The following is a 288,358-nucleotide window of genomic DNA, read 5'->3' as shown; positions in this document are numbered from 1 at the left end:
ATTTTTACCGTGTATTCTTAAGATGATGTTCTCAGGAAATTATCAGACTTGTCATTATCCGCTACCGACATCCAAAGATTCAAATTTATCGTACTTATACACATTAAATATGAATGTAAAACCCGGTTTGAGGCGTAAATGTAGTTTTAACTGACACAGTGAGTAAATGGCAAAGGTTATGAGATCATCGCAAGAATTCTGAGGTAACCAAACTATGTTTTGAGTCAGCATTTTTTCACCAACGAAACTTCATGAGTGCTGTCCCTGCTTAATAAGCGCTACACGTCTATACGAATACGTCCAAAGTGGTACTGTAGTGACAAAAAATGGACTAAAAAGGGTCTTAACGTACATGAAAAGAAATCAGAATGACTGACAAAAATTATGTTAGACAGGAAAGACAAATTTAGTAAAACGTTTCTAATAACATTTGTAGTCTTTTAAGTTACAAATCACAAACCGTTTGTTTTCGATGAATTGCGATCGATGTTGTTTATACGTGTCGCAGTGTATAAATGTGTCGAAGTATATAAATAAACTGTCAAAACTCCACTGACCTATAAAATTTGTTTTACGTAAGTGGCACAGCCTGCTGTAGAACAGAAAATAAAGGAACCAACGGAAAAAAGCTCCTGTTGGAGCACAAAAACTGTACTGTTTCTCCTGGGTGGACTTGAGTTTAAAAAAAATGTAAACTAAATATTGTGATAAATTTTATAAATAATCGACAAGTACGCCAAGGAAGAAGAGATAGAACTACAATGGACATGTTATTCCATGGACTCTTGCGCTTCTACGCATGAACTATCTTTCCTTTGTCATTCGCTTATCTTATCTGCTTGGATTCGGACCTAAGAGGACGTCCTTGTGTAGACCTCATCTTGCTGTACCCGCTGATGATGTAAGTTGTACTTAAAACCCGAAAAATATAATGGTTATTTTGTCATAAGAATTTTGTGTATGTGGTCAATCTATTGTTAGTCTGATAACTAGACTGCCTCAAGTAGATATGGCCTTAACAAAGAATTCTCATTATTAGGCGCCACCTTAGAAAAATCTTTAACATTTTTCTTTTAGCTCAACTACGAGACGTGTCGACGGTTTGGACAATTAACTTTATTTCAAATCCCACGAGACCGGAGGCAACTACTAATAATTTAACAATTTTATTTACAGATTTTCTTTATATAACGAGATAACATTCCAGGCAGAAAAGGTCTGGTCACAGGATTCCAGTTCCATTATAGGATTTCATTTGTAGATGCTACTCTTGTTATCTTATACTTGGGAATCGAGACGAAACCACGACAGGTTACGTATTGCAGTAGTGTTCATCGAACAGACTTGGCAAATATTCTCTGGTGCAAAAGCACACGACTTTACACGAACCTGGAATAATATCTCTGGTGTTGGGAAATAAGAAAAGGACAATTAATTGTCGACGATTACCCTCAGAATTGAGCTAATTTACTGAGTGCTTATACACGTCGGGCTAAATTAAACAATATGTTACACTGTTAATAATATTCCTACATTAGTTATTTCTCTTTTATGCTGAGCCATTGCATTAATGTGTGTTTCTTTTTTGTATAAGTCACGGCTCGTATTTTATTTTATTACATTACACTAATAGTCACAAAATAATAAAAAATTTTATTTTATTACATTACAGAACGACGAATATGTTACTCTTTAAAAGAGTAACCAACTCGATCAATCCTCATTCCGCCATCCTCACCAAAAATTCTCACATACGAACTTATCCGCACTTTTTTGTGCAGAAAGAGGGATGCAGATAGACAGTGATGGTGGAAGAGAGAAGCGACAGTAAAACACAGGTGAACAGAGAAATAAGGTGTGGGAGATGGTTAGAGATAGAAGGTGTGGGAGTGAAAGAGAGAGGGGACAGTGGAAATGAAAGATAGATACGAGTGGAGACCATCTAGACCTTGTGGTGCCCCCCCCCCCCCCTCCCCAGACTGGCGAACTTTAGCCCGTAAGTGTAGGGATGGTGCATTTCGGACCGAAATATTAAACACATGAGTGTACGGGAAAAAATAAGTTGAGCCCCCAGAATTATTGAGTTACCGAGTTGTGGTGGACACAGTCGCAGTGGGAAAGACAAAAGGAGAGAATGTAAGTGAGAGAGGTGACAGTGGCAGTGGGATATACTGTAATTCATTGGGATAAACAGAAGACATTTGGAGACAGACATATACAGACAGCGGCAGTGAGAGGAGATTTTGGGTACGAAGGCTTAACTATTAAGAGAGACTGGGTAAAATGATTTACGCTGTTCTGTGTTAAAAGAGCGTGAATATGTTCACACGCCAGAGTTTTTGTGAGGAAGGCGGAATCAGGAATCTGTCAGAGTCTTTTAAAGAGGAATATCCTTTTTGTGCGTCGACAGGAGTATTTTTCCGCTGGTTCATTTATATTTAAAAATACTCTCTAACAGTGATCTTATACTGATCTTAGAGCCACCTTCTCATCCTCCTGGTTTAGAGAGACGTAGCCTCTATGCATTCTTCTTGTTGTTTCGTTAATGCAACACCTCTAAGTGCTGTCTATTCTCCGGTAAAACCCTTTATCTATCCCTTCATAGTTTTACCCGCAGTTCCATCAAATTAAAATATTTATTCGTCTTAGTATTTTACCCCGTCCACTAAGAGAGGTGTTATTGTGTAACCCATTATAAGCTAAAACGTAAAGGTCCGTGATAACATTGTTTTGGTAATTATTAAATGGTCTGACTTGCTCGTACAAATATTTAACTTTAATTAAACTCCATACAAAAAGCATTTCGATAACTCTAACATGAAATCTGTGATGAAACAGAAACAAAAGTGTACAAGGAGCAGATGTATTCGAATTGTAGAATGATACAAAGATAGAGAGAGATAATAAGGAATCAGTAACTATACATCGAAAAGAAAAGTATAAAAATTTACAAAGCTGTCTTTTTATTTACGGCAGTTGAGGAAAACCACTTAATGTACAGAAGTAGAAATAAATAGAAGAGTAAAAAGGTACATTTGTTAAAGGAAGTAGAGTATTCAAAGCAAAGCCACTATTTACGTGAAACTGAAGCTTTAGAATCGGTGTATATACCGGTTTTGACTTATGGTACATATTTTATGCGAAAATCACTTAAGGATCGAGCCTTTATCATCAAGTAATGGAGAATGACATGTTCAGAACTATTAGGATGTACTGGAAAGTAGCTGATAGATAAGGCAACAAAGTGCAATGGAACACGTAATCATGAATGAAAGAAATTTAAATGGAGACGTACAGAGCATGAAGCCAGCTGAAAAGACGATAAAAGCACTAAAAAAGTTCTTTGATGGATTCCAAGAAATGAGAAAAGACCGAAGGACGGTTTCATGGATAGTGTGGAAAAAAGAATAAAAAAATAAACAAACAAATGCACAAGAAAGAAAAAATGTTTAGGAAATTTTCTGGCTTGTAATTCAGTTCAAACGTTAAATATATTTCACTTTTAGAAACAATCTACTTGTACTGAACTACCTTTTTCATTTTACACATCCGAGTTTTGCTTCGTCCTGTACTGGAGATACACGCAGAAGGATGTGTTGACTTCCGGCTCTTACTAAATGCGGACTACAAATGTTTGTGAAGGACCATTTCTCCAGCCCGGTTGATATTTAATACTAGCGTACACTGTAGAAACTGGTATAAGGAAGCGTTTTATTACTACCTGCTTCCGACAGTATTTGTGATTCACAATGCACATACTGCGGCAGTCGAGGGTATCACAGACTTAATAGACTAGCTTTAAAAGGTTTTATAGGTCTTGAATAAGAATGTTATTGTGTGCTCACTTTGTATGTAATTTTACGAAAAAATTTGACGTCCAGGACGGCAATAGAGTATCGCAAAGTAGCAAAGTACTTGGCAGCCGTTGATATCCAAGCTGTTGTGAAACTATCCTGCTATAAACGTTCATTAAATAAGTAATATGATTAACAGAACTACATTCCATCGAACAGCTGGGCAAAATTAATTGTCACGGAAATACGGATGCGTACCGGAAAATCACTCAAATGACAAAATGAGAGTAACTATAAATCTTCTTCATTCGTTTGTAGTTTGTAAACAGACAGAAAAATTCGGGAGAAATAGTTTCCTGGTCCAGAAAGTAAGTCCATTGCAGTAGGTTTTGAGTATTTCCTACTTACTGAGATACAGTGAGGGTACAAGGGGGGGGGGGGGGGGATTAAAATATTTCATTAACCTTAAGATAGGCAACCCAACAACTAGGCAACCCGTCCGGGAGCGGATGATGAAAGCTATGTTGGCTGTCTTTTGATGCATGAAATAATTTTAGGCCCAGTTTTCTTTTAGCCATACTACCAAAGGGTAGTATCCAGAGGACAGAGTCAATAAGTGGAAAGTACACCAAAGATCTCTACGAGGGGAAGGAACCGTCTGACGACGAGATAGAAGCAATGAGGATCGATATGGAAGACTGACTACAGGCAGGATGTAACAAAGATGTTGTAGACCTGTGATCAAATAAGGCAGAAGTGATAGATAAAGCCCTCTGGAATTCCTAAAACGCGGAGAAGTGACATCAAAAAAACTATTCACGACTTTCGGAAAACAATCATCCATGCAGTCGCCATTATAGCAAGGACAGATAAACGTGAGAACTACCGCACCATCAGCAAAATAGCTCATGCATTCAACTTGCTGTTAACATTTATGTACAGAAGACTGTAAAAGAAAACGTAAGATATGTTAGATGGCTATCAGATTGGCTTTTGGAGAGGTAAAGGCATCAGACAGGCGGTTCTGACGTTGCGATCGATAATGGAAACTAGAGTTAAGAAAAATCAAGGCATTCGACAGTCTAAAGTGGTGAAAGACGTTGGAAAATCTCAGGACAGTAGGTGTAAGTTATAGAAAGAGAGAAGTAATGTACAATACGTATAAGAACCAATATACAACAATAAGAATGGAAGACCAAGAACGAAGTGCTCGGATTAGGAAGGGTGTAAGACAGTGATGCAGTCTTTCGCTCCAACTGTTCAATCTATGCATCGTGTAAGCAATGACGGAAATAAAAGAAAGAGACAAGAATGGGATTAAATTGTGGATAAATGGATATCAATGATTATATTTTCTGATGACTCTGCTACTCTCACTGAAGTTGAGGGAGAATGATAGGATCTGTTTAGTCTAATGGGTACAGAGTATACAGGGTGGTCCATTGATCGTGACCGGGCCAAGTATCTCATGAAATAAGTGTCAAACGAAAAACCTACAAAGAACGAAAGTTGTCTAGCTTGAAGGGGGAAACCAGATGGCGCTGTGGTTCACCCGTTAGATGGCACTGCCATAGGTCAAATGGATATCAACTGCGTTTTTTTTTTTTTTTTTGGAATCCACATTTTTATTGCATATTCGTGTAGTACGTAAAGAAATATGAATGTTTTAGTTGGACCACTGTTTTTGCTTTGTGATAGATGGCGCTGTAATAGTCACAAACATCTGGCTCACAATTTTAGACGAACATTTGGCAACAGGTAGCTTTTTTTAAATTAAGAGGGGTAGGACGTCAAACGGGTCGACTTGGAGGAGGAGAGCCATCACAGGACATTTTAATTTCCAGTGTCTGTACTTTTACAAATAAATTCATAAAACTTTATCAGCATCACCAGGAAGGATTCAGGATTCACACTCATTGCAGTGGAAGTTCGAAAACAACAAAATACATTTTTTTACGTGTGAAATTTCATCATTTTTTCACTTACTAATGGCTGCATTTGTTACTATAGGTACACTTTTCTTCATAAGTTAGAGAGATTATTCGATGAATTTTGCACATCATACATACCATACTCACAGGTGTATGAAACTCTAAAATTTATTTAATTTATGAGAAAACGAATGAACTGTTATATTTTAAACTTCATGTTTAGGAAAAACACAAATTTTATAGTTAATTACCTCAATTTTTACCACAGGTTTCAATAGATTTCGAAAATTCTAGAGATCCATACACCTTTAAGTATGGTTTGTATGCTGTGCACAATTCATCGAAGAATCTCTCTTACTTATGAAGAAAAGTGTACCTATAGCAACAAATACCGCCATTAGTAAGTGAAAAAAAGATGAAACTTCACATGTAAAAAAAATTATTTCGTTATGTTTTCGACCTTCCACTGCTATGAGCGTGAATTCTGAATCCTTCCTGGTCATGCTGACAAAGTTTTATGAATTTTTTTGTAAAAGTATAGACAGTGGAAATTAAAATGTCCTGTGGTGCCTCTCCTGCTCCAAGTCAGTCCGTTTGACATCCTACCCCCCTTAAAATACAGAACGTAGGTACGTTTGAACATTTTACTTCGGTTGTTCCAATGCGATACATGTAGCTTTGTGAACTTATCATTTCTGAGAACGCATGCTGTTACAACGCCATCTGGTTTCCCCCTTCAAGCTAGACAAGTTTCGTTCTTTGTAGTTTTTTCGTTTGACGCTTATTTCGTGAGATATTTGGCCCGGTCACGATCAATGGACCACCCTGTAGATTGAGAGTAAACCGAACAAAGACGAGAGTAATGAGAAGTACCAGAGATGAGAATAGTGATACACATCAAAATTGGTAATCACCAAGTAGATTAAGGCATTTTTGTACATCGGAAGCAAAATAACGCATGTCGGACGAAGCAAGGAGAACATCAAGAGAAGACTAGCAGAGGCAAAGAGGGAATTTCTGAGCAAGAGAAGTCAGTCACTGTCAAATAGTTGCCTTAATTTGAGGAAAAAATTTATGAGATACAACGTTTGGGACAGCACTGTATGGAATCAATCATGAATTTTCGAAAAACGGAAAAAAGGACATCAAAGCGTCTGAGATGTGATACTATTGAAGGATGTTGAAAATTACGTGGGCTGGGAAAATAAGCAATGGGGAAGTTCTCCAAAGAATCCGCGAAGAAAGCAACGTATGTAAAACACTGACAAGAAGAAGGGAAAAGATGATAAGACATGCGTGAAGACATCAAGGAATAACTTTAATGGTAATAGAGGGAACCGCAGAGAGAAAAGGTTGCAGGCGAAGGCAAAGCTTCGCCTACATCCAACAAATAATTGAAGACGTAGTGTGCAAGTGCTGCTCTGAGATGAAGAGGTTCGAACAGAAGAGGAATTCATGGCGGGCCGCGCATCAAACCAGTTATGAGACTCAACTGAATAAATAATTACAGACCGCTGCAGCACAAGAAACACAATACCTGGTGCGCTTTGTGTCAGCAACTACTGTCCTTCATCTTCCGTCGCTGCTAGATTACAGAGCTGCCGAAAAATAATGATAACATTTCTACTTTTAGTAACGTTTTAGGCGGTAAATTTACGAATTCGTGAATTTTTGCTACACAGAAAGACAGTACGAAATGGTCTAACATTTAAGGTTTTGTAGTTCAACGTAACGTCAGACAAACGTACAGTATTGCAGCGCCAGCATATGTACAAGATCATAAGTACGCACATTCTTTGAGTTTATAGAAACCGTCAATGTCAATAAATATAACAACATATCAGGGAAAAGTGAACGGAATGTGTTCGTCAGTCATTGGTTCATCTGAGAGCCTTTCTGGTCTTAGCAAAACTGAAAAGACTACAGGACACAAGTTGTAGTAGAAGCACATGCAAGACTGAGAGTCTCTGGAAAAATTCTAAGGAAATGTAATTCACCCACGAAGGAGATGTCTCATAAAACCCACGTTCGACCGATTCATGTGTGTTTCTCGTCATTCTGGAACTCTAACCAGGCAGGATTGTTGTTGTTGTTGTTGTTGTGGTCTTCAGTCCTGAGACTGGTTTGATGCAGCTCTCCATGCTACTCTATCCTGTGCAAGCTTTTTCATCTCCCAGTACCTACTGCAACCTACATCCTTCTGAATCTGCTTAGTGTATACATCTCTTGGTCTCCCTCTACGATTTTTACCCTCCACGCTGCCCTCCAATACTAAATTGGTGATCCCTTGATGCCTCAGAACATGTCCTACCAACCGATCCCTTCTTCTGGTCAAGTTGTGCCACAAACTTCTCTTCTCCCCAACCCTATTCAATACTTCCTCATTAGTTATGAGATCTACCCATCTAATCTTCAGCATTCTTCTGTAGCACCACATTTCGAAAGCTTCTATTCTCTTCTTGTCCAAACTATTTATCGCCCATGTTTCACTTCCATACATGGCTACACTCCATACGAATACTTTCAGAAATGACTTCCTGACACTTAAATCTATACTGGATGTTAACAAATTTCTCTTCTTCAGAAACGCTTTCCTTGCCATTGCCAGCCTACATTTTATATCCTCTCTACTTCGACCATCATCAGTTATTTTGCTCCCCAAATAGCAAAACTCCTTTACTACTTTAAGTGCCTCATTTCCTAATCTAATTCCCTCAGCATCACCCGACTTAATTAGACTACATTCCATTATCCTTGTTTTGCTTTTGTTGATGTTCATCTTATATCCTCCTTTCAAGACACTGTCCATTCCATTCAACTGCTCTTCCAAGTCCTTTGCTGTCTCTGACAGAATTACAATGTCATCGGCGAACCTCAAAGTTTTTATTTGTTCTCCATGAATTTTAATACCTACTCCGAATTTTTCTTTTGTTTCCTTTACTGCTTGCTCAATATACAGATTGAACAACATCGGGGAGAGGCTACAACCCTGTCTTACTCCCTTCCCAACCACTGCTTCCCTTTCATGTCCCTCGACTCTTATAACTGCCATCTGGTTTCTGTACAAATTGTAAATAGCCTTTCGCTCCCTGTATTTTACCCCTGCCACCTTTAGAATTTGAAAGAGAGTATTCCAGTCAACATTGTCAAAAGCTTTCTCTAAGTCTACAAATGCTAGAAACGTAGGTTTGCCTTTCCTTAATCTTTCTGCTGAGATAAGTCGTAAGGTCAGTATTGCCTCACGTGTTCCAGTGTTTCTACGGAATCCAAACTGATCTTCCCCGAGGTTGGCTTCTACTAGTTTTTCCATTCGTCTGTAAAGAATTCGTGTTAGTATTTTGCAGCTGTGACTTATTAAGCTGATAGTTCGGTAATTTTCACATCTGTCAACACCTGCTTTCTTTGGGATTGGAATTATTATATTGAAGTCTGAGGGTATTTCGCCTGTTTCATACATCTTGCTCACCAGATGGTAGAGTTTTGTCAGGACTGGCTCTCCCACAGCCGTCAGTAGTTCCAATGGAATATTGTCTACTCCGGGGGCCTTGTTTCGACTCAGGTCTTTCAGTGCTCTGTCAAACTCTTCACGCAGTATCATATCTCCCATTTCATCTTCATCTAAATCCTCTTCCATTTCCATAATATTGTCCTCAAGTACATCGCCCTTGTATAGACCCTCTATATACTCCTTCCACCTTTCTGCTTTCCCTTCTTTGCTTAGAACTGGGTTTCCATCTGAGCTCTTGATATTCATACAAGTCGTTCTCTTATCTCCAAAGGTCTCTTTAATTTTCCTGTAGGCGGTATCTATCTTACCCCTAGTGAGATAGGCCGCTACATCCTTACATTTGTCCTCTAGCCATCCCTGCTTAGCCATTTTGCACTTCCTGTCGATCTCATTTTTGAGACGTTTGTATTCCTTTTTGCCTGTTTCACTTACTGCATTTTTATATTTTCTCCTTTCATCAATTAAATTCAATATTTCTTCTGTTACCCAAGGATTTCTACTAGCCCTTGTCTTTTTACCTACTTGATCCTCTGCTGCCTTCACTACTTCATCCCTCAAAGCTACCCATTCTTCTTCTACTGTATTTATTTCCCCCATTCCTGTCAATTGCTCCCTTATGCTCTCCCTGAATCTCTGTACAACCTCTGGTTCTTTTAGTTTATCCAGGTCCCATCTCCTTAAATTCCCACCTTTTTGCAGTTTCTTCAGTTTTAATCTACAGGTCATAACCAATAGATTGTGGTCAGAGTCCACATCTGCCCCTGGAAATGTCTTACAATTTAAAACCTGGTTCCTAAATCTCTGTCTTACCATTATATAATCTATCTGATACCTTTTAGTATCTCCAGGGTTCTTCCATGTATACAACCTTCTTTCATGATTCTTAAACCAAGTGTTAGTTATGATTATGTTGTGCTCTGTGCAAAATTCGACCAGGCGGCTTCCTCTTTCATTTCTGTCCCCCAATCCATATTCACCTACTATGTTTCCTTCTCTCCCTTTTCCTACACTCGAATTCCAGTCACCCATGACTATTAAATTTTCGTCTCCCTTCACAATCTGAATAATTTCTTTTATTTCATCATACATTTCTTCAATTTCTTCGTCATCTGCAGAGCTAGTTGGCATATAAACTTGTACTACTGTAGTAGGCGTGGGCTTCGTATCTATCTTGGCCACAATAATGCGTTCACTATGCTGTTTGTAGTAGCTTACCCGCATTCCTATTTTCCTATTCATTATTAAACCTACTCCTGCATTACCCCTATTTGATTTTGTGTTTATAACCCTGTAGTCACCTGACCAGAAGTCTTGTTCCTCCTGCCACCGAACTTCACTAATTCCCACTATATCTAACTTCAACCTATCCATTTCCCTTTTTAAATTTTCTAACCTACCTGCCCGATTAAGGGATCTGACATTCCACGCTCCGATCCGTAGAACGCCAGTTTTCTTTCTCCTGATAACGACATCCTCTTGAGTAGTCCCCGCCCGGAGATCCGAATGGGGGACTATTTTACCTCCGGAATATTTTACCCAAGAGGACGCCATCATCATGTAATCATACAGTAAAGTTGCATGCCCTCGGGAAAAATTACGGCTGTAGTTTCCCCTTGCTTTCAGCCGTTCGCAGTACCAGCACAGCAAGGCCGTTTTGGTTATTGTTACAAGGCCAGATCAGTCGATCATCCAGACTGTTGCCCTTGCAACTACTGAAAAGGCTGCTGCCCCTCTTCAGGAACCACACGTTTGTGTGGCCTCTCAACAGATACCCCTCCGTTGTGGTTGCACCTACGGTACGGCTATCTGTATCGCTGAGGCACGCAAGCCTCCCCACCAACGGCAAGGTCCATGGTTCATGGGGGGGGGGGGGGGGGGCAGGCAGGATTAGTAGAGGAAATAACAAGATCCGAAGCAGAGCGGGGCGTTTTGCCATTCGTTCAATTGACAAGTGCGAGGCTGTGACGTAGACGCTCATCAAATGTCCAAGCAGGATTAGTAGAGGAAATAACAAGATCCGAAGCAGAGCGGGGCGTTTTGCCATTCGTTCAATTGACAAGTGCGAGGCTGTGACGTAGACGCTCATCAAATGTCAATAGATAGAGCAGCAAGACCACTTTAGTTCATAGAAATACCACATTTTGATGACTAACGTGTTAAAAAAGCTGCTATAATATTTTATGTTTTGACGAGGTAAGCTGCACGTTCGAAACTGCTAACAATGTGATACTAAATGATGAATATATCAGTGAATAAAATGTTTTCAAAATTTATCACTCGCGGTCGTCTCCGGTGAGAGACTGTATCCTACTACGTAAAAAATAATTTCTTCTTGTTGTCGATTAGTAAGTGGATCCCCCAACTTGTCATAGCCTCTTCACTTTCTATTCGTTTTACGTTGTCACCACCAATCAAGAGTGCTCTGAACGATAGTTAGTTCAGACAACGCTAATTTAACCCAAAACTATCTACTGGTTTATGAGTAACACGAATTACTGCGTGTTTGCGCATATTATCTCCACTGTTTATAAATAATATACGTGATGTTGTTGACAGACTGGCGGCAACGACTGACACATCCTTTTTATACACGCACGCCTTGCATTTCGTCGTATCCAGAGATAAAACCGCGCAGTCGTAATTGTGAGTCTGAGTCTCCGTCGCTTACATAAGGGGATTGGACGACAGCGTGAGTCACACCTGCTGTCACGCTGAGATGTCCCAGCCGCTGTTTTCACGATTCTCTCACACTACCTTCGAATAGTGGAGACGGCTGCAGAAATCTGCCAGCCAAGGAATCGGCGCTGGTACCATCTTCCTCGTACTTTTCAGGAAAAATTAGTCTTGAAATTTGACTGTTTCTTTCGCAGCATTCATTTCGCATATCAATCAGTGCAGGTTACAGCAAACATACAATTCTGTAGCTAGTTACTGATCGCTAAGAACATAGTTTATCTGTGTGTCGAAAGATTTCTTCGAGTTCCGGTTAGCGAACAAATCAGGTCCCATCCCCGCCTCTCGACGAACTCTGGGCAGAGAGGTTCTGGCGTGCTTACCGTGAGGTCTTATTTTCTTCTCTGATGGTTAGCTGTTTGCAGTTCAACTGTGCGGTAAGACATGGTGTGACAGTGTGCTAGTTGAAAACATGTGATATACGAGGCTGTTAATCGATCACAGAGGCCTTGTAGTTCACGCATAATTTTTTTCTTTAGTGGCATGGCGAAGTTAAGGCAGTGGATTTCACTGGAACTTTCATAAGTTGGAAGTGGGATTTATTCGTGAAGGTCAGGTTGGGTTGGGTTGTTTGGGGAAGGAGACCAGACAGCGAGGTCATCGGTCTCATCGGATTAGGGAAGGAAGTCGGCCGTGCCCTTTCAAAGGAACCATCCGGGCATTTGCCTGGAGCGATTTAGGGAAATCACGGAAAACCTAAATCAGGATGGCCGGACGCGGGATTGAACCGTCGTCCTCCCGAATACTAGTCCAGTGTCTAACCACTGCGCCACCTCGCTCGGTTCGAAGGTCAGGTCTTCCTGCCTTTGTGAAGAGAGTGGCTTTCGATGTTTGATACCGAATCTGTTTGCTATTAACTCATCCGAATGGTACAATATTATATTTCGTGACACTCCAAACCAATAGGCATTTGTCAACGCCTTGTCTAGTGTATAGACTTTTTTCAGAATAAAATTCAGTAGTCAGATGCAAATATACACTGAAGCGCCAATGAAACTGGTACATGCAATCGTATTCAAATACAGAGATATGTAAACAGACGGAATACGACGCTGCGGTCGGCAACGCCTGTATAAGACAAAAGTGTCTGGCGCAGTTGTTAAATCGGTTACTGCTGCTACAATTGCAGGTTATCAAGATATAAGTGAGTTTGAACGTGATGTTATAGTCGGCGCACGAGCGATGGGAGACAGCATCTCCGAGGAAGCAAGGAAGTGGGAATTTTCCCATACGACATTTTCACTATTATACCGTAAATATCATGCATCCGGTAAAGCATCAAATGTCCGACATCGCTGCGGCCGGAAAAAGATCCTGCAAGGATGGAACCAACGACGACTGAAGAGAATCGTTGAACCTCACGAAAGTGCAACCCTGCCGCAAATTGCTGCAGATTTCAAAGCTGGGCATTGAAAAGAGTCAGCGTGTGGACCATTCAACGAAACGTAATCGATATGGGCTTTCGGAGCCGATGGCCCTTTTGTGTATCCTTGATGACTGCGCAACACAAACCCTTACTCCTTGCCTGGGCCCGTCAACGCCGACACCGGACTGTTGATGAGTGGAAACATGTCGCCTGGTTGGATGACTATCGTTTCAAATTGTATCGAGCGGATGGACGTATACAGGTATGGAGACAACCTCATGAATCCATGGATCCTGCGTGTCAGTAGGGGACTGATCTAGCTGGTGGAGGCTCTGTAATGGTGTGGGGCGTGCGCAGTTGGAGTGACATTGGATCCCTGATATGTCTAGATACGACTCTGACAGATGACACGTATGTAAGCATCCTGTCTGGTCATCTGCATCCATTCATGTTCATTATGCATTCGGACTGAGTTAGCCAATTCCAGCAGGACAATGCGATACTCCACACGTCCAGAATTGCTACAGAGTGGCTCCAGGAACTCTCTTTTGAGTTTAAACACTTCCGCTTTCCACCAGACTCCCCAGACATGAACATTATTGAGCATATCTGGTATGCCTTGAAACGTGCTGTTCAGAAGAGATCTGCAGATTATGGACATCGCTGCAGGATTCATGGTGTCTATTCACTCCCGCACTACTTCAGACATTAGTGAGTACATGTCACGGCTTGTTACAGCACTGCTGCGTGATGATGGGGGCCCTACGCGATATTAGGCACGTGTACAAGCTTCTTTGCCTCTTCCGTGTATTTTTTATTACACTTTACCGGTTTCGACAAAATAATTTGTCATCTTCAGAAATAATATATATGTACAATAGTTTCTGAAAATTACAGTCATAAATAAAATAATGTACGGACTTTCGGAGACAATTATATGGATTTATATTCAAATATCTTTTAAATAAATTATCTTACATTTTCATTACTTTTCCTATCTAAATGAGTTTATACCTGGTTGCACTTAGCAGAGGCTCACTCTTGTTGTCTTAAAAATGGTTGTAATTTTCTAGAATCTTGCGTTGGTAAATATCACCATTAGAGCCGAACTGTGAACACTACCCTTCATTTTTCTTCGCATGATTTTTTCAACATAAAAGGTAGGTGTCGAAGTCTGAGACACAGCACGTGGCTATAAGCCGCGTTGCAAATGCGTTTGTACGAGAAATGAGACGTTTGTTACAACTACTTCGTTCCACGTAATTTCAACTTGATTCTGCTACGCCCAATACAAATCGTTGTGAAAAGTAAACATTCTCTGTCTGGGTATCATTCTACAAATTTTGCATTCAGATCGCGTTATTAGTTACTTCATCGGGCTGAACACCGCCCATGTGAGGGCAGTTTCAATTCAGGGTATATTCTGTACAAGTAATCCGGCAGGAAGCTTACAATTTTGAACATTTGCGTACCGGCATCAGAGACATTCTGTGCCTATGTTTACAATTATCCTTGGCCTGAATCACTGTGAAGAGCGTGGAAACAGCACTTTTTATTTTTCCATATTTTAAAGTTTCTTCTCTTTCCATGCACGACTGGAACGTGTAACAACGCTCCGTCTACACTTCCGTGCGAGCTGTTATTTACCTAATTTTATCTGAATAATTTATATAGCTGAAGAATGTTCACAGTTACTGCCCCGAAGGACTGTTTTTAAAGGATGGAAAAGTTTAATGTCTGGCCAACGATGAAGACATCAGAGAGTAGTATACAAGCTCATATTAGGGGAGGATGAGGTTGGAAATTACCCTTGGTCTCTTGAAATGACTAATCTCAGCATATGCCTTGATTTCAACAGCCGTCCTTCCGATGCGGGTCCAGAGTCTCACCACCGATCCACGTCCCCCCTTGAGCTTCTCGTCGCTGCTGCATCCTTCGACGAGAACGACTTCCGCGCTACAAAGAATGAACCTCTGGTCGTCTTTGGACTCTGCGCCTTCGTCTTCAGAACGGAACACGGTTGAGTTACTGTGCTCTCTCGGGCTTACACCAATTGCAGTACCTTCACGGGACTGTTCTCAGTAGTGCCACATACTTACTGCATTGTTAGTGGACTTATTTTCTTTGTGTTTCAATACTCTTCTGCCCTCATGCATAAAAAAGCTCATGACAGAGCGAATTGGGTAACGAGAGAAATGTGTACTCAGGTGTTATCCAACTGGAAGACAACTTTTTCTGATGATTCCTCTCTTATGAAAGATCTAGATATGAAACACGATAGTAGTTTATGCTTCGTACACGATGATAGCCATAGTCCACCATGTATGTCGCTGGCTCAAATTCTCAAACATTTGCCGCCGAACGACGCGTCACTTGCAAATGGTCACCACCGATGTTAGGGCAGAATCTGCCCGCCTCAATAAACACGACCATCTGCGTCCTTCACAACACGAAATGACGGAGGGCTTAACAGTGATGCTATGTGAGAGGAACATTTCTTGTAGCCTAGACTGCAGAAAGCTGCTACTGATGGTCTTTCCTGACGCTTCATATGTAGCGTTGTCTCTACTTTGCTGTGCAGTCGCCGATCGCTGAGCAGTGGCTGTTCATTTATGCCTTCAGGCTGCTGGTGTCCTGAAGTAGAACGACGAACATTCTGACCTTCCTTGTACCACTGGTACCATCACTGGTATCTAGCTGACACGCAGTCACTCGCAAGCCTCACAGCAATAATTTGTTGAAACTATGTTAACAGTAAACAGCTTTCTCTGGCCGGGAAGATGCCCCGTCGATCCAAGTGCCAATAGTATTCTGTCTGGTCAAAGAAAAGACCGAGATTGCAGTTTTCTTGCAAAAATTTTTACATTGCGTTACATTAAAGTATGTTAAAATGGGCCCTAATTTAAGTAATTCGGCGCTGGTCAACAACCCCGAATTGGTGCTGCTGTGTTCTTATTTACGAAAAAAGTTGACTAGTAACTTAAAGTCGGATACTCATCGGTAAGACCTGTTTACTGAAATATAACTTTTACCAGTATTCCTTGTTGACTGTAGAACCGTGCTAGAAAGCACTTAGCAATTCACATAACATGACCAGTCACATTAGCTCATAGTGAAAGACCTTTTTTCTAAATTAAAAATAATAAATTGATATTGATCACAATGTCTACATTGAAATTGGATTTTGTGAGTTTGAAACACAGGGAAGTAGTTTATTGTAAATATTTTTGATGTTTTTTTTAAAAATGAATGATTAATTATATGTTTTAGCGTTGTACGTATGATAATGAACGACATATATTTTTGTGAAAATTCTGAAACAATATTAATATAAATTTTTCAGTACTAAGGATGGGTTAGTTATTCAATCCAAATACAGGTGAGGTGAGAAAGCTGACCCCGGGCAGGAATATCCAGCAGTGATGAGACGTTCTTTTCCCTGAATGAGCCATTACACAACGAGGTTTACTCTTCCCCTCCAGACCGCCATCCATCAGCGAGGGGGAGGGAGATTTTGAATGAACAGAGGAGACACGGAATGGGACTGTGGTGTGAAATAGTGACGTGTTGACGTGTTGATAATGGCGTCTTTGTCGCCTCCTTGAGCAACATCTACTCACCACTTCCAGTATCAAAGGTAAGTAACGCTCACGACTGTTACAGCGTGTACTTGAAGAAAACCTGACTCGGCTCATAGTGGCGCTACTAGTGTCACTATAGTGCAAGTTGTGTGGAATTTGAACAGACATCATGTTTCAGATGTAGAAACAAGCCTACCAACTTTCGTTTGTGACGTTGTCAGTGCGTGGGTGTTATGTTGACGAGTTGTACAACGGATTGATCTGACAAGTACCCTGTGGCTCCTGCAAGAAGCAATTTCCACCCCACACTACTACAGAAGTCAGACAGGCGCTCCTAACGTACCTAAAAGAAATGCCTGGAGTCGTCCTCTGTAAGGAAAGACACAAAAATCTTCTATTTTCGTACGTAACTAGTGGGATACTTGGGTACTGGAGTATTGCTATTTAGTGTAAGAAAAACATTAAACGAACGGAAAATATTATTTATTGCAAAATTTAAGAAAAATCAAATGAAACTTTTATTTATAAACTGATACACAAATTTCCGGGTTCTTTTCGGAATAGGAGGTTACCCCTTATGGATAGGAATCCTGTTAATGACATTTACATACAAGGTGTGGGAAAGCTCTTTTATCTGTTTTCTTTAAGAATGTTATTTACTTGGCAGAATGGCTCAGAGCCGCGCCTACTCAACTTGAATAATTATCCGATTGAATTTTTCTAAGTATGGTCGAGGCTGTCGCGTAAGTAATGGAGTGACGTGAATGAAGTATGTTATTTTTAATGGAGGAAATATGGGGTTCGCCTACGCTGTTAGCGCACATCACCGTGAGCTGCGACGACTGCTGCCTGCGTCGTTCGCCGCTGAAAAATAACAAAACTATCTCTTTCTACATTACTGGCCATTAAAATAGCTACACCACGAAGATGACGTGCTACAGACGCGAATTTTAACCGACAGGAAGAAGATGCTGTAATATGCAAATTATTAGCTTTTCAGAGCATTCACACAAGTTTGGCGCCGGTGGCGACACCTCCAACGAGCTGACATGAGGAAAGTTTGCAACCGATTTCTCATACACAAACAGCAATTGACCGGCGTTGCCTGGTGAAACGTTGTTGTGATGCCTCGTTTAAGGAGGAGTAATGCGTACCATCAAGTTTCCGACTTCGATAAAGGTCGAATTGTAACATATCGCGATTGCGTTTTATCGTATCGTGACATTGTTGTTCGCGTTGGTCGAGATCCAATGACTGTTAGCACAACATGGAATCGGTGGGTTCAAGAGGGTAATACGGAACGCCGTGCTGGATCCCAACGGCCTCGTATCACTAGCAGTTGAGATGTCAGGCATCTTATCCGCATGGCTGTAACAGATCGTGCAGCCACGTCTTGATCCCTAAGTCAACAGATGGGGACGTTTCCAAGACAACAACCATCTGCACGAACAGTTCGACGACGATTGCAGCAGCATGGACTATCAGCTCGGAGACCATGGCTGCGGTTACCCTTGGCGCTGTATCATAGACAGGAGCGCCTGCGATGGTGTACTCAACGACGAACATAGGTGCACGAATGGCAAAACGTCATTTTTTCGGATGATTCCAGGTTCTGTTTACAACATCATGATGATCACATCCGTGTTTGGCGACAATGCGGTGAACGTACATTGGAAGCGTGCATTCGTCATCGCCATACTGGTGTATCACCCCGCGTAATGGTTTTGGGTGCCATTGGTTACTTGTCTCGGTCACCTCTTGTTCGCATTGACGGCACTTTGAACAGTGGACGTTACATTTCTGATGTGTTAACGACCCGTGGCTCTACCCTTCATTCGATCCCTATGAAACCTCACGTTTCAGCAGGATAATGCACGACCGCTTGTTGCAGGTTCTGTACGGCCTTTCTGGATACAGAAAATGTTCGACTGCTGCCCTGGCCAGCACATTCTCCAGATCTCTCATCAACTGAAAACGTCTGGTCAATGGTTGCCGAGCAACTGGCTCATCACAATACGCCAGTCAGTAGGCCAACTCTTGATGAACTGTGGTATCATGTTGATGCTGCATTTGCAGATGTGGCTATACACGCGACCCAAGCTCTGTTTGACTCAATGTCCAGCCGTATCAAGGCCATTATTACGGCCAGAGATGGTTGTTCTGGGTACTGATTTCTCAGTATCTATGCACGCACACTGCGTGAAAATGTAATCACGTGTAAGTTCTAGTATAATATATTTGTCCAATGGATACCCGTTTATCAACTGCATTTCTCTTGGTGTAGCAATTTTAATGGCCAGTAGTGTATCTGGATTGACCTTCGCCAATCGAACTCTCACTATGCCTTGATGAAGTCAAGGAGTCCTGTCTGCCCCTAGTCTGACTATTGACGTGGTACACCGGCCAGATAACCAGTCCACCACTGTGCGACCCAATGTTCGTTCACAGGTGCTAACTAATACTCTGTCTGTGTTCACACTGCACAGTAAGTGTCGCGGCCAAACACAGTGAACAAACGCTTAATCGCTAGTGACTCAATATAAAGCATCACTCTGATTCGCTAGCGACAGAGGTGCCTTCTCAGTGCAGTACTGAGTAGAGAATTTGTTCCTCACTCTCTGCGTATACAGACGAGCGCACTCGCTGCCCCTATGTGTTCCCACTACAAGAGCGTCACCAGAACCACTTCTCTCCACACAAACCGAAAGGGTATATCATCGGCTGTCTTGCCCTCGCTCCTCCGGCTCATTGCGTCAGAAATAGTCCACCAATCATCGATACTCTTACAAATGAGAGAATGGCTAAGCCGACCAATCCAGAAATATGTAGCATCTGCGTTAGGCGTTTAATGTCCACTTGAGAAAACGCTGAAACTGTGCAGTAGGTCCATCAAAAAAATATGCATATGCTGGGGCTCTCCCAACAATACAGCGGGTTTTGCTTTTAAGGTGAACACGCAGGCCATTATCCCTTTTCTCTGGTAAAAACTGTTTTGGTCCACAGACGGTCAGCCGGCCAGCGCAGCTGTGTGCTAACCCACCCTCCTACCGACTTTCCAGCAGGCTGGTTGCCTCCACTGAACAAAAACTCCTGTGGCCGTCGGGTCTTGAATGTTTGTGTACGCCAGCCTCTACTTTTTAATATCAGTGCGTACTAGCGGTTTATTTATTAGATTTGCATATCGATTAAATGGGAATATGTAAAATTGACTCTACCCTATCGAGTTTGGGCTCGAATGAAACGTCTTGATACACAGAATACGATGGTGAGGTCAGAATATGTAAGAAATGAAGGTCAGGAGTCCACTCCACCTTACAACGTACAACCCCTTACTGGTGGTGTGACTTTTTCCCGTCAGTCTATTAGCGCAGTTAGCGCTCTGAAATAGTAAGAAGTTTAAAAAAAAAAGACTCCTATTAAAGGAAGAGGTACATTTAATGAATATTACACAATAAATCAGTATTTACAACAACAGGAGGTGGCCTGACTTGTGGAGGGGGAATCTGGTAAACGCCAACTGGCGCAATTCAAAGTTATGCTGTTGAATCTGATGCTTCCCGCTAACGCCGCTGGGTAAGACATCACTCGTGGCTGGGATATGATGGAAAACGGACGTCTTCTAGGTGCCCCACAAGACTGGCTGCGTACAGCCGAGTCTGAGTAAAAATTCCAAGTACGTCCGATGGCACAAGTGGATGAGTATCTAGGATTAGATGCATGGTCACTCTGCTGCTATTTATTTACGTGTTTTATTATCTCAGAGATGTTTTTCTCACTACACGGCAAGAAATGTATAGAAATTATATATCGATGTGGCTCATTGTATACAACTGTCGTCACAGCTTGTGACTAATTTCTCCCAGTTGGGAAAATGTGTTCAGGAAAGTTGATTGGCTGCTCTGACGTAGACATAAAATGCAGCAGAAGTTACTTCTTCCTTTTCTAAATAGGAATATCTTTTGGCGACTCTGTTACATAATATTTAATTTATTATCGTCATATTACAGTGTTATCAAATGTTCAAATGTGTGTGAAATCCTATGGGACTTAACTGCTAAGGTTATCAGTCGCTAAGCTTACACACTACTTAACCTAAATTATCCTAAAGACAAACACACACAACCAAGCCCGAGGGAGGACTCGAACCTCCTCCGGGACCAACCGCACAGTCCATGACTGCAGCGCCTTAGACCGCTCGGTTGATCCTGCGCGGCAGAGAGTTATCAGTTGAAACAGGGGCCTTAGGTACATTGTAAAGTAACAAGCTGTGGGGCTGTGCGAATGTGATGGTGGTGCTAAGGTAATAAAGGAGCTAGTATTGTGAAAGCCAATATATAATCAACCCCAAAAAATTCATGTAACCTCAAAACGTGTGCCATACGAATTGGAGGCCTATCATCATATAGCACTTGTTGTTGCTGTTGTGGTCTTCAGTTCTGAGACTGATTTGATGCAGCTGTCCATGCTACTCTATCCTGTGCAATCTGCTTCATCTCCCAGTATCTACTGCAGCCTACATCCTTCTGAATCTGCTTAATGTATTCTCTCTTGGTCCCCCTCTACGATTTTTACCCTCCACGCTGCCCTCCAATACGAAATTGGTGATCCCTTGATGCCTCAGAACATGTCCTACCAACCGATCCCTTCTTCTAGTCAAGTTGTGCCACAAAATCCTCTTCTCCCCAATTCTATTCAATACGACCTCATTAGTTATGTGATCTAACCATCTAATATTCAGCATTCTTCTGTAGCACCACATTTCGAAAGCTTCTATTCTCTTCTTGTCCCAACTATTTATCGCCCATGTTTCACTTCCATACATGGCTAACTCGATACAAATACTCTCAGAAACGACTTCCTGAGACTTAGCCGGCCGGGGTGGCCAAGCGGTTAAAGGCGCTACAGTCTGGAACCGCGTGACCGCTAAGGTCGCAGGTTCGAATCCTGCCTCGGGCATGGATGTGTGTGATGTCCTTAGGTTAGTTAGGTTTAAGTAGTTATAAGTTCTAGGGGACTGATGACCTTAGAAGTTAAGTCCCATAGTGCTCAGAGACATTTTTTTGAGACTTAAATCTATACTCTATGTTAACAAATTTCTCTTCTTCAGAAATGCTTTCCTTGTCATTACCAGTCTACATTTTATATCCTCTCTGCTTCGACCATCATCAGTTATTTTGCTCCCAAATAGCAAAACTCCTTTACTACTTTAAGTGTCTCATTCCCCAATCTAATTCCCTCAGCATCAACCGATTTTATTCGACTACAGTCCATTATCTTCGTTTTGCTTTTGTTGATGTTCATCTTATATTCTCCTTTCAAGACACTGTCCATTCCATTCAACTGCTCTTCCAAGTCCTTTGCTGTCTCTGACAGAATTACAATGTCATCGGTGAACCTCAAAGTTTTTATTTCTTCTCCACGGATTTTAATACCTACTCCGAATTTTTCTTTTGTTTCCTTTACTGCTTGCTCAATACACAGATCGAATAACATCGGGGATAGACTACAACCCTGTCTCACTCCCTTCCCAAACACTGCTTCCCTTTCGTGTCCCTCGACTCTTATAACTGCCATCTGGTTTCTGTACAAGTTGTAAATAGCCTTTCGCTCCCTGTATTTTACTCCTGCCACCTTCAGAATTTGAAAGAAAGTATTCCAGTCAACATTGTCAAAAGCTTTCTATAAGTCTACAAATGCTAGAAACGTAGGTTTGTCTTTTCTTAATCTAGCTTCTAAGATAAGTCGTAGCGTCAGTATTGCCTCAAGTGTTCCAATATTTCTACGGAATATAGCACTTTACTGTTATAGATAAAGCAAAATAACTAACAATGTAGTTTTGAGTACCAGTTAGTAATCAGGTTAGAGACAAATGGCATGCTCTCCCTTCGACACCCCCATCGAGCCGGGACCATATTGCATTGCTCCCCTCCCACCCCCCGCTCCCCTTAAAAAAAAAAAAAAATGGCTCTGAGCACCATGGGACTTAACATCTGTGGTCATCAGTCCCCTAGAACTTAGAACTACTTAAACCTAACTAACCTAAGGACATCACACACATCCATGCCCGAGGCAGGATTCGAACCTGCGACCGTAGCAGTCCCGCTCCCCTTCTTTCAAGGTCAGTTAATGATTTCTACTCTGCCCTCGGAACAGTGCTTGTAATATTTCTCGCTTAACAGCCATCATATTTAGCTACAACTATCTCTTATTAGAGCAGTTGAGACGGGAGCAGGGGGAATATAACATACTGTGGTGTGAGGTACCAGTGGTAGAGGATTTATTCGGTATGTGTATCGTGAGAAAGACTGCATAATTTGTGGTCCTACTCCACGACTGGCTGCTGTGTTCGGAAGTAGCGTGCCAAAATGATAAACTTCTGTTATCAGTATTAGAAAAGCTAAACAGTGAATTAACTTGCATTACACATGAAAGCATCTTTCAGTAGTAGGCTATCATTTCATTATTTCACTAGTATTAGTACCCAGTAGAATAATAAACAACAGCTTCGGAGATCTTCGGTTCTCACCTAACCTGGATGGCGGGCGAGGTGATTCGCCTGTCCGATCAGATCTGGTTCAGCAGTCTCGAAGGACAGACATGCTGTCTGCCACCGTCGTTATGGGTTAAGAACTTATAAGCAGTGTCTTGTTTTTGGACATGTAACTGAGATATAACTTGACAGTGATTACGCAAACACACAGTTCATCATTTTGTTTATTCTCTGTGAAAGTGTGAAGAATTGACATTATTAGTGATTCATAAAGTGGACTATAGTTATGCAGTTTCTCGTATTCTGCTAATAAAAAGAGAGTGGCATCCCGTTTGTACGACAAGTGAAAAAGAGAGAGAGAGAGAGAGAGAGAGAGAGAGATAGAGATTTATATGTGATGTATGGACGTGAGACCTGGACCATTAGAAAGGCTGAACGGCGAAGAATTGACTCCTTCGAATTGTGATGTTGGAGGAAACTTCCTAGAGTTCCATGGACTGCAAAGAGAACCAACAGATCAATATTGGATCAAATAAAACCAGATTTCTCCCTGGAAGGTCTAATGTTATAACAAAAGCTGACCTACTTTGGACACACAATGCCAAGGCATGTCTCGTTGGAAAAAACCTTAATGCTGGGGAAGATTGAAGGAACTAGAAGAACAGGACGTCAGAGGATGAGATGGATCGATGGCATCACAGAAGCAATGGGTTCCAACCTGGAAGGTCTACGGGAGAAAGCGCAAGACAGGAAAAAGTGGCGTGATTTGGTTCATGGGGTCACGAAGTGTCGGAACCGACTAAACGAATGGAGAGAGAGAGAGAGAGAGATAAGTCCCTTCCGTTGAAAATTTTCTTACTTCATACCTCCTCTGTGTCAGCACAGAGGACGTGCCATTGATCTTATTTGTGCTAAGACTGCAGTACACGCGAGTGCCTAGTTGCCTCCTCCGCCATGAGTGGAATGCATGAGTTCGGTATAACGTTCACAAACCTGCAGTCTACTATAGTTGTTGTCCCCTGCGCGGAAAATAGCACATAGATCGTGGTTCAAAATTGTTCAAAAAATGGTTCAAATGGCCCTGAGCATTATGGGAGTTAACATCTGAGGTCATCAGTCCCCTAGACTTAGAACTGCGTAAACCTAACTAACCTAAGGACATCACACACATCCATTCCCGAGGCAGAATGCGAACCTGAGACCGTAGCAGCAGCGCGGTTCCGGACTGAAGCGCCTAGACCCGCTCGCCCACAATGGGCGGCGAGAAACTGCACAATTATTGTCTATTTTATACATTCCTGGAAATTGAAATAAGAACACCGTGAATTCATTGTCCCAGGAAGGGGAAACTTTATTGACACATTCCTGGGGTCAGATACATCACATGATCACACTGACAGAACCACAGGCACATAGACACAGGCAACAGAGCATGCACAATACCGGCACTAGTACAGTGTATATCCACCTTTCGCAGCAAAGCAGGCTGCTATTCTCCCATGGAGACGATCGTAGAGATGCTGGATGTAGTCCTGTGGAACGGCTTGCCATGCCATTTCCACCTGGCGCCTCAGTTGGACCAGCGTTCGTGCTGGACGTGCAGACCGCGTGAGACGACGCTTCATCCAGTCCCAAACATGCTCAATGGGGGACAGATCCGGAGATCTTGCTGGCCAGGGTAGTTGACTTACACCTTCTAGAGCACGTTGGGTGGCACGGGATACATGCGGACGTGCATTGTCCTGTTGGAACAGCAAGTTCCCTTGCCGGTCTAGGAATGGTAGAACGATGGGTTCGATGACGGTTTGGATGTACCGTGCACTATTCAGTGTCCCCTCGACGATCACCAGTGGTGTACGGCCAGTGTAGGAGATCGCTCCCCACACCAAGATGCCGGGTGTTGGCCCTGTGTGCCTCGGCCTGATTGTGGCGCTCACCTGCACGGCGCCAAACACGCATACGACCATCATTGGCACCAAGGCAGAAGCGACTCTCATTGCTGAAGACGACACGTCTCCATTCGTCCCTCCATTCACGCCTGTCGCGACACCACTGGAGGCGGGCTGCACGATGTTGGGGCGTGAGCGGAAGACGGCCTAACGGTGTGCGGGACCGTAGCCCAGCTTCATGGAGACGGTTGCGAATGGTCCTCGCCGATACCCCAGGAGCAACAGTGTCCCTAACTTGCTGGGAAGTGGCGGTGCGGTCCCCTACGGCACTGCGTAGGATCATACGGTCTTGGCGTGCATCCGTGCATCGCTGCGGTCCGGTCCCAGGTCGACGGGCACGTGCACCTTCCGCCGACCACTGGCGACAACATCGATGTACTGTGGAGACCTCACGCCCCACGTGTTGAGCAATTCGGCGGTACGTCCACCCGGCCTCCCGCATGCCCACTATACGCCCTCGCTCAAAGTCCGTCAACTGCACATACGGTTCACGTCCACGCTGTCGCGGCATGCTACCACTGTTAAAGACTGCGATGGAGCTCCGTATGCCACGGGAAACTGGCTGACACTGACGGCGGCGGTGCACAAATGCTGCGCAGCTAGCGCCATTCGACGGCCAACACCGCGGTTCCTGGTGTGTCCGCTGTGCCGTGCGTGTGATCATTGCTTGTACAGCCCTCTCGCAGTGTCCGGAGCAAGTATGGTGGGTCTGACACACCGGTGTAGATGTGTTCTTTTTTCCATTTCCAGGAGTGTAGATCACTGATAATTTCCATTCTTGGCACCTTCACAGAGAATAAACAAACTGATGAATTGTGTGTCTGCGTAAACATGATCAAATTAGTTCTCAGTTACATGTCAAAAAACCATACATTGCTTATAAGTTCTTAATCCATATGACAGCGGCAGACAACACGCCTGTCCTCCGAGAACGCCGAACCAGCTCTGATTTGACAGCCAAAGTACCTCACTCATCATCCAAGTTAGGCGCGGTCTATAGTACTTCGTCCAAAAATAAGACATTGCTTGTAAATTCTTAATCCATACGACAGCGGCTGACAACATGTCTGCCCTCCGAGAATGACGAACCAGCTTTGATACGGCACCTCGCGCGTCATCCAAATTAGGTGTGACCCGAAGATCGCCATAGTGCTTCGTTCGCCTTTTCATTTTGCAATTGTAATTGTTTTGGTGATAATTAACACTTCTGAAATAACGGAATGATAGCTTGTTACTGAAACAGGCTTTTATGTGAATTGCAAGTAAAGTCACTGTTTTTTTCTGATATTAATAACGGAAATTTATCAGTTTGGCGAACTACTTCGGAACACGGCGGCCAATCGAGGAGGGGGGCCAAAATTTAGGCGGTCTTTCTCACCATACCCTTACCGAACGAACCAACTGTCACAGGTAGCTCACATCTTCCCACTGCTGCCTTCTCAACTGCTCTAACGAGAGCATCGTGTAACTAAATACGATTGCTGTAAAGCCATAAATATTACACGCACTAAATTATTGTAGTGTCACTGATCAGCGTCTTACGAGAATATGGTGTTTCTGTGTGACGTCATTTGTGATGCCCCGTTTTCTTAGTTCCTCATCAGTACCAAGTCATTCTGATAAAATAATTTTTCAATGCGAATTTTTATACTCTACAAACAATAGCTTTAATATACACTACTGGCCATTAAAATTGCTACACCACGAAGATGACGTGCTACAGACGCGAAATTTAACCGACAGGAAGAAATGGTTCAAATGGCTCTGAGCACTATGGGACTCAACTGCTGTGGTCATAAGTCCCCTAGAACTTAGAACTACTTAAACCTAACTAACCTAAGGACAGCACACAACACCCAGCCATCACGAGGCAGAGAAAATCCCTGACCCCGCCGGGAATCGAACCCGGGAACCCGGGCGTGGGAAGCGAGGACGCTACCGCACGACCACGAGATGCGGGCGACAGGAAGAAGATGCTGTGATATGCAAATGATTAGCCTTTCAGAGCATTCACACAGGCCTGGCGAAACGTTGTTGTGATGTCGCGTGTAGGGAGGACAAATGCGTACCATCACGTTTCCGACTTTCATAAAGGTCGGATTGTAGCCTATCGCGATGGCGGTTTATCGTATCGCTACACTGATGCTCGCGTTGATCGAGATCCAATGACTGTTAGCAGAATAAAGAATCGGAGGGTTCAGGAGGGTAATACGGAACGCCGTGCTGGATCCCAACGGCCTCGTATCACTAGCAGTCGAGATGACAGGCATCTTATCCGCATGGCTGTAACGGATCGTTCAGCCTCGTCTCGATCCCTGAGTTAACAGATGGGGACGTTTTCAAGACAACAACCATCTGCAAGAACAGTTCGATGACGTTTGCAGCAGCATGGACTATCAGCTCGGAGACCATGGCTGCGGTTACCCTTGACGCTGCATCACAGACAGGAGCGCCTGCGATGGTGTACTCAACGACGAACCTGGGTGCACGAATGGCGAAACGTCATTTTTTCGGATGAATTCAGGTTCTTTTTACAGCATTATGATGGTCGCAACCGTATTTGGCGACATCGCGGTGAACGCACAGTGGAAGCGTGTATTCGTCATCGCCATACTGGCGTATCACCCGGCGTGATGGCATGGGGTGCCATTGGTTACACGTCTCGGTCACCTCTTGTTCGCATTGACGGCACTTTGAACAGTGTACGTTACATTTCAGACGTGTTACGACCCTTGGCTCTACCCTTCATTCGATCCCTGCGAAACTCTACATTTCAGCAGGATAATGCACGACCGCATGTTGCAGGTCCTGTACGGGCCTTTCTGGATACAGAAAATGTTCGACTGCTGCCGTGGCCAGCATATTCTCCAGATCTCTCACCAATTGAAAATGTCTGGTCAATGGTGGCCGAGCAACTGGCTCGTCACAATACGCCAGTCACTACTCTTGATGAAATGTGATATCGTGTTGAAACTGCATGGGCAGCTGTACCTGTATACGCCATCCAAGCTCTGTTTGACTCAATGCCCAGGCGTATTAAGGCCGTTATTACGGCCAGTGGTGGTTGTTCTGGGTACTGATATCTCAGGATCTATGCATCCAAATTGTGTGAAAATGTAACCACGTGTCAGTTCTAGTATAATATATTTGTCCAATGAATACCCGTTTATCATCTGCATTTCTTCTTGGTGTAGCAATTTTAATGGCCAGTAGTGTATATTGTTTCAGAAATCCAGAAACGCAGGTACAACGCAAATGTTGCAAATGGGATTCAAGCAAATGTTCGTAGCACGTACAAACATTCTTCCCGGTTTGGTGGAGTAAATAGTAGCAAGCATGCTGCGGGAATATAATTACGTCTGAGTCACAATGTTCTCTGCGGCTTTAGCGCCAGGCGACGAAGTTCTAGGATCCATCTATGGTGCAGCAAGTGGCAACTCGTAGAGAGTAATGTGGAGGCAATGTGTGGGAAGTTCGAATAAAAACGTCATCAGTCATAAATATTTTCGTGTTTTCTTAAATTAAGGGTGCATATCGGACACTGTGGATTCATCGTCAGGTCTAAATTGTCTAATACATAACATTTGCTACAGAGTGAGGTGAAACGCGTTTTCCTGTTGTGAGAAAGTTAGGTATTAGGTTTTGTATTTCGCTGAGTGACTAGTGTGAAGGACACAGAAATTCCACGTACTCGTGTGAGACAGCGTTACTGTCATCGCAAACTAAGTTGACACTCCAATTTACGGTCGCTCCCAGCAGCCAGCGCGGCGATGATGTCGATGATGTTTGGTTTTGTGGGGCACTCAACTGTGCGGTCATCAGCGCCCATACAAAGTCCCAATTTTTAAACAGTCCAGTTTTTTTCACAGTCCAGTCTAGCCACAGTAACGAATGATAATGATCTACATCTACATTTACATCTACATCTACATGGATACTCTGCAACTCACATTTAAGTGCCTGGCAGAGCGTTCATCGAACCAACTTCACAATTCTCTATTATTCCAATCTCGTATAGCGCACAGAAAGAATGAATTCCTATATCTTTCCGTACGAGCTCTGCTTTCCCTTATTTTATCGTGGTGATCGTTCCTCCCTATGTAAGTCGGTGTCAACAAAATATTTTCGCATTCGGAGGAGAAAGTTGGTTATCGGAATTTCGTGAGAGCATTCCGTCGCAACGAAAAACGCCTTTCTTTTAACGATTTCCAGCCCAAATCCTGTATCATTTCTGTTACACTCTCTCCCATATTTCGCGATAATGCAGAACATCCTGCCTTTCTTTGAACTTTTTCGATGTGCTCCGTCAGTCCTATCTGGTAAGGATCCCACACCGCGCAGCAGTATTCTAAAATAGGACGGACAGGGGTAGTGTAGACAGTCTCCTTAGTAGATCTGTTACATTTTCTAAGTGTCCTGCCAATAAAACGCAATCTTTGGTTAACCTTCCCCACAACATTTTCTATGTGTTCCTTCCAATTTGAGTTGTTCGTAATTGTAATACCTAGGTATTTAGCTGAATATACGGTTTTTAGATTAGACAGATTTATCGTGTTACCGAAGTTTAACGAGTTACTTTTAGCACTCATGTGGATGACCTCACACTTTTCGTTATTTAGGGTCAATTGACACTTTTTGCACCTTTCAGATGTCTTTTCTAAATCGTTTGCAGTTTGTTTTGATCTTCTGATGACTTTATTATTCGATAAACGACAGCGTCATCTGCAAACAACCGAAGACGGCTGCCCAGATTGTTTCCCAAATCGTTTATATAGATAAGGAACACCAAAGGGCCTATAACACTATCTTGGGGAACGCCAGAAATTACTACGAACTGTGATCTCTCTGACAGGACTTCACAAATCCAGTCACATAACTGAGACGATATTCCGTAAGCACGCAATTTCACTACGAGCCGCTTGTGTGGTACCGTGTCAAAAGCCTTCCGGAAATCCAGAAATACGGAATCGACCTGAAATCTCTTGTCAATAGCATTCAACACTTCATGCGAATAAAGAGCTAGTTGTGTTTCACAGGAACGATATTTTCTAAACCCCTGTTGACTGTGTGTGATGACGATGAATGATGAGGACAACACAAATACCCAGTCCCCGGGCAGAAAAAAAAACCAAGCCGGCCGGGAATCGAACCGGGAACCCCGTAATCCAGAGGCAGTAACTCTAGCCACTTTTTTTTGCATTTTTTTCGTTTTTGATCGTTGTGTTTGGTCGTTGCGGACGTCGGAAGACATCCTGTTCAAGTTCGGTGGTTGATCCTTCCACTCTGTTTTTTATTACAGAGGTCAACCGGCTCTCTGACCGAACACGCTGAGCTACCGTGCCGGCGCCACTAGACCACGACCTGCAGACAGCCAGCGCGCCGAAAGTTACCTAAGTTTGCCCGTGTAGTATCAGTATTTGGCAGAGTATGAAATGAGCGTCACTGTGGGTCACGATTTGGCAGGCTCGTCGAATGGTACAGTATTCAGATTTGTGGGGTATTCGGATGTGACAGTGGACCGATGCTGGGCTGCATGGGATTGAGAGGGCTGGCACACTCGTCTCTAAAATTCTGGTCGACCACGTCTGGTCATCACTTGAGAGGATCGTCGTATCGCGTACAAAGCACAATGTAACTCTTCACATCTCTTCCTGCCATCCGACAAGAAGTAATGGACTCGCTACAGAATTTTGTGTCTAGCCGCTCCGTTGGTTGCAGACTAGCAGCAGCCACATTAGAGAATCACCGCCCCATGTGTAGGCTTCCATTAACACCAAATCACAAATGGCTGTGTTTGGAGTAGCAGCTGACTGGGAAGTATGATGTGCTAATCAATGGCGTCGCATTGTTTTCAGCGATGGATCGCTGTTGTGCACTACCCCGGATGGCCATCGTTCGCCAGATGGGATGTCAGTTCCGTCATAGAGCCAGTATCCAGTATAACGGACCAGTTACGAAAACTGTGGCCAGCTTGCCTCCGGAGAGGACATAATGGTTTTATGAAGTGCTTCCCAACCGAATCAGTGCAATAATTTAGGGCCGAGGGAAGTGCAACGTCATACATACAAGTGGGCTCGTACTGCAGGTTCTTTTTAAATATGGCTATTTTACAATCACCGAAATAACTTCACACATCTTTTTAATCTATCAAGTTTTATTTAGTTTCCTCCTTCCCTTCTGCGTGTTTCACTTCTCTTGTCAGGCAGTGTATTTTACGCACGCATTTACAAGGAGAAAAGAACCTCTTCCAATGTGATTCAGTCGTTGGAAACGAATATGAAATCAATGTTCTGACCATTGGATCACGTTGCACGGAAGTATCTCTTACTGTACAGTCGAGTAAGTTCTCCCTTAAAACGCAAAATTCCTATGAAGAACACAAGTACATAAACACTACCAAAGATGCATTCTGGACTACTGAAAATTTTCTTCCGAAATGGGAAGAGCAGCTGTGTACAAGCTTCCTCTGAAGTGAACACTAAACACCACGAGGATGCCATAAGAAATATGTGATGTTCAGTACAGTAATGCATTTTAACTTTCAAAACTGAGCGATAAAACATACCTGAGTATTTGATGAAGGTGCTACGCGCTGTGGTTAGAGTCTTCGTTCTTTTTGTGGTACCCAGTCTAAGAGTGTTTATTACGTCTCAGAGGAATAGCACTCGCTGTACATTCTATTCCCGTCCGATATTTAATGACATCGCGTATTGGAGGAGCGTTAGGTTAAGCCATCGTTTGACAAAATCACCAACATGTGCAGTGGCTTGCAGATGTATGCGCAGATATGTGAAAAAAGGCGTATCTGTCGTAAAGGCATGATGAACTAAATGTTCTTTGCTACAACATAATTAGAAATATTTTACTCGTATACGGCTTAAGTAATGTGTCAAATAAGAATGTTATTACATCCACAGCAGCTTCACTGGTGAAATGGTAGCTGTTGATAGTACTCGCAGTTCGTAGCATCTGGCGATTTTCACAGTAATCGCACTTTGGATAGTGGCGCTAAGCGTTCATCTCGTGTGGCGCTAAATAAATTGTTCCGGAAAAAAGAATTGATCCTTATAGGATAACTTGAAGACAGCTCGGATCAAACCGAACCGATATTCCCTGCAGAGGCTATTGGCATGCCAGCAGTCAGTGTCGGTTATTTTGGGTGTGCATGGTATCCTGTGCGATGGACCGTGTGCACGTAATACGCGCCTCGCCAGATGGCTCCTCAAGTGGGGTGGGTGGGGGGGGGGGGGGGGGCAGTCAACTGCGCGCTAGCTCCAGTAATCCATCGGTGTGCTGACACTCGAAAAGAACTTGTACCGATGTCACTAATTTATTTTGCTGTACCGTTTCGTTCCTCTGTTGTCCACGCCCTTGACCTAAACGACTGTGTAGGGGAATTATTAGCCGCTCTCTCCATATTCAGTACTTTGACCATCAAGACCGAGGCCTGGAACCAAAGAGGGACTGGATATGCGCATAGACAATCTTGGTTTTGCGGAGTTTGTTTTTGCAGCCACAAAGCAGGCTGCTCGAAGAAGAGGAGCAAGAAAGGCGACCAGACGTATCCCAAATATGTTCGATAGTCAACCAGTCAAATGTTCAGACCAGAGAATCAGTGGTACCCGTCATATTACAAGGAATGATTACATACTCCTCTTCGCATATGGCCTCTGTCCGTCGAGCAAATGGTGTACGAGAGAAAGGCAATGCCTCGGAATCCAAAACCTCATAGTGGTAGTTGCAAATTGTTCAATGCGTGTAGATGCCGAGGTCGCAAGAGGCATCCGCTGCAATTTCCAATAGTCAAAGTTGACCTCTTTATAACGATACTTAAAACATGTTATCGTGCTTCAGACTCCTGCAACCTCACTGAAGTAACGGCTGATGTTCTGACTGCCATCGTCACGTAGACTTTCAGATCGCAGGATGCATCCACTGAAATATCAAACCATCAGACATGGCCATTGTGTAGCGACGCTCAGCAACGCGTTATGCATCTGACATGAATGCGGCTCTCACTGTGGGCGAAGTTGGAGCGGATCTCGTCCGAAATCATTTTATTTGCCCATTCAGCACGCCAGTGACGGCTTGCGGTGCAGTGCCGCTGATCTCGTCCACCGATACAGAGGTGAGCTCACCGGACAACAAGTTAGTTACCCCAATGTGCAAGCACTATCTCTAGGTGAGTATAAGGCAGTAGCGATCCGCGAGACATTTAAGTTTAAAGCGTACATTTTACGCACACTTGGGTAAATGTAAGGACGTGACAGAGTGACAAAAAGGGGCAATCGTCTTCGGCCGTGCCCATGTGCATACAGGGTGTGAAGTTTCTGGATTTGTTAGAGTTTGCTGCGGGCTGTTCAACTTGTCTACGAGGATTGGTGTAACCCTTGTGGCCACGAAACACTACGTCAGAACTGTGGCCGAAAAAGGATTCTTATGGAGAGGGACCGGGGACGTGTTTCACAGCTTGTGAATCAAAATCGCTTCCAAAGCAAGTGTTGCAGGCAATGACTGAAGGTCCATCCCAACATCTTAGCGAGAGAACATTGCGACGAGAACCGCATGGGAACCACATGCAGTGAACATTTGGAGGTGGTCACATCGCAAGAGGCCATTGCTCACACAGGCACATAAGCACAACAGCAAAGCTCATCAGGGAGGAAGAATATGTGACTAGTGTTCTCAATACTGCCCCACCTTACTACATCTTGGCTGACCTGCAAAACTGCCTGACTTGAACCAAATAGAAAACCAGTGGGACGTGTTGGAACAGAGGATAAAATGCCTATATCAGCATCTTCACAATTTGGTGTAACTGCGCTAAGAAATCCTCAGCAAGAGGCTTATCCTGGATGCGACGTACCTGTGCAACCTTGTGGACTCACTTGCTAACCAAATCCATGTGGATATCAAGTCCAGAGAGGAGTCACACGGAATTAAATGACTCTCCTAATGAGTTCTCTAGGGCTGACTAGTTTTTTGTCTGGTGACCTTACCTACACCAGTGCTTCCCCTTCAATTCAACGCTGTGGAATAAAGCTCTTAAGGGCAGTTACGCCCATGCTGGTTAGGCCCGCCAGGGTAGCCGAGAGCGCTGACATGCCACATCCTGGATTCAGGTAGGCACGCCAGCACCGGATCGAATCCGCAAGGCGAATTAACGACGAGGGCCGGTGTGCCAGTAAGCCTGGATGTGATTTTTAGGCGGTTTCTCACATCCCACTAGGTGAATACAGTGATAGTTCCCACGTTCCGCCTCAGTTACCCGGCTCGCAGACATCTAAAGACATTCGCACTCTTCCATGGCTTACACTAGGTGCAGACGGGGTTCTGTCCCAGGGCGGGGGTTATGGGGTGGCGATAGGGGCGACAGGAAGGGCATCCAGCCAGCCACCCCTTCAATTAACATGCCGCATCCGATTGACCATGGTCGACCCTGCATAACTGTGGGACAAGGCTCAGGAAAAAGAGAGAGACGCCCATGCTGGTTAGATATAGGGCATCAGGTGCTCTTATCCGGGAAACCCTCTGTGCTAGGAATGGTTCACCTTTACATGGGGTAACGGTATGTAGACATCTGCCCATAACAACCCAATTTACGAAGGCAAATCATTCATCCTCGTTCTAACTCTCTCATTTGCTAAAACAGCGCCTTTCGCCGATGATGTATACCAGTACTTCCTCTCACTTTTCCTCTCCGTTTCGCAGCTGTTCTCTGGACAAACATAGCGTAACTTACCTTTCCGGCCACACAGAAGAGGGTGTTACTGAGCCTACTCTGTCTCCAGATCTCTCAAGTTATATCTATCACGACAAGTACCTTCCAAGTTTGAACTCTTCCTTTTGTTCTATCTTGATGAAATTTTCACGAACGCAAGTGTTTTATCGCCTAACATGGTCGTATGAAGTTGCTGCTCTGCACACATATCTACTAACGCTTTGTAATTCTAATTATTTGCATTACGAACTTTTATTGCTGTTACGTGGCACTGATATCATTTGCATGATTCCTGTTTTCAGTATTTAACAATTTTAATCGTTACTTGTATGTATTACAATTACAAATCTTATAAAAATAGATTTAGTAGCCAATGACTATGAAACTAAATTTTTGTGTTTGTAGACTTATAGACAAATTGTTGTACGCATAGGCACGTATTGTATAAACACCTATTGTAGAATGTGGTGTTTCTTGTGATTGTCCTGCTATAGCTGTCCTACAAATACAAGTGATGCACGTCTTTTCCCAACCAGGTAAGGGTAACTGTATCGTATGGGACCTCTCTGTTACGTAAAGAAAATTCCTTCCTTGTTTTCCGGTGTGAAAGATGGACCGGTTGTGAAGAATGTAAAAAACGTTGTATAATAAACTGGAGAGATCACGTTGACTTATGACTTACATTTACCAAAGCTCTACTTCTCTCATCATTCCAGAGCTAAACAGAATAAAGCAATAAGCTGCAGGGTACTAGCGTTTAATAACGTTATATTATCGTCACATGTGGTATCAATAGCGTTCATGAAGAGTGACCTGAACTTACAACAGAGTGCGTATAGGGCAAAACTAAACATTAGCTTCACTTGCTAATCACAAATGTTACAGGACACGGACATTTTGCAAGACTAATCTGAAACCTTGCATTACGACATCGCGCGAGATTTTTCGTCGCCTGAGCACATCTTGCTGCCATCGCTGGTTGTTTCGTTGTTTATTTGCATTTGTCCTTCAAAACTTGCAAGGAGGACCAGCTGCTGAACGAAGCGGTGCGAAGACGTGGTTGTTTAGTCTGCTGGCGCCTGACGGAGCAACATGTCACATACGCCCGGAATCCTGCACGTACCCAAAATAAATTGGAACAAAACGTACGTGCCAGACGACCTTCTGCGTGGCTATGAAAGCAATTGGTCTACCGAATCTCCTGGCACAGTTTCTTTAAAGCAGACGAAGGAAAAAAATGGTTAAGTGTCGTAATCCAGGACGCCACTCCAAAATCCACTTCTGCGTAGGGCACAGAGACCGATTCCTCTGAATTTTTTTATTTTCAGGTACTTGGCTGAACAAATAATTAATTCTCAGATTGGTTCTAAAAACGATTCGTAGTCGAACAGGTACTATTTAGTAATTTAGAAAATGTTAGTCTCTCTTATCTTTTATTTGTTGTTTAAATTATGAATCGATATTTACGCGTGGCTTTCCTTTGCCTCCTTCACACATGTATGTTGCAATACATTTTGCGAATCAGGATTCATCGGTTCAGCTTCAGTAAATGTACTCTGAGACTCGGAAAGATAGTGTTAAAATGGTAAGTACTGGTTCATAAATAAGATTGGAAAGTAACATGTATCGTTCTTTACTCATATATATATATATATATATATATATATATATATATATATATATATATATATATATATATATATAGTTGCCTGATGATTCCTTGCACAACTATCAGATATTCTGGGACCTCATAAGTACAGCACTACTGATGGAGAGGGAACAATGAATAAGATACTTAAATTTAATCTGATAGCAGCAAGTATCAGATTTACATTCACTCGTTCACATTTAAGTTCGCAATAGTTCCCTTATTAAAGCAGTCGAACGTCGCTATGGTTCTTTTGAAAAAGGTAAACCTGAGTTCTTCCCGCACCCTTAAATACTCCGTCTGTAATTACCTCAGTTACGAAGAGACGTTAAGCTCTACCCTTTATTCACCTATATAAAATTTTAGAATTTTTATACCTGTTGCGCTTAATTCGAAAACCTGAGTTTTTAGATCCAACATATGAAGCGCGTTCAATAAGTAGTGCAATTTTTTTCTGAAAGCAGCTTGGTTTTATTCAGAATCCCAATGGACCATTTTATTCTCCACTCTTTTGGCTACAAAACCCTACTTTTCAACATAATCTCCCTTCAGTGCAACGGCCTTACGCCACCTTACTGGGAAGGCCTCTATGCCCGCGTGGAGCCACTCCACTGGTCGACGTTGGAGCCAACACTTTGCTGCATCAATAACTGCCCCATCGTCCACGTACCATTCGACGAAAAAAGTCACGATCAGCCTCATACAGCGCAAGCAATTCCGCACAGATGGTTCCCCGTTGCTCTTCTGCTAGGCGGCGAGTAACCCTGCGATCACACACCTTTGAGTACCTCAACTGGTGGACGAGTGTGTCAGCACTGCCAACAGAAACGTCCAGCAGTGCAGTGAAGGGTTGTATTATGATCCGTGGAACACCTCGAATGAGAGTGTCCGTAAGTTCCAACATCATAGGAGTCACAGCTGTGTGCAGCAACCCTGCACCAGTGAGGTTTGAGCGACGTTCTTGCGATGATGACAGATGCCTCGACCACCCACTCTCCGTGCTTTTGTTCACTGACGTGTCTCCGTAGACATTCCTTAAGTGCCTATGAATACTGTGTTCGCACCAAAAGAAACTCAATGACATCTCTCAGCTCTGAACGCACCTCCATTACAGACGCCATTTAGAAAGCTAAATAAACTGAGCTGACAAATGTATGGGATGCCTCCCAATATTATGTCGGCCTTCCGAAATGCCTTCACAAAGGAAGACGAAGTAAACATTACAGAATTCGAATCGAGAACAGCTGCCAACAAGAGTAACGTAGAAGTAAATATCCTCGGAGTAGTGAAGAAACTTAAATCACTTAATAAAAGCAAGTCTTCTGGTCCAGACTGTATACCAATTAGGTTCCTTTCGGAGTATGCTCATGCATTAGCTCCATACTTAACAATCATATACAACCGTTCGCTCGACGGAAGATCCGTAGCCAAAGACTGGAAACTTGCACAGGTCACAGCAATATTCAAGAAAGGTAGTAGGAGTAATCCACTAAATTACAGCTCCATATCGTTAACGTCGATATGTAGCAGGATTTTGGAACGTATATTGTGTTCGAACATTATGAATACCTCGAAGAAAACTGTCTTTTGACACACAGTCAACATGTGTTTAGAAAACATCGTTCCTGTGAAACACAACAAGCTCTTTATTCACATGAAGTGTTGAATGCTATTGACAAGGGATTTCAGGTCGATTCCGTACTTCTGGAGTTCCGGAAGGCTTTTGACACTGTACCGCACAAGGGGCTCATAATGAAATTGCGTGCTTATGGAATAACGTCTCAGTTATGAGACTGGATTTGTGATTTTCTGTCAGAGAGGTCACAGTTCGTAGTAACTGAAGGAAAGTCATCCAGTAAAACAGAAGTGATTTCTGGCGTTCCCCAAGATAGTGTTATAGCCCCTTTTCTGTTCCTTATCTATATAAACGATCTTGGAGACAATCTGAGCAGCCGTCTCGGTTGTTTGCAGATGTTGCTGTGGTTTATCGACTAAGAAAGTAAACAGAAGATCAAAACAAACTGCAAAACGATTTGGGAAAGATATCCGAATGGTGCGAAAAGTGGCAGTTGACCCTAAACAACGAAAAGTGTGAAGTCATCCACATGAGTGCTAAAAGGAACTCGTTAAACTTCGGTTACAAGATAAATCAGTCTCATCTAAAAGCCGTAAATTCAACTAAATACCTAGGTATTACAATTAAGAGCAACTTAAATTGGAAGGAGCACATAGAAAATGTTTTGGGGAAGGCTAACTAAAGACTGCATTTTATTGGCAGGACACTTAGAAAATGTAACAGACCTACTAAGGAGACTGCCTATACTACGTCTGTCCATCCTCTTTTAGAATACTGCAGCGAGGTGTGGGACCCTAGCCAGATAGGACGACTGACGGAGTACATCTAACAAGTTCGAAGAAGGTCAGCTCGTTTCGTATTGCCGCGGAATATGGGAGAAAGTGTCACAGAAATGATACAGGATTTGGGCAGGACATCATTAAAAGAAAGCCGTTTTTCGTTGCTACGGAATCTTCTCACGAAATTCCAATCACCAACTTTCTCCCCCGAATGCGAAAATATTTTGTTGACACCGACCTACATAGGGAAGAACAATCATCACGATAAAATAAGGGAAATCAGAGCTCGTACGGAAAGATATAGGTGTTCATTCTTTCCGCGCGCTGTACGAGATTGGAATAATTAGAGACTTGTGAAGGTGATTCGATGAACCCTCTGCCAGGCACTTAAATGTGATTTGCAGAGTATCCATGTAGCTGTAGATGTAGACCTCCTTTTGCCCGGCGTACTGTAACAACACAACAAGTCGCTGGAAGTCCTCTGCAGAAATTTGAGTCGTGCTGCCTCTACAGCCGTCCATAATTCCGGAACTGTTGTCGGTGCAGGATTTTGTGCACGAATTGAGCTGTCAATTATGTTGCATAAATGTTCGATGGGATTCATGTCGGGCGATCCGTGTAGCCAAATCATTAGCTCGAATTGTCCAGAATGTTCTTCAAACCATTCACAAAACCTGTGGCTCAGTGACATGCCCATCGTTGTTTGGGAATATGATGTCCAGGAATGAATAGCTGCAAATAGTCAATAATCGGTTCAGTTGGTTTAGTGGACTCTGTCCATTCCATGTAAACACAGCCCACAACATTAAGGAGCCAACACCAGCTTGAACAGTGCCTTCTGACAACATGAGTCCATGGCTCTGTGGGGTGTGCACCACACTCGAAAACTACCATCAGCTCTTACCAACTGAAATCTGGACTCATCTGGTCAGGCCAGTGTTTGCCAGTCGCTGAAGGTGCAACTTATATGGTTAGGATCCCAGGAGAGGCGCTGCAGGTGATGTCGCATTGTTAGAAAAGGCACTCGTGTCGGTCTTTTGCTGCCATAGCTCTCTAACGCCAGATTTCAGATAGTTCTTCGCACGTTCCACATTAATTTCTGTGGTTGTTTCATACAGTGTTGCTTGTCTACATCTACATCTACATTTATACTGCGCAAGCCACTCAACGGTGTGTGGCGGGGGACACTTTACGTGCGACTGTCATTACCTCCCTTTCCTGTTCCAGTCGCGTATGGTTCGCGGGAAGAACGACTGTCTGAAAGCCTCCGTGCGCGCTCTAATCTCTCTAATTTTACATTCGTGATCTCCTCGGGAGGTATAAGTAGGGGGAAGCAATATATTCGATACCTCATCCAGAAACGCACCCTCTCGAAACCTGGACAGCAAGCTACACCGCGATGCAGAGCGCCTCTCTTGCAGAGTCTGCCACTTGAGTTTGTTAAACATCTCCGTAACGCTATCACGGTTACCAAATAACCCTGTGACGAAACGCGCCGCTCTTCTTTGGATCCCCTCTATCTCCTCCGTCAACCTGATCTGGTACGGATCCCACACTGATGAGCAATACTCAAGTATAGGTCGAACGAGTGTTTTGTAAGTCACATCCTTTGTTGATGGACTACATTTTCTAAGCACTCTCCCAATGAATCTCAACCTGGTACCTGCCTTACCAACAATTAATTTTATATGATCATTCCACTTCAAATCGTTCCGCACGCATACGCCCAGATATTTTACAGAAGTAACTGCTACCAGTGTTTGTTCCGCTATCATATAATCATACAATAAAGGATCCTTCTTTCTATGTATTCGCAACACATTACATTTGTCTATGTTAAGGGTCAGTTGCCACTCCCTGCACCAAGTGCCTATCCGCTGCAGATCTTCCTGCATTTCGCTACAATTTTCTAATGCTGCAACTTCTCTGTATACTACAGCATCATCCGCGAAAAGCCGCATGGAACTTCCGACACTATCTACTAGGTCATTTATATATGTTGTGTTAGCACTGGCAATCATACACAAACACCGCTGCCCTCGGTCGTTAAGTGAAAGCCGTCGGCCACTGCGTTGCCGTGCTGAAAGGTAATGTCTGAAATTTGGTATTCTCAGCACATCCGGAACCGCGCGACTGCTATGGTCGCCGGTTCGAATCCTGCCTCGGGTATGGATGTGTGTGATGTCCTTAGGTTAGTTAGGTTTAAGTAGTTCTAAGTTCTAGGGGACTGATGACCTCAGATGTTAAGTCCCATAGTGCTCAGAGCCATTTGTACCATTCTCAGCACACTATCGCCACTGCGGACGTCGGAATACTGAATTCCCTAACGATTTCCGAAATGAAATGTCCCCTGCGTCTAGCCCCAACTACCATTCTGCGTTCAAAGTCTGTTAACTCCCGTCGTGCGGCGATAATCACGTCGGAAACCTTTTCACATGGATCACGCAAGTACAAATGAGGGCTCCACCAATGCAACGCCCTTTTGTACCTTGTGTACGCGCTACCACCACCACCACCTTCTGTATATGTGCATATCGCTGGTCCATGACATTTGTCACCTTAGTATATAGCGCCGCCACCTATTCGAATTCCATGAAACTATAGGGGCTGAAGCGGGAATACTCTTAGTGCATGAACTCCCATAACAAATTTCACATTTTTGAACCGAAACTTGCTGACAAAAAATGTGTTCCATTAGTTATCGAACGCACATCGTATTTTACAAATTAGATTATAAGGTATTTGCACACAAATATCCATCCATTACACACGTATAAGCAATTCTGTCTTACAATTTTCGTTCTCATAGGACAAACACCTTAACGTCACATTCGAGTCCCACATCTACACTTATTCTAGTATTCGAATCCAGGACCTCCGATTTAAGAGGCGGTGTTAACATGGAATGCGGAAGTACCTTACATATTTCATAAGAATGAGAGACTACGGCTGAATATACGATGTGCGGATTGTGAGTAGCAAGTGATCAAAATCTGGCGGGTCTGAAATCTGTTCTAATCCGTTTGTGGAACAACTGACAGAAAATGCACGAATGTATGGACCTTTTGAGCCGATTGTAGTAATAGCTCTCACCGCACAAGCAACTTTGGCACGTGTTTGTGAGGTGTTCGGTGAGGAGAAAACCGTCAGCAAAGTTAGAAAACTCCTAGACTTCACGATCGCGTTATCTTCCTCCCAGTGATTTTTACATTGTGAAGCGTGCTTAAGGGTCAGATTTACTCCAATAATCCCGCATAGCGCTTCTTTGACCACAACGGTGGCCATGTCCAACATTTTCTGAATACAAGTTCTCTGCTTCCGTGTCTAGGGTGACTTATTTCGCAACAAAAATATAAACATTTTCGGGCCAGTATTATTCGACCATTCTGTATAAAGAACACCAGCGTTGACGATACTACCTTCAAATACAATGCGAATTCCTTCGTCGTGCATTTGGTCGCATTATTCTTCTATTTTACAGAAATATCACACATCGTGTTACGCGAATCCTTATGTACTCTGCGTACGGACCCTCTAAATCGATCCAGGTACGTATATGTAGAGAGAAGGAACGATGGTCGCCTAATAGCTCTGATTTTCTTCCTTCTACCTTTAGGTTACAATTGCTCCGACGAAAATTTGCCAGTAAGCAAACTCTAATCTACGACTGGTTACTTGAAAATTTGTGGTAAGGTCTTATGGGATCAAACTGCTGAGGTCATCGGTCCCTAAGCTTACACACTTCTTAATCTAACTTATGCTAAGGACAACACACACACCCATACCCGAGGGAGGACTCTAACCTCCAACGGGAGGAGACACGTGAACCCTGACAAAATGCCTAAGACCGCGCGGCTACCCCGCGCTGCACTGGTTACTTCCAGTGTCATTTGCCACAAAATATTGAACATCTCTATAGTGAAATCACCATGACGTAAGTACAATGGAGTCTGTCGGCGCTTGTTCAGTGTTTGATTCTTAGGTGCTGTGGCTTTTGGCCATTGTTCTTACGTAAAACACAACGTCGCTTTAAGACTTCACCGTCATCCAGCATTGTTGCTATAATAAATTCCGAGTTTAGACTTTGACACTACACTGAACTGCTTTAGTAGAAAGAATACTTTTATTTTCGCCCTTTTTTGCCACACTCCTGACATAATTACACAAGAAAAATTCTGAAGTAACAAACTTCACCTATGGAGTGGCTAACTGCCTTGTAATTTTATTCCTTAGGGTGTCCCAATAGACACCGGCAAACGTGAGGGCAGGTTCTTTATACAGAAATAAGAACTCTATTACAGAAATAAGAGTGCTCTGGTCCCGGCGGAGGTTCGAGTCCTCCCTCGGGCATGGGTGTGTGTGTGTGTGTGTGTGTGTGTGTGTGTGTGTGTGTGTGTGTGTGTGTATGTGTTTGTCCTTAAGATAATTTAGGTTAAGTAGTGTGTAAGCTTAGCGACTGATGACCTTAGTAGTTAAGTCCCATAAGATTTCACACACATTTGAACATTTTTACAGAAATAAGAAGTCTAGTAAAATGGCTCTAAAATGCAATCTTAAGAGGTGCGAGGAAGTGTTAATCTTCGAAACTATGAAACAGATCTCTTCGAGTGTAAGCAATAAGGCTAGTAAACATGGGGTCTAAAATGCACACTTTAAGAGCTATGGGCACTTTTTCATCTTCGCTAGCGTGATACGTCTTTTCTGCTGAGCAAGTGTTCATAGGTCTAAGGGCATGTATTTTCGAGCAATGTTTACTAGATTTTTTTTCCTTGTTTTGGTCCATACTACCTTCTCCCAAAATATGCAAAGCAAAGACACAGTAAAAGAGATCTGTTTCATAGTATCGAAGATGAACAAGTGCTCATATCTCTTAAGCTACGCGCTTTAGAGCCCTTGTTTACTATACATTTTTCCCTTGTTTTGGTGTAAGCAACCTAACCCTAAAGCTTGTCGGTGTATATTTTTTTTTTTTTTTTTTTTTTTTTTTTTTTGGGCGGGGGGGCTCCTTGCCTTGTATATTTCAGTGCAACGTGCTACAGTTTTTTCAGTGCCTTGGAGGGCACATTCCGAATGCCTCAAGCTGCCGCAACGTCGTTAGCAGTGTATTTAAGTATATGCAAACAATTCCGTCCACGTGCATGGAGTAAATCTTTACTGAAGATTTTTTATATTCCCACGAGTAGAGTCACTGTAACTGAATACGGCACTCAGCTCGTTAAAGGGAAAGTCTGCGAGTAAAAAGAATAAGTGGAAACAAACCTCATGAGCAAGATAAAGATGCATATTCCACACACCAGTTTACTGTATAGTTTTTTAGTACATTAAGTGCGAAGATATAGCTTCCCTCAGGACTATACAGAACGTGTCTGTAGTTGTCAGTACAAATTTTAGAAAGATCTGCTCTGTGTAAAGTATTTTATATTTTCTTATAAAAAATCCAGAAGGCTCAGGTAGGTGTTGTCTGAATAATTCTTCAGTTTGACTATTCTGGAAAAGAGTTTGTACAGTTTGTCAATGTCATCATATAAACATAATGCTTCCTTATGGAACGTTTGAGTAAGTAAGAAAAGTTTTCTTGGCCTGTAAAGCTCAGAATGTCTCTGAATTAGGAATTAGTTATCGACAACGACTCGAGATTTAGGCCCTTCAGGGAATCGTATTGAGATCTCCGTTAGTCACAAAGTGTATGAACAGGTTTCCAGATAGTATTGGCGAGTGCCTAAAGATTTTCATTCAAAATTCCGTTACTTACAGTAAGGTGGCTTCAGGACAAAATGGACGAGTCCAGATAATAGTAGGTACTTCAGACAAAAACAGACTGCTGAAATTTAATGTGAGAAAAATCATAAGCGGCCTAAGTACCGCTTGAGTTGAGTAACCACCGTTGTAAATTCTTATAAAGGAGCTACAATGCTGAAAAACTTTGCGGTGGACTGACTGTTGGAAACGATGAGTGACTGAAGGGCTATACATATCTGTAGTGGAAAAGAAAGGACCACACGGCGTTCATCGGAATTTCTCACAGCAGGTCTGAACTTGTCTGCGAGGTAGGTCCACTACAGGAGTTCGGTAACCAGCCCTTGTGTAGAGTTCCTAACCAGTTAAGAACAAGAAAAGTAGATGATTATAGTCCGGAGGTTAATGTGATTGGTAATGAATTTGCTTCATCAGTATACGAACATTACAGAGGTACTCAATTGTTCCTCAGAGAGATGTGCACCATCTTCATTGATGATTCTAACGCACAGGATTATCGTCTAAGGTCAGAATGACACAAATTCTGCGATAATAACCCATGAAGACACGAAAGTACGTTCAATTTCTCTTCTTCCGAATGCGAAAATACTTTATTGGCGGCCACTTACATAGGGAGAAATGATAATTATAATAAAATATCAAAGCTCGCACCGAAAAGTTCAAGTGTTCATTTTTCTGCGCACTGTACGAGAGTGAAACGGTAGAGAAACATCTAGAACGTGATTCAATGAACCCCACTGCGAGGAACTGAATTGTGAATTGCAGATTACTCATGTAGATGCAAATGTAGAAGCACTGTTTGCGAAAAGCAGGAATGACTCAATGTATTCTACTAAGAAATTAATGTGACTATCTGCGGAGAAGATTTTCGATCTTTTATCTAAGACAGGAAATTCAAACTGCCAAGACATCAGTGTCCCAATATGAAATTTACATTAAACTATGAACGATGGAAGATTAGGTTTTAACGCCCCGTCTATTAACCAGTGAAGTACAAATAATATTTAATGTTAACATAGCTTATTCTCCGTATCTTATAAAGTCTTTCACATTATAGCTTATAATTTCGTGCAACACTATCAATAACCAGTCTCCAATTGTTTTGTTCGGTCCTAACGATATTCTGTATGAGTATATATGTTTCTGTGTGGGCCTGGATGACGTCTTGCAGTCTTCCAACCTAGCCATAACCTGCAACATACTATTTCATCGTGTCTGTCGTGTTGTTCATAAAGTCCAGTGGCACTGAAATAGATTTACTGGTTTCGATTTGCTGAAAACATTAATGGCAGGTCGAGACATATTAAGACTTTTACTAGATGTATGTGTGTATGTAAAATAGCATGGACTCGAGTCCACGTGAGAACCTGCCGTGCACTCTTTGTGACGTTCACCTGTAGCAGCTGCTAGCGTTAGGCAGCAAGTGTCATTCACTCCCCCATTTATTTATTTATTTATTGCGTTCAGAGTAAGTGCCCTTGTTGTTGTGGTTGACTTATTCTGGAACCAGCTCGAAGTTTACGTCTTCTAGCCGTAAACGTGCTTCGGCAGTACACTCATTGTTGTAATGTTGCTCTGGACCTGCCTCCATCTTGACATCCTCACTTTCCGCCCAGATTGCAAGAGTTATTGTGTTCTGAAATATTTACTATTTTGTTTGAAACACTCAGTACAAGAGAAGTCTGCTAAAGTGTACAAAAGTAGAACCGTCTGTAAATGTTGTACTAAGCACTACAAACTTTTCTGTTCGTCACGTGGTTGTCAGGCAAAATTACTTCTCTAGTTCATTTGGTTTAATTCATTAATGATTATATCTATAAATACATGTATCAGTACGAAACCGCACTACCGCACATCATGGAGAAACGGAGCAGCTAGGTCAGTGCAACATTTCTCGGATGCTGGTTGCGAGAGGAGGTCCCAATTCTTGCACTGCTTGATCAGACGACATCTAGTGTCTCGATTATTCCTGTTTCTAAACTGTCTTGCCTGTAACACCCGAACGCCAATGTACCGAAAATTAAATAACAGTAATAGGCAGTGGTAAAGTATAGCTGAAAGATTTGAAGGCGCGCAGGACAATATCGTCCGCCGACCTCCTTTAAGTTTTGACAGTAATGCGGTCTAATCTATGGATACAGAAAAAGTAAACAATAAGGAAACGTCAATATAATTCGTAAATGTTTTTCTGTTATTTTACACAGATGTCTGGCAACAATGAGTCTTCTTTTTTAACTGGTACTTTTGTGGCATTTTTGTAATTATTAAAAAAAAATTTGTCTAGTCGTAGCGCAAAAAGGACAGAACTGAAGCGTTTACGTTGTGCTGTTACAAAAAGATGTTGAAAACTAAATTAATTGATAATATAAGAAACGAGCAAGTTCTACACAGAATGCTCAAGGAGAGGAATATGTGGGAATCACGAAGTATAAGAAGGGACCGGATGGTAGTACAAGTATTAATATATCAAAGTACAGGTTCCATAGTAGCAGAGGTAGACGCAGAGCGTAAAAACTGAAGGGAAAACAGAATATACTGCTTGCCTCCTGGAACAGACACTTGTGCAATAAACTTCCGTGAAAGTGAACCTCATTTACCACGAGAAACTTCGTTACGGGTTATAAAGTGTCAAAAACCGGTAACAACGAACTTTCATTACAAAAATATAATGTAAAATATTAATTAAATGTGTCATGACCTACGAAGAACTGTTATGTGGGAAACTAATATATATATGATCATTGTCATTCTTAGAACAAATGCTCGTTTTCTGATGTTGTATCTTGAGCGTGCTGGAGACCAGACGTGATTTCTGGAAGTGTAATTTGGTAATTTAAAGCAATAGATGAAATTTTGCCTAATTTTGTACTCTCTTATTGTAGCATTTGCTAATCCCACCGGCCTATGCTTTAAGAAGTGTCACAATATTTTAAATAACTCGCGAGAGGCGCAGATGCTATACATATTGTTGTCGGCCATCTTAAGGCCGATAACGTGATTTCACCATATTTCTGAACTGATTAATAATATTCAACTCACACTTGTTTAAAAAAATACTAATAATACTACTTCAGAGTGGATAGGCATTTTTCTTAATTTCAAGGAATGCTGATAGAATCTGAGGCAAAGACGATGTTTCATTAATACTTTAAAAAAGCAAATATTTAGCGAGAGAAGTTTCAAGTATTACGAGATGGTACATACAGTTCTTCATGCTAGGACGTAACCATGATAGCTGGATATTTTATTAAAGAACTATATTTTGTATTTAATTAAAAGATGGCCCTGAGAGCTTAGTAGTCGGAACTTATAGCTATATCCAGCAAAGACAGTTTAATACCGTGTGGTTGTGGTTTATGCGAGTAAGTGAGATATAATTTCTGATAAAGCAGATAAACAATTAATAGGATCTTACCACCAAAGAGAACTGCTATTACGTATGTGCATGCTGCTCCAATTTAAAGGAAATTTCAGAGGTAAAGCTAGCTACCTGCATTTGAATACATTCAAGATCCTCGCAGATTGTTTTCAGTGTGTATTTTGAAAGTTTAACGTAACAAACTACGCAAACAATATTAATCTAGGCCCACACCCAAACATTTACTGTACAGAAACAAGCTTTGTCAGACTCGTACGATACATTTCACAGTGTCTGCATGTCTTTATAATACATTAATACAATACCACGATTCATACAAAATGGTTCAAATGGCTCTGAGCACTATGGGACTTAACATCTATGGTCATCAGTCCCCTAGAACTTAGAACTACTTAAACCTAACTAACCTAAGGACATCACACAACACCCAGTCATCACGAGGCAGAGAAAATCCCTGGCCCCGCCGTGAATCGAACCCGAGAACCCGGGCGTGGGAAGCGAGAACGCTACCGCACGACCACGAGCTGCGGACACGATTCATACAGACAGACATTTTACACGCCACGACAAGCTACACACCACACTACATAAATTGATATTATAAGAAACGAGGAAGTTCTACACAGAATCGTCGAAGAAAGGAATAAGTGGGAATCACGAAGTACAAGAAGGGACTGGATGATCGTTCACGTGTTAATAAACCAAGTTATGGGTTCCATAGCAGTAGAGGGAGACGCAGATGGCAAAAACTGAAGGGAAAACAGAGACTGTAACACATCCAAGAAATAATTGTGGACATAGGGCGCAAGTGCTACTCTGAGATGAAGAGGTTCGTGGGGGGCTGCATCAAACCAGCCAGGACAGAAGACTAACGATCCAAATGGGAGAAAAAAAATCACAAATCTTCATCGTTTACAATAGTATAAACACAACAAGTTATCTATAGATGTGCAGCCATTTACTCTGTTACTACGGATTCAATGAGATGTGAAGAGTCCACGTCTACAGAGAAGTTTCAGAAATCCAAGGTAGCCAATAGAAATTAGTGATCCCTATAGGAGGACAGGCGTTTGTATGGCTTATCTAGCTACGTGCATATTGGCCTGAAGTTGAGGCACCGAAACTGGAAGTCAAAGAAATAATTCATAAAATTACGGATGTCGGTATTCATTTTCTTCAAGTCTTTGACCAGCTGCAGTCCCATTCCATTTAGACAAGATGGAACTACAGAAATAATAATAGGACATGCTCTTGGCAAAATGTTTAACACATATTATAATTATTAAATCGTCTTATATTATCTGCTTTCGTCCATCTGTGTCTTGTGCAAGAACCCTACTCGGTTCTGATAGGTACTCTCCAGAGGTGTGTAACAGTCGGAACGCGCATGCGAACTGCAACGCCAAGAGAATGTTTCTGCTCCAGTGGTGTGTGTGTGTGTGTGTGTGTGTTTGTTTTGTTCCTGCAGAGTATTTTCTTGACGCTGTTTACGCCTTTGTGTTCGTGGTTTTCTGTAAAGAGATGCTCTGTCGGTGTCGAGTGTCCAGGTTCGTATCTAAGTGCTCTCATGTGTTATGCATCGTGTGGTACAGCTCCTGACCGGACACCGCTCGCTGTGTCTGTAGCATTCGATTGGGAGTACATGGCCCTCTCACTACCTCAGACAACTCGACCAGTCTAGATTGACACGTGGCTGGCGAAATGAGCAAACTAAACTGCAAAATATACACTGCAGTACAACTCATTTGCAGCATAATAAGTTTTCAATTGCACTAGGACAAGTGATAGTGACGTCTGAGAAGCTGTTTTTATCTTTTAACCACGAGAGCTATGAACAATGGTTGGAGACATCAAATCCATAAAAAGACTTAGTAATGACTCTATTCTAACTGAGACATTAGATCACCGAGGAGAACCCCTTATAGAGTCAAGAACTCCAACAAAGACTATATCAATGGATAACAGTGAGACTCAGAACAAACGATCACAAGAAGATCAGAAATTTCATGAAAAGCAAGAATGGGAAGCTGGAGATATATATATATATATATATATATAATTTAAACCCTTGATTTGCCTGTATTACCGGAATACTCCGATGAGCTAAAACATGATGACTCCCATCATTAATGGAGGGCATTAATGCACTGCTTTCGGGACTCGGGAACATAAGCTTGCTCCAGTTTCACGATGAGGACTGGTGAACCGATCAGCCCAGATGTGGTTTGAAGGCGGTCGATTTCCCTCAGCGCACTTGGTGAATACCGGGCCGGTACCCACATTCTGTCTCAGATACACGATACGCAGACATTTAGAGAAACGTTCTCACACTTTCACCTCGGATTAACCCTAGATGCAGAAAAATGAGGTACACAGATTTCGTCCTTGAGGCTAATAACGGAGTAATGACCTTAACTGTTTAGTCTCTTCAAACCTTTAATCAGCAGCAGCAGACAAAACATTATGACTTCCGCCCATTGCGAGACAATGGGCCCTGGTGGTCTTGCGTACACGTGAGGCAGTAATGAAAGTATATAAATGAAGCAGGGACGAATTGTGCATCATTCTAGCCATTGGAAACGTTCGTTGACATAGGCGACTCAGACAAAGGACAGATTGTTACGATCCAGAGCCTGGGTAAGAGCATCGCGGAAACGAAGAATCTGGTCGGCTGTTCGAGGGCTATCGATCGAAAGATGGTGAGCGCAGGAGGAGGCGACAAGATGTTAAATGTCCACGACTCAAGACAGCGCGTAGAGCCTGGTGGTCTTGTGGTTCTGTACCGTGTTTACGAGTTACATATTTATCGTTCCGGCTCACGTAGCTTCTAATACACAGCCGCGTTAAGGGAAAAATCATACAGCCTCCACACTTTTGTCCACACTGCCTTAGTTGTGTGAAAAAGTATAAGCAACAATGGAAATGCACCCCCGGAATAATACTGTAAAACTGGAATTCGCCAAGGATAACGAGCCGCCAATAACTCTCTAAATCAGAAATGGGTGACTAACAAGAGATCAAGTAGACAGTGTGCAACTCAATGCTAACAAGTCAGCTTAGTATTTCAAACTTTGCTCTAACTTTTTGTACGAAAGAGTAACCTGCTGGTAACTTTGAAGTAATATTAAGAACAGGCTTTGTCTTGAAGTTTACCATTAGCCCAACCGAAGCCAACTTGACAAATGTGAAGATGTCTAACTTTCCCGTCGAAATTCTAAACTAACCAATACATCTCAAATTGCAGACTTACGGAAAAGTTCATCCATTATGTATCAGGACTGGGCAGATTTTTATCGTTAGCTGTCCCAAATGGAAGAAGCTCTATAATAATGGAGGTTAAAAACAGGATTCTCTCCTTAATGAGGACTGGGAGCTATCAAGCATACATAACAAACATGGGGCAACTATCAGGATGCTTCACACATGCAATCAAACATACCATGTTATACGGGACTGTCCAAGACGAAAATTTTGTCTTTCTCAACCCAACTGAATGTAAATCTTTATATTCTGACCTCATAGCAGGAATGAGTTGAGTACCGATAGCACTACGGTGCTACATTTGCTGAATGTAATACCGTTGCTGTTAATGATGCCGACTTTGAAGCGAGTAGTGATGTATGAAGTGCTTTAAACCAACGTGCATTTACATCTTTGGTCTACATGGAGAGTGTCATGACGATTTAGGACGGAGAATACTGATCCCTTGCCCAATAGTCAAGCCCAGGCGAGCAGGATAACCGAATATAATCTAAATCTGCATACAAATTCCGCAAGCACGGCAGACGGTATCACCTTCCACTTACTAGTCAATACATTTCCTGTTGCACTCGCAAACAGAGGGCTAATTTCACGAATCGAATCTTTGTGGTCCTTACGTGAAACGTTCGTTGGTGCCGGTGGAATCGTTCTGCAGTCGGCCTCAAATGCCACTCTCTAAATTTCCGTAATAATGTCTTGAAAAAAAGAGATTGTCCTCCCTCCAAGGATTCCCATCTGAGCTCACGAAGCTTTTCCGTAATACTTGCATGCTGATCGAACAGCACAGTTGCAATTTCGAGTTAACGAACTGTAAACTACATGATCGTCAAAGTTGCAATCACGGTCGGATAGCAAACACGAAGTAACTCAAAACGTCTGAGTTGAAGGTCGTTCAGGAAATGTGAAGAGCGGTGGTCCGGAGACAGGTCTTGAAACGAGATCGATGTTATATCGAACGGAAGCACTAGCAGATTCACCATCTGAAAGAACAGAAAAATCGCAAATGGGCACAAGTGAGTCTGTTGGTACAGAAAATGGGAGCCAAATTTTGACCGAGAAGTCAAAGACGAAAATTTCTGCATGCAGCAACGAAGTGCGGCAAAGCGTTGTAAACAAGAGTCCTCAACAATTTGCAACAGTGATCGAGGGGACAGCGAGACTGAAGGTGAAGCAATATATCGGAGGCGATCTCCCATACCGAGAACCGACTGTCGGCGGCTAATGGTAAAGGTGTGGGAAATTACAAAGAATGCGGACTGTAGGGTCAAATGAAAGCAAGCGGAATTACAGGAAAAGACACATGAAGCATAACCTCTACCCAAAATCCACACCTGTTAGTAACAAGCGTGGATACTGGAACTGAAAAGAAGTGATTTTCAACCAGAAAATACGATAACTTCTTATAAAAGTCATAAAATTTATGCTTTAAATATGTAACTTGTGCTCTTGATTGTAATGGTAGTACAATAAGAAACAATTACTACAACGTAGAGAATGACCAAGTGATTAAATTTTGACACAATATTAGAATACTTTGTACTGAGAAAAAAAGTATAAATTTAAATTTTGAAGTAAAGAAAGACTGAGACGCAAGGGATTTCCGAAGAAAAAGAAAGTACTTAAAATTTTAAGAATGGAGGAACGTCTGAATTATCAATTAAATATGGTGTGAACTGCTACGTGCAGGGATCCGCATTCAGTTCCCTGTACTACTAGGGAATTTTCCTAGTTGGATAGACTGTAAGTGGATGCACTCAGCATTTTAAGACCAATTGAGGAGTTACCTGAGTGACGGAGAGCGGTGTGCTTACTGCATATTCCTCCATACCGCGTCCATAAAGCGTATCACGACACGTTAGCCGGTCGTCGTCTCTTGGTTCTGGTCCTCACTGCGAAGCTACAACTTTTCTTCCATATATTTTGCAAACCAGATGGAACAGCTCTACCATTTGGTATTGAAGCCCGATCTCTCAACATTCTGGTTTTAAGTGCGAAATACACAAATGAATAGCAGGCAGGCTTTATAGCAGGCAGGCTTTAAACGCTGCAGATTAGATTGACAGATATCCACGACCTGACAGATCAGAACAGCGTGCCCAACTGGTCCTCGAGATGGATATTTATCTTTTGTCGGCAACGCATCAGCACGTCTCATTGCTTCAGTCGCCAGTAATTTTTCCTGTTGTTCCTAACTTCACTGCTAGTAAAATATTTTCATCAGTAAGATGGATCAACGTCGACAAATTGTATACCAAATAGGTTTATTTCCAGAACTTTTACGCATAATATGAACTTGCCTCCGCCTACTCTTCCTCAGGGTAGCGTGACAACAACGTGCAGGGGCGAAGGTAGAAGCTTCAACATAAAAAACACTGACGGAATGAAAATGTGAGACAAGGAGGAAGAATTTTTCGGATGGCTCAGTTGATAGAGAGCTTTCTGCGATAGCAAATTTTCATGTTCGGCACAGAGGAAGGTCGCGCAGATATTAGCAAACTGAACTCGATTTGGGAAGGACAGCAGTTGAAATATCCATCCGGTCGTCCAGATTCAGATGTTCTTTGTTCCCTCAATCTCTTAAGGCATGCTTCCTTCGTAAACGAGACGTTCTATTCCCTTTCCCATTTTTTCACCAATCCGAATTTGTACTCCGTCTCCAACGACCTCTACGTCGACTGGACGTTAAACACAAACTTCTTCCTCCATTTCTCCCCTCAATTTCCTCTCTTAACCAAACGTTTATTCTTACAACTGGCAAACGGTCTAACAATGGTCTGAAGTTTCAGACGCGAAACATTTTGATAATTTTAGGCCAAGTACTCGATCGCCACTCATTTGACTCTAACTGGCGAAAACGTGTTTCGGAAAGAGGTAGAATTTTGCTTCCTAATGTAGGCTGAGGAGTTTTCGCATAGTCAGGAAGAACACGCAACCACAGAAACCGCTACCGCAGATTGTCGTAGTAGGAGGTATCGCCGGACACTCCGAATAAGGGAAAATGGAACGAGAAAACATCTTGGGCGTGTTCTCTCGTGGGGAAGTCAAAGGAAGTTCAGTGCATGGCAGGTCACCAACAAACTAACTTTCCAACAACCGGTGCAGAGGAACTGAGTTAACTGTCTCGTTTCGGGTTGGACTGCACGGAGGCATTTCTGAGCCTTACCAACTGCTACCAAGTTCTTCGGATTTCCTGTAAGACGTTAAGGCACCATTCTTACATAAGGCAAAAGAAGAAAAGATTTGAGAGATAAAATTTTAGTAAGAAGTATTATTTTAATTTCATATGCGTTGAGTAAATGATACTTTTGCAATATAGCGTAGCGTGATGCGCTCTAACCTGCGAGACAGGGGGCTGCGATGGGTCTGCATAGCATTTATGTCCTGTCTCAGTTGACATAGACCTGATATTGCTGTCAGTTTAATACCGTTTTTTATTGACTTGCCGCCACTGCATTTGAGGAAGCTTTACAAAACATGTCGAAGTATGGATGACTCCAGCTTTTCGGACAAGTGAAAATACGAGTACGTCTGCCGTTACCAAGGATAGATTTTCGTATTATTCACATTTCTTATCATTTCATTTCCCTCTGTTATTAGTATGGACGTACTTTTCTTCCCTTTTTATTACATATCTTGTTTTGCTACTGCAAATTTGCAGTTTCTCTAAATTTATGAACGACAGTCGAAACAAGATCTCGACAGATGCAACGAACAATAGTGGCATCAAGGTACTCTAGTGGAACAGTTATAGCTAGATATACTTTGCTTGATAAATGAACAGATGAACAACAGTTTATTTTTTGTTTTTCTTTTTGGATCATCACTCTGATGAAGGTTTGATGCGACCCACCACCAAATCCTCTCCTGCGCCAACCTCTTCACCTCCAAGTAACCGCTGCACCCAGTGTCCTCAATTATTTGTTGATGTGTTCCATTTTCTGCCTTCTTTAACAGTTTTAAGCATCTGCAGTTTCCTCTGCTACCAGTCCACCTAATCCTTCCACAGCACCACATTTCAAACGCTTCGATTCTCCTCTCTTCCGGTTTTTCAACAGTCCATGATTCACTAACATACATCCCTGTGCTCCAGATGTACATTTTTGGGAAATTCTTCCTCATATTAAAACCGATATTAGACACCAGTAAACTGCTTAACCTAGGAATGCCCTCTTCACCTGTGATAGTCTGCTTGCTTCTCCATCATGTTATTTTGCTCCCAAGACAGCAGAATCCCTTCACTAACTCTACCTGATGTTCACTAATTTTGATAAGTTTATCGCTAATCTCATTCCTGGTAATCCTTATTATTTATTCATTGGAGTGTTCATTCCATTCAACAGGTCCTTTCATTCGGCTTAACTTTCTCTGTGGTTTACAGTGTCACATCCTTTCACCATGAATTTTAATCCCACTCCAGAAGCTTTCCTTTACTTTTCATCACTGTTTCTCCAGTGTATAGATTAAACAGTAGTGGCGAAACACTGCATCCCTGTCTTCACACCAATTTTCATCCGAGCACTTCGTTCTTCGTCTACCATTATTACTATTGCCTCTTAGTTTTTGCACGTTCTGTGTATTATCCGTCTTTCCCCATAGGTCATTCATGTATTCTTGAGAACTTCAAACATTTTCCACCATTTTACATTGTCATACGCATTTTCTACGCTCACGAATTGTATGAGTAAACCTTGAATTTTCTTCAGTCCACTATTAAGCTCAACGTCAGAAATGGCTCTCTGATGCATTTACGCTTCCTAAAGTCCAACTGATCATCATATAATGGATCCTTAGTTTTCTTTTCCATTCTTTTGTATATTATCCTTGTCAGAAATTTTCATGCATCAACTGTTAATCTGATTGTACGATACTTTTCGTACTTTTCGCAATTATCTACCTTTGCTGTCTTCGAAACTGTGTGGATCAATTTTTCTGGAAGTCGCTTGGTTGCCTAGAAATTGCGATGGAATGTTATCCACCCCTTCGGCCTTATCTGATCTCAAGTCTTCCATAGCTCTATTAAATTTTGACTCTAATATTGCATCCCCTATATCTTCCTGTCTGCACCCATCTCTTTCTCTATCAAGCCATCAGACGGTTCCTACCCCTCGCAGAGGCCTTCAGTGTGTTTCTCGCATCCATATCCTCTTTACTCTGTCTTTAACAGAAGAATTCCTCTTGCACTCTTAACGCTGCTGCCTTTGCTTTTAATTCCACCGAAGGTTGTTCTAACTTTTCTTCACACTAAACATATCCTGTCGACGACCATCGACCATTTCTTTTTCAATTTCTTCACATTTTTACTGCATCCCTTTCGCTTTAGCTTACCTACACGTGCCATTTCTTTCATTCCCACGTAGCTGATGCTACTGGATTACTTCTTTCCTTCGAGGAAAAACTGAGTTTTTTTCTGTTACCCAATGCTTCTTTGCAGTTACCTTCTTCGTACCTAAATTTGTACATCTAACTTCGATAATTGCCCCTTTTAGCGATGTGAGCGACGCACCGCGTGTGGTCGACAGAGAAACCTTCGATACCGCAGCTTTCACGTCCTTCATCTTGGAAGAAGGTGGAACACGACTCAGTGGAACATAAGCAATCTCCTGTCTCTGGCTGATGTCTCTAAACTACGTAATACTATTCTGTCAAAGACACAGATAGCAAATATATAATTACATGTCTTTGTTATCTGTACCTTTGATTCGCAATGTGAGACAGTAAAGAATTCTCTGTCACTTACGAGGCAGCATATCGGTTCACTGCACAATCTCTGGACTGTTTATGTTGTCGGTTCGTGTTTGTGTGACATCTAAAGATGAAAACGTCATATTTATCATGAACCTCAGGGTATTTTCTGCTGGTACATACTGCAAGTAGCATTATTATTCCAGCATAAAATTTTGAATCTGCAACGGAGTGCTTGCTGATATGAAACTTCCAGGCAGATTAAAACTGTGTGCCGCTCCTAGGCTAGAAGTGAGTACCTCTGCCTTTCGCGGCCACGTGCTCTGCCAGCTAAGCTACCCAAGCAAGATTCACGAGGCGCCCTCACAGCTTTCCTTTCGTCGCCAGTACCTCCTCTCACACCTTCCAAAATTCACAGAAGCCAAAGATCCCGAATTCGAGTCTCGGTGAAACACACAGTTTTAATCTACCGCGAAGTTTCGACTTTATTATTATTTAAAATTGGTAGCCCTAGTGCCATATTGGGTTGCCAAGTGATGGTTATACTTTATTTGTAGCGATACGAAACTCGAAACAGAGATCTGCCTTCATTTAACAAACAAAAAGTAATGTACTCTACTGATTCATCTGAAGATGAGGGTGTAAACTCCTGAATCAAGTCGTGGAGTAAATGAAAAGTAGCTGATACAGACGTTTTAATTTATATTTAACTGTCACAAGCAGTCGCAATTTCCGAACCACCGTCCAGCATCGGGGACCTGAGACAGATTCAGATAACGCTTTAAATTTCATTTGTGAATAACAGAATGGTTCAAAAATGGTTCAAATGGCTCTGAGCACTATGCGACTTAACTTCTGAGGTCATCAGTCCCCTAGAACATAGAAATAATTAAACCTAATTAACCTAAGGACATCACACACATCCATACCCGAGGCAGGATTCGAACCTGGGACCGTAGCGGTCGCTCGGCTCCAGACTGTAGCGCCCAGAACCGCACGGCCACTCCGGCCGGCAATAACAGAATGGTGGCAACATTGATTATGGCCATATTGGAGTACGTCAGAAACATGTTTTTATTTCGTGCAGAAAGCTAATAACAGTAAACAGACATTCCAGTTATTGAAATCGCTTAAATTAGAGACGTCTTAAGAAGCCGTAGACCTGCAAACTTGGACAAACCGGTTACAGAAAGACGAGTATGTCTACATGAGGTCACCGTTACCGCGTCTCGATCGAAATGAGAGTAAATACAACCTCTTCGAGGTGCGACAACGCGCGGTTAAGCATCTCTGGGCTCCGCATTAGGTTTTATGCTTTCTTGTTTTTGAACGCCCGCCAGCGCGGCAGTATTAATGCGGAGTCTTCCAGATGTGGGCGGTCGTCAGCGCTCGTTCGGAATAAGGAATGTCGTCCATCCGAGATGGAAGCATTCAAGAAAGTTGATGTTTTTTTCAAATCTTGTGGCATGATTTTGTTACTATAACTGAATACGGCAGTACCTTCCGACAAAATTTACAGTGAACTAATAGTGACATCTCAACCCACTCGATTATTAAATAATAATATTGACGAAACAACGCATATTCGACACGGAGAGGAGAACTTATCCATTAAATGAGCAAGCGAGGGAGCTCACAAGTCGAACAAACTAAACAAAAAATTGTCACTCTGCAGCGGAGTGTGCTCAGGTTCAAAACTTGTAGCAGATTGAAATCGTATGCCGGGTCGAGACTCGGTTATGGAATCTTTGCCATTTCTAGGCAAATGCGCAAAGAAGTGGGGTATGGAAGTTCTAAAGAAAGAAGAGAAACGCTTGAAGTACTCTAAGGCTATAGATACAGCTCTAAGGAATAGTTCAGTAGGCAATTCAGATGAAGAGGAACTGACTTCTCTAAAAAGGGCAATCACAGAAGATGGAAAGAAAAATATAGGTACAAAGAAGAAGAAATCATGGGCAAAAGAAGAAATATTCCAGTTGATCGATGAAACAAGGAAGTACAAGAATGTTCAGAGAATTTCAGGAACACAGAAATACATGTTGCTGAGGAATTAAATAAATAGGAAGTGTAGGCGAAAAATTTAAAAAGATATGAAGGTCGGAAGGACTGAGTCAGCACACAGAAAAGTCAAACAACCTTTGGTGAAATTAAAAGTAAGGGTGGTAACGTTAAAAGCGAAATAGGAATTCCACTGTAAAATAGGGGGAAAAGTCTGAGGTGGATGGATGGATGTGATGGAAGAAGAAACAGGAGTCGATACAGAACATACAGCTAACCAGAACTTAAAAGACCTTTGGAAGACTTAAGATCCAATAAGGTAGAAGTGATAGATAACACTCCATCAGAATTTATGAAAACCATTGGGGTAAGTGGCAAGAAAACTACCACCTTAGTGTCTAGAATATATGAGTCTGGCGATGTACCATCTGATTGTCGGTAAAACAATATCCTTACAAGTCCAGTAACTGCAAGAGCTGAAAGTGCGAGAACTATCGCACAACCAATTGAACAGCTTATGCATCCAAGTTGCTGACATGAATAATATACAGAAGAATGGAAAAGAAAATAGAGGATTTGTTAGATGACCATCAGTTTGGCTTTAGGACGGTAGATAATCCAGAGAGGCAATTCTGACGTTTCGGTTGATAATGGAAGAGAGACTAAAGAAAAATCAAGAAAAGTTTACTGGATTTGTCGACCTGAAAAAAGAATTCACTGTTGTCAAATGGTGCAATATGTTCGAAATTATGAGGAAAAAGGGGTAAACTATGGGGAAAGACGGGTAATATACAGGATGTACAACATCCACGAGGGAACAATAAAAGTGGAAGACGAAGAACGAAGTGCCCGGATTAAAAAGGGTGTAAGTTACCGATGTACTATTTTGCTCTTATTGTTCAGTCTCTACATCGAAGAAGCAATGACGGAAATAGGAGAAAGATTGAAGAGTAGCATTAAAATTTAAGATGAAAGGATACCAATGATAAGATTCGCTGAAGACATTGCTGTCCTCAGTAAAAATTAAGAAAAATTACAGGACCTGCTGAATGGAATAAAAGGTCTAATGAGTACAGAATACGGATTAGAGTAAATTGAAGGAAGACGAATGTAATGAGAAGCAACAGAAATTATAACAGCGAGAAACATCAGGATTTGTGACCACGAAGTTGGTGAAGTTAGGGAATTCTGCTACCTAGGCAGCAAAATAACCTACGACGGACGGAGCAAGGAGGGCATGAAAAACAGACTAGCACTGGCAAAAAGGGCATTCCTGGCCTAGAGAAGTCTACTAGTGTCAAACATGGACCTTAATCTGAGGAAGAAATTTCGGAGAATGTACGTTTTCAGCACAGCATTGTATGGTTGCAAATATAGACCGTGAATAAACGAGAACAGAAGAGAATCTAAGTTTTGAGATGTGGTGCTACAGAACACTGCTGAAAATTAGATGGATTGATAATGTATGGAACGAGGAAGTTATCTTGAGAATCAGCAAGGAAAGGAATATTTGGAAAACACTGACAAGAAGAAGGGACAGGATGATAGGACATCTGTTAAGATATGACAGTATAACTTCTGTTGTACACGAGGGACCTGCAGAGGGTAAATAATGCAGAGAAAGACAGACTGGAATACACAACTCGAATAATTGAGGACGTAGGTTGCAAGTGCTACTCTGAGACGAAAAAGTTGGCACAGAAGAGGAACTGGCAGCAGGTAACATCAAACCAGTCAGCCTTTAGAGTTATCCAGATCTCAACGCTTCATCGCGCGTGAGATGTGAGATGACAGATGAGTGGCGTTCAGTTCTTGAGTATCAGTTCTGCGCTAAATCCTATACAAGCTCTCGTGGAGTGAGAACATGAGACACCTGGTGATAAGTTGTCCATCGAATTGACGCCTCCCTATGCGCTGCTCGAGAGTAGTGGAATACGTGCCGACGCTGTGCTACACGATCTCCCATTTCTTTCTGGTCGACAACAACCCAAACACTACAGCAGAACAAAAACGCGCATTATTAACGCACTGGCTAGAGACACACATTTTCGCAGATTGTGGGCAAGGCCAAGTGGCCCTCCATCTGTACGAGTCCGTGAAAACGTGCTACAACTCTAGGATCGGAGCTGATCACCAAGCAGCCAGCAATTGCTCCTTATTTGGACCTATTTTTTTCCTATGATTCGATAATCCCTCCCCATTTGGACTGCTGCCAGAAAATAGTTCCCAGAGTGTTCACCAGAGTGGTTCCCCTCTGGCAGCCTTCTCGAAGGAAGTGGGTGCGATAGGTGCGCCTGCCGGCTGTCGCGTCACCGAGCCCATTTTCCGCTGACTCACTCAGCAAGTTGGACGGCATCCTCTTTTTCTCAATGAATTCCTACCACCGAGTCATTTCCTGTTTATTTTGGTGCGCCGTGCAGGGTGCACATATCAAAGTTGTCAATTGCTGGAGCGTTCGTATCGGCCTACGCCGGAAGTCCGATGATTCACGTGCGAGACTCGATGTCTCTCCACTCGCTTTGCTAAATATTTGCCAGACAGCGTGGCTCGTGAGGACTGACGCATTGTACAGAGCCCGGCTGACATTGGTGTAACAACATGAACACATAAGCGGGAAGCTGCCTAGTGAATGGACTTGTAGGGTAGGTCACGGGAGGGACTCACAACATCTTGGAGCCATCTTTGTTTCAGTCTCTATGTGTCGTTTATCAATACGCAATGGACCACCACTGAGTCTAAGGACGTCTACCACAGTAACTTTCCTGTGCAACGTCACAGTAGAATTTTATGGATAATGGACATGAGTGCGTAACAATAAGTAATCGGTTGTGTGAAACCCAGTTCGCGCTATTCGTCCACGAGACTCAGAGAGCCATAGACACGGGTTCCCAGGTAGATGCCGTGTTTGTTGACTTCCGCAAGGCGTTCGATACAGTTCCCCACAGTCGTTAAATGAAATAAGAGCATATGGACTATCAGACCAATTGTGTGATTGAATTGAAGAGTTCCTAGATAACAGAACGCAGCATGTCATTCTCAATGGAGAGAAATCTTCTGAAATCAGAGTAATTTCAGGTGTGCCGCAGGGGAGTGTCGTAGGACCGTTGCTATTCACAATATATACAAATGACCTTATGGATAACATCGGAACTTTACTGAGGCTTTTTGCGGATGATGCTGTAGTATATCGAGAGGTTGTAACAATGGAAAATTGTACCGAAATGCAGGAGGATCTGCAACGAATTGACGCATGGTGCAGGGAATGGCAATTGAATCTCAATGTAGACAAGTGTAATGTGGTTGGAGGACATAGAAAGAAAGATCCTTTATCATTTAGCTACAATATAGCAGGTCAGCAACTGGAAGCAGTTAATTTCATAAATTATCTAGGAGTAGGCATTAGGAGTGATTTAAAATGGAATGATCATATCAAGTTGATCGTCGGTGAAGTGTCGGCAGAAGTGCCAACACCGTGTTGTTTGAGGAAGCCGAAATGCACGCTATAAGCTCACGCAGGATGGCGTGAGGTCTGAAACAGGATACTTAATGAATGCTATAAAGAAAAGTACGTAGCTGCTGGAATACTTAACTTTAATCCACAATTGGTGAACATTGGTCTTGTTACTGTACATGCTTCATTAGATACTTAGCAAAGGATAAATGGCGCCTTGCTAGGTCGTAGCAATTGACTAAGCTGAAGGCTATGCTAACTATCGTCTCGGCTAATGAGGGCGTAATTCTCAGTGAACCTGTCCTAGCAACGTCGGCTGCACAACTGGGGCGAGTGCTAGTACGTCTCTCTAGACCTGCCGTGTGGCGGCGCTCGGTCTGCAATTACTGACAGTGGCGACATGCAGGTCCATCGTATACTACCGGACCGCGGCCGATTTAAAAGCTACCACCTAGCAAATGTGGTGTCTGGCGGTGACACCACAGTCGGTAAAGCAGATGCCAGACTGAGATTCATTGGAAGAATCCTAGGGAAATGCAATCCGAAAACAAAGGAAGTAGGTTACAGTACACTTGTTCGCCCACTGCTTGAATATTGCTCACCAGTGTGGGATCCGTACAAGATGGGGTTGATGGAAGAGATAGAGAAAATCCAACACAGGGCAGCGCGCTTCATTACAGGATCATTTAGTAATCGCGAAAGCGTTACGGAGATGATAGATAAACTCCAGTGGAAGACTCTGCAGGAGAGGCGCTCAGTAACTCGGTACGGGCTTTTGTTGAAGTTTCGAGAACATACCTTCACCGAGGACTCACGCAGTATATTGCTCCCTCCTACGTATATCTCGCGAAGAGACCATGAGGATAAAATCAGAGAGATTAGAGCCCACACAGAGGTATACCGACAATCTTTCTTTCCACGAACAATACGAGACTGGAATAGAAGGGAGAACCGATAAAAATGGTTCAAATGGTTGTGAGCACTATGGGACTTAACATCTGAGGTCATCAGTCCCCTATAACTTGGAACTACTTAAATCTAACTAACCTAAGGACATCACACACATCCATGCCCGAGGCAGGATTCGAACCTGCGACCGTAGCGGTCGCGCGGTTCCAGACTGTAGCGCCTAGAACCGCTCGGCCACACCGGCCGGCGAACCGATAAAGGTACTCAGAGTACCCTCCGCCACACACCATCAGATGTCTTGCGGAGTGTGGATGTAGATGTAGTTGTAGACATGGTTGTTACATTTTAAAATTTATCCATTACATACTTATGATGCTTACATACCTATGTAAAGTGAAACGAGAAATAATTTTAATACAAATATCGATTTTTCTTATGCATTATCCACACATATGGGCGTCTACAAAACAAGGCTAGTAGTTTGATCTTAATGAAACAATCCATAGTATTTTTAACCATAAGAAGAAATTATTGCTCACGTTCATAGCGGTATTCCATTAACTAAGTTCTGTGTATGAGAAAATATTGCTGTTTTCCTCACATAAGCCTAGTCTTGGGCAGATTTACCTATTGCCAAATATTTAAACATATGGTAGCTTCAAATCTGCATGAAATGTCTATAATACTTGTCGGTAACTAGGTTTTTCGTGCAGAATACATCTAGAGTTGCACTTAGAATTTAGTCCATCCGAGAAGTAAATAGCCCAAATCAGCTTTTCTTCCTGGTGCTCTTCACAGTACGGACAGCTTGCTACTAAAATTCTGAACAAGTGTATCGCGTACAGCCCGTTCCGCAATCGAAATCTTACAAAGGAAGTGATCGGAACTGCGGCAAATAACGCTGAATACCTATTATCACGAATTGAACAATGACCTGAATACAGAATAAATTTCCTTTCCTTCACTACTACAGGAAATTTATTCTGTGGCTTAAACAAATGATGAAGCCAACGTTGATGAAAGTGGCTCTTGACACTGTGCATGAATTCCTTCTAACAAACAATAAATGCTTTTATTATGGTCTACAGCTTCGTTTTGCAGTATGCCTATAAGAGCATTACACTAATGCAGGAAAATAGTTCTGTCAAGTGATTTTGTTTTCTCTATTAGCTTCTGATATGAACAACTTACACCATACAGCAAAATCTTAGGCTCTTACCAGCTGATCAAAGTGAAGATTGGCAGTCTCGACACACTCATTACAACGGCGCATAAAATTCTGCAGCACTGTCTCGCGGACCCATTTTGTGTGTTGTACAGCGGCAGTTAGGATATCACCAATGAGTTCCTCTTCAGTTTCTCCTGGGGTTTCACACGTTGATGACTACATGTAATCTTATGTAAGATATCGTTGGAAGTGGGCTCCAATGATTGTGGTGGACCTCGAACATGATCTCCCATCCTATACAGCGATGAAGGGAATTGTTGTGCAGATGGTCATAGACACTGATATGGAAGTGGGCTTGTTTAACAATGTTGTTGAAAACCACATACTGTTGTGGACGACAAGAGGTGTATTCTGCAACAACTGTGGCAATAAATCTCAAATAAACTTCAGGTTACGTGCACTTTTCAAACTGTGTGGTCACTGAAAAGTTCTATTAGTTGAAACAGTACAGCCCCGGATTACTGTCCGATAGAAAAACGGTGCTGGAGATTATGAGATGAGCATGATGAATTGATTTTTATCAAGCCAGACATAGCTTTACATGGTGTATCGGATTTCACTTCTGCCTATTATGCAGACAACTATTTTTAATATAAACTAAAATGCGTTTCGACACTTCAGTGCCATACTCAGTGGGAACTTTTATTCAGTTCTGTAAAATGTAAGCCATCCGCTGTGGCCGAGCAGTTCTAGGCACTTCAGTCCAGGACCGCGCTGCTCCTGCGGTCGCAGGTTCGAATCCTGCCTCGTGAATGGATGTGTGTGATGTCCTTTGGTTAGTTAGGTTTAAGTACTTCTAAGTCTAGAGGACTGATGACCTCAGATGTTAAGTCCCATAGTGCTTAGAGCCATTTGAAACATTGTTCTTGTCAAATGTAAACAAGTTTCAGGTAATAATTATTCTAACGAAACTGGGCCTGAAAGCAATTTTTGTCTCTTGTTGTTATTACCTTAATGTTTTCTAAATTGTAGGATTATTTAGGACCCTGTTTACGTTACTGTAACTTGGTAGCTTGTCACCTGAAAATCATTAATGTTACTGTGTTAATGGCTGAAGTGTTCACAAAACACTTTGTCTATATATATTATTTTGTTGTGCGAAGATATTTCTCGATTACTTAATGTTAGTTTCGAAATATCCGTTGTAGTTTGCATTCTCTTCGGCTCCGCAAATGCACACACAGGCAAGATACATGTTTTTCAGGAACTCTACTCGCAGGTTACAGTGTGTCACTTTTCAAAATACTATGTTTATTTTGCTGATGTATCCAGTCCCTACTGACGTTCACTTGATCTGATATCACTTCGATGCCAAATTTTCATTTCGTTTATTCTATCTCTCTTTCTCTCTCTCTCTTGCTCCGCGTGCGCGCGCGCGCGCGTTTGTGTGTGTGTGTGTGTGTGTGTGTGTGTGTGTGAGTGAGTGAGTGAGTGAGTGAGTGCGACCGTCTATTTATCTGTTTGCTTCGTCTTTTCCGTAGAGCTCCTTTGAAGTATTACATAGTGCAATGTCATCGTTTATAATCTTTTATCTTTCTGCATGCGGAAGTTTTCTTCCGTTGTAAGTCTAAGTTTATAGTATAGGCTTTGACTCGATTTTCGTTGATTGATGGTTATAGGCTATCAAATGATCAGCAAATGAGCTATGGGAGCTTTTACTTATTATATTTCTAAATATCCTGTTCTAAAGTCCTGCGTCTTTGTCCTGTGTGTTCTGAATCACAAAGGTTACACGTAAATTCGTGTATGTCTGATCTGTTGCATTTATGTGTGGATTTTTCCTGTATTCTGCGTTTTCTCTGTGTTATCATGTCTGTCTGTCTGCATCCTATTTGAAGTCCCTGTGACTTTTAAATGTTGCCCATTGCATGAACTATTTTGCTGTTGTATGTAAGTAGGTGTCATTTTGTTTTCTGTGTGGGTTCTGTCTCTGTTAGCCAACGGCCTTACCGCTGTGGCAACACCTGTTCCCGTCAGGTACCGAAGTTAAGCGCTGTCGGGCTTGGCAAGCACTTGGATGGATCACCGTCCGGGTCTGCCGAGTGCTGTTGGCAAGCGGGATGCACTCAGCCCTTGTGAGGCCAATTGAGGAGCTACTTGATTGAGGAGTAGCGGCTCCGATCACGTAAACTGACAACGGCCAGGAGAGCAGTGAGCTGACCACATGCCCCTCTGTATCCGCATCCGGTGACACCTGGGGATGATACGGCGGCCGGTCGGTACCATTGGGCCTTCTGGTCCCGTCCGGACTGTGTTTCTTTGTTCGTCCTCTGTGACGCCCTGTTGGTCGTCATTGTCTGTGTGTTCTACTACTTCTCTGTTGTCATGCAAGGTCTTGTTTGCATGTGTCCCTTTATGCCTTGACTGTTTATGTATTTTTGGTTTAGTTCCTCAGTCATATAGGTAGCCTGTCATAACCATTCTCTGCTGCTCTGTATTTTTTTGTATCTATCTCCTATCTGTAGTTCTGTTTGTTTATGGGTATTCTACATTGAAGCGCCAAATAAACTGGTATAGGCATGCGTATTCAAATACAGAGATACGGCAGATTATAGCGCTCCGGTCGGGAAAGCTAGGCGTTGCGCCTGGCGTAGTTGTTAGATCGGTAACTGCTGGTACAATGACAGGTTATCAAGATTTAAGTGTGTTTGAACGTGATGTTACAATCGGCGCACGAGCGATGGGACACATCTCCGAGGTAGCGATGAAGTGGAGTTTTCCCGCACGACCATTTCACGAGTGTACCGTGAATATCAGGAATACGGCAAAACCTTAAATCTCCGACATCGCTGGGGTCGGAAAAAGATCCTGCAAGAAGAGGACAAAGGACAACTCAAGATAATCGACAACAGAAGTGCAGCACTTCCGCAAATTGCTGCATATTTCAATGCTGGGCCATCAACAAGTGTCAGCGTACGAACTATTCAATGGAACACCATCGATTTGGGCTTTCGGAGCCGAAGGCCCACTCGTGTACCCTTGATGACTGCAGGACACAAAGCTTTACGCCTCACCCGGGCCCGTGAACACCGTCACTGGACTGTTGATGACTGGAAACATGTCGCCTGGTCGGACGAGTATCGTTTCAAATTGTATCGAACGGATGGGCGTGTACGGACATGGAGCCAAAACTCATGAATCCATGGACCCTGGATGTCACCGGGGGACTGTTCATCCTGGTGGAGGCTCTGTAACGGTGTGGGGCGTGTGCAGTGATATGGGACCCCTCATACGTCCACAAACAGGTGACACATACGTAAGCATCCTGTCTGATCACCTGCATCCATTCATGTCCATTGTACATTCCGACGGGCTTGGGCAATTCCAGCAGGACAATGCGATGCCCCACACGTCCAGAATTGCTACAGAGTGGCTCCAGGAACAGTCTTCTGAGTTTAAACACCTCCGCTGGCCACCAAACACCCCAGATATGACCATTATTGAGTGTATCTGGGATGCCTTGCAACGTGCTCTTCAGAAGAGATCTGCACCCGCCCCCCTCCTCCCCCCCCCCCCACCCTCCTCGTAATCTTATGGATTTATGGACAGCACTGTAGGGTTCGTGGTGTCAATTCCCTCCAGTCGAGTCCATGCCACGTCGCGTTGTGGTACTTCGATATGCTCGCGTGGGCCCTACACGATATCAGGCAGGTGTACCAGTTACTTTGCCTCTTCAGTGTATTTTATCCGTAACACATTAATCTGAGCGTTGCTTGTTTATGGATCAATCGCTAGTTTGATTGATTGTGAATGGTGGTGCTTGTGGTTGTGGATTCATGTATATTGTGAAATCACGTGTAGTGCTTCTTCTTCGTATGGCAAGGGCCAGAAAATTTTCGTTATACTATTACACATAATCTGTTAATTGTAAAACTGAGAACCATTCAGAAGTGGTTTAGAGAATTTCTCTTCACAGTAACACAAGAAACGTACATATACGTCGTAATCAATGTTTTGCTTGCTATAATTCTCTTTGGTTCTAAACTGATTGGCAATAAATTCTGCCTTTTTGCTATACAACCACAATATTGTGTGACGAATACTTTAACAAGCATAAAACGCGAATTTAAGCTGCTGAATTCTGCACATGTTCTGTTCTTCTTACAATGTATGTACCTTTAATACCTTCCAAACGTCTGATGTGTATATCTATAACTTCTCTTGCTAACTCATTTAATAATTAACAGTGCAAGTCTCAGCCTAACTACTGGGACTCCTAACTTGCATCTGCAAGAAATCGCCGTTACTTATGACTAAGTACAGCTATAGAAAAGATGCCTTCCACCTTACGATAGTGGTTAGCTATCTAAACGCGTAGTGGATTAAGACAAAAGTTGGTAACTGATGCAAAATTACGAGTGCCTTACCTCCATGACTGCTCAAGGATTTGCAACTGTCCAGAGTTGTGTACTGTGGTATACTCTCAGTCCATAATGGAAGTAACTGGTGCTTTACTGTTCCATGCCACTACTGGCGAGAAATCACTTCAAATAGTGACCACCGTAAAATTCCAAGGAATAACCGTCCAAAGCGATCTACAGTGGCATGGCCACACGAAAATAGTTGTACGAAAAACAGGTGCCACTCTCGGAATAAGTGGTAATATCTTAACGAAATTTAATTCATACACGTAAGAAGTGCCTTGCAAAAGACTCGTCCGAGCGAATCTTCAGTGTTGCTCATCACTCTGCCATCCTTACCAAGACGGCTTATTGATGAGATAGAGAATATCCAGCGAAGAGCGACATGCTGCGTCACGGGTTCCTTAAGAAAGAATGAGAGCGTTACGAAGATGATCAGCGAACTCCAGTGGCAGAAGCTAGTAGCGCATGACAGTGAGCTTTACTGTGAAAATTCAGAGAGCGTACGTTCCAAGAAGGTTCGTGCAACATATTGCTTCTTCGAAATAGTCTCGTGAAATTAGCGTGACAACAAATAAGAAAAAATAAACCTCGTACGGAAATTACCTAAAGTCGTCGTTCCCTTCACCATTCGAGAATGTCACAAGGGAGGGGCAACATAACAGTGGAACCTCTACACATTGTAAGGTAGTTTGTGGAGTATAGATGTAAATGTAGATATGTAATAAGACTGGGTTTTCTACGTATAATTTAGAAAGCATCCGAACATTTCTGATTCACTATAAATCAGAAGTACTATCACATTGCATTGATTATTGAAAATAAATTAGTACTCCACTTTGAAAAGGATTTACATACAAAAAACTCTAAATATATGTTATATTCCAATCTGGTAGTGAGAACAGGCCTACTGTAACCAACAGTGTAGGGAAAGACCAGTAATCAACAGCTACCAGTTGTTATATCTTTGCCGGCCGAGGTGGCCGAGCGGTTCTAGGCGCTACAGTCTGGAACCGCGCGACCGCTACGGTCGCAGGTTCGAATCCTGCCTCGGGCATGGATGTGTGTGATGTCCTTAGGTTAGTTGGGTTTAAGTAGTTCTAAGTTCTAGGGGACTGATGACCTCAGAAGTTAAGTCCCATAGTGCTCAGAGCCATTTGATTTTGTTATATCTTTTCTAACTCTTCGCAGGTCTCTGTGGACTTATTATTGTTTCAGCAGGTAGGGAGTTAGCAGTCCCAGAGTAGTAGTCGGAAAGTATCGAGTTCAATTCTCGACTGAGAAATACTCCATTACTTTTCTCCAAATTATTGCAGACGAATACTTAATTTCTCTCTGTAGTGATATGGCACCTCTATCTTTCACCTATACGTAAGTCAGCAGCCTTTTTTTAGCACAAAAAGAATATTTGAATCGTTATTTTACTGTCTTCTTCAGTATCATTGTAATTTAAAGTAACATCCTTCCCAGATGCCCAGATTCTACCGACGTACAAACTATCTACTGGTGAAAGTATTATGAACCTCTTTTCTCCATAATATGGATGAAGACACTGACAGTTGGCTCAAGGTACAGTTCCCGACCTTGGAACGTTAGCAGCGATAATGAAAGGACGACAAACGTTCCGAAGGAGGGAGTGTGTAATTACAATTCCGGTGGCGCAGGGGCTTCTGTATGCAACACAAACCCAGGACCCTGGCGGCTCGCTCATGAATCATTCAATTCTCGCTGATCAATTCACTTTTTCTACTCAAGCGACAAACAGCGGGCGAGTCCTTCTCCGTAGCGTGTATTCGTCCGCGAACGGCCGACTACGCCGCCGGAATCATGGGAACACGTGCTAACGTCCGGCCTTCTATTTATTCTCTGTATTGGCCTTTACGTCACTAGTCGTACAGTCGCCTACATACTGTTTATAAGCCTTAATAATGAACTCCTGCAATTCCTTAACAACTTTATTTATTGCTTTAAGTAGGTCGTATGCAACATCTTTTGCTTCACTAGGTGGAGAGGCATAAAGAGTTCGATCGAAGGTTCAGCATTAGAGTTTATGTGGTATCTCGTTGAGTCAGTTAAAACTTTGAGAGACTGAAAGAGAGAGAAATGAAAGTAATGTAAGTTGCACAGAGCGATAGTTAATAGATTTATGTACGTGACGAAAGTATCAACAGCATACATGCTCCATAGATCCTCCATGAGTCATCTGTAGTTGCCGTATTAAACCGTGTAAATTAAGACGTGAATTCAAATTTACATGTTACTTTTAGTTCCATCGGATCGCAGATTTGTATTTCACGCGTTTACTTTTTCTTCATACAGGAAGGTAAAAAGTTCCTTGTGCATACTGAAGCCCCCAAGCCTCTTGTCACCATAAGTGTCAACACACGTGTTGGAAGATGATGTCTGACTTCCACGAGGCGTCGAATTAAGGTTGAGGATTGTTATCATCGACTGTCGCATCCAAAGAACAAGTGGTTTCCTTTAAAACAAAGTTCTTGGAATTGCGATTCTATAATTTGCTAGACGACTTTCTTTATTTTGTCAAAGTTCTGATTTTCCGCGATTTCCATGACATTCTCGGTTGCGTCAGACAAGCTGGCGATCATTCACGTAGCCCTTCTGCGAAGGCACCTCTAGTTGTCTCATCGTCCAGCCTCACACTGAGCCTACACACGTAGCATATCAAATGTTTTGTAGACAACTGATTTCTTAGAAACGCTGGAGTTTCGCAATATCCGTGCAACGTCCAGTCAATCGAATTCTTCCCCGTTTTCTCTTCCCCGTGTGCATTAGCTATTGAGCCTTTGTGACGACTGACTTTTCCTATCCTCAAACATTATTACTACTAGTTACTTACGTGTTAAGATTGACTCCAGCTGCAATCCGTTAACAATGTAACAGAATTCTAATACATGATTTACCTTTTAAGTTATTGAGGCGTATAACTTTAATTTTACTACGAGTGCTTACCTTTATTTATCAGTCACTGCACTCTATTAAATTTGTGTCACGATGAGGCTGGATGTCATTACATTCTTGTAGGGTACTTCTTTCTCATTGATCACTGCATCATATTAGATTCCAGTTAACAAAATACGGTACCTTTCTGGACGTTCCCTTTGCAGCAGCTACACATGTTTGGGAAGTCTTTTCATTCAAAGCAACGCTAGTGTGGAATGAAATTTTCACTCTACAATGGAGTGTGTGGTGATATGAAACTTCCTGGCAGGTTAAATCTGTGTGCCGGACTGAGACTCGAACTCGGGACCTTTGCCTCTCGCGGGCAAGTGCTCTACCAACTGAGCTACCCAAGCACGACTCAAGCCCCGTCCTCACAGGTTTAATTGCGCCAGTACCTCGTCTCCTACCTTCCAAACTTCACAGAAGCTCTTCTACGAACCTTGCAGAACTAGCACTTCTGGAAGAAAGAATATTGCGGAGACATGGCTTAGCCACAGCCTCGGGGACGTTTCTAGAATGAAATTTTCGCTCTACAGCGGAGTGTGCGCTGATATGAAACTTCCTGGCAGATTAAAACTGTGTGCCGGACCGAGACTCGAATTCGGGATCTTTGCCTTTCGCGGGAAAGTACTCTACCAACTGAGCTACCCAAGCACGACTGATGCCCAGTCCTCACAGAGCACTTGCCCGCAAAAGGCAAAGGTCCCGAGTTCGAGTCTCGGTCCGGCACACAGTTTTAATCTGCCAGGAAGTTTCAACGCTAGTGTAGATCAGCACATGCTACGGGTCGTGAACGTTTTGCACTTAGCGACCTGGTAAATGTAAGTCCTGGTAACACTACCTTGTTCTAACAGTTGAAGGAGTTCGAGGGTTCAAAATATGCGCTGAATCGTAATAAAACATAATGTAGTTAAGTTGGTAGTGTTCGGAATGAGATACCTTTCCAGAGATATACGATGACATGTTAACATAAATCTTGATTAGTAGTGGGTGAGCACAGCAACATTAAAATGTTATTTGTGTTTGTTGATTTCTTTCTGTACAAGGTAACGTGCTGGATTTTGCTAGCCAAGAAATTCTCAGTCCAATCTTAAATCCACTAAGAGGTCAGAAGAATTTATTTTGTTGAAGAACCATCGACGCGGTATGTGGTACATCCTTTGGTAAGCATACCTGCTGTTTTCTTCCTATTGATAACGTCAATCAGATACAGTTGTAGGGAGGCACAGATATTCTGTAGCGCACTTATAGCATTGTCCGTTGCTCATACACGCGATGAGCCATTTTTGTCGAGCAGCTTGCTGAAGTAACTATGAATTCAACTACGGGTGCCACTTCTGCGCTATTCACGAATCTCTAGGATATCACAGAAACTTCTCCGTGGAATGCCTCTCGAAACTTCTCTACTGCAGATAACGTACGCAGCCCAAATAGTATTCATTTATAGCCTTGTGATTCGAATGAGTAAATGATGTTTCAAAAAGATTTATCCGATTTCACGAGAATGAATGCAGAAACTTAGGGTTAAATTGAACTTATGAATAGGACTAAAAAGTTTTTATTCTCAAAATAACCACCCGATTTTAGGAGGGTATATCTTTCACAAACCTGCTTTCACAACCTGGGGCCCGCATCTCGTGGTCGTGCGGTAGCGTTCTCGCTTCCCACGCCCGGGTTCCCGGGTTCGATTTCCGGCGGGGTCAGGGATTTTCTCTGCCTCGTGATGGCTGGGTGTTGTGTGCTGTCCTTAGGTTAGTTAGGTTTAAGTAGTTCTAAGTTCTAGGGGACTTACGACCACAGCAGTTGAGTCCCATAGTGCTCAGAGCCACCACAACCTGGGAGTACAAAAATGGTTCGAATGGCTCTAAGCACTATGGGCCTTAACATCTGAGGCCATCAGTCCCCTAGACGTAGAACTACTTAAACCCAACTAACCTTAGGACAGTCACACATCCATGCCCAAGGCAAGATTCGAACCTGCGACCGTAGCAGCAGCGCGGTTCCGGACTGAAGCGCCTAGAACAGCTCGGCCACAGCGGCCGGCTATGATGTATAGTAAATGCTACTGCAGTTGACTAATTTCGTGTTGACCTTTCCTACTTCTGATCTGCGAGGACGAGCATACTTTGAGTATAATGTGGCTGATGTTTCTTCAGTTTGGCAGTGTGGCGATGACGAATACAAGCTTCCAATGTGCGTTCACCGCGATGTCGCCAAACATGGGTGCGACCATCATGATGCTGTAAACAGAACCTGGATTCATCTGAAAAAAAGGACGTTTTGCCATTCGTGCACCCAGGTTCGTCGTTGAGAACACCATCGCAAGCGCTCCTGTCTGTGATGCAGCGTCAAGGGTAGCCGCAGCCATGGTCTCCGAACTGATAGTCCATGCTGCTGCAAACATCGTCGAGCTGTTCGTGCAGATGGTTGTTGTCTTGCAAACGTCCCCATCTGTTGACTCATGGACCGAGACGTGGCTGCACGATCCGTTACAGCCATGCGGATAAGATGTCTGTCATCTCGACTGCTAGTGATACGAGGTCGTTGGGATCCAGCACGTATTACCCACCTGAACCCACCGCTTCCATATTCTGCTAACAGTCATGGGATCTCGACCAACAGGAGCAGCAATGTCGCGATACGATAAACCGCAATCGCGGTAGGTTATAATCCGACCTTTATCAAAGTCGGAAACGTGATGGTACGCATTTCTCCTCCTTACACGAGGCATCACAACAATGTTTCACCAGGTAACGCCGCTCAACTGCTGTTTGTGTATGAGAAATCGGTTGGAAACTTTCCTCATGTCAGCACGCTGTAGGTGTCGCCACCTTCGCCAATCTTGTGTGAATGCTCTGAAAAGCTAATAATTTGCATATCACAGCATCTTCTTCCTGTCGGTTAAATTTCGCGTCTGTAGCACGTCAACTTCGTGGTGTAGCAATTTTCATGGCCAGTAGTGTATAAAGACGATAATCAGACTAGTTCCATACTGTTGAGAGCAATGTAGAGTTTCTACATTCACCGTTATTGCTACGGGGTATCGCAATTCTCCCAAAGTTATTGGAAGGGCAGGTTTATAGGTGCAGTCTTGCACAAAGTAACCCCCCTTCCCCAAATACCACCCCAAAAAAAGTGTATCGTCAGATCAGGTGATCACGACGGCCAACGGCGCAATGCACGATCCTCAGGACTCTCTACAAGTACGTTCATGGGCCATAAAAATTGTAGAGGGTGACGCCGAAGTCTGGTTACACCTCTATAAAAGTCGAACAATGCGAGGAATCATAATGGCGTCTGATGGGGGAGGGGGGGGGGGAGGTCTGTAGGTGAGCTAGGGCGTCAGTGGGGCCCAGCTTGAAAACCGCCAGCTTGGACTTGGGGTACGTGTTTTAAATGGTAAGGGTGTCATGTAGCGCATCATTTTGAATTGCCTCTTTCTCAGTAGGACACACACGTGAAATTTGTTGTAATATATCTTTATTTGTGTAGAAGTTGTGTCCTATTAAAGCTTAGGACATTTGTCAGAGTCGACACTACAGCATATGTTCGATATGACCTCCTGCTGGACACACAGCCGGAGTCTTTTTCACCAGTCGTGCTATACATGTCGGAGGACCTGTGGGTCAACAGAGGCACACGCCTCCTCAATACGCCAGCCAAGACGGGCTACAGTGTTGATTTTTACCTCATACACAATTGATTTCAAATGTTCCCACAGATAAAAGTCAAGAGGTGTAAGATCAGGGGACCATGGTGGCCATTCGATAGGACCCCTCCTACATATCCAGTGACCTCCGAACTGTTCATCCAGATACTGTCTGACTTCAGTAGCGTAGTGAGGACGTGCACCATCTTGTTGGAAGAAGGTTGGGAAATCACCCAGCGGATTCAACAGCGTTGGAAGCACGTAATCACAGAGCATGTTAAGATAACGCTCCTCGTTCAAGGTTCCATCAATAAACACCGGACTCACGATTCTTGGGTCCCAAATCACACACCAAACCAACTCCTTTTCACCACGAGCACCTTTGCAGGGATCCACCCAAGAGGGATTTGCATCTGACTAGTAAAGATGGTTCTGGTTGTTTAGTTCTCATGCTCAGAAAAATTTTCCTCGTCACTGAACAACACCTGCCATATGAAGTTTGGATTTCTGTTACACTGATCCAGAGCGCAGTCTGCAAACGGCACTCGCCGATCAGTGTAATCCTCTGAGAGATGATGTTGCAACTGTAACTTGTACGGATGCCATTGGTGTGTGTGCAAGACATGCAGGATTGAACGCTGACTGACACTGGGTATGCGGACTTTCATAAGCGATGTCACAATTGCTGTTGCAGTCTCCTCATCGTTGGCTGTTCTTGGACGCCTACTGCGTGGACTGTCACCACAGATATGTCACCCGAAATTTGTCCAATAACTTGGGTACTGTCATATGCGAAATGTCGTTTGTCTCAGGATGCCGGGCACTGAAGTCAGCAGCAATCACTTGGTTCTTCGCCCACCACTCATTAAAAAAATTTCAATTCATTCCTGCTGTGTAAGTGTCATCGTTTATCAGCTGCAACAATAAACAGAATTGATCACGTCCTTGCAATTTCAACTTTAACAGGTCATAACTCCTACACAAATAAAGATATCTTAAAACACATTTCACGTGCGTATATCCCTGAGAAAAAGACAGTTCAAAATGATGATCCACATGATCCCCCTCCCATTTGAAACATATAGCCTAAATCCAAGATGGCGGATTTCAATATGGGCGCTGCTGACGCCACAGCTTTTGTAAGTTGCACCCCCACTTACAGATACCCCATAGCAGAGTTCGACTTTTGTAGGGGTGCATCCAGCCTTTTGCCTCACCCTGTATATCGCCGTGAACGTTTTTTCTTTTTTTTTGTGTCATCAGTCTACTGACTGGTTTGAAGCGGTCCGCAACGAATTTCTCTCCTGTATCAACCTCTTCATCTCAGAGTAGCACTTGCAACCTACGTCATCAATTGCCCGCTGGATGTATTGCAATTTCAGTCTTCCTCTACAGTTTTTGCCCTCTATAGCTCCCTCTAGTCCCTGATCTCTTAACAGATGTCCTATCATCCTGTCACTTCTCCTTGTCAGTCTTTTCCGCATATTCCTCTCCTCTCCGATTCTGCGCAGAAACTCCTCATTTCTTACCTTATCAGTCCACCTAATTTTTATCGTTCGTCTGTAGCACCACACCTCAAATGCTTCGATTCTCTTCTGTTCCGGTTTCCCCACAGTCCACGTTTCAGAACCATACAATGCTGTGCTCCAAACGGATATTCTCAGAAATTTCTTCCTCAACTTAAGACCTATGTTTGATACTACTAGACTTATCTTGGCCAGGAATGCTCTTCTTGCCAGTGCTAGTCTGCTTTTGATGTCCTCCTTGCTCCGTCCGTCATTGGTTATTTTACTCCCAAGGTAGCAGAATTCCTTAACCTCATCTACTTCGTGACCATCAATCCTGATGGTAAGTTTCTTGCTGTTCTCATTTCTGCTACTTGTCATTGCTTTCGTCTTTCTTCGATTTACCCTCAGTCCATATTCTGTACTCATTATACGGTTAATTCCATTCAGCATATCATGTAATTCTTCTTCGCTTTCTTTCAGGAGAGCAATGTCGTCAGCGAATCGTATCGTTGGTACTCTTTCACCTTGAATTTTAATTCCACTACTGAACCTTTCTTTTATTTCCATCATTGCTTCTTCGATGTACAGATTGAACAGTAGGGGTGAAAGACTACTTCCCTGTATTACACCCTTTTTCATCCGAGCATTTCGTTGTTGGTCGTCCACTCTTATTATTCCCTCTTGGCTGTTGTACATATTGTATATTACCCGTCTCTCCCTATAGCTTACCTCAATTTTTCTCACAATTTCGAACATCTTGCACCATTTTACATTGTCAAACGCTTTTTCCAGGTCGACAAATCCTATGATCGTGTCTTGATTTTTCTTTAGTCTTGCTTCCATTTTCAACCGCAACGTCAGAATTGCCTCTCTGGTGCCTTTGCCTTTCCTAAAGCCAAACTGATCGTCATCTAATACATCCTCAATTTTCTTTTCCGTGCTTCTATATATTATTCTTGTCAGCAACTTGGATGCATGAGCTGTTAAGCTGATTGTGTGATAGTTTTCTCAGCTTGTCAGCTCTTGCACTCTTCGGAATTGTGTGAATGATATTTCTCCGAAAGTCAGACGATAGATTGACAGACTCGTACATTTTACACACCAACGTGAATAGCTGTTTTGTTGCCACTTCCTCTAATGATTTTAGAAATTCTGATGGAATGTTATCGATCGATGCCTTCTGCCTTAGTTGAACTTAAGTCCTCCACTACAGCCTGGTAATGTTGTCTGGGGATATTACAGCTACACTAATTGCAGCCAAAAGTTCTGCGACATTGCCAGGTACAGTTGCCCGGTTACCGTTGCGGCGATACATTTCCGGGCCAGAAATGTTTACGCAGGGCACTACTATTTCCGGGAAAAAAGTTAGCACGAAAACAGAAATCTCGGTTTGTGGTCGCGTTCGTCTTTAAATAAGTGAACTGCTTTAGTTCGTAAGCTGTTGCTGGATGTATACAATTCCCAGAATGCTGAAACATGAATTTAAATACATCGTTTAAAAGCAATTGACCAAGAACTGGTAAGACCAATACGAAATTGAAAGTAGTGTCAATATATTCGCGAGCGCTCTTCAGTTTTGGCTACTGGCGATTCTTACAAAAGTTTGGTGTACCTCCTTATAGTGTAGGAATAATTCTCATCGATATGCCCCTTGGTACCAGAGGTTTGCAACCCTTCCGTGGAAGTACCGAAGGAAATCACTACAGTTGTCTGAACCAACAATCAAATGACTATGTTGCATTTTTTTTCATTCACCAGTGCAGTGGTAGAGCCACGAATTTCATAAATGCGTTACATCAACGATTATAGCCGTGGGACGTGAAAAATGATGTTTACAAAGACTGTAACAATAATAAAGGGAAAAAAAGAGAAGGTAAGTTGATGTCCATGAACACGGTAAAAAACGTGGCGAAGCTTCCATATACTTTAGAAGCCTTAAGAAACTATGGCTCGGCACTGCAGATTTCGATCTTTGTTTGTATTACTTTCTGTGTTTCGTTGCTCTGATCGTTGATGTATGCATCACATTTATGGAATCACAGTTGTCTCGTTTGTCCACTTATTCCTCCAGACAACAAACAGAGTTCCCCTCAACACGCCATCTTTCCAACTGAAGCGCAGTAATGTTGTTTCAGCCCTCGATTACTTGTCGTTTGACCTGGAGCTGCAGTGGCGTAGGCGTGAGAAAGAGGAAGCAATTCTGAGACTGATGGGGAATCATTTACAGACAAGGACACAGACACATATATCCCTACAAGACGAAATGTTCTCCACTCTTGGTGCACAACACTGGCAAAAACTCGGCAGCATCTCAGCAGCTACCTTCAGCCTCATCCATAAGCAATACTGTCCGGTTATCCCACAATATTGCCGAGTATTGTAGCCACAGTGCAACAATATTGAGGGCAACACCATTGCGACCACACATTAAGGTAAAATATGGCCTATTTAAATGTGATTTACGCTGTGAAAGATTCAGTGCCATAGTCTCCACTAGATTCAGTTATAACTGAATTGCACCTGGCGAAACAGAGAACTCAAAACGCCATTTGTTACCGTATTATCTACATCTCGACGCACTTTGGGTAATGGATGAGCGCTCGATCAAGATAGCTGCACCGACGAGCCCCCATTGTCTATCAAGTGAATGGCAATTAACAACTGGCGCCAAGGTAATCTTTTAGTTTCGATACGTACGTTGAAATTTACCCCACTGCTATCTTCATTCGTGTACATGATACAATAGTGTGGAACTGGATGAATTTTCTTGGAACACCCCTGTAGATAATTAAAGCGTTTAGTCCAGTGTGACAAGGTTGGCTTACTGATGGAACTGTGCAGGCGTACTTCATTTCGTAACTCCATGTCGTGCAGCTCACAGTGGGGACTCCGAGCCCGGGCAGTTGGGTCGGTCTACTGTCGGTTTGTTGCGGCAGTTGCTACCTCGAAACGAAGCGAGTTTTAGCCAAGAGGCGTGAAACACGCTCGCCGTTCCGGTTCGCCGGCACCGTTTTTCGGCCACGGATCTGATGCGACATTCCTCCAGATACAAACTTTCGCCACTGTTGGTAAGCCTCTCTGACATTGTGAGGCGACACACATCCAAGTGCTGTTACTTTTTTCGCACTGTGGCCTTTTGTGCTCCGATTATTCCGATTAATATCTCAGTAGCGTCTGCATCGCCCATTTTCATAAAAATAAACAAGAGGGATTCAAAAGACATGGCATTAAAATGAGCAACTGCTCAAACAATAACACAAAGTAATTCTTACTTACCGTTACAACAAAGTTAACAAATACAATTTGCCTGATATTTACATAGGTGTGACAGGTACGTAGGTTGTCACAATACACGATAAACACATGTAAATTCTGCTTCTAGATATATGCCAGGAATCTGCAATGGTAACTTAGCTACAAGACAGTGAACATAGCCTACCAGATATCATTAAATACCTCAAATTCCGCCATAGATAACTGTCAGGTACAAAACATGTATTTCTATACATTGACAACATTTGCTGAAAGAACAAGAAAACATTTAAGATAACCGAATACTTATCTTATTCACTAATGACTGTCTAACAATACAAGAGCTTCAGATAAGCAATATACGCAGTTCCCTTCTCTCTTGTACATACATCAATTCAAACCTCTTCTCCAGCTGTGTCTCGCTCTCACCCACAGTGTTACATCACATAACACCCTCTTCTCCACACTCTCCTGAATAAATTCTGCCGGTAATGTCATGGACACGAATAACCTGAGCAAATACGCTTGTGAATTATTCGCAAAATAAACAAAAGAACTATTGCTCCATTTTGTTATATGCAACTTGTACATGGAAGAAGCAATAAAGAAAGTTAGGAAAAGTTTCGCAAGAGGAGATAAAAATATGATGAGGGATCCACAGACAATGCAGTCCTTCTGAGAGGATCCAAGCAGGACTTCGGTCTGATGGAAAGATTGGACAACCTACATAGCACGAAATGCCACTCAAAAATAAACGGAACAAGGTAATGAAGAGTAGTAGAAAGAATAACGAGTTGCTCATCATCAAAATTTGGAACGACACAGTAACAAAAGAGGTGAAAGAATTCTCGTATCTAGGAAGCAAGATTACACCCAATGTAGATTGGGAATATGCGAAGAAGCTTTCTTCAGTACAGCAAGCCTTTGGGACCAGATTTTGATACGGAACTGAGAAAAAAGTTCGTCAAAGTTGTATTTAGAGTGTAGTGTTCCTACGAACATAGGATGTTTCCTGGTAGTTGTTTCAGTCTAGAGAATCACATAAAGAAACGCGCTCTAGAAACCGCCATTAGTAGTTTCCGGATTTTTCTACTGTTTTTGTGGCTGTGAGACACTAAGTTGTGTTTTGTGAAGCGTTTGTAAATACTTGGAGTCCTACGTATTTAAACGCTGTACGGCATTTTAAAGGTGTTTGGAGGCTATTGTTAATTCTTCAGGTAAATAGTTTTATATTGAGTAAAATTCTGTTACTTTTAAAACACACGTCCGTTGATGAGCGAAGGGGTAGTGATATGTAAACCAGAGATCTACGGATACCGTTTATTTAATATTGGCTACTATTATTACTGCAGACGATATTTAATTCCTCCCAATGTATGTTGGTCAAGGGGTCTGAAGACGATGTAATAGAACACCGAGACTGGTTACGTAAATAAATTAAATGCAAAAGAGAAGTCTGGAGGTGTTTTAATTTCCATTTCAGTTACATAACGTGTGGACGGTTAAGCCATCTTTCGTCAATCGTGCACCGCCTCGTACCTTGAAACGGAAGGAAGTCTTCTACCATGGAACATCTGAACGGACAGAGCTTCTTTGATGCGTTAGCCTTATCCCCGTCCTGTAAATGGACATTTGTGTTTTTTCCAAGTGCTTCTAATTTAAAACGTTTTATGTTGTAACTGGTTTTTGATAATGTTTCTTCTTAATTTGATTTCACCTGATGATTGCCGGTATGTGGTAGAGTAACAATGTAACAGATAGACTATTAAATACGTTACTGACAAGATTTTATTGACTGCAAAACTTTTAAATTTCAACGGTATATTTGTTCCTAGGAACATGACCACGTTGTGCCTTGGAACATTTTTTCAAATTTGAAAAACCTTATTTCCTCGGTGAAATTTTTGTAATTTCAGAAAAAGACTGTAACACACGAAATGAAAGAAGATAATATATTAAATTTTTATGCAAAGCTGCAAAGGGGTTAAGGTCTGAAAAGTGTTCCAAAGTATAACTCTGCTCCACGTCTGACGCACAGCGTTGTTTGGAAGTCAGGCGACAACCATCGCTAGTTCGGAGAGGAACAGGCTGACAGCATTTGAAATGTGCCGCTATAGGAGAATGCTATAAATTAAGTGGACCGTTAAAGTGCGAAATGAAGAAGCGCTAAAAAGAATGTGTGAGAAGTCTACGGAAGATCCTTACCTGAAGAACGAACGAGGTAGCGGGACATCTGTTACGGCATTCAGCAATAAATAATCAGGTACTGGAAAGAGTAGTAGAGGCAGATCAAGACTAGAATACGCGAAACAGATTACAGAGGATGTTGGCTGTAGTAGTTATGTAGAGGCAGAAAGATTACCACAAGATACTGTAGGAAAGATAGAGAACAACATGAAACCAGTCGAAAGACTGATGACCGGGGGAAAAAAAAAGTCAAGAGGCGCTCCATGGTACTAGTTAGTAACGTCACACCATATAGTGCTGTGATATTTCCGAAAATTATTAACTAATTTTGTTATCTAATGTTTCAATGACACATATTAAGTACCGAAATGACTCCTGAATCAATATATGTTCATAGAAATATCTGAGCATTATAGTCGATTATACTGACAGTTCCTCACCTACAGTATGTCCTTGTTACGTCTCACGTAATAGATTTATCCTTCTTATTCTGTTATGATATACAGTCTCAATTATGGTATCTACCTAACAGTGCTACATCGACTGAACGACCTTGAAATTTAGTTTCTGCAATTGAAGCCGATAATTTCCTGCACATTACCTCGGCGACAAACAAAATCAGTAGTCTCTGGTGGTCATTCACACAGGAAACCTGAACATGCTATAATCCAATAGGGTCCATCAAGCAACTGTCGAAAAGGACTTGCATCTGATGTGTAGAGCTAACAAAAGTACTTTGACAGGTTTTCTACATACGGAACCCACGGAAGGTAACTGATTCTGCCGAGTACTCCTCGTGTATCACAGATGATGCGGCGCAGACTTTAATACAATATGTCTTTTCCAGGCTGGTAATCCGTGATTCATGAATTCATCTCGTTTCTAGGTTTCGAATATAGCTTCCCCGAGCATCGGCAAAAGTGTGGTGGTCCTCTACCGTCACACAGCTGACTGTAGAAGCACCAACGATACGAAGATGTGACGCGTAGCATCATTCAAACTATTGTGGGCATAATGCAGCACGCGTGTTGAATCACAACCTGTCAACTAGGTAAGCATCCGGCGTGTTATTGACACCCATCGTGAAAACGTTATTACATAAATGACGTAAATAGTTCTGTTTCATCACAAACCTCTGAACGGCAAAGTATTCAGTGGTGCCACTTAAACCTGATTATACTACAAATCCTTATCCGTCAGATGCGTTATATTTGTTGTGTAACGGTATTCCGCAGTTTAGACGTCGTATATTGTTCTCCAAAAGCTATCATACGATCAGTTCTCGTTGCAGTTATAACGAACGCAGTCTGGTTGGTCGGTTTTACGAAGAGGATTGAGAAATTCAGTACATTCAATAACGCCACAAGTGAATCCAGTAACGAACGTTTTATTACTGCGAAAAGGAGTGAGGCTTAGTACGACGTGCTGAACCTCGCCATCAGATACCTGTTACTGTTTCTCGGAATCTGAGCGTGTATCGCTACATGGGTGACATCATGCAGGCAGAGAACTACAAAGTTATTAGTTAATCACGATTTAGAGTCATTCTTCTTTCGAACTTCTGCCTGTGAGGGTGAGATTTTAATTGCGATAGTTCTACTGAAAAACGACCATGGATTCACCTACGCAACGATATTTCTCTCGTCGGCTGTGAGTGATGTCACTTCTAATATTTGCGAGAGTAGGTGTCTATCAAACAGAAAAACGTATAGAGATGGGAAGCACTGTCCTTTATTCAACGTTAGTATTTCGATAACATGATGAAATGTTGTAAATATGGCCGACCGATGAGGCAGAGCGGTTCTAGGCTCTTCAGTCCGAAAGCACGCGACTGCTACGGTCGCAGGCTCGAATCCTGTCTCGGTCATCGATGTGTGTGATGTCCTTAGGTTAGTTAGGTTTACATAGTTCTAAGTTTAAGGGACTGATGACCTCAGATGTTGTGTCCCATAGTGCTTAGAGCCATTTGAACCATTTTTTGTTGTTGTGAATATGGCTGTGCTCACACTGCGATCATTGAGGGTAGTGACTGGGTGAACCAACGATGTCTTGTTTAAAGGTTATGTGCAGAGGACGATGCATCCTCGATTATGCTGATAGCAATGTTACAGATAATTCATCCAAGGAAAGCAACAACAGAAAGTGACAAACGTTCTCGGCACAGCTGACAACCATTTCACACGGCGATGGAATGTAAACCATTTCCGATATGGACAGCGCAGTATACTATGTCGTCTACAGTAAGCTATAGTTACATGTTCTGATGTCTGGCAGAAATGGAGGAGTGGTCATGATGAATCAAGAGTTTTCATAATTCGAATACATGAGCCTCTGTTATCCAAAGAATGAATGCTTGCTGTCCGAGGTATATCTATTTCTACTGGCTACATTGAGGAGTGCATACAGAGTGTAGGTTAGTGAAAGTTTTATTGATGATGAAGGTGGCGAAGATACAAGATGTAACTTGTGGTAGACGCAGTGCGCTTATCTAAAACACCAAGGTGGGTGTCAAACTCAGCCTTCGCATCCAATAGACGTTCATTTCACAGGCAAAATTTCAGTTTTTAAAATCCTGTAAATGTGTGATCTTGTTTTCTTTCATAGCCCATGTCCTTCAATACATCCAAATAAGAGTACGGGGCTGGTGACATCGAAAAATCTTCGACACCACACATTGGGAACTGAGCTAAAGTAAACGTTTCGTTAGATATCATTTATCTGGCAGTTATATTCTTCCGTCTGTCATGAATGGAGACAATTCATACTTAAATAAGTAGTAGCAACTTAGTCATGTCGGTTCTATAAAGATCACTTGGCCAGTTCTGAAGTCCTGTAGGGCAAAATCGATCAGCTGAAGTCAAAATATCTGCGACTTGATTGAAGTGAGTGGCCTCACAAATCTTGTTCCGGCTCTAAAATTCTGCCTGATATCCTTTATTTGGGGCAAATGAAAATATTTACGCACTTTCATATAAGAGAAGAAAAGGAGCGAATAGTATAAAACATCAGCTCAGTTTGGAAAACAGAAACGCCAGTGGTAATCGTCTGAAGACTTGTCGAATATTGTATTCCAGCATTCACCTAAATGATTAGGGAAACCTCGTAACAATTAAATCGGTATGAGAATATGGGCATTTGAATATTGGTCTTCCAAAGAATGAACCCAATGTCACAGTGTCATCGCCATTTCATTCTCCTGATTTGTTTCATTGGCCGAGGTGTCATCATGGTAGTATTTTACTAGAAAGCAACTATTGAAATAGGTTTTTGGTTGAAAAGAAATAATTCACACGTTGTGAACAGTGGGGTTAACTTGTGAGAGGAGTTAAACTGTGACCGACCTCATATATCATGGCCCCGTATGATCTCTTATCAACGTGAAAGCCTATTATAAAACCATATAAATTCTATTTCATTATTGATGAAGTAATGCTATAAATCTTAAACATACTGGATTCACATTTTGTGGTATCTGAAGATGATGTGGGCGATCAAAACTGATACAGAATTGAAAAAATATATATTATACAAGCTGCTACTTTTGTCGGTGAATATGGCTTTCTTAAAATACGAGGATTGGAACTTTAATAGTGGCAACTATTTATTTACAGCTCGTACAAAATAGATACGTGTTTCAAAGTTTTACTGACCTTCAAAGTAGTCACCAGCATTGTGTATAACCCGTTGACAGCGATGTGGAAGTCGTAGGATACTCTTAGCAGTGCCAGTTGTGTTGACAGTTCGAGCGGCGCGGTCTATTGCCCGACGAATTTGTAGCGAATTTGAAGCGAATGCCGTGAAGTTTTTCCTTCAGTCTAGAAACTGAGTTGAACTTAAGAGCGCTTAAGTCAGGGAAGTGCGGTAGGGGGTACAGCACTTGGCAGCCCCGTCAGTCAAACAAATCAGTAACGCTTGCACTGTACGTCCTCGAGCGTTGTCCAGCAAAATGACGGTCAAGTCCTGCAGAAAGTGTCATCACTTCTGTCACTATGCTGTTCATTTTAGGAACACAACCTACGACCAGCTTAGACAGAAGTGATAACACTTTCTGCAGGACCTGACCATCATTTTGCAGGACAATGCTCAATCACCTCAAACGTGATTTGTTTGACTGACGGGGCTGCTAAGTGCTGTACCACCTACTGCACTCCTCTGACTTAAGCCCTCGTGAGTTCTACTCGATTTCTAAATTGAAGGAAACACTTCACTGCATTCGCTTCAGAACTGCTACCGATTCGTCGGGCAATAGCGCCACTCGAACTGTCAACACAACTGTCGCTGCTAAGGGTATCCTACGACTCCCACATCGCTGGCGACGGGTTTTACGCAATGCTGGTAACTACTTTGAAGGTCAGTAAAGCTTTGAAACACGCATCTATTTTGTAATAGCTGTAAATAAATAGTCGCCACTATTGAAGTTCGAACCCTCGTATTTACCCGCTTGCACAGAACTTAATGAGATGTTGATAGTTTCAACACTGGCGGTGTGAGATATTTCCACTGTATGGCCACAGACAACAAGCAGAGAAGAGTTGATAATGTTCAGTTTCTCATTATCAGATTATCCACTACTGTATAGCATCGAATTTCACTGCGTTGTCGAGTGAGTGTGTATTATGCTATTACCTGTGCATATAATACGAATACTATGACGGCCCTCTTGATGCTGATTAGTAAAGAATACGTTTAGAGCTAGCAACAGGTTATATCGTTCCTTTCATCCCACGCTAATCTATGTCAACAGAAACGTACCACCACACAGGACAGGTAGCCACTGAATTCATTCACGTGACGCGGACGTACGAGTGTCAAAGCATTGGCAGATCGGAGACAAACGCGAGAAAGTGATAGCAGCTTGAATGCCTTGCGTAGGTTGTAAAATTAAAAATATACCGATTGATTGTAGCGTTTTCTAGCGTACCGTCATTACTTAGGTATCACGATGTTAGAAACGCCTGAACGCACGTGGGTCATGTTGAAGACGCGGTTTATCGTGTAAACTGTCCTGCGTGGCTCTGAATTACTATCTACCGTTGTGTATGAAAATGAGTCTCACATAGAGAAAGGCTTCTGTACATTCATTGTCCTAGCCATCCACTCGCCTGGTAGCGGCACTTCCTTCGGTTGCTGCTGGAACTCTGATTCGAGATAAGCGAGAAGGACTCGACATCAGCGGGGAAAACACGGCGTCTTCTATAGCCGGCTGCTGTGGATTAAGAAACGCGTCGCTGAGGGCGCCATACAGTGTCATGGAATTTCCAGTAGGCAAAAAATTAGATGAAAGAGCGTCAGTCAAGTACTCCAGTTGACTCAGAGCTGTGGTACAGTTGCCATCGGAGTAGATACGCTCTCGTCTTGAAGTACATATTCTGCACAAATTTCGACGCCTCAGGTGGTAACACTGTTAGATGTACACTGTGCCAAAGCGTGTAATCGTATCCTAGGGCACCTAACTGTTCCGAGTACTGTATGATATTTTTTTTTCAGTGAACCGTATAGGGGAAAGCGCCTGTACTTCAGTTTGTATTCCAGCAGCGTAAGAGAAACGTGAAGGACTCGCTTAAAATTTTTCAGTGTTGAGACAACAGGTGGTGGCATCGTGCTATACGATTTCGATCAAAGTGACAGCGAATGTGGCTTGGAGACAGCTTTCTCAGATTGTAAATTTATCCTATGTTACAAACAAGGCGATCTCATGATGACCGTGGTAAAGGTTGCATATAAACCCTAATTTTATTTCTTGTGGTTGTCATTAAATTTCGAAACATAATGTAGTTTGGTGACGAAACTTCGTGGGAGTACGTAGCGCAAAGTTAAGGGCCCGCAGGAATAGGTGTATCTGCGATAGAATTCATTCATCACAGTCAGTCACTGACGTCAAGCGGAACAACGTAGTAATACGGCATTCGACTCATCATTTGAGGCATAACTTTGTGCTCGGACACTGGGTACCAGAAAGTGCTCACATCCTACCTGATACCGTAGACTAGTATTCTTTTCTTTACAGAGTTTCGGACCAGATGTCTTCACACATGGCGTTACTGCAGAACAGTGGTTCAGGAAGAATATAACAAACAAAGGGCGTATCATTAGATTTTGGGAACTAATCCGTGTGGCCGGCCGCGGTGGTCTCGCGGTTCTAGGCGCTCAGTCCGGAACCGCGCGCCTGCTACGGTCGCAGGTTCGAATCCTGCCTCGGGCATGGATGTTTATGATGTCCTTAGGTTAGTTAGGTTTAAGTAGTTCTAGGTTCTAGGGGACTGATGACCATAGATGTTAAATCCCATAGTGCTCAGAGCCATTTGAACCAACTAATCCGTGTGAAACATCTTTTTTCGTTCAGTCGTCTTACTGATCTGATGCACTCTCCTGCGCCACCAACGTCACCTCAGAGCAGCACTCGTAACCTGCGTCCTGTACTGTTTGTTGGATATGTTCCAGTTTCTGTCTTCCTCTATTTTTTCCCCTCGACAGCTTCCCTAGCAACACATTTTTAATCAGCCTAATCCTTTTTCTGGTTAGTGTTTTCCAAATGGGCCTATTTTCTCATCAATTATTCGCAGAGGAGAATTATTTCACTTCCCTGTACTACATGGCCCACAATTTTGATGAAAAGTTGACCATTGGTCTAATTTTCTCATCTACTCAACACCTTCGTCATTCTTTACTTTATTGTAAGTATGTATCCTGTACTCAATTGTTCATCCTATTGAAAAGGTCCTACAATTGTAGCTCTCTTTTACTGAGGTCAACAAAATTAACGTTCTCACATATTCTTACCCTCTTAATTTTAGCCCACTTTTGAACAGTTGTTTTATTTTCATTGTGTTTCTTCGGTATATAATTTGAATAGCAGGTCACAAAAACTGCAGCACTGCGCTACATCCTTTTTAGTCTGTCATTCTTACTGCTATATCTTATTTCTTGTATAAGTTGTATGTTACTCACCTTCCAACATATTACTGTGTCGAATGGTTAGCTATCTCGACAAATCCTATGAAGGTGTCTTGAGTATTCTTAAATCTTCCACTACTGCCTTCCTGATTTCTTCACGTTTTCTACAGTCAAAGTCACCGTCATGAAAGGGATCCTTTGTTTACATTTATACTCTTCTGCATATTTTTTTTGATCAGGAACTTAAATGCAGCACTTAAGTTTATTGTGCGATCGTTCTCACATTTATCTCCCTTTCTATCTTCGACAGTGGTTGAATGATTTATAATCTTCCTGAAGTCAGATGTATATTTCCAGTCTCTGGCTTGAACAGTTGTTTGATGGTTACTTCCGCCAATGCTTTCAGAAATTCTGAAGAAATGTCGTCTATGAAATCTTCTTGTTGTATCTTCCAAAGCTCGGAGCAACTCTGGGTCTAATGCTGGATCCCCTTTGTCTTCCAAACAGACATTCATTTCTTCTTCTATCACGTCTGTTCCTACAAATCGCACTGACTCTCATTGTACTCTTTCCACCTATACGCTCTCCCAAGAACTGCTTTTGGGCCGATAATGTTGGAATGATATGCAAACCTTGGCGTGAAACCATGGTGATATATTTAACCCAGATGAGAAACAGCTTCTAAGCTCCCAGCGTCGCTATAAAGTGTAGAAAATATTGTTCCATTGCCGAGACCACCTCGATACCTAACCCAAACCCTGCTACATTTCTTTTTGTGGATATATTTGAAGAGTGTGTTAACTAGTTCAGTAGAGTTGTGCACAGAAATGTTTTGATTTACAAGAAACTGTCTGACAAATGCGACATTTCCCGGGTATTCACTTTGCCAATTTCCTATCAGAAAAGAAAACGAAAAGTGAGCTCTGTTTGTAGTGAATATCGAAAATATTTCATTCCCATGTATTCGTGAGAACACATTTGAAATTACGAAACAGTCGTACAAAGAAATGTGCATAACGTACAGATGGTTCAAAATGGTTCAAATGGCTCTGAGCACTATGGGACTTAACATCTGAGGTCATCAGTCCCCTAGAACTTAGAACTACTGAAACCTAACTAACCTAAGGACATCACACACACCCATGCCCGAGGCAGGATTCGAACTAACGTACAGATGTATAAGTACAGTAACCCCATTAGGTAACGTGATCCCGGCCAGTATTCTGGCGCCAGCTGCTTCACGTGTCTGCAACGCGGTTTCGTAAACGTCTCTATGGGAACGCCTCTTCATAGATCTATAGACGGCTACTGATTTCGCCTACAACCATTTGCGCTTCGCAGATGGAAGCTGTCAAAAGCGCTACCAGGTGTTTGGAATTTCCTTAATTTGACTCGACTGTACGATTGTCTTAGTAGTAAAGAATAAATGCATGATGCGGTAATTTTTCACGCGTTTCAGCGTTTATGATGTCGTATCTCTTGAACTATGTGTCAAGCAATGATTTATTTGTGTAGGTACGTTCAGCGGCATAAGTGGGTACTGGAAATATATTGCGAATAGATATATTGCGAATAGACTCAGCAGCAAAGGCGTAATAAATCGACATACACGATGCAGTAGTCTTTCACGCATCTCATTGGCAATGGCGTCATAAGTCCTGAACTGCCGCCTGAACTGTGTTTGAATAAAGTAACGTCAAGATTAAGCGTTTTGAAAATGGCAAGGAATTCTAGAAGTTACTAGCTTTATTTAACATATGACACATTTCATCTGCTTGCGGGAGGCGTGCTATAGGATATGCTAGAGGTGTGACAGCTAACATTTCAGCCATACGTCTCGGTACCTGCGTGCGAAAGGGCTCTTGGATTCCACTGCCGACCGGCTCGGTGGTTTTCTCCGCTTGGGGAGTGTACACAGTGTTGTCCTGACGTTTGTATCGTCAGAACTGAAATCCCCCTATTGAGGTGGCTGAACGGGTACCTCCTGAAAGCCAATAAATTGTGGGGGGAAAAAATCGGCCAGGTAAGGGCACACATTCACTGGCTGACTGTACCTGGTACCATCAACAAATCCGACACGGTTAGTGAATCCAGAAAGCAAACCAAAGCCTGCGTTTTATTGGCAGAACGCTCAGAAAATTAACACGTCTACTAAAGAGACTGTCTGCACTATGCTTGTTCGTCCTCTGTTAGAGTATTGCTGTGTGGTATGGCATGCTTACCAGATAGCATTGGCGAAAGACATCGAAAAAGTTCAAAGAAGGGCAGCTCGTTTCGTATTATCGCGAAATAGAGGAGCGAGTGTTACGGATACGAACGCGAATTGGGGTGGCAATTCTTACACCAGAGGTGTTTTTCTTTTGCGGCGAGATCTTGTCAAGAAATTTCAATCACGAGCTTTCTACTATAAATCCGAAAATATATTACTGTCGCCAACCTACATAGGGAAAAATGATCATCGTAATAAAATATGAGAAACAAGAGGACCCGTGCGAAACTTTCGCACTTTTATAGTTTTAAATAATGACAGTATTTGGAATAATTATAGATGTTGGATAGGGGGACTTGTGGGAATGAAGAGAAAAAATCTTTAGAAATGAAGCGAATAACGTAAAGTAATAACCATGAATTTATTATACGTCTTTATATGTATATTTTCGTGCTTTATTGCTTGTAATTTCTATCTTTCGACTGTAACATTTACATTTACTTGCTGCTGAAGAGAAGTTTAGTGAGAAATACGAATACAAAATACAAAGAAGTAAACAAATGCGAAATGTATAGGTTAGAACGTACAGTTCGCTTCTTTCCCGGTGCATCACTAAGGGCGCTAAAACCTCTAACTGTGTTTTGAGATTTTAATTGTACACTGTACTTTATGTAAACACGTTACCATATGTTTGTTGTTTCGGAAAGTATATTCGCTTAGAAACATCACCTTGTACGACATGCAGAGGTAATGGACTACCGCAGTGATTAATGTTGTAAACAAATTATGCAGTCAATAAATACTTTAAAACAAATAAAGTAGTATTTGTTACAAGATAACATGAAAAGGGAGTCTATTATTCATGATTAATAAGTTAGTTTTTTAAAATATAGGTATGAAGCTGGGCGTCCATGACGCCCATTTGCCTATCATAGTCAAGTCTCTTCTACGTTAAAATTTTCCACAAGTGATTTTAGCACAAATCGGTCTACAATGTCAGAAGTCGGTTAAAATACCTTCTAACGATACCTCATTATTCCCTGTGCGATTAGTGTGAGTTGGGAAAAAGGGATGCTGACTTCTTTTAGAAATAATGTGTATGATCAGAGCTCGTACGGAAAGATTTAGGTGTTCATTTTTTCCCACGAGCAGTTAGAGAGTGGAACGATAGATAGATAGTCTGCAAGTGACTCGAAGAACCCTCTGCCACGTACGTACGTGTGAGTTGTAGAGTAGTCCTGCAGATGTAGAGCCAGGAAACCATATAAATTTGAGTAAGACAATTCACAAGAGGAAAGACCCTTAAAAAATTATTTTCCATGCGTAATGGGAAATAACTGAAAGAAAAAGTATTTCTCTGTTACACGCTCGTGTAGTTATGACTTGGAGACCAATTTCACTGTCAGTGAAATAACGATGGCTGCGAATGCACACTTCGAGTCTTTGCTGTGTAAATTATGATGTTATCAAAGTACTGAGAGTTCGCTGCTTTCATTCTTGACGTAATTGTCTGACACATGCACTTTTCAGATTTTCAGATGTTATGTTTCTGCCTGAACTGGAGTTTCTCGGATGTTATGCTAAACAATGTACTGTTAACTTATTTTATTTGTTTTATGCGAGTAAATTATTTATATTAAAATATTATTGCATAATTTTATTGTTATTAATACTGAAGTCGTACTTTATGTGGCACCTCAAGTTATGTTTGGGGCGGTGGAGAGGGCGACACAGAAATAAATTCTGTTTCGCCCTAGAACTGAACCATGGATGCGCACCTGACTCAAACCGTCTACAACAAGGGTGCTCAACCTTTTAGCCTACCTGGGCCACACTGGAAGAAGACAAGTATTTTTCGGTCACAAACAACATACTTAACACAGCTAACAATAGCTGCTAAGAGGGGGAAAAAATCCGGGATGGCCCAACGAGAGAATAGCAACGTGTGGAGGGAGTTCCAGATGGAAAAAATTCAATTTATCGTAACTACACATAGAAGGAATTTTATGGAATTACTTTTTTTTATGGTCGTACGATAGTAGCCGCTTTGGTACATGTTTTCGGGCACGTGCGACCAGCGGGTTGGACGACCCTGCTCTAAGCCAAGAGGATTATGTGCGAAGAACTCGGTTATGCTTAGGATGATTTGCGATTGACAAATATGTTACTAAAATATATAAAAAAAGGACAAACGTAACCAAATGTCGTGTGACGTGAGATTTTGAGAGAACCGGGAAGCTGAAGGGCGTCGTAAGGCCTGAAGATGCAGTCCACGAGTGTCCAGATGTGTTCAACGAATGCATTCGGAAGCTACGGAGCCAAGTTCGAGGACGGAGTTGCGGCGGCGGTCGCCAGGCGGCAGCACGCTCGGCAGTCGCGTGATTGGCGGCCACTCGCCCCCACCCGCGCGCCGTTCTGGGAAGCGGGACTTATGCCCGCAATAAAACGCGCGGGCGCGCGCGCCGTCACACCACTGTTGGGTTCGCGCCGCGGACAGTCGGCAGGTAGGGTCTGGGAACTGTCAGGCAGCTGGTCCACGGTAGCTTGGTAGTGGTACAAGAGCTAGGCGAGATTGCCGTGGACGACGCGTCTCGAGTGACCAGGACAGGACACACAGACACACGAGTGGTGCGGCAACCAGCATGTCGACCGCAGCGGCAGCGATCTCTGTGCTGGCGTGCGCCCTCCTCTGCGGAGCGGGACACGCCTTCCCCGTGGGAGGAGACATCTCGGACACAAACGCAATGGTGAGTACGCCAGCAGCTGCGGTATCCGTATGCAGGGCACTACGAAACTTCTCTCCGCCGCACTCACAGGCTGCCATACTTCTTATTTTCGCGCTACTCGTGAAGTAGCACTTTGAACACGAAACAAACAGTTTACAAGGGAAGGGTGCAGGCGTAGTTCTTACGCACGTTTAGGATATTTCCATTTCAGCGCTTGTAACGCATTGCAGTTTCTTCCATAAAAACTCTACTTGTTACGAGATGCTTTAATTTTATCTGAGCTGTCTTGGGTAAACTTTAACAAAATCAGTCGGCAACCTTCCGTTATACAGCACATTTCCTACAGAGATTATGAAACTAGCTAACCACTATTGCTTACTTTTTTCGAAACACTTACTTTTAAAAGAAGTATAGGGACACGTAAATTTTACATGTTTGTTTCATCTTCTTGATACAAAAACTTAATATTTGCAAAAAAAAAGTATAAAAATATGAATTTCCTACAGTATATGTTGTAGACCACCCACTGTTTTGTGCTTTCCGTTTATAAGTATGTTTTTAACTTGCTCTTACAATTCTGCACTCTCTGTTACCGCTAATTACTACCGTAGCCTGCTGAAAGAATCCCTCGAAACATCCATAAATCATTAGTTTTACAGATTCTTGTTCGAAGACAAACAGTATGTCGGTCCCGCAGCAGTAAAAACGTAAAAGAAAAGGGATTGAGCATCTCAATATGTGTTTTATCTGCTTATGCTCTACACGTTAGTAAAATTTTCGTCACGGCGGAGAAGACTCTGGAAATATTTCGGACATTTTTTCATGTTCTTTTTGGTAGGACATACAGTTCTTGACTTGGCAACAGCGTACAGTGATTGGAGAAATACATCGGAACCTTTACTGGAAAAAATGAAAACTGTCTTTTTTTCTTGGCAGAATATCTCTAAATCCGTTGACAGTAACGGATAATTAGACACTCAGGCCGGTACAAATAATAGTAATATCTCTTATAGGTGTATTTTCACTATCATTTGGAGGTATTTCGCACGACAGGCTGAACATTGTTGAGTGATAGATACGCACGAATGCGTCATATACGCATTTGTTAATATAAAAAGTTTTCACCATCGCGCGCTTTAAATAGTTGTTTTGAAACCTGCTGAACATGAAAAGCTTTGAAAAATTTCTAATTATATAAGTTTTTTAGTTATTGTTTTGAGTAGAAATTAAAATGAGAACTGAATTAGGTATCTTACTCTCATGGAATAGCGTCAGATGGTCTGACTTTTTAGAAGAATGGTATTGTTGTACAGGGCGTTAATCTGATGTAAGACTAAAGTAGTTAAACTGCACTAAGTAGTCATTAACAACATTTTGTTGGACGTACGACTTTCTTTTATGAACACTGACCGCTGATTCGGCCCCCGAGGTACATTTTGCAAGACTGAGAACGAAGGAAACGTGCAAAGAATTTCACTTTTCTATTACATGACCCTCGATTGCTAACGAGTATAAGAAAATCAGGATACATTTAATGATTACTTGTGTATGCATCTGTCATATGAGTTTTGGTATGCCGTCCAATAGCAAAGTTGCTAACAGACTGAGGGTAGCAGGTACCCGCCCACTTTTGGGCACCGCCGATGGCGCGATATCTGCATACAATGTGGCAAGGACATGTCGGGGCTGGGAGCCAGTCATGAACGAGCGGTCCTTAGCCGCGGTGAGATGACAGCCGGTCTGCCTTTTCGCAGCTGCCGCCGGCGCTCACGACGTGTCGCAAGCCGCAACGATGACGCACAGCCCGACACACGCAACGCGAGCCGGAACACACGCTTCCGTTTGTCAGCGCACGGAGATCGTTCCGGCTTCAATGGTCTAAAGCGTGACTCACCTCCTACTCGCAAACGGAGTTTGAACTTCCGCGCAAAACTCGCTCGGAATTTTCTCGGTCTCTGACACTAATTGTCATTACTTACGGAAGGTACCACTCGTCGACATCTGTATCATTAAAGGCAGGGCTGAAAACCGTAATCTCAAATTTCTTCCTTGAGTTGAGATAACTGTCATAACGAACGCATTGTTTCGCTCGGTACCAAAATACAGAACACAAAACGCGCATGTTCCTTAGTCATATAGGTGTACGTTAAGCTCATGACATCAGACGTTCGCAAATAATAATTTCGTTCACTTAATATGGCAACAGATTACCTTAACTTCCATTACGTAAAGGTGAAGTGCCGTCTCTAATGACCTGGTGCGTTACCTGATCATCGCTAGTGAAGTGACAATTGTTGCATTTCATTTGTTCATTAATAATTTCTTCGAGCACAAACGTCTTAAGGACAATATTTTATACAAGAAAATAAAAACCAGTATGTTTCGCAACCGCTCACGAGGACCCATGATGGCAGGTCTCAAAAGATGCGACGATGATCCGTAAGAAAACAATGAATAAAATTTATCTATCTCCTAGACATAGCATTGAATTGGTAAGATGTATAGTTGCCGACGACAGCCTTTTGCGTCAGAAAAACATACCGGATGCATATAACGTGTTTAAATTATTAAATACTACTTAATTATTAATGTTTTGAACAAAGCTTAAGTTTTGACTTGAAAAGATTTACTTCGTCTGCCTACCAGTTTCTAGATTTTCAGTATTACCTCGAATCCGTGCTTTGTCAGCAGCTATTAATACGATAACGATTTTTCCGAATCGCTTTTTCATTTCTCACTTTCCTGAAAAAAGACTTTTGACCATTGGTGAAGGATGCTCATACGATTTCTCTTCATCTTTCGGGTTCGAATAGTATTTTATTTCCGGGAACTACGTCTCGAAATTTCGAAGTAAATGTTCCTGTATACCGGTGTATACGAAAATACAAACTATCATCATTTTTCACTCCCGTCAAATAGGAAATACAATTCATGTGAATAAATTTCAAATTATTTGCTTAAAAACACATGAATGCGCGATACTGTTTTTCGTCACGCTAAAAGCTTCTTTATCCTGGCAGAACTTCTACAGTACGCGACCGATATCTTCGTGATCCATTGGTAACTAGGCGCTAGTGTAATCCCACGTGTCACACGCTACTACTTCAGTGTTAACTGTTGTTCCTTCTAAAAAAATAGTTTCCTTACTTCTTTCGCTGTAGTCAGATGCGGGGACGTCGCGAAAAATATTGTTGTTTAAGCAAATCCTTGTCTTCTCACCTTTTTTATTAATGAACAATACAAATATGCATTGAATTTTAACATTTTACTAGAGGTTGCTGATAGCTGCCCCTGTGTATAGGTTTTGCTTCACAAGATGACGTCTATTTCACTGGATACACTTCGTGAAAAACCTTTAGCAAAGGTGTTCAGGTTGCGTCCGTTAGCAGCAATATTGGAGAATGCTCTCTAGCGCCGGCAGCCCGTTGAGCGTTCTCAATTGACGCCCAATAAATCTGCGTCAGAGCTCACTTGGCGAAGCTGCCTGCCTTCTCTGCTCATTGGGAACAGATTTCTCAGGCGCCGTTACATCACTGGTCAAAGCGCTTCTCAGTAGGACAGCTCAACAAGACCGCAAGTCTGGTAATGTCCTTCCAAGATGGAAGGCTGGTGCTTAATCTTCAATCTACAACAGATAAGCAGAAGGCCGGTTCATGAGCGACGTACGAATTATTGCTTATCCACACTGCACCAACTTGAACATGGAATTTTCTTTATCTTATCAAATGACGTGGTAGCAAATCAGAAGGTTACGATATGCGTTTGTATTGCGTGACAGGTTTCGTGGAATTGGATTACTTTCATTTTCGAAACTCATACTGTTGAACACAGTCACACACTTTACATTCGAAGCAATAGAGCGTAGTAAACATGGGATTTAATTGCATTCCTTCAGAGCTATGATCACTTCTTCATTTCCTCTACTGAAGAAGTGCTCATAGCTTGAAGGTATGGAGTTTAGATTCAATGTCTACTACATTTTTTAGCTTCGAATGATCGTCCCTGTCATCCATGAATACTGACCATTCCTCTAGCGACACCTTGTAACCCAGAAACATTCAGCTTCCTCTACCGCTGTCTTTTATGTAACACGCAATGTTATAGCTCGCATTCATAAACCACGCGCAAGGTTTTTCATATTCTCTCGCTCGCTCCTTGCGAACTGTTAGTCCTACAGAAAAAATTGAACAGGATCTTCCTGTACGAAATTTAAAGTAGTGAAATATTGTACTGAGATACGCTTTCACTAGAGGCCGTAGTCTTCGAGTTATTCAAGAAAAACGTAGGAAAGTGACCTTCAGACACCCCCCCACTCCCACACTCGGCTCGCACCTGTCAGCATTTCTAATGTGTTGTTCATGGCACTCCCTCTTGCCACTGTTAAAATGTTTCCCATCTTCTAATTTTTTGGTTTTCATTGAGTTGCCTTATTACGCCACTGGCTTAGTCGGGAACTTAGAACTTGTAAAACTGACTTTTGTGTAAATTTTACGTAACAGTTTTGTCAGTTTTAACACCACTGCATCGTTGTATTCGTCCAGCCTTCTGACTCTGAAACTACTGTGCTTTTAGGGTTTAAGTTTGGACGAGCTGGCAACGTTATTAGTTTTATCAAGACGTTCACAAAAGTCGTTTTACGTTCATCACATTCAAGAGCACGGTTGATTTAATAATGTTAACGAAGTAGTCGAATGCTGGCAGGATAATAGCCCAATCGACAGAAACGAAAGGAGGTCGAATATCGGGAATAGTTCGTGTAATAGGGAATTTTTGTACAGTGATAGGAGGGAGTGCCACGAACAACATACCAGAAATCCTGACTAGTTCAGTGTCAGCTGGAGGTGCGTTTGAGGGTCACTTTCGTACGCTTTTCTTGAATAACTCGAAAACCATCATCTCCAGCGAAAATGTATCCAAGTACAAAATTGACCTACATTAAATTTCCTACAAAAAGAACTTGCTCATTTTCTTTCTGCGGGGCCAATAGTTTGCGCATAGCGAGCCAGACTATGAAAATCTCACGCGTGATTTATGAATGCCAGCTATAACATCGCGGGCTGCATAAAATGGCGTCGGTAGGGGCAACTGAAACACCCTATTGTAGTATTGTAGTAGGTAGCGTTATAATAATAATGTCGTGTGACGAGGACCTCCCGTCGGGTAGACCGCTCGCCTGGTGCAAGTCTTTCGATTTGACGCCACTTCGGCGACTTGCGCGTCGATGGGGATGAATGATGCTGATTAGGACAACACAACACCCAGTCCCTGAGCGGAGAAAATCTCCGACGCAGCCGGGAATCGAACCAGGGCCCTTAGGATTGACAGTCTGTCGGGCTGACCACTTTTTTTTTATTTTCATTTTTTGTTCGCTTTAGTTCGTTTAATCTGCTCGGGGCGGACATCGTAAGACATCCATTTAAGATCGTTGTTGATCTATTAACTCAGTTTTTTTATTACAGAGGGCACATTACCCTCTGACCGAACACGCTGAGCTACCGCGTCGGCACCACTCAGCTACCGGGGGAGGACGTAGGTACCGTTAAGGAAATGTTAATTTCAGTGTGCTGCTTGCCCGTCGAGAAAGAGGCGAGGCTCCTTAACGCTGCACCTCTCTTCCCTCTGCAGCAGACCATTAACGAGGCTGCGCTCCCTTGCTTACGGTGCCATCATCCCCTGCGAAGTTGTACTGTGCGTGTAGCGGATAATATACCAGTTGAGGCCGCCTCGACTGCCGCTGACTGGTGTGCAGCAGGTCCCTCAGAGTGGTGCTGGGGAAGGGCCGCGAGCGCAACACGTGCTGGACGGGCTCGCTGCGTGATGTACGCGTCTTTTTGCTGCGTGACGTGGGATTGCGTTCGGGCGCGGCGCCAGCGCTGGCGCGGCTTGGCTTGCTGCTGGCTCGCCTCACATCTGCAGCGTACGGGCTGGGCAGGAACTGTACTCTCTCTGTCTCTCTCTCTGTATCCTCACTCTGGTGGTGGGGCAACTGGCCTTTCAGAGAGAAATAAAGCCACAGGTTGCAGCTGCGCTATTGTGACAGCCACACTCTCGGCGTCCAAAGAGAAAACGCTGTCCAAACAGGTAAGAAAAATTCCGGGCCAACACAAGACGAAACTCTGTCGACGACAGAAAGAGGAGTGTAAATCATGGTGGCAAATTAAGTGTGTAATGAATCTTTCACACCACTGCTCAGTCTGGGCTGTGTTGAAACATTTATATTAAAATTGTCAGCCGGATCTGTACCCCTCTTGCACTTAGTGGGAAATACAACAACGTTGCCCGATTAAGGCAAGACTCCGTATTGACACACGGTTTGTCTGCCAGAGATATCAAATCACATCTGTAAAGCGTATTGGCGAATCGTAACTAGGACTCGGATCTGGGCAAATCACGTGCTTTACGAAGCCACAATCTTCTATCTGCGTCTGTCTTTCTGCCAGAGCGTCAACATCCACAGTGTAGCTTTTTGAGTCGACATTACTTCGTCCTGTAAATCACTGTCTGCCAGTGTGGCCGAGCGGTACTAGGCGCTTCAGTCTGCAACCGCGCGACCGCTACGGTCGCAGGTTCGAATCCTGCCTCGGGCATGGATGTGTGTGATGTCCTTAGGTTAGTTAGGTTTAAGTAGTTCTAAGTTCTAGGGGAATGATCACCTCAGATGTTAAGTCCCATAGTGCTCAGAGCCATTTGAACCATTTTGTAAATCATTCAAGAGCTATCTTTCTTGGTCAAAGATAAGGCATGGAATAACCCGTTATGTTGGAAGAAATAACCTGGCATTCGTCAGGACATATGAGTGAAATGATCGTTTGGCATTGTTGGCCGGGATGTCCCAGTCACGTTCGGCCCCCAGGTGTAAGTCTTATTTCATTCGACGCCACATTTGGCGACATGCGGCCGGTGATGAGGATGAAATGATGACGAGGACAACTTAACACCCAGTTTCCGAGCGCAGAAAATCCCCAACCCCGCCAGGAATCGAACCCGGGCCCAGTGCATGGGAGGCAAGCACGTTACTACCCAGCTAAGCAGGCTGACGTCAGGACATATGGCAGGACACTTGAAACACCTAACAACTTTTAATTTATCTTGTGGAAAGTATTTTCGACATAGTGTCCTGATAGAACTAATAACAATGTGTAAACGTTTTCTTCAAAATTCTGAATTGTCGACACTTTCGGCTTGTAATCATTGTTTATTTTCCAGTATTTGACATTTTATAGCCTTAGTAGACATTTATGAGAGGAAGCCACAAAGCCGTCAAGCCATCAGCATATGACGGAGAAATACTTCTAAGTTTCATGTATGCCCACCGTATGCTGGTGGCTTGCACTTAATCAAGTCAATGGTGGAAAATAATGATTACAAGTGGAAAAGGTTGTAATTTCATAAATTTTATACGGGTGTGGTAACTGCCCGAAGAAAAGTAAAAGGCTATGTTTACTACTACAATTCGTACCTATGTGTGTAGGCTTCTGCGGCTCTTGTCATCTTCAGTAAAACTTCTCCGCCTCAAGTATCATAGACCAACGTTTCGGCGATTCTTTGCAAGTGGCCATCATCCGGTTGGTTAACGTAAATCCAAATGCAACAGAGACTGAAAAGTTCACCTGTTTAAGAACATGAGGACGCAGTAATATTTTCGGAATAGCATGATTAGACATCCGCTGTTACTCAGTCTATAATTCTCTGCTTATCATATCTCTAGAAGACGTGATGAAATTCTATGAATTCCATTCTCAAGAAAATGTATGAAACACAGAGTACCTGTGTGCAGAGGCAGACCAACAAGACACTACCGTGAGACGGAATACTTGACGTTTTCCCGCTGTAATGACTATTCCATAGAGTTTTGGAACTGTTTAAGGATGACACTGACATCTTGCTGCCTTATTTCGACTGAAAATGAGGCAGCGATGTTCAGGAGAGAAACTGGTCTGGCCAAGTTGTCAGCCGAACCGAAGTATTGTGGAAAGATATCGACGTCATCCGTCTGCAGCGGAGAAACCTTACATAACAAGACACAGTACTAGCAAAAAACAGGCGCGAACTGACGTGGCTCCGTGCTTAAATACCGGGACGCTTGGTTTAAGCCTCTTTCCACCCGCACCAGTTGAAACGTCCCCTTAGAAAAATTTATGAATTACTTGTGCTGATAAAACTCTTATGTTATTTGATTTTCAAACAGCTGAACAGAACTGAAAGTACTCAGACATTTCTCTCTTTACTTATTCTGATCAACACTAAACTGACATACAATATTTTTAGCGCAACGCAATCTGATTTTCAATAATCCCTACAAAAGAATGGCCCTGACTAACAATAACCTATACCTTTCATGAATCACTTACCTCACAAAAATCATCGTTACTCGAACTACTGCAATACAGCGAGCGCCAATACTGCCACCTAAAAGATTCTAACTACTGAAGGCACTAACTACTGATAGGCACAGTTAGCAAATGAAAGATTTTGATAGAGAACTAACAATGCATTTACCTTAATAATGTTCAAAAGTCATCATATATATATATCAGTTCATGATATCCAGTATTACAAATTTACTCTTTCTGATGGACACACGTCCAGATTGTCCGCTCTCAAAATTGTGCCATCTCTCTCCCCACATCCACCACCGCTGGCGGCTCACCTCCAACTGCACAACGCTACGGGCTGTTCACATCCAACTGCCCAACACTACAATAGCGGATATTCCAACAATGCCAACCATCCACAGACTGCACACAGCACAGCCAGTGATTTTCATACAGAGCGCTACGTGGCGTTACCGACATAAAAATCTAAACAGCCTACTAAACTAAATAATACAGTATTGTGGTTGACGATCCTACAGCTGTCGAAATATTTTTCGAAACAGATTCGCTGAGTTGCGAATTATTGTAGCATAGTCTGTATTGGGTGTGGTTAGAGTATCTATTGGTAACATATGAAAATTTGTGCCTGACCGGGAGTCGAAGTCGGATATCCCGCTTATTGCGAGCTGTCGCCTTAGCTTTAGGCTATCCGTGCACGCTCTTCGTACCCACCCTAACTTCCATATGTGACGTTTTCTACTTGAGGATGTAGAGAACAGAACATGTGGAAGTTCAGGTGCTCGGATAGCCTAAATCGTAAGGCAACCGCTCGCGATAAACGGGAAATCCTGCTTCGACTCCCGGTGCGGCACAAATTTTCATAAGTCACCAGCGGGTAGTATAGCCATACCCAATAGAGCTGATGACAAAAGAATTCGCAGTTGAGCGAATGTGATTCGCACACACACACACACACACTTTGCTTTATCACTTCAAGTGAGTTCTAGGATGACGTGTCTAATGACCTCCGTATCGACGTAACGTTTCTCTAAAAACCTCCCCCTCTTGTCGTAACTCGATCTCGGATTTGCACGATTCTGCGCTTTTGGCCGAATCGAGAAAACGGATTTGCTGGAAGACCGAAGGCCTTCTCGCCCTCTGGAGGTTGGAGGGTGCCGTCACGCCCCGTCGGACAGCGCCAGCGCCTTGCCGACCTTCGCAGCTCGGCCCTCTTTACAAAATCCGCCGGCCGGCTTTCGTTTTGCAGCCGACCGTTTCCCCGCGATTACAGCCGCCGGCTTTTCTCTTTGCCGCCGGACCACTGCTTTCCGTTTTAGCCTTCACGGCTGTCAGCGCTCTGCTCGTGCATCGGCAGGTGTTGACAAACTCCGCGCGGGAGAAAACATCCCACACAGACCTCGCTCACCGCTGCCGTGCCGCCGCGCCTGGGAGGGAATCGTTTCCGAAGCGGAGACGAGGTGGGCCGCTGGAGGCAGAAGCCAGATCGAGAGAAATGTATCTGGCGTTACTATCTAATCGGGTCAGATAGGTGCTTATCTGCTGCTGGCTCCGACATTAACGGTGGAACAATCGGGACGTAGGATTCGTCGCTCAACTGTGCTTAACTGCTGCCTGCTGCAGCGAGTGGCAAAACGCAATTGGACTTGCAGAAATTTGCTAGTAGTTACGTGATGTTTCTGACTTCTTCTTCATCTTAATCCCGTCTAGTTCAAATTCAAATGGCTCTGAGCACTATGGGACTTAACATCTGAGGTCATCTGTGCCCTAGAACTTAGAACTACTTAAACCTAACCAACCTATGGACATCACACACATCCATGCCCAAGGCAGGATTCGAACCAGCGACCGTAGCAGCTGCGCGGTTCCGGACTGAAGCGCCTAGAACCGCTCGACCACACCGGCCGGCAATCCCGTCTAGTATGGGGTCTTCTGTACTCAGGACAAGGCACATTAATTTTTCACTAAAAAAAAAAGAAAGAAAGACGCACCACGAAGGTATTATCCGAATGGGACGGAAATCAGTAAATTTGATGTACGTGTACAGACAACCAATGATTACAGTTTCAGAAAAATTAGATGATTTATTCAAAAGAAAGAGCTTCACAAATTCAGCAAGGCAATAACGCGTTGAAAAACTGCCTGTTGTCTTCTGTCTCGGGTTGTTCGATCGACGCTCGTCTGATGATTTTTCTGATGTTTCGCCAGCACAAGTGGCTGGAGGTTGAAACTTTGACAATGCCAGACACTTGCGCTGGCGAATCGTCAGAAAAATCATCAGACGAACAACGGTCGAACAACCAGAAACTGAAGACAACAGGCAGTTTGTCAAAAAAATTGTTCAAATGGCTCTGGGCACTATGGGACTTAATTTCTGAGGTCATCAGTACCCTAGAACTTAGAACTACTTAAACATAACTAACCTAAGGACATCACACACATCCATGCCCGAGGCAGGATTCTAACCTGCGACCGTAGCGGTCACGCGGTTCCAGACTGTAGCGCCTAGAACCACACGGCCACTCCGGCCGGCAGTTTGTCAACAAATGGCCACGAAAGGCTTAACAGTTTTGTAACAACGCGTTGGTCCACCTCTGCACCGAGAGTCAGTTTCCAGCCCGCGCACGAAAGGAATGTTTCGTCCAAATGTAACTAGATTTTACTGCAATTTTCGTCGGACTGGAGTTCTTGGAACGTCACTCTATCAGCACAACAGGAGCAAAACGAACGCAATACGAGATCTGATATGTGTTAGAGAACGCAGGCAGTGGCTGCGGACCGTGACACGGGCTGTTGAGTCAGTAGAGCCGGCGCTCTGCAGTTGGCAGTGGCGCCGTCCCTTCGTTGCCAAGTCTTCTTCATTACGGAGGTTCCCCTTGAAAAAGATGTTGGCCGAGTCCCAGCGACGACGCAGCGCGACTGGCAATGAATGAGACACGGCACGGTGCTCACAGCTGAGTCCGCACCAGGCTTCGACGCTTTCTACAAGGGCGTACAGCGATGACGACGATCATGATGGTGATGACATGGGTATCAGTGCGTACAGAGCTTCGTTAGCAGCGCTCTTGCAGTATATGAAATAAATGCTTAGTCAGGTTAAAGTCTTCCCTCGCAACCAATATTCTTGGGAGTAAAGCTAAACTCCGTCCAACATGCCTCGTTAGGCCCAACGGTACCGACCGATCGCCGTGTCATCCTCTGCCTACAGACGTCCCTGGATGCGGATATGGAGGGACATGTGGTCGGTACACCGGTCTCCCGGCAATTGTCAGTTTTCGTGACCAGATCCGCTACTTCTCAACCAAGAAGCTCCTCCATTGGCCTCACAAGGGTGCTTGGCTACAGCGTTCGGCATACCCGGACGGTGATCCATCTAACAATGGAAGCTAAGCCCAACAGCGCTTCACTTCGGTGATCTGTCGGAAACTGGGATTACCACTGCGCCCAGGCCGTTGGCATTTTGTGACAGTGGACACATATTAGAGATCTGGCAACGACAGTACATTCAGTGACTGCTTATCAATGTCTTAATATGAACAATAAAAATTTAGCGTGGGTGGATGCATGTCTACGTTCACATTCATACCCTTTTCTTGCGCTTAAAAAAAAAAAAAAACTAAACGTCGACCTTGCATAATACACAAAATGAAACGAGAATTAACGGGTAAAATGTGCTACGGGTTATTCCCTGATCCGCATGGCTACTTGACCGCTAACGACGGGGCATGAGCCACCTGGCGTGAGAATAGATATTTAGGTTTCCTAATCAACAGATGGATCACTATAATAGTGTGAAAACCTTACAAAAAATCACTCTAAGGCAAAAAAAAAAAAAAAAAAAAAAGAAAGAAACGACGCACCACCAAGGAATTACGCGTATACGAAGGGAACGGAAATAGGCAGATGTGATGTACATGTACACACAAATAAATGATTACAACTTCAGAAAACTGGGCGGTTTATTCAGGAGAAAGAGCTTCGCAAATTGAGCAAGTCAATAACGCGTAGGTCCACCTCTTGCCCATGTGTTTGCACTGATTGATAGAATGCGTCACCTGACACGTTTTCGCTCGTCGTCGGGACTCAGTCTGAAGCGAGACTCAGCACTGAAGACAATTCTACTGCAGTCAATAAGATTCCAGGCCGAAGACGTTGTCTGGAGACGACATGGACGTCAGTGGGACAACAGACCTGTCTGCCACACGGTCCAGCAACAACTAGCGGCGGTCTGGAGTGCCACTTAATTTCATATCAGGACCCCTTTGGTCGTCACCTGTAACACGCTTACAGACAGTGCTCGATGATACTCTACTCCCCGTTTTGTTGCCCTTCATGACAAGCTATTCTAAGCTTACGTTCCAGTAGGGTAATGCCCGCCCGCAGACGATGAGAGTTTCTACTGCGTTTCTTTGTGCTTGCCAAACCCTCCCTTGGCCAGCAAGATCACCGGATCTGTCCCCAATTTAGAAAGTTTGGATCGTTATGGGCAAGGCCCTCCAACCATCTCGGGATTTTGACGATCTAACGTGCCAATTGGACTAACCCATTTTTGTCTTGCTCAATTTTTGGTGCTTTTTCTCTTGAAAACATCACATACAATTTTTCCGAAATTTTAATCATTTGTTTGTCTGTACATGCATATACATCTACCGATTTCCGTCCCATTCGGATAATTCCTTCGTGATGTGTCGGCTTTTTTTGTTTTTTGTAGAGTGTACAACACATCGCAGAGATCTGAGATTAAACTCAGGCATTTTTCCCCACAACATCTCGACCTCTTTCCAACCAAATTCTGTCGAAAAATTTTTATTTTTTTCTCATCGAGATTGGAAACTCGGTTGTGGTACGATATTTTCGTTTCCCTTCTATACTTCCAACACATACTACGTATGTTTCAAACCGGGTTGGATCTTTTTCACGAACAGCGAAGGGACTAAGAACTGTGAAGGTGAGAAGAGTACTTCTTTCTTTCTGTCTCAACATCCAAGTATGTTATGTCGTAATGGAAAATGAAGGAACGTCTCACTTAGCATGACACAGACCTAAGACGAGGAGGCATTCAGCGAGAATAATGTACAGCAGGAAGTGAGTTCAGCCCGCAAAACTACGCTTTTAACTGACTGCTACATTGTCCGCAACTTTCTCGGCCGATAACGGGGAGCGCCAGCGGCAGTGAATCACGCGTGTAGCTCGCAACAGGCGGTAGATAACACGGGGAAATTGGACTGACGCGACCAGGAACTTTACCACAATACTTCGTAACTTTGACAAGGACATACCTGCAAATCCTGCCATTGCCGTTTGCCTCGCGAGCTTAGCGGGTAGCGGTAAGGGGCTTCCATGGGTCGGACGTAGAGATGGACAAGTGAAACTGGCGCATGATCTTCGTTGTCGAGGCACGCATCATTTCCGGAAGCAGAGTCTGTGCCCAAGGCAGGGTCGAAGGCCGAGGTCCTGTGTCCTTCCGGGATTGCCATCGGCCCACGCGTCTCGGACGCGTCCTGAATCGCTCAGCGAGCCCGATATAGCGTCGCCGCTTCAGCATTGCGGCCGCTATGTGAACTCTGCGTTTTAAGAATGAGGTATTGTTCTGCAACAAGATCGCTCAATATTCAAGTTCTGTGTGACCAGAACGGGCGATTTAAGTCGACAGAAACACTACCTTCAGCATTTTGCTTTCTACATGTAATATAGGAACTTCGACATTAGTTTTTAGAAGTTTTAGAAATGAACAAAGTAGATTACTATGTCACATGAAATAAAAATAGTCACAACCAGTAGTTTCGTAACTGTTCTTCACGGCTACAATGAGTGTAAAGACAAAAAGTCATTAGCAGGTTACATTGGTGCATGCTTCACGTTATTCTTCTGATTGTTTATGTAACTTTCACGAATAGACATCATGCATCAGTTGTATACAAAGACTTTGTCGAAGATGCCGATACGTTACTGATTCATTATTTTTTCAATTAGTTGTTGCCTGCACCCATTTAACTGTTGATGTGTCTCAAAAATTTTAGCATAGTGACACCGGACTCACATCACGCCACGCTGCACACGGTTGACGTACTGAGTGGATATAGGTCGCTCAGTTACATGGTTACTGATGTGAATTGAGTCACATCATTTCTGCCCCACAGAGTCTCTATAGGCAACCTACTTCGATCTCTTCTAATTTTTCATTCAAAGTCTAAGGCAAGCTTTTATTTCATCCTTTCGACTTTCTCGTTCCACGTTGCTCCAACTCTTTCTCATTTTCTAATTTTCTCCTTTTCGCAGTATGGCTTGCTTTAGCATTAAAATATTATAACGAAATTTTAACTATTGTGTTTGGTGTTAGACTGGTAGCTGTCTTATCTGCTTTAAAGATGGGAGGACATATCCGCTTTCGGTAGCCCATAGTGACTTAATTTGCAATGCAATATGCATTTCGGGCTTGAGTATTCACATCTGTATTACGTCACTGTTTGTTCGTTGCAGCTTTTTCAGTGGCGTTTATTATAATCTGAAGTGATAATTTCATATGTAGCCATGAGGCCTCGTCTAGAAGTATTTGCATCCACGCTAGATGTCAGGAACAACATAGGTAAACGCCAAAAGGCCTTAACTAAATCCACGGAAATAATCGAATAGATAAATAAATTTTAAAAATGCGTCACAGTCATGACATAATCAACATAAATAAAACGGGAAACACTTGCACGTCATAATAAGCAGCAGAATAAGGAAATTATACCCAAGTCTGATGGTTCAAATGGCTCTGAGCACTATGGGACTCAACTGCTGAGGTCATTAGTCCCCTAGAACTTAGAACTAGTTAAACCTAACTAACCTAAGGACATCACAAACATCCATGCCCGAGGCAGGATTCGAACCTGCGACCGTAGCGGTCTTGCGGTTCCAGACTGCAGCGCCTTTAACCGCACGGCCACTTCGGCCGGCCATACCTAAGTCTGAGTGTGGTAGTAAGATTATCGTTAAAGGCAGTTGTAGTGCCTTGACGCGTTTTCTAGTCAACGAGGAAGTGAAATCGACTATCGCAAACCAGTGAATTCGCGCTGACTTCGTATACACTCTTAGAATAAACAACAACAGGAGCCTTGTCTGAACAAGGTCAGGCGATAAAGTCTCAAGTTATAGCATATATATCGTTGTCGCTCAAAATAACAACCACAAACTGCTGGGTTTTTCTGTGACACTAATCGAGGCTGGACGTAATTAAGCGTTCTTGTTATCGTCATAAGATTTCTCTTCTTCGAAGAAATCATTCTCGCAAGACACTGTCGTTAAAAGTTTACATCCAACAAATTTGTGATTTAAGTGCTTACATTCGGATAGAATACAGAGGGGAAGTCAGCCTTTGGCAGTGAGAATTTCAGCTCCTCTCACGCTGCTTCTTTTGTGGAAAAGTAGCTCCGTTACTGGGAATCGAGTGACACCAAGTGAAGACATTAATGTCACTGTGTTATTGCTTCCAGAATGCTTGTCGCAGATAGCAGCAAACTGACTTTTGTAACTGGCTTTCCTACTGCTCGTAAAAAACATGCAGATCACAAGATACAGTTTCACAGCGGTAGAGCGAAGAATCTTTGTCTTTATTATGAGAATTTTTTCTTGGAATTAAGGCGACACAAAAGAAAGAAAGGAAGGAAGGTTGGGTTTAACATCACGACGACATAGATGTCATTAAAGACGGAGCAGAAGCTCGGGTGGCGTCAAGGATGGGGAAGGAAATCGGTCGCGTCCCTGTCAAAGGAACCTTCCCGAGATTTTCCTGGAGCGATTTATGGAATTCACGAAAACCTAAATCTGGATGGCCGGACGCGGGTTTGAACCGTCGTCCTCCCGAATGCGAGTCCAGTATGCTAACCACTGCGTCACCTCGGCCGGTATAATGAGGTGATTACACCTATTTTTGGTTTCATGCTAAATATTCCTTCCCTTTCTTTGGCATATAGCACAAATTTGGAAAGCGACCTTTTTTTTCGGGGCAGCCAGTCTAACGCTGCAATTGACATTGTCTGAGTGCATAGGAGTTCTTGTTGTCTGTTGTCGAAGAAGGTGTCTGGTCGATTTGCAAGCGCCAACCATTTTCCTGAGTATTACCTTCTGAGACATCACTGGCATTAGGGGTAAACTGCGAATCTAGCACAGCGGTCTTGGAAATTGGAGGTAATCTGTAGTTGCTTTCAGCATATCTGTGGGTGATACCAGATTCGTATCGAGTGGATGAGAGTGACTGTGTAGCATAATGGTGTGCTAATAATTGTTGTGGATGAGTGGTGTATAGGAAGATGGGGCAGTCGGAAATCCGAAGCCGGTTCTTTCAAAGCAGCAAAGGAACGGCAAACTAAAGGTACCACATATGTACGGCTGGCTAGCATTTGTATCTGATGCTTTCTCTACCACAGTATTTGGGCCGAACAGTTCGGTCCCCACAGTGAATTAGCGACCTCAGCCACGGAGGGAAGTCGCTGCCCTTGGTGAAAACACCGCTTTGTGGTCACCAGGGCAGTAGCAGGTGCACTGGCAAACGGCGTGCTCTACCACAGGCGAGCGGGCGGTCCGCAGCATCCGATCCAGCCTCAGGTGTCTGTCGCAACATCCTGTCGCCATCCGCTGTCCCGGCACGCCTGTTGCAATTGGCCTCGTGGGGCAGGTGGCGATTTCACCCACCCGAAAGCGCCGGCGATCCTAGAGAACAGGCGTATGTCGAATCCGCTGCAGCGCGAAACCGAGCACCTACCGGCGAGTCGCTCGTACAGCGAGTGAACACCCGAAACAAAGGAAACAAAAGGACAAGTACTCGAGCCGGCACCAAGAAGCAAAAAAAGCGCCTCCCAGCTTATGTCTGACTTTTCCCGCTGCTGTCCGTCTAAACCACAACGATTTCTCTTAAAACAAGGAAGCGTTGAAGACGAGGAGTCGCGAATTCGACAAATGTTTAACGGCGACGTATGACGAAGTTGAGCGCTCGTCTGGAGGCTAACCTTTCTTCATTTGACCTTTACGCTGCGAGAATAATCGTTGACAGAGCATTTTGTAGGCTCGACATTGGGTTTAAAAGCGTCACGATAAACGGCCCGTGGCTTTGTCGTCACAGATGACTGGAGCAACATAATTTTCCACACTTCCGGATTTTCTTGTGCGTTTGTTGGTATACATAAAAATCCTTCGAAACCGCGGAGAGTTATGCTTATGGTTAAAAGCGACAACCCTTTCTTATGACGTCGCAGGTACAACGCAATCTGATTGCTTCCGCGGTGGAGAAAACTGAACTCTAATTTCGGGAATTAGATTAAGTATTAATATTAGTTAGCTTAGCATCGAGCATATTCACATGTCACTCAGTGTACCTCAACTGTGTGGGAATGAATATAGATTAAATGAACATGGAAAAATTCACTCAAGTCTTGCGCGAGTTAAGATATTCTCTACGTTCCCCGCAAATGTTTACAGTGTTCTGGATGAGGCAAAGCTGGGCAAATTCCAGATTACGGAGTTCGCATGCACTTATCATGTGTATTATATCCATCTACTCTGACATCATGATTTCTTCTTGTAACGAAAACTGCAAATGTACCAACATAACCATTCACAGAAGGTAACTAATCGGTCTTTAATTCTTAGTATTTGTCGGTTTTGCCGTACTGTAATCTGGAATATACATATGAGTCAATATGTCCTCCATATAGATCTTCCGTTGATCGAAACTGGCTCCGATTGCCGCCTTACGCTTCTTCTCAAATAGTTTGGAAACATAGAGATGACATTCCAGATTTTCACTTTGCAGCGGAGTGTGCACTGATATGAAACTTCCTCGGACCGAGAGTCGAACGCGGGACCTTAGGCTTTCGCGGGCAAGTGCTCTAACCGACTGAGCTATCCAAGCGCGAATCACAATCCGTCCTCACAAATTCAATTCTGCTAGTTCCTCGCCTCCTACCTTCCAAATTTCACAGAAGCCCTTCTGGGAGCCTTGCAGCACCTGATCGCGAAAGGCAAAGGTCTAGAGTTCGACTCTCGGTCCGGCACAGGAAGTTTCATAGAGATGTCATTCGACATTTTTGCCAGCTGGAAGAATTTCATCGCCTCCGAACATTAGTATCGGCAACTCTTCCTCTCACATTTTTAATACTCTTTTAAATTCTTCTTCGTGCCATCCGTCACGTCTTCGATATACGATTTTGTTTTTACACAGTTGTTACTCAGTTGTCATTAGACTGCGAATCAATCATTTTTTTCAGTTCCGCCATGCACTCTACAAAGATCAATGTTTCCGTATACTTTTTTCCTGATAGCAATTTCTACACTCATTTGCGAAACCGTCGGTGCCATTTTTTACAGGTCTACAGGACTCAGTCCAAGCTGAATGCAGGTTTCAAACCAGCGATTTCACTTTCCAAGCCAATAAAGGCACCGACCCATGCGATCCATTGGTTAAGGCCTCTCGTTCGAGAGGACAGCGGTACGAATTCCCGTTCTACCATCCAGCTTCAGGTTCTTCGTGTCTCCTCTACACAGCTCAAGGCTAACGCCGGGATGGTGCATTCGATAAGAATGCAGGTGAATTCATTTCTCTTCCTTCCATCAATCAGAGCTTGTGACGTCATTGTAGACACGGAGTAAAAGACTGCTCTACTTTGCTTCCTTTCTGCATCCACATCTGTACATCACTAGTCGCCTTATTGTGTGTGGCTGAGTGTATTTTGTATACCACTGTCCCTTCCACCTTTCCCGTTCCAGCCTCGAATGGTGCACGGGAAGAACGATCAGTGTGGGGTCGAGCCTCTCTAACTTTACCTCCATGTTCTTTTCGTGAGATATACACTCCTGGAAATTGAAATAAGAACACCGTGAATTCATTGTCCCAGGAAGGGGAAACTTTATTGACACATTCCTGGGGTCAGATACATCACATGATCACACTGACAGAACCACAGGCACATAGACACAGGCAACAGAGCATGCACAATGTCGGCACTAGTACAGTGTATATCCACCTTTCGCAGCAATGCAGACTGCTATTCTCCCATGGAGACGATCGTAGAGATGCTGGATGTAGTCCTGTGGAACGGCTTGCCATGCCATTTCCACCTGGCGCCTCAGTTGGACCAGCGTTCGTGCTGGACGTGCAGACCGCGTGAGAGGACGCATCATCCAGTCCCAAACATGCTGAATGGGGGACAGATCCGGAGATCTTGCTGGCCAGGGTAGTTGACTTACACCTTCTAGAGCACGTTGGGTGGCACGGGATACATGCGGACGTGCATTGTCCTGTTGGAACAGCAAGTTCCCTTGCCGGTCTAGGAATGGTAGAACGATGGGTTCGATGACGGTTTGGATGTACCGTGCACTATTCAGTGTCCCCTCGACGATCACCAGTGGTGTACGGCCAGTGTAGGAGATCGCTCCCCACACCATGATGCCGGGTGTTGGCCCTGTGTGCCTCGGTCGTATGCAGTCCTGATTGTGGCGCTCACCTGCACGGCGCCAAACACGCATACGACCATCATTGGCACCAAGGCAGAAGCGACTCTCATCGCTGAAGACGACACGTCTCCATTCGTCCCTCCATTCACGCCTGTCGCGACACCACTGGAGGCGGGCTGCACGATGTTGGGGCGTGAGCGGAAGACGGCCTAACGGTGTGCGGGACCGTAGCCCAGCTTCATGGAGACGGTTGCGAATGGTCCTCGCCGATACCCCAGGAGCAACAGTGTCCCTAATTTGCTGGGAAGTGGCGGTGCGGTCCCCTACGGCACTGCGTAGGATCCTACGGTCTTGGCGTGCATCCGTGCGTCGCTGCGGTCCGGTCTCAGGTTGACGGGCACGTGCACCTTCCGCCGACCACTGGCGACAACATCGATGTACTGTGGAGACCTCACGCCCCAGGTGTTGAGCAATTCGGTGGTACGTCCACCCGGCCTCCCGCATGCCCACTATACGCCCTCGCTCAAAGTCCGTCAACTGCACATACGGTTCACGTCCACGCTGTCGCGGCATGCTACCAGTGTTAAAGACTGCGATGGAGCTCCGTATGCCACGGCAAACTGGCTGACACTGACGGCGGCGGTGCACAAATGCTGCGCAGCTAGCGCCATTCGACGGCCAACACCGCGGTTCCTGGTGTGTCCGCTGTGCCGTGCGTGTGATCATTGCTTGTACAGCCCTCTCGCAGTGTCCGGAGTAAGTATGGTGGGTCTGACACACCGGTGTCAATGTGTTCTTTTTTCCATTTCCAGGAGTGTATGTAGGAGGAAGCGACATACAGGGTGTAACGGGTATAAGTGTAGATATTTGTATGTGTGTTACGTTAACATGTACATACATCAGTGTGCTGCCTGATTTTTTTCTCTGCATCTAACAGTCTTCCCACAAAAATGTTACAAACTTTATGACCTGATGTTTTCTCCATGGTCGTAACTGCACCTGTCAGTATAGACTAACAGTTTTGCGTCCTTGTACCACACCAACACTTGACCTGCTGCCCAGGGGAAAATAAGCATTAATAGCTTGCTCTCGCCACGTGTACTCGGAAGTAGTAACTAATCTAAAAACATGCTACTGCAAATAGCTATAATTGTTAGTCTACAAATGAAGCAATGTTGTTCAGTGCCCTGTCTTCAGTCACAATAGAAACGTCTGCACTGCACTACACCCGTTACACCCTGTACTGGTTAGCGCATCTAGAAATGTGCGCTCTGGGAATTTTAGGGTAAAGCACACTGTGATTCACAGGGCCTGTGCTGTAACGACTCTGTGACGCTTTCGTCCTTATCACATGAACCTGTATCTGTTCAATCTTGTAAGGGTCCCAACTGACGAGCAATACTCAAGAAACAGTAGAAAGCAGGTTTAGGAAGCTACTTGACTGGGGTCGACCATATTTCATGAGGATTCTTCTAATGAATCTGTCAGGCATTTGCATTTTCTACAGTTAGTTTACTGTGGCTGTTACGCTTTAAATCCTCCGTGCGCATAATCCCTGACACTGGACTCGCATTCGGGAGGACGACGGTTCAATCCCGCGTCCGGCCATCCTGAATTAGGTTTTCCGTGATTTCCCTAAATCGCTCCAGGCAAATGCCGGGATGGTTCCTTTGAAAGGGCACGGCCGACTTCCTTCCCTAATCCGATGAGACCGATGACCTTGCTGTCTGGTCTCTTCCCCCAAACGACCCAAACCAACCCCATAATCCCTGGTAATTGGCGGATGTGACAGTTTCCAGTGATATTTCGGCAATCGTGTAATCGTCCTATACCGGGGAACTTCCGCCTAGTTGCACAAAGAAGTACTTCTGTACGTAACCTTCCCCACCAGTTCGCGGCGATTGTGATTCCGCGCGATTTGTGGCGGGCGGCTCGGTATAGGTAGTGCGTGCGTCACGCGCTGAGCGGCATCGGCCATCAGGCATGCTCGGCGGACGCGCGGGGTCCTTGGCTGAAGGCAGAGGCCACCCGCGGCGGGCGGCATACAGATGCCCGCCTGCCACGGCCACCGGCTGCCGGAAGGCGCGCCTGTCTACCACAACACCACCAGCCCTCCAGGGCACTTTTCGGACTGGAATCGCAAACAGCTGACCGCCACACAACACGCGGCATCCTGCTGTCCTTGATGCTATCCTTTCCGACTTTTTCTTCCCAGTTTTATTGGAGTTGACCTGCGCTATGCAATATTAACAGCACCACTACTACGTCCAAGAACCTCACTGGAGAATAAAGCCATTTCCACCCTGTTTACTTAATCTCTTGGGGGTAATAAAGGGGTAGACGCGGAGAAAAATCAAGTTATGTAATTGATATTTTTTTTTGCACGTATATGTCTGCAATCCTGGGACGCGCGGAAATGAAGTATCCCTTTTTCTCTTTACGTATAGGCTGCAAGAGTTTGTTTTCTTCCTGCCGGTCGGAGTGGCCGAGTGGTTCTAGGCGCTACAGTCTGGAACCACGCGACCGCTACGGTCGCAGGTTCGAATCCTGCTTCGGGTATGGATGTGTGTGATGTCCTTAGGTCAGTTAGGTTTAAGTAGTTCTAAGTTATAGGGGACTGATGACCTAAGATGTTAAGTCCCATAGTGCTCAGAGCCATTTGAACCTCTGCCTGCGATGTTTCTTTATTTCCACTGTAGAGGGCAATTTTTGCGCCGTGAAGCCATTTTTTTAATTTTAGTGTCCCATGCCTCAATCGGTAATGCCGGAACCCTTATGGGCTCACTTTTCAGTTCGTCTGTCTGTTCGTCTGACTGACTGACCTTTAATAAAAAACAAAATGGTTCAAATGGCTCTGAGCACTATGGGACTTAACTTCTGAGGTCATCAGTCCCCTAGAACTTAGAACTACTTAAACCTAACTAACCTAATGACATCATACACATCCATGGCTGAGGCAGGATTCGAACCTGCGACCGCAGCGGTCGCGCGGTTCCAAACTGTAGCGCCTAGAACCGCTCGGCCACCTCGCCCGACTGACCTTTAATAAAACTTTTTCTCAGAAAGTGGTAGACGTATCAAATTGAAACTTCTGTCACATACGAAGGTCTACAGCCCCTTGGCTCCGTAAAAAAATTAAACTTCCAAGTCAATGCAATTGAAAGATACGGCCGTTTCTGTCATACATTCACTCATCAGAACCTATAGGTACTTCCTGTTGGCCTAGAACCATGTAATTTGACGAGAAGCGAGCCTTCACAGTACATGAAAAAGGAAAAAAATCCGAAAACGGCGAATTGTAATTATGTCACGCGATTTTATTTTTCTTTTGCTATCCCACAGTCTGTCCGATAGTCCGTCTATTAAGAGGCCGTTTCTCAGGAACGGGAAGACGTGTCAAGTGGAAAAGTATGCCACGTACTAAGATCTATGGCCCCTTGCTGGTGTGAAATAATTAAGCTTCCGAGTCAATGAAATCAAAAGGTACGAACATTTGTCACATATTTTCATACTCGCAAACTCACTCATTAAAGCCTACAGGGCCCGTTGACCTAGAATCACGAAGTTTGGCAAGAAGCAAGGTTTCACAATACAAGTGAAAAAAATTAGAAAACTGTTAATTTGTAATTATATCACACGACAAAAATAATTTTTTGTCATTTGCTATCCGACTTCAAACTTAAAATTAGAACGTTCTCGAAAGTCTTGGAATTCTCGGAATCGATGTTTAGCCAATATCAATGTCGATAACAAGCAACAGTCGTCGATATTCTCGATTCCTGGTATGTTTCGATTGTCTATGGATACAATTAAGTTTGAACAAAACCCTCGCAGCGCAAGTCCTACTAGCACTTAGACAAGTTTTCCTATAATTCAGCTGTGAAACTAGTCGATCTGAATATTTCCTTGTGTTTTACGTGTTTCTGAGAATGTAGTTCGGAGATAATAGGATTACACATTATACAATAGGTCCTCCTGTAACTGGCTGGACGAGTCGATTATCTGTTCGAAAACAGGCGCCTCCAACACATCAAGGGCGACAAGTGGCTGTGACGTTCTCGTCAGACTTGATGCTGATGACTGCTTCTGCTAGTGCAGCCACCATGACGAAGCTTTCACGGCAGACTCCCCCACCCTCACCACTAAGGTTAAACAAATGTACTTCAAACAGTACTGCAATTTGTCTCCTATATCAGCATGTCTCTACGTGTGTGTTATTTCGAACCACCTATACTTAAAACAGGTTAGTGCCAGTTTCGGTTGCATATAAAATAACCTAATACGCTACATGGGGACATCAGCTGGACCGAAAAAGCATAGCACTGTTAGAGGTTAACAAACGTAGATTTGCCTATAGAGTGAAATATTCTTACAGTCAGACCACCGAATTTGAAAATATTATTTTCTCTAACCTTCCTAATTAAACGCTATTCATGTATTCAGCAATTCAGCACCATTTAACGTAATGTCACTCGTACGTTTTAGTATGCCAGTAATTATTTTGAGGTTTATCTGACTTTCGTCCTGGGGCACTATGGCAATAGAAAATGAACGAAGTAAGATGCTGCACTTTGGAGTGAAACTTTTTTATATTTCCTGTCAACACACAAGTAAGAAGCGTTTATTGACAAAAGAAAATACGCTCTGGAGCTTACGAATGTTTGACTACTCGCCTTTCATTTTCTCGTATTTCACACATAATGTAGGTAGCATTTAACAGAAGGTTTTGGCAACTGCCCTTACATCGGTCTTAGTTTGTACCTCTGTACTTCAAAAGTACTACGTAAGATCGACTTTTAATAGATCTTCGTAACGCGAGAGACCGCTGCACGGGTGTGGTGAAAACTGTTGTGACCATTATGTATTTGAAGCGAGATTTAAGTCTTCAAGAAAAAAAATAATACGGGTTTCCCTTTGAAATTTACGAAAAAATAACGTGGCCGAAAAGAACCTGAAGTTTTATAGCCGGGCCTAGGTAGCAACATGACATTGTTCCGAGCTATATTTCCAGGTGTGTTATCTTTGCGATAAGGAGATAAGTACTGCTCCAACCATCGAAAGCCCACTGAGTCACAGATGAAACATTTCATCCCACGAGCCCACTTAAGACTAAATAGCCAGATAAATGAGCTGTTCCTGCAGAATTTCATGCTCTAGGCCTATTGTACGAAACATGAGCGACCGTGAAGGTGAAGCAGCGTACAAAAGCAAGACCACAGTTACGTCTGCTATTCTGTTCTGAGCAAAATGTGATAAATGTAAAGAAGTTTCTGGTAAATGACTAGGGAATCCCGAGTCATAACGTGTTATCTCTCTGACCTCTCTCAGCAAGGCTAAACAGATTCTTCGGAAACATTATCTAGATTGTGCGTGTAGCTCTCTTTTGCACATAAATTCAATCTGTTAGCGTTGTTTAAGCTACAAAATACCCACATCTGTTTTATTTAATGGCAAAGTAGAATTTGCTGGTGTGCTTTAACGGAATGAATTGTTATTAGCAAAATATTCAGACTCCCAATTATTGTCCATTGCAAAGACGCTTCAGACGAAGAACGTCTTGCAATAGAATGCAAAAAGATACGAAACTATGTTTTATCTTCGCTGTGTGCAAATCATGAGCTGTTAAATATCACGTACTTACCCATCGATTGGCGTACATTTTGCACCGTAGCTGATAGACTCGCATGACAGAAAGTCTGCATTCTTCATTAACCTCATGCAATGGAATCTACTACCAAATACCTTAGCTAATAGGGATCTTTTCCTGTGATCTGAAGACTGATTTGATGCGGCTTTCCACGCTAGTTTATTCCGTACAAATTCATTCATTTCTTTATAACTACTGCAAGCCACGTCCATTCCAGTCTGCTTACTATATTTTTCCTTGCTCTGCAGTTTTACCCCTCCCCCGTATGACGTCCCATTTTAAGTTCCTTTCTTTATACCTCAGGCTGTGTCCCATCAACCTATCCCTTCTTTTAGCCAAGCTGCGCCATAAAGCTCTTTTCTCTCCAATACGATTCTCTCCAATACGATTCACATAAACAAGAGAGAAAAAATCTCAGGCTATATGCTGCTAAGGCGGAGATGTAAGAGTTAATCTCGGCCCGTTCATCCTACACTCTAAAGGCAGCGGCGATGTTTAATTACAGATGGCATCTGCAGCGGGAAGCAGCTCGTAAAACGGAGTCCATTGACCTGGAAATGAGCAAGGTTTTTATCGAGGGGCAAGTTGAGCTGCCCTCCTACTTATAAACGTCAGAAACACGTTAACAGGTTTTGGTCAGTAACCAGTGCTACCTACGTTGATGTGCACGTTAATTTACTGCTGGCAATGATGAAATTTTCGAAATGGACAAGGACGAGTGCGAACTATGTCATTCACAAGCAAGGAATTAGCCTACAATTGAAGGTAAAGAAATTACTTCAGAGACGGAAGGACGGTAACAGTTTGCCTGTGTCGCGACCATTATAGGCGGCGTATTAGCTGGATCGGGAAAGGATGGCAGAAAGAATTCGGAAGTTCTTCAAGAACCACTTCCTCTAAACCCATTCGAGTCTCATACAACTATTTCGAAATGAATGCCTGATACTGCCCGAGAGCGTTTTATTTCATCAGCTGTTAAACGATCAGAAAGTTCGTCTAACAAATGATTGCAGCGCTCGATCAAAGACTCAAATAATCTTATTCTTTGGTGTGTTCTAAAAGTGTAAAGATGTTCTCCCATATAATTTTCCCAGAGCTCCATTAAATGTGAATAGCTTATATTCGGCAAGAGAACAGTTTTAATACCCAGTTTTTACCATTTGTGCTGTAGAGCCGGCTCTAAAATAAGTGTGAGAGACGTTTCACAACAGAGCAGTGTGGCGCTCGCATGCTGTACTGACATATTTTCGATACCTCCACCTCTCCGGTGGGCGGTGACGTCAGATGCTCATAGACAGCAAGTCGGTGTCAAGGCCTGCGCCTCTCCCAGTTTCTCCCCGTGGCGCTGTTTACTCTTCCGTTCCGGTAACCGCGGGTACAGCGAATTCGGAAAGTCGGCTCCACAGAACTGGCGACTTGCCCGCGTAATTGCAGACCTAGCGAACTCGCGAAGTGGGGCCACCATTTCACGGGCCGTTTCATACTACCTCGTGATTCGCAGTTGGCAACGAAATTGCAGGGTAAGTAGGTATTCGGTAGATCTGTGCGTCCATAGAGATGAGACAGCAGTGCTGCACCTAACGCAGAGCTACACCTTACTTCCCAAGGCAAAGTCGGCAATTGAGATTACATACCAGGGTGAAAGAGCAAGCATACAGCTAAAATTTCGTAAGTGTCCTAAATGAAAAGTCTTTCAAAATCGAGCAGCCCTCGGTTTCAGCGCCAGTTCTCCTGTATTATCACTGATTTTCCTGTGATCATGCATGTGGTGCAGTAGTTGTGGGACGTTTATTAATTTGTTTAGAGTAAGCTCTGAGTCTCCTCTAAAGAAGTGTTTTGTTGAGACACTTGTCATTAATCGTCGCCGGAAGACATATGCATCATTACATGTTTTTGTATTCCAGTATGGAAAGAATTACGTGACGGCCGCAGTGGCCGAGCGGTTCTATCCGCTTCAGTCTGGAACCGCGCCACCGCTACGGTCGCAGGTTCGAATCCTGCCCCGGGCATGGATGTGTGTGATGTCCTTAGGTTAGTTAGATTTAAGTAGTTCTAAGTTCCAGGGGATTGATGACCTCGGATGTTAAGTCCCATAGCGCTCAGAGACATTTGAAAGAGTTACGTGGCAAGAACGAAGAAGGAAGACGAGGGTTTAAAGTCCCGTCGACAACTAGTCCTGTACATACGATAAACAAGCTGTGATTGGGAAGGGAAATCGGCTGTGTGCTTTTCAAAGGAATCTAACAATTCCCCTAAGCTATTTAGGAAAACGACAGGAAAACTAAATACGGATGGTCGGACGGGGATTACATCATTTCGCCCGGTAATGCAAGTGGAATTCCGTAAACAATGCGACACATTTTTTTTCCTCAAAGCAGGTAGATTTTATTCTGGTTTTCAGAACACCATGCTATTCCCCATTCCTTTCGTTACAAAACCTTATTTTTCAGCATAATATCCGTTCAAAGCGACGGCCTTACGCCACCTCGCTGGGAGAGCCTATATACCACCCTACCGGTCAACGTCAGGGCCAACGCTTTGCTGCATCAGTAGCCTCCCCAACATCCAAGTACTGCTTTCCGCAGAGTGCATCCTCCATTTCCCCAAATAGACGGTAGTCGGAAGATGTGAGATCCGGGCTTTAGGGTGGGTGTGGAAGACCAGTCCAATGAAGTTTTGTGAATTCCTCTCAGGTGCGCAGACAAATAATTGTGACGATCAGCCTCGTAACGTGCAAGCAGTTTCGCCCAGTTGGTCCTTCTTTGCTCTGTACAGTCTTTTGTGAAGCGAGGAGGAACACAACATGCACACCTGTGAGTACCCCAACTGGTGGACGAGTATGTCAGCCCCACAAAAAGACACGTCCAATTGGGGGAGGGAGGAGGTTGATTGTGAGCCGTCGGTCACCTCGAATGAGAGTGTCCGCACGTTCCAACATTGCAGGAGTCACACCTGTGTGCAGCCGCCCGGCACGCGGGAAGTAGGACAGGTTTGCGCGACATTGTTGCAATGATAACAGACGCCTCGCCCAACGACTCACCGTGCTTTTTTTTCGCTTCCAGTCCTCCGTAGACATTCTACAAGAGCTATGAATATCTATGATGCTCTGGTTTTCCGACTAAAGAAACTCAGTGACATCTCTCTGCTTGGAACGCACCTCCATTACAGATGCCATTTTGAAGGCTAAGTACAGCTTCGCCACCTATCGAAACTTCACGAAACTGTGGGGTCTGAAGCGGGGAATATTCGACGATGTCCGACAACAAATTTCATAGTTTTTTCAGTCCAAATTGGCCGAGAAAAGTTTGTATTACTTATTGAACGCCCCTCGTATTTCATGGATTGCGAGTCGAAAACTGCCATTTTCCTTCCGCGAACAGCACTTTTACCACGGAGCCGCTCGAGTGTTATTCGTGGTTTTCAAAGTGTCACAATTTGTCATCTTCTCCAAGCACCACATATTTCTGCATGAAGGCGACTACTTCTTTCCTAGAAGATAGTGAAATATAGTTTAGCAGATCAATAGTCCGTGCCTCCTTCAATACGTTAAAGACGGTTTCCAAACATAGATGTGCCAAATCGTTAATTCTATTAGCATTTCTCAACAAACACGTTGTTACGTTTTGCATCCTTCAAGTTTAGAAGAGACCCAAGCTTCTTCTTTGTACCTGTCTTCACATTCCTGCACTAGTGTTAAAGAGGACACTACTCTTTCTCAACTCTCAGACAGGCGTGAAAATTTCGCTTCGTGATGTTTTCGTGACACGTCAGTCCTACGACACTCACGAATACTGATGAGCAGGAGACAGCCATGTAAAGAATCTTCTCCTGTGAATAGAAGTGTCGTTGCAGTATGACTGTCCGCTAGAGAAACAACAAAGAGACGGGGAAAACAAGGCGAGATAAGCTACTCTGATAAGAGTATCTCGGCCTGCTCTCACCAGCAATCGGGCCAAAGCGTTGACGGCAGAAAGCACTCAGGTGCGCCGGGTACCGCTGCCCCTTTGTCACCCTCGCTGGCTTCCAGGACGCGGACACTGGTCGGAAGCAGCTGGAGCTCCGGAAACGAGAACAAAGACCACAGTGTTTCGGTGAACAACCTTGGATAATAGATATTACGACTGAATAATGATCCTGCAAACTCGCAGAGAAAACGTTGCCTTTGATAGTGCTACAGTAATAACTATAGAGAACATTATACCTAAGAGACTCAAGCTTCCCTTGTTTGGGTCATATTTATTTATTTTTTACACTATAGATCTTAATACGTGACATAAATTTAAATTTGATGCTTCTACCCGTTCCTTAGTAAAAGGGGTCGTAACAGATGGATGGGCCGAGAGGCAGTCAGATAACGAATGACAAAAACTTTTTTTCGTCTGGTTTAGCTACAAATTCACACAATTTTAGGATTTTTGCGTTACATGTACGGTGTAACCTTGCTTCTTGCCAAATTTCAAGATTCCAGGCCAATCTACATCTACATCCATACTCCGAAAGCCACCTGATGGTGTGTGGCGGAGGGTACTTTGAGTACCTCTATCGGTTCTCCCTTCTATTCCAGTCTCGTATTGTTCGTGGAAAGAAGGATTGTCGGTATGCTTCTGTGTGGGCTCTAATCTCTCTGATTTTATCCTCATGGTCTCTTCGCGAGATATACGTGGGAGGGAGCAATATACTGCTTGACTCTTCGGTGAAGGTATGTTCTCGAAACTTCAACAAAAGCCCGTACGGAGCTACTGAGCGTCTCTCCTGCAGAGTCTTCCACTGGAGTTTATCTATCATCTCCGCAACACTTTCTCGATTACTAAATGATCCTGTAACGAAGCGCGCTGCTGTCCGTTGGATCTTCTCTATCTCTTCTATCAACCCTATCTGGCACGGATCCCACACTGGTGAGCAATATTCAAGCAGGGGGCGAAAAAGTGTACCGTAAACTACTTCCTTTGTTTTCGGATTGCATTTCCTTAGGATTCTTCCAATGAATCTCAGTCTGGCATCTGCTTTACCGACGATCAACTTTATATGACCATCCCATTTTAAATCACTCCTAATGCCTACTCCCAGATAATTTATGGAATTAACTGCTTCCAGTTGCTGACCTGCTATATTGTAGCTAAATGATAAAGGATCTTTCTTTCTATGTATTCGCAGCACATTACACTTGTCTACATTGAGATTCAATTACCATTCCCTGCACCATGCGTCAATTCGTTGCAGATCCTCCCGCATTTCAATACAATTTTCCATTGTTACAACCTCTCGATATACTACAGCATCATCCGTAAAAAGCCTCAGTGAACTTCCGATGTTATCCACAAGGTCATTTATAAATATTGTGAATAGCAACGGTCCTACGACACTCCCCTGAGGCACACCTGAAATCACTCTTACTTCGAAAGACTTCTCTCCATTGAGAATGACATGCTGCGTTCTGTTATTTAGGACCTCTTGAATCCAATCACACAATTGGTCTGATAGTCCATATGCTCTTACTTTGTTCATTAAACGACTGTGGGAAACTGTATCTAACGCCTTGCGGAAGTCAAGAAACACGGCATCTACCTGGGAACCCGTGTCTATGGCCCTCTGAGTCTCGTGGACGAATAGCGCGAGCTGGGTTTCACACGATCGTCTTTTTCGAAACCCATGCTCATTCCTACAGAGTAGATTTATAGTCTCCAGAAAAGTCATTGTACTCGAACATAATACGCGTTCCAAAATTCTACAACTGATCCACGTTAGAGATATAGGTCTATAGTTCTGCACATCTTTTCGACGTCCCTTCTTGAAAACGGGGATGACCTGTGCCCTTTTCCAATCCTTTGGAACGCTATACTCTTCTAGAGACCTACGGTACACCCCTGCAAGAAGGGTGGGGGGGGGGGGGGGGCAAGTTGCTTCGCGTACTCTGTGTAAAATCGAACTGGTATCCCAAATCGAACTGGTATCCTCAATGGAAAGTACCTTATATGTGTTGATGTGTGAGTTTGCGAGTATTAAAATATGTGGCATAAATGGTCCTATCTTTCGATTGCCTTCACTTAGAAGCTTCACTCTTTTTTGCATAGCCAAGGGCCCATGTAACTTAACATGTGACATAAATTTTAGTTTGATACATTTGCCAGTTCCAGAGGAAAAGGGTTTTGATCAGTGAGACAGACAGACGGACAAAAAAGTTATCTTATAAGTGATCCGTTTCTGTCGCTTGATGTACGGAACCTTACTTGAGAGTAGTCTTTTGGACATTATGGACGTCTATATTACATATGAATTTCGGACTCTTTAGGTGACAGAGACTTTAAGGCGAATTTCTATCACCAGCTGCGGCGGCTGTCTGCAGATAGTACTTTTTGTGGCATCGTCGCAGCTTTGAGCCTTAAATGTCAGATGCTAAGTAATTTAAATCAGACTGTAGGTTACCCTAGTAGTTTACCTGCCCCCGCCGGGGTCGGTGTTGCGTGTTCTCCAAACACAGCCGACGCTGGTCACGCATCGGAGTGGTAGGAACGGTGCGCTCCGATCTCGGAGCGGGCGCACAGTAGCGGCGTTATCGCGAACCGTCGCCACGGTAACGCCAGAACCTGGTCTTTGTGTGGCGGCTGATGCTGCAGGATGCTCGCTTCCTGTGACCCCGAAACAGGTCGCACGAAACCAAAAACTGGCCAGCGCATCCGCCGCGCCGACCCGCGCACCGACAGACAACGCGGCGCTCCGCCGCCGTGTGCAGTTCGTCGTCGGCGCCCGCGTGAATCACGGAGCGCAAAAAACCGCAGAGCTCGCCGCCGGCCGGCCTTCGTGACAGTTCCGCGTGCTCGCCTTCTGCAGCCCGTCACACACACACACACACACACACACACACAGAGTGTTTGTGTTTACGTCGCTGGGTGCCGGCCGCCGCAAACACGCCCGCCGGTGGCAAGAAATTTACGGACGTGGCCATATTTTTGTTCATTTTCCGCTCCTCTTCCTAGACCGCGAACTGCACACCGCCTCCCGTCACGCTTTCCCTTTTTTTCGCCTCCTCTCTTCTGTAGGTTTTCAAAATATTTGTTCTGTGACTGGTCGCTCTCTGCTTCCGCGACGTCGCTTTTGTTTTTGCTCGGTGTGTGTGAGTGAGTAAGTGTGTGTGTGTGTGTGTGTGTGTGTGTGTGTGTTTCTTCTGCACGGATGGCGACCGGCGCTCGGTGGAGAAAATAGGGCGAGAGGCAAAATTTAGCGGTAGGGCGTAGCTGCTAATGATCTGACCCAGTTTCTGCACTGACGGCGCAGCACTGCTGCTGCTATCAACTTGTTAGCGCGACGAATTAGGACGCGATAGAGCCAGTTAAGGATAGCAACAAATACATCTAAGGTGTAATGACTACAATAAAAATGAAAGATAAGTAAGACTGACAAGTTAGTATGACATTTTTTAGAACACTTATTATTTTTTCCCTTTTTAGGGTTCCGTACCTCAACCATTAAAAAAGTAACCCTTATAGGATCACATGTCCGTCTGTCCGACTGTTGAACCCTTTATCTCATCAAAGTGTTAAAGTATGCCGGCCGGTGTGGCCGAGCGGTTCTAGGCACTTCAGTCTGGAGCCGCGCGACCACTACGGTCGCAGGTTCGTATCCTGCCTCGGGCATGGATGTGTGTGATGTCCTTAGGTTAGTTATGTTTAAGTAGTTCTAAGTTCTAGGGGACTGATGACCTCAGATGTTAAGTCTCATAGTGCTCAGAGCCATTTGAACCATTTTTTTGTTAAAGTATCAAGTTGAAATTTATACCGCATACTAAGGTTCACCGTACATTGGCGGGGTATAAAACTGAAGCTTAAGTCAACGTAATCGAAATATATGGCCATTTATATCGCATGGTTTGAAACTCGCAAGCCGGCTGGTGTGGCCGAGGGGTTCTAGGCGCTACAGTTTGGAACCGCGCGACCGCTACGGTCGCAGGTTCGACTCCTGCCTCGGGCATGGATGTATGTGATTTCCTTAGGTTAGTTAGGTTTAAGTAGTTCTAAGTTCTAGGGGACTGATGACCTCAAATGTTAAGTCCCATAGTGCTCAGAGCCATTTGAACCTTTTGGATACTCGCAAACTCTCTCATCAAAATCTGTAGGATACTTCCCGTTGACCTGGAATCATGAAATTTGGCAAGATTCAAGGTTTCACAGTGCAGCCGAAGGGAAAAAAATCCGCAAAAATTGTTAATTGGTCATTATATCACACGATTTTTTTTTTTGTTATTTGTTGTCGACTGTGTGTCAATGCACGCAAAAGGTACAGCCATTTCTGTCACATATTTTGATATTCGCGGTCCCACTCATTAAAACCTATAGGGCACTTCACGTTTACCTAGAATCAGAATTTGGAAAGGAGCGAGGTTTCGCAGTACAAGTAAAGGAATGAATAAAAAAATGTTAATTTGTAATTATATCTCACAAAATATTTCCTTTGTCATTTGTTATCCAACTTTAAACTTAAAACGCTCTCGAATGTCTTGGAATTCCTGGGACCAATATCTTGTCAGTATCAATCTCGATAACAGGCGAAAATCCTTGAGTTTCTCGACACCCAGGATGATGAACTGTCTATATACGTAACCAAATTTTTGCGTAACCTTCAAAGCACGAGTGCTACTAGGCTTTAGATCCACTACACAAAAAAACCAAAGTAGTTCCAGCAGCTGTTTTAAATTCTACTCAGCGGTGTTTGTCAATCACAGTGCTAAGCAACAAATTGAAATCAATTCGTTGGATCAATAAGTTCAATATGAGCTTGTTTCCGTGGTGCATCTGCTCCGACCAAGACGCTAATTAATCTGTACTACATACTCCAAACTCCTTACTACCGAATGAGTTAGTGCTGGAGATTCAGTGGACGTTGCACCAAAGTGCTCCTTTGGTTTGTAAATATTTTATTCGCACTGTAATTATCAATAATTTCATCTTTCCGCATGGAAAAGTGACTGTTTCCAATATTCTTGTGCATCACTGAGTCCCTGGAGCTACTGTATTCTTGTTTTCTGCGTTTTTCACTGTCCGTATTTCACTATGCGATATCATACCCGGAAATAAATTATTAGACACATTTCTGTAATTGCTGTTTTAGAATAATATTCGAGAATGGTTTCAGGAACATGGCTTCGCCTCGGTAGGCTGCTACACTCATTGTCCTGTTCGTTCTCTGCACCTTTGCTTACCAGATGGATGATATCCCTTACTTCTCGTACAGCCTGCGAACCCGTTCCGAATCTAAAAATGAAGCGTGCTGAATCTTCCTGCTGCTAAAAAGTGCGTGCCTCACCATGACTCGAACCAGGGAACTTCGCCTTTCGTAGGCAAGTATTCTACTGACTCAGCTATCCAACCATGATCCCCCTCAAATCTCTACTTCCCACGAAAACTTCACAGAAGTTCAGTTGGCAGATCACTTTCCTGCGAAAGGCAAAAGTCCCAGGTTCGAGTTCCAGCCTGGCACACAGCTTTAATCTGCCAGGGAGTTTTAAATCAGCGGACCCTGCACTGAGAGATACACAGAGATGACGTAAGTCATGGGATACCTCCTTTTGCCCGTCTTAGTGCAGCAATTAGACGTGGCATCGACTTCCCTTCAGAAATGCTGCCTCATTAGCCGTCCGTAATTGCGGAAGTGTGGCCGCTGCAGGATTTTGTACATGATCTGGCTGGCTCTGACCACTATGGGACTTAACATCTGTGGTCATCAGTCCCCTATAACTTAGAACTACTTAAACCTAACTAGCCTAAAGATATCACACACATCCATGCCCGAGGCAGGATTCGAACCTACGACCGTAGCAGTCGCGCGGTTCCGGACTGAGCGCCTAGAACCGCTAGACCACCGAGGCCGGCGTGTACGTGATCTGACCTCTCGATTATGTTCCATAAATGTTCGATGGGATTCAGGTCGGGCGATCCGGGTGACCAAACCATTCGCTCGAATTGTCCAAAATGTTCTTCAAACCAATTGCGAACCTGTGGCACAGTGACATGGCGCATAGACATCGATAAAAATTCGTTCGTTTTTTGGGAACATGAATGGCTCCAAATGGTATCCAAGTAGGCGAACATACAGAGGTCCAGTCCATTCGATGTAAATACAGCCCATAACATTATGGAGCTACCACCAACTCGTTTAGGTCTATGTCTTCGCGGGTTGTACGCCACACTCGCACCATCAGCTCTAACCAACTGAAATCGGAACTCATCTGACCAGGCCATGGTTTTCCAGTCGCCCAGGGTCCAACCGATATGGTCCCGAGCCCAGTAGAGGCGCTGCAGGCGATGTCGTGCTGTTTGCAAATGCACTCGTGTTGGTCATCTTCTGCGACAGACGGTTCACGCCAAATGTCGCCATACTGTCCTAACGGATACGATCGTCGTACGTCCCACACTGATTCCTGCGGTTATTTCACGTAGTGTTGCTTGTCTGTTAGCACTGACAACTCTACGCAAACGCCGCTTCTCTCGGTAGTTAGCTGAGGGGGCCGCCACAGCTTTGTCTGTGGTAAGAGGTAATGCCTGAAATGTGATATTCTCGGCACGCTCTTGACACAGTAGATCTCGGAATACTGAATTCCCTAACGATTTCCGAAATGGAATGTCCCGTGCGTCTATCTCCAGCTACCGTTCCGCTTCCGAAGTCCATTAACTCCCGTCGTGCGGCCAGAATCACGTCGGAAACCTTTTCACTTGAATTACCTGAGCACAAACGACAGCTCCGTCATTATACTGCCCTTTCCTGTTTCGTGTACGCTATACTACCGCCATCTGTATATGTGCAAAGCGTTATCCTATGACTTTTTTCACTTCAGAGTAAACGATGGGAGACAGTCAGTACAATCTCAATATATATTATCCTCTTCCTACTGCAATGCTGTAAATCGTTTTTCAAAGAACAGAGGACACGCTGACGTTCGAGTGGACTTGATGTGTCTCGATTATTTTGTTTGGGGACCAAGTCTTACACAATCTGAAAAGGGAGCGCGGACAGTCGATGACGCTAAGCAAGAGCAATGCAGACGGATTCCTGTTCGATCTGTTAAGACGTTGGAGATGATACACACCACTCGATGTTCCCGTTTAATTACGCTCTGTGGAGCAGACGAAGACGAAAACAAATTGAGATGAAAGTAGGTAGAGCAAACAACGGCCGCGCGCCTTGTTCTGACCAAGTTTGAGGGACAAGTGTTTGCTTTTCCTGCAGTATTTCTGGTCGGACGCATTCTTCGCGTTTCTGCGGGACGCAGTGTTTGCGAAATCCAAGCGGCCGACGTATCTCCTTCCGCGCGGCGACTTTTGGTAGTTGCGTCCGCATGATTGTCGCAGAGCGGATACTCAGCTGATTTATCGGTGGCTGATGTCACTGAAGTGAGCGTCAAGCCACGTTTGGTGCACTTTAGACGCAATTCATTGTCCACGATAACTCGGTGACTAATACTGTCTGACGCTCGACGCATTCATTATTTTAAGAAAGGGAACGTTGTTTGCAGTAGATTCTGCGAAGATTCTCGTTGAACGCGTGCTAAGTTTGTGTTTCTTGCATCAGTGAGCATCGTATGCGTCATCAAATGATAAACAAAAGTTCCTGCGTAAGTCACAAAATACCTGACCTTACTACCTTCTCTTAAGGGGAGCAACAGTTTTTTATTGCTGAAGCTATGAAAAGCGAATGTGAATTTGGAGAAAAAAAGGGGCCGCAAAATAGTGTTTATTCAACAGTAAAATTCTTGATAGTTTAACTTAACAATAATTATGTTTTGATCTGTGGCTTTCTCGGCGTATACGCTGTTTTCATGGTTCTCGGATGCATTGTCGGATCCGATCGTCCGAAATCCGCCACAGAATTAGTTAGCACCAACTGAAGATGACGGAACGGTTGTGCACCGAAATATCCTGGATCGTCGACGATCGAATCCGGTAGTACACCCGAAAACCATGGAAGCAATATATTTGTTACACCTCGGAAGATGCGTTAAGAAGCATCAAGGAAAGAAATAATTTCAAGTGTGATCGATATCTAAATTATTGGCAGCGGAAACCTAGTTGAACTGCACATGACTGGAAAGGAAATAAACGGTGCCTCATTTGATGCAGTCAGTCCACCTGTGGTGGCGCAGGAAAATTAAGGAAAAGTGTAGAACGAACGGATGAAGGCTGTGAAATGGTTCAAATGGCACTAAGCACTAAGGGACTTAACATCTTAGGTCATCAGCCCCTAGACTTAGAATTATTTAAATCTAACTAACCTAAGGACATCATACACATTCATGCCCGAGACAGGATTCGCACCTACGACCGTAGCAGCAGGGCGGTTCCGGACTGAAGCGCCTTGAACCGCTCGGTCACAGCGGCCGGAATGAAGGCTGTAACACTGCTGTTCCTAGCACAAGTCCAACTCCTGAGCCATTGCGCCACCTCGCTCGGTTTCACACAGGATATGAGTAATTTTAATCGACGTTCGCAGCCACTACCGCAACAGCTTTTATGCAATGATGTTGGCTGCAAACAGACTTTCCCACTGGCACAATGATAACAGTTTTCATCTCTTTTACTCAGGCTCTTCGTTTCGATGTCTGTTCTCATGACAAACCAACACCGAAAATATGAATAGTTGTAAGAAGATATAAAAGGTGAAACCCAGTTCCTTAAAAGAGACTGGTGCCTGAGATCATGTATTACTTATAAGTCACCTCGCACCACGACACGCCATAAGAAGTCCGTGTTCCTGCATTTTTTTTTTCATCAGTTACTGGACTGGTTTAACGCAGCCTTCCCCAACACCCTTTTCTGCACCAACCTCTGCATCTCCGACTAACATTTACATATAGCGTCCTCGATTATTTTCTGGATGTATTTCAAAATCTGTCTTTCCCCAGAGATTTTACTCTCTATGTCTCCCTGTAGTGTCAAGGACGATATTCCCTGACGTCTTAACAATGGTCATAAAGTTCTAAACCGCATTCTAATCAGTATTTTCTAAATATTCTTTTCCTTGCCTATTCTCTACAGGACCCATTCATGTCTTATTAGTCAACGTAATTTTCAGCACCCCTTCGTAGCACTACATCTGAAACTCTTTGATTCTCTTCTTTTCGTTTTGCCACAGTTCATGATTCTCTGAAATTCAAGGCAGTGCTGCAGACATTCTGTCACATTTCTTCCTCAAATTAAGGCCAATATTTGACATCAGTAAATTTGTTCTAGCGAAGAACGCCTCCTTTTTCTTTGCTCGTCTACTGTTTACGTCCTCTTTTCTTCGTTCTGCCTTGCGTTATTTTGATTGCAGTGCAGCACAATTATATCTATTCGTCTACTACGTGACCCCCATTTTGATGTTTCTTGTATTCATAATTTTATTTATGGTACTCCTCAATAATTCGTCTTTTTTCGATTCCTTTCAGTTCATGCTCCGTGTTTATTCTACCGCACTTTCCACTCAACAGGACCTCTAGCTCTTTGTTATCTCCCTCACTTTCAATAGCGGTGTAACCAGCGAACCTTTCACCTCGAATTTTAATGCTACTCCTGAACCTTTATTTACTTCTGTCATAGGTTCTGATGAGCAGTAGCGGAGAATTACTGTTTCCCCTCACACAAGGGACTAATCCTCCCCCCTGTCCAGTGAGAGTGTTTTGGTCACTCGAACAAGTCAGCTGGCACAGTGTAGCCCTGACGATCCCGACAGTATATGGCTATCTGAGAAATACAGGCCTTGAGCTACTCTCCGCACGTAGCCTGTACAAGTTCGACGGTTCTACGGCAGTCACGTCTCCTTTCTGATAGCCTTCTCCGGAGGAAGCTGCTCGCTTTATCTACAGGTAATGAGAGCACTGAGAACTCGAGCCACAAGAAAAACTACCTTCGATACCCCCTGTGCTGTAGATGACTTAGGAACTCCATTGTATCCTCTGGCTCTCTAAATTTAACTTGGAGTCACGGTAAATTAGAAGAGTCACATCCAGCCAGTATGGTATCCACTGATTACCGAAGCAGAGTAATCGTTGACTTGTTGGACTCTCATTCGGGATGCAGAGATCAAATCTTTGTCTGCCCTTCTTAATATCCTTCGAGCGGACTTAAGTGTCTATAGCAATCTTCACTTTTCCAGTTCCTTCTTATGTGATGATTTTCTTGACTTCAGGGACTTCTCAACCACTAAACGAGAATGCTTCTCCCTTTCTTGTTACGCAATTCTCACTGAAAGATGAAACTCATTCACGCATCCGTTGCATTTTCTTCCAGACCGTGAGTTTCCAAAGCTTTGCCATTCCTGGTTTCCTTGAAACAAAACATGCCATTCAATAAGCAAGCGATGTTTTTGCTCCGAGAGATTTATGCAGGTACACTGATCCTGAATGACGTATTGAAAATGCAAAACCCAATACTCCCATCAGGTACACTGTAAATTTAATGAAATCTCCAACACACAATCTAGCAAGATCTACACACATACCCTACAACAGAATCGTCATGCATTGCATAACGACAAAGTTTCAAGACTTCCAGTGCCACATAGGGGTCCAGGAACTTGGAAACGCATTAAAAATGTATTTTTTAAAGCGGATAAATAATTCGAAACATTTGTATCACTTTTTTCCAGTTTCACTGCTTGAAAAAGAATTATATTACTGGAAAAACTGCTTCGCTATAGCAACCTTCGGCTGTAAATTAGCCACGAAGTATTACACTCTTAGTAGAGGGGGACCAGTATTTATTGTCGCATAAGCGGAACACCTGAGCTTCAGGCAGCACGCAGATGACCTTTTTTTCGCAGACCGTGCCGCGTGCAGGCACTTAGGCAAATTGCTAAAAGACCGTGCTAGAGCAAACAAAACGTTTTCAGTGCGCTCGTCGGCTCTGGAGAGAGCAACGCAAAGTGTGCCGCTACCGACCCGCTTCTCACAGACTTCCGCTCGACTGCAGCCACTTAGAAGAGCCGATTCATCTTGCTGTGACTCTTGCTTTGGGGATGCAGACGGCTACTGCGACGCGTGCTGAGTAAGCATTTCGCGTCAGTTTCACTGGGTAAATGGTGTTGAAACGGTTTATTTAATTTGCAAAATTTGAATTTCCATTCGTTTCGAGCTTACGCACTTGCAGAGAAGGCGCTACCCTGGTTATGAAACTGAGTTATTGCCACAGACTATTACTTAGAAGAACCTCTTATAGATTAGACGCATGAGTGTGGTTAGCAACAGCAGGTTACTTCTCGAAGGGAAAAACAACTTTCGGTGAAGAGCTCTTACCGTGCGTACGTCTGATACGAGATGGAGAGCAATTCTTTATCTGAAAACCAAATCTTCGTCCTGATGTAGGTTGATATTTAACAGACTACATACTACCTATAAGTTACGTTTGTGCGTAGTTGTGCTCAGAAACTTCTCGACATTCAAGCTAATGACGTAAATCATATGGGAACATTTAACAATACTCCGAAATCTATCATCTTGCGCTATTTTCATGATTAATTCATTACGTCTTGGTACGTACTACTAGATGGAATAACGACCTAAAATCAGTAATGATTCATTAAATTACAAATAGCTATAACAAGCTACAGCCTGAAATGTCTTAGTCTTGTACTTAACAGTTTCGATTACCGTGGTCTGTTCAAAAATTTAATGCGGTCTCTCTTCGGAAGTGTTTAACCGAGAAAAATTATCGTTTATTTTTTTTTAATTTTTTTTTTTTTAACGAGAGTTCTCAGTCTGAAACTGACACTATGCCGAAATGGCAACACCATATTATAACATGTAAACAGTCATTAGCTGTAAAACTGGGAGGAATTCCTGTGTGAGGTTAGCAACGTGGCATTTACAGACGAGAGTTAATTCGTCGTCGTGTCTTATCGGGAATTCTTTACCTCGGTGGGCTGTAGGTTGAAACAGCGTAGCTGATATTTCTATTTCTTTCCTGGTTTAATGGTTGTGGCACATCTCTTGTGGTTGGGTCTTCTCTTCACATTACCAGGTGAATTAAACAGGAAAGCAGTTCAAATGGTTCAAATGGCTCTGAGCACTATGGGACTCAACATCGGAGGTCATCAGTACCCTAGAACTTAGAACTATTTAAACCTAACTAACCTATGGACATCACACACATCCATGCCCGAGGCAGGATTCGAACCTGCGACCGTAGGCTCGGCCACCGCGGCCGGGCAGGAAAGCAGTATTGAACCTCGTGTCGGGTCTGAATATTTTACCGCATTAATAGTAGCGAACCAGTGGAGGTGCGATGTCTTTACGCAGTCCTCGACGGGCGTTCCCGGTCCTTCAGTCATGGCGGTGGTAGGCCACAGGACCCACAGCGTAACTGGGACGAAGACGTAGTTTGGAGGTTGTCAGTTACAAGAAGCATCGCCACAGGTGAAAGTCACACAAAGTATCAGTTAAGATCCCAAGTGAAACACCGACCCACTGGGCTCGTATTCTGACAGTTTCCCACCGCGCCACTAAGCTGCAGATGGCTCTAGACACTGGGAGAGACACGGCAGTGAGACCCCCTAGACCGTGACCTCAGCCGACGGCGCGCTTAGTGTGTCCGCAGCCCCCACAGCGCTGATGCCAGCAGGTGAATCAGCGACACCCGGCGCCCAGCAAGTGGGACGGCCTGTGCGTGACTCAAGCTATGCAGATACTAGGCGCCGGAGGCGGGCCAGAGCGAGGTGCGCATAGCTCGCACGCCCTCGACCACCGTCCCCAGTCAGTTTACCACGAATGAATGTGGGAAGCCGATTCCAGCCGTACTCATTCATTCTTCGTTGATCCATTATGGATCGTGGGACGACGGCTGGCATGAACTTCTTGATACGATAATTTACCAACCGCCATACGTATTGTAGAAATTTATTTTATTTTATGAACTTCTATGTGCTGCCAGTTTCGGCATTACATTAATGCCATCTTCAGGCCCCACTCGGCATAGTCGTAAAATCGCTATACACGGAAGGAGCCACATAACTGGATCCGTGTATCAAATCGTCTTGCAACAGCTCTTGGTGGCCAGGCAACACCGTGTATAGCGATTTTACGACTATGACGAGTGGAGCCTGACGATGGCATCAATGTAATGCCGAAACTGGTAGCACATAGAAGTTCATAAAATAAAATAAATTTCTACAATTCATACGGGTGTTGGTAAATTATTGCATCAAGAAGTACTCATTTATGTCTTCCGTGGTTCCATTTTATCCTTCAGTTACTCCACGGCAGACATCGTCTCTAATAGGCTCAGCGAAAACTTGGCGTTAAATCAGCGCTTCACTTTGGAAGTGAGGTCCTATGGGTAGCTATCGCGTGTAACATACACCCTTGCATATTTTCTTTAATGCTTACTCTTTTCTACAATTTATCCATGGTGCAGGATCCACCATATTCATGATTCGGCTGATTTATTTAATTTTGTGGCTGGATGCCATTCTTTTAGACACAGACGTCAGTTAACCTAAGGGAAAGAAGTTCCGTGCGCCATCGTACTGTGGCTCGTACATACATTATTGTGTTTGCTATCGGATTGAGGACGAGCCCAGCAATTTTCTTAAACGAGCGTGGAAAACCGTCAGAAAACCATCGTCAGATTGCCGCCGTACCAGATCAACGTTCGTTATACTCGTAAGCTAGCGTATATTTTTAGTTTTGTTTTTAATGCTTAGAAACTGCCTAATTCTACAAAGTCGGATGTAGCCTTCCTGTCATTCTAGTAAGTCTCGCACAGCGCGAGTCGTATTGGAGTACTTTCAACGATGCACACACCGCTGAACTTCCGTATTCTGAGGGCTTCTGAAAATGTAATCACATTAATTGGAAAGAGAAATGAGCGTTTGGCGTCATTGGCAGGGAGGCCCCTAACGGAGCAGGTCCGTCCGCCTTGGTGCAGGTGTCATTATATTCGACGCCAAATTGGGCGACTTGCGCGCCGGATGGGGATGAAATGATGATGAAGACAACACAATACCCAGTCTCTGAGCGGAGAAAATCCTCGAACCAGCCGGGAATCAAACCCAGGCGCTTTAGGACGGCAGTCCGTCACGCTGACCATTTTTTTTTTTTTTTCAATTTGTTCGTTGTTGATCGATGTGTTTGGTTGTTGCGGACGTCACATGACATCCGTTCAAGTTCGTTTTGTTCATCCTTCCACTCAGTTTTTTATTACAGAAGCCAACCAGCTCTCTGACATTTTGCTTTTAATACTTAGACCATTCAGCTATCGATTACATTCGTCGTATAAAGTTATCGCGATGTTCCAGACTGTGAGGACGAGGAAAGAGTGTTTTCAAAACCTACTTTCACAGTCTCCGTGAGTTAAGGATCAGCATTTCTGTAGCAGGGGAGTACAGTATGGGGTTACATAGTTTCTCAGGTTGCCTGACGACACGTGGTAAAAACTCCTCAGAGACAAACCGACTGTTATCTGTTTATCTTTACAATTCCCGTCACTCGTTCTGCGTCACCCTGGTACACTTCCGGCCATGATTTGTTGCGTGTCCTGACTCAGTGTTTGTTTCAGATCTTTAACAGCATTCCAGCACTTTTTTCGACGAGCTTTTAGAAATTGTTACACTTCCTGTGAACTGCTGGAACGAATGGCGATGCCGGATTTTATCGTGTGTGGCACTGCACGTAGCGTATTTCTCGCTACTAGTGCGTTGTTGCAGAGGGACACATACGTCTGACAGGAACTTTAGGAAGCTGTCGAATAGCTCTGCTGAGCCGTACCAGGAGGATCTGTTTGGCTAGTCTTTGGCCGATGCCTGATAATTGTATCGCGAATGTTTATCGCTGTTAGCGGCGCACAAGGCGACTTGCGTGCGAAACAGCAAACTTGTCTTGGAGCTCTTACGAAGGCGTCCTCGCTTCAGCTTCAGTGCAGCTGCTTGCAGCAACTGTTCCGGTAGCATTGCTCGCAATCTCCTATGTTCTTGGTGGCGATGCTGTTGTCGCTGTTTCTCTGAATACATCGGGAAACTTCTTCTGTTGTATAGCAGATTGTGGGAACGACAGGCAGTTGGGCCTGTGTTAAAATAACTGCTTTAACGTTATGCACGTAATGGCTATTCACTTCGCTTAAAAATTATATGCGTTCCATCCCTACGTCAGTACTGCAAGTTAAGACTGCTTCTATTTCTGCAGTAGTTATATTTGCGACGGACATTTTACGATCCAAAAAGCACTTTGAAGTTAGAGAGAAACGAAAGTAATTCGATACGAGGTTGGTTTGAGTAGCTGAGTGTCTCTAGGAGACGCAGATCTGCAGGAATTAGAATCACCTTTCGTTCCTCAATTTCCCACGGGTATCAGAACACAGTCTACCGGTTATGGATGCTGGACTCCGTAGAGGGCATTTGCAGTAAGGTTCTAGAAAGAGATTTTTAAACATTAAATAAACAGGTACCTTATAAAAGACAGTAGCATATTTTCCAACACAAGCCTATTTATTTCTCTTTCTGTGCATCGCCCGAAGAAAATTCCTAAACTGGTTTTATTCCTTCATATAAGCGAACTTTAGAGCAGCAACTACGACGACAGCTTGAACTAGCAGCTGTAAACAACAGATGTTCATTGACCAGTCAGTCGTGAACATGCCGTGATAATTAGTAGACGCGAGTCTGTAGTGCATCAACATTGTTGTGCCATAAATAGCAGTGGTCGCAGTGGAGCCGCATCTCTAAATCAGCTGTTCAAGGCATCCTCGATCATGTGCAAAGTTTGTCCCGCACGCCTCAACTCCCGAACAGAAACAGTGACGCCTGGACGCCAGTCTCGACTTGACTGAAATGCAAAACACGGACAATTATTTTCTGCAAAAAACTCATCACAATCGATGAGACTGGTGTTGCCACTATAAATACACCACAAAACCACTAAGTGTAGAAATTCAAATAAAGACGAACGCTTCGACGACATAACCGACATTCAAGCCAATGTGACGCGCAAGTTGAACAACATCCTAATGATCGACTTTTCTGACAGTTTCACACGGTTGTATGAACATTCTGTGAATTGTATCCAAATGAGAGGAGACTATCTAGTGAACATGAAACAATAAAACCACCATCTCATTTTTTCTCTATTTTTTAATTAATCCAGTTCCGAAACATTTTTGGACTGACAGGATGTTGTCCACAACAGTCACTTTAGATCTTCTCGTTAAAAAAATGTCATGAAGTTTGTTTTTCTTTTCTGTCTGCTGGCATCTTGGCACATTTTCCAGCTAGGACAGCCGGCCGCTGTGACCGAGCGGTTCTAGGCGCTTCAGTATGGAACCGTGCGACCGCTATGGTCGCAGGTTCGAATCCTGCCTCGGGTATGGATGTGTTTGATGTCCTTAGGTTAGTTAGGTTTAAGTAGTTCTAAGTTCTAGGGGACTGATGACCTCAGACGTTAAGTCCCATAGTGCTCAGAGCCATTGGAACCAGCTGGGACAAATACATCTTCACCACCACAAGTCTCGTTGTGCTTTTGTGACATTTTTTGAACGTAGTGACACTAATTTCCGGCTGGAGTCACCTTTAAGAAGTCTAATGACACGCCCTATTTTCTATTTTTTTCAGGATTTCTTGTACCGTAGTATATTCTTTGTTGTCGACAAACAGCAGAACCGTCACCCTTTAATGTCGTCTAGAGAATAGAGTTAAAAGCAGGTGCAAACAAATCTCAGGAACTCTTCTATCTGGTGGTAACGAAGAGTGGCTGTATTTTTGTAGTCTATGAAGAAAGTATACCTGAAGGGGAACTTACTAAGGGTGAAGTTACCGCTGTGGGCAGTAAAAGGCAGTTTAAAGCCCTAGGAGTAAAGTCTTCTGAAAACACCGGATAAATGTTATGTAACAGATCTACTGTCAGCGCTTTAGAAAAATTAGATCACAGTAGTAGTTGATGCTGCGGCTAAAATGATAGGCAGAGCTCGGACTGTTTGCAGTACACCCTGCGCTAATATCTCTGTACGGAAGAGATACTAAGTGAGGAATCGAAAGAGTTGTGCCTTGGCTTGTGTCCGGTACAGAGTGGAGCGGCTAACTAAACTTATCTGAGAAAACGGCGAAAATCGAAGACGAGGCATCTGCAGCAGTTGCTGCATCAGTAGTGGCATTAACGATAAATAGTTTAGACAAGAAGAGAATAGAAGCTCTAGAAATGTGGTGCTACAGAAGAATGCTGAAGATTAGATGGGTAGATCACATAACTAATGAGGAAGTATTGAACAGAATTGGAGAGAAGAGAAATTTGTGGCACAACTTGACTAGAAGAAGGGATCGGTTGGAAGGGCATATTCTGAGGCATCAAGGGATCACCAATTTAGTATTGGAGGGCAGCATGGAGGGTGAAAATCGTAGAGGAAGACAAATAGATGAATACACTAAACAATTTCAGAAGGATGTAAGTTGCAGTAGGTACTGGGAGATGAAGAAGTTTGCACAGGACAGAGTAGCATGGAGAGCTGCATCAAACCAGTGTCTGGACTGAAGACCACAACAACAACATAGTGGCATTACTACTGGCGAGGGAAGGTTGGGATGTCGCGTGGCCATGCGGGCAGTCCACGCGCCCGCGCGGCTGCGGTGGGCTTGGCGACAGCGGTCACGCGTAGCGAAGCAAGTGCGCGTGCGATCGCCATGCGAGGCGTGGGCGGCTGACTCACGGCGGGGCGGGGGAGCAACGTCTGCCCAGGAATGCCAGCACCGACCCGTGCCTACCGCACGGGGTGCCGCGCTCCCTGAGAGGCCACCTGCACAGTTCAGCACTCCCTTTTCTTCGGAACGACAGATTCCTGAAGATGTGTCTCACCACCAGGCCGCAATTTTCGTTCTTCCTAACGATGGAAACAAAAGAAAAATTCGGAGTAGGTATTAAAATCCATGGAGAAGAAATAAAAACACTGATGTTCGCCGATGACATTGTAATTCTGTCAGAGGCAGCAAAGGACTTGGAAGAGCAGTTGAACGGAATGGACAGTGTCTTCAAAGGAGGATATAAGATGAACATCAACAAAAGCAAAACGAGGATAATGGAATGTAGTCGAATTAAGTCGAGTGATGCTGAGGGAATTAGATTAGGAATTGAGACACTTAAAGTGGTAAAGGAGTTTTGCTATTTGGGGAGCGAAATAACTGATCATGGTCGAAGTAGAGAGGATATAAAATGTAGATTGGCAATGGCAAGGAAAGCGTTTCTGAAGAAGAGAAATTTGTTAACATCCAGTATAGATTTAAGTGTCAGGAAGTCATTTCTGAAAGTATTCGTATGGAGTGTAGCCATGTATGGAAGTGAAACATGGACGATAAACAGTTTGGACAAGAAGAGAATAGAAGCCTTCGAAATGTGGTGTTACAGAAGAATGCTGAAGATTAGATGGGTAGATCACATGACTAATGAGGAGGTATTGAATAGAATTGGGGAGAAGAGGAGTTTGTGGCACAACTTGACAAGAAGAAAGGATCGGTTGGTAGGACATGTTCTCAGGCATCAAGAGATCACCAATTTAGTATTGGAGGGCATCGTCGAGGGTAAAAATCGTAGAGGGAGACCAAGAGATGAATACACTAAGCAAATTCAGAAGGATGTAGGTTGCAGTAGGTACAGGGAAATTAAGAAGCTTGCACAGGATAGAGTAGCATGGAGAGCTGCATCAAACTAGTCTCAGGACTGAAGACCACAACAACAACAAACGATGGATTACAGTTCCCCATGCAGTTGAGAAACCTTCAGTAACTACGAAGATCAATTCTTCTACTGTTAGCATTTTCCCGCTTCTCTACGTGGTCGGCATTGTTATGACGTATTTTGCTGTGTTACACCCACCCACCCGTTCCCCACGCCACACGCCGGTAAGGAATCTGTAACTGCGTCTGGAATAGATCTCGTCTTCAAGTGTGATCGCGGGCATTAACCATGAATGTCAATGTCATCGACAAAATATGACACATATTACGGTAAATATTCCGACTTCAAGATCTAAAACGTTATCTTAGCCCATATAATTTCAGAATAATTTCCTTTCCTTTTCTTTATTACAAGAATTGTAATCCTTGACGGAACGATTTAGCTCCATTGCACATAGAACACACCTGAAATTCTATGGACATATAGCATCAAAGAATGACTTAAGATTAACCGCCGGCCCTGTGGCCGAGAGGTTCTAGGCACTTCAGTTCGGAATCGCACTGCTGCTACGGTCGCAGGTTCGAATCCTGCCTCGGGCGTGGATGTGTGTGATGTCCTTAGGTTAGTTAGGTTTAAGTAGTTCTAAGTCTAGAGGACTGTTGACCTCAGATGTTAAGCCCTATAGTGCTTAGAACCATTTAAGATTAACCAAGAAAATCTTCAAACCATAGACAAGGCTCGGAAAAGAAAAATACAATCATTAGTCGACACCCAAATGCTTGTTACTTTTCCTTTTGCCTTACGCCGTATCAGCCCGCCCGGTTGGCCGTGCGGTCTAACGCACGGCTTTCCTGGCGGGAAGGAGCGCCTGGTCCCCGGCAAGAATCCGCCCCTTATTCCGCATCAGTTACACTATGTCGGCGATTGTTGTGCAAACAAGTTCTCCACGTACGCGTACACCACCATTACTCTACCACGCAAACATAGGGGTTACACTCGTCTGGTGTGAGACGTTCCCCGGGGGGTGAGGGGGGGGGGGGGGTCCACCGGGGGCCGAACCGCACAATAACCCTGGGTTCGGTGTATGGCGGCGGAGGGGGGAAGTGGACTGCGGTAGTCGTCGTGGGGTTGTGGACCACTGCGGCTCGGCGGGGAAGGAGCCTCTCCGTCGTTTCTAGGTCCCCGGTTAACATACAATACAATACAGTACAATACGCCGTATCATCAAACTAACGTCTGTAGCTCTAGGTGCTATTATCAAGCGGCTGTGTTCTCCTTGATGCTGTTTGTCATTTAGCTTCTTCAGACGTGTGCGCTGTCGTCACGATTATCCCATATACAGAGCAAAGGAATATTTAACTGTACTTACAAAAACAGTTTGGATCTCACAAATTACGTTTATTGGTGACTGGTCTCAGTCCAAAGGCGATCCGTACTCCAGCCGACTTCTACATTTCCTACTCCGTGGCTCCGTCTCCACACATCAACTCTGCAGTACAGTCTGAAGATGGTCCGCCTTTGGACTGAGACTGGTCGCCAACAAATCTGCTTCGTACGATCTAGACTGTTTTCTCAAGTACGATTGTGGAACTGGTCGCTCTTTTCCCAAAATGTTTTCGAAAATGCTGACCGCCTTTTGCCGAGCGGTTCTAGGCGCTTCAGTCCGAAATCGCGCGACTGCTCGGGCCGCAGGTTCGAATCCTGCCTCGGGCATGGATGTGTGTGATGTCCGTAGGTTAGTTAGGTTTAAGTAGTTCTAAGTTCTAGGGGACTGATGACCTCAGATGTTAAGTCCCATAGTGCTCAGAGCCATTTGAACCCTTTTTTTTTCGAAAATATTTAATCGGTCGGTTGGGTGACCATAGACTCTTTATTCACCATCAGTACTCTGGATCTGTGCAGGATAAAGCAAAGGTCCTCGAACAACATTAGTCGCCGCCTTAATGGCTGTATCTCGATTCACTAGTGGCATGCCGTGGTGGGTGGGACACTGACACCACCCTGGTGACCTGAATCAGCGACTGATTCACTGACGTGGAGGCTGGGCCGAGCCCATTCACGCCTCCTTCCCACCTGGAGTTATTGCGGCGCTGCGCTCCGCGAATACCTGCGGTGCGGTGTGGGGCACCTGAGTCACAGCGCTGAGTCAGGGAGCGTCGTTTCCTTCCGGGCTGGAGGCTCTCAGCACTGGGACTATTAGCGTGGTCGTCTGCCGCTGACTCAGCCACGCACTCAAGGTTGAGGGGTGATCCACTTGTCAACCTGCTAGATGCACGGAGCACCTAGGCCACGTAGGAAGCGGGCCACAGATTGAGCAGGTGGATTTGAGTACAGAGCGCACGACATCTGAGCCATAACAAAAAAATGTTCAAATGTGTGTGAAATCTTATGGGACTTAACTGCTAAAGTCATCAGTCCCTAAGCTTACACACAACCTAAGGACAAACACACACACCCATGGCCGAGGGAGGACTCGAACCTCCGCCGGGACCAGCCGTACAGTCCTTGACTGCAGCGCCTCTGACCGCTCGGCTAATCCCGCACGGCTGAGCCATTAACGGACATAATGTTTCATCTATTATGCGAGTACCATATCTATGATTTCTCAAGTCAGCATTTCCTTTTCTCAACACATTCTAATCGTACAGGGATGAATCGAGTTGTCGTTAGAAAGGTTTTTTAACCGGCTTCTGACAATGCATACCCATTTTGCGCTAAAACGTACTATTTGTGGAAAATTTTAACATAAAAGAGACTTTTAACTACCTTAGGCAAAAGGGCATCATGGATGCCCAGCTTCATAGCCATATTTTACGAAGCTAACTTATTAATCGCTAATAAGAGAGTTCCTTATCATATTATCTTATTACAAATACCATTTTATTTATTTTAAAATACTTAGTAATTGGATAATTTGAATACAGCATAACCACAAATAATAACCATGATATCTGCAGTAGTAGGTTATCCCGGCTCGTCGTACAAACTGCTCCTAAACAAATATATTTTCTGAAACAAGAACAAACATTTTTTTCAATGCCGCCATCTAGTCTTATTTAAAAAGGCTACCGTTACTCCATCGCCATCTAGCCTTATTCAAACGATTACCCTTACTCCATATACTATCATCATTTAAAATTATGAAAGTACGGAATTTTCGCACGGTTACTCTGGTTAAATAGTAGATCACGAGACTCCTAAGTACAATTTCACATACAGATGTAAAAAAAAAAAGAAAGAAAAATGATAATTGTGTTTTGCTTAAACCTTTACAAAAAAATTAAAAAAAAAATGAAATATGTGAAACAAATAACGAGACATGTTGGATTCATCACTGAGGGTTACGTATTAACTAGCCACTCTGAAGCACTATTCTGTTCGTACCTCATACGAATACCGTGCTTAGGAGTTCGGATACCAAGCAAAATCTTAACAATTTTTACACATTCAACTAGTTTTCTTAAGAAAAGATAAGTGGCTAGCCAGACATATTTCTGTTCTTTGTTTTAATTCTAAATACAGAACCTGAGCTTGTGGAAGATGGCCAGGTTTCAGAGGGCAGTGACCTGACTCTTGTTAGGGCTATTCTCCAAGTCAGTGATTAACGTCCGCTGTGGCCTTGTGGTATACTTTACCCGGCATAGTTTATTGCTTTTTATCTCCAGCCATTCGTTCTCCCTTTTTTATATTATTTTCCTAAAAAACGCTATTAAACAGAAGATTTAGTCTTCTACCGTATCATTCAGGTTTACGCCATCGAACAGTTGTACCCTCAGGTAAACACAAGAGTTCAAGAACACATGAGACTTACACGGAAAAGCTTCTAAGTTATGCTGGATAGGACGCAGTGAACAGCGACCAGAGCAACTTGTTGAGTAGTGTATACGGCCTGTGATCTCGCTATTAAGATGTCTGACTCTACTCTGCCTGCATCTTTATTGGTCAATTGAGACGCCAGATACAGTACACATCTATGACGTCCGGCTACTGTACCATCATTCACTGTATCTTCTAAAACGGAGTAAAAAAGGAAAGCTAACGTCTTGTAGATGTCGTTACAGGCTGGGATCAAGATCTGTTCTACACTTGAGAGATACCACAAGCGCAGGTTTAATCTGAGTTTCCAGAACTCTCTTATCAAGGAAAGATAAAGCTGATGAATGACATACTTTCTAATACGCCGTATCCGTTTCGTATGCGCGGTCAAGTTAGGGAATTATTGTTTCGTATTTTGTCTCGGTGTTATTTTTTTGATGAGCTGGTTAGCAAAGTTATGGAAGCATGGGAGGAGGCCTTGTAGTCTGTTCGCCAGGGTTACAGTAGGCCTATAATTGCGACAGCTATGCCGCTTAGTATTGATTACTTTCAAACTTTTTCAGATATCGCGCAGTATCAGGTTCGTGTTACAGGATCTTAATAGCTTTTACCCCTTTTCTGCGCAGTTTCACTGCCAGCTTCAGAAACTCTTGCGTAAAATGAATACGCCGCACGCAGAAATAAAGCACACAAAAAAGTGAATGACAGCACTTAACGATACCAGATCCAAATGTCGTCCCCAGCTGCTTGTGGTAGCGGACACCAGAGGTTCCCGAGCCATATGAGAACGGCAACAGATCAGAAACCATGATCCAAACTCTTTTTGTGTTTGTTACTATGGTAACCGCCATGTAAAATATTATTTCAATAACATGCTTTCATGTGCTCTGCCGAGTTGTTGATCCAGTTATTCTGCACGCTATTTCGACGATCGACCTATTAGTTTTCTTCAGGTGTTCCGAGCTGCCCAGACTCCAATCAGTTTGTGAAGTAATGTTAGTGTAGTGACGCTGTTTATAGCCGAGCTCAACTGCCGACGTCCGCCATGCCCTTTAATGTTCATTGTTGCTGATTTTAGAAGCCCGCACTGTTATTCCGTAAAATACTCATTCTCTAATAAATGGAATGTTGGATCTCACACCTTGCTTAAATTCAAACCTCCATCCCGGATTATAAAATTTTCCGACGTATTTACCTCGATAGAGTCCTTAATTATACTGTCTCAGAAACCTGCTGTTTGCAACACTACACTGGGTTGAGTGTAAGTAACGAGAACTCATAACAACAAAGGTCGCAACACCTGAAAAAGATGTTAGCGTCTGTTATCGTAATATTGTGCTTGAAAGTGGAATCAACAACTCACTACATCCCCGAGAGCACAGCATCAGTGAATAATGCCGAGAAAACTTAACAGGTCAAATGACATTGCGACTAGGTATGGGAGACTCAGCAGTGTGCTTTCATGACCACCCGCGTGCTATTGCAGTACCCTGTGGTTTAAAAACACACCTCGTAACTGTCATACACTTGTCTTAGTTTCCTAATCACAATCACAGAACATGTGCCGCACATAGGTCCTCTTGAAAAACTTCAATGGAAAAAATAGAAAGGGTCTACATTAAAAACTTTCTTTTTTAGATAGTTCTACTTATACACGATTAATAACGACAAGAGAGACATATGACGAACAGACCGTCCAAAACATGCAAAAAACACCTATGCGTTGTCGTATTACACCGGACATAAAAAACCAATGAATTATACAGGTGCCGCGCGGGATTAGCAGAGCGGTCTCAGGCGCTACAGGCATGGACTGTGGTGCTGGTCCCGGCAGAGGTTCGAGTCCTCCCTCGGGCATGGGTGTGTGTGTTTGTCCTTAGGATAATTTAGGTTAAGTAGTGTGTAAGTTTAGGGACTGATGACCTTAGCAGTTAAGTCCCGTAAGATTTCACACACATTTGAACATTTGAATTATATAGGTACCCTAAGTGGCACTCCACTTTGCCATTTCTTGGCCTACAATCGTGCATCCTCTAGATGTTGTCGAGCTTCGCAAGTTCTTTAATGCAGCACACATAAAAATAAAGAAAAGATAAACTGAATACAGTGTTTTTAAAATTTCCCTTCGATTCTATTTTGGATCTGAATATATACTCTTTTTGCGTACCTCAGATACTGTGGCGTGCGTACTGTAAGACCTTCGGTACACACACCATCAGATTATTTGACTTGTCGCTCTAACGAAGTAGGCGAGTGTCTGCAATATGTCTCGTGGTCTTATCGTGGCGTGTTTATCTTCTGCCGTTAGGTCAGACGATAGAAATGCCACTTGCACCCTTAGAGTAGCAGATTGACGGTGACCAATTTTAAACAGAACTTGATTAATTTTCCCACTCATTTATTAAAATAATAAATAACATAGACATTACGCAACTTGATTCTGGATGCTGTTTGCAATTGACAATCTGAAGTTCCTTTAGTCTTGGTACGTTAATCTTACTGTCACATATCTCTGATACTTGACAAAGTGTCTATACATTTCTCTTCATGGCTATGTACAGGAATATGATAATCTTATTAGGCGCAGACTGAATCTTGAATATAGACTAATGCAGACTGACTACTCGGAGGTCTGTACACGCGTTATAATACCTCGTGCGTTCATGTATCACTGCGGGAGTGTGATCCGCGAGGAGAAAAGGTTCTACGTTAGCAGCAATCTCATTGGCTGCGTTATGTACTAATACGCGGATCGGCGGAAACAGAATTTCGTCCGTCTCTAAGACAGCGCCATCTCGTAGTGCGGAGAGCGGAGACGGACGAGCGCTGCGCCTGCGCTGTTGTGCTTAGCGGGGCGCGCTCTAGTGGGAAAGTTGTGTACGCGCTGACTACGCGGAACACAATCTATTGTGTTTGCATAAGGCTGATTTCCAAAAGCACCCAGTTTTTAAATCGCAAACACGGAAGAAAGAAAAGAGGAGCTTCAAACCTTAGTAAAATGAGTAACTTAACACCTAGCAAGTTTTACTAAATGGTCATTCACTCCAAATCAATACAGAGAGCAAGTCATAAAAGCTGCAACTGTGGTGCTGTGAGACTGGAGGTGGAAGACAACAATCGTTTCCGTTCTTCCGCGAAGACTCGCCCGTTGTTTGGTAACGCAGCTGGTCTCATCTGAGAAGCTCCTGGAAGCGGATGAAAACGGTTCCAGGTCCCGTGTGTGATGGTGCACACAGCAGAAACCGGGGCGCCGCATGAGTGATTCACTGGTTCGCCGGCGCACTGGCAATTAGGCGGTGTTAGTCAGGCCGCGAGTTCAACACGCCTAGTATTTCCTGGGGTCTCAGTCACACGCGACCGGGACAGGTGACCTTCGCTCCTCGTATGACGGGGCATTTTCTCGCGTTACGTAATTCTCTGCTCGCCGGAAGCTACCAGGGCGACACTGCTGACACTCCTGTGTGCGCAACAGCTGTTTCTAATTCTGCGAATTGTGGTCACTATTTCTGTAGAGTCAACTTGTGCACTCTCAAGGCTGCTGTGTTATAGAAGACTGGGCACAGAGACCACCCACAATGTAGGATAATCGAAAACAAAATGCCGTCGACGTTTGCTCCTTCGTCTCGTGTAATGGTACATTCTCTTAATACTTATTCCTTCTGTTAGACTATTGGGATAAAAATATTAAAAAACCATAAATAGGAAAAGGAGAACAGATGTCAGAGCAAGAAGTGCGATAACCTCCTTTACTTCATCGCGCAGATCATGAGGAAGAGCACAAAGTTTTTTTTTCAGAGCTTAAAAATGGTTCAAATGTCTCTGAGCATTATGGGGCGTAACTGCTGTGGTCATCAGTCCCCTACAACTTAGAACTACTTAAACCTAACTAACCTAAGGTCAACACACACACATCCATGCCCGAGGCAGGATTCGAACCTACGACCGTAGCGGTCGCGCGGCTCCAGACTGTAGCGCCTAGAACCGCTCGGCCACTTTGGTCGGCTTCAGACCTTATACAGGGTATAATGGGTATAAGACCAGACATTACTATTGGTGAGTATGGGCGGTGTACAGAACAACATTGCATCAGTATTAACTTTCGTAGACAGCCATTACAGCCATTACAAGTCGTACGTTTTTAGGTTGGTTAGTACCTCCACGTGCATGTGGCAAGAGCAAGCCATTAATGTTTATTTTCCCCTGGTCAGCAGCTGATGTGTTGTAGACGCAAAACGTTTGGTTTATACTGTGAGGCGTAGTACGGCCGTGTAGAAAACACGAGTCATTTCAAATGCAAAATTGTACATACTTCTTAGGTTTTTGCTGCAGTTGAGATTTATGTATGTATGCTTTTTCATTATTTGTTTCTGCGATATTCAGTTGTAACCGCAACTTCCATTCCGGAATATGTCGCTTAAGACGTGATTACGTAATTCCAAGCGTCAGTAGATCAACTGAAATCTGTTGCAAAGCAATCGATTTTTGCGCAGTCCAGAATTGTTTTTTAAGACGAATAAAGTCACCGTAAAAAGAAGGCACTGGAAGTTGTGCAGGAACTCTCCAGAGCAATGCGATCTGTCGCTTCTTGGCGGCTGTCCAGCGTCCGGCGTCCGCTAGGAAACCGTCGACGGTCAAGGACGGAGATTTTTTTCCTCGCCGGGATCTCCACTTCTCTTATCCTGTCTTTGCGCAAAAGGCGAGCCTTGCTGCTTCGCCCTTTCTTTCTTTTCTCATCAACCACAACAGGCCAGTAAAGTGCTGTTTTACCGGCGCAGAACAGCGGCCCCTAACATCTTGATGTTTATGATGGGCTGGGCTGACGTTTTTCTATTGTTTAACAGGCTGTCATTATAAGTGGTTGTTTGAATTTATTAGGTGGACTCGGGTCCAAATCCCGGGACTAGTGCGAAAACAGGAGGGCCTAATAATAACTTGGCAAACATTTCGGGAAATAATGGCTAAACGTAAATCCTTGTCAACTGTGTACCTTTTCCGACCGCTATGCGAAGTCTTGCTCCTGCAGGGCAGTTGATAAATGATTCGGACTCTCATCTTTCTTGCCTCCAGTAGACTGCTGACGTTTTGTGGCACTCATCCTCTCCACACACAACCCTTAGCCCTTTGCCCCCCACCCCCCCTGTCTCCTTCAACTGTGCCAATAATTGATGTGGTGTTCCCTCTCAGCCGGCAAATTGAAAATGAGCATCATAGTAAGATAGTAAGCTGTCTACATCTGCATCTACATAGATATTCCGCAAGCTACCGTATGCTGCGTAGGGAGGGTACCTTGTACCCAACTCGCAAAGAGAGCAAGGGAAGAACGACTGTCTATATACCTCCGTACGAGCCCTAATTTCTCGCATCTTATCTTCGTGGTCCTTACGCGAAATGTACGTGACGGCAATAGAATCGTTCTGCAGTCAACTTCACGTGCTGTTCCTAAATTTTCTTAATAGCGTTTCGCAAAAAGAATACCGTCTTCGCTCCAGGGATTCCCATTTCAGTTCACGAAGCATCTCCGTACTATTCGGGTAACGAACCTAGCAGCCCGGCTCTGAACTGCCTCAATGTCTTCCTTTAATGCGACCTGTTACTTATCCGAAACACTCAGCAGGACTCAAGAATTCGGTAGCACTAGTGTTTAGTAGACGGTCTCTTTTATATATGAGCTACACTGTCCCACTCATCTCTATTAACTTACATTATTCCAAATTTAAAGCAAGCTGTTACTCATTGCCGGCCGGTGTGTCCGAGCGGTTCTAGGCGCTACAGTCTGGAACCGCGTGGCTGCTACGGTCGCAGGTTCGAATCCTGCCTCGGGCATGGATGTGTATGATGTCCTTAGGTTAGTTAGGTTTAAGCAGTTCTAAGTTCAAGAGGACTGATGACGTCAGAAGTTAAGTCCCATAGTGCTCAGAGCCATTTGAACCATTTTTTTGTTACTCATTACACCAGATAGAAATTCTCTGTAAGTTCTTGCACCCTGGTAGGGTCACTCAACGACGACACTTTGTCGTGCAACATAGCATTATCAGCATAGACAGCAGACTGCTGCTCACCCTCTCCATTCGTTCATTTATGAATACAGAGAATAACAGAATAAAAAAACAACTGGGACGGAGGCTCATAAAAATGTGAAATTGAAAGCCACCAGGTAGATGTAGGGAAAGACTGAGGCGGATTGGTCGCAGACTACGGGTAGCCGGAGGGCGACAGAAAAAAGGCAATGATTGGTCGCGTGTCGGTTGTGAGAAACAGAAAGTGGTGTAAATCACCCGCCTAACTATTGCTGTATTTCTTCAATTCGTTTCCCATTTACGGTCCTTTCTATTCAACTCTTTGTCCTACAGGCAATGAGCTCGCGTTCACTCGCAGTAGGTAGCAAATTCCACAGAAAGAGCGTCATCGGCAGCAAGCGGCCCTACAGACCAGCTCCTTGTTCTTTAGAACAGAGAGCCTGCTAATTGAGCTCTGCCGAGGCACAGGGGGAGAGGGAGAAGAGAGAGAGAGAGAGAGAGAGAGAGAGAGAGAGAGAGAGAGCCGTAAATCCGGCGCCATTTGCATCGTTACTGGCGGTCGCGCCTCGGCGACGACTGCCTTAAGAGCTACTTGGCTGGAGGTTAACACCTACATGCGGCCTATATGACGCGCGTCGCGCTTGAGCGCGTAAACTTTACGCGCGGCCTGGGAAGGCTGTTCTTCGCGGCTCTGTTAAGTACCACTCAAAACGTCGCCGCTCTTCCAGGGCAATGAAATTTCTGCAGTTGCTGGCGCTTTACAACCCACCACCTTAAGACCATATCTGACCACCTCCTTCAATCTTACAGATGCTAATGGGCAAAGAAAAATGGAGGGAGATTCACGCGTAACATTCCGTCGACGACGTCTTATCGCAAAACGATGCGGAAGGATATCTTTCGCACCCCTTCGTAGGAACTATCCCGACATCTGACTTTAGTTATTTACGGAACTCGCGGAAGGCCTAAATCTGGTGACCGGATTAGGATTTGAGTCGCCATCTTCCCAAATACAAGTCCATTATCTTACCAGTGCCCCACTTCGTTCGGTAAAGGGCGAAGAAGAAAGAAGGGTAGGGTTAATGTCTCGTCAACGCTGAAGCCATCAGACATGGCACGCTAATTATGCTTGAGATCAGTGGACCACGGAATCTATAGTGCCGGCGTTAAGGGAACCTCCTCGTCATTCACCAAATAAAGCACGTTAAAACTTGAATGGTCGGACGGATGTATGGGGCCGGCACTTTCTGAATATGAGAACAGTGATTAGCTTCGAGCTGCACGGAGGACATGGCGTTGTTGTACGAACTACTCTAGATAATTTTCAGGGTGTTTCAGGAAAACTAACTAAAATCTAAATCATGAACATCAGGCTTGAACCCGGTCCCTCCTAAACTCTAGTGACTTAATGCAGTGCTACCCATTCTGAACCTGTCACAATGAAGCAGGACTGAAGTTTTACAGGTTTTAAGCTTGAGAACAGACTGTACTGGAACATAGAAAATTAGCTGTAAGTGGTATTTAGGGCACCTTTCAGTGGAAACCGTCCCGTTGTACCTGTGCGATCTATACGCGCAGACTGGCTCCGTGGATTCTGGCACAGGTCAAATGATAATCGACGGTTTGCTCTGACCCAAATCCCAGCGTATTTGTTAAAGAGTCGTTGCTTCACAGCGGGCGTAGGCTCCAGGTTGCGATAAGGTGTTGTGGAGTGGCGAAATCGGTCGACAGGATCATCGGCAAAGCGTCGCATACTTCGTTGAAAAGAAGGACCTATAGAGCTACGTGAGTGCTTTGTGCAACGGTCGCCGATAGATTAGTCCTACTCTGTCATGTAATCCCAGACATTAATGAGAGCCATCTGTCATAGATAAATGCCGTCTTAGAAACTACAGAGTTGTGAAGTAACAGATGTGGATATAGCTTTTTACATACCATCGAAATTTGTTTTTATTACTAGACTACGTTTTTTCAGTGTGTAAGTTGCACTGTAATGTGACGACTACCCGTAACGCTCGCAAAACATACAGAAAAGTTGTCTCAATGAAGAATGAATACCGCCATATCGTGACATTAATGGCGGGAGAGGAACGACGTTTCCCATTGAACAGAGCTATGCCAGCAGTTGGTCAATCAAAACTGAAATTATCCTCCCGATACGTAACAAGCACTATTCCTCCATAAACAAGTTTAAGGTATTTCTGAACGTCTGTGTTCACTACCGTCCTATGCAGAATCATTTGCTTCGGAGACCTGTACAGCGCTTCAATGTGCTTTAAGTATCAATCTGTGCCTACGTCTATTCTACAGCGGTTATCTTTTCCAATTGGAATTTGTACTCATTCCACCAGTACTTGCAGTTACAACCATCTTACAAATATTCTTCGCACTTTATACATTTTACTTGTATCACCTGCCCATTCGCTTATATGTGAGCATAATTTTGTGGTACTGTGTGATACACACTCATTCACTAGGCCAGAGATCGTGGAATTCGCTGCTATGCATATAGAATGTATCAAGTATAAGGGTAGATATAGTTATATGTGATACCTTAATATGGATACACATCAGTGTGTCGGTAGCTTTTTTTTTTCTCTGTGGCAAACAGTCTTCCCGCAAAATGTAGATTGGCAATGGCAAGGAAAGCGTTTCTGAAGAGGAGAAATTTGTTAACATCGAGTATAGATTTAAATGTCAGGAAGTCGTTTCTGAAAGTATTTGTATGGTGTGTAGCCATATATGGAAGTGAAACGTGAACGATAAATAGCGTAGACAAGAAGAGAATTGAAGCTTTCGAAATGTGGTGCTACAGAAGAATGCTGAAGATTAGATGGGTAGATCACATAACTAATGAAGAGGTATTGAATAGAATTGGAGAGAAGAGAAATTTGTGGCACAACTTGACTAGAAGAAGGGATCGGTTGGTAGGGCATATTCTGAGGCATCAAGGAATCACCAATTTAGTATTGGAGGGCAGCGTGGAGGGTAAAAATCGTAGAGGGAGAGCAAGAGATGAACACACTAGACAGATTCAGAAGGATGTAGGTTGCAGTAGGTACTGGGAGATGAAGAAGCTTGCACAGGATAGAGTAGCATGGAGAGCTGAATCAAAACAGTCTCTGGACTGAAGACCACAACAACAACAACAAATAACTTATAATCTATTTTCGAGGCGCTATCGACTCTGTTCAACTGATCTTCCGAACCCTTTGCCGTCACTGACACAATTAGAATATCATCGGAGAGCTCGTATTTCTTCTCTCTGAACTCTAATTCGTTTTCCAAATTTCTCAATGGTTTCCTTACTGCTCGCTCAACAAACGCATTGAATATTTTCAAAATGCGAATTTCATTTAATTAACTATAGCCGTGCTAAACGTTCAAAGATTCCGTTACGGACTGCGAGGCTCCCAGTTGGGGCAGAAGGGTGGGGGTAAACGTGATGAGGAAGGATTCTTTTTTCCTTTTTCCTTTTAAAACGAGACTGCAAAGGCGGCTACGTAATGGGGAAAGGGCTCTATGCGGTGACGAAGCGGTGCGCCCCGAGCGGGAGGTTCGTCGCAGACTGCCCCCCAGTGCCTGCGGCGCGCCTCCAGGACGCCGCGGTATGTGGTGGTGGGTGCGTGGCACGCGGCTCCCGCCTCAGACTGCTTGCCAAGAACAATCGGCCGTAATCGGGGCCTTCCTTCCACTTGTGGCGGCCGGCGCTTCGGGCTGGCTGCCTCCTTTGTTTCCTTCAGGCCGAGACCGGGCCGCGACTCTACTCAAAATCAACCATTTTATGGCTAACAGTGTCCTTCGTTTCTACATCTACACCTGCGTTCCCCAGGCCGCCTTGCTGTGTGGTGGTACCACCATCATCTCCTCCTTTCCCTATACCAATCGCGAATTGCGCATGGGAAGAACGGTACTGCCGGCCGCGGTGGCCGTGCTGTTCTAGGCGCTCAGTCCGGAACCGCGTGACTGCTACGGTCGCAGGTTCGAATTCTGCCTCGGGCATGGATGTGTGTGATGTCCTTAGGTTAGTTAGGTTTAAGTAGTTCTAGGGGACTGATGACCACAGATGTTAAGTCCCGTAGTGCTCAGAGCCATTTGAACCAAGAACGGTACTCTGTTTGCTTGCGTATGACCCCTAATTTGAATTTCACTTCGTCGTAATTTTGCGTCAAAGTAATACATTGCCCGGCTTTTCCTGGAATGTACGCTCTCCCGACCGTGATGCACAACGCATTGGAGTTTGTTGAGCATCTGCTTAGCGCTTTCGGGCCGACTAAACGACCCCGTGACGAAACGCGCCACTCTGCGTTCCATCTTTTCTATTTCTTCTTCAATTCGACCTGGTACGGGTCCGAGACTGGCGAGCAGAACTTAAAGGACAAGTCGAATAAGTGTTTTGTCAATGATATCCAATCATATAAGGAAATAATATTGCAACTGTGCCAATAGATGTATACACCTTTAAATAAACGTGCGAAATAGTGGGTGGTGTCACCGCCAGACACCACACTTGCTAGGTGGTAGCATTTAAATCGGCCGCGGTCCGTTAGTATACGTCGGACCCGCGTGTCGCCACTGTCAGTGATTGCAAACCGAGCGCCGCCACACGGCAGGTCTAGAGAGACTCCCTAGCACTCGCCACAGTTGTACAGCCGACTTTGCTAGCGATTGTTCACTGACTACATACGCTCTCATTTGCAGAGACGACAGTTTAGCATAGCCTTCAGCTACGTCATTTGCTACGACCTAGCAAGGCGCCATCTTCAGTTACTATAATCTGAACAGATAATATTGTGAATCATGTACCGTCAAGAGCGATGCTCATCATTAATGGATTAAAGTTGAGTATCAAACTAATTACGTCCGCTTTCTGAATTCTAATTCCTTGTCATGTTCCAGACCTCACGTCAGCATAGTCCTTCCCTCCTCACGCCAGCCTGCGTGAGCTAAAACGCGTGCATTTCGGCCTTCACTAGTAACACGGTGTTGGCTCTTCTGCCAACACAACATAACGCAATCAGAAGGAGCAAAAAACTGGACTTAATGTAAACGGAAACAAGGAAACATTCATGATAATGTCCATTTCTAAGGCTAGAAGGGTTGTGAAAGTCGCTAATAAATGTTTTGATGCTGTCAACTGTGTGCTTTTAACCGGGTAGCTCAGTCGGTAGAGCACTTGTCCGCGAAAGGCAAAGGTCCCGAGTTCGAGTCTCGGTCGGGCACACAGTTTTAATCTGCCAGGAAGTTTCATATCAGCGCACACTCCGCTGCAGAGTGAAAATCTCATTCTGGAAACATCCCTTAGACTATGGCTAATCCATGTCTCCGCAATATCCTTTCTTTCGGGAGTGCTAGTCCTGCATGGTTCGCAGGAGAGCTTCTGTGAAATTTGGAAGGTGGGAGACGAGGTACTGGCGGAAGTAAAGGTGTGAGGACGGGGCGTGATTCGTGCTTGGGTAGCTCAGTCGGTAGAGCACTTGCCCGCGAAAGCCAAAGGTCCCGAGTTCGAGTGTCGGTCCGGCACACAGTTTTAATCTGCCAGGAAGTTTCATCTAACGATGTATTAGAGAACAGATGGAAGCAGGAGATAACCTCTATTACGCGAACTTATTTTTTAAGAACTCTCTAATTACAAACAGAATCACGTTAAGAATATACTATTTCCTTGTTACATGTGAGTCAGACCTGTGTTGATGACAGAAGAGGACATGAACAACATAAGGGCCTCTGACAGAAAAAAATCCCTTGAAAAATTTATGAGCCTTTGAGAGATGCAGAGACTTGGAGAGTAAGGTACAATCACGAAACACAAGAGCTTATAAAAATGTTCAAATGTGTGTGAAATCTTATGGTACTTAACTGCTAAGGTCATCAGTCCCTAAGTTTACACACTACTTAACCTAAATTATCCTACGAACAAACACACACACCCATGCCCGAGGGAGGACTCGAACCTCCGCCGGGACCAGCCGAACAGTCCATGACTGCTGCGTCTTAGACCGCTTGGCTAATCCCGCGCGGTAAGAGCTTATACAAAGGAAAGATACAGTGAAGTTTATTAAATCTTAAGGAATACACTGGTTAGGACATATGGAGAAGATGGCAGATTAGGGTATGCCCAAATGAACAGTAAAAGGCGGATCGTATTACACCAGAAGGAAGGGCCGACCGAGAGCTAGATGGCTCGATAATGTGTTGGCGGACCTTACCAAGATCCGAGGGTGGAAGAGAAAAGCAGGGAACAGAGAAGTCCGGAGGTAGATTGAAAAGGGTGCCAAGGCCCCAATAGCTGTGGTGCCAAAGAAGAAGAAGAAGAAGAAGAAGAACTGTTTTGTAAGTCACTTCTTTCGTGGGTAAATTACATTTCATTAAGATTCTCCCAATGAAAGCCTGGTGTCTGCTTTTCCTATAACTAGCTTCATGTGATCATTCCACTTTACGTTGCTCGAAATGGTTAGTCCTACGAATTTGAGGCAATTACTGTTTCCAACGATTATTCGCCAGTAGTGTAAGCAAACAGTAGCTGATATCTTCGCTTATGTATGCGCAATACGTCACATTTATTTACGTTTAGGGTCAACTACCCGTCCCTGCATGAATCATCGATCCTCCATAGATCTTCCTGCGTTCCGCTGCGATCTTCTGGTGTTATAACCTCCTACAGCCAACAGCAACTTTCGCGAATAGCTTCACGGTGCCTCTAACACTTATTCAATAGATCGTTAATGTATACTTAAAACAGTAATAGCTCTATAGCACTCCTTGTGATATTCCCGAAATTACCCGGCGTGTGGAATTCAATAAGCAAGAAAATCCTGAATCCACTCATAAATCTGTACCGAAACACAGTAACCTCTTATTTTGTTCAGTGCAGAATTTCGTCGCTGATAACATAAGGTGAATCGAACATCTATGTTCTACAATTTATTTTAGAACAAGAGTGTGGATTGCCCTCCGTAGGCGCTCGTTATTCGCTTCCTAACCCCTGCCTCCATTTCGTGCCGTGATGTGTCACGGCAATCAAAGAAGAAGAATCGCTAATTCGTGTACCTATTTTGAGACTGTTTCCGTCGGAGGCTTATTGACATCTGCTCCTGAAGTTTATTTGAAACGCCTAACGAGCGGCGCCGGTCTCGTGAGGCAAATCTAACATTCGGACCAGTAGGTCGCGTTTGTTATCGATCGCTGGTATTTGCGGCCGGACGTTTCGGCCAGTGCGCCGCTAGACACAGCTCGTGTTCTGCCACGTCGACTTGAGGTTTCTGTAATGCGCTTCACAGTGCAGGGGATGGGCAGCTAACTTGATAAGAGCCGGCCGGAAGTATCTCCCGCCTCAATTCATCGCGCGCCTTTCAAGGAGGCCGACAGGCGCTGCACCCAACCTCTTGTGAGGTCCGTCTCTGTTTACAAGGGGTCTTTTATCCTCTACGTTCAGTCTGAGATATCATGTGGCCCGGTTACAGCCGACCGATAGCTGTGGTACTTGAGAAGCCGATCCTGCACGTTCCCCCACTGGTTCTTTCAGTTGTCTAAGAGGGGCGCTCAACTGCTGTCTTCCTTTCTTTCTTTCTTTTTTTTTTTTTCAAAACTGCCCTGATTCTCTCCCTCCCCCCCCCCCCAATCTCTCTCTCTCTCTCTTTCTCTCTCTCTCTCTCTCTCTCTCTCTCTCTCTCTCTGTGTGTGTGTGTGTGTGTGTGTGTGTGTGTGTGTGTGTGTGTGTGTTCGTGTTGTTTTCCGTGTGACAGGGCTTGCCTCACCAATACTAACTTCACATTTCGTACTATTTTCCTTTCACCAGAAACTGCTCCTGTTGCACTTTGTAAAGTAAACTTTGGCAGAATGTCTTGTACGGTGTCTGTCATCAAGCTACATAAAATTTTCTCTATGTGTTTTAGTATTTTTAACGGCTTTCGTGTCGTGTCTCTGACGACGAGACGAGGTGTTACTCGAACAGGCGTGGAAAATCGCCTAAAATCACATTCAAGGTGGTCGGCGTACCAGGTGAACGGTTGTTAATCGTACGTGCGGAATCGATTTGTAGCTTGTTCAGATTCCTGTCTCTCGTCACGCGTAGCGCAGATCACACGGCCCTCATTCGCGTCCGGTCTGTACTGTACCAGCGAGCAACCACGATTACCGTTGCAAAGCTTTCTGGATGCAGATCATTACAATATATATGTTTGGGAGAAAAAAAGGGGTCCAACATGGGTATTGCGAAAGTATTTGAGTTCGCTTTTCCGAAGTATTAAGGAAAGATGAAGCATAATAGAATGTCCGTACATCCATCTTCCGACAGGTCACGGGACGACAGGTGTTACTGTCTCTTTGTTTAGTAGGGATGACAATTCCATCTGTATTTATACGCCTTATTGTATTTGCAAGCAATGTTGGTGTCACCTGATATCACAGAGGGGGAGAGGGGTCTGAAGATGGTGTAATATAATCGGTTTCAAATAGAATAAAACCTATAAATATACATGAAAGTGTCATCGCTACTACCTAAAGAATGGGTTCTTTCGTCAGGTACGGAAAGTTATGACTGTTACAGTTATATTCGTTTTATTTTGTGTTTTGTATATAGTTATATTTTCAAGATTCTGTTTAGTTTCTTCATTATAAAAAATATGGTTCAAATGGCTCTAAGCACTATGGGACGCAACACCTGAGGTCATCAGTCCCCTAGACTTAGAACTACATAAATCTAACTAACCTAAGGACATCACACGCATCCATGCCCGAGGCAGGATTCGAACCTGCTACCGTAGCAGCAGTGCAGTTCCAGACTGAAGCGCTTAGAACCGCTCGGTCACAACGGCCGGCTCCCCATTATATATTAACAACAGTTGCTATTAACATAGTTTATCAGTTTATATGCATTACAAAGCATTGTATGTTTTAGTGATTATTAGGTATGTACTATCTACGTTAGAGTTTCCAGACAGCAGTAAATGGAACTGAATTGAGCCACGAAACATAAACGAGACCTTTCAGTAAAACCAGATCTGGTTGTTTGACTCCTTCTCTTTGTAAAATGGCACTTGGCGTTTCTGCCACTATCACGTCGACAAGATGAAGGCCAGTTGCGACAGTTATAGGAAAGTTGGAATTTCTGTTGCATCACGTCGTTAGACAACAAGGAAAAACTATGTCGTTAAAAATAAAGAATCGCGTTCTTCCAAGATATGAAGGTCTCAGAGCACCGAGTGTATGTGCTAGTACAGAAAGCAAGAGGTTGTATCGATGAGGACATTCACTAAAGATATTCATCTAGGAACCTTAGTACGTGCAACGCTACGGCCTATACAACAAAGTGCGTGACCTGATATGGCGATGCCTTGTATGCATTTTTTACCCTACACAATGCTAAGCCATTACCTTGTCTGTCGCTAGATTACCTACATCAACTAGATACTGCAATACTTACTCCAGTTTTTTAACTCACCGATACTGGTCTTAATACCGGCCTGCTGTTACGAAGCGCAGAATTCGGATATTTACATGTGGCGTAGATATCAACAAAAATACCATATTTCCTTACGGGGGTCACGTTACCCTGACCGCACTGTGTCTGAATTTTCCTGCTCGTTGCTACAACGTACATTTCGCAGAATACGGAAGGACGAGGCAGAGCGGAGGCTATTCAGGGACGCGATCAGTACTGAACTTCCGCAGTGCTGGTGTCTGGCGTTGGTAGGCGTCCAGTGTGGTGGTCAGACAGCAGCGCCCAGAGGCCGATTCGATAGCAGCTATCCACGGCTCGCCACCAAAGGTCAAGAGTTCGCGGCGTGGAAATTTTCTGCTCTGTGAACAGCCTCCGGCCTCTTGCGCTGTGCAATGTTTGCCCGAAGCAGGCTTCAGGAACAGGGAGAAGGCAGATAAACAATATCTACCATCCACTCGAATGGACTCGTGTTCTATCCCCGGTCAATCCTAGGCTTTTGATCTGTCACTTATCGCTCCTTTCACCTTTGGTAATGTTTGTTGATGTGAAAAATGCCGAGTTCCACCATGATTCGGAATCCACGTTAAACTGTAGGTCCACTATAACTGGCTGGGTAAGTCAACTGAAGCGTCAGAGAAAGACAGCCCTATGCCAACTCTAATAGTTATTATGCCTAGTAAACTACGTTCTAAACAACCTTCAATTGATGACTGCTTAAATTTTATCACCACAATGTTAAAAACGCGTTCACTACGTGCCAGATAAAAACTGTCACCCACAACGGGACTGAAACCTGAAACCTTTTCATAAACCCGTGACTGCAGGTTGTGACTCGTATTTGGGTAGCTCAGTCGATAAAACGTCTGTCCGTGAAAGGCAAAAGTTCTAGGTTCTAGTCCCGATGCAGCACACAGTTTTCATCTGCCAGAAGGTTTCAAACTAGCGCATAGTCCGCTGGAGAGAGAAAATTCATTCTGAATACGTTCACTTAAATCGGTTTCCAGTTCCATGCATTTATCTTTACCAGCGTCTTCGTTTACAGCGTTATGTTTTCAAGATTTGGGGCGGCAAAGATGTATGACGGTGTATTTTAAGTATCACGTGTAACGGCTCTTTAAGCTTAAATTATCGAATGCTGTATAATGCTGTAACTGAAATGTAAACGGCAGCTTCAGAGAAGATGGAAACACGTAAAAAATAAATGTGAGACATTATGGCTGGCGGATGTTATTCAAATCCTGTGTTAAAACACAGTCACCCAGTCCAACACCCAATTTACGACAATATCGCAGTAATCAAATGTGCAGTGCTCCATTGTAAGGGCCCGTAAAAGTAAAACTATTCTGAACCAGTACGTTAAAACCAGCAACACTTCACAGGGAAAGGTCCTACCGGAAGTGGTACACGTTAGGTTTTCTCCGATCTCTGAACTGATTTTCCCAGCCACTTATAGAGGCGTATGGTTTCACATGGACAAAAATTAGGGATACGACATGGCATTTTCCACGAGCACAAATCGTTCCCAGTGGCAAAAGAAAAAAATCTTAGTGCTGAGTGAGCAATGGATGGCGTACTGTGAGTTGCAGTCCTGACACACACTGATAGAGCTGATAACGCACAAAGCACTCCGTCTTCAGGCCACAAGTGGCCCCTCGTAACCATCCGACCGCCCTGTCATCCTCAGCAGAGGATGCGGACAGGAGGGGCGTGTGGTCAGCACACCGCTCTCTCGGCTGTTAGAGTGGTTTTCTTTGACCGGAGCCGTTACTGTTCGGTCGAGTAACTCCTCAATTGACTTAACGAGGCTGAGTGCACCCCGAAAAATGGCAACAGCGCATGATGGCCCGGATGGTCACCCATCCAAGCGCCGGCCACGCCCGACAATGCTTAACTTCGGTGATATAATGGGAACCGGTGTATGCACAGCGGCAAAACCGTTGCCGCGATGGAGCTAATAATTACGTAGAATAACGTAGCAGAGACTTCAGAGGTTAAGCCTTTTTTGTTTCTGTTTGCCTTTTCGCTGCTGTACCTCGCCTTCAGCGATAATAGTCGTCAGAGTAGTGAAACATCTAGAACATTTGGTTTAAATTAGACAGAGAAACGCTGCTAATGTCGCCAGTGCTATTCTTAGCTGTGGCTGATAACTGCCACGGGAGAAGAAAAAGTGGCTTTAGAGTGCAGCTCCTCGCCCACTGACATCTCACAAGTTCGAAGCCGTCCAGTCAATAACGAAAAAAAATGGTTCAAATGGCTCTAAGCACTATGGGACTTAACATCTGAGGTCATCAGTCCCATAGACTTGGAACTACTTAAAGCTAACTAACCTAAGGACATGACACACATCCATGCCCGAGGCAGGATTCGAACCAGCGACCGCAGCAGCAGCGCCGCTCCGGACTGAAGCGCCTAGAACCGCTCGGCCACAGCGGGCGGCCGATAATGAAATCAAAGGTGCATACACAACTCAAGACGTTGTTGTGGATAAATAATTCTTGTGGTACTATATTATTATATGTGTTAGCTAACAGGTAAAAGAATAAGTGAACGCCAAGTACATGTATAGTGTGAGATCCTAGCGCCGAGTGTGCTGGGTGGCAGTAACGCACGCTCTGAATCGGCCGCACAGTGGCTGTTGCGCTGCCTCAGCCGCCTGTGTTCCGGCGTGCCACAGAGGCCGTGTACTGTGCAGCGGCCAATGTTGGTCACGGCCCCTGCGCCCACGTGGTCCCCGCCCAGTGGAAGCGGGACTACCGTGGCAGCTGCTGCCTGCTGCTGCCATTGTGTGGCCACGGAGTAATGCCTTTTCCTCGACTGGCCCCCAAATGTATTACTATTGCAGAAAACGGCGCCTTATGCTTCGACTACACACTAAATGATTTACTACTCTGCAGTGTGGGGAAAAAGCAATGGCTAGTTTGCTGTTTAGTTGGCGTCCTATATCGGAGTGGTGTATACGCTTCCCAGTGTCCCATTCTCCGCAAATGGCTTGAAAGCTGAAGTATTTCAACTCGGAGACTCCAACGGCGTACACATATTATCCAGTCCGACCATTGCGAGGCGCGGTAACGACCATGGATGTGGCCGTTACAGTAGTATGCCAGGACAAAGAAATGATACATAGTTAACTAATTCAATTGTTGGCTGTTGCCCGGGAAAATAAGAAATCGAGATCCGAATATACGCACGACACGAAGTTCTAATCCATGAGGAACTTCAGCAAAAATTCGGCAGAGTAAGAAATTTCATTCAGCAAGCATCACCAACCCCCAGCAACACTTCTTAACTTCATCTTATCTCATCTGTTTTGCATTTTAAAGTAGGGTCTGCACGAACTATTATCCCGCCTATTGCTCCTTCCAGCGCAAGGTCAACCACACACAATGGGAACAATGGATGCCTCAGAGCTGGAAAACATAAAGAAATGTACAGATGTTGATGCATGTGGTGCGTGCATATAGCTCAATTACAAGAGAATTCTGCGTTAGATACAGAGAAAGCACATTGCGCATCATATAGGCACAAAGCTGTAATGTTTTAGGGAGAAAATACATACGCATACATCGTAAAGGGAGACACGCAGGGAAGCAGGACTCTGAACAAATACGCGCTTCCAGTCAATAAGTGTTGTTGTAATGTGTCAGCCAGACGTAGTGACAATTTGGTGGAATTTTCTTCGTCCGTCTCCAAAAATGCTTCGTTAGTAGTTTACTGCATGCAATACACACACACACACACACACACACACACACACACACACACACACACACACGGACAACGAAAACACACATACGTAACTATACTTTCGTTGCCTATTCATGTTAAATTGGCACTCTCGTGACAGGAAGAGCATACGCCTTCAGTACGAAATCCAAGACCACAAATGTCCGCCAAGAACGAAAGTCGAGAAAGCGGAATGAAGATTTTAGTTGGCTAGTTGGTTAGTTAGTTTCATGTTCCATGGATCATTTTACACGATAAATCATAATTCCCATAGCAAATTAATTTATAAATATGGCTACACGCTGAACATTCGTAAGATTTTTTTTAATATACTAATGTGGGTTACAAATTCCTGCCCACCACCTTTTACGCATTACAATAATAGAATAGAAGGAGTTGTCAAGGAGAACTATTTTCAGGTTTTTTCTCCATTTTTTTTAAAAAATTACTTTGTTGTCTGTCAGACATTTTATATCACTGGGTTAGTTACGAAAAACTTTAGTTGCAGCGTCGTGCACCACTTCTCGTGCTAAAGACAACCTTAATGTGGAGTAACGAATGCTATTTTCCCTTCTCATATTGCAGTTATGTATATCATTGCTCCTTTCCAACTCTAGAGGATTGTTTACGACGAACTTCGTGAGGGAAACAATACACTGCGAAATAGAAGTCAGAATCCCCAACTCCTTAAACAGATATCCACAAGATGATTGCGGGTGAGCACCACGTATTATTCTTACAGCACTTTTTTGACCAATGGATAATTTCTCTTAAAGATGAGTTACTCTGAAACATTATTCCGAGTGTCATTACTGAACAAAAGTAAGGAAAATGTGTCAGCTTACTGATTTGTCTCTTCCAAAGATTTGCAATAATTCTAAGTGCAAATATGCCCGAACTAAGTTGTTTTAGGAGTTCCAAAATGCGCGTTTTTCAGTTTAAATTTTCATCGACATGGACACTTAAGAATTTTGAAGTTTCTATCCTATTTATAATTTTTCGCAACATGTGTTTCACCTATCATTGATGTAGTACCCCTAGATGTGCAGAACTTAATATGTTGTGTCTTTTAAAGCTAAGGATGTGATCAATCGCAGCTAACCAGTAAATAATACTTTAAAGAGCATTGGCTATGTTCAAATGTGTGTGAAATCTTATGGGACTTAACTGCTAAGGGCATCAGTCCCTAAGCTTACAGCCGGCCGGTGTGGCCGTGCGGTTCTAAGCGCGTCAGTTTGGAGCCGCGTGACCGCTACGGTCTCAGGTTCGAATCCTGCCTCGGGGATGGATGTGTGTGATGTCCTTAGGTTAGTTAGGTTTAAGTAGTTCTAAGTTCTAGGGGACTGATGACCTCAGAAGTTAAGTCCCATAGCGCTCAGAGCCATTTAGCCCTAAGCTTACACACTACTTAACCTAAATTATCCTAAGGACAAACACACACACCCATGCCCGAGGGAGGACTCGAACCTCTGCCGGGACCAGCCGCACAGTCCATGACAGCAGCGCCCATGACCGCTCGGCTAACCCCGCGCGGCGAACATTGTTTATCATTTCTTCTGTTTCTGTATGTATGCTTAGATTGATTAGGCAATAAAAGATTGGAAGAAAGCTTAGGGATAAAATGGAGTGGGAGGTGACGTACTGCAGCTGAAGCGGATTTGCTTGTTTGGTCCCAGGTGGAAGTTATGACGCGTCTGGGAAATGGAACTAATGTCCGGAATAAGCGCTCGCGCGCGCCAAGGCTCATGACTGGCAGTGCAGCCTTGCCACGGGCGAGGACGCTCTGGGTGAACGGGGCCGCGCTTCGAGGAAACCCTTGGGTCGCCCTTACATGGCCGGCTGCCGGGAGATACCGAAGTACGGCTGCTGAATGGAGCGGAGGCTGTGCGCCGCGCACGACGTGCGACCGCCTCGATCCGTCCTCACTAGTGACTCAGAAATTGAGTCAGCAGACAGCGACATTGACTCACTGGAGCCGCGCTGATTCACTCAAATGACAGCGTCGGAGGAGGTCAGGAAAAACGATCGGTGAGCCTGAAAGAGAGCACCAGCAGTAGCAGAAGAAGGCACTGAAACCGGCCGACGGGCCGAGAAGGTCCTCAGGAGCGACGGCGCACACGTGGTGTGCAGATGGTGGGGGCGCCGAGGGTATTGGCCCCGCTGCCGAGGGCCTGCACCCCCGCCAGGGCAACAGCCACTCATTCAGCAGTAATCCAACACCCATCTCAGTGCGGCGGGGCGGAGCACACCCTTCTCAAAGGCGCTCTTGGAGGGCGATTTATTACAGAGATTTTTCTGCGTCGTTGGCACTGGTGCCCGTTCGTCATCGCGCCGTCCGTCCGCGCCCTACCGCAGGCTGCGGGCCTGCAGGCCGATGAACTCCAGTCGCTCCAATTAATTTTCGTGTTCTTCTCCTGCAGAGGGGCTCGGGACACACTTCCTGCGTGGTCTTCTGTACAGTAGCATTATCTCCGGAAGTCGTAAAACAATCTGATACGTCCAGTTCGTTGCTCGGCTGAGGTGGTATTAAAAGGTAATGTCCCGTCAGAAAGGGGTATGCTAAGGGGGAGTGGTCGCTTGTCTTTAATACGAATCTCTCGATGAATTCTATCGTGAAGGAAGAGGGATCGGCTGGAATTTAATGTATCCTGTCGACGTCGAGGCCATTAGACTTGGAACACAAGCTTAGATGAGTAAAAAAGTGAGGGTAGCGGCCCTTGCCTTGCCTTTTCTTGTAAACACTCCAGATCTAGCCTGAAAAGATTCGGGAGGCCCACAGAAAACCCAACTCAGGGGAGACAGGACGGGTATTTCGTTCCTCCCGAACATGAGGCAGTTTGATAGGTTGCCACAGGGTTATTTGATTAGAGTTAAGACCAACTGGCGGTGTGGGAGCCAATTTAGAAGAATTTGCAACGACAGAGAGAGTGGCGTCTGATATCACAGCAACAGATGGCAGCCACGCACGTATTTTATTACGTGCTGTAACTTTCTGACCTTAGCATGTGTATGTGTATATGCAGAATAGGTTATGAACTGGCGATATCGAATATATGACAGTTATTGTGAAATGAATAGAAATTTTACCGAGCAGATACTAAATATGTTTATGCTGTAGACTGGTTTCAGAGCGTTATAGCTTCATTACGTGAGCACGTATGAATAAGCAAATACGCATATTTAGCAGCTGTATGGAGAAATTTGTTTTCCTTATACAACGAACACTGCAGCTGCGGACCAGAGAGAACTCCACTGTAATGTGGAAAAGCCTTAATTTCGTCTTGCTTTAATTTGCTTCAAATCGTGAATAGAGATCGAAACATATCCTCAGTAGTACAGTAGGTTCTATGCCAGACTACTCGATTCTTCGAGTCCAGACCGCTTGTATAAATTGGTTGAAGTTTCGCACCGTGGTTACAAATTAATCGCCTTTTGCCTCACTTCAGTCCATTCCAGTTGTGTTTGCTCCCCCCACCCCCTCCCCCTGCACTACTTGGAATGTTGCAGCCACCTGTAACACCTGTCACTACCACAATTTCTTTTATTCAGAAGGCATCGGTCGTATACAAAATATAAGGGAGTATTTCGAACAAAGGATGAAACGTAACAATCAACACCCCTGGATGACATTTCTGGAGGCCAAATATCTCTTTTTGTAGGAATCAACAAGGATTCGGAAAACCGTGATCGTGTGAAATCCAGTTCCTCTTCGTTTGCGTGACCTGGAAAGCAATGGATAGTTGCGCTCAGGTTGCTGCCTTGTTCCAAACAGCTTTCGATACGGTTCCGTGCTGCCTAATGAATAAAATACAAGCATACGGAATATCACAGCAGCTGTGCGAGTGGACTGAGAAGTTCCTAGCAAATATAACACAGCATGTCATTGTCAACGGAGTGAAATGTCCACTCGTTAAAGGGACTTGGGGCGTACCCAAAGGGAAGGTTGTCGATTTATTACTTGTTACGTCCGCCCCGATAGCTAAATGGTCAGCGTGACGGACTGCCATCCGAAGGGGCCCGGTTTCGATTCCCGACTGGGTCGGGGATTGTCTCCGCTCAGGGGCTGGGTGTTGTGTTGTCTTCATCATTTCATCCCCATCCGGCGTGCAGGTCCCCCCATGTGGCGTCGAATGCAATAATACCTGCACCAAAGCGGCCGGACCTGCACCGTCAGGGGCCTCCTGGCTAATGACGCCAAACGCTCATTTCCATTTCCATTACTTTTTACAATATACACAACGGAGCCAGTAGATACCGTCGGAAGTTCCATGACGCTTTTCGCGGATGATGCAGTTATAAAAAAAGAAACTCTAACGCTAGAAAATTATAGCAGAGATGCGGGGTACCAAAGCTTTGTACAGGAATTGGCAGTTGACCCTCAACATAAAAAAAAAAAAAAAAAAATGTAACGTATTGCATATACTTGGAAAGACCATTAATGTATGATTAAACGATTACAGAACAATCTCTAGAAGCTGTCACATCCATAAAATACCTAGGAGTACATCTTGTGAACCCTTTTAAAGTGGAACGACAGCATAAAACTAATCTTCAGTAAGGCAGATAACAGACTGATATTTATTGGAGAATAGCTGAGAAAATGCAGTCCACTCACAAAGTAGGCAACTCACGGAATCCTCGTTATACGAATACTTGAACATTGCTTTCTTTTAGTCGGAGACTAGTGCCAGATAGGCCTGACAGAGAAAATCGAGAAGACCCAAAGAAGAGCAGCGCGTTTCGTTACAGATTCGTTCAGTCCGCGCAAAAGCGTCGCGGAGATTCTCAGGCACGTCCAACGGCAGACCCTAGAAGAGAGGCGTTAGAATCATGTTCCTAGAAGAGCAAACCACTATATTGCTTCCTCCTACGTATATCTGGCGAACAGGTCGTAACCGATTCGGAGACTTAGCAATAATGGTCTTTCCTGGGAAGTATTCGCTAGTGGATGAGAAAGAGGGGAACTGACAATGGCACACACCATAGAGTGGCTTGTGCAGTATAAATGAAGATATCATAGATGTAGAAATGTGGTAACTCTACGACGTCTAATCATCAATGAGTGGCCTGGAGAACGTTGTAGACTCTTCCTCGCCGAACTGAGACCACTTGAAAGGCTAGAGTCGGGTCCGGTGTAGTTATAAACCCTGCAGCGTGTGACCCATCCTCCAAGGTACGAAGCTACTGACGTCACTACTAACGAGTTGAGGGCTGGACAAGCGGCCGTCTATTACGGTCCAGTGGTCGACGGCAGCTGGCAGGGCGCGGCGCGGGAGCTGCCGGGATCTGCGCACACTCAGGGTCGAGGACCCGGCGCGCGTCTATCGTCGGGGCGGCGGCAGTTTATCTGGGCCGACCCCAGTAACAAATTGGGCGTGGAGCGCGGGCGGAGCGTCATGTTGACGTCTGCGATGACACCCGCCGCCTCCTCCTCGCCCGCCCCCGCGGCCTTGGCCCTGCGGCCCCTGACTCAGAAGGCCGCCGTCTCGGGTTTCGCCCAGTGCCGGCGGCGGCGGACGAAAAACAGCGCCCGGCGCCGCCTCCTCGCTGCCCCCTGCGACACTCTGCAGCGGCCATTTTCGTACGTGCTGTGTGAACTCGACCTAGGCCGGGGCCCGTGTGGACGGACGAAAACCGTGCCGCCGACTTGACACGTTTTTTCTCTCGATGCGAGGCAAAGTAGTTGGGTTATTCGTGGCGCCGGCGGCGGCTGCTGTGGTGGTTTATTTCCCAGACGATGGCTCGACGGCAGGCGCTGCGATTATCGAAGGCTAATGGACAGGAAGATGGCTTTCGCGTTCATCGCACCCCTCGTCGAGATGAGGTATTTTTAATGCGCTCACAAGTGCCTACCACGACGTAAACTAAACGCCCTTCAACGCATTAGCTCGGCCTCGTCGATCACGTGTACTTGGCAAGAAATCGCGGGAAGAAGGCGAGGCGAAGGGAGGGAGAGAGGGGCTAGATGTTAACGCTCTACCTACATCGAGGTCGGAGGAAACGGCTAGAGGGTGCGTTGCATAAGTAGCCTTGGTCTTCCTGCAACTGCTACAGATACCGACAGAAAGTTTTAGACAAGCGACAGTGTAACTAACCTGTTTCTATGGGTTATTACGTTATTATTGGGAATGGAATTGCTTATTGATTGTGAAATTAACGTGAGAAGATTAGGGTCGCCACCGACTCTAACCATGCAACTAATCAAAGGTTTGGCCGAGTCGGAAAATAAATTAATTTGATCACAGACCAAAAACGCATAAAAATGCATACGTTGTGATGTCGCTCATAGGGGATGTGATGTAATTAATAGTATTGCCCGTGCTCTTTTCACGAGAATCAAACATGTGGATTTCTCACAAGTAGCGCAAACCTCTTTGCCTAATTGACCACTACGAGAGTTGGCTATTCTCTACAACTGCTGCTGAATCTGTATGACTATCGCAGACTTTCTGCAGCAAACTACGCCGCCGTCTAGCAACGTGACACACAACCACATTCATTCAATCACACCACTATGAGAGTTATGAGAAAAGAGAAACAAGGAAAAGAAAGAGAAAGGCTAGTGAAAATGGGCTATCGGACTAATGAAAGGCGGCTACAGGACCCTTTCAATAGTATGGGACTGAATATTTCTGATACTGTCATTTTTAACCGGAACATTCAGTTTTCATAATTAGCTTTCGATAGTTTTTGGAAAGAAAGGGGTGTAATGGTATGATAATTATTGCAGTGCGCAACGAAAATATTTCTGAAAGCAAGGCGGAGAACGTGCTGAATTCTCGAATGCGGGCGAGGACTGCCAGTACAGCGTACTTCCATCTATCGTCTCACATATCCGTAGAGCAGCAAGCGGGAACCTCCATTACTTCTACATCCGTACTATGCAAAGCCATCTTGTGGTGCGTGGCAGAGGATACTTTGTGTACTACTGTGACATTTCCCTTTTCTTGTTCCAGTCTGGAATGGTCCGCAGAAAGAACTAACGTAGTTAAGCCTCCGACTGCGATCGAATCTGTGTAATTTAAGTTCGTGGTTTCTTAAGCGAGAGACACGTAGCAGAAAGCAACTGGTTAGTTGACCCTTCTAGGAATGTGACCTGCCGAATCTAACAGTCACCCACACCGTGATGCACAACGCCTCTCTTGCAGTGTCTGCCACTGCAGTTGGACGAGTATCTCTGTGACGCTTTAGCTCTCGCTAAATTGACTTGTGACGAAACGTGCTGCCCTTCTTTGAATGGGGATTCCTGCGGCCATTGGAGAAATATATTCCAGCAATTTGTTCACGACCATAGTATAAAGATCTGTGATAGTATTGAGGAGAACATAGACAATCTTGAAAATTATATACAGGCAGTTCTTGTGACTCCATTTTTCTTATTGTTTTCTTGTTGTTTCTGTTTTCATACTGTTAGAAACATGATTTAAATGATACTAAACAAGTTTCAAACGATAACATTTTTTTTTTCTGGATGGGCTGTCTATAACCAAGTAAGCTTCCTCAAGAGAGTAAACGTAAATATTATAACTACAGCATATAAATTTATCAAAACTTCTGAATACTTGATAACCATCATTATCATACTTTCTACTGTGTTTTAAGAAGAACACTGTATCACCGCAACAAAATATTCCTCATTCTCCCACAGCATACAGCTGTTGATATGCGGCAAAGAAACAAGGCACTTCCTTACGCTCTTTAGCGTACTATGTTAGCAGAGCAAACATAAAAATACTGTTGACGACTTACGTATCTCTGTTTATTTACGATCCACTTCTTTCTTTCATTTCAGATATACTTATCGCAGTTTGGGTACATCAACAAGAGTCTTAGCCAATTCAGCTCCGGCTACTTCAACAGGGATCAACTCTCTACGGCCATCGCAGACTTCCAGTCATTCGCTGGACTGAACATAACTGGTGAGTCCGCGGCGTTCACTGTGTTGACGGTCAGAGTAGCATGTGCCACTTTCATTAATCGTTACTAGATTAGTCACATACGAAGTTGCGTTACTGGTGCGCTTATTCATCACTTAGTAATGAAAATTGTATTAACCCAATCGGTTCAACAGGATTGTGCGAGAGTTAAAGAAATTGCATGTAAGGGTTACTATAATTATTCTGCCCAGTAAATGCTGTATTGGTATCAGAACATAATCAAACAGAGTAGCTAGATAATCGCACGTTCCCTAGATTACTTTAACCAGTGATGTCTAGGAAACAGTCTCATATTCAGCAAAGTTTGAATCATAACTATTATTTGCGTACACCGAAGAAAGATTTTGCGTTAGTGTAAACGGCTTCTGCTCGTTTAAATACCATTAAGTGCCTCCGGTGATAAAGTGTAGTTCATAATTAATTAAAGTTAAATATGTTAAACACGACTGAGGAGGTTTGCAACTGCTATCTCTTGAACCAAATGAGGGTTAGTAATACAGGAGTGCATCACCTCATTAAATGTAAAGAACTATACATTTCAGCAGCTAGTATAAAAAGAACACCGGTGTTTCAGACAGGTTTTAATGTGCTGGAGATCTTATCCACTGACTGAACAAATATGAAATTGGAAAATAACTCCCTCAAAGTGCTAAATATCATCGCTGATTATAAGCGAAAGCGATCAATAAGCGAGATGCAATAATAATCGCTAGCAATGGATTTCGCATCTCAGTCTTGCCATTCCGATTTAGACTCCCCGCGGTGTTCCTGAATTCTGAAAATACGTGAAGATAAATGTCAAGTTTCACATGTCAAAATATCCGCACTTGAAGTGGGCCACGCTCAACATCCTCGATAGTTTTGTTTAGGAAGTACGGGCCGCAAAACTGATCACAGACTTTGGAACGTAAATAAATATATCTGGATGGCTCCTCTGCAAAGGTCACGGCCGGTTACATGCTCTTTTCGTGTCCAGTTTGTGCTTGCATTCTGGCTCTAAAGACCCAGCCGCTGACGGGACGCTACACCTTAGTGTTCCTTCTGTACTTCAGTAAAACGTTGGTGAATGGCTTCAGTTGTAGGTCTAGATTTATAATGTCGCAATAAGTGCTGTGTTCGAGTAAGAGCCAATTTGACGCAAGTTAGCTATTACGCAATAGGATGGCCTTACCAAAGGATTTATGTTCAGGGAACTCTTTCGAATTAGGTACGTGCACTGTTTTATCATTGTTAGAACTTCTTTCTTTATAACAGCACATTTCTTCATCTCTAGCGTGTAGTTTACGTTATCATCTTTATCGTTCCTCGTGGGATTATATGTACTAAAGCTTACAGCCGAAGATAAATCTTGGGTTTCACAAGCTTAGAGTGAACCGCACCTCTTAGCTCTATGTCAAGAGTTACATCTCTCTTTGTTTTATAGGAATCCCATGAACTTGGGACCAGTTTTTTGTGATAATAGTTGTTACAGAGCTAGGGGGACTACATCTGACTAACATAGGAAAAAGATCCATGCTGCATGTACTAAGAAACAGACTGCGATTCTGTTGGCCACGATGACGGATTACAGACTTTGGAACGTAAGACGTTGATGCAATGTTTATTACGTACTAGTAAAGAGAAACTATGTGCTGCTCCAACACTTTCAGCACAAAAAGAAAACTGAGCGACGTAAGAAAGGCAAATATATTTAGCCGATTAAATTGAGTCATCCGCAGTTACGCAAAAGGTTATCTTTCAGTGACGAACGAGAATAAACGTACTGTATTAACAGTCTGGCAGCTCTTGTTCGTGATTCAGATGCCGCAGCGAAAATAACATTTTTTCTTCTTCCAGTTAGAGTTTAACGTCCAGATGTCCGAGAAGTTATTAGACACAAATTTAATTTAAAGGAAAGAGTGTAACAATAGTTTACGTAAGTCTGTAAACTCAGTTTTAATGATCTGGTTTTAGGCCGGTGGCACTGAGGCAGCAACCTTGTTTCCAATAATTATTCCTGTACGTCGACTCCGTTCAATCAAAGTGACATGTCGACCGCACTCAGCACAGTTCTCAGAATCTACTCATGCTTGTTTTAATGACATTTCCACGTCGTCCCCACATATTCTGTTGACGTACAGAAGCAGTTACACCTCTTGAGCACAAATAACTGATGATGTGCTGCTGTTATTTCAGATCCAAAAACCCAGTGAAAAACATGATGAAACAAGGCAGTTCCGGATGCTGAGTATGATAGTCAAACAGGGCACTTCTGAGCACAGATAGAAATAGGAAGTAAATGCAGTTGTAGATTGGAGTTACATTTCTTTTCAGTGAATGTAAGGTTATTTGTCATTTTCTTTCAAATTATATGCACACTCGCTTGTTATTACAATAAAAACTGAACTCCGTTCGAACAGGCCTCGAAAGGCCGGACGGCACCGACCGACCGTCACGTCAACTTGAGTCGTTAGGCGTCACTGGAGGCGGATATGGAGGGCCGTGTGGTCATCACACCGCTCTCCCGGCCGTTGTCAGTTTTCGTGACCGGAGCCGCTACTTCTCAGTCAAGCAGCTCCTGAGTTGGCTTTAGAAGTGCTGAGTGCACCCCGCTTGCCAACTGCGCTCGGCAGACCAGGAAGGCCACCCATCTAAATAATAGCCAACCCCGACACTGGTTAACTTCGGTGATCTGACGGGAACCGGTGTTACCCCTGCAGCAAGGACGGTGGCAGGTAAATAGGCAGGAATTACAATTACCAATGACTTGAATTGGAATCTCACGTAGGTAACGTTTCGGGGAAGGAAATAAAAAACTATGTTTTATTGGCAAAACGCTTAGAAGATGCTACGGGTCTACAGAAGAGATTGCTCACACTACGCTTGTCTGTCCTCTGCTAGAGTAGCCCCTGCTTCACGGGATCTTTACCAGAGTGAATTGACGGAGGAAATCGATAAAGTTCAAACAGCGGCAGCTCGTTTAGTATCATAGCGAAATAGATGAGAGAGTGTCACGAATATGATAAGGGAGTTGGACTGGCAATTATTAAAACATAGGCGTTTCTCGTTGCGGCGAGACCTTTTCACGGAATTTCAGTCACCAACTATCTCCCGAGAATGCGGCAATACACACTAGGAGAAAAAGAAAGGATTCACCACGAAGGGATTATCCGAGTGGGACGGAAATCGGTAGATATGATGTACGTGTACAACCAATAAATGATTACAATTTCAGAAAAAAATTGATATTTTATTCGGGAGAAAGGGTTCCACAAATTGAGCCAGTTAGTAACCCATTGATAGACCTCTGGCCTTTGCGTAATCAGTTACTCGGCTTTTCCTAGATTGATAGAGTTGTTGGATATCCTCTTGAGGAATGCCGTGATAATTCTGTTCAATAGACGCGTTAGATCGTCAGAATTCCTAATGGCTGGGGGTCCTGCTCATAACGCTTCAAACGTTCTCAGCTGGGGGAGATGCACCGACCTTGCTGGCCACGTACGAAGACAAAATTGGTTCAAATGGCTCTGAGCACTATGGGACTAACTAACCTAAGGACATCACACACATCCATGCCCGCGACAGGATTCTAACCTGTGACCGTAGCAGCAGCGCGGTTCCGGACTGAAGCGCCTAGAACCACTCGGCCACAGTGGCCGGCCGTACGAAGACAAGCAGTAGAAAGTCTCGTCGTTATCTTGCTCAAATGTAAGCAAGGCAACAAAATGAGCCGTGGAATATCGCCGACATACAGCTGTGCTGTAAGGATGCTGTAGATGACGACTAAAAGGGTCCTGCTGTGAATAGAAATAGCACCCTACACCATCAGTCGTAGTTCTCGGTGAGTACGGCGGGCGATAGTCAGTTTGGTATCCCACCTCTGTACGGGATGTCTCCAGAGAGATCTTCGCTGATAATCAGATCTCATTTCGAAGTGGGGCTCATCACTGAAGTCAACTGACTGTGGCCAATGAGATTCCAGGCCGAAGACATGCCTTCCCTTTATGGCAAGCCATCCTCGCTTACATTTCGACAAGATAATGCCCGACCACCCACGGCGAGAGTTTCTACTGCTTGTGTTCGTGCTTGCCAAACCCTGCCTTGGCCAGCAAGCTCACCGGATCTGTCCCCAGTTGAGAACGTGTTGAGCATCATGGGCAAGCACCTCCAACCATTCCGGGATTTTGACGATCTATTGCGCCAGTCGGACAGAATTTTGCACGATATCCCTCAGAAGGACATTATACGCGCCAGGTTAGCCGAGAGCGTTAATGCGCTGCTTCCTGGACTCGGGAAGGCGCGCCGGCCCCAGTTCACATCCGCCCGGCGGCTTAACGGATGTGTTTTTTAGGCGGTTTTCCACATCCCACTAGGTGAATACCGGACTGGTCCCCATTCCCGCCCCAGTTACACGGTTCGCAGACATCTGAACACATTCGCACTATTCCATGGATTACATTATACACAGACAGTTGGGGTACAGTAATTCCATCCCGGGGGGTACGGGGTGGCAGCAGGAAGGGCATCTGGCCACCCCACTTAAATTAACCGTGCCAAATCCGATTAACCATGCCGACCCTGCGTCATTGCGGGAAAAAGGCACAAGCAAACGAAAAAAGAAAGATCCCTCAGAAGGACATCGAAAAACTCTATCAATCAATGCCAAGCAGAATAACTGCTTGTGTAAGGACAAGAGGTGGACCAAGACGTTATTGACTTGCTCAATTTGTGAAGCTCTTTCTCTGGAAAAAAAAGTCATCCAACTTTTCTCAAATTGTTATCATTTGTTTGTCTACATATGTACATCACATCTAACGATCTCTGTCCCATTCGGATAATTCCTTCGTGGTGCGTCGGTTTTTTTCTTTCTTTTCTTTTGTCTTTTTTTTATACCAATCTACATAGGAAGAAATGACAATCGTAATAAAAAATAGAAATCAGAGCTCGTACGGAAAGATTTAAGTGTTCACTTTTCCCACACGCTGTTAGATTGGAGGCGTAGAGAAATAGTGTGGGAGTGGTTCGATGAACCATCTGCTAGCCATTTGAGTGTGAAGCGCAGAATTGTCATGTAGATGTCTGCGAGGGTTGACTAACGCTGCGCCCGGTGTGCTTCCCTGCCGTTGAAAAGGCGGGGTGAGCCGGCCAGGGTGCTCGCGCCGCAGCTCCGGCAGCCAAGTCCGCCAGCAGGTCTGCGCAGACCCGCGAGGCCGCCCGCGGTCTGATTATTCCGGCTGCGCCGCGCCGCTGCGGGCAGGCCGGCCGGCCTTGCGCGCCGAGCATCGCCAAGTGCGCGCGTGTGCTCGTGTGTGCGTGCGCGCAGCTTCCTCCTGGAAACACGCGTGTGCCTCCCCCGGCCGCTCCTTTGTGTGGCTGCATTGTGCGCCGGGCGCGGCCTTCGCACGCCGTGTGCTCTGCTTGCCGGGCCCCGCGGGGAAGCCTGGGCGAACAATAACTCCGCCGCCTTCTTTGTCACCGTTCCTTGTTGCGTAATTGCCGTCGCTGCAAATTCCGGAAACACCGTATAGCTAGTCTGCTCGGAAACGCGGCGACGCCGCGGGAAATGACTGCTTTAAACGGTCGTGATACAGAGCTCCTTACAAAGATCCGAGGATGCTACGGAGCACATAGAATAATTGTGAACACAAAATATGTCAACTAGCTTGTTGCTGTGGCCATTTCCCCAGAAATTATATAAATATTCGTTTCGTAACTTCAGACACCTTTTTCTGCTGCAGTATAATATTTATTAACTTTACATAGACCCGTTTCGCTTCTTATGAAGTCATATACAGTGGATTGTTGTTGTTGATGATGAAGTCCCATACTCCTTGACAGAACGTAGGGGAACGATGCGGGAGACCCGCACCGCCGTACAAGACAAGGTCCTAGTGGAGATGGTTTGCCATTGCCTTCCTCCGACCTTAATGGCGATGAATGATGATGAAGAAGACACAACAACACCCAGTCATCACGGGGTAGGTGAAAATTCCCGACCCCGTCGGGAATAGAACCCGGGACCCAGTGCTCGGGAAGCGAGTGGATTGTTATAAAAAAATGTTTTATTTACATTTATGAATTCCAAACAGCTCACCAACTACATGAATAGGCCACAAGGATGATATTTTCAGCTGTTTTCTTTCGTACCAAAATCTGCGTTTCCCCTCATGTGATGATAAATTAGAGGGCGTACTTCCACTATTTTTTTGAAAAATCGTAACATATTCACGTCGATGTCTTTTTTTCATACTTCATTTTTCCTTAGCTGAATCATGTGTAACACTTCACTGCTGGTCTTACAATAATTTCAGACGTATCTTAAGTGGGCTATGAACTATTTTTGTTCTCTATTATTCCGTTGTTCCGTTCTTTTCTCGTCAGTCGTCTACATTTTTTTTTATATAGAAAGTCGTTTTCTGGTACTTTAAGATCTTTTTCTTTGCCGTCGGAAATTCACTGTCTGGTTTTGCTATCTGGAGTTTCGTGTCTTTTTACCCCAGAGTCATAATATTGTGGTGTGACTGCTAAGTTCATATAATATTCCTCTCCTAATGACTGGATAATGGATAAATCGACATATATAGTAGCTACGAGAACTGTGAAGATTTTTGTCGTAACACTGTCTGTCCAATGTTGCTAAAAAATTCTCACAGTTCTTATACTATAAATCTAAGGTCCTTTACTGCTCACTGAAGTGTTTCACATCACTTAGCTAAGAACAAACGAAATATCAAAATAAAAAGACCAAAAGATCTTGACGCGAATGTGTGAACTGTTTGGAATCTATAAGTAAGAGACGTGAAAACATACCTCTTTTATTCCTGAAAAACATTCACCTAAGATATCTTTAATAAACAAGGCGAAACGTGTCTGGAACGTGAATAAATATTACATCGCAGCAAGGAAAAGGCGATTGAATTTGAATCGAATACAAATTGTAGTCCAAACATGATTGTCGTACAGGTAATTTAACGATTTTGAATTGGTTTGCTCTATTCATAACTACTACGTGCATTATGCTGGTCAGAGCAAGCGTGTTGCCTTTTTAATATCGTGTATTTATGACCTGTCAGACCATAATAGTAGCAACTTTAAATCTTTCCCAGCACTGTCTGAAAAAAGCTGCACACGTATTCAGTCAGATCTTGATAGCATTTGAAAATGGTGCAAAGACTGGCAGTTTGCTTTAAATATTCAGAAATTTAAAACTGCGTACTAAATAACAAAAGAAAATAGTAACATACTAATTACTACAATGTAAGTTGGACTCCACAATTTCACAACTGGAATCCGTGAAACCACACAAATACCAGGTTGTAAGAATTTCTCGAGACATGAAGTGGAACGATCACATAGGTTCAGTAGTAGGTAAGGCAGTCGGCAGACTGCAGTTCAGTGGTTTGTTTACAAAACACTCGAGACAGAGTTCCTAGAATAAGGCTCAAGTGTATGGGACTCTTACCGAATAGGACTTACAGAGGGTGCTGAACGTATACAAATAAGTGCAGCACGAATGGTGGCAGATTTTTTTGCCACACGGAAGAGCGTCATGGAGATGAATGAAAAGCTGAACTAGCAAATGCTGATTTCTGCCGTGACAATATGTTTTTCCATTACAACGTTTATTGTCAGAATACGCCGATATCATAGAGCAGTTAATTGTCAATCCTGTAAATCGTCGGTGTAAATGTCACAAATGGCAAAGTATTAACTGAAGTACTAGGACATGAGTCTATATTTAACAGATTTTCATCGGTTGAGACATATATTCCAAACCATTTATTTTTTGAAGTCGCAAGCAGTGTGCTACAGTACAACAGGTTAACTAGTTGCAGCACATGACATTCCAGACTCGCTAAAGCTTGCTGCATTTCGAAACAACCGAAGCTGTAGATCTGATTGTCGCCTTGGCGAAGTATACGCTGTACAGCTATTTAGATACACGATAGCACGTTGATACACGCTTCAGATAAGAGATCGACATCTCTCTCTCTCTCTCTCTCTCTCTCTCTCTCTCTTTCTCGTGACCTCTCTGTCGTTAATACTACAGCAGAGGGAGAAAGATATAAATTTCTCAAACGAGGTCACGGCTACGTATTTTTTAATAGAAATACTTTGGTACTAATGGCGAATTGCGCAAATGGTAGAAGCTGCGACCACAGCAGAATGAGTGGACGCCAGCCGCCGCCGCTCTATGCGGGTACACTCGTGTCCTCGCGATAGTAAGTCCGTCCTTCACCCCGCTGCCTCGGGCGACCCCGGGGAGCAGACACAACCTCTCGCCGCTTACTACGTGCGTATCTCTCCACGTGCGGTGCCCGCTTCTTGTTTCGACTTCTGTTGCTGTTTAAGACGTATCAATTCCTCCGATCTTCATTACTTCTCGCAGTGGATGTTATCTCCATCTACGATATTCCACTAAACTCTTACGTATCTTTCCGTCCCAGCAAAGAAACCAAAATCTCTAGGAAAACTTATGTATTTAAAAAAAGAAAAACGCTGTCTTCAGACTCTTTGGAACAGTGTGCGACTTTTTCCGCTGCAGGTCCCATTGGCTGCAGAATGACGTTACAGGAATAGGCCTCACATTTTAATTAGTGAATCAGCACCGTAAATGAACGCTAATATTCCCAAGACAACCATTAAATCTCTGCAGTTTTCTATCAAAATTCAATTATGTCACTGGTTTAGCTCAGTGCTAATGATATGACTTCATAGGAACAGATAGGAGAGTAACATCATACCTTAGAAGCAACAGCTATGACAAAATGGTTCAAATGGCTCTGAGCACTGTGGGACTCAACTGCTGTGGTCATAAGTCCCCTAGAACTTAGAACTACTTAAACCTAACTAACCTAAGGACATCACACACATCCATGCCCGAGGCAGGATTCGAACTTGCGACGTAGCGGTCGTGCGGTTCCAGACTGAAGCGCCTTTAACCGCGCGGCCACTCCGGCCGGCCTCTAAGATCATCAGTCCCCTAGAACTTAGAAATACTTAAACGTAACTAAGGACATCACACACATCCATGCCCGAGGCAGGATTTGAACCTGTGACCGTAACGGTCGCTCGGTTCCAGACTATAGCGCCTAGAAACGCTCGACCACACCGGCCGGCAACAGCTATGACAGTTTCTGTATATACAACACAATAAATGCGAAGCCCACTGTTCCCAGGAGTACCTAAGAATGTATCTGAGAATACTTTCAGTACGCACATGGCTGGCCGCGGTGGCCGTGCGGTTCTGGCGCTGCAGTCCGGAACCGCGGGACTGCTACGGTCACAGGTTCGAATCCTGCCTCGGGCATGGGTGTGTGTGATGTCCTTAGGTTAGTTAGGTTTAAGTAGTTCTAAGTTCTAGGGGACTTATGACCTAAGATGTTGAGTCCCATAGTGCTCAGAGCCATTTGAGCCATTAGTACGCACATGGCACGGACGCTTAGAATTAAGGAAACGCATTTCACCATATGAGAATCTGAATCTCGTGGACATGGTAACAGCTTCTCTGGAACGGCAATAATAGCTACCTTCACTTAACATAGTCACCATGTTAGCTGATGAGCGAAAACAGCCAACTAAACGTTGAGAAACGGAACAAATTTCTTGAAACTTCCCAGCAGATTAAAAATGTGTGCTGGTCGGAAACTCTAACTCGGAACCTTTGCCTCTCGCGGGCAAGTGCTCTACCAGCTGAGCTACCCAAACACAACTCACGATTTCTCCTCACAGTTTACTTCCGCCAGCACCTCGTCTCGCTTCCTACCTTGCAACGAAGTTCTTTTGGGAAAAAAGTATTAGTGTCAGAGCTAGGAGTTAAGTTATTGAGTTTGATGGCGTACACATTAAAACGATACCGGTAGCAAACTGTGGGGAAAAAAGTGCTTTTGGTGTCTGTGAAATTAATAATAGTCATACTTGCAATTAATGAAGTACATAGCCAAACAGTAGCCATTTTTTCTTTATTTTTAGACTCGACCCAGGTTTCGGTCCCGCTATGGGTATCGTCTTCAGAAGAACAAGTGGTTACTTCGTTATGTAAAACATGTTACATCCCGGTTGAGCTGAGGCGCTCGAGCCACAATAATGACAGTATGATTAAAATCCAGTAAAACTGTAAAATTACAACAGATATGGCTATTGAACAGAGAAACGTCAAACGAAACAACTGTCATATCATGGATATTACGAGCTGGTGTTCGCTATTATCACTTTAGACAGCGTTATAGGACCTGATGATTGACCTGAAAGAAACTAAAGGAGATTACCGTTTTCATACCAAAATAATATTTTGACTGTAAATGGAGTTCCTGTTTTATACCACAGATTCATCTTGCAGAAGCCGTTCTTCAAGAAGCTGGCGGGTCTGTATTTGGACAGAAACTGAAAACGCCGTCTTCCACACTGATACATTCTTCAATATATAATCATAAAAAGTGTACATAATATTACAAGAAATGTATTTGCAGTTGCGAATACGAACTACTATCAGATGTTTAAGGGATTGTCGACAACGAAAATTAGTGCCGGGCCTGGCCTCGAAGCCAGATTTCCCGTTTTACTGGAACGGTCGCACAGGCACTACAATATTGTACTTATTCACCGATAACAGGCAGTGACTTTCAATTAAAATGTCCTCTCCTGCAGTGAAATTATATAATGTGTGTACGACTACAGGCTGTGACGCATCAACGATGACTTATCGAAGTTTGGGCTGGCCGTCAATCGTGCACGGATAGCCAAAGCGGTTAAGATGACCGCTAACGTAAAGCGGGAAATACGGATTCGAGTTCCGGTCCGACACAAATTTTCACTGTAGTCACTCCCTTGTATACCTAATAGTGGTTTGTATTCGCAATCGCGAATACATTTCGTGTATTCCATAACGGCAGTAGTAGCCGCAGTGCTTATTCCTTCGGAGATGCATGCATATCGGTATTCTCAACAACACCGGCACTGCAATGTGGTATAACATTATGTTTGACTCATGGGTAAACCCTTTCTAGGGTACAAGGTACTCGATGACGACCGTCTAACAAAGAATGATACGTGGAACGTAATTAATCATGTGTTACTGTAGAGCGTTGCGGGCGCTTATGAGCGTGAGGCGAATAACTGGAAAAAAATTCTAAGTGACCGCTATACTACACTATTATGTGGCTCAGACTGAACAGATTTCGTGTAACAATAATTGTACCCGAATTTCCAACAAATTGGTCGGACAATCATGTCACGGACTGCACGAATGAGTTTCAGTCGAAATGATCAACGGCCACGCCAGGTATTCGGAAATCCGTTCGTGTGAACTGCTGATGCAAGACAGATCACGTAAGCCTGAAAAAAAAAGAGCTAGGACATTCCGCAATGTGTGGTGATGGAATGACGACTCACGCTACGGGCATTTGCGTGAGAGGCGCCGCATCGCTTCTGAGAAAGCCGGCCGTCGTAATTGGCGGAGTCAGCCGTGAGCTTAGTCGATCACTGTCCGCGCAGGTACCCCGACCTCGTCAATTGTGCCCACCTGCTACTCTTTCCTCTATCTGAGGGCGGCAGACGGCGTTTACTAACTACGCCGTACTGCCAAAACTTATCGCTGTAGAGAAGATTTGATGGGTTGGCTTTGTAAATACATAGCGACTCGCCCCAACGCTGCCGGCGTAGTACGCGAAAGGACATCGTGTACGCGAGCGAAGGTCGTGAAACAGAACGGTCGGGAGCTCTGCTTAATACGGACGCGTTTCTTTGTCTGAGACTGGCCTGAGTCTGCAAATTTTTTCAGTGCAACTGAGAGCTCAGTCTGGCTGAAAACTTGCAAAATTTGTGGGAAAAGGGTATCCTCCTGCCAGGACACCTGTAGTACGAGGTCTGTTTTTTGTTTCAACCTCCGGTCAATCGCGAAATGGAAACTACAGTGAAAATGAGAATAGTTTTATTTGAAGCACGTTTGCACTCAGACATGAAGATGGTCATTCACGACCAGAATTAATCACCTGATTACAAATAATCGTTGTGATCCACGACTGGAAATACAATGACGCAAAAATTTTGCTACGTCTTCCAGCTACTTCTCTACGTGGTGGCCACTGCGGCTTAGACATTTGTCGTAACGTGGTGCCAACTTTCCAATATCCCGCGATTTCTGCCAATTCCATATGCTGGTCTGCAGCTCGTCTGCGCTCAATTACTGTCCTCGTAGCCAGCAGTTTAAGAGAGAGCCAAGTCCGAGCTGAATGCAGGGTAATCAAAGGTTTCCCATCGAAAATGCCGCAGGTGCGTCTTCGTCGCATCTGCAGCATGAGGGCGAGAATTGTTATGAAGAAGAAAATGTATGGCAGTTATGTTATGTGAGCTGCATTAAATAAGGCGAAGCCCTTTGGCAGGGGAGTGGGGGGGGGGGGGGGGGGGGTAGACACCACTTTCCAACTTTCCAGACATCTTTACGTGCTCACTGCGTGCTCAGAACTGAGAAGGGCGACGTGACGCGATGGACGCTTACTTGTGACACTGCGCCACACATCTGTACAAAGCCTCTCAGGGTTTTCACTGTGGTTTTAATTTCGCGACCCATTGGAGGTTGAAAATAATGGCCATCATGTTGGTAGTATCTCATGTATAGAACTGGTTGCATTGTGAGGGAGACACTGAGAAATAGCATCTTTGCTTAAAATTAATGTGAAAACATGAACTTCTTGCCAAGAAACAGGATAAAAATACTGGCAGATTGAAGGGTTGTATTGAAAGTGTGGGACGTTTTAAAATACCCATCGCTGTCTTGTAGATCACTGCAGATGGAAGAATTCTGAGAACTGGTAAAGCGTGAGTAGACTCGAACCCTGCAATGGACCGCGAGAAGCCTCTTCACTCATTTCAGATTAAGAAAAGGGAACCCCGTTCACTGCACAGCACAATGCATTCCATGACACAATTTGTTGCTGAGGTTTCCATGCCGATGAACCAAGCAGTACAGGCGCGACTTCTACCAGTACCTTACGCAATCATGGTTCTAAACAAACCCTACCTAAAACTGCCTGTTAATAGGTCCATACTACCGTGACACCGAACTTACTGTACATGAAACCTAGATCCCAAAATATTCTATATAAAAATGGAATAGTCAGAGCAATGTGACTCTCGAAGAATGTATACATAGGGTAAAGTATTTGTATCGTAGCTGTGATGCGAGCCAAGCCGCAAGGAACATGGTGGTGGGGCCAGCGCTAGGCAGTTGCGCTGTGTCGTAGGGGCGTGCGAACAGATGTGCCGATGTCAGGGTTATGCAAGGAAGCCAGAGGTTCACTTAGCCGCCGTCTTACGTCAACCTGTAAACACGGGCTCCGCCTCTGAATGCGGCAAAGCCTGTTCGTGGACACGCATACAGGACGCCGTGCGGGTACCAAACAAGTACTTGTCAGCGCCGACAAAGATCCAGTAATGACCGACACTGTACCGGGAAACACCGGCTGACGTACTGCAGCTGCTAAGCCGCTGGCTCCTGTTCTAGAAGACACTGGTTCAGATACTAGCACCGGTAAACTGACTGAAATTATTCGCGGTTGCCATAGAAATACCTTCAGAATGAACAATGAGAAAAGTCCAACAAGGCCGCAAGAAGATCTTTACATGCTAGCTCGAAAAGTTACTCCTAAGTTTGGTTGCTGAAAACATCGAAACCTGAACAAAAGCACTATATGGACGTTCCAGCTTACGTACTAGGTCTCAAAATCGAACTCCCTGCCTTTGGCTGTCAACATTCTTATCAACATCAAACCTCAGCGTAGGAAATCTTATGTTTGGAAGGAAGGCACCGAATATCGTGGCTATTGAGTCGGGCTGCGCATGAACGAGGGAGATCAAAAATACTTGTTAGTATCTGTATTCAGATCCGATGCTGTTTTAAACTACGTTTTTCATCAACACAGTGGTGAACAAGCATACTGGAGTGGCATTTTAGTCATCGCGAAAGCTGAAAATGATAGGATTTTTACAAACTATTTACAGTTTCTCTTTAGACAATGTTGAAACCCTACACTCTACGCAAGACAATGACGTCCTGACGCAGCTGTATTCGCTCACCGTCCTCACACAACGCAGCAAAACATGTACCATGCACGTCCACACAAATGAATCGAATCCACGAATTTTTGATTCCAGTCCACCTCCTAACCGGGCGCTAATATGCTGGCCCGCATAACTCGAAATTTTTCTAATCGCTGCGTCCTTATCCTTAGCATTAATCTGCTTGCATGACAAAGGTAATTCTTTCGTGATGATACAAAGATGTTTCAATTGCCGGTGGTGAAGCAAATTACCAGCACAAACATTTAAGTTGCAAAGAAAGGAGTGGCGATTGCTTAGTACAGTACTTGCCTATTTTCACCGTAGAGACTATTTGTCAAACTCGGGAGCCCGCGTAATGCTGTTCGAGAGGAAAAGATTATGTACTGTAACTAGAATTAATAGTCCTTCACCTTTATATTTTCGTATTCACCCATAACAGGACAAATAAGACACCGAAAGGGACCAAATGAGGTGATGCAACGGTGAATGAACTCGTACTCGAAAAGAGCAGGATTCAAATACTCTCCTGCTCATCGCCATTTTCCAGCGATTCCTACATTTCCTATGAGGAATTCCAGTGCGGTTCCTTTAAAATCTCCCAGATAACTCCCTGTCCCTTCGTTCTACAAGTCGAGTTTGCGCACTATTTCTAATGGCTGTGTCACCGACAGGTCGTTACACCTTAATCTCTTCTCCGTCATCTCCTATGGACATGGCAGTACGTTTAAGGCAACCGACTCGAGTTCAGGATAACTGCGGTACAACTACCATTCTGGCAGCCCTGAGTTAGGTTCTTCGTGATTTGCTTTACCAACCGCAGGCCAAGAAAGTTCTCCCAACAAGGCTGTGGATGATTCCTACCGCCCTCTTTATCCAAATGAAAGTATTTCTCCCTGTTTAAAATCAACGATGTTAAACCCTAAGCTCATTCCCTTCCTTCCTTACGAGCGCAACATAACGTTACTTTTTCTTCAGGGAGTATGTTCTGAGAGCAATGTAGACACCTTTGCAGTATCAAGACACTGAGCTCGTAGTGGTCACAACCAACGTCGAAATCCCATCTTGGTATAAGCTTTCTGAGATTTCCATATCTGCTCCAGGAGTATGCAGGTTGATTCCTACAAGGCCACTGTACATATAAAGGGCGTTCCGAAATTACCGTTACAAACTTCGAGGATTTTTAGAGGGGAGTGAGGACAAAATATTTTGAATAAGACCTCGTGTCCGGAAATGTACTGTTTCCGTTCTGCAACGGTTTCAGTTCTAACTCAACCACTTCTGCTTGAGGAATTGAATTAGGCATGACGTAGTTCAATTATCAGGTAACAATTCGAAAGGAAACAAAACGAAACATTTATCACTTAAGCATATTTGTTTGTATTAACACTTAAAATTTCCATGTTTACGTTATTCCAGAACAAAAAAGAATCCAGCGCACTGTACGCACAGAACAGTCAGTACTGATGTGTTAACAACAGCGGCTCGACGTGGCGACCACCGACGTTGTCACAATCATTGTACGTATGTCATCCTGTCTGCCCTATTGCATACGAGGACAAGCAACTTTGAGATTTTTCTCCTTCCCTCAGCTGAAGTGGACGCGCTACACATCTGAACTGAAACCGTCGTAGAATGGAAACGGTACATTCCCGGACATGGGTTCCTATTCAAAATATTGTATACTCACTCCGCTCTCCAAGTCATAGAAGTTTGTAACGGGAATTTCCAAAACCTGTATTTCCACACCTCTGTGAATCTATAATACTACCCTGCTTCTGATGATATCCACGTCAACGGCACGCCAAGGTCTATCCTTATGTTTGTTGCCACTATTATGTTCCTACACTGTCAGTAGATTTAATCGCTTAATCTGTGGAATTGACTCCCAGTTGTTTCCCGCATTTTCTTACTGTTTCATACGATACAAAGATGTGAACGACGAGGTGTCGGCAAAATCTGTTCTGACAAAAGACAACTCTATTATAGGAGATGAGCACACTTGTCTAACCAATGAGTCGAGTGCTTGATGTACGTTCTTGAGTTGTACAACGTTTCTTTCCTGCTCAGCTCTGCCACAAGGTCCAAGGGCGAATTCCGTTGAAGGTGAGCAAGAAAGTATACGCCGACGCGAAACCAAGATTCATACCACCTAAGTGCGCTATTTCTACCACTTACTAATGATTAAAACAAATCCAGATTTCAAACAAAGTGCGGATTGGCAGTCGCAGTAAGCGTATGAAGCTGACTTCTGTTAAAATGTTATTACGTTTACGGCCTGAGGATGTAGTCTGGAGGAATGATAGACAAACATACCAGCCGATGACGTGCGCTCTGCTTCACGTGCACCAGAGGCGGTTATCTCGGAATCTGTGCGCCCTTTCCGTACCAGCCTTGTGCCGTTTTCCGAGACTATTCCCCGAAGGCGGTGAAGGAACAGGTTTGGTAGAAAGCGGGGTCCCAGCACGCACGCTTCGCTTCGATGACGTCAGTTGACGGGTTATTTATACCAGTTGCACAACCCACACGGGCTTCCATCGCTGTCATGGAGGTATTATTCAGCCAGGCCGCAGAATCATCGACCATTACTGCCAAAGTACCACGGAGTCCTTATGCGGCCTTTCTGACACAACTCCTCGAAGTCGTAAGTCGCATCTTGAATAGCACCAACACCAAAGTCACCCGTGACGTGTGTCGACATTCCGTCATTTCAAAAGCGGCGCCCGTATCAAATCCTAGCGTGCAAGTACCTCGTTAGCGACGTACGAACTTTCTTTGGAATGTGAAGATACGAGTTTAATAAGAAAAGGTAAAATTATTAATTTTTCTCAAGAATATCTGTTTCCTTTATTTCCTGCGTGTCATGTCAAACTTCGTTTGATCTGGACTGAGGCTACTTTGTTTTTAAAAGTCAGTTGAAAGCCGATTTCAAATGCTTCGTTCGCAGCGAAGCGCGAATTTTCTGGACATCGTTGTGACGGGCGGAGAAAGGTGCTAGTTCAACATATGATTTAGAATGTCCGACGTGAATGGACTACTGCGAGACACAGAAACTCGCCATCAAAAACAAAACTCCGACATACCAATACTCAGGACGAAAAATTCGTTTTAAATATAAACGAAAACTATTGCGAGACGCTATAAAAGCAACAGCTGGCTATTCAAAACAAAGCGTGAGGTGTGCTTTTACGAGTAACTTGTGTACAGCGCGATGCATCCATCCTCACACCGTGCATGGCACATAATTTGTAGCCCTACTTATCATACAATTTGGTGGCAGTTTGTCTACCTCGGTAGCTGCGACGTCAGCGCAGAAGACTGTCCACCGAAGGGGACCGTGTTCGATTCCCAGCCGGCTCGGAGATTTCTTTCCGGTCGGCGATTGGGTGATGTGTTATCCTTTCATTCGTATGGTCATTACTGACACGACAGTCGTCTCAAACACATTGTCGCATTTCCTTTCTATTGTTGAGATGGCTGCATAGGTACGCAACAAAAGTCAGTAACTTGAAATAAAAAAAATGGCACTTTCAGTCAGCGCTAACTTCAGCACAGATTTGTTTTTTATGGATTTTCGAAGTTACTTTAGACGTGATCATTCCTGTGCGCATTCTTGTTGCTATTGAACAAGTTACGTGCCGGTCTGAATTCAGTGTCTATAGGACATATGTCTTCGCCTTCACTCCTACAGGAAAGATGGTCTGAATTTGATCTACGGGCGTTTGTATGTCGTGGTGTACGCAACCACAAGTTTCCACCTTGAAAATTATGTCAGATGGTTCGAAAATTCTTTATTGACAGAAATATATTTTTACAGTGTCTTAACTCTACGGTTCCCTTTGTACCAGGTGAGTGATGTTTCATAAGGACCTTTCAAGACTGTACTTTCAATGTATAAAACCAGCAGCAGCAGAATTCAAAAGCTGAAGTATGCTTCAGGTTGTAAACTGGAGAAGATGATTATACAGCTGATTTCAATGGACACAAAAAGCAGAACTTTGCACCCTTTAAACTAGACTACGATAAAGATAACGCAATAGCGGCGTTCACGCATTTCCAGTGATTTTTTACGACGAAAAAATGTATCACGATAATCACTGTATCATCTTGTACGTATCCTACAAAGCAACTGATACTCGACAGATTGTGATTTCGTGAGAAGTGTTAGAGGGTTGTATCATGGAACGTTGGGGAACTTTGCAATAGAATGCAGTATTGCTGTAAAGAGGGGGGTATATAGATGTACTCATAGAGATATCGCTATCATTAATGTTCCAACGGAGCAATTATGGGAGAACTTAGCGGAGAGACGCTGCCATTCTGTGCACGTGAGGACGGATCCCACGCAGGACACCATAGTCTTGCGGACACACAGAGAATGGTGCATTGTCCCCCGCCTAATTACAAACACGAACGGAAATCCATTGTTCGCAGCGTAACGCCCTGGTTGGGAACCATACGGAAGTAGCGCGAGTCGTTTTAGTTTCGGAGGTCCAGATCGACCACAGTATTTCTGTACAAGCAGTCATTTATAGTGGTATACAACTGCTGTTTGCAAAGTGGTGACGAAACTTTTGCTGAGTGCCCTTGTTATTTCTGGTAATGTAAAAGTAAAACTATATTTTCACTTCTAGGAAAAGGCGTGAATCCTTTTAATACGGCAGCTAGAGACCCAGTAAAAACAGAAATATGATACAACTTTCTTGATGTACCGTTCCTCCCAGCAACCTTGTTTTTTGCGACAAACACTTAAACTTTAAAAAAGACTGAAAAGAGAGTTTTACTCCACTGTTCCGATCCGCAGAATCTCACATATTATCCATAAACGGTGCACATTACCTTACTGTAAAAGTAAGATAATTCTTACATGTACGGTTATTTTGGTAGTATTTGCCTTCTTCGAAGTAAGGCACCTGCAAAATACTGAACTGCTCCAGAAAGAAGTTCGGCAAGGAAAACATCCTGCACATTTTCAATGTGTATAGTGTACAGCGTGTGACAACAGACTTTTTTCAAAAGACTGTAACCGATGTAGAGCGTCCCTTAAGTCAGATAACAATTCATGTCGCCAATCCGTGATAGTTTTGCTATGTATATATCTTCACCTAAAAAAATAAGAGATTTGGAAATAACATCCGAAGAACAACAATTCTGTTGCTTTGCCAAAAAAAGTCGAAGACTCTGAGGAGATATTTATTTTGTGAGTGTATTCCATAGTTCTTTCAAATACATTGAACTCCCATTCGTCCCTCTTATGTTCAGTTACACATGTAAGAGAACTGTCGCACAAAGCTCCAGATGATTGTGGGAATGCTTGTAGGTTTTGTGCACTGAAAATGAAACAATTACCGCTGGTCTTTTGTGGGAGCGCTGGAATTCATTCGGTTGGCCCGGAAACACTAATGTCACGGATTTCCGGTGGTCAAGTGCGCAACCATTCTGGCATTGTCACTGCGAGAATGTAAATTACGTCGCGCTGTAAGCACGCCATATACGTTTGCATAATTATATAAGTGCAGATGACGCGTAGAAATGGACTAGGAACGTTTACTCACTAATCGGAATATAAAAAATAAAAAAGTAATGAATAACGCATGATCGAGTACTTAAAGGAGGTTACACTTCAAGAGAAGGTCTAGCGTAATACGAACAAGATAGGAATCCAGATAGAAGACGTGGCTCTTAATCACATTTCAAAGAGGAATAAACGAGTGTTCGCCTTGATTCGGTGAATTGTGTTACGCCCTGAGGATATTACAATTGTGTCAGCGTTGTATCTTAGTTGAGGGTGATGGGGTGTGGGTACGAGAGATTGATCAAACCACATACATCCCTTTTCAGAATGCTGGCCGGGACAAGTGAGAAAGCAGTTCTATCTACGTAATATAGTTTCACTTCAGTTGTTTTACCATGGATTGCTGCTGTTGATTGTCTCGATATAACACTGTATCAACTATTTTTTTCCGGTATCGAAACTAACAACCTGGACATACTTGTTTTTTTTTTTCTTTTTTATTGGTGAAGTAGCCGGTCATGCTCCTTGAGTTGGTCGGTTGAAGCTCGAAACGTCAGTGTTCAGTGTAAAAAGTCACATATGCCCCAAATGACATCTTAGCAGTGTAGCTTTGCGTAGAGGTTACTCTGACGAACAGAGCTCCTCCAGCAGTCTGGAACCGCGAGACCGCTACGGTCGCAGGTTCGAATCCTGCCTCGGGCATGGATGTGTGTGATGTCCTTAGGTTTGTTAGGTTTAACTAGTTCTAAGTTCTAGGGGACTAATAACCTCAGCAGTTGAGTCCTATAGTGCTCACAGCCATTTGAACCAGAGCTCCTCCAGACAACAGGCCTTTCGTGGTACTGTGTTTTACCTCCAGAGAAGGAAAGCTTTAACAGCTGTTGTTTACATGGCCATGGCAACTTGCAGGAAAACACGTGACTGCACATTATACTATCGTTAGCTAATAGGTATGTTTCAGTGCAGGTGAGTCACATCGAAAACTTTCACAGACTTACCGTTCTAGAAATCAAGACATGAAACGTTAACTTTTAATTACGTTAATCTTTCTGCACTCCGCCAGTATTTAGATGACTGATGAGCGTACCGTAAAATACGCCATTGAATATTAATGAGCACCAAATTGCAGCGTTTCTGGTTAATAATCGGTCTGCATGTCTTTTCTATTGCAATTATTATTTGATGTGTGAAAGTGTGTCCGAGCGAACCAGTTTAAGAGCAGATGACCGCGTTTCTCGCGCGCATAGGCTATTAGCCTAAATACGTAGTTATGGGAGAAAGAACACCTTAACGATCAGCGCAAACATTTTTAAAAATTATGTCACCATCGTCTTCATCAGTCCATCATGAATTTGGAACTCTTGACCATTCGAGTTCATTGTCCCAACTTACTCAGGAACTATCCAACTGCTCTTTCCTTGTGACTGCCACTAGAGAGCTAGGTTTAGCAAACTCTCGTAAAATGTGTAAATATAATCCACGTCAAAGAACTTCAGTTACTCTCGAATTCTGCCATTTCGTACGCAATACAACCTCGTAAGTGCCGTAACTCCCGCAAAAATTTCATTTCAGCCGCTTGAACTGTACTTTCGACTTCAGGTTTTATTAATCAAATTTCACGGCAACACATAATTGGACACAGTTTTTTAAAAATTTCATTAGTGTTTCTTTCGTTTGTTTCTTCCAGTTGTTTCATACATTGTTGACAAGTAACTCAGTTCGACTTCAATATCTTTACTGCAAAAGGTGTGTAAGATAGCAAAAGAATGGCTCTGAGCACTATGGGACTCAACTGCTGAGGTCATTAGTCCCCTAAAACTTAGAACTAGTTAAATCTAACTAACCTAAGGACATCACAAACATCCATTCCCGAGGCAGGATTCGAACCTGCGACCGCAGCGGTCTTGTGGTTCCAGACTGCAGCGCCTTTAACCGCACGGCCACTTCGGCCGGCTGTAAGATAGCAGCCGAGTACAAAAATGCTACCCTTGTTGTATGATGACGTCATTTAGATACAGTTTTGAGCTTATATTCTCGTTGCCGTAGAATGCTACGTTGAAATTTTGATAATCGGGGATGTTGCTTATGAAGACCCTTCTGGACAGGGGATAAACTCAGTAGGTCATCTTACGTTCAGTTTTGCTTTGTTTTATTTTTCTTTTGGCTTCAGAGTACCAAATCAGACCACTTCCGGCGATGGTGGCTGCGGAAACTCCAGTTCAGCCTTTTCTTCTTGTCCTCCGTGTTGTGGTAGAGACACTACCACACATTTATCTGCCGTTGTCACTATTTTTGCGCAGAATGGATTCGTTGTCACGTTACCTCGGTGTCTGAGGTCACAATAACGCAACGCTGGCCTGACGTAATCCTGCTACGAGGCTCTTCCTGGTTTCCGCGCGGCATCAAGTGTCATATCGTCTCCGTGCATCGGAATACAAACGACCTCAACACGAGGGACACCTGTTCTTAGCGCACGTGATTCGCGTCGCATATTCCTCTGTGCTGTGATGACGGCTGTCCTTAACTTCTGGTGCACCGCTGTCGACTACACTTATCCGCCTCACACTATGAGGAATATATCTGGTGAAGTGTGAGTCGTTGTTGCGTGGTCTTACGCACGTCATAGAGCACAACGAACTTCATATCCGGCGTACTGAGTACAGGTTTACAGTGAAACCATTTAGTTGTGCACGTTCTGTGTCCACAGTATGATTCCGCTTCCCTCCCGGAATCAACAAACACTGATTGGCATCGGTGGCGCAATGGGCTTTAGCATTTCGAATCTTGTTGACGCAAACCTTAGTAATTACATTAATAATTTAACTTTGGCTTGAAGTTCGTGCGACGTTAATATATCCGATTGTCTCATCTCTTCAATCCACTTATACTTCCCGAACACTACCGATCAATTTCTCCATCTGTGTCCAGATGATATGCAACTTCTCAAACGCGTTTTTCGTTACTATACACGGTTAGTTTTGTTCAGTTAAAAAGTAACCAGTGGCTTAGTTTTCTCGTACGTTTCCTGCTTGCAATGGAAATACGGTCTCAGCCTGCATGCTTCACTGGAATTTTTCTCTTTGGTACTTGTGCTGTACATAAAAACAATGGAAATGGGAGCCACAAACGGTGAGCAATGAAACAAGGCTAACAATGACGCAATATTTCACAGACGGCCAATAACAAAAGACCATAGGCAGCAGCAGGGCAGGAAGGGAACGAGCGGAAGCACTGTTTTCCCGCTTCTTGCAAAGGCCACTGTACACGATCACACTTGTTTTTCAAATTCCCCGTTTGCTATCCACTAGTTTGTAAAACAAGCACGCAGACTAACCAAGTTAATTTAACCTCGTTTTTGAAGCAGATGTCACATCGGTGTGTAAGTGTCGTGAAACATTTTGACACTAGCGACCAAAGCAAGATGAAAATTTTAAATCTTCGAAATCTGCTCCAGGTGCCAGGTCTCAGAGTTGTAGACAATACTACGGCAATCAATCAGCTATTGTTTGACAAACACATGCGTAAACGGCCAAACTAGTTTTTGAAATCGGTAGTCTATCAAAATTTCTCTCAAACACTTCAGGCACAAGCTATGTGTGAAGAAACCGTAAAAAAAAGCAGCACACTGTCAAATAATTTGACAAAACTCTTGAAAACATCCAGCGGCGCTCTCGCCTGCTTAGCTACTGGTTCATTTCGAGTTCAGTTGGCAACGATTGCTAATATCGCTGATCGCAAGTGCTGTGTAGTTGTGTTACGCATCTATATGTGCCCAAACTGGTTTTGCTTCGCTTGTCAGCTGTCTTCACTGGAAGTTTTATAGTTGGAGTCACGAACGGGGCTGTTCAGTTTAGGCTTGCTCTGCGCACTATAAATAAATGTCTTGTGACTAGGGCCTCCCTTTGGGTAGACCGTTCGCCGGGTGCAAGTCTTTCGATTGAGCGCCACTTTGGCGACTTGCGCTTCGATGGGGATGAAATGATGATGATTAGAACAACACAACACCCAGTCCCTGAGCGGAGACAATCTCCGACCCAGCCCGGAATCGAACCCGGGCCCTTTGGATTGACATTCTGTCGCGCCGACCACTCAGCTTCCGGGGGGGAACTTCTGCGCACTTAACGCCACACACTCTCCGATTGTCAATGAGCGGTCAGTAGTGTTCTAAGGCGCTCTGCCGTGAATGTCGCAGCCAATGCGAGTATTAAATGTAATCGTATCAAGTTATTTCGAAATTTTTAACCGATTTGTTGTGAATTATCATCGCTGATGGTGGTGGTAAGCGCCGACCTCTACATAGGCAAGTGGGAGGCATCATTTGCAGGATACACGTTTTCTTCAAGCGCACCGAACGAGGTGACCCAGTGGTTAAACACTGGACTCGCATACGGGAGGACGACGGTTCAATCCCGCGTCCGGCCATCCTGATTTAGGTTTTCCGTGATTTCCCTAAATCGCTCCAGTCAAATGCCGGGATGGTTCCTTTCAAAGGGCACGGCGGACTTCCTTCCCCGTCCTTCCCTAATCCGATGAGGCCGATGACCTCTCTGACGGTCTCCTTCCCCAAAACAACCCAACAACCCCCTCTTCAAGCGCAAGGCAAGTGAATGCGCGAACTGCAACTGTTGCTTGGAATCGGCAACAGTGCAATCCGATTTCGCGTCTCGGCCTTTGCGAACGGCCATCGTTCGTGAACCGGACTATAGCTATTATTGTTTTTTGAAGAAGGTAGACTATCTTTCTGTATGATATGATTCTTTTGTTTTTTTTGGGCGACAGGAAAAGTATGAAATCAAAAGACGTCGACAGCCCAAAATAAAAGAGAACTGGCGGTTGGGAAAAAGGGGCACCGAAAGGTCTCCGGTGCGTAGGGTGTCGGTCTTGTTCGGGAGCCGCGTCAAGTACTAGTGTACCGGAAGACTGGCTGTCTTGTCACAACCCAGTGCCCCAGCTCACAGTCGTTGCAAAACCCGGAGAAGTCATGTTGTCGTTTTCTCGCTGACGGCTGCCAGCGAGCTGAGATGGACGACCGGGAGCGAAGGCCGGTGGTGGCCACGTGCTGGAATGGGAGGTCCGCCCGGGCTGACCGGAAGTGCGTCACGCGTCACCGGCTGCAGCAGGCGGCTGGGCTGCGTTGGCGTGCCGGTCACACACAGCAGGTGCCTTGACCTCGCCCCCCGTGGGCCGCGACACCCGCAACCTCTGCCGGTACCGTTACGGGGGGGCTCGTGCTGCGCGGGGGCGACACCTGCCAACAGTTCGGCTCACCTTCTTCTCCAGCTGCCGCTACAAGTTGACCGGTGGAGAGACAAGTGTATTTGTGCTCTGCTTAACTCCGATGTCTTCTTTGCCATCTGAGGACCACGCTAATTCGGATCAGCTTTGTTACCTCCTGTATTTATCCTTGTCCAACATTCTTTCATTCTCATACTTCGCATTCTTCTTCGCTCTTCTGTTCATAATGACTTCGCCCTCGATGTAGTTCCCCTTGTAGAAAACTATACCGAGGTGACAAAAAGTCATGGGATATTTATTTTATGTATTTATTTATTTAACCTGATCAGATTAGGGCCATCAGGCCCTCTCTCACGTCGGTCCAGTGTTTCACACATGCAGCATTTCACACATCAGAATTACATCATGACAATAGTTTAAATAAGAAAATTCGATTACTCTAGTCACAATATGAATAAAGAGTAATGACTAAGACCTAATAAAGTAAGTACTGGCAGTATTTTTACAACACGTGCTATACATACAAATTATGATAAAAGCAATAATAGTAACAGTAAAAAAAATCAAATAATAATGATAAACATGAGAAAAATTGGCAATAGTAATGAAGATTTGTGCAGATGTACATTAATATCTTGGTGTGTAAAGTAGATGTTTACTAGTATAGCGAGTTTTGGGGAAGGGAGATTTAAGGAGGGGGAAAGAGGGAAGTAATGAGGTGAAGTGCATTACTGTTGCTTAAGTAGATACGTCATTAACTGTTTTTTGAAGCCGGACATGTTTTTAAGTTCTCGAACATAACGAGGGAGGTTATTGCAGAGTCTGGTTCCCGCTACTGTAAAGGACTTGGAGAAGGTGACTGAGCGATGCAGTGGAACAGAGAGGATTTTATTATGATGAGAACGTGTGTTTCTGTCGTGTTGTTCCGACATAAGCGTCAAGGACGAGGAGAGATATGAGGGACAGTGTACATTTATAAGGCAGTAAATGAGACAGAGTGTATGGAAATCTCTGCGTTTGTCTGCACGCAGCCAGGACAATTTTGCATATGCTGGTGAAATGTGATCAAAAAGTCGAACGTCACAGATATATATCGGACGCAGGCATTCATGACCAGTTCCAGACGTCGCGAGTTTTCCTGAGAGAGGCCTTGTAGGATAATATCGCTGTAGTCAATGATTGGGAGTACAAGAGTTTGTACTAGTTTTTTTTTCAGATCGAAAGAGAAGAGTTTTTTTATATTTTTGTAGGACATGGAGGGATGCTCATGCTTTTTTGCGCACTACAGTTACGTGCTCTGCCCAGTTTAGATTTTCATCTATTATTACTCCCAGGCTCTTTGCTGAGGGAGAGAAGTTAATATTTGTTCCATTTAGGATAAGAGATGGTACGGATTCCCGATGTTCTGGGCTAATGAGCTTAGAGTGACCAACAAGTACCGCTTGGGTTTTAGATGGGTTTAGTTTCTTACCTTCTAATATCGTGTCGGAGCTCCTTTTCCACGGCGCATTGCAGCAACTGGAAATGGCATGGACTCAACAAGTCGTTGGAAGCCCTCTGCAGAAATACTGAGCTAAGCTGCCTCTATAGCCGTCCATAATTACGAAAGTGTTGCCGATGCAGGATTTTGTGCACTAACTGTCCCCGCGATTATGTCCCATAAATGCTCGATGCGAGCCATGTCGGGTGATCTGGGTGGCGAAATCATTCGCTCGAATTATCCAGAATATTCTTGACACTCGTTGCTAACCATTGTGATCCAGTGACATGGCGTATTGTCATCCATAAAAAATCCATCGTTTCTTGGGAACATGAAGTCCAGGAATTGCTGAAAGGTCTCCAAGTAGCCGAACATAACCAGTCGATTACATGTAAACACAGGCCACACCAACATGGAGCCACCGCCAGCTTGCACAGTACGTTGTTGACAATTGGGTCCATGGCTTCGTGGGACCTGCGCCACACTCGAATCTGCCATCAGATCGTACCAACTGACGTCGGCAGTCATTTGACCGCGCCACGATTTTCCAGTCGTCTAGGGACCATCCGATATGGTCACGAGCCCAGGGGAGACGCTGCAGGCGATGAACTGTTAACAAACGCACTCGCGTCGGTCTTCTGCTGCCATAGCGCGTTAACCACAAATTTCACTGCACTGGGGTAATGGATATGATCGTCGTGTGCCCTACATTGATTTCTGCGGTTATTTCACGCAGTGTTGCTTGCCTCTTAGCATTTAAAAATGGTTCAAGTGGCTCTGAGCACTATGGGATTTAACTTCTGAGGTCATCAGTCCCCTAGAGTTTAGAACTACTTAAACCTAACTAACCTAAGGACATCACACACATCCATGCCCGAGGCAGGATTCGAACCTGCGACCGCAGCGGTCGCGCCGTTCCAGACTGAAGCACCTAGAACCGTTCGGCCACATCGGCCGGCTCTTAGCATTTAAAACTCTACGTAAAAGCCGCTGCACTCGGTCGTTAAGTGAAGACCGTCGGCCCACTGCACTATCCGTGGTGTAAGGTAATACCTGAAGTTGGATATTCTCGGTACACTTTTTACACTGTTGAACTCGTAATACTGAAACCCCTGTCGATTCCCGAAGTAGAACGTTCCATGCGCTTACCTCCATCTACCATTCCTTGTTCAAAGTTTGTTAATTGCCGTCGTGCGGCCATAATCACGTCGAAAACGTTTCCACGTGAATCATCTGAGTGCGAATGACAGCTCTGCAAATGCACTGACCTGTCACACCTTGTATACAAGACACTACCGCCCTCTGTATATGTGCGTATCGCTATCCTACGACTTCGTCAGCTCAGTGTACAAGGCTTTCGGGCGGGTCGGTCTGCTCGGTTTATACGTTGAATCCATGTTGTTTATTCGTGGTCCCGTAGCGCCTTTTTTCTGTCCGAGAAGCTTCTATACATTCTCCTAAGCATTTTGCTATGTTTACGCCTTGAATTTTGTCTCCTCCTACTGCCATTCATTTAGGAACTATCTTGATGTCCGACATATACCGCATGTTCTCGATAGAGACGAGATGTAATAACGATGAATAAAAAGTCACACAGGCCAAAGCCGTAGGAACCTGCCGTTGTTTTGCGTGACGGAGAAGCTGACTGGAAAGAACTTCAGCCGAAGCCCTTCAAAGCAAGACGCTACATTTACACTTCACAAATCCCTGCGGCACATCAGGGGGCAGTCTTATCATATATTAAGTCCCCCCCCCCCCCTCCCAATATCACTAAAAGAGACTGGTTGCTCTACGCCTCCTTGTGTGCTGTTGGTAGTCTTCACGGTCTCCACAGGAGCAGTATCATGTGTAGTGCTTATAGAAGGTGACGAGCTATTCTTGTAGCTGGAGCGGTTATAATATTAGAAATATATACATTCTAGATAAAACATAAAACTTAGTTCTTTGCATGGCTTCTATCGCTATACATGTGAAATCTTGTCTACGTGGACTTTTGTTTCAGGCACTTGTTGAGACCATTTCAAAACCAGCTCTCACTATTAATGATACGTATATAAACATATGGAAATAAATTATTGATTGTATATTGTATCAGACAACCTGAATCTATCGCTTCTTTATATCTGTAATACAAATGGTTCAAATGGCTCTGAGCACTATAGGACTTAACTTCTGAGGTCATCAGTCCCCTAGAACTCAGAACTACTTAAACCTAACTAACCTAAGAACATCACACACATCCATGCCCGAGGCAGGATTCGAACCTGCGACCGGAACGGTTGCGCGGTTCCAGACTGCAGCGCCTAGAACCGCTCGGCCACCCCGGCCGGCTATCTGTAATACATCTGGTTGTAGATGAGACCATTTTTACCCTCTGACTGCTTACGCTTTTATCTGTCACTAAGTACAAAATGCACAAGGCTACTTCAAAATACTGTTACACACAACATGAGGAATTAAAAAAGAAGAATATGAACTAAAAGAGACGACATTTTCTTGTATTACGTGGAATCGTTAACAGGTTTTCATTTCCAACCAGTTGTGTTCCAGTCCAGGGGAAGCGGTAGTTTATGTAAGGCGTCGTTAAGAGGCGAGAGTAACAGGCGGCGTGTTCTTTTGTTGCAGGCGAGCTGGACGAGGAGACGAAGGCGACAATGAGCCTGCCGCGGTGCGGAGTCAAGGACCGCATCGGATACGGCGCCAGCTCGCGCAGCAAGCGCTACGCCCTCCAAGGTAAGCCGGCGGCGGCGGCGACGGCGCATTCCAACCAGCGAGCAGGAAGCTCCGCACCCCAGTAGCGTCTCGTGCGTGCCGAACGAAGGCACACCTACGCTTATAGCATCTGTAGATTTAGAGAAAGTTCTTGGCAATAGTGCCTAGAACACACTCTTTGGAATTATAAAGGTAAGAGGTGTAAAAGGAAGACAAAAGGCTGTCTACAACTTGCGCGGAAACCAGACTGCAGATGTTAAGACTCAAAAGACATGAAAGGGAAGAAGTATTTGAGAAGGTAGTTATAGAGGACTATGACTCGTGATACTGAATCTTTAATTTGAGCAAGCAAGTAAAGGAAATCAAGAAGATATTTGGAAAGGGAATTAGGTTGAGGGAGAGGCAATGAAAGGTTTGAGGTCTGCCGATGACACTGTAATTCAGTCACAGACTGAAAATGAATCGGAATAAAAGCTGAACGGACTGGGTAGTGTATTGAAAAGAGGTTATGAGATGAACATAAACAAAAGCAAAACAAGGGTTATTACAATGTTACTTATAATCCGTCTTGATTGCAAAATGTTTATTCATATGACCGGTTTCGGTTCATCTAGGAGCATCTTCAGATCTGATATTTCGGTTACAGGAGTAACCTGTGATGTGACCCAGCATGTGAAAGTTGCTGTATTTGGAGGGATTACTCCTGTAACCGAAATATCAGATCCAAAGATGGTTCTAGATGAACCGAAACCGGTCATGTGAATAAACATTTTGCAATCAAGACGGATTATAAGTAACATTGTAAAATCACTGATTGCGGCTATCCTATCAGACATGATGTCTGTTTTTACAAGGGTAATTATATGTAGTCCATTTATAACAGGCGATTCTGAGGGAAATAGATTATGAGATGAGACGCTGAAAGCAGTTGATGACTCTTGCTACTTGGGCAACAAAGTAACTGATGATGGCGGAACTAGAGACGGTAGAAAATGCAGAATGGCAATAGCAAGAGAGGGCCTTCCCGAGAAAGAGAAATTTGTTAATGTCTAATGTACATTTTAGGGTCAAGAAGTCTTTTCTTTAATTTCTTGTGTGGAAAGTAGGCCTGCACGATAGTGAAACGTCTGCGATAAACTGTTCAGACAAGAAGAGAATAGATTTTTTTTCAAACGTGGCGTTATAGAAGACTTCCGAGGATTGGATGGGTGGACTGAATAATTAATGAAGAGTACCGAATGGAATGGGTCAGAACATAAATTTATGGCACAACTTGACTAGAATAAGGCATCGGTTGACAGGACACAATCTGACGCAACAAGGAGCAGTCAGTTTGGTACTGGAGGGAAGTCTGCAGGGTGGAGCGGAATCGTAGAGGATGACTAAAGCGCGACTGCAGTAAGAATATTCAACGGGCTGTAGGCTGCAGCAGTGGCTTGTACAGGATAGTTTAGCGTTGAAGGCTGCATCAAACCAGTCTAAGGACTGAAAGTCGCAACAACAATACGCTGTCGCCATCGGGACAAACTTAATAACAATTATTGGCCGTGAAAAAATGCCTGCACCATGGCGCTTAAGTACATTTTTCTGTTCACTTGAAAATATTTTGGGGCTGAATTAGAGTTCGTCAATAAATACAGCTAAGGTAGAAATAAGTTGTTCTTTGATCAAAACAACAAAGATAATAAAGTAGCTGATCAAACTTGAACTACAAATTTGGTATGAAGAAGGGTACTACTTAATTAATAGAAGGTGGTAATTTAAAGAGCAGGGAAATATAAACTGGGTATTGCTCGAATTTTGGTTGGTTCTCGAAAAGAAATGAAGATGAATAAGAGCAGGTGCAGCAGAGGGAGAGGGGTGGGTCTCGGGGTATTTCTGTAGAACAGGAGTATTAATTTCAGGCCGGCAAGTGGAATTTTACGGCATGAAGTGCTCTGATTCCAATCACGCGGTCAGCAGCGGGAAACTCCGGTGTTTCGCTGCTGACGGCGAGACGTGGGCGCCGCGGGTGCAGGAGTCAGCGTCACACGCGCAGGGAGGAACTCCCAGGCGCCTTCGGAAAATATGGGAAAAAAACCTTGCTCGGGAATGGAATGAAAACCCGTTCCGCCGCTTCAGGTTTCACAAGGTCACTGTTGGCGCTACTGCGACACCAGCTGCGGAGAGTCAGCCTGGCTCTCCTCGTATGGTTCCGTATCTATACGTCTCCTTCGGGTCTTTTCCTATATCTCCTGGTTTGCTAATGTAACTTGGGAGATTTTTATGGAGATACAACCCTCTCTCACTGTCTTCTCAACCACTGCTTCCGTTTCATGTCCTTCGATTCTTACAACTGCAGTCTGGTTTCTAAACAATGTGCAAATAATCTCTTGTTTTCCCGGCTACTTTCAAAATTTCAAAGAGTGTAGTCCAGTGAACGTTGTCGAAAGCTTTCTCTAAATCCACACACGCTACAAGCGTAGGTTGCTTTTCTTCAGTCTGTTTATAAGACGCAGGGTCATTATTGATAGTTCACGATAAAAAAACAGTCGGCTGTGAAGATTGGTAACGAGCCCTTAATGTAAAGAATGCGAAGTTGTCCACGTTATGAAGCATAAGAGCATGGTAGTAGGACTGTTGTACTGGTCCTCATTTCGACGACTAGTCTGATGCAGTTTTATTACAAGATTAATAAACAACAACTAAAGTTAGAGATATCAAATAGATATTTGGGGGTAACAATGTGAACAGATACGAGTTACATCGGCTACGTAGATTCAGTTGTACGTAAAGCGAATAACACGCTACGATTTATTTGTAGAATACTTGCAAAACTGCAAATTAGCCACAAGAGAGACTGCATACAAGACTTGTAGGCACGAATCTGACTGCCACTCATGTGGATTTCCCCACATCACGTCGGACTAACTGGAGAAATCGAGCACATTCAAAGGCGGTGCGAGTGGTCAGAGGCTGGTTTCACCGGCGGGAAAATCCGGCAGGAATGGTGAAAAATTTCTGTTGACAACACTGGAAGAAATCGCCTTACGTCTGTCTATACTCACTTTCGTTAACGTCCTAGGGCAGAGGGCGAAGCAACGGGCTGCTCGCAACGTCAGCCTCAGTCCCTTGGCCCTGATGGCTGAGCTAGGTGGAACTAATCAACAGTTTACGTACTAGTTGGTTCAAATGGCTCTGAGCACTATGGGACTCAACTGCTGAGGTCATTAGTCCCCTAGAACTTAGAACTAGTTAAACCTAACTAACCTAAGGACATCACAAACATCCATGCCCGAGGCAGGATTCGAACCTGCGACCGTAGCGGTCTTGCGGTTCCAGACTGCAGCGCCTTTAACCGCACGGCCACTTCGGCCGGCTTACGTACTAGTGTTATTCTTGCTTATCACATTTGGCACACTGATACCTAATACTAGCTTGTTGATGTGTCGGTACGCTGATGCTAGCAAATTGCTCACAGTTCTCCGGGCAAATGGATGGCTTGTCTTCTTGCTTACAGAATACAGTAATGCAGTGTGCGCACTAAATTCTTCCGTACATTAAACACCAGTCAGTCAAGGAGCTTTCTTCCGTGAAAGACCAAGGCAGTATTTAGATTCAGATATAGAAGACACGAAGAAAAGAATAGAAAATATCAATGAAGCTCTCAATATGGAGATCATGAGCGCACCCGTCAACTAAGCTTTCCTTGAAGTTACATAATTTAACAAGCAAATATCTACAAATCAGCTGTGCTGTCTTTTCTTAATTGCGCTTCTGTTGCTGACAAGTTGAGCACAAGACGATCTCTGAACTTTTCCATTATTCCACGCTTCCGAGAACTTGAGTCACACCACTTAAAGCTGCCACCAGAATTACGCAGTTCTCGAGAATTCCAGTCTGCACCGTAGCGTCAGCGCCGCGTTTGTATGTGCCAGATGTAGTTTCAGTCTTTTCAGTCTGCTCGCGTTCGACATAAAATCTGATAATTGTGCACTCCACTTTTGCGTGAAAAATACAAGAGCATTGAGCTCATCCACGTAATTAGAAACGTGATAAAAGTCGTGCATTATGTAAGAATTAGCTTCAACTTTTTGCAGATTAATGGTCTAGGCTTTTGCGATATCAAGAGCATCGTATTCAAGGAAGACAACTTGGACATGGCATTTAGTTATCTAGAGCGTGTCACCGTTCACCACACCAAGCACATGCAAGAAGTGAGTGTGAGAGTAACAATCTGCAGAGTGGAAGCACGGTTCTTGCTACTTGCGAGAGATACTGTGTGTAGCACAGAGACTTGGTTCTACTCACACCATACGTTTATTCCGCCGTCGCGATGTGCACACCTATCATGCAAATAGCAGAAAATGAGTACTTTGAAAAGGAGGCCGCAAGAATAAATAGAACCACTGCAACAGTAGTACCCACATACTACATGAGGAGCACATAAATTGTCATTACAGGACGCATCCTACATCTATGTTTCAGCCTCTGTAATGTTCTCAGCCCATTTCAACGATGACTGTACAAGCGCGAAACGTGTTACGAAACGTTCATAGACGGACACAGAAAAAGAAGTTTTCTGATGTCGGAAATAGTTATTCTCTGAGCGTACTTCAGCCAGAGGTATAAACTGACTCTCTTCAAACGGGTTTGAGCTGGTGTAATGATTATTGGCAGGTGAGGTTTCTCTGGAAAAGGCAAAAGGCAATGAGGGAGAATTCATTTTGAAGTATTGTATATGAGCTGTGATGTCTACATTTCGCGAATCGCAAGCATCACAGCCTTTTCAAATTCTTTGGTGAAGTAATTTGTAGAAGAGTCGAGACACTGATACACGTAGCAAATCGGCAGTTTATTGTTGCATGGCTTCCTGAAGCTACTTTCCTGACGATCTGCATATCCAAACAGGACCGACAACTCACATGAATAGAACAACAGGTGGCTGAGGGCTCTTATACGAACGTCTGCATACAGGGCACCTAAATACAACACCACACATCAGATCATTAATCGTCTAGTATTTTGATTTATTTGACTAGTAAATACACTGTAACATTTGTTCGGCTCTGTTCTGTAAAATTATATAAAAATATGCAGCTCCACTAATACCATAAAGTAGAGAACGCGAAATCTGTAAAACAATTGTACGAGATACGAACTTAGATACATTCCGGTAGCCATCCCTAAATTTCCTGGGTGATGTACCGTATTCTTCTTCTGTATTCTCAATTATTTCCTACAAGAGTAAGTAAAAATCTCTTTTTTATAAGACACTAGCAAGTACGTAAAAGGAACAGAGAAAGTTTCTGTTTTGAGATTCGAAACATTCCAGGAATATTGGAAAGGCTACGGCAGAATCTCCTATGTCGATGTCCTCCTGCACACTTTGAGGTTGCGGAGTACGAAATGGTATGGTGTTATCTCAGGATTCTGAATGGTGCGACAGGAATTTCCATTTGTTTCTGTGCTCAGCAATGAAGTTATAAATGCAAGAACGCTGATAATACGGCGAATAATCGACGGTGCCTCGAGATCACATTATATCTGTCTTACAAATCTTCCAGATCCCATGTTACTGCCTCACCAGATTGAGCATGACAGTACCTACGCACAGGTCAATTCATTACAGAAGTTGAGGAATGTGATACGAAAGGGAGCAAATTCAAGGTAGCGATGAGGCTTACAGCATAGCAAGATGATGGTAAACTTGAAAGCGTAGAGTATTAAAAGTAATTTGAGTACGTGTTAATTCTAGCAAAACATGTAAACCAATAAATACATGCAGAGTGAGTTGCAGCAAAAAAATAAAAAATAAAAATAAAAAAGGAAGGAAGGAAGGAAAAAAAAGGAGCCAAAGTAACAGTCCGGAAGAAATGGGAAGCTCATGTTTCACTTTAGGGTGAGATTATTGTACTAAGGCTGGTCTTTGGTAGCTGCGAATGGCTACTGTGTGCAGTACAACAGAGGAAGGACAGCGATGACACGTGCCGGCAGTAGCCAGTGGCGGATGCTGAGGAGCTGTGGAGCGCGATTCCGGGCTGTCCACAACAGATGTAATGAGGACTCTCCCCTTCTCGTCACACGCCAGCACGCTAACGTGGCCACTCGCTGCTGTATACTCTATTTCGTCTCTACTGTCCAACAGGGTCGGTAATTTAGTTGGCAAACAGACTTGTAAGTTAGCAACAATATGATTAATAACGTCTAGCAATAGAGTTGGAAGGTGTTTCACACGTCAAAGAGTAGTAATTCAATAACGTATTGTGTTTCTGTAAACAAACTCGCGAGTATCCTTACATCCACACCTACCTATATATTTCGAAAGGCACTGTACACTGCATCGTCGAGAGCGCACCATACCAACATCGTAAATTTTCTTTCCAGTTTTTATCGCATTCTTAGAAAGGAAAAAAATGACTGTAAATGTGACTGAACGGTATAGCTTACTACTGCGATCCCTACGTGACATAACCATGGTGGCAGCACAAGGGCTGCACAATCTTCTTCGAAATTATTTTCTCTGAATTTTCCCAGTAGGGTTTCGCGTGCACTAAGTTGCCTTTCTTTCAGGGATTCCCATTTAAATTTACAGATAACTTCTGTTAGACCTTCGTGTAGAGTATACCTACCTGTTATCATTCTAGCAGCATTGACAGTGAATTGGTTGCATGTCTGTTGTCCTGCCTGCTTGTTATAGATGCGAAATACTGCAACAGTACTCTTGTACTGACCGTCCTTGCATCTTGTATGCAGTTTCCTTTCCCAACAAATATAACTCTTCCATTCGCCTCCTCTGACATCGATTTTATGTGATGATTCCATTTCAGGTCACCTCTTAGTGGAACATCCCCTTAGAAAAATTTATAAATGACTGCTGGTAAACCTCTTACGTTATTTGATTTTCAAACAGCTGAGCAAAACTGAACGTACTCAGACATTTCTCTCTTTACTTATTCTGATCAACAGTAAACTGGCGCAAAGCAATCTGACTTTCAATAATCCCTACAAGAGAATGGCCCTGACAAACAATAACCTAAACATTTCATGAATCACTTACCTCACAAAAATCTTCGTTACTCAAACTACTGCAATACAGCGCGCGCCAATACTGCCAGCTAAATAAAAGATTCTAACTACTGAAGGCACTAACTACTGATAGGCATAGTTAGCGAATGAAAGATTTTGGTAGAGAACAAACAATGTATTTACCTTAATAATGTTCAAAAGTCATCATATATATATCTATCAATTCATGATATCCAGTATTACAAATTTCCTTTTTCTGAAGGACACACGTCCAGATTGTCCGCTCTCAAAATTCTGCCATCTCTCTCCCCACATCCACCACTGCTGGCGGCTCACCTCCAACTGCGCAACGCGCTGTTCACATCCAGCTGCCGAACACTACAATAGCAAATATTCCAACAATGCAAACCAGCCACAGACAGCAGACAGCACAGTCAGTGGTTTTCATACAGAGTGCTACGTGGCGTTACGAACATAAAAACCTAAACAGCCTACTTACATCAGTATTACAAGTACATACTTAAAAGATTTCACATGCTCAAAATGGTCACCAATAATCTTGTAATAAGGTACGACACCACCGGTTTCTTTGTCGCTCTTGTATTAGTTACTTGTAGATTAACTCGTGTACGTGGCAGCGCTGAGTTGAGTGCAGAGTGTAAGTTACTGACGACGTGTTTCCCGTTCTCCTCTGCAGGAAGCCGGTGGCGTGTCAAGAGCCTGAAGTACCGCATCTCCAAGTACCCGAGCAACCTGAACCACGGCAAGGTTGACCGCGAGTTGGCCAGGGCGTTCGGCGTGTGGTCCGACTACACCGACCTGACCTTCACGCAGGTGAAGAGCGGTTCGGAACAGGTGCACATCGACATCCGCTTCGAGAAGGGCGAGCACGGCGACGGAGACCCGTTCGATGGGCCCGGAGGCACCCTGGCGCACGCCTACTTCCCCGTCTACGGCGGAGACGCGCACTTCGACGACGCCGAGCACTGGACCATCGACAGCTACAGAGGTCAGTGGACTCACATCCCGTCCCTCCAGTCTGCTTTGCTGGCTCATCGCCACTAACAGCCGCTGTTGCAAAATTCCTTGACTCACCCACCCCTCTCCCTACGGCACTGTTGGTAACCGGAAAAACTCCAGTCCCCTCATGTAGTTGACCGCTGTGCACCTGTGTCGGTCGACTAGAGCCCATGATCCGTTACGAACAACACATAGTAAATAGCTGAGAGAGCAGGTATGTGCTTTAAAACGTCGGCACCCAAAGAAAACAGTCGACATACAAAAATGTTGTTACATTTTTACAACCAACTGAACTATGTCTTTTGCACCACTTCTGGAAGGATCTGTCTGGGATTTTTACTTGCCAATTACCGGCCGCTGCTAACGGCCAACTTCATCTTGCACCTTTCCCCTTGTGGATGACAAACACTTGGTTTCAATCTAAAGAGTCATCTTAGCCATAATTGGTAACTTTTTTATTAACTCCCAAAAATCGAGGAAAAATAACTCTACACCTATCCAGGGTGTATCAGGAGGAATGGTCAATATTCAGGGATACGACAGGAACGATCATTCGAACCAAAACACGCCTAATAAACGTAGGGTCTCAGACGCACATTTTAAGAGCTGTAAGCACTACTTCATCTTCGCAACTGTGAAACACATCTCTTATACTGAATAATTGCTCATAGCTCTTTGGGAATGCATTTTAGAGCCCATGGAGGAGGAGGAGATTAGCGTTTAACGTCCCGTCGACAACGAGATCATTAGAGACGGAGCGCAAGCTCGGGTGAGGGAAGGATGGGAAAGGAAATCGGCCGTGCCCTTTCAAAGGAACCATCCCGGCATTTGCCTGAAGCGATTTAGGGAAATCACGGAAAACCTAAATCAGGATGGCCGGAGACGGGATTGAACCGTCGTCCTCCCGAATGCGAGTCCAGTGTGCTAACCACTGCGCTTTAGAGCCCATGTTTACTAGACAATTTTTCTTGGTTTGGTCCGCACTACCTCCTTCCAGAATATGGAAAGCTAAGGGTTAGCAATAGAAGACAATTGTTTCGCACTATCGATGATGAAATAGTGTTCACAGCTCTTAAGGTATTCATTTCAGAACCTACGTATGCTTTGAATGATCGTTTTTGTCATATCCCCGATTAATGACCATTCCTCCTAGAGCACCCTCTAAATCACCGTTATTTATCTATCATCTCTCATTCACACTCGCGTCAAACATAAAATTCATATTCGAATTTGCCCACTCATTAATTACTCAAGTTTCTGAACTAATTTTTAGTCTCAAGTGCTTCATTTTCTCTGGTCTAAATAATTCTATTGTTTTGTCGCCATCACTTGAGAATGTGGCGTCACAGAATAAGAAAATGAGAGAAGAGATCCAGTAACTGCGCAATGCACTGTTGACCAACAAGCATGCAGGTGCACAACTATCCGTGCGCTAATTGGCCAATTTACAACCCTGGCCTGCTACGCGGCCACGATATCTGGTCACTCGTGAGGGATGGGATTTACCAGACACCTGCTGCTTGTTCACCAAGAGTTTATAAATCAAAACTAAGTTATTACAAGTTGCTTTTTTCTTCCACTTGCACTTTCAATCATACCAACATCCATCAGAAATGCGAGGGGGGTTGGTTCAAATGGCTCTGAGCACTATGGGACTTAACATCTGTGGTCATCAGTCCCCTAGAACTTAGAACTACTTAAACGTAACTAACCTAAGGACATCACACACATCCATGCCCGAGGCAGGATTCGAACCTGCGACCGTAGCAGTAGTGCGGTTCCGGACTGAGCGCCTAGGACCGCTAGACCACCGCGGCCGGCTGCGTAGGGGGGGGGGGGGGACCATACGCTTGTTTCTGAGAGAAGTTTTGCAACTTGATTTCGAACTACGTTCTTGTTATTCCGAGCTTTTGAGCACAGGAAGCATTAAGACCTTCCTCGCCCTTGATTCTTTTGAGCCCATCTTCTACCTGCTATTGTGTTCGTTCATTGTGGAACGATAGGTTTACTGAATCGCTACAGAAATGCGTTTCGCGTACCCTTGCTCCAAAACAACCACTGCCTCACCACTCCAGACTCAGAGCGGTAATGTTGCTCTTGTAATGTGACGAATGCCTTTTAAAGTGAAAACATCATTTTCTTCATACGATTTTCTAGTAGTTTTTTTCCTTGGAATGGACAGTCCCTATTCAATAATCCCCTTAGCGTAATCTATCTTTCTCAATCATCAGCTCACATCACGGTACCAGTACTAGGAAAAGAATGATCTTCGTAAATATTTGCAGATACTTGCTTTAGTCCATAAATATGTGTCCATTATTCAGGAACCAACAAACATAAAATATTAAAAAATTAATATAACATATGAAGAATGTTAACGAAAATTTTAACTTTTGCACATGTTCATTGCATTAAAATAATCAAAGTAAATAAGTGCCGTAGCTCGATTTTCTATGTGTGTGTGTGTGTGTGTGTGTGTGTGTGTGTGTGTGTGTGTTTGTGTATTGGGAAGATGTGACAAGTATCTGTCCATTGCAGGCACTAACCTTTTCCAAGTGGCGGCTCACGAATTCGGCCATTCCTTGGGGTTGTCGCATTCGGACGTCAAGACGGCCCTGATGGCACCTTTCTACCGAGGATACGAGCCATCATTTACGTTGGACACTGATGACATCTTGGGTATCCAGGTGAGCATCTCACAATCATACGGCGAGGAGCTGCGCATCGACCTTAGTGCACACAGCAAAATAAAATTAGATTGCAACTTTGCCTGGATAAAGAGCCACGGACTAGGAAGCATACCGACAAACTCTTTGTTAAGCGATTTTCCTCACTTTGATGTCCAAATGGGTGATATAGTTTTCTTAACAGAGTGAATTATCGACTACATTGTGAAGCAATACTGTTTAAACGACAGCGTCTTTGTTCTTGTTGCGAATTTCAGTATTTTCTACAGTACTCTTAATGGACAAGTTTTGCTCTGGTTATTCTCGTTTACTATCTAATCGTCCAGCAGACGTATTTACTTTTCGTTTACTTAATGGGCTATTAGGCAAACTGTTGTGTGTAAAATTATGGAATCAAGCGCATGACAATTCTATAGCACGTGCTGCAGTCTACGTTCTTAACAGGGAACGACCACGCTTGTTTTTCAGGTTCTGGCATTCCTTTTACTATCTCTTGGTTGGCGCTGTCGTTTTTTACGTGATATTGACTGTGATAGCAAGCTGATATTTCACGAGGTAGTGCATTACGACACATTTCTTGTGATTTCTTTGTTTCTTATATTAAAAGGAGGTGGAGAAACAACCAAAGCTGCTGTGTGACTCATTACCGCCATAGGCTTGTTTGTCTCGAGACAAGTGTTTTGCAAGACAGTGCTTCTTCTATTTCGCACAATACCTCAGTAATGATCCCAAACGCACCACAGGTACATTACGAAGGCTCCTGCCTTTTCGTATGCTATGAAAAAAATCGTCTGTAAATACGAATATTTTGCCGCTATGACAAAGGGAAAATCGTATTAAAAGGAACTATCTTGAAGAGACTGTAGGCATTTTCGTTGGCCATTTCCTGTTCCCATTTATCAAACTTTTGTAAGAAGCTACTTTCTGGCAGCAGTTTTAGACTTATCTCTGCCACGGATGTCAGGACATAACGGCCGTCACGGGGAAAATACTCGGCCTTAAAATCGGCCTAGTCGGTTCGGACGTCCATTCATTTAGAAGAATTAAGCCCATTACCGTTTATTGCTCTCGTCCTTCTAAGAAAGTCATTTAATTTACGGATATTTATTCATTCAAGCCCACTTTCTTGACGTTAGCAATCAACCGTTACATAAAAATGTACAGTTACGTGAACAAAAAACCCTTCCTCCTGCAAACTAGGCTAAAGCGATTAAAATAGCGAACAGGGCGCCCACGAAATCATATGCACAATTTTCTCCTGCTCAATATTACACACACATTCGGTCGCCCGCGCAATCCTGGCAGTCAGCAGTCCTGTCAGTTTTTGTTCTCATTAAATGGAAACTTTTAGCCAACGGCCTTGCTGCAGTGCTAACACCGGTTCTCGTCAAATCACCGAAGTTAAGCGCTATCGACCTTGGCTAGCACTTGGATGGGCGACCTCCCGGGTCTGCCGGGTGCTGTTGGCAAGCGGGTGCATTCAGCCATACCCGTTAAAGCTCTAACATCCGTATCCAGTGACGCTTATCGCCTGAGGATGACACGGCGTTCGGTCGGTGCCGTTGGGCCTTCCGAGACCTCTTCGGACATGGTTTAGTTTAATTGGAATCGCTTGCTATAACATGTCGGCTAGGCGTAGGAGCGTAAGTAAAAGTTTAGAGAATCATATTGCGCGACACTCGTATTTACCCGCCAGGATAGTCGAGAGCGCTAACGCGCTGCTTCCTGGACTCGGGTAGGCGCGCCGGCACCGGATCGAATCCGCCCGGCGGAGTAACGACGACGGCCGGCGTGCCGGCCAGCCTGGATGTGGTTTTTAGGCGGTTTTCCACATCCTACTTGGGGAATACTGGGCTGGTCCCCACATTCCGTCTCAGTTACACTACTCGCAGCCATTTGAAACGATTTATACTAGACGCAGACAGCTGGGGTCCACTAATTCCGGGGGTATGGGATGGCGGCAGAAAGGGCATCCGGCCACCCCTTAAAATTCACCATACCAAATCCGTACTTATCTCTGCCGACCCTGCGCACAATGCGGAATTAAGGCAGTAGCAAAAGAAAGAAAGAAATAAAGATTGAGCGACACTCGTATTTGTGCAGAAACTGTACGGCAAGAAGACTCGCGGCTCCGGAGGCAGCAGCGGTGGCGGCAGTGACGGCAGCAGCAGCGGCTCGGACAACACCCCCAAGCAGCCCAAGGTGCCCACCGCCTCCGGCAGCGGCGGCACGCTCTGCAAGAACGCTTCCGTGGACACCATCTTCCGCGCCGAGGAGGACACGCACTACGTCTTCAAGGGCGATCTCTACTGGAAGCTGACCGAAGACGGCGTCGCGGCGGGCTACCCGCGCAAGATCTCCGACTCCTGGCAGGGGCTGCCCGGAGACATCGACGCCGCCTTCACCTACCGCAACGGCAAGACGTACTTCTTCAAGGGGCCGCACTACTGGCGCTACGTGGGCAAGCGGATGGACGGCGACTACCCCAAGCTCATCTCGGAGGGCTTCACCGGCATCCCCGACAACATCGACGCTGCCGTCGTCTGGACCGGCAACGGCAAGATCTACTTCTACAAGGGTGAGTGAGGGCCAGCATCTGCTCGGGGAGGGAGCTGAGTGTCAGCGAGCTAGAGATTACTCCTGCATCACTAACGGTTACATGTTTCTTACCGATATGTGCCGTCATTGACGTCCCTTTGAACTCCGCCTGATACTGTGTTCAAATGCGTGTGAAATCTTATGGGACTTAACTGCTAAGGTCATCAGTCCCTAAGCTTATACACTACTTAACCTAAATTATCCTAAGGACAAACACACACACCCATGCCCGAGGGAGGACTCGAACCTCCGCCGGATCAGCCGCACAGTCCATGACTGCAGCGTCTGTGACCGCTCGGCTAATCCCGCGCGGCCCTGATACTGTGCCCAAAACATTAATACTTCGTGTGGGTAAGGAAATGAAACTGCTGCTGCTTAGCTTACTTTTTTCCGTTAAGTTTATTGCTCTAATCCTTCCAAGAGAGAACATTTTATCTGTTTATTTGCGAATATTTATTGATTCAAGTACACTTTGTTGATGACAGCAGTGGTCCATTACATATATATTTACTTTTATGTGAATCTTTATGGTAATCCGTTTCTTTTTTCTCTTATAAATATTGATCTAAGCGTATAGTGTCTATCGTGCTATTCTTCCTTATCTCTCTTCGTTTCTACTGTTATAACTCAATCATTCAGGCGGCCACATGCATGTTACTCTGCATGTAGTTATCCTACGACACCTTTTTCCACTTTCATTCAGGTGTTTCTCTGCTGTGACAGAAAAAGGGCCACGGGTTTTCGTTATTTCAGTCTGTTTTCACTAAATTTGTAGTTACCCTTATCACCTGCTGATATCAGTTCTATTACGACACTATATACCATTACTACAATAACAAAAAACATTATTACTAGTATAAAGGGCCTACTACTACTGCTATGACAACCTTGGTTTTTCTGCAGTAACTACTGTTACTGACACTTATGTTACTAAAACTAATACTTCTACTACGATCATTTACGATAATATTAGGGTCGCTGATCCTCAGAGAACAGTTAAGAAGTATATTGCACACACACACACACACACACACACACACACACACACACACACACACATACACACACACACACCTTCCCATTCTTAAAATTTATCTAATTTCTACGAAAGTATTCCACTGTAGAGTGAGATAGTGCGTATGGTTTGAAAACCTAATAACAAAATCCGTCTGCTGCCTTACTAATAACAGTTTCACTTTGCCAGTGTATATTTCGAAGTGCATTTTCACTGCCAGGGCTCCAGTTCTTAAGTAAGGGTCTTCGCTGCGGTGTCAACACTCGAGAGAAGCGCATCAGCGAATTTTGCTGATTTTTGCTGTGTTTGACAATAAAATGAAGTAACTTCTACGTGTTTATTACACTATTACTCATTCATATATATATATATATATATATAATGAAGTCCTGGTGATGAAATTGTAGTTAGAAATACACATTGGCGAAGTAAAGATGCAGTTAATAGTACAGCAGATGGATTCTGTTACGAAGTTTTCCATTCATTCACAGTTTAGATTTTCCAAGAATAATCGCTGTGACTACCATGAAAACTGAATGTGATTGTTAATATTCTTGTTGCAATGGCAATTCACGCTACATTACTTGTAACAGTGCCCACGAGCTCCACAGAATGACAGGCGAGACTACACTGATAAACACAATCTCCTCGTTGATAAACATAACTCAGGGCGTTTGATAATCAGGCTAACTAGAGTTAGTTCTACTAGATTCTCGTGATCTGTCTCTAGACCAAAGGTGGTACACGTACTGAAGACGGCAAGCTTGTACCTCACGATCCCTAGATCTCTCCCGCCTCAGGTACTGAACCACACGTGTGGCTGTTCCAGGAACCAAGTTCTGGAAGTTCGACCCGGCCCAGAGGCCCCCCGTGAAGAGCATCTACCCCAAGCCCATCTCCAACTGGGAGGGCATCCCCAACAACATCGACACCGCCACCGTCTACCACGGATACACCTACTTCTTCAAGAACGGACAGTACTGGCGGTTTGACGACAGGTCCTTTGCGGTAAGTTGGAACCAGTTTCACTCAATTAATACAAGGCGTACGTCAAAGTTTACTTACGTTTTGTCAGCATAAATCTCATGAAATTAATTTTGCGAAGTAGGGGTTTTTCGAATGGGTCAGTAAGTTCCAACCTTTTTCCCATTTTTGACCCTTTTAGACTTGTTGTAATGAAGGGCGCAGTTCAGATCCATACTCTGTGATTTATGTACATGTTATGATGTTCTACTGGGTTTCCTCACTGTAGTAGTCACAAAGATAACTGAGATAAAAAAGGTCAACTAATTACTCTCAGCACTGGAGACCAAAGGTTACTTGTATTGAAACACTCACCAATCAGTTCTGATCAGCATTCGAAAGTTTGTCAGCAGAGTCCGGACCCACTCTGCGTATATTGTTGTGGGCTGCACGTACAACGGATAGTTCTGTGGCGATGCACAGCGGCAAGGAACAATACACCACATGACACTACAACCAATTGCATCATTCTGCTGTGTCTGATTGTATCGTGCATGTAGAACATTGAGCGTTCATTAAAAAAAAAAAGTGTTCAAATGTGTGTGAAATCTTATGGGACTTAACTGCTAAGTTCATCAGTCCCTAAGCTTACACACTACTTAACCTAAATTATCCTAAGGACAACACACACACACCCATGCCCGAGGGAGGATGTAATGGCTACGGCTCTTTGTTTTGCAGTAAACTGTAGCTTTCCAGTGACTGCCTTGATGAGCTAGTATACAATTCGTGGAGAGTATCACCGACAGTAGCAATTTGTATGCTACGTTCAACCCTAGTGTAAACAAACACACGGTCCTCGATTGGTCGTCAGCTGGACCGCGGGATATTTCAGCTTCCCTTTAACCGAGCCTTCAGCTCTCAATGATGTGAAGGTTCACCGAGACCAACACGTGGTTCGGGTTCCACGTTAACCAGCGGTCTCCCTTTACTGATTTGTGTCCGTTAGGGATATACATGACGCCCAAGTGCCGTCCAACTGAAACACTTTAACCAGGCCACTGATCTACACGAAATTATTATTATTATTATTATTATTATTATAAATGCATAAATGTATCCTGAGGCAACGGCCTTGCCGCAGTGGTTACACCAGTTCCCGTGTGGGCACTTGGATGGGTGACCATCCAGGCCGCCATGCGCTGTTGCCTCGTGATGCCAATTGAGGAGCTACTCGACCGAATAGTAGCGGCTTCGGTCAAGAATACCATCATAACGACTGGGAGAGCGGTGTGCTGACCCCACGCCCCTCCTATCCGCATCCTCCTCTGAGGATGACACGGCGGTCGGATGGTCCCGGTAGGCAACTCGTGGCCTGAAGACGGAGTGCTTTTTCTTTTTTTAAATAAATGTATCCTTACGTTACATCCAACCAAGTCTAGTGGCCTGGAAAGAAAGGCGGAGGAATACACAGCATAACATTCAACATATGATGGACATGATATAGTACGATAATGTGGTTTTTCTTTTGCTTGCAGGTGGACAACGCCAACCCTAAGTTCCCGAGGCCCACGTCGAAGTGGTGGTTCGGCTGCAAAGGTGAATTAGTAGATGGGAACAACAGAGTGGGGGGTGAGGAGCGGCCGCAGTCGGAGCGCGACAGCGAAGTGGGGGACAGCGACTTGGACGCAGGTGAGCCCAGGTGCTGGTGGCGCCTCTACTGGCCGCGCGCCTGCGCAGTCGTGCACTACCGCGGCTGACAGGTGACAGGCGTGCCCGCTCGCCGCCAGTCGTAACCGTTAACCGTCACGTGGGAGGTGGGACCGCGCGCTTCTGTGTCGGTGTTTGCGTTTAACAGGGCCTGGTGCTCATTACAGTACTATGCGCAGGCTCCACCTCCTGTAACAATCAAATAGGACAATGTTGTTGCCGATGCGAACTTTCTCTAAAGTGGTGCTACAGACTCCAGATACTAGAGAATCCCACTACAATTTTATCAGTCGTTATTTCTCAACTAACAGCTCACTGCGTCGGCAGTGGGTACTAGCGACACTCGCCTAGTTGGTTTTTTTTGCATCTCGAGACCTGGAGGACTATTTCCGACGCCCCTTACTACCACACGATACGAACCACATAAGCATCACTAGCGCGATAATAAAAGACGTCCTGAAAATAAAAAAGAAAAGACATTCCCAACGTCTGACTTTACGATCCGAAACGCTACTGTCTTCACGTAAATTTTAAATAAATTTGTAATTTATTCAAAAAACATTTCAAGTTTCAGTCCACGGCCCGATAGCAAAATTAGTAGATATAACGCGAATATTTTATAGTTAGCCTACGACCAGAAGACTGTAAGACTAATATAGTAAGTTGTTTGGCGAAGTGTAGCTGTCTTATCAAATAAAGACGTAACGCCTCATGTCAGTGGAGGAGCAGACATAACAACGATTTCGTTTTCCGACTACTGGAATTGGACGACAGGCGCCTGGCTGGGCTTCCAACAACTGCTGCCCTTTCTGGAATAAATCCCGAACTACCAACTGCACCGTGTACGGTAATTTAGATGACGTAATCCCAACGACGACTCAGAAACCGAACACTGAATCCATCTTCTGTATTCTGTCAGTAATTTTCAGTGTAATCTCCTCATGCTGCAGTTCACTTCTTACGCAGACAACAAATGACGTTTTGGGGACCCGTTTTAGAATTTTCTTACTGCTTGTAGAACTACTTGGTAGGACCACTGTTTCGGAAAACCACTCACAGTGAAAATACATTTCAGTATCAAAGGAGAAAATGAAGACCATTTCATCCACCACAAAAAAGCCTGGTGTTGCCGATAAAGATAGTCACAGGATACAAGCACTAGTGTATAACTTCTTTTTACTGGTCGCGAATGTCTTCACTTTACGGAAGGTATACATTTATTTGGCACGCACACGGAAGACATTCGAAACAGGTAAGGCAATAACGTGAATTTCAAAATCTAAATAGTGACCTGTTGCTGTAAATGATCTTAATAATATACTAGGCGTTACAGACACTGGTTTCGATACATCCATCACGCAGAAAAGTAAAATGCTGTTGTTGAATTCAGCCATGATCCTTGACCTAACGAACCAAGCCCCTTCAATACGATGCATCATTCAGCATTAAACAGGAATTATTTCTCTTGTTTACGGGTCCTTTTCTGCAGCATTAGGAGACCTTTTTAAGCATGACAGTTTACGTAACAGGATGATGACTTATCACCGATAACGACAACAATAATCTAAAGAGAACTAACATTTAAAAAAAAATTGTTTTTGGTAGAAGGCTAACAGAGAGCTAACATAGACGTAGTTTTGCCGCTCCTCGCTCATCCCTCTTTAATAGTATTAATATTACTAATAATATAATACTTCCGTATTACTAGTGTATACCAATTGTTAATTCTTCCTGAAGTCCAAACTGAAGTCAAATGCTCATTTAGCTGAATTCTCAGTAGTAATGGTCTCATATGTTAAAACTTGATGTCTATTGTAGAAACTAAGTTAACGGTGTGCAAGGTTGATGTGCAAATGCTATTTCTCAGTATGCATATGTGGTTAAATACGAAAAACAAGACTTTTCGAATTCTAGAGCACAAGATATTTTCAAGTGCCCAGAATCGTTACTTTGCTTTTCAACCATGCACACACTATAAACAAACTGCTGCCTTCGTTTTGGACTTCTTAACTAATAATTAAACATGCATGATGCAACTTTCTCAACAGCATGTAGAGTTTGACTGCTAACACGGCAGATATTAACATTATTTACTTACAGTTACTTAACACATAACTAAGCATGTGTTCTAAAAGTGTGGCTGGCATCCTGCATGTAGCAACATATTCGTGCTTGGAATGTTGAACAGTTTAAGTTTGAAGTCGACGGCCTCCTTTCTTGAAAGTCTCTCTCTGTCTGACCCAATGGCAGGACGGAAATGAAACAAGACCTCGTTGGAGACGAAAATGTAGATCATTTACATGTTTAATATTTCGATGCCCAACTTTGATACATCTCTTACTATGACATTTGATACACAGATACACAAACAGACCATACGTAATAATGAAATACAAACCATGATGTTCTATTTCAAAATTTACACTATCACAAACTTCACAGTTCCAATAACGTCTTTGATCATATTTAGCAAAAATCGAATAAATGAATTACTTTTGGTTTTTCCACAGTTCCTTGACTATGTTTCAATTTTTTTATAATCAGAATAATCGTTAGTGTTCATAAGAATGATAAGAAGAAAAAAATAGTTCTTTGAATTGAAAATCGTTTTTAAGCAGCATCTCACCAGTATTTTTACTGCCGAAGTCAGCATTCGAATTTGACTGCAGAATAGAGGTTGAAAATTTTCGAAACGGTTTACTCGTTACAATAACCCCGAAATGTTGCCATACTGGTTATTCATTTTTTAAAGGCAAATGCCACGAATCTCTCATGGACTCGATGTGTCCCACGAGGTCTGTGGATTCTTGTGCATGTTGCTGTAAACTGTTCTGTGCTCGTGATTCTTGGGATGCTGTCTCCAAAACTGCGCTTCCAGAGTTTGAGACGAATTAAGGTCTCATACAAGCACACTATTATTAGCACAAAGTCTTTCTTCTGAATCTTTGTATGTCGCACTATTTTCATGCATGCAATCACTTTTTGTGGAAATTATCTTCTTGTGTGACTTTCTTTCATCCTGACGAAAGGGTAATAATCAGATATACCGCCTTCGCATGAACAATATATAAAAAATGATGAACTACCTATATGTTTATAGCATTTTCTCTCATTTCGAGCAGTCAGTCTAAGTAACACAACGTTGGGCGATACATTCTATAACATTAGTGAATTTCAGTTTTCGGCTGGTATAATGGCATAACAACGCCCAGGCATCTCCGTCATAAAAAGATGCATAAAAAGATAGTTTTAATAATAAACCATGACACCGCGCAGTAAAGTGAACAAGTGTCAGTAAAACTGAAAATATGGAACAATTCTGTAGCTAATAGTTATCAGAAGAATCCTTTATTATTTAATAAAACGCAAATTACCCAATGAAGTGAGAGAATTTTCATTTCGTTGCTGCTAAAGGTTTTAATATTAATTGTGCAGATGCGTGTGAGGGAGAATATGTAGTTTATCAGAAACATCTGTTCCCTTGAAGTTGTGAATTTTCACGGAAATTTCCGTGTTCTTGTGCTTGGGTCTACACAGTCGATAACAACAAACATTGCAATCGTGGGTAACGTAATCCGTTCGAAACAAGTAGTAGCAATGGATTAATCAGTCATCACTTGGCGGTGAACACCCAGTATATCATCTTTTTCTTGACAGAGGATGAGAATCTTTTTTCAGATATTGTAGTGGAGATGACTGTCCAGCCAATAAGTAAATACTGGCCTCTCTTAGAAGCACGAGTGTGTTTTACTTAACAATTTTCCCGTTAGTACTAACACTGGTTCTACTCAGAGGGATAGACGTATTACTTACTCTTTAAATGTTATGTATATACTAATTTCCTTTTATTTGTTGTATGTTTTGTGTTCCTTGTGTGTATAATGCAGTAACAGGTTGAATTATGCACTTGGGACCGGAGTAGAAATCATGCTCTACAGAAATATGTAAGGTAGGAGTTTGCTGTTTGCGAAAATTTTGTTTTCACATTAGTTAACGTCAGTTGTTCGTTGAAAATAATTGAGAAATGCTTTACTAGGAGGGAGGAGGGGTAGCCGATTTCGAGAGGCTTTACAGGGAATGATATTAGAATTATTCGGTAGTGTATAATGTTTTTGTTTCAAACCTTACAAGAGTTTTATAAATGCTGTGAAACTAGTGTGTTAACGTTTCGTGTGTAGGAGAGATTTATTTAGTATATACGATGAAAATTTTTGTTACATTTAATTTCATATTCTACAGTCATCCCAGGTTCTAAATGGGAAATTTTCTTATGTCATTAATCGGCCCCAAATGCATGGTTTCACAATTCTGTTATGTGTTTAGTTTCATGTACGTTATTTGTTCGTGCATCTGAACATAGTCTGTTGCACATTCTTTTCGTCTTATTCTTTCTTTGTGTCACCCGCACATAAACAAATCAAACACTAGTCGCACTTACACACTAGTAGCAGAACTTCATACCCGGAGGAATGCTCCGGAACAACTAGAACAAAAACAACAACAAAACAGAAAAAAACACGGGCAGTAACTCGTACACATAAAACAGGCTCATTTTTTTTAATTTCCAGACGCAACTTATGCAGGACTGGAACGCCCTGTTGTTAAGTAAAGAAATTCTCAGTGCCATGAAAATAACATCGATTGAACATTTGCAAGCGTTTGGCGCTAACAAAGAGATGCAAAACGGGAAGTGAGAGACAGAGACAGACAGAAAGAGAGGGGGTTGTTCGAGAGGACCGCTGGCGGTCCTTTCGCTTTTAATGAGAGTCACGAGTCATGTGTTGTGATCGTGTGTCATACGCAGACGATAGCAACGTGGAGCCACCACGGGACACCAGAGCCAACCTTGGTAACCAGGCAGCGACGAAGGCGCCCCTGCCGGTCTTTGTGGCAATCACGGCGACGGCAGCGCTCCTCGCGGCGATGCCCGGACATCTGCTGACGCACTAGCACACCTCGGCTGCACATTGCCACTTGCACAGACGTCACGGATCGCACGACAACTGTCTCTCTACCACAGCACCACCACCACCACACGATACCCTCCCTCTCCTCTCACTAGTCTGTAAGTTAATTTATTTACAACATCTTTCTTGCGCCAACAAGAAGTCGGCTGTGAACTACGAAGTTGTTCTCAGTTCAGCATGACGATGGATCGTCATGCTTTGAGATGGCCACGACTGAAGATAAAGAGACTTGGTAACCCTCTCGGGGTAAGGTGTAAAGAGTCACTGTTTTTGTAAGTGTAAAAGGCATCGAGCATGTTGTGTCGGTTCTGAGCACGTTATGTAACTATCACAATGCACCTGGAGTGGATCTGGATAACTAGTAGATGGGCGATGAAGTGAGTCGAGGAGTTAAACGAACAGCTTCCGAACAGAGAGGCATCAAACATTTATTTTACTACATAAATATGACAATATTTCTATACAAACTGCTTCATTTTATATTAACATGGCTGTAGATGGTACTCGGCACTAAATACACCAATAAATATTATGGAAGGCTCCTCGACTTAATTGATTCGCTGCAGATTTTTCACGTTGTTGCCCATAAAAGATGAAAACAATGCACTGACCCGTCACATCTGTAAATGTTCACAACTGAAACTACTAACGCATGCTGGAGACAAGACTAAGTACAAAATTCTCCGTCCCAGAATAAACCTGTGCCTAATTACTATCACTTTTGTAATGTACTGAATGGATCCTTACTTATTTCAGACACGGATCACGAGATTACTCATCTCATAAGTCTGCTGCTGCGGACGTTACAGAGTTAGAAAAGTCAAATCCGGTAACTGTAGAGAAGAAGGACCATTTCGAAATTCTCAGGAAGATTTTTAATACTACAGTGGTTATTGTAAACTTTGTATGAGTTAAGTAATTTCGAGGAAAATATATAAACTAGTTTCTGAATATTTAAGTTCTGCGGAACAGAAAATCTTCACAGTTGTGCCTTAATCATTCCACGACGCTTTGTAGCGCGAGAATTCATGTTTATAGCCCACCAATGTCTGTTGAAGCTAGTCAAGAAACGAATAGCGTGAAGGATCAGTGCAAACACAAATGTTTACTTTTATATTTTTCCCAGAAAAAGTATACATATATTTCAACAGTATGAGCAGATCTCGCCTGCTGCCTGGTTTTAATGTGTCTGAAGTTGTTGTAGGGAATACAAAAAATGCTTACTCAGAGAGGAAGACAGCGCAAGTGCGTGTATGATGAGTGCTCAGTTCCATACCCGTAATTCTCAGTCGGATTCTAAGAAGCACAACATGCTCCTATAAGGGACGATGAAGGGGTTTTTAAGTGCTCTACTCAGGATTGAGGTAGCAGTGCCTCTGGAAACTCAGGGGGAACATATTAACTGGGGAGAATAGCCAGATGTGCCTTTGCTTGCCTCCTCTTCAGAGAGGGGCGAAAGCGGTCGTTGAAGAATGGAGAGTGTTTGTAATTATGTCGCCTCCATGTTTTAATGCAGCTCGTCGGCCAACAATGTTCACATATTCACCAGGATACTCCACGCAACAGTTTTAAATCAATAGGGCAGCATGTAAAATATTTTGCTCTCAAGTGCAAAAGCTTTGCGTATCTCTGGAGAACGTATTCTTATGTCTAAGGCGATTAAATCAGTGGTAACCTTACAGAACAAATAACATAAAATTAACCATAGGGACTTCCACAATCTTGACCCATCTGAGACAATAAAAAGTGGGGAAAACATGCCTGGTGAGAAAGTGGACAAAGTTTGCTCTGCATTCCATCCAAACATATGAAATGAAATGAAATATACCACGAACTGTGATTATTTTTGTATATATATATTATGTATATGTTTGTGTGAATGTGTTTTGTACATTGTAATGTTATGATTGGGCAGGGTCGGACAGTGACATAGTGTTTGGACTAGATCTCGGGGGCGGTAACTAAGGCAATGTCTCCTGGTGGACGTTTTCTGAGGAGTGCTCTTAAAGAGAGATTCCAGGTGTTGAACACTGTTCTTGTGACAGGCCATAGTCCCACTTCGCCAGCCGGGGTTTGCAGCTCTGCCACTGTCCGGCCCTGCATTTGAGAGCATTGTTTATGTATATGTTCACGTGTATAACCTCTGTGCTGAATGCACATGTTCCTAGAAGTTGCGCCGACAACATGTCCTGTGTGCATCTGACAATACCACTCCACCAGCGCGTGTGGGCTCTGGACTGCAACAACGCCGTTGCCAACAAAGCAATATTTGCCAACAAAGCGATATTTACGAATAGGGCGGCAGACGAATAAATCTGACTGTATGTAATGTCTGTAAAGTTGATAGTAGAGCACAAAAGTTGAAAAACAATAGTAAACCCATGATTAAAAACAGTGTTTTAGATTTCATTTTTAGCGAACAGCTGTACACCGAACATGTTGTCTGAAACACAATAAACCAAGGTACAGTATTACCACTGTGCCAGATTATGCCTGACACAATAATGCGATGAACGTTTTTATTGTGAAAATGTCATTCATTAAAAAGTTATGTACATTATAAAATATAATAAAATATTTTGTTAAAAATTTAAATAAGTATCTGTCTTTCTTATTCCCTTTGCAGATTCATTTTCTCATAGTGCTTAATGTCACACAGTAATTTCGAAATACAGTATAGAACCAATAAACAAATCTCTGCATTTTACATCAACTGATGATTGTACTGTAGAAAGTCAAACAGTTTATAATTGTGCTACTTATATTACAGTAATGAAAACCTATTTGTATAGTACAGGTTATCACACCTACCTAGCTTGCTTGTTGTAGCTCATTGTACAGTGTTCTAGACTATGCATGAAAAAGTATAAAAAAAGTATCACACAGCTAGTTTTCTGATAGTGCTCCTTGAACTAAGTTACTAACCATCAAGAAATAGATCCAGCGATCTAATTCAGACATTACACACTTAACACTGATCTACATCTTGTTCATTTTAGTTGTTCGAACATGAACTGTTTATCTTTGCAAGGATTTCAGTAATAACTCTCTACAGTTGTCTTAAGAAGGAGTTGAGAGACGGAAGGTAAAAATGTCAATAGTGATGAATCAATCAAACACAAAAAATTATGGTTAGAAAGTATACAACGTTTTTAATTTAGTAATACATCTTTTCTTTATACCAGTGTTGCATGTTCAATGTTTTAATGCAGATAACACAGCACCTAACATACAAAATTAATCAGTTTGGAGTACATCATAGGTCAAGCAACTGAAATAATTTTGAGGGCAGGTAGAAAATCTGAAAAAATGATACTGAATTAAAAATAAAGACAAAGAAACACAATGAAATAAGTTATGTACCTGTGCTGTGGATGCATTTTGTATGCTTAAAATTCAGTGTATTAATATAGATAACACAGCACCTAACAAACTATTTGTTTCAAGGTAAATAATTTTTTCCACAGAAGTACTGTATCACAGTGATATTTGAAAAGTCGACCTGATTTACAAAGTGTAAATGTTGATACATAATGCATACATATAATGTGTCTATATATGGACACTGGGGCTACAAAAAAAATAGTACTAAGCACAGATTTGTGTGTATATGTATTTAACTTAATAATTGAATGTACGAAAAAGTACACCAAAGAGTAAGGATCTTTTTCAACAGAATAAAACACTCTCTTTGAGATGTTGCTAGGAAGGGAAAATATTTTAGAAACTCATCTTACTTGTATATGAGCACTATTTTTATGCTAACCAGTGGATAAAATTTACATAGCACAGTAAGAAGAACATGAAACATGACACTACTACTGAAGGAACGACAACAATTTTAGTTTTCTTTCACATTCTTTTAAAACTAATTTTGAAATGTCAGTTTAGGGAGACACATGATGCTAGCATACTGTCACGAAAATACACTTCGTATTTTAGCAAAATTCAATTAAATGGTAAATTATGGGGGACATTATACTTAAGTGTTCGACACTACTACTGGCGCATCACTGAAGGCAAAAACAAAAATGCACTTGAGAAATGAAGGCTGAAGGTCATGAAGAGCACTTTTCTGTCAACATTCTTTCGTAATAGTCACCTGAGAGACTGCTGCTTCAGAATATTATTCAGACCATGTCTAGCAAGCAATAAACCTTTCTTGAACATGTGCCAGGCAAAGCTGAAAAGTCACAAATGATAATCTGGAATAGAAGCAACAAGCACAGAGCACAATTCTGCACATAGTAGTAAGGGCTTGAATTCACAACAACAAAATGACTGATCAAGGTTGTCTCACATTTGGAGAGAATGTCACTCAGCTTTCCACATGATCATTTTTCTGCGTGGCCATCCTGTTTTCATTTTCTATTATTTCCTTGAATCAGTTCAGGCAATTGCTAAAATACCTTGACCAACTGATATGAGATTAGTTTCTAATGACCTTGATGTTGAACACAATGTTTAGCTGTTCTCCTTACCTAAGAGGAGAGACATTTTCCCCTTAAGAGTAGATGAACACAAGGGAAGTAGCTAGGGTAATAAATATACAGGAAGTGAGAAAGAAAGTGCTGTAACTTACTGAGTGCTCTACATAGGCATAGATATTTCGCAGATGATTAGGTGGGTGACAGGCTTGTCCACATTTGACATAGGACATACTGTCTTGTTGTGTGTACTATAGTTCTGATGTTGCTCTGATACCAGAACATTTCTGGAACAGTACCTAAAATGGTCACCTATCAGTACTTTCATCATTCAGTACATCTAAACAGCAGTGTTATAACATAACAATTTGTCTTTAATTATTAAATACCTCAATCGTGTTTTGTTGATTGAAGAGCATTTAAGCATCATCATTTAACACTATACCTTCGTTGTACATAACACAAGCAGATAAATATTATATATGTTCTAGAAAGAGTACACCATAGAGTACATAGTGAACAAGCAACACAGAAAATAATATAGTACAGATCAGTATTTAACAGCTCAGTTTGTAAATTAGAATGCACAATGATGTATTGTAATTATGAAAGGAGTACTCCAACAAAAAATATATAAGAATCACTAGGACATTGTATATACACAACATACTACATAACATTCTTAGAGGAAGCATGTTTAACAGGTTTGAGAGCCAGAGTTGGACTTCATTTAAAGAATGAGAATGTGATACTAACTGTGAAATGTTATTAAGCAGCATGATAACATCGCAAAGTTAATGGTGTCTGCATGATGTACTGACATCTACCTGCCTTACCACTCTTATAGATATAATGAATGATACACAAAGGAACATTTCAGTCATTCTTGTGACACAGTCTGACGGGTTATTTTAGGGTGAAACTTTGAAATTAATATATGACTTACACTCAGCTTGTTGAGAAGATTTTGAAAATTTTTGCTAGTAACTTCATGGTTTCCACACCTTTGGAAAGACTCATTCTGCAGGATGTGTATTACGATTTCACTTGTTGCTTTAACTACAAAATACAGTATCAGTAACTTTGACTGTGTCTTGGGTCCTGCAAATATGAATCGTAGCCCAGACCATATAACTCTAAAGCAAAGAACCCCACATTTTTTTAGGCACAACTGCTTAATGAGTGAATTTTACCCAATGATTATTACATTTATCCTTTTAACATAAATTACAAACCTTTCTCACTTGTCAAACAACGCAGTTCAAGCCTCTGAAGCAGTAATACTTATGTTAAGTGACTCATATATTTCTTTGACTCATAATGACCGTATTCAATATGTACACAAAATCAATATGTATACCTTATATAAGAGTATTATATAAGATACTCAGTGATTTATTCTAGTAAACAATACAGCCTCATTCACTGCAAACATTTCTCATTCACTGCAAACATTTCTTTCAGAAACCAGATTCCAGAGCTTGCCAGAACTTCTACAAACAGTTCTTCTAACCTGTGGGCCGACCCCCCGTTTTTCCTTAATTTTAAGCACCAGTTCTTTCAGTTCTTTGGTTTAATCAACTACTTTCAGAAAACTATACCCAAATTTCATGTATCAAAAGATTAGTATTACTTTCTGTCCCTGTAGGCACTTTAAATAATTCATAAGCTATTTTATTGATTTCACTACTTGTATGTACCATGTGAATGTTAAACTGTTGTAACAATTACATTCATCAAGTTAAGACACTATTTTGTAACGTACTGTGCATGACTATACAGTCTGAGTGAACTATCATTTTGTGTCTAACTAACAAATTTGGAATTTCTTCAAAACTCAAGTCATTGTGAATGTTTCTTTTTCTGTCACCAAATAGGTACATTCACAATACTAGAACAAACGATTAGTGAATGCTATTGTGTCAACCTACTGGATTTTCAACCTTTTCGAGCTGATATCCTCAGCTTCAATGCCATATCCCAAGGCAAATGTTGCTGTATGTAATTCCTTGGTGAATTCAGGTTGGCCAAAATATTCGAGTCTCAAAACATTTATTTTATCAGCCTGTTTCCATTTCTAAACCTATTTCAGTAATTGATTCATTGGTATACAAAATCTGATCAGGTTGAGAAATATTTTAAATGTTTTCTAGGCCTAGATTCTGCGCATTTCATGACAGCATCTTTTTTTCTTAGGATTCGGGCTAATACCATCATTACTGATTAAGGGGCCCATAAATATCAATTCAACATAACGGAAATGTGTCTGCTCCAATTTAATACATCTTTTTCTTGGGCGTTTCCAAAACTCTCTGCAGTGCTTCCAGATGCTCCTATCAGGTCTTTGTGGCAATCAAAATACTACCCTCATACATTGAGGCGCCAAAGAAACTGGTACAGACATGCGTATTCAAATACACAGATATGTAAACAGGGAGAATACGGCGGTGCGGTCGGCAACGCCTATACAAGACAACAAGAGTCTGACGAAGTTGTTAGACTGGTTACTGCTGCTACAATGGCAGGTTCTCAAGATTTATGTGAGTCTGAACGAGGTTTTATAATTGGCGCACTAGCAATGGGAGACAGCAATCTACAGGGTACCGATGAAGTAGGGATTTTCCCGTACGACCATTTCACGAGTGTATCGTGACTATCAGCAATCCGGTGAAACATCAAATCTCCGACGTCGCTGCGGCCGGAAAAAGATCCTGAAAGAACGGGTCCAACGACGACTGAAGAGAATCGTTCAACATGACAGAAGTGTGAGCCTTCAGCAAAGTGCTGCAGATTTCAGTGCTGGGCCACCAACAAGTGTCAGCGTGCGAACCATTCAATGAAACATCATACATACGGACTTTCGGAGCCGAAGGCCCGCTCTTGCTCCCTTGATGTCTGCACAGCACAAAGCTTTACGCCTAGCCTGGGCTCATCAGCACCTACATTATGACTGGAAAATTGTTGCCTGGTCAGACGAGTCTCGTTTAAAGTAGTATCGAGAGGATGGACGTGTACGGGTATGGAGACAACCTCATGAATCCATGGACCCTGCATATCAGCAGGGGACTGTTCACGCTGGTGGAGGCTCTGTAATGGCGTGGGGCGCCTGATACGACTTTTACAGGTGACACATACATAAGCATCTTGTCTGATCATCTCTATCCATTCATGTCCATTGTGCATTCCGACTGACTTGGACGATTCCAGCAGGATAATCCGACACCCAAAACGTCCATAATTGCTACTGAGTGGCTCCAGGAACACTCTTCTGAGTTTAAACAGTTCCGCTATTCCCAAACTCTCCAGACATGAATGTTATTGTGCATAACTGCGATGCCTTGCAACCTGCTGTTCAGAAGAGATCTCCACCCCCTCGTACTCTAACGGATTTATGGGTTTCCCTGCATGTTTCATGGTGTCAGTTCCCTCCAGCACTACTTCAGACATTAGTCGAGTCCATGCCACATCGTATTACGCTACTTCTGCTTACTCGCAGGGCCCTACACGACATTAGGCAGGTGTACCAGTTTCTTTGGCTCTTCAGTGTATATTACCAACTTTGACTGTACCTCCTCACCTAACGTTGTGTCAAGTGCTCTGATAAATTTAGCGTGAGAAATGTTGAGCCTGAAAGGTAAAACTTCAGCTTTATAACTTTTACCATTAAACAGGACCATTGTTCACTTCTATGAGTCTAAAGCAAGTGGAACCTGACAGTAGAATCAGTATAGTACATACAGCTAAAATATATCACGCTTTGGTGTTGAGTGGGCTATCTCTCTCTGCCCCAGTTTAGTGATTCAGAGTCGTTCCCTCTAGCACTAAATAAACATCGTCACTGGGCTTTCTTACAAGAACCGCTGGGTTGTTAAATAAACAGTTGCCTTTCAGTAATGTTCCACTCTAGCGTTTGATATATCTTGTCTTCAATAATCTCTCCAATACTCAAGGCTACCGATTAGAAAAAGTTCGCCTTTTATTTCATTTCAGTTTACGTATGCACACTACTAGAAAGAAATGCGACCCCTAACGGACAAAGTCATTTTATAGAACACGAAATGACACGTAAAAGGAGGATGTGATAAATTCAGAGCAAATGAGGCGCAAGTGTTACACTACAAAGTTCACAAGCACTCTCATCATTATACAGCATACCCACCTCTGGTGGCAATGCTGTTGTGTATTCTGAATGCAAACGACCATAAAGGTGCCAAGCTGTTTCCTGTGCTAGACTGGGGCAAGCATCTTGCGCCTTTTGTTGCAATTCAATAATAGTTCTTGCAGGCTCTGGGAAACGAGTGAATTCCCATTAAATCATGTCCCATAAATGTTCAATAGGCGAGACACCTTGTGATCTTGTTGATCAGGACAGCTGTTGTGCACCAGGAAGAGAAAGTTGCGTTTCAGCAGACGTATGCAGAAGTGCTTTGTCCTGTTGGGAAAAGTGTATCACCTTCCTGTAGAAGAAATGGCGCTGGCATGGGAATAAAAGGCTGAGTAATGTAGTGGACTTGGTTTCTTTGACCTGCAGAAACACTAAACGTGACCATGAGTTGTAACTGATGGCCCCCCATGAGATGAAACGTGGGATGGGAGCTGTGTGTCGTGGGCGAATGCATTCTGGAATAGGCATGTCGCCACACGCTTATGTCCAGTACGCACATACAGACAGAACCTACTCTCGTTGCTGAAGACAACAGAGCACCATCCCACTTTTCAATCAACTCTTTCACGATATCAGAGCTGCCATATTTGGTGGTGTCGTGGTGACAGTGGTAGCCTGGCCTGAGGTACATGTGATCTCAGTCCCACTACAATCACACAGTTTCCGGTAGTCATGACAATACAGCAAATGCAACATGTGCTGAGATTTCGTCCCTGGATGATGTTCAGTCTGCCACTGTTGCTCGCACAGTGCGTCGATCTTGGCGTATGTCTGTATTACGTGGAGATCCAGAACCTGGCCTGCAGATGAGGAAATTTTCCACACAACACCGCTGAAATCAGCGACACATTACTGGTACATTGCGCCCAACACGCGCAGCAATCCGTCGATACATCTGTCCACTTTCCCGCTGGGTCACAATGTCACTCAGTTTGAATGACTGAAGCTGTTCAGAAGGCGTACATACTCGTCGGTAGAGCATGGTTTTAGCCTAGAATGAACGTTGCAAACACAGTTCATCTCTAAACTCTGCACAGTTACTGCTTTCAGAGCCAAAGCAGAAGCTGCACAAGCTGGCCTCCCGAGTGCCGTTTGAACGCCAGTGAACGCGACAGATGAAACACTAACGCTATAACCCCTCAGTGAACTCATATTGTACCCTGGCGCCACTAAACTGTGGCTACTAACAACTAACAACTATTGACCTCTCAGAGAACACATGTCGATACTAATGTAATAGCCGCTGAAGCTGCTTCATCTTTTTGTCTTTCTAACTGAAACCAAATCCTCAATTACTTCCTGGACGTATTCCAGTCTCTGTCTTCTTCTTCAGTTTTTACCCTCTACAGCTGCTTCCAGTATCATGGAAGTCATTTTCTAATGTCTTAACAGCTCTACTATCTTATTCCTTCTTCTTGTCAGTGTCCCTTTCCTCGCTGATTCCTCTCAGATCCTTCTCATTCCTTACTTTATCAGTCCACATAATTTTCAACATTATCCTGTAGCACCACATCTCAAATGCTTCGATTCCCTTTTCTTCTAGTTTTTCCACAGTGCATGTTTCACTGCCATACAATGCTGTGCTGTGCTCCAAACGTCCAGTCTCAGAAATTTCTTCCCTTTTGCCAGTGCTAATCTGATTTTATGTCCTCCTTGCTCCGTCTATCATGGGTTATTTTACAACCTAGGTAGTAGAATTCCTTAACTTCATCAACTTCGTTATCACCAATCCTGATGTTAAGTTTCTCGCTGTTCTCATTCCTGATACTTCTCACTGTTTCGTCTTTCTGTAGTTCTTCCGTCTTCCTGTAATTCTTCTTCACTTTTACTGGGATAGCTATGTCATCAGCGAATCTTATCTTTCATATCCTTTCACCTTGGATTTAAATCTCACTCTTGAACCTTTCTTTTATTTTCGTCATATTTTCTACGAGGTATAGATTGAACACTGGGGACGAAAGACAACATCCCGGTCTTACATCCTTTTTACTCCCAGCACTTCGTTTATTGTCTGCCAGTTTTATTGTCACCTCTTGGTTCTTGTACGTATTGTGTATTACCTGTCTTTCCTTCTAGGTTACCCCTATTCTTATTATAATTTCGAACATCTTGTACCAATTTACACATCCGAGTGCCTTTTCCAGGTCGACAAACCCTATGAAATTGTCTTGATTTTTCTTCACATTTTCTTCCATTATCAACAGCGGCGTCAGAAGTGCCTCTCTGATGTCTTTCCTTTCCTAAACCCAAAGTGATCGTCAACTACCAGATCCTCAGTTTTCTTTTCCGTTCTTCTGTATATTATTCCTGTCAGCAACCTGGATGCATGAACTGTTAATCTGATTGTGAGATAGTTCTCGCACTTGTCGGGTCTGGCTATCTTCAGAATTATGTGCATGATATCTTTCCGAAAGTCTGATGGTATATCTACAGTCTCATACATTCCACATCCCAATATCAATAGTCGTTTTGTTGTCAATTCCCCAATTGATTTTAGAAATTCTGCTCGAATGTTATCTGTCCCTTCCACCTAAACTTATTTGATCACAAGTTTTGGCCGTGCGGTTCTAGGCGCTACAGTCTGGAGCCCAGCGACCGCTACGGTCCCAGGTTCGAATCCTGCCTCGGGCATGGATGTGTGTGATGTCCTTAGGTTAGTTAGGTTTAATTAGTTCTACGTTCTACGCGACTGATGACCTCAGAAGTTAAGACGCATAGTGCTCAGAGCCATTTGAACCATCTCAAGTTTTCCAAACGTCTCTTAAATTCAGATTCTAATACTGGATCCCGTATCTCTTCTATATCGACTCCTGTTTCCTCTTCTATCATATCAGACAAATTGTCTCCCTTATAGAAACCGTCAGTGTACTCTTTCCACCTATCTCCTCTCTCCTCTGCATTTAACAGAGGAATTCACTTTGTACTCTTGATTTTACCGCCCTTGCTTTTAATTTCACCGAAAGTTGTTTTGCCTTTTCTGTGTGCTGACTCAGTCCTTCCGACAATCATTTCTTTTTCGATTTCATCACATTTTTCATGAACCCATTTAGCCTTAGCTTCCCTGTATTTCCTATTTATTTCATTCCTGAGGGACTTGTACTTCTGAATTCCTCAATTTCCTTGAACATTTTTGTACTTCCTTCTTTCGTCGATCAACTGAAGTGTTTCTTCTGTTACCCAGGTTTTATTTGCACTTATCTTGCTGGTACCTACGTTTTTCTTTCCAACTTCTGTGATAGCTCTTTTTCGAGATGTCCATTCGTCTTCAACTGAACTGCCTATTGAGCTATTCATTATCGCAGTATCTATACCCACCAACTTTAAGCGTATTGCTTCTTTCCTTAGTAGTTCCGTATACCACTTCTTTGCGCATTGATTCTTCCTGACTAGTCTCTTTGAACTTCAGCCTACCCTTCATCGTTACTAAACAGCGATCTGAGTCTGTATCTGCTGCTGGGCGCTCCTCAAAGTCCAATATTTGATTTCGGAGACTCTTTCTGACCATGGTGTATTCTAATTGAGATCTTCCATATTTCCTGGCTTTTTCCAAGTATACCTCCTCCTTCTGTGATCCTTGAACAGAGTATTCGCTATTACTAGCTGAAATTTCTTGCAAAAGTCAATAAATCTTTCTCCTCTCTCATTCCTGCTACCAAGCCCATATTGTCCCATAACCAATTCTTCTACTCCTCCCCCTATAACAGCTTCCTCTATCTTGTAAATTTTGGGACTCTATAAATTTCTCCTCTGTATCTTCCTTGCACCACTATGTTAGTATCACCATAACTACGTTCCGCTGTAATTATCCAGACGTTATTTGCATCTTCTGGAAAGTCCCCAAGATCGCTACTAAATTTTATTCCCATTCTTCTCCTCCAATATTCTATACTTTTCTTTCATTTCGCAATAGGCATACTCACTTCATTATTTCACAGCGAGTCTAAACCACGTCAAATATTTAATCTACTTGTGATAGCACACTTGGAAATGCATGTACTCTGTTCGGAAATTCGTATAGGCTTGCCCATGTACCACACTGTCGGTTGATTTTGTTATTTCCTTCACTGGAATCGTAACTTCTCCTATTTATCCATTATTCATTACCATAAATTCTTACTAATGAAACTAACATCTTTTTATAGTCAATAAACACAATATTGGATACTTCTTGTCTTCTATCCTTCACTGTAGCCCTAGTCTGAATTGCGTTTTTCATTTCCGTCTCCTCCATTAGTTCGTCTCTTAGTCCTGTCATCCTTGATATCGAACAAATACGAAATTGCATACCTGTCGTTCTTTGCACTCCTAAGTTAAGGTCTCTTCTTCATCAGCAGTACCTGTAAAATTGGAAATTTAGACCACTTTTGATATGGTGAACTACTACTGGCTTATTCTACTGGGGTATGGCACCTCGTCGTCGTCCTGCCCAATACTGGCATTAACCCTGTTATTTCTCGAAAGTGGCCTGTCCTGTCGCTGGTATCTTTGGTTTTGTGGCTGACAATCTCGCCTGCATCCTATAACATTATTAACATATTTATCCACGACCTGTCCAAAATTCACCTAATGAATCCTGTTTCCCTTCTCATTTCGTAACATTTGGCTCTTGTTTACATAATTTGGTTTTGATTAACTACTAGAATTCCCTTGAGACATGTATAGACAATCTGACTAGACTAAACTTTTTACTCATTCTTGGATATTGTCCCAGAATTTACCAATTAATTTTTTCCTAGCCGCACAAGGTAATCGAATAATGAAGACCTCAAACAAGTGAGTTTCGTTAACCCTTACACACGGATACTTTGCTTGATTTATGTTCCATTCTTTGGAATTATATATGTGCCCCCTTATTTACTATACAAATTTGGAACGAATAATTGTAATGTCAAATGTTGTTGGACTGTAATCTCAAATTTTATTGTTCATCCGCCGACGAGAACTTGACTTTAAATTCTCGCTCGAAGTGAAAGTGCTAAATCTTTTAATATTTAATAGTCCCAACTGCAACACGACAAAACGGACAGTTCTTTTGTCATTCCATGGTAATTTCCCCCGAAAAGTTCATAAAAACAGTTCGGTACAGGATGGTTCTTCCCGTGGGGATGAAAGACAGTGAACTTTACAGTCAATCCTTTGCGCGATTCAAATCTAAATTCCGCTCACCATTGGCTATTATGACCCTGGCGTCTCCCACCTTGACCGAAATCATTTTCCAAACCCTTTTGTTGAACTTTTTGACTCCCCTGCAATTATTTGTTTTTTTTTTTTCAGAAATTTCTTTGGTTCAAATGGCTCTGAGCACTATGGGACTTAACTTCTGAGGTCATCAGTTCCCTAGAACTTAGAACTAGTTTAACCTAACTAACCTAAGGACATCACACGCCTCCATGCCCGAGGCAGGATTCGAACCTGCGACCGTAGCAGCAGCGGGAGGGGGTTTGAGGGAATGGAATATGGCTTAACAAAAGGAAAGTTGGGGTCCTCTACCGACAAACTGGTAAAATTTGGTGTTGCTTAAAGTAGTTTTTGGTAACTGTTTTGGAGTTCAGGGTAAAAAATGTAAATTAATAAATAACAAGATGCCTATTTTAAGTTAAATGATGTTTATTGATTTAGATAGTAAGTTATTTGCCGCTCTTATTCTTTTGTTAAAAGGTGTTTTGAATACATTGCCACCTGTATTGCTACATATTTATAAAAAATATATTCGCTGATTTCTGAAGTTATATATTCGCTGATTTCTGAAGTCATATTATCCAGTGTAATATGATACGCCATGTAGGGTGGGGGCTATAGCCCCCATAGCCCCTCCCCCCTCCCCCCCCCCCCCTTGCCACCATCCTGACTAAGCAGGCAGTATACTTTCTTGCAGACATTACCGGACATTACGTCTAACTAGCCTCAGAACAACATTTCCTTGCCACAATTCAAAAACTGTCTCCTGGGATACTGTTTTACTTACAGCTACAGTATATGATCTTTATTTCATATAAATATTTTGCATTTACATTTATCAGACTAAAACAGTTCTTAACGTTAATTTAGTTACATTAGATATATACCTATTTTTGTTTGAATGTGAACATGTCAGTTAAACTTCTGATGTGGTTGGAAATATTGGAGCCGTCCATCAACCACACACCTCGACAGTCAGTTTGCAGTGTGCCCATCTCTCCCGTGTATGATTCTGCATCTCTTAAAACGAACAAATGAAAACAGAGTTTGAATGCAATGGTACCATACACACTGTTTTGTACTTGAAAGAGAATGGAGAGGAATTTAAAGGCGTTTAGAATGCCTAGATGTACTGGTATATTTATCATATCATTCATCAGTTCACAATACTTTCGTGGCTTATCGTCAGATTGAAACATAATGTATTTTTCCTTTGAAGGCTCATGTAGCGAAATGTGTCTCTACACCAGGAAGTATTCCGTGCGGGTGCTTATAACAACCGTTCGAGGCTGCCTATCCCAGCGACAGGTGATTTCTATTGATCGTGTTAAGAAAAAAGTTCAACGCTGGTTGTTGATAAACCGTTAACCGAACAAACAACTGGAAGACAAATTTTTGTCTGCAAATTATCTGTACCTTCTTCAGGCCATGCCTCTGCCTGCGTCGAAATATCACCCCATACGTAAACGTTGCCATAAACGTTACCATAAACGTTAATTCATTGTTCAATAAATCAGTATAGAGCTGTATAACGTTCAAACCATATATTTTCTCACCCACAAGAACACGCAACAGCTAGTGACCCCAAAACGGGCAAAGAGGTATATCTTAGCAAAAGAAAAAGAAAAATCCTGGTTCGACCAATGGCAAGCTCCATTCCTCCACGAGTGTCACAACTGTGTTTTTAATGAAACTGGCGTGGAATAGTGTCTACACAGTTATGTTAGAAGCAGCAATAGAACAGGACCGTGTTACACTTGTTCAGCACAACACTAACTAACGTATAGCAAAATACCGCGGAAATTGTGTTGACTGTAGTCTCCACCACATACACTTTGTGGCCAACAACGCAAGTGGTTGTTTTGTTCAGATTTTAGCGTTCTCTCTGCATGGGGAGATGTGTGTAGCCATGGTCAGATTCTTTTTCCTCAAGCCACTTCTGTTGTCCTTTGTCCACAGACATGTAGAACAAATACGCTGAAGCACCAAAGAAACTGGTATAGGCATGCATATTCAAATACAGAGTTATGGAAACAGAATACGGCGCTGCGGTCGCAACGCCTATATAAGCCATCACTTGTCTAGTGCAGTTATTAGATCGGTGTCTGCCGCTGCAATGGAAGGTTATTAAGATTTAAGTGAATTTGAACGTGGTATTACAGTCGGCGCACGAGCGATGGGACACAGCATCTCCGAGGTAGCGATGAAGTGAAGACTTTTCCAGTTCGACCATTTCACGAGTGTACCATCAATATCAGGAGATCGGTAAAAAATCAAACCTCCGACACCGCAGCGGCCGGAAAAAGATCCAGCAAGAACGGGACCAACGACGACTGAAGAGAACCCTTCAACGTGACACTAACGCACCCCTCCGCAAACATTGCAGATTTGAATGCTGGGCCATCAACAAGTGTCAACGTGCGAACCATTCAACAAAAGATCATCGACATTGGTTTTAGGAGCCGAAGGCCCACTCGTGTACCGTTGATGATTGCACGACACAAAGCTTTACGCCTCGCCTGGGCCCGTCAACACCGACATTGGACTGTTGATGACTGGAAACATGTTACTGGTCGGACGAGTCTCACTTCAAATTGTATCGAACGGATGGACGTGTACGGGTATGGAGATAACCTCATGAACCCATAGACTCTGAGTGTCAGTAGGTGACTGTTCAAGCTGGTGGAGATTCTGCACTGGTGTGGGGCGTGTGCAGTTGTAGTGATGTGGGACCCCAGATAAGTCTAGATACGACTTTGACAGGTGACACACACTTAAGCATCTTGTCTGATCACCTGATCGCCTGCATCCAGTCATCCCCATTGTGCATTCCGATGGGCTTGGGCGATTCCAGCATGATAATGCGACATCCCACACGCCCCGAATCGCCAAAGAGTAGTTCCAGGAACACTCTTCTGAGTTGAAACACTTCCGCTGGTCACCAAATGGTTCAAATGGCTCTGAGCACTATGGGACTCAACTGCTGAGGTCATTAGTCCCCTAGAACTTAGAACTAGTTAAACCTAACTAACCTAAGGACATCACAAACATCCATGCCCTAGCCAGGATTCGAACCTGCGACCGTAGCGGTCCTGCGGTTCCAGACTGCAGCGCCTTTAACCGCACGGCCACTTCGGCCGGCGCTGGTCACCAAAGTTCCCAGACTTGAACATTATTGGCTAAATCCAGTCTCCTTGTGCGTGCTTACTACATTGCCTCACAACGATGTTCTGAAAACACAGAGAAGATGCAGTGTACGTCTGAGCAGGAAGACACTGCCTGCGAAAGTCAGAGATTCTGACTAGAGTTTCTGTACGCCACACAGACGTAACAGCAGAGCTCTATCCTTCGAGACTAAAGCAACTTCTTCAATCGAGCATGAGATAACTGAACATCGTAGATGGCAGATGACATCGTAGGACCTAGTTAAGAATTTGCAGCAGGGCCACGTAGTTTAGACTTCTAAATTTGGTTCGTTATTTTGTGAACAACCAATATGTATAGGTAATAGTGTATCTACAGTTTTGCAGGCTGAGGAGAAATTGGTCAATGGGAATTGAACCGATTGTAAATCTGCCAGTGTACCCGTAAATGCGGTTTCAGCAGGCGATGCCGGACACTCCACTCACCAGGCAGTGACAAGTAGCAGGGCTTCTTCTCGATTAGTTGAGTCGACGCATTGCTGACTGGATTCGCATTCTGGAGGACAGCGAACAATACCCCTGAGGAGGTCTAGAATTAGGTCTCCCGTGATTTCTGTACATCGTTTAAGTACGGATAATTCGAAAAGGCACAACTGATTTCTTTCCCTACCCTTGTCCTGTCCAAAGTTTTATTCCATCTCTAATGATCCTGTCGTCTAGAGGACGTAAAATCCTAATCTAACTTGCTTGGAGTGTTGGTACCACATCTGATCATTCCTGTGGAAGCGTTTTTGCGCGCTACCACGCACTGGACGCAAGTGATGGGGCAGTGGCCTGTAAGAATGTTTTCCTTTGCGGATCAGGACGCGATAGCACCGACCTTTTGTCCTGGAACAACGTCGGTGGTCACACGAGCGGATTGTGACAGTCTCATGAACACAGTCCACGCGCTGAGTCAGCACATGGGTGAACTGGTCTCTGACCGGAATGGTAAAGGATGGTTCTCCAGAAGGTCGAGAAGTCGTTCCCCAGCGAATTCCCCAGTAGCCGACAATTCACCCCAGACAGACCTGTGTTGGTACGAGAAGTTCAGAGACCGGGCACACAAGTGAACTTTGCCGTGTGCCTTCCTCAGTGGTAAAAGACAGGAGAAACTAATTGCTCCAAATATACAGTCGTAGTCCTTGCGCCTCTCCACTACAGGCCGCATGACAGGACCCAAGTTTTTGGTGGACACCGGTTCTGACCTACGTATTTTCCCGTGGGCCCGGTTACACAAATACCGACCGGCCACCTCGTTTTGGTTTTCCGCGGATAATAATTTAACTATCTCGACGTATGGGATTCAGCAGACCGAGCAGGACCTGCCTTGGCGTGAAATTTCACAGTAGTGGTTGTGAACGAACCAATAATCGGAGACGATTTTTTAGCGCATTATCTTCTGCTGCCAGACGTCACCAAAGCTCTTGCAATAGGCTACGTCAACGGGATATCTGCCTATGGATTCCAACGTTGCGCGCACAGTAGATTGCGCCAAACTGATCCAGTCAAAGGGCAATGGGTACGCTAAACTTCTAGAACAGTTTTCTGGTATCACGATGCCTCCTGGAGCCCCACGAAAGGTATGTCACAACACTACATATTATACCAACACTATTGCAGGTCCACTGACTTCATGAAGACCCAGACGTCTTGCCCCTAATCGACATACCGTTTCCAAGGCGGAAATTAATACTGTATTGAAGGAAGGCATCATTCGCCCACCTAGCTGACCCTCGTTGTCACACCTACATTTAGAACCAAAGAAGAACGGTGCATGTTGACCATGTGGTGATTACTATGCGCTGAATGATAGGACACTACTTTGTCGCTACTCTGTTCCTCTATTGAGGGATCATAATTTTGCATTATGTTGGTAAGAGTCTTTAGCGTACTAATCGCGCAACAGCATAGACACGTATTCATGTGGCTGGCCGGTGTGGCCGAGCGGTTCTAGGCACTGCAGTCTGGAACCGTGCGACCGCTACGGTCGCTGGTTCGAATCCTGCCTCGGGCATGGATTTGTGTGATGTCCTTAGGTTAATTAGGTTGAAGTAGTTCTAAGTTATAGGGGACTGATGACCACAGAAGTTAAGTCCCATAGTGCTCAGAGCCATTTGAACCATATTCATGTAGCTGAAAGAGACATTCCGAAAACGGCCATTATAACGCCGTTTAGCGTATATGAAATCCTGTGTATGATGTTCGGATTGAGAAATGCTGCGTAGACATGGCAAATGTTTATAGATTTAGTTTCATAAGGATTGCGTTATTGCTTTGCATATCTATCATTTTTTCAGAAACCGCAGATGAACACAAACAGCACCAGTTTGAGGTAAAACGACTTGACAAATAGAGGGTAATGAGGAACACCTTAAAGTGTGTTTATGGCTAGGCAAAGATTACCATTTTAGGCCACCTCGTATCATCATGCGGATCACTGCCATTACTGCTGCAAGTCGAAGCTATTTTAAGTATCCCAGGGCCAGAAACTGCTAATAGACTGCGAAGATTCCTGCGAGTCATTAACTTTTATCGATGTCACCTACTTCATGTAGCAGAAGTCTAAGAGTCTCTTATCTCAGCTTTAGTTGGTCCTAAGGTTAAAGATAAAATGTCAAGCAGTGACCAGAGTCACTGGATAACACGTTCGAAGTAGCTAAGAAAAGCATAGCAGATGCAGCCCTTCTGGCACGACCGACTTTAGAAGCACCTCTCACGCTCATAGTACACTGAAGAGCCAAAGAAACTGGTACACCTGCCTGATATCGTGTAGAGTCCCCGCGAGCTTGCAGAAGTGCCGCAACACGACGTGGCATGGACTCGGCTAATGTCTAAAGTAGTGCTGGAGGGAAATGACACCATGAAACCTTCAGGACAGTCCATAAATCCGTAAGAGTACGAGGGGGTGGAGATATCTTCTGAACAGCACGTTGCAAGGCATCCCAGATATGCTCAATAATGTTCACGTCTGGGACTTTGGTGGCCAGCGGAAATGTTTAAACTCAGAAGAGTGCTCCTGGAGCCACTCTGTAGAAATTCTGGACGTGTGGTGTGTCGCATTGTCCTGCTGGAATTGCCCGAGTCCGTCGGAAAGCACGGTGGACGTGACACTTGGATGATGTCGTCCAGGATACCGAGCAGCATACATAGCACACGCCCGTTGGGCGTTTTGACCACAATAGCCATACATCAACACGATATCGACCTATTCCGCAATTGGTAAACGGTCCATTTTAACACGGGTAATGTATCATGAAGCAAATACCGTCTTCACTGGCAGAATGTTACCTGATACCATGTACTTATACGTTTGTGACTATTACAGCGCCACCTATCACAAAGCGAAAAAAAGTGGTCCAACTGAAACATTCATATTTCTTTACGTACTACACGAATATATACTAAAAATGGGATTTCCTATTTAAAAAAAAAAGAAAAAAAAACGTAGTTGATATCCGTTTGACCTATGGCAGCGCCATCTAGCGGGCCAACCACAGCGCCATCTGGTTTCCCTCTTCAAGCTAGACGAGTTTCGTTCTTTGTAGATTTTTCGTTTGATGCTTATTTCCTGAGATATTTGGCCCGGTCACGATCAATGGACCACCCTGCATATATATGGCTTTTTGGCGTTATGGCCTTTTGGCCTTTGGCCATTTTCAAGTACCACACTGAAAATGATTCAAGAACAGAATGAACAATCTGTTCATTTAAACTGATCCTATCAGGGTTCCGTTTTTACCTTTTTAGGTAGGGAACCCTAAAAACCAAACAAATTTTATTATTGTTTTCCTTCTTCATCGTAAAGTATCAGCGCTCATTAAAATAAGGGAATAGTAAAATGCTAGCCAGACAGGTACTGTGGATTGTATTTCATGCAATTAGTGGTATATTTGCATTCAGAGTTAGACGCCATAAATATGCAGGGTGTGTCTGCAGATATAGAGAGTATGATAAAGTTTTTGAATATGCATGCAAACCGCGCTACAGCCGCCCTCTTTCATTTGCAGCGAAGACAGCAGGCAGGAAGAAGCGGAGGAACAAGAACCGGCGCGCCAGGCGCCGCAGGAGGCGTCCGGTCCAGCGGCGGCGAGGGAACGCCGGCCTGCTCTGCGCCTGCGATTAGCTCACCAGTAGCCCGACTCAGGTACGTACCGCGCCGAGCCGAGCCGCCGCCGATAGGGTAGAATCAAGCGAGGAGGAAGTAAGCAAGCACTCCGGACAAAAATCCAGTCGCTGTCAAATGCCACCACACTAATACCGTGCGCCGGCCGAAGTGGTCGTGCAGTTAAAGGCGCTGCAGTCTGGAACCGCAAGACCGCTACGGTCGCAGGTTCGAATCCTGCCTCGGGCATGGATGTTTGTGATGTCCTTAGGTTAGTTAGGTTTAATTAGTTCTAAGTTCTAGGGGACTAATGACCTCAGCAGTTGAGTCCCATAGTGCTCAGAGCCATTTGAACCGACTAATACCGTGCAACGCAGCCTCTTGTCGGCGAACAAGACAGTCCGCAAGCTTCTTCACACTTGGCCGTCCGCACATCTCGTACAAATTTATTCGCTTTGCCCCGACAGCGCTGGTTCGGATTAACTTGGATTGTCGCTGGCCGCTTCTCACCTTTCCGTTGATGACAAGCTTCAAACTCATTGACTTTTGCGCGTTTCAGTTTTCCTGAAATCCTCTATTTTGTCGTATCGTTCCACAAACTCGAATTTTCTTTTCAAGTAACTTATCTGCAGGTTCTACACTGTTATAATAATTATCCCTGGAGAGGTGATGCCACTTTCCGTCAGAAGGCGTCAATAGTTCCATCACTATTTTTGCTAATGGATGTCCAGCGCCGGAATATATCTTGAATGAGGAAATGTATGCCGTACTCGAATCACAGCAACCGAATGAGTATGCCATATTTCGTAATTTTCGACGGATTGTACTCTTTAAAATTTAACCGTCGACGCCACGGTATCATTCCTTCATCAGATGAGATGTTTTGACTTAGATTAAACGTTCCTTTAAAGAATGAGATTTTCACTCTGTAGAGGAGGGTGCGCTAATAGGAAACTTCCTGGCAGATTAAAACTGTGTGCCTTACTCTTAACACTTCAGTGATATCTACTTCCACATACGATTCCTCTTTCGTATATGTAGATTGGTTCAAATGGCACTGAGCACTGTGGGACGTAACAGCTGTGGTCATCAGTCCCCTAGAACATAGAACTACTTAAACCTAACTAACCTAAAGACATCACACACATCCATGCCCGAGGCAGGATTCGAACCTGCGACAGTAGCAGTCGCGCGGTTCCAGACTGCGCGCCTAGAACCGCGAGACCACCGCGGCCGGCGTATATGTAGATGCACTGGACACAATTTAGTCTGCTGGGTGACGTTGATACTGTCCAGAAAGAAACTCGCACCTGTAGCCAACGTCGCTAATGCACGCTTTTCTCGGTTTGGAGGTATCCGGTTCGATTTGCGGTGGTGGAAGAAATTTTCACCACCAGCGTTTGACGGAATGCGAATTATCTGACTTTGAAACTATGTCGTCGATAAAAATTCCAAAACTCTCAGTAGTCTCTCAAGAACTAAGGGCAGGAGACGCTTTTTGTGCTGTTAGAGAACATATTTTCACACAAGGACATATCATTTGGCGCCCGTTCTCAATCAAACTAAAAACTAAACCACGTCCGAACAGGTGTCCGAAAGCGCAAAGGTACCGATCGACCGCCGTATCATCCTCTGCCGTTGGCGTCGTACCTCACCTTGCCAGATCTTAATACCATTGTGACTATTTGGTAGAGTGGACCAAACGGAGCAGTCATCACACCCACAAGCTGGTAGCTGTGTGATTATCGTTGAGTGGTTTCAGCTGTATATGGCACATATTAACACTATGCCGTCCGGTGACACCACAGTGGTGTCGTGCGCGAAACAGCGGTCAACAGCCGGCGACACCACAGTGATGTCGTCTACATGGTATCGCTCAGTGGCCGGCGACAGCACAGTGGTGTCGTGTGCATAGTATCGCGCAGTGGCCGGCGACAGCACTTAAGTATCTTTTGCATTCTGTTGCTGTTTTGCTTAGATAACAATAAGTTAACACGACAGCAAGTTTTTTGTTTTTGTAAGTACTTGGGCCTTTTCATCATGGCGGACAAAAGAGGCAATATGATTATTTACAACGAATGAACGGTCGTCTTGTCTGACGTTCCGGACGACTTGGCCGATTTGGAATAAGACATTGGATATCAAAAAATGAAAGTTAAGCAGAATCGTAGGAAGATAGTAAATACGACCAAGAAGAATTCAGCTCCTACCTTCCAAACTTTACAGAAGCTCTCCTGCGAACTTTGCGGAGACGAGGTGCTGGCAGAAGTAAGGCTGTGAGTACGGTGCGTGAGTCGTGCTTGGGTAGCTCAGTTGATGCCGCCACGATAGCTCAGCGTGCTCGGTCAGAGGGTTAGCTACCCTCTGGAATAAAAAACTGAGTGAACGGATCTTCCCCGCCAAAGGCAAAGGTCCCGAGTTCGAGTTTCGGTCGGGTACACAGTTTTAATCTGCCAGGAAGTTTCGTTTCTTACTTTTTGGAAAAATGGTCAATTACAAATTCCAATTTGACAAGCCGGTCGGCATTAGCCGGTTTATTGTTGCTGTCTGAAAAATGGAAAAATGCTAATATTTGTCTGAATCGGTTGCGGGACATCGTTTTGCGAAATATCAGTGTGTCTATCAACGGATTCATTGACCAAAATCATCGATTCGTGCTTTTTTTACAATTCCCATAAGGATGGCAAGCCCAAACCATTTTCTAAGTTCGGGTCCCGTTACGTCGACAAATTTGGCATTTTTTAATCCAGTTTCCTTCCATTGCAATTTTGACTCTAGTACTTGTTAGTTTCGTTGCTAATATATCAATTAGATCGTTCCCAATATATAATTCTACGATATCCTCGACGTTCTGTTTATCTTTGGGAAATATGTTTGGACCCAGGAATCCATCAAATTTATTGTTGGTCCTCGGTAAATCAAAGTCTGACCACTGTGCACTGTCTTCTTCGTCTGAATCAGTTGGCAACCATAGCGTTCGCCGAATTCTTCTTGGTCGTATTTCACTATCTTCCTACAATTCTGCTTATCTCTCATTTTTTGATATCCAATGTCTTATTCCAAATCGGCGAAGTCATCCGGGACGTCACACAAGACGTCCGCGCATTCATCGTAAATAATCCTATTGTCTCTTTCGTCCGCCATGATGAAAGGGCACAAGTACTTCTAAAAACAAAAAACTTGCTGTCGTGTTAACTTATTGTTACCTAAACAAAGCCGCGCGGGATTAGGCGAGCAGTCTAAGGCGCCGCAGTCACGGACTGTGCGGCTCGTCTCGGCGGAGGTTCGAGTCCTCCCTCGGGCATGGGTGTGTGTGTTTGTCGTTAGGATAATTTAGGTTAAGTAGTGCTAGGCTTAGGTACTGATGACCTTAGCAGCTAAGTCCCATAAGATTTCACACACATTTGAACATTTTGAATCTAAACAAAACAGCAACAGAATGCAAAAGATACTAAATAGGTGTCTCCGACCACTACGCCATACTACGCTCACGACACCACTGTGGTGTCGCCGGGTGGCATAGTGTTAATATGTGCCATATACAGCTGAAACCACTCAATGATAATCACACAGCTACCAGCTTGTGGGTGTGATGACTGCTCCGTTTGGTCCACTCTACCAACTATTCTCAGTGGTATTAAGATCTGGCAAGGTGAGGTACAACGCCAACGGTATTGCCGCAGCGGTAACACCGCTCCCGTCAGATCACCAGATCACCGAAGGTAAGTCCTGTTGGGCTTGACTAGCACTCGGATGGGTGAGACTTCGGGTCTTTGAGCGCTGTTGGCAATTGGGTTGCACTCAGCCCTTGTGGGGTCAATTGCGAAACTACTTACTGAAAAGTAGCGGTTCAGGTCACGAAAACTGACAACGGCCGGGAGAGCGGCGTGCTGACCACATGCCCCTCCATATCCGCATCCAGTGACGCCTGTCGGCAGAGAATGATACAGCGGTCGTTGGGTACCTCTGGGCGTTCCGACATCTGTTCGGACGTGGTTTAGTTTTTAGTTTGATTGGGAAGGGGCGCCAAATGATATGTCGCTTGTGTGAAAATACGTTCTCTAACAGGTCCTGTCCAAATGACAGATCAGCACAAACAGCGTCTCCTGCTCTGAGTTGTTGAGCGACTACAGAGAGTTTTGGAATTCTATCGATGACATAGTTTCAAAGTCCGACAATTCGCATTCCGCCAAACGGTGCTGGTGAAAATTTTTTCCACCACAGCAAATCGAACCGGATACCTCTAAACCGAGAGCGACGTTGGCTAGAGGTGTGGGATTCTTTCTGAATTATATCAACGTTAATCAGCAGACTAAATTGTGTCCAGTGCATCCACATCCACGAAACAGAAATGAATGATATGTGGAAGTAGTGCTCACTGAAGCGTTAAGAGTAACTTAGTTTAAAATAATGGTATTTATTGACGTGCTAGACGCATTAAACGAGGAGTTGTCTCCTAGATGAAGCCGTTCGTAACTAGAAGGCGTTCAGAACCTGTCAGCATATTTCGATCTCTATCCATTCAGATACTCCCGTCAGCTGCATCGCCGAGTCGTCTTGGAGTTCGTTTTAGTGGGCTACGTGGACACCAATATCAGTGGATATTCGCAGTAATAGTTAACACGGTGTATAATAGCTTGCGAAGATGCGGATATCGCAGATGTCTCAGAAGATATCCGCAATGATTAACTGATTTGTGAATAGAAGTTAAAGGACAGTGTCAATGTTTTTATACGAATTTCGTCAACTGAAGAGCGGGAATGGAAAATGTTCTAAGTGCAATTTTTTCACAAAACGCTTCTTCAGTGCTGTTGTGTTCTCAATACTCTGCGATACGTCCCTAGATTTGGTCCACGCGCTCTGGTAGATGACGCATGGTCACCGTGTCAAGCTGCGCTTCCTTCTGGAGTGTTGAAATTTAAAAGATAGTAAGAACCAGTTTTTGATGAGCCACAGTTTCAGTAGTTAGAAGCCTAATGTTGTATTTCTGTACTTATATCGTCACAAATAGAACGCAGTGGCTCTGAGCACTATGGGACTTAACATCTATGGTCATCAGTCCCCTAGAACTTAGAACTACTTAAACCTAACAAATCTAAGGACATCACACAACACCCAGTCATCACGAGGTAGAGAAAATCCCTGACCCCACCGGGAATCGAACCCGGGAACCCGGGCGTGGGAAGCGAGAACGCTACCGCACTACCACGAGCTGCGGACATAGAACGTAGTGCCTCAGTATTAATGATACTTCGAATAAATACTTTCTTCCCACTATTTTGTCGAAAATTGCCATTTTTTAGATCGTGGCTGTGTACAAAATACAAGGTGATTCTTGTAAAGAAGAAAACAGCAACTAGCAATTGTTAATAACGCTTTTGATTTGCACAAACAGCACCGTACCGGTTTCGAACCGACAACCTAAACTTGAACTAACTTATTCTAAGAACAACTCACACACCCATGCCCGAGGGAGGACTCGAACCTCCGGCGGGAGGGGCCGCACAATCCGTGACATGACGCCTCAAACCGCGCGACCACACAGCGCGGCAAAATTTTGTTGGCATTTGTTTGGTTGAGAGAGGGTAAGTGTGTTTCAAGAAGTTGTATCCATAAATATTACGTAATTTTCTGTTGGCGCACATCCTCAAGATGGATGCGAGAAGTCTACAGAGATCGTCTCCTCTAAACAAATACACAATAAAATGCAAATGCCAAACATGGAGCCGCGTGGGGTAGCCGTGCGGTCTAGAGACGCCTTGTGGCGGTTCGTGCGGCTGCCCCAGTCGGAGGTTCGAGTCCTCCCTCGGGCAGGTGTGTGTGTTGTCCTTAGCGTGAGTTAGTTTAAGTTAGATTAAGTAGTGCGTAAGCCTAGGGACCGATGACCTCTGCAGTTTCGTCCCATAGGAACTTATCAAATATGGAAATAATAAAAGAAACAAACCTTATAACAGTAACTGATTAATCACGAGATAATTTCTGCTGTCACTCCTCGCGCAGAGAGGCTGATTAGATTTGTATTATTATGTAGAGTGGTCTAATTTAACAACGAAAGTTTCTGGTAATATACAGTATATTAAGTGCACATCCGTGAGAAGTTAGCTTGCGATTAGATTCTCTTACAAGTAAGTCTACAGGTACACTATCTTACTAATTTTCAACATATCAAACAGACAAGACATCTTTAAAACTAAGTAATATGTCATGAGGGAAGGATCTTTGCAGAGAACACATGCACTGCAGACGATATGAGTACCGAATAAAATGTAAAAATAGAGTGTAGTGTACGCTGTGAACATTGAATATATTGGGACAAACTGATTTAGAGCACTTAAGAATGTAAGAAAATCATTCAATACACAAACACTTCGTTTTTGGTGTACTTTTTTCATTTTTCAGGATTGCACTCAGCAGGGATTTGTGGATGGAGAGCTGGCTATTCGACGAAAATAGAGAAATGGAGAAATAAAGCATCCCAGAGAAGCAAATTCAAGAGAACGAATGGCATGCACACACAAATGGCGGAAACTGGACGGAAATGAACAGACTATGACTTTTCCGGGCTGGGTATGTTACAGAGTTTGCCTGTAGCGACGGACCAACATTGCCCCGAGGATATCTCAAGTTCATGTTGTGTATAAAAATTACATTTCTCAGCTCCAATCATGGAAGTATATGTATGTTGTCATGAACGCTTTCTGTGACACCACTTTTGCAAATTGTTGTCTTGAGAAAGACTATTTGAACGGTGCGCTAAGTTTTAATTTTTTTCGTCATAAAGAAGCCATAACGAAGGGAAATGCACTTGAAACGTGACATGAGCCCTACACAGATTTGAAAAACTGTTGCTTTCTGTCAACGAAGATATGCTGTGCAAAGAGGTTGTTTATAACAAACCAATTTGTCCCAAAATTCTTTTGTATTACTTCAACGCTTAACAGAGTTGGTTCTAATAACATTGCGAGATTAAAAGATATAGTTTAATTAATCTTTGAGTTCATACATATGTCATGAGACTATACTTTTGTACGAGAGTAAGCTAGAATGATTGTTCACGGGTGCCATTAAGAATAAATTTTATTGACAATTGTACGACAACTTACTAGAGTCAGAGAGTGGCTCAAACTATCTATGTTGTAGTTCCTAATCTGTCTCCTCTTGTAGCTCTGATATTCAGAGCGATATTTGTGTTCATATAAAGATTTTATAACACTTTGTTCAACTGTACATAAACATTGTGTGATGTACTGTCTATAAAGTTAATAAAAATAGCATTTCTCTGTATTTTAATGTAAACCCTCTTTTGCACTTTCATTTCAGAAACATAATTAAGAATTTCTTTCGCAATAGGCTCGTTCATTGTGCACTTTGAGGAAGGGGACGAATTAATTATTTTCGTTGCCATTTAAGAAAGTTGTTTCTGAGATGTTTCGATTTTTATTGTAGAATAGTACATTTACTAGCATTTTTTCCATTATGTGGTATCTCAAGGAACTATACAGTGCGTTCGGAAAGTCGCTGTGCATTGGAGAGTACGGACTACGAATGCAGATTACGTTGGCGGTCCGAAACGAAGTTGCCAGAACGCCAGTTGCAAGAACTGTTTTTATACGCGATTGTTTTTTAATTAGTTCTGCTGTTGCGTAACATGTTACTGTTTAGTTCAGTTGATGAAAGTTACTGAAAGCGATGTGTAGTGTGTAGATGTTTTATATGTTTACAAATTATGGTGATTTCAACTGAGAAACGTATTTTTCTTATTGAATATGTGTTTCGACGATGGGATAAATACACAGATTTATGTAGGAGGCATTTATTGAAAAAAACCCAGAAACCGTTGTACCTCATCTTAATGCTTTTCGTAGACTTGTTGAGAAATTTCGAGAGGCAGGCTCATTGTTAGAAGCCGAAAGAACTGGAAGACCACTTAAACTAAACGAACAGAAGTTGTTGGATATTTTTGACTCTATGTAGCAGAAACCAAGAAAATCATTGCGCAAGTTGGCACAAGATAAAGATATCGGGCTTGCAACCGCACATAAAGCGATTAAAACAAAACACTGAATTTATTCCCATATAAAATGACGGCAGTGCAGGAACTGAAATTGAGGATCATGGAAAAACAAATCAGTTGAGAGGAATACCATTGATATTCTTGATGTCACCTTCTAACAAACGGGGTCAGATCCCACCTCTCTTGTCGTGTTGACAAACAATACACACGATTATTGTCAACGGAGAATCCGCGTGATGTGCTTCAAACGCCACTGTATGAGCAGAAAACTGGAGTGTGGGTGGCAAAATCCGGCCGGTGCATTATTGGACCTTAATTTTTTTTATGAAACCGTGAATAGTGAACGTTATTGTTTGATGAACTTCGATTTAAAATGGGCCAGCTAAAGGAAGACGACATCACCTAATCATGATTTCAGCTAATAACGCTGTGCATCTTCTGAAAAAGGTTCTTGAGTAACGAGTCGTCTCAAAAAACCTATGGCCCCCTTGCTCGCCGGACCTTACTTACTACACCGGACCTCTTTCTTTGGGGAGCAGAGAAAGTTGTAGTGTATCGCAATCGCCCATGCACGCTTTGTAACTTACAAGCTGAAATAACTGCGGCTGGAGAAGCATATAGCAATCAGATCCGCAGAAAATATTTTACAGTAAAATTAAGATGATTCAGACTCGTATACCCGCCCCTGGATGTCATTTCCCAGGTATGTTGTAACTGAACAGCAACTTTTCGAACACCCTGTATTTTGACACATCGAAGAAAAATGGCACCTGCTTGATTCTGCAGACAGGTTGCTGGCAAAACAGGTAAGTCCCGTGAAATATACCTACGAAGTTTTTCACAAAGGAGTTCTTGCATAACAATTTTTCGATTCACTTGCAGCATCAAATTCGGATAAAATTCCAAGCTTTCGATGATATCCTCCATCATCTTCGTTAGTATATCATCGAAAGCTTGGAATTTTATCCGAATTTGACGCTTCAAGTAAATCGAGAAATTTTTACGCAAGACCCATGAAAGCTCTGGAAAAATAGAGCAGCCACACTTACAAAATTATTAATAATAGTTCTGGACTTCTTTGGTGAGGATCATGTTTATGTATCCAGACTCGCTGCAAGTTGGGAAGATAATTCACTATTCGATCTAAAAGAGAACGATATACTTGTGAGACTGACAGTAAATGTGACAAAGGTTTTTGTTGACTTAAATACACTTCAAGAGTTGGTTTTTATTTTCATAGTGAGTGATATTAATTAAAGGCCTGTATGTGACATGAGTTTCAAACACAAGTCGCTCCGCAAGATGCCACGTCAGTTGTTCCAGAAGACAGGCCAAACCCAAAATCAACGCTTCGGTATGCACCTACGTCTCTGCTCTGTATAAGGCTGTAAACAGAGTGGCAGAGAGTATCTTTGGTTGTAGCATAAAATATTATTTTCTTTTTATTCTGTTCAGTACAAAAAGCTCACGTTGGAAGACAGGATGCTAGTCTCTCTTTGTTGTTCCAGCTGATCGTACAAAGCGGTATTTAAAGTTCTGTTGAGAGATAATCGCTTGATGCTTTATAAGTATGTATACAAGCTTCTGGCGGTTCATTTATTTTGTCCTTTACAGACGCTGCTCCGTAAGTGAAACAAATCCACGATATTAGGCTTCTTTTTTCGAGTGCCATTATTTTTCAGCGTTCTTCTCTTCACTGATTTATTTCTGGAGCGCATAGTTCCGTATTTGTCTAACTTTGGAGTCATATATCTAACTCTGGATGATGACAAAAACTTGTAGCAATCTAAATCCATGTATTATTTAGCACTTCTTCGCAGCTTTGTTATCTGTTGCGTCTGATGTTGTAATTAAATCTCAAGGACCCAGAGGTGCCGAATTGGGGCGTTTCCACACTGCTATACTGCACAAAGTAGCCCGCTGGTCATTAGGACAGAACTACAGAATAAAGTGTATACAGAATGGAAACAGCTGAGATCCATGCGCCAAAATTTAATGCGCATCAGTGAAGTCTGCCATAATGAAATCTAGAAAACAGTTTGAAGCCAGTGGCGAATATATGCGTTTCGTTTAGTTCGTGAATTGTGCACTTTAGATGCAGGTAAATACTTGTTTGATGTACTGTAAAAATTAGAAACACATAGTGAACAGTAGTAAGAGAAAAGACCACACAGGAAAGTAGCGAGCAATTCCCAAGAAGCGGGTGACAGCAGTACAGGAGAAAATCGAGATTTCCCATTTTCTTGCTGTAAATAATTGGACCTTTTTTTTAAGGATTCGTAAGGGAAAGGTAACCTTTTTAGCTGGTCAAGCTAGAACACAACGGTTCTGGTGTGATGAACGGCTGAGCATAGTAGCAGAACAGTTGTAGGTTTAAATGATAATTAAATCAAGACCCTAAGCTGTCAACAGGCGTTGATATACATCAACGGGGACAGTTGAAAATTTGTGCCCCGATCGGGACTCTAACCCGAGATCTTGTGTTTTCATGGCAGATGCTCTATTCATCTGAGCCACCGAGGGCGTAGAGGGCACATGAACTTAATGTCCACGCACTACATTCGTAGTGCCCCGCCCATTACACTCATTTCTCGCGGCAGACAATCTTACCGAGTCCCGTAAGAGTTCTGGCAATGCGTGTGCATCCACACAGAAGAAGAAGGTCAATTGCCCGTTAGCCTTAACTATATGAAGACTGTATGTCTGAAAGAACAGGCACCATCTTCGTATATTTATAGGTTTACTTACTTTACACAGGCATACACAGGTATACAGAAAATTCATACTTTCTTTTTCTTAAAACATTAAAGCCAATAATCTTTAAAACACTAAAATCATGGAAATTTTTTAGAATGTGAGATCATTCAAAATACTTAAAGGTAATTACTGAAATTCTAAATAATCAAAAATTTCCTTCCCCTTATACATTAAAACCAATAACCTTTACGAAAGTATTTAGAAAAATCATGAAGTTCTAATTTGACATCACTTCTCTACAATATCATGCACATAGTTCACATTCCCCTCCCCCCATGAACCATGGACCATGCCGTTGGTCTGGAGGCTTGCGTGCCTCAGCGATACAGACAGCCGTACCATAGGTGCAACCAAAACGGAGGGGTATCTGTTGAGAGGCCAGACAAACGTGTGGTTCCTGAAGGGGGGCAGCAGTCTTTTCAGTAGTTGCAGGGCCAACAGTCCGGATCATTGACTGATCTGGCCTTGTAACACTAACCAAAACGGCCTTGCTGTGCTGGTACTGCGAACGGCTGACAGCAAGGGGAAGCTACAGCCGTAATTTTTCCGGAGGGCATGCAGCTTTACTGTATGGTTAAATGATGATGGCGTCCTCTTGGGTAAAATATTCCGGAGGTAAAATAGTCCCCCATTCGGATCTCCGGGCGGGGACTACTCAAGAGGATGTCGTTATGAGGAGAAACAAACTGGCGTTCTAACGGAGCGTGGAATGTCAGATCCCTTAATCGGGCAGGTAGGTTAGAAAATTTTAAAAGGGAAATGGATAGGTTAAAGTTAGGTATAGTGGGCATTAGTGAAGTTCGGTGGCAGGAGGAAGAAGACTTCTGGCCAGGTGAGTACAGGGTTATAAACACAAAATCAAATAGGGGTGATGCAGCAGTAGGTATAATAATGAATAAAAAAGTAGGAGTGTGGGTACGCTACTACAGACAGCATAGTGAACGCATTACTGTGGCCAAGATAGACACGAAGCCCAAGCCTACCACAGTAGTACAAGTTTATATGCCACCTAGCTCCGCAGATGACGAACATATAGACGAAATGTATGACGAGATAAAAGAAATTATTCAGATAGTGAAGGGAGATGAAAATTTGATAGTCATGGGTGACTGGAATTCGATAGTAGGAAAAGGAAGAGGAGGAAACGTAGTAGGTGAATAGGGAATGGGGGTAATAAATTAAAGAGGAAGCCGACTGGTAGAATTTTGCACAGAGCATAGCTTAATCATAGCTAACACTTGGTTTAAGAATCATAAAAGAAGGTTACATACATGGAAGAGGGCTGGAGATACTCGAAGGTTTCAGATAGATTATATAACGGTAAGACAGCGATTTAGGAACCAGGTTTTAAATTGTAAGACATTTCCAGGGGCAGAAGTGGACTCTGACCACAATCTATTGGTTATGAACTGTAGATTAAAACTGAAGAAACTGCAAAAAGGTGGGAATTTAAGGAGATGGGATCTGGGTAAACTGACAGTACCAGAGGTTGTAGAGAGTTTCAGGGAGAGCATTAGGGAACGACTGATAAGAAAGTGGGAAAGAAATACAGTAGAAGAAGAATGGGTAGCTTTGAGAGATGAAATAGTGAAGGCAGCAGAGGATCAAGTAGGTAAAAAGACGTGGGCTAGTAGAAATCCTTGGGTAACACAAGAAATATTGAATTTAATTGATGAAAGGAGAAAATATAAAAATGCAATAAATGAAGCAGGAAAAAAGGAATAGAAACACCTCAAAAATGAGATCGACAGGAAGTGCAAAATGGCTAAGCAGGGATGGCTAGAGGACAAATGTAAGGATGTAGAGGCTTATCTCCCTAGGGGTAAGATAGATACTGCCTACAGGAAAATGAAAGAGACTTTTGAAGAAAAGAGAACCACTTGTATGAATGTCAAGAGCTCAGTTGGAAACCCAGTTCTAAGCAAAGAAGGGAAAGCAGAAAGGTGGAAGGAGTATATAGAGGGTCTGTACAAGCGTGATGTACTTGACGACAATATTATGGAAATAGAAGAGGATGTAGATGAAGATGAAATGGGAGATATGAGATTGCATGAAGAGTTTGACAGGACACTGAAAGACCTAAGCCGAAACAAGGCCCCGGGAGTAGACAACATTCCGTTGGAACTACTGATAGCCTTGGGAGAGCCAGCCCTGACAAAACTCTACTATCTTATGAGCAAGATGTATGAGACAGTCGAACTACCCTCAGACTCCAAGAAGAATATAATAACTGCAATCCCAAAGACAGCAGTTGTTGACAGGTGTGAAAATTACCGAACTATCACTTTAATAAGCCACGGCTGCAAAATACTAACACGAATTCTTTACAGACGAATGGAAAAATGGTTCAAATGGCTCTGAGCACTATGGGACTCAACTGCTGAGGTCATAAGTCCCCTAGAACTTAGAACTACTTAAACCTAACTAACGTAAGGGCAACACACACATCCATGCCCGAGGCAGGATTCGAACCTGCGACCGTAGCGGTCACGCGGTTCCACACTGTAGCGCCTAGAACCGCACGGCCACTCCGGCCGGCACGAATGAAAAAACTGGTAGAAGCCGACCGCGGGGAAGATCAGTTTGGATTCCGTAGAAACACTGGAACACTTGAGGCAATACTGACACTACGACGTATCTTAGAAAATAGATTAAGGAACGGCAAACCTACGTTTCTAGCATTTTTAGACTTAGAGAAAATTTTTGACAATGTTGAATGGAATATTCTCTTCCAAATTCTGAAGTTGGCAGGGATCAAATACAGGGAGCGAAAGGCTATTTACAATTTGTACAGAAACCAGATGGCAGTTATAAGAGTCGAGGGGCATCAGAGGGAATCAGTGGTTGGGAAGGGAGTGAGACAGGGTTGTAGCCTCTCCCCGATTTTATTCAATCTGTATATTGAGCAAGGAGTAAAGGAAACAAAAGAAAAATCCAGCGTAGGAATTAAAATCCATGGAGAAGAAATAAAATCTTTGAGGTTCGCCGATGACAATGTAATTCTGTCAGAGACAGCGAAGGACCTGGAATAGCAGCTGAACGGAATGGACAGTCTCTTGAAAGGAGGATATATGATGAACATCAACAAAAGCAAAACTAGGATAATGGAATGTAGTCGAATTAAAGCGGGTGATGCAAAGGGTATTAGATTAGAAAATGAGGCGCTTAAAGTTGTAAATGAGTTTTGCTATTTGGGGAGCAAAATAACTGATGATGGTCGAAGTAGAGAGGATGTAAAACGTAGAATGGCAATGGCAAGGAAAGCGTTTATGAAGAAGAGAAATTTGTTAACATCGAGTATAGATTTAAGTGTCAGAAAGACGTTCCTGAAAGTATTTGTATGGAGTGAAGCCATGTATGGAAGTGAAACATGGACGATAAATAGTCTGGACAAGAAGAGAATAAATAGTTGCTTTCGAAATGTGATGTTTCAAAAGAATGCTGAAGATTAGATGGATATATCACATAACTAATGAGGATGTATGGAATAGAGTTACGGAGAAGAGAAATTTGTGGCACACCTTGACTGGAAGAAGTAATCGGTTGGTAGGACATGTTCTGAGGCATCAAGGGATCACCAATTTAGTACTGGAGAGCAGCGTGGAGGGTAAAAATCGTAGAGAGACCAAGAGATGAATACACGAAGCAGATTCAGAAGGATGTAGGTTGCAGTAGGTACTGGGAGATGAAGCAGCTTGCACAGGATAGAGTAGCATGGACAGCTGCATCAAACCAGTTTCAGCACTGAAGACCATAACAATAACAGTTCACATTATTTACGCATCCCGGAATGTATACAACTGAGAGGCATCTGATAAACCACACAGTCATGGAAACTTGCAGAACACTGCCAAGGTACAATTTCGTGACACTACAGTCAATGATAAGGCCAACTCACTCTTTGACGCTACATCCAATGGCCGCGTGGAGTGGCCGCGCGGTTCGAGACGCCATGTCACGGATTGCGCGGCCCCTCCTGCCGGAGGCTCGTGTCCTCCCTCGGGTGTGTAAGTCTAGGTACCGATGACCTCAGCAGTTTGGTCCCTTAGGAATTCACACACATTTAGCAACATCCAATGATATGTGTCGCAAAAGAAACAGGAAAAATGCTCCTGAAATTTGCTAACCGAAAACAGTTTAATTTACAGGCTGAATCTGCACGCGACCGGAGTCGATCACAGACGGACGAAATACTGTTCCAGTCAAGACGAATGACTCAATTCAAATTCCAAACTGAACGCTGACGCTCACCAAAATCAGTAGCAGTGCGAGGCACTGTTACCGATGTGACGCGCTCCCCACCATCCGAGCCTCTGACAAGTCACTCGGGCGACGCCGTAGCACTTCCCGCGCTTGCAGTTCACAACTCGAATGGGCCCGGCACTCGCTAGACGGCTTACTCCGCCCTCTGTCGGCCAATAAGCCCGTCAACACAGGTTCATCCGGCCCCACTTAAAACTGCTATTCAAGCCTGGCATGCCTGACCGCTGAACAATTTTTCTTTGCGTAAAGATGAGCTGACGCCAGAAATCGATACGGTCGCTTCTACGCATCGCAGAACTAGGAAATGAAAATCATACGACCGCATCAACAATAAAAGTTCGCGAAAATGTAAAAAGTATTGTATGTAAAAGAAGCAAATACATATCAACTCCTCTAGTTAGATTATCGGTAGGGGTTTCCCTTTTCCTTTAAAAGATGAAAATCGATTTGTTTCGCATTTGCACTTCGTCTTCGCTACTATGTGTAGTATTTCATTCGATCCCGCGGCGGTAGCCGCGAGGTTTGAGGCGCCTTGACGCAGTTCTCACCGTCGCAGGTTCGAGTTCTCCTTCGGACATGGGTGTGTGTTGTCCTTAGCGTAAGTTAGTTTAAGTTAGATTAAGTGGTGTGTAAGCCTAGGGACCGATGACCTCAGTAGTTTGGCCCTATAGGAAATTACCACTAATTTCCAAAATTTGATCCCGCGGAAAACAAATGGCATATACAATTGATTTCTCTTCGTTCTTATACTTTAATATCACATGTTGTTAATTAAGTGGCTGTTTTTCCGGTATGGGTCATACTCACCGTGATATTTTCGAAGTGCTCTGTAGCTTAAAATTTGAAGGGTTTGCAGTGAAAAATACGGTAGCCAATTACTTTACGTTTGGTTCATTTTAGGTGATACGTTGCTGTACAATAAATGTAGCTAAAATATCGTAATTGTTTTTAAAGCAGGAAGGAAAGCCACATCTCACAATGGTATGGAGGAAATAGACTAAAGCGACAAAGAGACTGGTACACGCATGCGTATTCAAAAAAATGGTTCAAATGGCTCTGAGCACTATGGGACTCAACTTCTGAGGTCATTAGTCCCCTAGAACTTAGAACTAGTTAAACCTAACTAACCTAAGGACATCACACACATCCATGCCCGAGGCAGGATTCGAACCTACGACTGTAGCGGTCTCGCGGTTCCAGACTGCAGCGCCTAGAACCGCACGGCCACTTCGGCCGACCATGCGTATTCAAATACAGAGATTTGTAAACAGGCAGAATACGGCGCTGCGATCGGAAACGCCTATATGAGACAACAAGTGTCTGTCACAGTTGTTAGATCGGTTATTGCTGCTACAAAGGCAGGATATCAAGATTTAAATGAGTGTTATAGTCGTAGCATGAACGATGGGACACAGCATTTCCGAGGTAGCGATGAAGTGGAGGTTTTCCCGTACAACCATTTCACGAGTGTACCGTGAGTATCAGGAATCCGGTAAAACGTCAAATCTCTTACATCACTGAGGCCGTGAAAAGATCCTGCAAGCACGGGACCACCGACGACTGAAGAGAATCGTTCAACGTGACAGAAGTTTAGACAGCCGCTATGGCCGAGTGGTTCTAGGCCCTTCAGTCCGGAACCACGCTGCCTCTACGGTCTCAGGTTCGAATCCTGTCTCTGGCGTGGATGTGTGTGATGTCCTTAGGTTAGTTAGGTTTAAGTAGTTCTAAGTCTCCCCCCCCCCCCTCCCCATGAACCATGGACCTTGCCGTTGGTGGGGAGGCTTGCGTGCCTCAGCGATACAAATAGCCGTACCGTAGGTGCACCCACAACGGAGGGGTATCTGTTGAGAGGCCAGACAAACGTGTGGTTCCTGAAGAGGGGCAGCAGCCTTTTCAGTAGTTGCAAGGGCAACAGTCTGGATGATTGACTGATCTGGCCTTGTAACAATAACCAAAACGGCCTTGCTGTGCTGGTACTGCGAACGGCTGAAAGCAAGGGGAAACTACAGCCGTAATTTTTCCCGAGGGCATGCAGCTTTACTGTATGATTAAATGATGATGGCGTCCTCTTGGGTAAAATATTCCGGAGGTAAAATAGTCCCCCATTCGGATCTCCGGGCGGGGACTACTCAGGAGGATGTCGTTATCAGGAGAAAGAAAACTGGCGTTCTACGGATCGGAGTGTGGAATGTCAGATCCCTTAATCGGGTAGGTGGGTTAGAAAATTTAAAAATGGAAATGGGAAGGTTGAAGTTAGATATAGTGGGAATTAGTGAAGTTCGGTGGCAGGAGGAACAAGACTTCTGGTCAGGTGACTACAGGGTTATAAACACAAAATCAAATAGGGGTAATGCAGGAGTAGGTTTAATAATGAATAGGAAAATAGGAATGCGGGTAAGCTACTACAAACAGCATAGTGAACGCATTATTGGGGCCAAGATAGATACGAAGCCCACACCTACTACAGTAGTACAAGTTTATATGCCAACTAGCTCTGCAGATGACGAAGACATTGAAGAAATGTATGATGAAATAAAAGAAATTATTCAGATAGTGAAGGGAGACGAAAATTTAATAGTCATGGGTGACTGGAATTCGAGTGTAGGGAAAGGGAGAGAAGGAAACATAGTCGGTGAATATGGATTGGGGCTAAGAAATGAAAGAGGAAGCCGCCTGGTAGAATTTTGCACAGAGCACAACATAATCATAGCTAACACTTGGTTTAAGAATCATGAAAGAAGGTTGTATACATGGAAGAACCCTGGAGATACTAAAAGGTATCAGATAGATTATAAAATGGTAAGACAGAGATTTAGGAACCAGGTTTTAAATTGTAAGACATTTCCAGGGGCAGATGTGGACTCTGACCACAATCTATTGGTTATGACCTGTAGATTAAAACTGAAGAAACTGCAGAAAGGTAGGAATTTAAGGAGATGGGACCTGGATAAACTGAAAGAACCAGAGGTTGTACAGAGTTTCAGGGAGAGCATAAGGGAGCAACTGACAGGAATGGGGGAAAGAAATACGGTAGAAGAAGAATGGGTAGCTTTGAGGGATGAAGTAGTGAAGGCAGCAGAGGATTAAGTAGGTAAAAAGACGAGGGCTGGTAGAAATCCTTGGGTAACAGAAGAAATATTGAATTTAATTGATGAAAGGAGAAAATATAAAAATGCAGTAAATGAAGCAGGCAAAAAGGAATACAAACGTCTCAAAAATGAGATCAACAGGAAGTGCAAAATGGCTAAGCAGGGATGGCTAGAGGACAAATGTAAGGATGTAGAGGCTTATCTCACTAGGGGTAAGATAGATACTGCCTACAGGAAAATTAAAGAGACCTTTGGAGATAAGAGAACCACTTGTATGAATATCAAGAGCTCAGATGGAAACCCAGTTCTAAGCAAAGAAGGGAAAGCAGAAAGGTGGAAGGAGTATATAGAGGGTCTATACAAGGGCGATGTGCTTGAGGACAAAATTATGGAAATGGAAGAGGATGTAGATGAAGATGAAATGGGAGATACGATACTGCGTGAAGAGTTTGACAGAGCACTGAAAGACCTGAGTCGAAACAAGGCCCCCGGAGTAGACAACATTCCATTGGAACTACTGACAGCCTTGGGAGAGCCAGTCCTGACAAAACTCTACCATCTGGTGAGCAAGATGTATGAAACAGACGAAATACCCTCAGACTTCAAGAAGAATATAATAATTCCAATCCCAAAGAAAGCAGGTGTTGACAGATGTGAAAATTACCGAACTATCAGTTTAATAAGTCACAGCTGCAAAATACTAACACGAATTCTTTACAGACGAATGGAAAAACTAGTAGAAGCCAACCTCGGGGAAGATCAGTTTGGATTCCGTAGAAACACTGGAACACGTGAGGCAATACTGATCTTACGACTTATCTTAGAAGAAAGATTAAGGAAAGGCAAACCTACGTTTCTAGCATTTGTAGACTTAGAGAAAGCTTTTGACAATGTTGACTGGAATACTCTCTTTCAAATTCTAAAGGTGGCAGGGGTAAAATACAGGGAGCGAAAGGCTATTTACAATTTGTACAGAAACCAGATGGCAGTTATAAGAGTTGAGGGACATGAAAGGGAAGCAGTGGTTGGGAAGGGAGTAAGACAGGGTTGTAGCCTCTCCCCGATGTTGTTCAATCTGTATATTGAGCAAGCAGTAAAGGAAACAAAAGAAAAATTCTGAGTGGGTATTAAAATCCATGGAGAAGAAATAAAAACTTTGAGGTTTGCCGATGACATTGTAATTCTGTCAGAGACAGCAAAGGACTTGGAAGAGCAGTTGAATGGAATGGACAGTGTCTTGAAAGGAGGATATAAGATGAACATCAACAAAAGCAAAACGAGGATAATGGAATGTAGTCGAATTAAGTCGGGTGATGCTGAGGGAATTAGTTTAGGAAATGAGACACTTAAAGTAGTAAAGGAGTTTTGCTATTTGGGGAGCAAAATAACTGATGATGGTTGAAGTAGAGAGGATATAAAATATAGACTGGCAATGGCAAGGGAAGCTTTTCAGAAGAAGAGAAATTTGTTAACGTCGAGTATAGATTTAAATGTCAGGAAATCATTTCTGAAAGTATTTGTATGGAGTGTAGCCATGTATAGAAGTGAAACATGGACGATAAATAGTTTGGACAAGAAGAGAATAGAAGCATTCGAAATGTGGTGCTACAGAAGAATGCTGAAGATTAGATGGGTAGATCACATAACTAATGAGGAAGTATTGAACAGGATTGGGGAGAAGAGAGCTTGTGGCACAACTTGACCAGAAGACGGGATCGGTTGGTAGGACATGTTCTGAGGCATCAAGGGATCACCAATTTAGTATTGGAGGGCAGCGTGGAGGGTAAAAATCGTAGAGGGAGACCAAGAGATGAATACACTAAGCAGATTCAGAAGGATGTAGATTGCAGTAGGTACTGGGAGATGAGGAAGCTTCTACATCTGCATCTACATTTATACTCCGCAAGCCACCCAACGGTGTGTGGCGGAGGGCACTTTACGTGCCGCTGTCATTACCTCCCTTTCCTGTTCCAGTCGCGTATGGTTCGCGGGAAGAACGACTGTCTGAAAGCCTCCGAGCGCGCTCTAATCTCTCTAATTTTACATTCGTGATCTCCTCGGGAGGTGTAAGTAGGGGGAAGCAATATATTCGATACCTCATCCAGAAACGCACCCTCTCGAAACCTGGCGAGCAAGCTACACCGCGATGCAGAGCGCCTCTCTTGCAGAGTCTGCCACTTGAGTTTATTAAACATCTCCGTAACGCTATCACGGTTACCAAATAACCCTGTGGCGAAACGCGCCGCTCTTCTTTGGATCTTCTCTATCTCCTCCGTCAAACCGATCTGGTACGGATCCCACACTGATGAGCAATACTCATGTATAGGTCGAACGAGTGTTTTGTAAGCCACCTGCTTTTTTGATGGACTACATTTTCTAAGCACTCTCCCAATGAATCTCAACCTGGTACCCGCCTTACCAACAATTAATTTTATATGATCATTCCACTTCAAATCGTTCCGCACGCATACTCCCAGATATTTTACAGAAGTAACTGCTACCAGTTTTTGTTCCGCTATCATATAATCATACAATAGAGGATCCTTCTTTCTATGTATTCGCAATACATTACATTTGTCTATGTTAAGGGTCAGTTGCCACTCCCTGCACCAAGTGCCTATCCGCTGCAGATCTTCCTGGATTTCGCTACAATTTTCTAATGCTGCAACTTCTCTGTATACTACAGCATCATCCGCGAAAAGCCGCATGGAACTTCCGACACTATCTACTAGATCATTTATATATATTGTGAAAAGCAATGGTCCCATAACACTCCCCTGTGGGACGCCAGAGGTTACTTTAACGTCTGTAGACGTCTCTCCATTGATAACAACATGCTGTGTTCTGTTTGCTAAAAACTCTCCAATCCAGCCACACAGCTGGTCTGATATTCCGTAGGCTCTTACTTTGTTTATCAGGCAACAGTGCGGAACTGTATCGAACGCCTTCCCGAAGTCAAGAAAAATAGCATCTACCTGGGAGCCTGTATCTAATATTTTCTGGGTCTCATGAACAAATAAAGCGAGTTGGGTCTCACACGATCGCTGTTTCCGGAATCCATGTTGATTCCTACATAGTAGATTCTGGGTTTCCAAAAACGACATGATACTCGAGCAAAAAACATGTTCTAAAATTCTACAACAGATCGACGTCAGAGATATAGGTCTATAGTTTTGCGCATCTGCTCGACGACCCTTCTTGAAGACTGGGACTATCTGTGCTCTTTTCCAATCATTTGGAACCCTCCGTTCCTCTAAAGACTTGCGGTACACGGCTGTTAGAAGGGGGGCAAGTTCTTTCGCGTACTCTGTGTAGAATCGAATTGGTATCCCGTCAGGTCCAGTGGACTTTCCTCTATTGAGTGATTCCAGTTGCTTTTCTATTCCTTGGATACTTATTTCGATGTCAGCCATTTTTTCGTTTGTGCGAGGATTTAGAGAAGGAACTGCAGCGCGGTCTTCCTCTGTGAAACAGCTTTGGAAAAAGGTGTTTAGAATTTCAGCTTTACGCGTGTCATCCTCTGTTTCAATGCCATCATCATCCCGTAGTGTCTGGATATGCTGTTTCGAGCCACTTACTGATTTAACGTAAGACCAGAACTTCCTAGGATTTTCTGTCAAGTCGGTACATAGAATTTTACTTTCGAATTCACTGAACGCTTCACGCATAGCCCTCCTTACGCTAACTTTGACATCGTTTAGCTTCTGTTTGTCTGAGAGGTTTTGGCTGCGTTTAAACTTGGAGTGGAGCTCTCTTTGCTTTCGCAGTAGTTTCCTAACTTTGTTGTTGTACCACGGTGGGTTTTTCCCGTCCCTCACAGTTTTACTCGGCACGTACCTGTCTAAAACGCATTTTACGATTGCTTTGAACTTTTTCCATAAACACGCAACATTGTCAGGATAGAGTAGCATGGAGAGCTGCATCAAACCAGTCTCAGGACTGAAGACCACAACAACAACAACAGCTCTAAGTCTAGCGGACTGATGACCTCAGATGTTAAGTCCCATAGTGCTTAGGGCCATTTGAACCATTTTGAACAGGAGTCCAACCCTTCCGCAAATTGCTGCAGATTTCAATGCTGGGCCATCAACAAGTGTCAGCGCATGAACCATAAGCGATATGAGCTTTCTTAGCTGAAGGCCCACTCGTATATCCTTGATCACTGCACGACACAGAGCTTTACGCCTCAACAGGGCCCGTCAGCACCGACATTGGACTGTTGATGAATGGAAACATGTTGCCTGGTCGGACGAGTCTCGTTTCAAATTGTATCGAGCGGATGCACATTTACGGGTATTGAGACAACCTCATGAATCGATGGGCCGTGCATCTCAGGAGCTGATTGTTCAAGCTGGTGGAGGCTCTGTAATGGCGTAGGGCGTTTGAAGTTGGAGTGATATTTAACCCCTGATACATCCAAATATGACTCTGACAGGTGACACTTACGTAAGCATCCACTTATGTCCATTGTGCATTCCGATGGTTGGGCAATTCCAGCAGGACAACCCACACCTCCAGGAATACTACAGTGTGGCTCCAGAAACACTCTTCTGAGTTTAAACACTTCCGCTGACCACAAAAATCCCCAGACATGAACATTATTGAGCATATCTGGGATGCCTTGCAACGTCTTGTTCAGAAAAGATTTCCAGCCCTTCGTGCTCTTACGCATTTATGGTGTCAGTGCACTCCAACACTACTTCAGATAACAGTCGAGTCGTGTTGCGGCCCTTCTTTGTGCTCGCTGGGGTGCTAGCGATGTTAGGTAGGTGAAACAGTTTCATTGGCTCTTCAGTGTAGAATTTAAGGTACTACACGTGCAAACAAAGTTGACACTTGGCGCAGTGGCTGATGGGAACGACCGTAAAGGCATTTCCCATTTACAGTCGCTCCCACCAGCCACCGCACCGAGTGTCGTCTTTGTTTGCGCGAACAATACTTTATTGGAGCGCGCTGTCTGAGCAAACGTCGTACAAGTAGCCTGCAGCTCACAAAGGGACCGCGCCTACTCGACATCATCACCGATCTAGTACCGATTTATGGCACATATAGAGCTTGGTAAGAATTGAATGTGACGGAAGTGGGAGCTCCAGGTGGCCAGGCGTTTAAAAGAAAATAGAATTCTTAGCGCGGCTGGGGCGGCCCAGAGCCATTGTTGTTAACACAGGTATGAAGCTGTGGGTAGCACAGTGGAAAGCGTACGGTCTGGTAAGCCGAGGCTGGATGGTTCGAGTCTGTGTGTGTGTGTGTCTGTGCAGAGTACTTTATATTTTCAATTTTTGCGTTTGCTTACACTGCAAAACAAAGAGAACTAATATTTAATACTGTATGTTGTATGTATTAATACTTTATTAAAGGCATGAAAATGAAGAGCAAACAGAAATTCGGGATTGCACATAATTCCCCATGGAACGATTGTAAGCTGTACATGAGAACTTCGAAGATAAAGTTAGTTGCTTTCATTAATTCACAGTTGGTTATTTACACTTGGTGAAGTGATATTTATCGCAAAAACGGGGAAACTCGGCATGTTGCAGATGTTGTATACGTCGCATTTTTACGATTAAATGGTTGTTTTAAAGTTTCTGTAAAAAAACAAACTGGGCTTACATTAATAGAAGGTTCTCTGTCATTGTACAGTCTGGCAGCAGACCACACATAACGCATCAAGTCGCCAAACATTGCCGAAGACAGCCGTTGATGTACAGTAGAATAAATTTTGATACAATCTCCTCGGAATGAGATTTCATTTTTTCCCGATACGAGCAATTTTGAAGGTTCCGGACCAAATTCATTACCTGGCGATGGAAAAAAGAGAGCGTAGTGGATTTGGGGGACTCGCTTTAACACAGTACGATGGAAATTCTACTTCATCTTGAGAAATCTCGTCGTATAATTATGGATTTGTTTGTCCACCCCACGAGCCAGTCAACAGAAGAAATTTGTTCATGAAAATATTGATAAATAGAATATACTGAGTATAATTGCGTTTTATTTTGAATGTAAGTAACACAAAAATTGAAAGTAAAAGCAAAACAGTATCCGCATAGCTTCGCGGCCCGCGACCCTCGGATTCCTGCTACGCACTCTGCCGCTGCGCCAACCGCTGCCTATAAACTACGTTAACATACACTGAAGAGCCAAAGAAACTAGTACCCCTGCCTTATATTGTGTAGGGCCCCTGCGAGCACGCAGAAGTGCCGCAACACGATGTGGCATGGAATCGACTAATGTCTGAAGTAGTTCTGGAAGGAACTGGTACCATGAATTCTGCAGGGATATCCATAAGTCTGTAAGAGTACGAGGAGGTGGAGATCTCTTCTGAACAGAACGTTGCATGGCATCCCAGATCTGCTCCATAATGTTCATGTGTGGGCTGTTTGGTGGCAAGGGGAAGTGTTTAAACTCAGAAGAGTGTTCCTTAAGCCTCTCTATTGCAATACTGGACTTGTGGCGTGTCGCACTGTCCTGCTGGAATTGCCCAAGTCGAAGGGAATGCACAATGGACATTAGCGGATGCAGGTGATAGGACAGGATGCTTTCGTACGTGTCACCTGTCACAGTCGTATCTATTCGTATCAGGAGCCCCATATTACTCCAACTGCACATGCCCTACACCTTTACATGAAGCCTCCACCATTTTGAAAAGTCCCCTGCTGAGATGTAGGGTCCACGGGTTCATGAAGTTGTCTCCGTACCCGTACACGTCCATCCGCTCAGTACAATTTGAAACGAACTGGTCCGACCAGGCAACGTGTTTCCATTGATCGGTGTTGGCGACCCTAGACGAGGCGTAAAGTTTTGTGTCGTACAGTCATAAAGGGTACACGAGTGGGCCTTCGGCTCCAAAAGACCTTATCGATGACGTTTAGTTGAATGGTTCGAACGCCGGCACTTGTTGATGGCTCAGTGTTGAAATCTGCAGCAATTCGCGGAGAGGTTGCACTTCTGTCATGTTGAACGATTCTCTTCAGTCGTCGGTGGTCCCGTTCTTGCAGGCTCTTTTCCCGGCCGCAGCGATGTCGGGCGTCTGTTGTTTTACCGGATTCGTGATATTCACGATACGCGCGTGAAATGGTCGTACGGGAAAATCCCCACTTCATACCTCGGAGATGCTGTGTCCCATTGTTTGTGCGCCGACTACGACAAAACGTTCAAACTCACTTAAATCTTGATAACCTACCATTGTAGGAGCAGTAACCGATCTAACAACTGCGCCAGACACTTCTTTTCTTATATAGGGGTTGCCGACAGCAGCGCCGTATTCTGCCTGTTTACATATCTCTGTGCTTGAATACGCATGCCTAGACCAGTTTCTTTGGCGCTTCAGAGTAAATGTCTCAAGCCTCGCCCGACCCGCGCCAAAACCGCTATTTTTACTAAACATTAGGAGATCTGGAACTCCCCTTCTGCGACTTTCATTTATGATCAAACCCTGCGTACGCCATAAATTTGGAGGAAATCGGTAAAGAGGAGGAGGAGCGGTTCCCTTGTCAGTCGTGAACAGTTTGGGGAAGTAAATGCACATTTCTCAAACTAGTGATCGCGATTTGTTGTAGTGTTTGTTGCTGGGAGAAAATGATGAAGAAGACATTCTAGAACAACAGTCACATAATGGAAAAATTGAACACATCTCCTACGTAGAACGAAGTTGGACAAAAGTTTCTTTACAACACTTATCAATCGTAATTTATTGAACGAATATGATTCATATTTCGTAATGTATTAGAATAAACTTATAGGTCTGTGACTAATCCAAAACATTTGTGTAATTAAACTTCAATCAGCCTGCTGGCTTCACTTAAAGTAATACCTATGCGCTACTTTCAGGTTGAAAACATGAGTGAAAATTCGAGCACTGATGCAATCGCAGAAACTCCTGCAGAGTATTCAATAAAAGCTACTTCTGTTGGATGTGAAATTGATTATACAAGTTCACAGTCTCAGGAAATAAAAATTATGGAGTAAATTCGTTGCAAAGAAAGACCCGATATTTACTAAAAAAAGTAGCTTCCCTGAAGCTAAAGCAGTGGCGGTTCACAGTTTGCACTTGTGAACAGTAATTAATTTAAAGGCGCATGTGATCGCGTTTACTCGGTTTCCATATGGCGTCGAGCGCAATGCTAGTCTGCAGACAAATCAAAGGAGCCGGCCTCTGCTTTCCTTTCTGTACACGCTCTAGCCTGTGACTGAACTACCACATTGTCCGGCGCTAGAACTGTATGGAGAGTAAACTATGAAATCTACAAGATTATTGTAAGGTCCGTGCTCTCTTAAGCCTTATATTTCTATATGGTATGGTGTATTTTTGTGTTTTTGTTTACTTGTGCTTGAATGTGGAGTCTTGGCTGGTTATCCACGACAGGTAAGCGACGTAAGGTCAGATAATATTCAGTTACTGAAAGAACCAGAAAAGTATGTCGCTGGCCGCATACAAAGGCCTGTGGAGAAGCAGTGCTATGGCTTCCAGTGTTCGTAGTACTTCGACGTGAGCCGGGGTGCTGTGTAGTGGTGAAAATACGTTATTCTGATGATTCGATTAGCGTTTGAACAGAGAGAGAATCAGATTTCAAAATGAAGTTGTCGGGAGCGGACGCACGTTCTATACTTTCAGTGTGAAACGTACCTCGTGGCACACAGTATGTTGTGGTGCACAATGAATCTGAGTGGGGTGGGAGTGGGGGGAGGGACGTATGACAAACGAAAAAAATAAAGTTTGTTATCCTCGATCCCACTGCTCTCGTATTAGAACTTCACTATCCAACTCATTCTGTGCCCGTGACTGATTTCATGGAGGGCAGCTGGGGGAAAAATACTAATTAACACTGCTACGGACCGCAAGAGTCATCGTTCGAGGGGCTTTCAAGAGGTAAGCAACACATTATTACTGCACGTACAGTAAGTTTTATTGAATTTGCACTGTATCCCAAAGTGACACAAACACATGGCGCTATTTTTTAACGTACTTACCAAATATCTGAAAACAATGGTTGGAACTTTCTACCAATCGTTCAACTACTCGACGATAGAAACCCACTCTTTGGTCACGGAACCATTCGAGAATCGCTGTTTTAACGTCATCATCGTTGGAAAATCTCTTTTCCCCTAGATGTTTCTCGACTGGCTGGCCATTGTTCTTTGTAGCTGATGTCGATGGCCTTCCTTCCCGATTAGCATCATCCACGTCTGTCGGCCTTGGTGAAATTGATGGCACCATTTCACTACAGCTGGACTTGATATAGTATTTGGCCTATACACTGTCAGAATCTGTGCGTAATTTAGACGTTTTGCCAATCTTACTGCCCCATGTACTACAACTCTCGAGCACGTTTTCATTTGCCACTCCATTTCCAATTCAACACTGTGATCTACTTATCCGCGCTGCAGGAGAACTGCGTGTTCCGGAAACTAAGAACACGTATTTTCTTCGGACAACGCGCCACTATTGTTACAACGACATGTGTAACATAACGTTCTGAAGTCCCCACCAACCACCACCACCATCATCATCATCATCATCATCATCTTGGAGTTTACAGCCTGTGGCCGGGTCTGTATGGAACATAGGCCTCTCATTCGTCTTCTTTCTTGCCGCTATCTCTCCGTCTTCACCTTGGTCCAGTCGTCTCCTTTCTTCTGGACGCATTCCTCTACTCCTTTCAGCCATTTGTCTCTCGGTTTTCCTCTTTGTCTCTTTCCTTCCAGTTTCATCTCGTGTATCCTCCTTGCTATCCTCTTCTCCTCCATTCTCTTAACGTGTCCATACCATCTCAGCCTTGATTTCTCTATCTCCTCCTGTAATGGTTTCACCCCCATTAACTCTCTGATCCTCTCATTTCTTAACCTGTCTATCTTTGTCACTCCAATACTGTTTCTCAAAAATTTAATCTCATTAGTCTTTACTTTGCTTTTCTCTCTTCCTTTCATAATCCAGGTTTCTGAGCCATATGTCAGGATTGGGACATAGCATGACCGGTATATAACCTGTTTACTGATTTGGGGTACATCCTTGCTCCACATCAGGCTTCTGACATTCTTCCGAAATGTTTCTGCTTTTGCCGGCCCGTGTGGCCGAGCGGTTCTAGGCGCTTCAGTTTGGAACCGCGCGACCGCTATGGTCGCAGGTTAAAGTTCTGCCTCGGGCTTGGATGTGTGTGATGTCCTTAGGTTAGTTAGGTTTAAGTATTTCTAAGTTCTAGGGGACTGATGACCTCAGATGTTAAGTCCCATAGTGCTCAGAACCATTTGAACCATTTTTTTGTTTCTGCTTTTCTCCCCCGCTCGTTTACTTCTCTGTCCTTTTTTCCATCTTCCTGTATCAGTCTTCCTAGGTACTCGAAACTCTCCACTCTCCTCAATCTTTCCTCACCAGTTGTTATTCCAGTTGTTCCTCTCTCCTTCTTTCTTGTTGTGATAATGATCTCACTGTAACTTACACTAAATTTCATCCCATTTTCTTGTACTGTTCGTTCCCACACGTCCAACTGCTCTTATACTTCCTCCTCCTTATTCCCCCAAATCATCAGATCATCTGCAAACACCACAGCTTTCATCTTCCTTTCACCAATTACTTGTGCTACTGTACTCATTATGTCATACATCACTACAGTGTAGAGTAATGGCGAAAGTGCACTTCCCTGTCTCAAGCCAGTCTCCTGTTCAATCCAAGCTGATCTCCCTCCTCCCAGTTTCACACAGCTCACACATCCATGTTACATTTTCCTAATCCTCCAAATAATCTGTTTTGCTACTCCTCTGTTCTCCAGGGCTTTCCACACTTTGCTTCTACGTTCACTGTCACACGTTTTTTCAATGTCCAGGAAGGTCATTAGTAGATCTATTCCATATTCATACTGCTGTTCCTGCAGTTGTCTAACAGCAGAAATTAGATCCACCGTGGACCTTCCCGTTCTGAAGCCATGTTGCTCTTTCCTCATTATTCCTTCTAATTTTGAGCGGCATAGCAGCAGCTGTAGAATATGCTACTTCCACAATTATAAAGCATCTTTCATTCTTTTTTCCGTCTAGCACTCCCTACGTTTCCGTATATTTCACCAGAACGAAAACTGGTCCTATCATGGCAGAAAAAGAAGATTATGTCCTAGGCAGAGTTAGGGATGTAAAAGAGGGGGACTAGCTTTTAGAGCTTCTCCCGGCGGAGGTTTGAGTCCTCCCTCGGGCATGGGTGTGCGTGTTTGTCCTTAGGATAGTTAAGGTTAAGTAGTGTGTAAGCTTAGGGACTGATGACCTTAGCAGTTCAGTCCCACAAGATATTACACACATTTGAACATTTTTTTAGAGCTTCAAACACATTTAAGTCAAAATATCTTGACATTTGCACGCTTTTTTACTTTAAGTGTTAGTACCCATGTCACGTAATATAATGTTTCCATCCCCAGAAATTTTGTCCTTGCAGAATAACTTTTTTTGGTATTACATCTACGCTCCTCAGCCATATGATATTATATATTGTTTACTATGTCTAGCGAATCTTCTGGATTATCAGAGACTTTGGTCTATAAACTGCAAGATGCAGGTCTGTCAGCACCTTGCGGCTAAGAAGGCATATTCGCCTTCTTTGTGTGATGATACGAACTTTTTTTGTTCTGGTTTCCAACTTTTACTGTACCATAATTTTGTTACTAGACCGACAGAGCTTGGCAGCTTACGTAGACTTTAAGTAACCCAGGCGACGTCTGGTCCAGTATGTGAATTCTTGTTTTCTTTCGAACCATGTTGCTTATATAGTGGAAATGAAAAAAGCGTTGATAAAACTACAGGACGACCATTAATTACTTGTATTTCTGCACTTTATTACAAAATTTGAACAGATTCGCTCATGTTTGAAATATAGCAGTGGCGTACGTTAAAAAAACTCACAAAAACTTGTTTTTTGTTCGTAAAATTCGAATGAAGCTAGATTTTTGAAAACATGTTGTCAGTTTTATCGTAAGAATGCACCTTTTATTTATCTGATTCAAGTTAAACCGTTTCCGCGCAATCATTTCACTCAAGAACGAATTTTACACGCTGCATATCTCGGCAATGGATAGGTTATTGGATAAGAAACATTTTGGATTGACATTATTCATTTATCTACCTTCATGCAAAGTCTGAACCGACTGGTACAAGTTTAAAGCACAGAAGTGGCGCCCTTCAGAAATCTCCCAGAACACGTATTGCATGTGGAATCCAAACAAAGCAAGATTTTTTGACACAGTTAAAATCCAACTTAGACCAGGGTCCGTTACACAGGTGGCCCGAATTTGAACCATCGGTCTCGCTCCAGTCCAATTCAGTTCAATTCAATTGAATTTATTGCTATGAATTTTACACTTATTAACTGGGAACTCTAAACAAGTAGTACATATTCGTTAATCATGGTGTCAGAAAGTTTTATATTATGTCTATAGTACTAAATCACGTTAACAGCAACCATTGGTAACATTAATGTAGAAATAATACAGAACCTTTGAAAAATAAGAATCAATTAAAAAATCATGAAATAAAGGGAATTATCTCAAGTTCCAAGTGAGTAAGTTCTGTCTTACATTACGAAATATGTTTGTTACTGACAGTCTCGGAAGAACTATTCTACATCACCCACACTGGTATATGTGTACTTCGGCAATCCTCGAGTATACGCGTACACTTTTGGATGGCCATAGCATTCTTTCTTTTCTTTTTACTTGCTTATCCTATATATATTTGGTCACTTACAACTGCTGGAAGCTTGCAGTGTAACTGTCTGCAGTCTCTCTCTGCCCGAAAAAGGAGGCATCTGAGAACGATATGATCAGCGGTACCTCCCTCTCTACAATCACAGATTGGCGTGTTACTATATCCCAGTCAATGCACATGTTTGGGACATGGACCGCGACCAGTTAACAGGTGCACCGTACCTCGAGTAGGGGCAATGTCAAGCAGTTTGAGCCTGTTCCTGATGCTTGGTAATATACTGTAAACCCTCCTTCCAGTGCTTCTGGTGTCCCAGTCAGACTGTCAGTCATGTAACTTCCAAGCTCGTAAATGTCTTTTATCAGTAGTATGCGTTCCTCTGATCTCGTACACACGATCATATAGCTCACGCCCAACCAATACAGAGCTACCCTGTAATGCACCACGATATACACTACTGGCCATATATATATATATATATATATATATATATATATATATATATGCGTTGTATGAGAAACACATCTTGACTAGTCAGACAAATCTAGTTAATGTAATTGAGGACATTTTACTTTACTGTTCCGCAACTCGTTTCTTTTTAAAGCTTAGTCTGATTATTTTATAAGAAAATGTATTTCATGCAAAATGCGCCGCACAATTTTAAGAAAATTTTATGGACTTCCGATAGGTTATTCCATATCAACTGAACTACAGCATGCAGCCCACCGACAGATTTTCATTAAATTTGGTACATATGATTTGTTTGCGTATACACTGAAGAGAGAATGAAACTGATACACCTGCCTAATATCGTGTAGGGCCCCCTCGAGCACGCAGAATTGCCGCAACGCGACATGGCATGCAATCGATAATGTCTGAAGTAGTCCTGGAGACAACTGACACTCTGAATCCTGCAGGACTGTCCATAAATCCATAAGAGCATGGGGAACTAAGGATCTCTTCTGAACAGCGAGTCGCAAGTCATCCCAGATATGCTCAGTATTGTTCATGTCTGGGAGTTTGGTAGCCAGCGAAAGTGTTTCAACTCTGAAGAATGTTAGTAGAACCACTCTGTAGCAATTCTGGACGTGTGGGGCGTCCCAATCTCCTGCTGGAATTGCCCAAGTCCGTCGGAATGCACAGTGCACATGGATGGATGCAGGTGATCAGACAGAATACTTACATCCGCGTCACCTGTCACAGTCGTATCTAGACGTATCAGGGGTCCCATATCACTCCAACTGCACACGCCCCACACCATTACAGAGCCTCCACCAGCTCGAACAGTCCCCTGCTGACATGCAGGGTACATAGATTCATGAAGTTGTCTCCATACCCGTACACGTCTATCCGCTCGATGCAACTTGAAACGATCAACAGTCCAATGTCGGTGTCGACGGGCTCAGGCGAGGCGTAAACCTTTGTGTCGTGCAGTCATCAAGGGTGCACGAGCGAGTCGTCGGCTCCCAAAGCCCGTATCGATGATTTTTTGTTGAATGGTTCGCACGATGACACTTGTTGAGGCCGCAGCATTGAAATCTGCAGCAATTTGCGGAAGGGTAGCACTCCTGTCACATTGAACGATTCTCTTCAGTCGTCGTTGGTTCCGTTATGGCAGGATCTTTTTTCGACCGAAGCGATGTCGGAGATTTTATGTTTTACCGGATTCCTGATATTCACGGTACACTTGTGAAATGGTCGTACATATAAGTTTCCACTTTATTTCTACCTCGGAGATGCTGTGTTGCATCGCTCGTGCTGCGACTACAACACCATGCTCAAACTCACTTAAATCTTGATAACCTACCATTGCAGCAACAGCAACTGATCTAACAACTGAGCTAGACACTTGTTGTCTTATATAGGAGTTGCTGACCGCAGCGCCCTATTCTGCCTGTTTACATATATCTGTATTTGAGTACGCATGACTATACCAGTTTCTTTGCCGCTTCAGTGTATAATGACTGGTTTAAAATTTCAGGCCTCTATCTGAAGCTGCTCCAGAACTAAAGCAATCTGACTTTTAGCCCAAAATACTAAAACTATACACCCGCGGCTGTCGCGAATTCAATAAATATTTTTAAATTTATTTAATTTATCCTGAAACTTAAATAGGAAAGATTTGAAATTTTCCGTTCTTATGTAAAATTTTCTGCAGAATTAAAATACTGTATCAGATTTGTTGTAATCACATTATTAAAGATCATTTGAGCCTTGAAAATAGAAATATTACTGTCTTTTAAATGTCCACAACTTGAAATTACTGTATACGGACTGCAGTTACAGTGTCTCAGTATTAGCTAGCGTCACTGGACAGAGCAGAAAATTTCCTTTAAAACATACTTAAAAATCTTTGGGGAAATGACAACTAGGCCTAAAATAGAACAAAACATGGTAAATTTAAAAAAATGTTACTGCATTGCAGAAAACTTTCCAGATTCCCCCCGCCCCCCCCCCCCCCCCCCCCCCCCACACACACACACGGATTTCCTACTGGTCATGCATCTTTCAAAATGGCTGGCGTAAGAAGTTGTAGCTAGCTAGTGTGGTTAGTGCACAACCTGAACATTATATTTCAATTACAATGGCAAGTTACAACTGAATACTTATAGAGTAGCATGATTAATTTCCTGTTGTTCATTCTAGAGGAGAAATGAACCCCTGTCATAAAATATTAACTTACCTGGAGGAGAATGGCAGGTAGACCTGTAGATTGCACAAGTTACTTACCATGCAGCGTCGGTACTTTCCTGCAAGCAGAGAGCCATACGACTGTATATGCACCTGTTGTAATCAACATTGTGGCTACGACATTCACTGATCTACAGAAAGAGCTGTTACTTCGGCGAAAAGGAATTGAGCAGTATGGTGATTTCAGTAATGCTTGCAATCAGCATAGAATTGAGTACCTGAATCAGTATGAAAGTTATGTTCATGTGCGTTGTTGTGATCCATTTAAAAGTCACAAAAAATAATAAAGCGTGATTTGCGGGTTGTTTCACATGATCTTGCTAAGTAGTTCCGTGAGATAATACACGTCAGGTCCAGTGTCATTCCAGGGCGGAAGTTGTGTTCAGTATGTCATAAGCATGCCTTAAGTGAAATTTCAGATACAGATCAAAAGAAGACTAACAAAGACAGCAGACAGGAAAGCAACAGTGAAGTGAAGACGCCGTCCGACGAAGAGTGGGCGGAGGGGGAAGCAGCACGAGATATAGAAGAACTGCATAAATTGAATACAAGTTTTCCAAGTATAGATGACTCACTCTAGGTTATCGAATGCGTCCTAAGTGGAGTGTGCTTGCCAGTTCATCAGGAACATATGCTGTTCGTGCATGCATAATACACCAAAATGTTGACTTGCTTTTACGTGGCCTAAATTTAAATATGAAAGATGATGTAAACTCTTTGACAGACAAAATTGTTTGCAGTAAAGAAATCAGACATTGCATGTTAAGCATTTTTAATAAATGTCCTCCCTCAACAAATGTAACAGATGACATTGAAACTAAATTTCAACTTGAGGAAGGTGATGAAATGAATTGCCAGCAGTGGCTATCCGTTGAGAGCTTGTTGATATGGACCTACCATTTAGTGAATTTACTGGTATGTTAGTAACTAATTAAGAAACTTTAGCTTCATATAGTTACGTAGCAAAAAGTCAGGCTGTGTATTTGAAAGAGAGAAAAAGTAATATGAATGAAAATGAGACATTAGTATTAATGGATTTTACTGAAAATTATGTTTTCGTGTTACAAGGTGCAGAACGAGGCTACTATTGGACTCATATATAGTGCACTATACCTCCTGCTGTTATATATTGCAAAAATTCTGATACTGATGAATTATGCCATTTATCATTATTTTATATTTCTGGTGAGTCAAATCATGACGTTGCTTTTGTCTATAACATTCTGTCAAAAATTGTAGAGTGAATTAAGTATTATTGTCCTGCAGTTAAGGAAACAGAGTATTTTACAGATGGCTGCAGCACTCAGAACAAAAATTGCAAAAGTTTTTTAAAATTTGTTTCATGATAATGTTGATTTTCGAATCTCTGTCACATATTATTTCTTTGAAACAAGCCATGGAAAGTCACTTTATGATGGTATTGGAGACAGCGTGAATCGCATGATGATAAAGGACGATTTACAGAGGCCATATAAGCATCAAATTTCTCATCGAAAAAAGTGTTCGAATTTTGAACAGCAAATTTTTTAATCTATTTTTTATTTAGACGAAAAACAAGTAAGTTCTACAAAACTAATTGACAACAGCGACTTACAAAATTAAAAACAGTGGCGGACGCCAGAAGGATCCACCCATTCATACCTCTATGAATTAATACTTTGGTGCAAAAATTGTTACTAGTGGCAGTAATTATGCCTTAAAATTTAACTGTTCTGTTTTTTAAACACATATTACAGACTACTTGAAAGTAAATTCATTTCTTTGCTGTAAATACGGTTCTAACTGGTATATTGCTCTTATTGAAATTATAAATTTAGATAAGAGAGATGCCGAATTAGATTTATGCAACCAGCAGGCCCAACAGTATCTTTTAACTGGCCATACAGGGTTGATATTTCTTGTCACCCATTTCAAAATGTATGCTATAGAACGATCAACAACAATGACAGGTAGGCAATATCAAATTTCAGTAGAGTGGCAAAAATTGATAAATGAGAAATGGAGTAATTTGTAGCAAATTTTTTAAAATACTTTCTAGCCTAAACTGTATTTTTAGATAACCCACTGAATAAATTTCTTTTCCTGCACTTGTAAATATGGGTATTATTTTAAATAAATTTTTGTTTCTGTGTGTAAAAGTGGAATAACTTGTTAATATGGCCTAAATATTGTTTTTATATGACTACTAGTGTAGTTGTCACTTCCCTAAGGATTTTGTAAATCGGTTTGAAAGGAAATTTTCTTCTCTTTCCAATGATACCAGCCATAATAATGAGACACAGTAACTGAAGTCTCCATGCAGTAATGTGTAATTTAAGTTGCGCACATTTAAAAGAAAGTAGTATTTCTATTTTCAAAGCTCAAATGACCCTTCATAATGTGATTACAACAACTGTGATACAATATTTTAATTCTGCAGAAAATTTTACATAAGTGCAGAAATTTTCAAATCTTTCCTATTTCAATTTTAATAGAAATTAAATAAATTTAAAACTACTTATTGAATTCACATCAGCCATGGATGAATTCTGTTAATATTTTAGACTGAAAATCAGCTGCTCTAGTTATGGATCGGCGTATGATAGAGGTCTGAAATTGTAAGCCGGTCATCATATATGTCAACTAACCATGTGTACCAAATTTCATGAAAATCGAAGTTGGTGGTTTGCATTTTGCCATTTTGCTGGTTCACTGACACAGAATGACCCCAGTATAAGTGCAATACTGGCAAACCAAAGGCTTCAACTGAAACTAGCAAAATTCACTGACTGTATACCTTTTAACATTAAATGCTTGCAATATAAAAATATGCTAGTTTATGCTGGTGTCAGTATTAAAATTATGCCAAACAGTGAACGGTTACAGAATGAGATTTTCACTCTGCAGCGGAGTGTGCGCTGATATGAAACTTCCTGGCAGATTAAAACTGTGTGCCCGACCGAGACTCGAACTCGGGACCTTTGCCTTTCGCGGGCAAGTGCTCTACCAACTTTTTTTTAATTTTTTTATTTTTTTTATTGATCGTTGTGTTTGGTCGTTGCGGACGTCGCAAGACATCCTGTTCAAGTTCGGTGGTCGATCCTTCCACTCAGTTTTTTATTACAGAGGCCAACCGGCTCTCTGACCGAACAAACCAACTGAGCTACCGAAGCACGACTCACGCCCGGTACTCACAGCTGTACTTCTGCCGAGGCACGACTCACGCCCGGTACTCACAGCTTTACTTCTGCCAGTACCTCGTCTCCTACCTTCCAAACTTTACAGAAGCTCTCCTGGTTCGCAGGAGAGCTTCTGTAAAGTTTGGAAGGTAGGAGACGAGGTACTGGCAGAAGTAAAGCTGTGAGTACCGGGCGTGAGTCGTGCTTCGGTAGCTCAGTTGGTAGAGCACTTGCCCGCGAAAGGCAAAGGTCCCGAGTTCGAGTCTCGGTCGGGCACACAGTTTTAATCTGCCAGGAAGTTTCAGTGAACGGTTAGTTGCAGAGTAATAAAATAAAAACTTTTAATAGCTTAGTATGGTTATTTTACCAATAAATTACTTTATAGTTAACAGATGAATGTTTTTGTATAGGCCCTACCTGTTTGCTCTAGGTGGGAAGGGACTGTTATATGGAAGACCTCTAGTCAAATGCGGACAGGTAGTTGCACCTTTATTGACAGAAATCGTGTTGTTAAAAAAAGGTTGTTTGTAGATAAAAGAGATCCAGTTTGTAGGATGGATCTGGTGTTACTACGTAAGGGCTTTCGACGTGCAAATCATTGGGTTCAGAGAACTTTAACTTACTTTTGCCAAAAATGTTACACAGACCACTTCCAATTTTTCTCTATGGTTTGTGGTTAATTCAATTTTAGTTAAAATTTATTTATTTACTAAAGTTTAGCTACTAATTTCTATGCTACTCAAAAAACAGATGCGGCAAATTATGCAGCCTTTCAAATGTCGTCGTCGTTTAGTTGCGTGTGGATGATACATATGAAAAGAAAAGTTTTTAAAACTGACACATATATCTTAATCAACTTCTAATGATAAAAAAATATTTGAAAATGCTTTTGATATATATCTTTGTTTTATCAGCACTTCAGACTGAGGCTTTCGCTGAAGGAGAATTAAATAGAGTAACTTAAGATCTACAGTATGCCGAAGACAAAATAAACCACTGTGTATGGCAATCATTCACTGTTGTATACATGAATTTTATTTGTAGAAGCGTCAGTGTGCCACCATATTTTTCTGGTGCCATTTCATGTATAGCTTACACACTTCTACCAATAACTTTTTAAATCGAAAGTGTAAATAATGGACCCATTTACGTCTGGAAAGCTTGAGCGCTTGTTTCGTTACTAAATTCTATGACATATTGGTACCAGAGCGTTTACAGTTGTCATTCGCATTTCCCGTCCAAACGTTAAAAAAAAAAACAACAACTATGCAATGAGCGATATGCATATGAGAAATGTATAGTTCTATTTGGTACGAAATCTGGGTCACTTCTAGTGTCCGATTCCACTCGTCGGCTTTGAGCAGTGACGTCATACCTAAGGCAGAGACGCTACATAGACAAAAATTATACCGAAAAGAGTTAAAGATAACGAAAATAAATAAGAACAGGAAAATAGAAGTATACACGTCCGAAATAAATTATTATCGTAATTTATGTGATTAAGAAAAGCACAGAGAAACTTTAAATCCAGTACAGCAGTACAATATAGCGCATGATGAAGCCATAATATTATGAATCAGCGTTAACTTTTACTACTAATTGTTGAATCTAACGGGACGAGTACACAAGTAAAGAAAATTGGCGAAAAGTAGGATCTAGCAAATACTTGAAAAGGTAACTTGAACTGACCTGTATAGTTTAATGTTAGCTAACTTTTCCAACCTTTCCATGGTGCTGTATTTAGATCGTTTTAACAACAAGTGTGTGCATTGAAGCGTTAAAAGATTTCTACATATAGTATTACCTGCTTCATTAGTATGAAAAATGGAAAAGTTTGAAAGCTGTACTTACAATATTTATTAGTTTTTCATGGTAGTTCTGAGATCAATAAGAAATCTAGAAATCCTTCAAATCGTAGTCCAAAGATTTAATGCAAAAATGTCCAAAATTATGAATCATCGAAAAGTTGGAATCGGTAACTAGAATTGACCTATATAGAGAAATTCCAGTCATTCGATGATTCATTAATTAGATCGTTTCTTCAGCACGTGTGCGCACTAAAATGTAGGTTAATATGATTTCTGCATTTGTAATTGCTCTTTAAACTCCTCCAAAAAAGTTACTAATATTGGAATCGGTAACTAGACGTGACCTATATAGAAGGTAACTAGACTTGACCTATATAGAAGGTCAGTTCTAGTTACCGATTCCAATTTCTGTTATACACAATTTTTTTATGCACTGCAGTAGTCTTAGAGAGCAATTACAAATGCAGAAGTGGTATTACGTTTCAATGCTCCCAACTGGAAAAATAATTTACATATGAATCATGGAGCGGTTGGAATCTGTAACTGGGATCTACCTACATAGGTTAATTCTAGTTATCGATTCCAATATTGTTTATTTTTTTTAGATACCCGTTTGTCATGCACTGGTTTTTCTTTTAAAATTTAGTGTGTCAGTTTCTCCACATTTTATGCTACTGTTTCGTATAAGTTGTCATTCATTTAATTTTATAGTTTTTTGATACAGTTTAGTTTCTCCCCGCCCAATACTCCCACTTTCAAGAGTTTCTCCCGTTAGAGTCAATAACTAACATAAAATTAACGCTATTTTGTAACAGTATGATTTCACCATGCGCTTTACTGTAATGCAATTTAAAGGTTCTCTGTGGTTTTCTAGTGGCATAAATTACGAGAATACTTCTTACCAGACGTGAAAATTGTTTTTAATTCTTGTTCTTAATTATTTTCGTTATCTTCAGTTCATTTCGATGTAATTCATGATTAAGTAAATAATTGCTTGAATGAGCTTGTAATTTTATCGTATGCTGCATTCGTTTGTTTGCGAGTATGATCCGTTGATTTCATAAATTGCCTATAAGTAGCGTCTTTGCCTTAGGTACGATGTCATTGCTTAAAGCCGACGAGTGGAATCGAAGACTAGAATTTATCCCGAAATCTAACTATTAGTGCGTCCAGCCAGGCTTTTACCTTAAAAGTGCAAAATAGTGGTGGAGAATACTGCACGAAACATTCGGTTAATTACTTTCAAGCATATGAAGCAATCTTCATATCGATCATTCAGTGCGCTCAAGTTACAGTGGTCTTTAAGTTTACAGGAAAACAAAAGGCAGCCGATGCTAATGAAGCCCAGCGGCTCCAATATACAACTAAAACTGTGTCATCCTCTATGGTGTCAAGTGAGATCTCTGGATAGCAGCCTATCGGCAGACGTCAGGAGAATTTCACACACGAGTAGTAAGTAATGCACAGGAAAATACCTTTAGTCCTCGACACATTCAAGAATACGGTACTTCGTATGTTCTATGGCTTGTAATGCAACCAATACGCGACATAATGTATGCAACCACCTTATTAGAACCGTTTGAAAATGCTCATACACTTACGTTGTGTGCGTAGGGTTGCTAGGTCCAAAAACAGAAAACCCTGACTCTGCGTTACATTTAGTCGGACATTTTGCCACAAAGACCGGACTTCCTATTTTAGATAGAAGGAGAGCCAGACGAGTATTTACAGTTATTAATAATCAGTTACAGTCAGTGTTTTGGGAGATCAATCTTAAACGAGCTTAAACAAAAAAAAGGTTAGTTAACGGCCTTATAATTTGGCACTTATAATAGCAACTGAGTGTTCAGTTTTTTAAACTGCTGTCTCTATCTTATGATAATCTTATATCAAATAAATCTGAGGTTATACGTTACAAAAACCAACAATTATCTATTGCTCTTGGACGCAAAACGAGAATTATTCAAAAACTTTGGTCGTTTCAAACAGTCTTACAAACAAACAATAATAATTTGTGGTTAAATTTTAATGTTTTTTAATGGAAGGCATCATATCAAGAGTGATTGCTTTCTTCTAAATAATTTCATGGAACTCTTCACAGGATAAATTTAAATTACACAACAACAATATCATCTCTTTGATTGTGTCAACTTGCAATTTATTACGTTCCTCCGTGAAATGGGCGTTTGGTTGGTATTATGGCCTGAATCGGAAACTAATACTCTGCTGATTTCAATAATTCCAGATAAAATTCTTCGTTATCCTGTGATTTGAAGTGAACTGTCGACTTCTCGTGTGGACATGGAGGGTTAACATCGGCTAATCAGCGTATTCTACATCTACGTCTACATCTACGTCCGTATTCCGCAAGCCACCTGACGGTGTGTTCTGCTCTGCCTCGCTCGCTCTGCGCATATCGTGATTGTGACATCACTACGTTTACATGCGACGCGTCTTCCGAAAGACGAAAACCGAATTTGGTAAACCGTTTCTCGCTATCGTGTTTTTCACGTTAAAGTCTGAAGCGTGTTTGCTAGCCCAGTTACATAGGCGCCTGGAAAACGACTGTCACAGTTTCGGACTTAGTCAGCACAATCGCTATTTCTCTTCAATTCTAATACTTCTACTTTTTCTTCTCTGTACAAAAAGCCACTCCGTCCATATTACTCGAAATTTTATAAAAACAAGACAAAACCTGACAGCCCAAGCACGTTTCTAAACTGATTGCGTTTACGTAAGAACGAAAATCGATTGCGGAGTTGGAAAACCGGCAACTAGAAGCGGATTTCCAGAATCGATTTTGAAGTGTTTACACGACCAACCAAAAGCGAAATTGTGAAATTGGTTTGAGAAATTACAATTTGTTCATTCATATCAACACTAATCATGTATACATGTTCTTTAAAGTAACATGTTCCACATCTTTTCGGTCAAAGAATCGTTCAGTGATCTATGGAACAAGTAACTAACTAACTCGACAGTCCATCCCTCCTTGACTGTTAGCGAAGCTAGCAATACGTTCTAGCTGCTGAGTAACACCCATCCTGGGAGGAACTGTTAAAGAGTTTTCTCGCGGAACAGCTGCTTCGGAACGTTCCGAAGAAATGTATGTGTTGCTGGCCCAGGAATAACGTCCTGACGGCAAGGAGCTCTCTGCCTGTAAAAGATTCTCAGACGAAACTCTGAGGCCGCCTGTACAGTGACAAGGCAAGAATGGTATTGATTTGTTAAAATTAATGAAATTTTGACAGCAACGAGAAAAGCGTTTTAATACAAACTGAACAGTTACTTGATTACTGTCAAAAATCGAGGTGTAACGTGAAAACTCGTCTTTTGGTAGGGTACAGCGTGAAACCTTTTGTTTGATTAATCAGTACAACTTATTAACAGTGTTATTTTTATAGTTACTTTATATATTCCCACCGTTACTGGTTAGTGATGTCATTGTATTCGGACTTTCTGTTCTCTGATTAATGTATGGGAACTCATATTAGCTTCTGTTCCTAGACATCTTGTTTAGGCGCTGGTCAACATTTTGTACGAATTTCACAAAATGCATAGCACTGTGCTGCCTGTGATAATGAACTCAAAAACAAAAGTTTCTTAAATAATTTCATTGACAGTTTCAAATATTTGAGTGGACTTTCTTAAACTATAACTCTCATCAATTATGCTCCCCTTTTTTATTTCCTCTGTGCCCCCTCCCCCCCCCCCCCCCCCCTTGACATTACCCACTTTCTTTTTTCTTAACCTACTTGACATTTTACATATGTATTTCCCTTCGACTTTAATCATACAATATCTCTTTATTAATTTTTATGTGCATGATAAATGAAACTTTAATTACATTTTATGATTGTGTAGACATTGGATGACATATTCTCCTTACTAATGTGTAACATTCTAGGTTTATTTTACACAAATGTTTTACTTCTGAATTTTATGTGTACGATAAATGGAATTTCGACTACATTTTATAATTGCATAGACACTGGATAACATATTCTTCTAAATAACGTGTAACGTTTAGATGTTTTTTACATATATGTTTTACTGTGACTTTGTTTTACTGTGAGTTTTATCATACCATATTTCTTTAGCAACTACATTTTATCATTGCATAGACACTGGATGACATATTCTTCTAACTAACGTGTAACAGTTTAGATGTTTTTTACAGATATGTTTTACTGTGACTTTTATCATACCATATCTCTTTAGCAATTTTTATCTATATGATAAACGGAACTTCAGTTACATATTGTGATTGTGTAGATGTTGGTTGATATATTCTTACAGCTAATGTGTAATAGTTTGGATGTAAACCACGTTTCTTCACATACGCACAAAAAAAAAAAAAATAAAAATAAAAAATTGGTTACATTATGGGACATGCATAAAAGTTTAGATGTTTTACATCTACATACTTTACATTCCCTTTGTTTCCGCTC

At 43.3% G+C, this 288,358-nt stretch overlaps 1 protein-coding gene across 4 annotated transcripts; it reads left to right on the top strand.

Annotated features, from left to right (window-relative positions):
- The first annotated feature begins 94,236 nt into the window (after nucleotides 1-94,236).
- Nucleotides 94,237-252,733, top strand: LOC126457117 (matrix metalloproteinase-14). Of its 4 annotated transcripts, XM_050093170.1 has the most exons (10): nucleotides 94,237-94,509; nucleotides 173,304-173,430; nucleotides 202,338-202,445; nucleotides 210,130-210,441; nucleotides 212,991-213,139; nucleotides 215,243-215,717; nucleotides 217,582-217,760; nucleotides 219,254-219,407; nucleotides 245,355-245,491; nucleotides 251,849-252,733. In XM_050093170.1, exons 1-9 carry the CDS (start codon nucleotides 94,405-94,407, stop codon nucleotides 245,468-245,470), a joined length of 1,725 nt encoding a protein of 574 aa, XP_049949127.1. In that variant the 5' UTR covers nucleotides 94,237-94,404; the 3' UTR covers nucleotides 245,471-245,491; nucleotides 251,849-252,733. The 4 variants fall into 4 exon arrangements, with proteins under 4 accessions (XP_049949127.1, XP_049949128.1, XP_049949126.1 ...); XM_050093171.1 differs by lacking the exons at nucleotides 245,355-245,491; nucleotides 251,849-252,733 and adding an exon at nucleotides 225,149-226,990; XM_050093169.1 differs by lacking the exons at nucleotides 245,355-245,491; nucleotides 251,849-252,733 and adding an exon at nucleotides 224,230-226,990.
- The last annotated feature ends 35,625 nt before the right edge of the window (nucleotides 252,734-288,358 follow it).

This window comes from Schistocerca serialis, chromosome 2 (genome assembly GCF_023864345.2).
Source record: "Schistocerca serialis cubense isolate TAMUIC-IGC-003099 chromosome 2, iqSchSeri2.2, whole genome shotgun sequence".
Lineage (NCBI taxonomy): Eukaryota > Metazoa > Arthropoda > Insecta > Orthoptera > Acrididae > Schistocerca > Schistocerca serialis.
This window is presented reverse-complemented; position numbering and strand designations above follow the sequence as displayed.

What these genes read in the sequence shown, in the direction of transcription:
- LOC126457117 (XM_050093169.1), top strand. Translation starts at nt 94,405, where the DNA reads ATGTCGACCGCAGCGGCAGCGATCTCTGTGCTGGCGTGCGCCCTCCTC. An exon ending in CGCTGGACTGAACATAACTG is followed by an intron (nt 173,431 to 202,337) that starts GTGAGTCCGCGG and finishes CTTTTGTTGCAG; the next exon opens with GCGAGCTGGACGAGGAGACG. An exon ending in GGACAGCGACTTGGACGCAG is followed by an intron (nt 219,408 to 224,229) that starts GTGAGCCCAGGT and finishes TGTCATACGCAG; the next exon opens with ACGATAGCAACGTGGAGCCA.